Below are 287,388 nucleotides of genomic sequence, written 5' to 3'. Positions count from 1 at the left end.
AAATACTTCTTATTCACCAAGAATAATAAGAGGATTTTCCTCCTAGTTAGTATTCTGCCTTGATCTAAAATTCAACATTGTTTCTTAGGAAGGGTCTTTGCCAACATAAAAAAAAAAGGAAAATAATTCAACAAATAATCTGAGTAAGAAGTGTTCTTTCAGTGCATATATTTGGTTTTCACAACTTTTGGAAAGGGACAATTTATTAATTTACTACATATTTTCACTTTAGAAACACAGTTTTTATCCCAATGCTAATTAAATTAAACCAGATAATATTTTTAAGGGCGCTACCATCCCTGATATGTGTTAGAAGTTAAATTGTAATGAATTATTTCTGACTTTATTACTTAATGGAGGATTCGTATATATTTTGACACTTAAGAATTGAAAATGAGAAATTTTATTTTTAAAGCAATTTCTAATCATTTCAAGTGGGTTGGGTGAGCCTATTTGTTCACTTAGCATTCTGTTGAAATTTCTAATAACTATTCAGAGCAGGGTGACTTCAAGCTATCTCCAAAAGATGTGAAACTATTGAGATTGAACTTGGTATGTGATGAGCACTTCACTCTCTCACCTGGAAAGTCAATGCACAGTTTTCAAAGAGATCTGAAAACATAATCAAGCTCCACTGGGCTGGGAATATAGGCAAGGCTAGCCTACAGCAGAGCAGATGGTAAGGGAGGAAGGGCAAAGAAGGCTCTCAACCTCACCCTGTACATATGGCAGCCTTGGAGGCTGGTTTACAGGCTATCGCTCCCATACTGCACTCGGCCCAGATGGTACAATGGGAAGTGAATGCAACAGGAAATATTATATTATATGTGATTTTAAAATAAACCAAACCTAGGTATTCCTATTGGATCATACAGAATGTGAAATAAATATATATGATATCATATATGATACGATGCACATTTTGTTATTGTTTAGAAAGTTTTAACAAAGAAAGAAGTGAAAATTGGGGAAAGGGAGGAATGGAAATATGGAAAGAGAAAGGAAATCTATAGAGCATTCAAATTTAATAAGAAGACCGATTTATGATCATTTACAAGCAATCAAATCATTTACCAAATAAATCCAAGATGAATAATGAGCTGTTGATACATAAAAGGGTGTTAGAAAGCATCATGCTCCTAAAAAAAAAAAAAATTAAAAAAAACGTTAAAAAATCTAGGCTTTCCAACTTTTAGAGAAAATAAAACCAAAGAAAGAAAATGCAAAAGTAAACAAGATATTTAGTAATGGTTAAAGAACAAACATACAGATGGAACATAAAAGTAAAAAAGAGGAATTGGGGCTAGGGATGTAGCTCAGTGGTAGAGCTCTTGCCTCACCTGTGTGAGGCACTAGATTAGATCCTCAGCATGGCATTTTGCTGCCATATATAAATAAATAAATAAAAAGATATTATATATGTACTATACAAATAAATAAAGTCATTGTGTCCATTCTCAACTAAAAAATATTTTTTTAAAAAACTCAACACATTTTTTAAAAAAAGAAGAAGAAAAGAAATTGGCCCAAGTATTTGAAATAATCTAGTATGTGATAAAAATGGAGAAATATATAAATCAGTTTGATTTTTGAATTATATATTTACCTCAGTTACTAAAAAATTGGACTAGACAATACCTCTAAAAAATGCTACATTAGACCAAAAATAAATAAGAGGAAGGAGGAAGAAGAAGAAGGAAGAGGAGGAAAGAAAAGAAACAGAGAAAATGGAAAGAAAAGTGTTTTATAAAGAGTTAATAAAAACACAATTACATAAATAGTTAAATAAATTACTGGCAAATCATTTTAGATCAAGAAAAACCTATTCAAGTTATATCACCAAACAGAATCCAAAAATGAACTTGAAAAGATTATTTTTTCATGTAAAAGAAAACCTATTACATAGGAAATGAAGATGTAAAAAATGGGATAGAGTAAGCTATTGATATCCAGAATTTGTTGCATGTCCTTTATGTTGGGACCCTTCATAATTAGAGTGAATGAAGACTTTGATGATCTATAGGTAACCAGAACAGATAGAACAGTTTCAGGTAGTTCCACAACAAGTCTTCACATACATGCTTCTCAGCACTGGATCCAATATGGTGCTGCTATAATTTGCCCCCAAGACACTTGGAACAGGGACCACCACAGCAGACTAGTGGAATGTGTTATTTAGATAAATAATGACAGTGGATATTTCACAAGGTCAGTCAGACACAAGTATATTAGCTATCAGAAGAAATCAATTCATGAGAACATTGGGAGGAACATGTGTTGTCCAAGAAGTTCTAGACATATGTTTGGATGCATTTATTTCTCAGATATTTCTGTTTTTCAGATGTCTGGCTTCATGAAAATGAGAGGACTAGAAAGGGATTGGTATGCAAGTCAGTAGCAGTGTCTCGTGGTAATGCACTAAGTCTGAAGAAAACATGATAAAAACATAGTTATACAATTTTCTTCTTCATGACAGTCATTGGAAGAACACAAGAGGAGACGGATGGCACAGTGTTGTGTCAGTGTAGATATATAACCCTGTCCTGTGCATTAATTGTCACTCATTACTTCATTCTTAAGCCCACCTATTTGTTTCCCAGAACACAGGCTCCCATATCAGACTTATGTCTTGCAGACCTTGACATCTGATTCATTTCATATTGTACCTAAAAGTAAGTGCCTATTTTCTGCAAGATAATTTATCCCAATTTTTTAAAAATTTGAAACTTATTGCAATGTGAGCACAAAAGTGAGTTTTACAAATTTTAATTGGAACAATCCTTTAGTGCTATTCTCTTGTTGGACCACAAAATGTTTAAATATGTTATCATAAATATATTTTCAATTTATAATAACTTTTTAAAATCCCCGCAAAAAATGCCTCAGATGTTACAACATGAAATATCTACAATGCTGAAATTCTCTAGATCATCACTAGATGGTACTATATAACTTATTCAAACTGGTATATTCTCCCTTGTTTTGCTATTCTCTGCTTAAGACATTGAAGATGGTTTCTTAGTGATTGCAAGTCTAACCACAATTATTATTTATCAACTTCTATAGACAATATCAAATAATATTGTACTAGCTGAGTGTCCTTGGAAAAATCGCTTATCTTCCTTCTTCCTCAATTTCTTCATCTATGAAGTAAGCAGAAGACATTTGGTTCTGGTGTAGAATTCCACAATATAGTGTCCTGATCTTGACTGAATACATCAAGCATGAGTCTATGACCTAAGAAAAGTGATTCAGAATCCTTTTGGGAATTTTTCAAACCTGACTTAAGAAAAGCTACCTCGTGTCTGCCTGATAGTAGGAGCAGTAAGATGTGAAATGCTGGTGCTGAGGTAAGCTGATCTTGGGAAGGGGGAAATAATGAGGCTGTAATGCAAAGACTATCAGTGACAATAGGCCGAGATAAGGAGTCCTGGAAGTCAATATTCATGTGCCTGGTTCCAGATATTCCTGAAGCCCATAGCAGACCTACCCATCCAGGAGTTTCTTATTCATACTTGATAACATGGTGCCCTCCCAGTAAACCCTTATATTTCTCTAGCTACTTTGAGTTACAGAGTCTTTAACAGCAGCAGAAGGAATTATTACTAACCCAGTTGGTCACTCAAGAGAATAGCCATTCAATAGAGTAGCTGGGCAATTTAAGTCCCCATCCCTGTAGTCTGTTAACTCCCATCATATTTAATAATACCAAAATAGGGAGAATACAAAAGGGGGAAAGGGAAAAAGAAAGAGAATAAGATTGAAGCAGCTCCTTAAGACTGACAAAAATTTTAAAGGGATGTACCTGCTTGATATGCCAAGCACTTAGCATGTGGGTCATCACGTCGATCCTAGAAGTCTAAATGGCTCAGCCTGCCCAGATATTCTATTACTGAGGATTTCAATAGTTTGGGAAGGTAGGTGAATGCTGTAAAATTATTGTGTTCATTTATAAATGTTCAAATATGACCATTATAAACTCATAGGATAAACATATTTTTAATGGTAAATTCTGAGAAGTCAAAACCCAAAGTTAAAAGCAAAAGATACTAGGAGTTCTAGTCCAGTGCAGACTCTTGAAGCAATAAATCAATTTGGATTTCCTCGTGTGTGTGTGTGTGCGTGCGCGCACACACACACGTGTGAGCATGTCTGTGTGTCTAAAAATACAGGATCTTGAGAATCCATTGTTCCAGTGTGCTGCCTATTAAAGCAGTCCTAAAATGAGAACACAGCTAGAGGGGGAGGGCCAGAGAGAACCTGGGAACTCATTGATTAGTTTTGTGACTCTTTTGGAGCCAGCAGGAATATTCCCTAAACTGGAGCTGCATGCAGCCTCACCTCTGCTGACCAGTATGCAGGTCAAGTTACAGCTACAGTGGTGGGACAATAAAATACAAAAAAGTAAAAACATGGATTTGAAAAAGACACAGTTTTTATGACTCTGCAAGTGTTGTGGTTCAAGCCTTCTTCTCTAAGTCTTTGTGATAAGAAATTCTATGGGTTCAAAATGTGTGTGTGTGTGTGTGTGTGTGTGTGTGTAACAATCCTTTCAACTATGACACTATTTTCCCCTGGACTATGATGGTAGCAGAGAAAGTGGTGAGGAAAGGGGTTTCTATTAGAGACTTATTTTGTAAGTGGAGGTGACCAGACGTTGTGACTGACTAAGGTGGTGTGTGAAGAGAAAGAGTGGAACTAAAGATTTGGGATTAAATAACTAGAAAGATGGCATTTTCACTACCTGACCTTGGAGAACTACCAAAGATATCCAACCCCTCCTTCACAGAAAGATTCTGTGTGTCACTTTGCTTTCCTTCCTGCATTGGGGCTAAGCTCTCAATCCTTTGCTTAAATTCATCTTACCAGTCACAGTATTCTCATTAGTTAAAAACTTGTATGAATCACTCAAAATTCATGAAGCCTTACCCCAGAAACTGAGAATGTAACAAAAGCATATGATGTGATTTCACAAATTCCTAACCAATACGTGAGAAAAACAATATGATAATATAAGAATATAATTCAATATAAGCAAATCTTTCTGGATGCAAAGAACAATGAATAGGTTTAGAGATACAGTGCCACATAACTATGAGCAAGACAGTGCTGCTCTCAAGAAGCTTAAAACTTGTGTTTGGAATTCAATGAGTGGAATCCACCTTTTTTGGTGGGGATATGAAAGTTTTTCAAAATGCATCAAATGAAAAATAAATGAAATACTAAAATTAAAGTGAAAAGAGATCACTGTCTGTCAGGGGAATTAAGTAAATAGGTCAACCTGCAGTTCTTTTAAGGCCAGCATGAGTTATAGGATTCCATGATACTTTCTCTAATGCAATGTCCCTCCAGTAAGTTTCCTCATCACCTATATGTAACCAGCAGTAGTCAGATTTGCACTCATATTTATGTTTGCTTAAAAATATGAATTAGTTACACTCTGGAGTGTGAATTTGAAAGCATAATCTGCATCTTGTTTAATTTTTTTTAACTTCATAGATACTAACCTGTGTGGAAAAGTTAAAAATTATTCTCGAATGCTGTAAAATGTCTGACAATACTTAAAAGTGCCATTCAGAAAGGGGAAGGTAACAGGGAGTCTTTCCAAAAGCCCAGGAAATATCCTTCCTTTGTAATATATGCTTTATAACCCAAGATGAACACTAAGTGTTCAAGAGAATTAGTTAAGTACTGATATTATTGTGAAACTATAAGCCAGGCAATGGCACTGCTTTACAAACTGTATACAATTTGAATCAATCCTGAAATTGATGTAGACGTTACTTCAATCAGGCATTTCATGATATTCTAATTTCTTCTGACATTTTCTAATTTAAAGCATAAATGAAGACTAATTTTTCTATGCCCCTTCAGTGGGAGTGAGCATTACACTTGACATGCAGGCAAAAGACTTGTTTTGCTTCAATTCTACAGCTTACTACTCTTGTGTTCTTTGACAACTCAGACTCTGGTAATTTGATCTCTCATCTAGGAAATAGAAGTACTGAGCTCAGCCTATTTCATATTTTACTAGGTTGTAATGCAGATTTTAAAAAACAATATGCAGAAACATTATCAATTTTAAAGCATTCCACAAAGGTAACATTTTTATTCACCAGTAAAGCATGCTATTAGGCTAGCTCTGTCTTCTCTTAGAAAAAGGTGCTTAGATAAAATGGGTCATTTCATCTCAGATGACTGACACCAATATGATGTCATTATGGTCCAGATGTGAGATGTTCCCCCAAAACCTCATGTGTCAATGCAGCAATGTTGATAGGTGAAATTATTAGATTATGAGAGCTGCAACTTCATTGGTGGATTAATTCATTTGATGGATTAATAATTTCACTGGAATACTGGCTGCTAACTGTAGGTAGGTGGGGCAATACCAGAGAAAGTAGATCACCCTGGGCATGCCCTTGAGGATTATATTTTATCCCTGGCTCTTCATTTTCTCTCTCTACTTTACAGTTTCCATGAGCTAATAATTTTTTGCCACATCCTTCTGCCATGATATTCTGCCCCATCTCAGGCCCAGGGCAATGGAGTTGACCAACCATGGACTGAACCTCTAAACTGTGACCCCAAAATGAACTTTTCCTCCTCTGAGTTTTTCTTGACATGTATTTTTTTTACAGTGATGCAAAGTGTCTGCCTACTGCAGTTAGTTTGTTACTTTTGTTTTTCTCATTTCATAGTGTGCATGTTTGTGTATACATGCATGTATGTACATATTTCAAAGAAAATATTCTTCCAAGTTTTTATGTCTCAGACCATCAATGATATTTTGTCTTTTAAAGATCATGAGGTTGGCAAAAATGATTTAAAATAGTCAATGCACAGTGCTGATGTTTCACTTTGAGTCAGATACTCTTTAGTTATTCAAGCAATATTTAAGGTTATCATAAGAATACAAACTGATATGTCATTTTTATTATATTTTGTAATGCATAAGGAAAAGAAAAGGCATAAAAAAGAGCAAAGAAAAAATCATTCAAGTGAGGGAAATTGGTTCATATGCATTTCAACTAGCTCAAAACACATAAAATGTAGTTAATTTAATAGTAGATCCACTGAATACTACATTTCTTCTCTTGTTTCATTTTCACTTGTTTATTTATTTCCATTACACCTTTATATTATCCATTTTAAAGGATATCCAAAAGGTTTTTCATATCCTTATTTCTAAAAGAAATATAAAATAATAAATGAGAAAGCAATGTGTTAGCTTTGTGTCAGTTAGACAAAATGACTGAGATAATCAACTTAAAAGAAATAAAGGCTTATTTTAGTTCATGGCTTTAGAGGTTTCAGACTATAGTCACTTGGGTCAGTTGCTGTTGGGCCCGTAAAGAGGAAATACTTCATGCTGGGTGTGTGAGGTGGTAGAGATCTGGTTTTACCTCACATTTTCTGAGAAGCTAAGAAAGGAGAGGAAGAGCCAGGTCTTTATATCCCCTTTAAAGACATACCTTTAATGACATAACTTCCTTCCTCTAGGTCTCACCTCCAATATTTCTCAATAACACCACAGACTGTGGACCAAACCTTCAACTCCTTGGAACTTTAATGTAGAAATTCACAATCCAAACTATAGATCCTGTCTCTGTTCACCAAAGGTTGGGTTCATCTCACAATGAAAAATGCATTCAGTCTATTTCCAGGGGTCCCCAGTGTCTTAACATTTTCAGCATTCCTTGAAAGTCCAAGTCTAAAGCATTTTCTCAGACTCAAGGCAAACTATTTAGCTGTGAGATCTTATAAAGCTCAAAAGGAAAACTTACATACTTAACAGATGAATGTCACAGGATAAAAGTTCTCATTCCAAAAGAATGAGAACAACAAGAAAATAAGAAGTCAGACAGGGTTGGGGATGTGGCTCAAGTGGTAACGTGCTCGCCTGGCATGCACGGGGCGCTGGGTTTGATCCTCAGCACCACATAAAATAAAATAAAGATGTTGTGTCCGCCGAAAACTGAAAAATAAGTATTAAAAAATTCTCTCTCTCTTCTCTCTCTCTCTCTCTCTGTCTCTTAAAAAAAAAAAGAAGTCAGACAAAAGCATAAGAAGTCAGACCAGAAGTGCAAATATTAAATCCTATAGCTCCCTGTCCAGCATCTGAGCACATGATGGTGTGATATAAGTTTTAAAGGGCTTGCAGCCCTACCCCTACAGTGTCAATGGCTATCGTCCATATGGCCATTTTCTTGAGCTGACTCTGCTCACTAAATGCAGCTTCTCTCAGAAGGAATTCCATGTTTTTGGTATAGCTAACTTCCTGGGGTCTCCACTGAAGATTCCGTTGCACTCCCACATCACACGTTGCTCTGTCAGAGGCTGCTTGCATGGATTCCAAACCACCTACATCCCATGCCTCATAAGCTTCCCTTTGAAATATTTGTGGAGTCTCCATGACCCCATGACTCTTGCATCCTGCATACCTGCAAAACCAGTATGATGCAAACAATGCCAAAGTCTGCCTCTGGTGTGAGCCATAACTCTGCCCACTTTGACAAAGGCTGCAGTAACCCCAGAATGCCTTGAAGACTGAACATGGAAAACAAATACCCAGGAAGCAATTCCCTATTTAGTCCTGTGGTGGCAGGGCAATCTGAGGGCTCTCTTCTCAAATGAAAGTAGTTGAAAGGAGTTTATACTTTTACACCTTTAAGTCTGCTATAGGTAGGGCCCTAACAATACCTAAGATACCCTCAAGGCATTTTTTTTTTCTATTTACCTCTTGCAAAGCCCTTGACTTCTTTTTAATGATACTAATTTTTTAAAAAAATTCTTGGCAGCACCTTTACATGTGCTTCTTTTCTGGTAAAACTGCAAGTTTTCCAAATTTTTCTACTTTACTCCCCTTTGCTCTTAATTCTCACAACAACTTTTGCTTAAACCAGCAAGTAATACTCATATTGCTGCCTGAACACTTTACTACTTTGAAATTTTTTCCACTTGATAAATTAGTTCATCACTTTACACACAGCCTCCCACAGTCACAGGGCATGAGAAAAAGAAGCCAAATTCTTTGCCATGATGCAACATGGGTGGTCTCTAGTTCAATTCTGAATAGAGTCCTTATTTCCATCTAAAACCTCTTGAGCATAACCTTTGTTTCTCACATTCCTACCAGCATTCTGGTCTTCTATTTGTCACTAGATTCATCCATTAAGCTCCTATGGCAGTATTTTAGGTTTCCTCTAGCCCACTTCTCCAAGCTTTTCCAAATTATTCCCATAAACCAATTCCAGAGGTTTTTGAACCACATCGTCAGGTATATTCACAGCAATGATCCCACTTTTTAGTACTAATTTTCTGTGTTTGTTAGCTTTCTCGTAATGACAAAATGCCTGAGATAATCAAGAAAAAATGAGGAAAGGTTTATTTGTGTCTGTGGTTCCAGAGGTTTCAGAACATACTCACCTTGGCCCTGTTGTTCTGGCCCTGGGATGGCACAGTACATCATAGTGGGAACATGTGAAAGAGGCCTCTTCACCTCTTAGTGTCTGGGAGGAACAGAAAGAGAAAGGAGGGGCCAGGCTTTCAATAGCCCCCTCAAGGGTACAACCTAACTTCTTTTTACTAGGCCCCACTTCCTAAAGGTTCTACCACATCCCAAAAGCACTACAGGATGGGGACCAAGCTTTTAATACATAAGCTTTGGGGCACATTCAAGATTCAAACTGTAGCAAGAGATTAGAATAGAATCCTCAAGAGTATTCAGCTAGGAGCTGGGGTTGTGGCTCAGTGGTAGAGCACTTGCCTAGCATGTGTGAGGCACTGGGTTCAATTCTCAGCACCTCATATAAATAAATTTTTAAAAAGAGTATTCAGCTATATGATAAATATAAAAATTAATAATTAGTTTCTGTATTTGGAAATAAATAATTAAAATAAAGTTTAAAAGTATTCTGTTTGTAATCGAAACATATTTCCAATACATAGCTGAAACTTAAACTGAAAGAAAACTGTAACTCTATAAAAATCCCGAAATATTATTAAGGAGCACCTTTAAAAGTCAAAAATCAATAGATTTTGTTTTCGTGAAAAATATTCTAACACTATAAAGACATTAATTTTCCCAAATAAATGTACAAAGTCAGATAATAACGACAGGTTTTCATGAAACTTGACAAGCTAATTCTACAGTTCACCTGAAAGAAAAAATGGATATGAATACCTAAGAAAAGATTTAAATAAATACAAAGGTATTTATTTGCCTTACCAGATATCAAGCTGGTGTATAATTCATCATCATTAAGAAAGCATAGGTTAGCATAGAAATAGATCAATAAGCAGAGTAGATAGTGTCAAAAAAATCTATATTAGTGTTGAAATTTAGAATAGTAAAAAATTTATAAAATAATACAGAGCATGTATTCTGGAGTCAGAATACTTGGATTCAAATATTTTCTTTCTTTCTTTTTCTTTTTTTGGTCCTGGGATTTTAAGTCAGGGGTGCTTAATGACTGAGCCACATCCCCAGACCTTTTTATTTTTAATTTTAAGACAGGGTCTCACTAAGTTGCTGAGGTAGGCCTTGAACTTGCTATCCTCCTGATCAGCCTCCTGAGCCACTGAAATTATAGGTGTGTGCCACTCTGCCTGGATTCAAATCTTATTCTGACACCAAAGTGTTATGTCGCCTTGAGATAATTAGTAACCTAAATTTTTGTATGCATAAAATGAGTCTATTTTTAGGGTTAATTATTATATATTTTATTGAGATGAACTTTCTATGCAAAATGCAAAACCTAATAGGTAGAAATATAAAAATAAAAATGTGTCTGCATATTAGTTTAAAATGTTGTCCACAGAACCATAAATCCAAAAAGTAGACAACAGTCTGGGGAAAATATTTATGAATAGATTATAAAAAATATATATCATGTGGAATTTTAAAAACTCCTAAAACTCAATAAGGATTGAATGTAGTAGTAAAACAAATAAGGGAGATAAAGAGACACTTCAAAAACAAATGTATATAAAAATTCTTAGAATTACTAATAATCAGGGAAATGTATACCAAATAAAATTGTATATAGTTTTAAAATCTAATATAGCAGCAATAATTTTAAAAATCTAGTTTTGTCAAAAAGATAAAAAAACAAAAGTCCTCTCAAGCACCTTCAGTAAGGAAATTAATGGTACTCTAGAGAGTAAAAAGGCAAATATTTACAAAATTAAAGGAGAATGTATTTCAATCAGTAACTCACATTTAAATATCAATTCCACAGAACAGAGGTGCATAGGGTTTATGTACAAATTGGAGTTTTTTATATCATTATTTGTAATAATAAGTCATAAAAAACATAAATGTTTACAACTTTTGGTATGTTCAACAGTGTGGTATATTAAGCAGCAATTGAAACCTAAGGCATATCTGTATGACTTATAGGGAAAAGTATTCAACTCCTATACTATAAAGTATGTTTCAGGCATAAATGCATACTATAATCATATTTTGCTTTCTAAACCACATATTTGTAAGACAAATTCATAAGCAAGATCCCCAAGCATATACAATAAATTTTCAACAGTGAACTCTTTTGTGTTAGAAAATAAAATGAGGGAAAGATGTGATAGTAAACTTTAAGATTTTAGTCAAAATATTTCCACATTTTAAAATTATTTTATAATAATATGTATAGTCATCTCTTATGTAAATAAATGAATACATAGTAGATATTTCTATTTCTGCAAGACTTCTTTTCAGCTAATTATATAATGATTTGCTTCCCCACAAAATATCTAGTTTCACTGATTTCTCCAAGATTTCCACCAACAAGGAACTTCAACTTTCCTTCTAGTCCTCCTGAGTCCCAGCCCCTTATTCTGAAAGTCTCAATTCGGAATGCTCCTAATCAGCAACATGCTGTATCCACTGTATGGGCTTGGCCCATCAGGAATTCAACTTGTAGTGGCTATATCAACTCCAGTTCTTTCTCTCAATTGATACCTCAAATCTATCTGAATAATTGTGTTATCTGAGAGCATTCAATTTTGTCTCCTTTCTGACTATAGTAAACCTTCATCAATAATAAGGATTATAGGGATTCTTTGAATCTTTCATGAAGTCTGATCTTCTTCAGTAATGATTTTGGTATGAACTATTCCCATAAGTTGCTCCAACTGATTCAGATTTTTCAAAGTGTCATGGTGCATTGCCATACATCTTGTCATACATAGATTGTGGTCTTTTCTCCCACCTGCTAATTTTAACTAGGCACCTTCATGACTGTCCATATTAACCAGGACCATTTGAAGGTCATTTGGCCCCTGGTTCAGAATCAAAGTCATTGTTTGCCTTGAGACTGAAGCACACATCCATAGGGCATCTCAGCATCACTATCTAGTTTGATTTTTATACTTGCCTCCCTAGTAATATATTGCTTAAATTTCACATGTTTGAACCTCACATATGTAAATTCTTTAATCATATATTTCTTGATTTGCTTGTTTTTCTTAGCACTACATTCTTGGGAACCTTCTGTTTTGTTCATAGCTACAGTTCACTCATTTCCAGGATTCTATGGGAATATATTGAATGAATATATTACAATTTTAGTATTCAGGTACTTTTGAGGTTTTTGATGTTACAAATGTCTCTATGAATGCACATCCATATCCATAGTAAGCATATGAGAATTTCTATCACTATGATTAAAAGTATCAAATTGTAGAAATTTGTGCCTTCTCTATTTCTGATAACATTGCAATGTTTCAAAGTGACTACATTAGTTTATATTCATACCAGCTATAAAAAATCTTCTTGTTGCTCCACATCAATTGCAGCATTTAGTTTCACCAGAATTTTCTTTAACATTTTAAAAGTATGGTAGAAGTATATGGAAAATGCATTTTCCTTATCTTTCAATAATTTTTAAGTTTTGCCTTTCACATTAAGTCACAAATCAATTTTCAAATCATGTTTATGATGTTATAGAGTATCCAGGTTTCTTTCATTTTTGTAGGCAACCATTGTAGCACCATTTACTACATTATTTTGTCTAGCACCATTTATTAAATTATTTTCTGATGATTTTAATGCCACTCCTGTTACTTACCAAGTCTATTTCTCTAGTTTCTCTAGAAATCCCTGAGCCAATAGCTAACTAAATATTCTACTGTAAATTTCAATATTTGGTAGGGCATGCCAACTCATTTTGTGACATGATTATGCTTAATCCCAGACACATATGAAACTAAGAATAAACTACTAAATTGTACAAAATAAGCCTATGGTATTTTAATTGGTATTATTTGAATCTATGAATCAATTAGGAAAAATTTGACATAATTAAGACCGAATCTTATCCACATATATTAACATCAATCTCTTAATGACTTAGATCTTATTTAATTTTTCTGAAAGAAGTACATCACCATCTCCAAAAAGTTATGATTTTTTTGCTTTATTAATAAACATATTATATATTTTGTAGTTATAATGATATACATCTTTAAAATAATTTGTTACTGATATTACTGATATTATAATTGATAACTTTGTTATAGAACAATATTACCTAACTATTGTCAATCATTTATAGATTCTTTAGGGGTTTTGGTAGATATGATATCAATACAGAACAAAAAAAATTATGACCAATTTTGCCTCCATTCCAAGCCTTAAGCTTATTTTTTCTTTCATTGTTTCCCAGTAGAAGCTTCAGCACAATATTACATAAGAGTAATGGTAGTAAATCTCCATGTCTGGGTTCTAATTTTAAATTGAATGTTTCTAATCAATCATCAAGTATGCTGCTTACTATGGAAAATATTTGTCAATATACCATATCAATATAATTTTTATTTATTCCTAATTTCATAATTGCTTAATTATTGCTATTTTTAGTTTTATTGATTTTATTTTTTTAAGTACACAACAGCAGAATGCATTACAATTCTTATTACACATATAGAGTACAGTTTTTCATATCTTTGTTTATAGCATATGTTCAATTCAATATTCCAACAGTGGTCCTAGACATAAAATATGTTTAAAACTAAAGGATTGGAAGGGAAGAAATTAATATCATTTTCATATGATATGATTATCTACTTAAGAAACAAATTATTCTCCAAAATTTTTTTGTAAAGAATAAAATAAAAAGGCAAATTGTGTTAATATAAAATAATTGAATACACACACACACACACACACACACACACACACACACACATTTGACCTCTTTAGATCTATTTCTCAAACCAAGAGAGACTAGCGTGGATAGGCTGTGTCAAATGACTGCATAGCTCTGTGGATTTCATTTAACCAGCCAATGGAGAGTCCAAGCAGGAGACCAGAAACAGGGAGGCGGCTGAAATATTCATTGAACATTCATGAACATTTACCTAAAACCCCTCACAGTGAGATCACCTTGAGCATGCTCTAAACATATATTTTTGTGGGTGGCAGGGACCGTTCTGTCTCCTCATCTTTTTAATGTGATGGTCAATGATGCCATTTTTTTCTTACCAAATATTGTGATAGCACCACCCTCTTATTCAATCACAGTTTACTGAAATATACATTATTGTTTCTCCTACATCTGATCTATATCTTATAAATAGTCCCTTTATAAGGGAATCCTATTAAAATTATCTTAAATTCTTCAAGTTATCTTAAATTAAGTGTGTCACATATTTCCTTTGATGACCCTGAATAAATTCTTATATATAATGAATAACACTGGATGAATAATGACTTAAGACAAAGTAACCTAGCATACCTTAATCATTGCAAATCATAATACACAAAATTTGAGTGACTACACACTGAATTATATTTGATCTCACTAATATTTAAGAACTACAACAAGAGTAGCAAGATATTAGAATATAAAATATAGGTAGCTGTTGCTTCTTTTTTCTGTAACTGGATCAGCAAAATGTTAGAATATTAACTTTGCAGTTTCCTTAATCTTAAGTGTATAATATAAAAGTTTGCCATAATTCATGCACAGTGAATTCTTTGCTAGAGTTCTATACATAGAACCCTCAGACATTTTTTTCCTTATATTCAGAGAGCAAGGGAAAAGATAGAAACTAGAAAAGTACAACTTGTACTAAAATACCAAGAGAAATATAGAGTAACTTAGGAAATTATTCTTACTGTTCTGGCATAATGAGAATTGATCTATTGTGCTTTTTTTTTTTTTTGGTACTGGGGATTGAACTCAGGGGCACTCAACCACTGAGCCACATCCCCCACCCCTATTTTGTATTTTATTTAGAGACAGAGCCTCACTGATTTGCTAACACCTTGCATTTGCTGAGGCAAAAGCCTTGAACTCATGATCTTACAGCCTCAGACTCCAGAGCTGCTGGGATTACAGGCATGTGCCACCACACCCAGAAATTGTGTTCATCTTAAAGCATAATAATTATTAATGGATGCTGAGAATGCAGGAAGATACAGGATAGGTGAGATAAAGTTTATTAAAACGCTTATATAGGCCTGAGGTCGTAGCTCAGTGGTTAAGCACTTGCCTCACATGTGTGAAGCACTGGGTTCAATCCACAGTACCACATAAAATAAGTAAATAAGTAAAATAAAGATATTGTGTCCATCTACAACTAAAAAAAAAATGCTTCTATAGAAAATTAGATGATTTCAACTTATTAAACTAGTGATATTAGAAGAAAATTTAATGGTCATCCTGAAAGTGGATAGCATTTGTATAATAAATATCAGACTTTTAAAAAATCTCCACTAAGACTAAGACAAGATTGAAAATGAGGCCAAGTTGCAATCCGTCATTGAAAAATACAATGGCTAAACATTGGGTTGAATTTTGAAAATTGAATATTCTTGAGAATTTATACTAATAACATATTAGAAGTTTGACTATTAAGACTCAACAGTGAATGTAACAACAGCAGAGACGTGGGTAACTAAACCAATCATGGCAAGGTAATTTCTCTCATTACCAATATCATTGTCTAATATAAGAATTAAACTAAAAGGGTTTGGTCAGAATGTTAAACTGTAATGTTAAACTCTCACACATATGCATTTACTCTGATTATAGGACAACCCTTATTTTGATGCCTAAAATTAGGCTAAACACAATGTATAATATGGTTTGTGTAGACACTTAAATCTAAAAGGATAAATCATGGTGTTTACAAGCCAACAAATCTATGATTCATTATTATCTAAGAGTAATCCAGAGAACAAATGTGCCATGTGACTATATACATATACCAGTAGAAGTCAAAGCAATGGCTCATCTCTGAGCTAAATTACTAAAAAAAAAAAAATTAGAAACATCAGCATTTTTTTCTGTTAGAACTTTACTAGTCACTTTGTACATATTTATCAGCTTCTATCTGTTCAACACTATCTTAGAGTTAACAAGAGAAACAGGAATACTATCTTAATATATCTACCATCTATATTCATGATTATAAAATAATCCAGGATGAACTAAATTTTTCTATCTGTGTGATGCTTTTTGTGTGCTTCTGGGGACTAAACACAGGAATTTTTCTGCCTCTGCTACTTTTCCAATCCTTTTTAAAATCTTATTTGAAATAAGGTCTTATAAGGCCCTCGAACTTGAGATCCTCCTGCTTCAACCAGCAGAGTAGTTGGGTTTATAGGCATACATCACCATAGCCATACAACATTAATTAACTTTATTGAAATTTGGGATTTACAAAACTTAATTAATTAACGTAATAATATTGATAAAATATTAATAGTAAAAGTGATAACTGATGTTTATTCCCAGTTTATACTGCCAGACATATTATAATCATTTAACTTTGGTTATGATTACCACTTTCCATGCACAGTGATAAAGAACTACTTCATCATTTTGTAATAATCATCACACAAATTAGATACTATTGATAACTTGAATTCAGCAATATGTGTTGCACATATGAATACACAAATGAATAAACAAGTTTTAAAAACTGAGGCTAGAAAATTTAACTAACAAAACTAAGTTTATATTATGGAAAGATTTGAAATTTAGGCTGAACTTTAAAATGTGGGCAGATTTTGGACAGAAGAAGAAGAACATGTGAAGTATGGGGAAAAGCAAGAGTAAGATAAGCAGAATGAGCCTGAATGTTTATGAGTAAGAGACAAAAAAAAAAAATCTAAGTAGGTCAGGGAGGTGGACAGTGAAGAATTAGGGAGAGCATTTTAGTACAGGATGGGATGGTACATTTCCTTGATGTATAGGAAGAAGAATTTGGACTATAAGCAGAGTGACATGAGGAAAGTATTGTTTAAGAAAGGTGTAGACTGGCAGCATTAGGCACTATGGATTTGGCAAAAAGAATCTAACATTTAGTATAAGAAGTATTTGCAGCAGACTAATAGAAATTTGCAGAAAGCTAAACAGAATTATGAGGTCCTGGATTTTGATAATTGTTGCAAAGGAAACTTAAAAAAGATAATATAATAATTTTTGAAAAGGGGGCTGAGAGTTTAGCTCAGTGGCAGAGTGCTTGCCTAGCATGCACAGAGCCCTGGGTCTGATCTCCTGCACATACACCCCCCACACACCACAACTATAAAAGAAAAAATGAAAATAGGTGCAAATGAAAAAATAAAGCAATAAAGGCCAGTGTTTAATGGGAAAATATATCAAATGATGGTTTCCTTAAAAGAAAAATATATATGGAATATGTTGAATTTTCAAAAAGATAGATAGACTAGATTTAAATAGAGACCAATTGAAGGAAAGAGAAAAAAATGCACATGGAAAATAAAATGTTAATATTACCTCCAAATGGAGATGTTTTATGCATAGGTAAAAATAGATTGAAGCAGGATACAAATACAAAATCAGATTTATCCATATAGATTTTTAAGTTGTGGTATTGGAAAAAGGCACTGGAGACAAATAAGAAGCAGACTTGATGGAGGAAAGAACTAGTTCAAGTTGATTGTGAAAGTGAACTTGAATAAATCACTTAACATCTCTGAAATTCAAGTATGCTGTGTTTTAAATGAGGAAGAGATTTACTTCACTGTGTGTGTGTGTGTGTGTGTGTGTGTGTGTGTGTGTGTGTACAGAGTGAAAGTACCTTAAAAACTGTAATCAAATAGATTTCAAATGCTGTGTTATGGCTAAAGTCACTATAACTGAAGGGTAGACATTTTAAGCCATGTATTTCCTGAGGGATTCAGAGTTGAATCTTCTTCTCTTGATTGAAGATCCATATCTTGCTGTGCCTACAGAATAGATGATTCATTACTCTGCAAATAGACATTAAAAGGTCAGTTGATGAGCCTGCTTCTGAAACAGCAAAAATAATGCCAATGCCTTTCTAGATTCTGGAAAATTGTTTGAATAATCATCTTTGGTGTTTGCTTAATTGAAGAAATTTACTTTAAACCAGCAAATAAGGGAATAAACCAGACAAATTTCTAGTTCAAAAGTTCACGTTCTTACATCATATTTATATGAGTAAAGGCACATCTTCTTTAAGTATTGCTTGTAGTCATCCTATATTATTATAGTTTTAACCTTAAAATCGTATCCTACTAAATTATAAAGTAAAACATTTTGGTACACTGTTTAATTTAAGCAGGTATGATAATCTATTCTTGATTCTTTTTAGACTTCTTAAAGTTACTAATTGCATTACATAAATATTTATACCTCAGGAAAAAACTGAAACAGAGCTTCCTGAATACAGTAACAAGTCAGGAGAAGGAGTGCCTCTGTTTTGTGTCCTTAGACTATGTTTATAATGCCAATATTTTATATGAAGATATTAACTTGAGAAATATTTTAGGCATTTTGTATCTACTTTGGTTAAAAGAAACCTGTAAATTTAATATTTCTTAAGTATATTACAACTCAAATTTGAGCACATAATGAGATCACCTAATGTAAATTCAAAATAACTTGTAATTACATTTTCACTTTGCTAGTCCTCTTTTTTGATATGCTTATCAATGTTTGAGTCTTTCATTCTATACGTCACAGATGTCACATTTCCTCCATTAAAAAATACTTGAATAAGGAAATATTTCAATAATAAGGAAATTATCTCAATTTTCAACAATAAGCTTGAGCCTCCCCAGCACAATTCTTGATTTTTCTTTGTATCCCTAGCACCTTGGACAGGGCCAAGCACACATCATCTCTTAACATCTATTTTGAGACATGAAATGATTATGTTATAATACCATATTTGTCTCCTGTGTCACTGGGAATATTAACCTCTGGCGCTTGAACATGTTTTTATTTTGCTGTAATAATTACTTCTATGCAAGCTATTCCCAAATTGTTTTTATTTTATGGTTAAGGCAAAATGTCCACTTGGAACATAAAATCTTTTAAAGTTCATGTTAACATCAATAATTTCATTATTTCAAAAATTTTACCTGCACAACCACCATAAAAATTTAATAGAAATTTAATTTTGAAAGCTGCCTTTTCTCAAGTAGTGTCTTACCTTTTTTATTCTCATCTGCAAGTTCACAAAGGAATTTTTATAGGCAGGAGGGAGGTTCCCCTGTCTTCCCCCACAGACCATCCCCACAAAAATAAATAATAAATAGACAAATAGTCACTTGGAGAGGAAAGAGAGAATTTCCTACTCCAGTTTTTAAAATATTGTCACTGTGTAACCGTATGAATAAACATAAAAGCATACATTCTTAGTTCTCTTCTAAGCTGATATTCTATAACTACATTCTTCCTGACTCCTGTTACTGGTGTGCACTACAATAAAGATCGTGGATCCCAGCACTTGCTCCTTGTTTTCACCGAAGAAACTGGCATTCAATAAAGGAGACAGGCAAACGTACGCAGGGCGAGTAGGTCTGCAAACCGTCTCTGTAAGCCGGTATTTATTCGGCTTGTATTAAATTGGTGGTGGCTTCGCCAGAACCCTTTGTCTGGGACGTTGGGTCTGGCAACCATTATCTCTTCGCGGAAACGACAACCGAAGACTCCGCCCGGCCTGGGGGTGGGGAGGGAGCACCTCGTGGAGAGCTCGACTGAGAATTAAAGTGAGTGAACAAAGAGAACTCCCAGCAGCCGCCCGCCAGCGCCTCGCAGCTGCATCTGGAGACGCTAGTCACGCCCGGAAGGCTGTTCGAGTCCGCCTCCCTGGGAAAATAACTCAAATAAATAATTGATGGAGATTGATCGGACCAGAAACAAAGCTTTGCAGAAAACCAATGCATACGATTTTAAGCGGTTTTGGAATCCTCTGCCAAGTACGGGATGTGAGAGTGGACCTACGACTTTGAGTGCGGCTGCAGATCTTCCATCTCGGGCGTGGCTCTGGCCTTTTTGTCTTCCTGTCTCCCTCCTCCCACTCTCACCCCGACCCCCGGTCCCAGTCTTCTCTTTCCTCTCGAAAGTAATCTCTCTTGCATTACTTCTATCCTGTCCTCCTTTGCAATCCAGCCTTCTCCCCTGCCCAGTCCGGTGAGGTCAGCTCATGAATACCACTGCACTTCCTGGGGAGCGTCTGGCACTGCTTGGTACCTCCAGCGTTCGCCTACTGAGAGCTGCAGCCTTAAGCCCTGCTGCAGTCCACAGCCAAGAAGTAACCGACTCTGAGGGCAAGTGAGTCTTCTGGTTACCGCCATTGTTTGGAGAAATTCAGTGGGTGAGAAACTGGGAAGAGCGGGCCCAAAGTCTTGCTCAGCCAGAAGTCGCATATAATACTGAGAAGATGAATTTTCCTGGTCTCTGAAAGACACTGGAATAGACCCTGAGGTTTCCGGAATATTGTTGATTTGCTTCAACTTCTTCCAAACATCGTCTCTGCTGAGAAGTGAGCAGTTCCTCTGGATTTCTAAAGGGATGGGGATGAGAGATGGGGTGGGTCAGAGGGCAGGGAAAACTCCTTATTAAAAGTGTTATTAATGTGGGCCGTGTCAGGTGACTTGGGTGGCAATTTTCACAGGGGAAGACTTGAAGAGATGCAGCATTTTGTCACTTTATGGGAGTCAAGTGACAGCAGTCAGGTGCCTTTTATTGTGGAGCCCAGCTATTGGAACCAGAAGCTTTCTTCTGGGATTAAAGCTGTCTGGGGGCCAAGTGTAAGCTTTTCTGATGGCTTCTCGGCTCAAGAGTGGTTCTGCTAATTTAAAACAAAAATAAGTTTGCATTGGCAATATAACTTTGTTGGTGGCCCACGTTAGGCTGACCCATGATGATTAAGTAGACAAAATATTCTAATAGCATTGTGGCTCCAGTAGAAGACATAGAAAGTTGATGAACACACTGTCCCCACCACCAGTCATCTTTGTTTGCCTTTATATTCCAAAGTGAGTTCGAAGGAGATGCCCGAAACAGAAAGAGAGGTAGAGAAGATAGCTTTCAGTAATGTTTTGTTTCATTTTTTTAAAATGAATGATTACTACATGCTAAGTTGTAACACTTAAAATAGACAATAACAGGAATAATTCAAGGAAAATGAGTGGCAGGTAATCTTCTCTTGTAAGAGGAGTAGTTTTGTTTTGTTTTTCAAGAAGAGCTTTATGCCTAGTAATACACTTTCAGTGCTCTAGAGAGAAATGACATTTCCAAGGAAAAAGCACCAAACTGATTAGTGGACTAGCTAACTGTCTCATTAGGGAAAACTCATCAGGCAGTAGCTTGCTTGATGTTTTCCAGATTTCATAAGGCAATGATGGATGTATCTTAGAAAGATACACAATAGAAATTGATTTTGGTATCACGAGGAAAAATGCAACAGCCTTTTGGGTGCTGGGTCATTCTGTCTTCGAATTTGGCTCTATAGGAGGGAGGGAATGGGCACTTTAAACGTACTTAAAACTTAGCCTGTTATATACCATCTAAGAAGATCATTAAGAATGAAAGTAGTTTGTATCTTGCAATTATACCTATCTTGCAACTAAAATGATTCATAAGAACCACAAAACTGGTAAGCATACGAAAATTCATTACCTGAAACTTAAGAAACTGCAGACCTGAAAATCAACTTTTCCAAAAGTATTTTTTAAGATAAAAATAATCCCTTTGGGGTTATAAATCATTAAACCATATATTTCCTAATACCACTATTTTCTTGAAACAGAGGGTTAGTCATTCATTATTTATATTTTTACATTTCTATTACTGTAAAGACAATATTGGGACTTGGTGCTGCCTAAGAAAAGTATCATTAATCCATTTATAGCAAATTTTCTCCAGTAGTCTACATCATAATCTTTTCCCTCTAATTGATACTTAGGAATACTAATTCAATGAAACCTTTTCCACTAAGCCAGGGTGTAGATTCAATGGTGAAGAAGCCAAAGTTGAAAAAGCAGAGGTTTGACAACTCTGAAGCCTCTTTCTACAGTATCCTGATCCCATTGATTCCTTTTTGACCCCACAGGTTATCCTTTCCAAAATCTGATACCTTGAAAGTGCTGTCATTTTACTGACAGACTGAGATGGAGACAGCGCCACCTTGGGCAAAATGAGAATTGACAAGTCTACGTCCTATTTCTAAAGTCAATGCTTCTATTAAGTGTCTTCCAAAGCTCATAATTTTCTGGGGCTTCTTCTGTATAGCAAAACCACCCTTTGCTCTGTAACAATGCAGACATGTTGTATGTTGCTCCTCTTTTGTTTCTGTCCCAGCTTAGAAGGGAAGGTTGGTGGCGGTAAGCGGGGAGGCTGATCTAGTGATGGACGATTCCAAATCTCTTCCGGTAGGGTCTTCCTAAATCGCCATGAGTCAGCCACCGACCGGGGGCGCTGCCCCTGCCGCAACCGCAGCTTCTGCCGCCGCCGCAGCCACCGAGGCTCGTCTGCACCCGGAGGGCAGCAGCAGAAAGCAGCAGCGAGCTCAGTCACCAGCTAGACCAAGGGAAAATTCTCTCCGACAGACAGCCGGGGCCAACCGGTCCGCTGTGGGGGCCGGCACCAAACTCAATTCTGTTCGGCAGCAGCAGCTGCAGCAGCAGCAGCAGCAACAGCAGGGTAACAAGGCTACCAGCCGCGCGGCATCTCAGGCCTGTGCCAGAGGAGGCGGAGGCGGGGCGGAGAAGGCGGCGCCCCTGGCGCCCAAAGGGGCTGCTCCGGGAGCTGTCCAGCCCGCGGCTGGTGCTGAAGCGGCCCCCTTGGCGACCCTGGCCGCTGTGGGCTGCAGGAGGCCGGGGCTGCCGGAGGAGCCATCCCGTGAGCTAGAATCCGTGCCCTCGAAAGTCGGGGAACCCCCTCCTCTCAGGGAAGGAGGAGGAGGGGACGGGGAAGGAGGAGGAGCCGGCGGAGGCTCCGGGGAAAGGGAGGGGGGCGCTCCGCAGCCGCCGCCGCCCAGGGGCTGGCGAGGGAAAGGCGTACGCGCTCAGCAGAGGGGAGGCAGCGGCGGGGAGGGGGCCTCCCCTTCGCCATCCACCTCTTCTGCGGGTAAAACCCCAGGCCCCAGCAGCAGAAACTCCGGAAGCGGCATTGCGGGGGGCGGCAGCGGCAGTGGAGGGAGCTACTGGAAGGAAGGATGTCTGCAGTCTGAGCTCATCCAGTTCCACCTCAAGAAGGAGCGGGCGGCGGCAGCGGCCGCCGCTGCTCAGATGCACACTAAGAACGGCGGAGGCGGCAGCAGCAGCCGTAGCTCCCCAGTCGCTGGCGCCCCTGCCATCTGTGAGCCCCTCGTCCTCCCTTCCACCTCCCCAATGGCGGCGGCAGCGGAGGGCCCCCAGCAGAGCGCAGAGAGCAGTGGTAGCGGCGGGGGCATGCAGGCGGCGGCGCCCCCTTCGTCGCAGCCGCACCCGCAGCAGCTCCAGGAACAGGAAGAAATGCAGGAGGAGATGGAGAAGCTGCGAGAAGAGAATGAGACTCTCAAGGTGAGGAGGATGGGGGAACCGAGTGGGGGAGGGGAAGCGTGGGCCTCGGAAGATTAGGGCGTGTCCCCGCGCAAGTGCGAGGCCGCTAACCTGTTAGGGAGCCTTAGAGAGGGAGCCGAGCAATAAATGAGGGGATTTCCTAGGCCGGGTCCAGATTCGAAACAGAACCTGATATAATCTGCGTTAGGTTTTTCACTTAAAATCAAATCTGGACCTTCATTTCTCTAATTATTATGGTCTGTCCCACTTTATGGAGCGAGCTAGAGTAAGAGAGCGAGAGAAGACCTTAAGTGAGCCCTTTTAAAAAAGTTTCTTCTTCATTCATCTCCTTGTCACTACTGCCTCTTGGGGAGGGGATCGGGGGGCAGTTGAGAATTTGAAGCTAGGATGGGGTGTGTACGGTATATGTCGGAGGGGCTGGAGAGGCTGATTTTGACCCGCGACCTGTCACCTCTTCAGAATGAGATCGATGAGCTGAGAACTGAGATGGACGAGATGAGGGACACTTTCTTCGAGGAGGATGCCTGTCAACTGCAGGAAATGCGCCACGAGTTGGAGAGAGCCAACAAAAACTGCCGGATCCTGCAGTACCGCCTCCGCAAAGCCGAGCGCAAGAGACTCCGCTACGCGCAGACTGGGGAGATCGATGGGGAGCTGTTGCGCAGCCTGGAGCAGGACCTCAAGGTCTGCAGCACGCGGCCCAGGGCAGAGGGTGGGGACTTTGAGGGCTCAGCGTCCTTTGATTATGACTAACAAAAGATTTAGGGACTCTGAGTGACTGGCTGAACACAAAAACTTAGGGTCCCAGAAGGGAAAGAACAAACAGGTGGGTCCAAAGATTTGAGTTCCATGTGGTTGAAAGAACACTATTGAGGAGATCGAGCTTGTTGGGGGGCTCTGCTGTTTTAACCATAGCTCTCTCAGAAGCGGTGGGAAGAGGCTACATTCCTACTAGGCTGAAACATGGGCGTGGCACTGCTCAGACTGTGGCCTTGATTTAGAATCTGGTTTTTGTCTAGTTTCTTTTTCCAAGTTTCCACTCCTCACCTTCCAGGACTCCTTCCTTTCTGTCCTTACCTCTTAAGTAACTCCCTGAAAGGAAAACTGTCCAAATCGCATCCCATGTAAAAAAGGGAGAGTGAAGCATAAGAAAGTTGTTCCCTCAGAAACTCTCCCAGGGGAGAAATCCCAACCTTGAAATGCATTTTTTTTTTTTTTTTAGACGGTTGTGGCCTCTTCTCTTGGGTTCAGTTGGACTATAGGAAGTTCATTGAGAATGCAAACCAGATATTAAATTTGTGAAGTCAGACAATCAAATATACTTTTAATTGTATTGACTTCACTAAAATATGAAAATATAATGTAATTACTATACATTTTTTTAAAGAAAGCTATGAGTAAAATTTTATGAAAGTCATTATTGTATTAATTTTTTTTCTAAAATTTGTCAAATGCTCCATAGGTACCAGGCACTGTGGCAAGCATGATTGCATTCCTAACTATTTCACATGGTTTTTAACAAAAAAAAAAAAAAAAAAAAAAACCCACCTCTGTAAGGTAGAGCTAATTAATGGAACCATCTTACAGATGCAGAGGCTGCACCTTTTACAGAAGTTAAATGCTTGGTTCTAGAACATGACTAGGAGGTATCAGGCTCACTCCCCACTTGGTTGCAGCCACAGCTGGTGTTCTAATCCTCTACACCAGACTATGCTACTTTTCTTTCAACCCCTAAAATATTCAAGATAATCTTGAAACTTTGGATTAAAAAATTCATAGTTATTAAAAAAAACTAATGTCAGGGACTAAAATTTTCCCTAAATTTAAGTACATGGAATTCTAGTTATGAGATCAAAGTATAAACACATCCCCTACTTGTAGAAACTGCTTTTTTCCATTCTTTAATGTGGGCAATAATGGAAGCATCATCTGCTGGTTATGTTAGAGAACATATATGAAATTTTTTTCTACATGTGATTAAATACAGTAGAACATTTATTACCATGGTTGTAGTATACAAGTTAGGGAACAAATTCTACAGCCTGACTTCCCAGCAACTTGTTAGCTGTGTGACCTTGAACATATTGTTTCAACTCTCTAAGATTTTATCCTTAAAAAAGGAATAATAAGTTTCTTTACTTATAAAATAGGAATGAGAATAGTATTGATCTCATGGGATTGTCGTGAGGATTAAATGGTTGATACATGTGAATGGTTTATATATAAAGCATTTGGAATACTGGCTGGCACATGGTAACCACTGTATAGGTATTGGCTCCTGATACTTTCAATATGAATCAAATTTTTATTTTATTATTACAAACATTTTATTTTAGGTTGCAAAGGATGTATCTGTGAGACTTCACCATGAATTGGAAAATGTGGAAGAAAAGAGAACAACAACAGAAGATGAAAATGAGAAACTGAGGCAACAGCTTATAGAAGTTGAAATTGCAAAGCAAGCCTTACAGAATGAACTGGAAAAAATGAAAGAGGTTAGTATTTGATTATTTTATGATGTATGTCTATTTTTAGCTCTTTAGAAAAGAATTCCAAAGACCAATATGACTACAAAAACACATGTATTTTTTAATGACAGTTTGTTGTTCTTATCTGATATACTAACAAGTACCTGATTTCATACCAACAACTGAGCACCAAAGAAAAAATTCTAGCTTGAGCTTGGCCTCTAACTTGACATAGTAAGAGTGGCAACTGATGTTTCATCCTTATGTTGTCTAAATGTTTGTTAATTAAATAAATTACACAGCAAACCATTTATAAAGGTGTCAAGAGTATCAAGGAATGAAGCTTATGTTAATTGAAGGCAACAGTTTTATGAGATAAGCACTGAGTTTATAGAAATGTAAACTTCTAGAATGGACAGGGATACAAAGGCCATTCTATTTGTACCAATCATTGATTGAACTTTCTCTGTAACAAGTCCCCCAACTCCTTGGTCTGATGCTTAGAGTATCACCAGTGACCAACCTGAATATCTTCCATACCAGCCAGTTCTGTCACACCATATCTCTGCTTAAAGGGTTTTTTGTTTGTTTGTTTGTTTGTTTAGACCTGAAATCATTTAATTCTAATTTAAACCAATTCATCTTAGTTCTACACTTTAGGGTAGAAGAGTCAAAGTTCTCTTTTCAATGTTAACTATTTGAAGATTCCTACCTCATATACCTTTAAAGAGCAGTATAGCAGTATAGATTTTGTTCTCAAAGAACAAAATAAATATCACAGAAAATAATTGGAGAAGAAACAGAAAAGATCTAGCAATAAATAATTAGCTCCATGATATTTATTTAATTTGAATTAAAATAATGTTTTTTTAAAACTACCTGAGTATTTACACAAGTGCAACTTGTGAAAACTATTATGTAGAGAATTAAAATTATTTCAAAGAACTAGCAGAGGTACAAGTGACCTTCTGAACAGTGTCCTCTGCTTGGATATAGAGAATTCTAAAGAAAATCCTGATTATTTCTGAGATACTGAGCCACCTATAATTTCTTTGCTTAACTCAGAATGGTACAAAATGTATTTACCATGTAAAAAGGAAAATATTGATGGTCTTATTAAGTATATGAAAGTGTAAGGACTTTTTAGAATGTTGTTTTAGTGGAGTAAACCATTTTTTATGATCTTAATGTATGTTTATATTATCCTGACATTTTGACTTTAAACATCTTTTTAACATGAAAAAACGGGGAAAATCATTTTAATGATATGTGATCCTTGACTACTAGCTAGGAGTGGCTCTGTACTATAGTAGAATATTACAGAGACTGAGAGCCATCTTACCTATCTTCACCAGTAAGTAACTGGGTGACCTTAAAAGACTTCTAACTTCTACTTAACCTCTATTCATTCAATCGTAGACTATAAACGTTATTTTAGATGATCCTCTACATCTGCCACTGCATACTTTTATAATGAAATTTAGAACATTGCCATTTAAAGAGCAGTATAGATTTTTTTCTATAAAGAAATCAAACATGAAATTAATAGAGATATGTGTTGTTTTCAGCAGTGATGACAATTAAGAGTGTCAATAAAAGTTTCATTTCCAGGGATACAAAATGAAGTCGCTAGCTGTATTAGTTTGCTAGGATTGCTGTAATAAAGTATCAAAAACTAGGTGACTTAAATTACAATTTACTTCCTCCCAGGAGAGAAACCCTAAATAAAAGTTTCAACATGGTGGTTCCTTATGAGGACTGTGAGAGAAAGCTCTGTTTCAGGACTGTCCCCTTGGCTTTTAGATGGCCTTTTTCATGTTCACGTAGTATTTTCCTATAGCTGTTTCTAAATTTCTCCTTATAAGAACACTAGTCATGCTAAATTAGAGCCCTACTAATGACTTGACTTTAACTTGATTAACTTACTTCTGCCAAGGACCTATCTTTAAAAGAGGCCCCAATCTGAGGTACTAGAAGTTAGTTCATTAATGTAAGACTTTGGAGAGAAGGATGGGACAAAAAGAACACCTTTCAACCCACAAGAGTAGCCATTTTATATCTTCCTGTGGACAAAGAAAAAAATCCACCGTCAGTCTCGTTAGGCTCCTTTTCCTGTACATACATCACTTGAGTTCTCTCATTTTTTTTTATATAATTACAAACATTCAAGTAAAAGCAATCATCACTTGATTACCAGAGATAAAAGAGAAATACCTTGAAATTTGGGTTCATGTGACTCTTCTTCTAGTGGATATATTCAAAGTTATATTTAAGAATAGTATAACAATTTTCTAATTTTCATTTTGGAAGCTTTTCTGATTTTCTGGGAAGGATAAATTGTTCAGATATCATCCATCCATTAGAAAGATAGATGGAGACCTTGCCTGACTGAAAATAAAAACTAATAGTCCATCTTCCCCAAGAAAGGAAGGGCTGTAACCTGGGAATATCCTCAGGACAGTCATTGTGAAGATGCATTCCCTTGATTCTGTTCCTACACACTTCCCTGTGACTTTTTCTTCTTCAGAGCTCCAGTTCTGGGATGGGAAAATGATGCTGCAGTGCCAGTCAGTGTGGGCATTATGTTGAAGCCAAAGAGACAATTTACATTCTTCTTGGAGTTGTAAAAGCTAAACTCCAATCCCTGATTAGCAAACACAACCATAAAACATAGGAAATTTAGGCATATTTGTTCAAGACATCAACTTTTAAAATAGCCTTTTATTTAAAAAATGGCATTGGAAAATAGGCAGTGGTGGGGAAGAAAAATAGAAATAGAAAAGGACAGAGTGGCATATAAGGATTTAAGGAGTACTAAATTAATAACTGAAAAATATTCTGGCAGGAATGTTCCATAATCATTCATTTGAGGTATGCCTTCATAACACTAGGAAATTATAAGAGATAGAAAAGTCATTTTAAAATGTTTATAAATCAGAAATGTTTTATTCAAATAAGATTTTTGTAGTGATAATTTTGTTATCCTCTAAGAAGATAACTTTTAAAACTGAGATGTACTAGTAACTGGCTTACTTTGCAGAGTAGATATTATTAACTCTGTTTCCTTGTTTATAAAGTGAAAACATATTCGCATCTTTTTGAGTATTATCCACGTGTATGATAATCCCTTCATATCATTCTACCTGTGGAGAAAAACAAAACCAGGCCAAGTTCAACATTATGAGGAAAAGACACTGGTTATAGAGTAAAGTCATAAAATGTTAAATAGAACATTCTAAAGAGAAGCAATCTTCTTATTCTAAGATTTTAGTTCCTAATATGGAGTCACATAGATATCATCAAACAGCACCACTGGGACCAATAAACCATCTGCTAGAGTCCGGAACCATTTACTAAGGCTTTAACTAGATTCAAGGGTATTGACCAATTGCACTCAGGGCTAATGGTTGCACCAGATCCTATGCACCTGCTCATATCCATCTGCTTATCTCTTGCCCCTGAAAGCCTGGAGTAGACACATGGGAGCAAAAAGAACTGAGTAGAGGCAGGATGGAGGTAATTAATTTAGTCTTCTGCTGTGTGTTGCTGGTTTTGAAACAGCTGATATACTGCCAACTGCAAACAAGAAGGACCTCTTAGAATGCTGCCTTAAAATCTTTTTTTTTTTTATTGGATGTTCACAACTTTACAAAGCTCATGACAAATCATATTTCATAAATTAGAATCAGTTGCATTCTAATTCTGATTATAAAACACAATTGCTATGAGCAGTATGAATTTTTGCTGGAGAAAAATATCTTTACTTCCTATAACTCAGGGAACATTATAGTCTGTTTTTCAGCATCACAAATGATCAGAGACAGAGGTTTCTGTAAAAGTTATTTTGTGAAAACAGCACCTAGCTCTATGACTGTCAGAGGGGTTTGTGCACAAATTGGATAAAGTGAGGGTGTGGAGAAGGCTCCAGACAACACATTCTCTGGCTTGGGTGAATTTTTGCTTCATTAAGTCAAGGGTCACTGCCCTTCATAATTCTGCTGCTGCAGGAGGGAAATGTGTTTTCAAAGCTTTGAAATGTCCTGTGCTCTTTAGGAGGGATAGGGTCTTCTAATGTCACTTTTAAGGTCTGGCATTGAAGAAGTGGTAATGGAAGATTTTTGAGCAAAGAAATCACCAGCAGAGGACCAAAGAGAAGAGAGAGTGAGATGGTGAGAGGAACTGTTCATTAGATCTTTTTCATTTCAGTATCTCTATTCTTTGTGTTTTCTCATCCCTCACCATTGCATAAGAGTCTGAAAAGAAAATAATTTTCTTAACTTTCTCCAGTTTTTGCTGCAGAGGGCTATTCACTTGCCAACTGCAATAACATTGTCTATCTTGGGACTTTTATTTCCTGCACACTTGGTTAATATATCCTATCTATTACAATGCACTTTCATTCTGGCACACAAAAATAATTAGTGGTATAAATTTTAACAGTAGTCTCTCTTTTCTTTCTTTCTTATTTTTTTAATACATTGAAAGTACGTCTATACACTCAGATTCTCTTTATACTTTAATAGACAAGTTCTTCCTCTACATATTTATAGTTTTATGTATATATATGTATATGATTTAAATTAAAGAATTGATTATAGCTATACCTGATTTTGATAGGGCTTATTAATCAAAGTTATAAAGTGAAACAAAAGAGAGAAATACTAAGTGATAACTCAATGAAGCAACTCAAGATATGATTTTAATGAGGAATTTCTTTGGCATACAAATATTTTCCCCTTGTTCTACTAGTTTATTAAAGTTTGATAATGGAACAGTAATCACTGATTTTTTTAAATAAAATAACCATAGATATTTTAAATGCCTCAATTAAACCATATTATTTTAGACATGTCTTGTAAAGCCAATAGATTGTTGAATAAGGTAGACAGAAATATTAGAGACTAAATTAACATACAGTGTACCAGATAAACATTGGAAAGTTTGTCTTCCAGAAAGTGACCATGTGTTATGAGTGCATTTTAAAACATGAACATATTTAGTAATTATGAACTTTGTTGAATTTTCAAAATGAAATTGTATGTGCAGTTACTTGAATTCTAAACTAGTTTCCAAGATTCAGTGTTGGGTAAATGGCTCTTTTACTCAGACACCAAGCCCCCAGCAGAAGCATAGTAGTATACAGATTAGAAACTGGTGAATTATTTTGTGAAATATTTTGAACTTTTGTTTTAATCTTCAAATTTCTGGTTACTTAGATAAAAATGAAGGTCAGCATTCTGCACCTCTACATAGGAATCAGATCACAGTTCTTTTTTAGTAATTTTAAACTTTATACTCTTGAAACAGTAAAGCACAGAAGTTACAGTTTTTACCTGATTAGTCATCTCTTAGCACATTTCCAGTACCCATCTAGAAAGTCTATTGATTTTGATGTTTATAATATAAGGAGCCTCAATATTCAATACATGCATATTTAAATGTGTGTTGCATTTGCTGATAAACTGTATTCATGGGAGCAAAGTCTCCAACTTTTTACTCTGCTTAGAGTTCAGTTTAGCATGGTCCAAGGCCTCTGGGCTAAAGCTTGAATGACCCACCTGAAAGGTTAGCAGTTTACCTGTGCTAAATATATCCAGGGCAGTAATTATAGAGTTATTGGAGGGTTGCTTACTTCTTTAACTTTTACATTGACCTACCTAAAGAACTGATATTAAATGTTTAACAAATAAAAGCATAAAACTGTTGAAACAAGATTTTAAACTTAGTTCAAGTACATTCTCTGAGAAGGTAAAGGAAAATATAATGGAAAGGTTATACATTGTTATGAAACGTCTCTGAGTTTAGTAGCAACCAAGACAGAGAATGAAATATTGAAAGAATTTTTTTCCTATTGCTTTCCTAGCTATAACCACAGATGGAGGCAATATTGAGTTTCATATGAAGCCTCTGAAACAACCATGAAGAAAATCGATTATAGTACACCAAAATTTTGGCAATTATAAACAGACTTTACTTGGCAAATAATTAATAAACCAGCCCTATAAACATTTGTCAGTTCTCATCCATATAGTCAATAAATTAGGAATTAACATCTTATAGAAATTAAAATTAAGCCATTTTGTCATTAGTTGTGAACTTGGGTGTGATTTATTAGAAAAAAAACATATACCCTAGAGTCTAGAAACTAGTGTTGAGGTCTTATCAGTCATTCCTTGTAACCTTGAGCAAGTAACCTGAAATTTATAAGCCTCAGTTTCCTTATTTGTAAATGCAAAAATTAAGCTGAATGTTCTCAAAGTTCTTTATGAAAATGTCATTTTCTACCTTTTCAGTACTCCATCTCTGTTCTCCCAGAAAGTTTCATAGTTAGGTATAAAATTCAATTCTGTTACTATTATTTAATTATGAAAATTAATTTTTATATATTTATTTAATAGAATTTTGGGGGGTGCTATAGGTTGTAGTTAACAAATATTCAATGAACAGTAATTTAATACCTGCTATAGTATATAGCGTGGCCATAGAGAATATAGATAGATATAAATGACAAAATATTGCATTAAACTCGAAAGTTTGCACCCACTGAAGGGCCCTATTTAAGGGTTTTTAGCACAGGGTGTGAGGCATACAGTGACTTCTCTGACGGTGGCTATTCAGCATTCAGAGATTCGTTTCATGCTGTAGAAATAAGAACTAAAGACCTGATATGTGGGGCTGAGGACAAGTGGAACCTACCCCACAATCAGGGCCACTTTCTTTCTTTCTTTTTTTTAATATTTATTTTTTGGTGTAGATGGATACAACACAATGCATTTTATTTTTATGTGGTGCTGAAGATCGAACCCGGGTCCCACCGTTGCTAGGCAAGTGCTCTACGGCTGAACCACAATCCCAGCCCCCAGGGCCACTTTCTGATACCTTAACTTTCTACCCTCCGAAGCCATAAAGACCAAGTAACCAAAGTGTTCACTGTCTTTTTCAATAAATAAACCAGTATGTCAAACGATGGCACTTAGACACTCTAACTTATGCAGAAAATGTCCAGAGTGGGTTCTTATATAACTATACAGTTGTCTGGGGTGAAAAAATCTGCTGCCTTGAAGGTTTCCCAGGCTCTCACTACAGAGAGTATGATGCATAAGCTAATGAGCACAAGTCCCCAGTTAAACATCCAAACATTGTATTTTTTATTATTGAAATTTAATGTATTTTCACTCCCTATAACTTTGATGGGTTTTGAAGTTGCAAATCTTTATGTTTCCAAAAGCATAATAAAGTTCTGTTTGACATTGCTTAGCTTTTATATATGTGACAGATACAAACCTCATATAGAACCAGCCCCTGTTAAAATACCCTAGTCCCTTCCTTAAGGGACTCTGGGGGTATAGCTCTGGCCTAAGTGATCTATGTAGTGCCCTTAGGCTTGGAGTAGTAATTAACAAAACTGTTCCCTACTGGCCACCCTTTGCTGCCTAAGAAGGGTCTTGGCCCTAGCAGTAGCCAAAAATAGCCTCTTATCTCAGCCTTTTATATGAAGTTGAAAACTATATACTTAATCTAACTTTAATTTAGCACATTTACTAAGCATATGTATGAATATATAAGGGATGGCAGAAAATGTCACCTTGAAGGTCATCCCTGCCTTCAAGTTAATTACTTTTTCCTAGAAAGATAGCCTTGTAGAGGTTGTACTTGGACAGCAGGTACCCACATTCCTTACCCTACCAAATGCTTTGATGTCCACTGTCTCAATGAGTCCTTACAAGATTTACAGACTGTAGACTATGAGGTGAGGCCCCGATATGGTCACCACAGCCCCTTCCGTGTCAAGTTCAGTGCCTAGCATGTAGGCAATTAGATTCTTTATTCTGCAATATGATAATAACTTATTTCATATTCAATTTATATGTGTAAGTTTTCCCATGCTAGTCTATAAACTCCCTCAGCCTAACATCTGGGTCTGTCATATTTATTTGTTGTATCCACCAAAAAAAAAAAAAAGAAAGAAAAAGAAACCAGAAAAGAACCCAATACAAAACTGATGAATAATAAGTAATTTTGAACAGAGATTGCATGGTCATTAAGCAAGGTGTTATGCCTGAGAATAATAGAGAAAAGTGAGTCAGAACTAGATTCTTTCCACTGTGCTAAGTGAAATACAGACAAAATGAGAAGTGAGCAGATGGAGCCTCTCATCTGACTTCCAGAAGTGAAGGTGTCTTGAACTTTGCTATAGAAACTTCTAATTCTCCACCTTGCTTCTTTCAAATTCTAGTCATCCCCCGGGAGCAACAAGTCCTTCCTGAAACAAGGTCAAATAAGTGTTCTTGGGAAGGACAATGAGAACAGGAACTCAAGGACAAGGACAAGAGGATAACTCTGATACCCTGGGCATCAGCTCTGTAGTTTAACATCTATGTGCTTTGGTGTCAAAATGCAAAATGCAGATCCTATTATTCCCCAAAACTATCCAATTAAATTTGCATTAACATTTGGGATAGTTAACATTCAGCCGTTAATTTGGCAGGAGAAATATGAGCAATACTCCAGGCTGCAGTTATTCAGTAGCCACCAGTGCAGAGGACTAGATGCCCATGACTGTCCCAGATAATTTACATATAATTATGTTGAAAGTAGTTTTGTTTTAGAGATGAAGACTCAAGGTTCAGAGAGGTCAGTATCACCAGTGTGCTGGCTGAGTCCACTGCCAGATCTGTCTGTCTCTACTAGTCAGGGGCTTTGCTACAGGCACTCAGCTGCCACTTCAGTGTTCTTCCTGACCTATAAATGACTTTTCTTCCTTAGGAACTTTAATACTCCAGAATCTCCAAGCATTGCACCTATAGGGCCTATTAAGGGATGCTCTGAGCAAGAGAGACTTCCACCCTGTCCACAGGGGAAAACTTTTATTTTATCATACAGAAAGGGAATCTTTGGAGCAAATAAACCAGAAACATAATGATTCTGCCTTCTTTCTTTACAGACATAATAGTTTTGTTATTTCAGATACATCGCTTAATAGCTAAGTCTTAACCACCTTCAAAAGGGAAGTATTTCCCCTATTCAGTCTGCTGACAAGTATAACATGAGACAAGGTGAAAGTGCTTTGTGAACATTGAAGTACTATATTAGGTGGTGTTGTGTGTACTATCACACAGTCTTAGTTTGGCTGATTAAGACCCAAGTCTACAAACAACTTTTTACGTCCATAGGAGTGAACTGTTGGATCCAACCAGGACTCCAGTGACTTTATACAGGCCTTTGAAACATTTTTGCCTTCTCTTTTCTTATTAACATCTATAGCTCTCTAAAGCACCCCTTTATGCTTGCTTCACGTAAAACCATTCTAACTTCTTTCAGTTGTCCCTATGCCTCCTTCACTGTGCTTGTCCTGAAGTCCTTGCCACTTCACCATCCCTTAGCTCATGTTTACAGATGTTTGGGGAGAGGCAGGCAGACAATCCAGCTGCACTGTCTGCCACTGTATTCAACAACTGAGCTTATGACCTGATTGTTCCCATTTGTCTGTCTCCTTCCTTGCTGCCCTCTGAATCTTCTGTCTAAAGAGAAACACCTCAGAAGAGAGAAGAGGTCTCTTTTTGATCGAAAGTATTAAAGTTCAAGATCCTTTAGGTAGCTTTTTAATTTTTATTAATTCCACAACTAAATCCTATGCTCTCCTGAACTTAAGAACCATATTTCTATATAATTCACATATATATTATTATATATGAAAAACTACCAATAAATACTAAGGCAAAATAAAGAGGTTTTTAAGAAGATAAACTTGCTGCCAAAGAAGCATATCATTAGTTCCCCTAAATTAGAATTTACTTGGTTTCTTTGTTTTTCTAACACTTGCTTTACTTTTTTAAAAAGATATATTTTTAGTTGTATATGGATGCAATGCCTTTATTTTATTTGTTTATTTTTATGTGGTGCTGAGGATCGAACCCAGGGCCTCACATGTGTGAGGCAAGTGCTCTACCATTGAGCAACAACCCCAGTCTCTTGCTTTACTTTTGAGCAAATACAGCAGGCAGTTTCACTGCATGTTGGGAAGTATTTTCCAAGTTGAAAATTCAGTTACACCTTCATGATTTTAGACTCAATGAATTTTAATGGAAAATAATTATTTATCCACTATTTCTATTCTAATTATGTTTTTACATTTCAAGGTCAGTTAAACTGATCTTTATCCAGATGGTAAATGCCATTTGCGGATGACATTTGAAGATGTCATTTAGCTTCTCTTCTGACATTTTCCATTTTACACTTACTTATTTCACTTAATAGGACCATTTATATTCAGTATGATTCAACTTAGAAGTGCTTAGAATTAAAAATTCAAAGTATTCTGTGTTCATCTTCTGCCTAGCTCAGTTATTTCCAATTTGTCCAGCCAATTAATCATAGGCAAAAGTGCTTAATAAAATTAACTATGTTATTTTTTCCTCCCTTCACAAGGTAGCAGTTTCTTACCATTTCATTAGCCAAGAACCTTGAATAATAGTAGAAATAATTAGATAAGCCAGTTCTTTGTTGTGTTCAGGTACATAATGAGCAACTGTTATGCTGGTATGTAGTTATAGCCTCTGCCTCCTTGCACATGAAAGAATTTTAACAAGTTAATCATCTGTGTATGCTTAGTAGGATTTGGTATATGGAAAGTATCATCTTACAAGGATAAAATATAACTATTGGATTCATTTATTTGGAGATATGACTAAACTTAAATTAGAATGATTATGTTCTGAAATGATTCTGAATGTAGTTATCTTGTTTTAAATCATACTCTTGTTAACTTTGAGAAAAATTTTTTTGGGGGAATACATATATGTTTTCCAGTTTTCCTAATTACTAAAATAAAAAATGAAAGAAGGAATTAAAAATTATTCCTTTAGTCCAACCCCTTAAACTTTAGCCTGGTCTTTCAATTAATATTAAATGTATAGACTAAGATTGTATTAAGTTATTCATTGTTATAGTAATCGTTTCAGTTTAAAGCAACTTTCTCGTACATATAGTCATAAACAATTCCGTATATGCAAGCAATTTTAATACTTAATTGACTTTAAACCACAACTTCTACATTTCTGAACTGTGTTTAAATAATCTTTAATCAATTAGCTAATGTTTCTGTTTTTTTCAGAAAAAAGTTTATATTTTCTAAGCTGATTTCCTTTTAACAATAGCTTTTGGTTGACTTAATACAGAATGGCATCATGAAATTAATTATTGAGTCAAAAAAATTTCCTCTTGCATTCTATATTCTGTTCTATTAACTTTGGCTTTTGTTTTGCAGTGGACAGGTGTAAGATGTTTGACTTTGATTCTTTTGTAGGTTAAATTATCTTCCCTTTCCATATTTCTGGATATTTATTTTTACCCTTTGTATCAGAATCCTCTAGTAGGAAAGAGAATTCACCCCCCACCCCCATGGTTGAATGAATGGGGATTGCTCACAGTAGTGTCTGCAGGATTAAGGGAATAAAGCAGAGCTGCTGAGACATTCAGAGACCAGCAGCACTTGGAAACCACCACCGCCTCCAGGGACACAGTGCTATAGAGGCCAGTGAAAAGTGGAACTGTAGAGTAGGGTCTACAGAGTGGGAGCTATTGTCCAAAGTGTAGCCTTACTTATGATGTTGGAAAAAAAATGAAGAAACAGGTGAAACACCCTGACCCATCTCTTCTCTCACCTTCCATCCTTCACCATTCACCAGTGTCACTGTTGGCCAAAGCCAATCAGGAGTCAGGTGATGAGGGAATCTGGGGGAAAGCAGGGTATGAAACTCAGGTTCCTGGAGCACTAATGGGCAGAGAAGAGCAAGAAATCTGAGTAGCTAAAGGACAATAACATGTTCAAAATATTGCCCGGATAGATCTAGGTGATGGTCTTTGTTTATCATATGTCCAGAGCATGTCAACCCTTTAATATGAAAATGAACATTTATTTATTCATCTCGGAAAATCTTTCTTATATTATAGCCTGGATAATCATATGTGCTCTACTTTTTTCTTCTTAGCATTTCCTACTTTCTACTTCTTACCACTGGCTTCTCATCCTTCTTTCACTGTTTTGTTCTTTATCTCTGTGTCCTTGGACAATTTCTCAGGTTCTCAATATTATTGAATTCATATTCTGCCGTGTCATCTGCTTTGTAAAGACAGTGCAAAATTTAATTCTAGCTTTGAATTTTAGTGTCCTTTGAGTTTTCTTATTCCTGGCAGCTCCCCAGTTTTCAGAGCTTAATCTCCTCTTGTGACCTTATTAATTCACAGAGAACATCTTTGTTGACTTATTAAGAATACGACATTTTCTAAAGCTGTCTTCTGTTTTTCATAGTAAACAGTTTTCAAAGGTATATTTTTTAAAAAGGGGTGTGTTTGTTTGTTTGTAGTTGTAATGGACAGCATGTCTTTATTTTATTTGTTTATTTTATGTGGTGCTAAGGATCAAATCCAGTACCTCACACATACCAGACAAGTGCTCTGCCATTGAACTATAAGCCCAGCCCCTCAAAGGAATAAAAATATTGTTAAACTACTATCAACATGATGTTGTTGCTGTTTTCTTTCCTTTAAGTTGATTTTTTAAATCAACCTAATGTATTTTAAATAGTTTTATTGAGGTATAGTTTACATAACATAGCTTCATTTGTTTTAAGTGTACAATTTAATGGCTTTTAGTAAGTATACAAAATTGTATTACCATTACCTTACCCCAATTTTAGAACATTTCTATCACTCCATAATGATCCTTTGTGTCTATTTGTAGTCCCCTTCTGTCTCAACCCTAACCTCCATCAACTATTAACCAGTTTTCTCTATTAATAGTGTTTAATTTCCTGGACATTTTGTACAATTGTGAGCATACAATATTTGGCCTTATTGGCATCTGGGTTCTTTCACTTAGACCAAAGTTTTTGAGGTTTTTCCTTGTAGCATATATGAGCACTTTGTTTCTTTTTATTTCCTAATAATATTAAGTTGTATGTATCTGCCACATTTTGTTTATCATTCATCAGTTGATGACCATTACATATTTTCCAAGTCTCTGGTTATGCTACTATGATCACTCATATTCACGTTTTTGTGAGGATGTGTTTTTATTCTTGTGTGGACATAGAGAGGAATTTATGGATCATACAGTAAATTTATGTTTAACTTTTTAAAACAACAGCCAACTATTTCCAGAATAACTGCACCATTTAACATTTCCACCAGCAATAGATGAGAGTTCCAGTTTACCTGTATTCTAGCCAGTACTGTCTCTCTTTATTGTAATAGCTATTTCCTCCAGAATAACCTAAATTATAACTAGAAAGTATGTAGACAAAAATCCAACTAAAAATGGTAAAAATATTGAATAGACACTACAAAAAATAAGTTACACAAATAGGCAATAAGCATATGAAAGATGTTAACATCATTAGGAAAATATAAAATCAATATGATATTTTACTTAATATGTAACAGAATAGGTAAATACTAATATACATTTTTTTTCCATATTGGGGATCGAATCCGGGCCTTTTTATTTTTTATTATGCTACAGGATCTTGCTAAGTTGCTGAGGCTGGCCTCAGACTTGATAGTCCTGCCTCAGCCTTCCTAGTCACTGGGATTACAAGTGAGTGCTACCATACCTGGCTCTAATGTACTTTCTATATCCATAGATTTGCCTTTTCTAGATATTTCACATAAATCAAATCAGATTATATGTGGTCTCTTATGTCTGACTTCTTTCACATAGCATATTTTTAAGGTTGATTTGTTATATCATTTATCCATCCTTTTTTATTGACTCAAAACATTTCATTGTATAAATATCATATTTTACCTACCCGTCCACCAGTAGAGGGATATTTAGGTTGTTTCCAATTTTTGACTCTTCTGAATAATGTTTCTAAGAATATTCTTCATGGATTATGTGTTTATTTGTCTTGGGTGTATGCCAAAGAGTAGAATTGCTGGGTCATGTGACAAGATTATGTTTAACCTTTCAAGAAACAGGGATGGTCTTCATGTCTGTTTAAGACAGTAAAGGCTATACATTCAATAAACTATATTTCTTTGAATTTCACAGATGCTGTTGTTAAAGGAAAATTTTCTCAGATTGTGGCAGATACTAGATAATTAACTTTAATCTCCAATATTCCTGTATTTTCATTTTTGTCTTTGCTTTCCAGGATATCTTAACAGTAAGTAAATGATAGCTTCGTGTTTATTAACCCAGGATTTTATCAGTTTGAGCAACAATGTGAACAGGGTTAATTTTCTTTAAAATTCAAGACTTTAAGATACACATCTGACTCATTTGTGATTATTTTCTGTAACTTTCCTAGTACTATGGAATATTTTGTTCCTATTCCAGTGATGCCTTATTCTCTTATCTTTATGTACATATTCCTCAGGTATATGATTTATTATTTATGATTTATTTAGGTACTACTAAATGTGTAGCTTGTCTCATGTCTAAAGTTGTATGTTACTGGGTGTAAATTCTTTAGCATTACATCAAGAGACTAAATGATTCCTTTAATCTAGAATATGGTACTTACTTTTCTACAAATTAAATTATCAGACATTTACTGATGCCTGCTTTTTCCATTATATAATTTTGAAATGATCTGACTGATTGGATCAAATCTAAATCCTTTTCATTTCATTTCATTCAAAGTACACTTTGAATGGTCATCAAGATGCCCTTTAATATAAAGTAAAATCAAATTATAACATTTTCAATGGACATGTGTTATTATGCATAATACAGATCAACGTTACCTTTTTGGTATGTGGAGAGAAGTTGCAAGGATTTTGATTATCCTTGTGTTTTAGAATTTACTGAGTAATTCATAAGGTGTCCTGAAAATCTTTCCAAACCTCACAAACATACATATGTACACATCCTCACTACACATTTGCTCTCCATGTGAACATACACATAAGAATATATTCCATGAGTGTAATACTTGATTTTTAAAAAGTTGATTTGGCTCTTTGCCCTTTAAAATATACTCAGAATTTTTTTTAATGAAACCAATTACTTATAACTCTATTTTCAATATCTTTAAAGGTGAGAAAAAGGCTGGTTCTCTGGGATTAGTTGATTATCATTGAATCAAACCATGGAGACAAAATTTTCTCAATCCACTTCAGATGTGCAGAGAGAACATTCTATTAGTATACTCTTCATGATTTTTACTTAATTGGAACATAAGGAGAAGCTGTAGAGATAGTGATTGTCCTGCTTTATTATAATGTGTTCATAAATTTGTCACAAGTAGTAAACTCTGTTTTCTTCTTGTGTGTTTTTTTCTCCAGATATTTCAGTTACATCTGTAGTTAATACCTGTTCTAGTCTAATAAGAATATTTAGGCATAATACCCCTTATTAAAAAGAATTTTTAGAAAAAGAACACAGGCAAGGACAAAACAAAAAATCAGAATGATAGCAACAAACTATTGGATAAACTCAAATAAATCAGGTGAAATTTAAGATGAACAAATATGATGTCCTAGAATTTGATTTTTACTTTTTTAAACACAAAGTGGAAAAAGGAGAAATGTATTTTAGTTATAAGAAAAAAGGCTTAGGAAGCTTCATTGATCACAACTCATTTTGAAATCTGTTATATGAGGAATGCTGGAAAGAACTGGAAGGTGTATGTAGCCTGGAAAAGGAAGTACTTGAGATGTGATCACTCTTTTTCAATGTCTGCTGTACTGCATATAGAAGATAAATGAGATTTATTATTTAAATAACTTTGATTTTTAACTTTAAATAGATTTGGAATCAAAACAAAGACTTTCATCCATTAGGGCCATCTGTAGAAAGGAACACATTGCCTGTCTCTTGTGGAAGCACACTTCTGGTAGGGGTGTAGGAAGAATTTGTGTAAGGAATTGAATGGGAGGTTCTTTTGCTTGTCCTATTTAGGTGATCCTAGAGATTAGGGCAGAGTTTGACAATTCCAGTGTCACCAGGGGTCAAGTAGAATCATAAAGGAGCTCAACTGACCATGTTGAGCAATGGGACAAAATGTCTCACTATTATGTTTCAGCCCAGAATTGCTACACAGTAATCTGGATCCAGCTTTATCAGGTCTTCCAATTTTTCAAATGAAATTGAGAATCTGAATTTTTCAAATGTAACTTAGTCACATATTAAAATTTGGAGTTAGGTGCCAAATTTTAATTTGGTTTCTACAATAATTAAGCAGTTTCTTGACTAAGCAATGATACTTAGAATCCAGTTTATTAGAAGAGAATATAAATCTCTATAAATTTGGCAGCTAACTCCAAATTTTTTTAAAGCATAAATGTTGGCTATTACTTTTTAGCCTACTCCAGGAATTACCTCCTCAAACTTGCTCCTAAATCCTTTTCATTTAATTTTATGAATTATTAAATACACTGACTTGTACAATTACATTATTAAATATCTTAAATGTTTAATTGTGTGAAGAATAACTTAAAAACACTCATCTAATACCATCCCCTGGTGTTCTGTCATTTTGTAATGGCAGCTTCAAGCATATTTCTTATCAGATTTTTAACCTGACACAAAATGATGTTAAGATTACTGTATTAATCAGTTAGAAGCTGGTTGAGACACAATGTATACTAGACAGCTCATCCTTTCAACTTATAAATGCTGGCCGCAGATTTTTTTTCTCTGACTCATTGTAGAGAAAGGTCATAAGGAACTACAGTCACTTCCCAGTAATAATTTTCTAAATGTGTTTTAATTGGTTAAAAGCAATGATTCTTAGAATCCATTACTTATTTTTTTTATTGGTTGTTCAAAACATTACAAAGCTCTTGACATATCATATTTCATACATTAGATTCAAGGGGTTATGAACTCCCATTTTTACCCCAAATACAGATTGCAGAATCACATCGGTTACACAACCACATTTTTACATAATGCCCTATTAGTAACTGTTGTATTCTGCTACCTTTCCTATCCTCTACTATCCCCCCTCCCCTCCCCTCCCATCTTCTCTCTCTACCCCATCTACTGTAATTCATTTCTCTCCTTGTTTATTTTCCCATTCCCCTCACAACCTCTTATATGTAATTTTGTATAACAATGAGGGTCTCCCTCCATTTCCATGCAATTTCCCTTTTCTCTTCCTTTCCCTCCCACCTCATGTCTCTGTTTAATGTTAATCTTTTCTTCCTGCTCTTCCTCCCTGCTCTGTTCTTAGTTGCTCTCATTATATCAAAGAAGACATTTGGTATTTGTTTTTTAGGGATTGGCTAGCTTCATTAAGCATAATCTGCTCTAGTGCCATCCATTTCCCTGCAAATTCCATGATTTTGTCATTTTTTAGTGCTGCGTAATACTCCATGGTGTATAAATGCCACATTTTTAATCCATTCATCTATTGAAGGGCATCTGGGTTGGTTCCACAGTCTAGCTATTGTGAATTGTGCTGCTATGAACATCGATGTAGCAGTATCCCTGTAGTACGCTCTTTTAAGGTCTTCAGGGAATAGTCTGAGAAGGGCATTACTTATTAACATGAGAAAATTAGAAGGGAATATAAATCTCTGCATTTGCTGATGTCATTCATAGCTTAGTAAGCATTTATTTACTGTGGATAAAGTATCTGAAGCATAAAATAATTTTTAATTATTAGTATTTCAAACATCATTAGCCAGTTGCCCAAATAAATAAACAACAACAACAAAATCTTGGCTGAGAAATCTTGCAGCATTAGATCCATTTTCTTGAATAGAGTTCTCTGAGCCTTAGTAGCATACCCACTCATCCAAGTGTAATACAGGATGTGAATACCAAAGAAGCCCTTAACCATAATGTCTTTGCTTTTTTAAAGCAATGTAGTTTTGCTTTGAGATCAGTTCTTTATTAGTACTTTGTCAGACTCTGTAACAACCCATACTCTATTCCAAACAAAGTTTCTACAATTATGAAGTAGTTACCTGTTTAAAAAAAAAAACGAAAAACAAAACTCTCTCACAGCTTTGAGCTTTGAAATCCCACAGAAGCTTAGAGAGTAAAGACATAATTCTATCCAAGGATCCAGGAAATGTATTGACCATATGGTATGAAACATGTAGTGGAAGGAGGCAATTATTGGGTTCAAACTTGACTTTGAAGGCAGATACTTTCACAAAAATTTTATAGGCCCAGCTGTTACAATTTCCTTTCATTTCTGCCTTCTCTGGTCCTATAGCATCCATGTCCCATTAACAAGAGAAGTCTTCTTTTTTTCTTTTGGATATTCTATGATCCTTAAGACTTCTTACCTCCTCTGAAGTAAGTTCAACATTTACTTTCCAAGGCTTACCTGAATTTCATTATATTAGTCATAGAGACTTGGTTCAAGTCTAAAGACATTTAAGCGGTATTGAGAGGTAATACACTAGGAAAAAATGATTAGGTCTAAAGTAATTATTGACACTAAAAAATTACCTTTGAAAAGAAAAGATACTATGTATAAGCCATTTGGTTCAGAGGAGACCACTCTGATTCCCACACAGAAAAGATTAGAAAATTTTCTTTCATTGGTGACCTGCAAAGTCCACTCATTAATGTTCTTCAGTGATAACAAAATCATATAACTGCAGTCAGTCTGACCTCTGCTGTAGTGATCTACTTTAGGACAATGGGAAAATGATGGAGAAGCCAAGGAAAGGAAAATTCACTGGATACTTTTACTTGAAACATTATATTAAAAGTTAAACTAATAACTTGATTCTGGCAACTTTAATTTGGCATTGGATCAAAATTTTTATAGCAGAAAAATAGTTTAATCAGCTTTTAAAAGTTACTTTTATTTAGGCATTCACTGGAAATAAGAAAAAATAAGTTTGGCAGTCTCATAGCTCAGAAGATAGGAATGGGGTTGGGCTTATGAGATGGGAGAAAGGACAAAGGCATTGGTGGAAGAAGGCTGATTTATTTGTTGTAGATTTGGGTCTCCATCTTCATGACGTAGACACCTGCATGCCACATAGAACTCTCCATCTCTGACATTTTTCTTTGTGACCCTGCCCAAAAGGGTATCACCATCTTCAGTGATAATGAAAAGTCCACAGGTTTTTCATTTATTCTTACCTTCTGGGAACAAATCCCAGGTTTAAAATGTCAATTAATTACCTTATTTTCAATGTTAACTCTTGGAGTAGATGAATTAAGGATGGCTTTCTTTTCCTACTGTCATCTTTCTATTCTTTTCTAAATCCTGTCCTTCTTAACTACCAGTAGAAGCTTAGAGAATGTGATCCTTAAATTACGTTTGAGAATTTTCAGGATACAGCTCTTTTTGCATTTGTCTTTATGTCTCAACTCTGGCTTAGAGAGTTTTGTGAAAATTGAAGTTATTTTTCTTCCCCTGCATAGGAGAATTATAAAAACAGAAAGACAAAATTTGCTAATGCTGAGGTTGGAATTGATAGATTTAAATTAGAAGCTGAGATCAGGGGAGCAATGTGAAGATGTACACCTCCTTTTCCTGAAAATGAAGAGTAAAATCCAAGTTCAAACAGAAAGAAATACTTTTAAAAGGTGCTGATCCAGGCCCAGTAATAAGCTTAAATGTTAGATGAACTTCATTAGCTTTTAACTCATATCACACCTATGGTGCTAATTGAACACCTGCTTTTATTAAAAGAAGAATCTGCAATTTAGAATTAAAAGGTGGGCTTTTAAAACAACTTTTAGTGCTCAGTTTCATTAAAGTCTTTTCTGGAATCAAAACATTGGCAAAGGCAGGGGAAAATACAAGGAAATTACAGTGATCTTCATTTATCTCATATTTGATTACCCCTTTCAACTTTTTCTTCTAAAGGTTTACTTTTTTGTTTTTTTCCTAGGGTTGGCAAAAGGAATATTTTTTTGTAAATATGTACAAAGCTCATTAGTCTAGTGTTTTTTTTTTTCAATCCCAGTGGTGAAATATGTATGGTAAATGTATCAGTTAGCTTTTGCTGTATAACAAACTAGCCTAAAACTTAGTGGCTAAAACAGCAATTTTCTTTCTTATCTCATAATAATTCTGTGGTCCATTTTTTAGATTATTCTGGCCTCAGAGGGGCCTGTACGTGTATTTGTGGTCAGCTTATAATCACTTAGGAGGCTCTGCTCATATAGGTTGATTGGCTGTGGACTCAGGCAATGGGAACAATGGGGCCACGTGACTTATTTCATCAAGCAGGCTGGTCCAGATCTAATATTTGGGGCAGCAGCTTTCTAAGATAAACAACCCAGTAGTATATAAGGGATTATGAAAGTTGACTCACAGCTAGCGTGCCATCTCTCCCATGACATATTATTAGTCAAAGCAAGTCACAAAATCAACCCAGTTTAAAGAGGGACAGAACTTCACTGTGCCTTTTTGTGGGGTTATTACAAACAGAGCTGCCTATCTGGAGCAAAAAGATAATGCCACTTTTTTGTAAACACTTTACTATGGAAAACCTTCATCACTAATACATAATAGACACTAATTGGAGTCAAAGGTTAGATGTCTTTATACCTATCATTCCCGGATTAGGTTTTCTGTAAATCCTTAGTGAGTTACATGACATGGAAAGAAGTAATATATCACATCAGAATGATCACATTGCTGGACAACAAAGGAAAATGAAAGAATCAAAAAACCCACTGACCTGACTTCTACCCAAGTTCCTCTTAAGCCATGACTGAAGGCAAAGAAGAGAGAACATAGAACAGCTTAGAGAAGAGTTCCTGGACCTGAACTTGAGGGCATGAAGATAGAGGAAGAGGTGTACAGGCACTTGGAGGCCAATGGAGGGCCAGTGACAAACGAGAAATCACAAGAGGGGCTGATAAGTAGAAGCCACCCAGGCAACACGGCCATCAAAGAATACTTGTACTAGGTGTCTTTACAAATGATTTTGAGATCCAGAATCTTAATTGGTGACAGTTGTAAAAATGGATTGGTAAAAAAAAAAAAATCAAGCAAAATCGTAGAATAGGATGACATAGGTTTTATGTCCTGTTTTAATGCATTTCAGTTCGAACATTTTTGTCCTTTAGTTTTTTGTTGTTGTTCTTGGTGTTGAAACAGTTGAATGAGACATTTATACTTTTTCAGCTTCAAATGGAAATTTTAAAGTGGACCTTTTTGTTTGTGGGTTTTTCTTTGTTTTAATCATTTGCCAACTTCTTGCAATGCCTCCAAAACAAACCTATGTACAAAATAAGGCTGAAGGAGATGACATTGAATGAGTACCCACTTTGTGCCACTATACCTCCAAGAGCAGAGGTTATAACAGAGATCAGTGCCAGGAGCCTGTTCTTGTGGAGCTTGTATTTCAGAGTGAGGAGGAAAGCACAAAACAAGCCCAGTTCAGATGGTGAGAACTATGGAGAAAAATACAGCAGGATTAGGGAGACAGAGAACTTGCGGTGGAAGAGAATGGAGGAGGTGTGTGTTGTTTTATGCAAAGTAGTCTGACCTAGTCTCCAGTTTTAGGTCCCTGAAGCAAGGGTGCAAGTGGGTCCCTAGAGTATATGAGGGGAGAATGAATGTTACAGGCAAAGGTAACTGTAGCTCACAGGCCCCAAATCTGGACTGTGCTTGACATCTTTGAGGAACTGCAAAGATGTCCAGTTCAAATAGAGGAAAGAAAGCCAGGAAGAGAGTGAGGGCGGTGAGGTTGAAGTGCTTGCTTGAAATGCTGGTGGGTCTACTGCAGAGCAGGATAGTGGTTCACAGAGCCAATCACTCTCTCACTGGGGGAGCTTTAGAAACTGTGCCCCCAGCCCCAGAATATGTTTTGAAAAGACTGATCAAGTCTTTATAGGATGTTATTAGAATAAATACACTGCGGAATCAACATCTGCTGCCTTAGTTAAGCACGGCTTAACCGAGCAAAATGGAAAACCACTAGGAGATTTTGTGGAAGAGAATGGCATGGCCTAATTACCCTGGCATCTGTCTCCCTCTCACCTACCTTCCCCTGTGACCCTCTGAGGCATGGCTTAGTATAAAGTTTGGAATCCTGTCTCTCTTCTAGGATGAGAGCGGACAGTGAGCAAGGTCTCTAGGCCTCTTCACCAGTCCTGTCTCTACCAGTCTCTCTGGGTTAAGTGTTAAGAATGTAACTGAAGGAAAGGAAAAAGATATCAGAGACTAGAGCCCCTCCTGGACCTGGTGGAGACAGAGTCCTCTGTCTTTGAGTTTTCCTCCAACCTTCAGTCAGCTATCCCTGGGCCTCCCTCTTAATGTGACAGATTGACTATGAGAAGCAGGAAGTTTGTATGTCACCTCTGCTGACTCCTATGTTGAAAATACAAAGACATGTTACACATGTGTAGAATATGTCAATTAGTGTCCCAACCTTTGGCCATGCCCAGAGAGCATAGAAAAGGATATGCTCAGAAATAATAAAACCCTGTCTGCTAGTTTACAATGTTCTCCCCTTGGAACCACAAGGTAATGTAGCTGTCAGAGCCAGAGTTCTGAAACTGGGTTCTGGTTCAATCACTTACTAGTTGGGTGATTTCTTCTTTGTCCTTTGTGTACTTCATAATATGATGTCTAACTCATAAGGCTGTGTTCAGATTAAATGAGTAGATACATGTAAAGTACTCAGCCAAGTCATGGCACATATTTAAGTCCTAGATATTAAATATAAGCTATTCTTCTTGATTTAATCACCATACAAATGGATCAATCTGATTTTATGCATATACACATGTCATACATGTCCATATATACATACCTTTTGGTAGCATTTTAGGTAGGTTTAATTACTAAAGACTTAAAAATGCTACCTATTAGTAAGTGCACCAGATTTCAATTGAGAAAGAAAGGCAATCTGAAAACATTTTTAGAACACAAACCATCCATTTTATGTAATTGCTGTGCAAACATAATTATTGTAAAAACTCTCTAATTCCTGGCCTTCTCATTGCTAAAAAGAACAGCCTTCTCTTTTGGATAATCTGAGGCTGGGAATGTGAAGAATTAAGAAATGGACAAGAAATGTTTTCAACACATTTTTCTGGATAACCATTTGAAGTGCCTGGTTTGCCAAGAAGCATGAAAATCTGAGATTTGTTCTAGCCTCCCACATGTTCCCCTCATAGAGGTCACTAGATGTAGAAGATAAAGGTCGGGCAGGATGGTAACAGCAGAAATGACAGTTTTTTCCTTATAGGAAAGGGATTGTTCCGACTGACTTTCTTTCTCTAACCTTATAAATCTCACAACTTTGTTTCATAGAAGTCAGAAAGTCAATAAAAACTTATTGGAATAATAAAAGATGATTAAATATTTATTAGAAATTTGAATGTGACACTTAGAAGCCTTAGCAGTCCTTGAGACACCTTAAGACAATGCACCTTTATTCAAGGGAAACCTCTTTTCAGAGCTTCATTCAAGTTTAACACCCAACTTGAATGGTATTTAAATAAAAGTAAAGTAGAAAATGCCTCTTAGGAAAGAATGCAGTATTCCTCCTGTATTAATTCAGAGTTCTCATTTTAACACTGCCTACAGGCTAAACTCTAAATCTCTCAGTCCCACAAGCTGACCTCAGTCTTTCCAGCATCTTCTTCTACCCCCATCTCTACAGTGGTTCTATCTTCTTTACTTATCTTCAGAAGTTGGTGCATCTCTTAGTCACACTCATTCCTCCTTATCTTTCCTGCTGTTATTTACTCAGTTTTGTGTCTGTTGAAATTTTACACGTCCTTCCAACAGCAGCCCTCTTGAATAATTTTCCCTGATTTCCTGAGTCTGGAATCATCACTTCTCCCATTATTCTCTCAGTCTTTTGTTTGTTGTTCAATTGTCGCTCTTAGTTAATTGTGCCTCCTCCTTTTTAGTCATCACGTATAGTTAGCTCTTTAGCGAGAGAGTAAGATATTTCTTAGTCGCATTGGTTGACCTTCCAGTACATGTTCATGCCAGAAACTCAACGTGTCTGTGGAGTGGATGAAACACAAGGACCAAAGACGAAGTCCCCAGAAATTGATCGTACTTTCCCTCATAACCCTTGAATGGCATTCCTTTCTCTCATGATCTTCTGGACTTCTACCTGCATCTTTGGGTTTTTTGTTTGTTGTTGTTGTTTCGGGTACTGGAGATTGAAACAGGAGTGCTTTACCATTGAGCTACATCCTCAGTCCTTTTTTATTTTGAGACAGGGTCTCCCTGAGTTACTGAGGGTCTTATTAATCTGCTGAGGCTGACCTTGAGCTTGTGATCCTACTACCTCAGCCTCTTGAATGGCTGGAATTATAGGTGTGCACCACCACCTCTGGTCATCTTAACAATGTCAGTCTGTGATGGTCCTTGTTTAAAACCCATCACTGCTCCTAGTTAGCCTTAGAACAGTTATTCAGTTGCATGAGATAAAATCCAAACTTTATTTTATGTCCTCAAAATTTGACCTGTGACACCAGCAAGTCTCAATTATACTGGATTTTCTTTGTGTGCTAGATTTTCTTTCCCCTCCTCCTTCTTCTTCTTCCTTCTCCTTCTTCCTTCTCCTCCTCCTTCTCCTCTTCCTCCTGCTCTTCTTCCTCCTCTTTTTCTCTTCTCCTCTTTCTCTTCCTTATTTTTTCTTTTTTCCACAAAATATTGTGTTCCTTTTCTTTTATCTCTTTCATTACCACTTATCTACCACATTTGAGATGAAGCTGTTACTTCATTCTGAAAATCATGATTTGTTACCCAACTGTCTTCAGCCCCAGACTGGATTAAGCCTTTCTCCTCTGAAATCTAATAGATCCCAGAGATCAGAAGGACTTGGGTGAAGGTCTGATTCTGCTATTTAGCAAGCAGTAACTTTAGACAGTGGGAACATTGGCATCAGAATCACTGACAGGGTTTAAGTCATAGATCACTGGGGTAAGTCTTTTCCAACAACTTTGATATTATGATGCTTTCTGGTGATCACATTTTGAGAACCTCTGCTTTAGATAATTTATCTACCTTTATTAGGCTTAGGTTAACCATCTGCAAAGGGAGTTTAAAGGGTTGTTTTAAAAATTAGTCAAGATAATGTATGTAAAGTGTTTGACATGAATTAATGCTCAATCAATGCCAGTAATTATCATCTTTATGTTATCATTGCTTTTGTCCCACAGTAGTGAGTTGCAGACTGAACAGACCGTATTGAGGAATCTGGAAACCCCAAGAGAACTGAGATGTCATTTTATTATTGTTGTGGCATAGGCACCTTATGCAGTGCATTAATAGTTACTAAATACACATATAATGAAATGAATTCAATATCAAAGCCCTTAAAAATATTTAGTAAGATGAATTTAGTGTTTCTTTTTTTTGTATTTCTTTTTTTTTATTGGATGTTCACAACATTACAGAGCTCTTGACAAATCATATTTCATACATTAGAATCAAGTGGGTTATGAACTCCCATTTTTACCCCAAATACAGATTGCAGAATCACATCGGTTACACATCACATTTTTACATACTGCCATATTAGTGACTGTTGTATTCTGCTACCTTTCCTATCCTCTACTATCCCCCTCCCCTCCCCTCCCATCTTCTCTCTCTACCCCATCTACTGTAATTCATTTCCCTCCATGTTTGTTATCCCATTCCCCTCATAAACTCTTATATCTAATTTTGTATAACAATGAGGGTCTCCCTCCATTTCCATGTGATTTCCCTTTTTTTTCTCCCTTTCCCTCCCACCTCATGTCTCTGTTTAATGTTAATCTTTTCTTCCTGCTCTTCCTCCCTGTTCGGTTCTTAGTTGCTCTCAAATTTAGTGTTTCTTATAAGAGTGTTCCAGGTTCCCTCTTCAGCTCAATATATTCTTAGTATTCTTGGGATTGTTTTTGCTATTTGATTCATAAATCACTTTCAGATATGATAAGTTTCATTTATTAAAAAAATATTATACAAGCAACATAGAGAACATCTTTCTGGAAAGAACTAGAATGAATAACCACATAGACTGCTTATCTCTGGGTCCTTTCACTGCATACTGAATAAAAACAGTTGCAACAATATCTTATTCTCCCTGCCATCTGTGCCTAAGTATGTATTATGATTTCCATATTAGATGTCCCCCAAAAGCTCATGTGTGAGACAATTCAAGAAGGTTTAGAGGTGAAATGATTGGGTTTTGAGAGCCTTAACCAAATCAGTGAATTGATCCCCTGATAGGGATTAACTAAGTGATAACCAAAGGCAGGTAGGATGGAGCTGGAGGAGGTAGATGATTGGGATTGTGCCTTTGGGATATATATTTTGTCCCTGGTCGATGGAGTCTGTTTCTCTCTGCTTCCTGCATGCCATGTCCCCAGCTGCTTTCCTCAGCCACACTCTTCTGCCATGATGTTCTGCCTCTCCTCAGGCCCCAAGAAATGAAGCCAGCTGTCTTAAGACCTCTGTCACTGGGAGCCCCCAAATAAACGTTTCCTCTTCTAAATTTGTTCTTCTTGGTCTTTTCGTCAAAAAAAAAAAAACTTATCAAAACAATATTCCTTCATTTAATGGTGGACATGGGTTAGACATTGACATGTAAAGAATTATAATTTCAGTTCTTTACAAATTCACGAAGTCTCCCATTCTGAGAAGCCATTTCTGCTTTTACTGTCAGTCTCCACTTCTGTCATCCTTCTTTTTAACTTCAGAACTTCATAGTTGATATTACTCATTAGTTCAGCAAGTATGTTTCTACAGTCTTCCAAGTGGCAAGCATTATTATTCTAATGGAGGTGACGCTACACTAAGGAAAAGTCTCTGCTTCACAGAGCCTAATGTGTGGCATTTACCAGCACTTGCTGTATTGGTGTGAGAAACAGAACTGAGCATCAAAGATTATTTGTTGCTGGTCCATGAAACGGTTTGGGACTAGTTAGTATCCTATAAGTGCTTGTTTGAATTTTAATTAGGACCTGATAGTAAAATAGTAGGAGATTTTTACATAGCAATGAAAATTCCCAGATTTTCCTGAGAAAGTTCACATTCCTGTATCCTGGAGCTGCTCCAGTCCACCTACTCCCTAAGATGGAACATGCCCTCTTATTTCACCACATCCATATCATTCCCTATTACATTACATGTGTATGTTTCATGCTTGTTTGCATAGATGTGTGTCGAGTGAAGAATGTGAGTCTTTAAATCCTACATAAATGCTCTGAAAATTTGTCTTTGCAAGCTTGTTTCAACTTAACTCCAACACTGGAAATAATAACTTAATCTCCCTTTAATTTTCTTTAGTGATGTGGAATATTAACAAGCATTTGCCTTCATTAGAACTATATAGCATATTGACTCATTGAACTACATTTTTGAATTGAGTTCTTTTCTGCATTTTTACAGTAAGCTTCCTATATTTATCAAATTAATCAGATAATTGCCAGGTACATTCTACTGTTTTCTTTATCTCAGTTTAAAGTAAAACTATATCTTACTCTATCGGTTTTGGATACTTTTTCTCCTTGTATAGTTATTGATTGAACTTTTTGTCTTGGTTTTGTCATATGAGATTAGGACATTTAAAACAAATTGAATTAAGATTTTAGTTTAACTAAAAAATTATAGTTTACCAAACTAAACATATTCATGCTTTGTTTCAGTTATCCTTAAAAAGAAGAGGAAGCAAAGATTTGCCAAAATCTGAAAAAAAGGCTCAACAGACTCCCACAGAGGTATGTGGAAATAAAATTTCAACTTGCATATAAAGCAACTGTAAATGTATATAGTAATAAGCTATATTTTTAAATCGACATAATGGCAAAGTAGACTTATGCAAAACATAGTCACATTATGCATATCAGTTATGTAGCTGTGGACACAGGTGGCATAAAGTATTCAGTACATTTGCTCATAAAACATCAGTAAGAGCTCCATTATAATTGCTTTTACGTTGTAAGCACACAGCAACGTATCATTAGTCTTTTATGTGCTACTGTATTTGAGAGCTGTATGCAGGGTGCTAATCTCTTTCTTTCATAATTAATAAGGTCAGTGGAATGGCTGTTCCTATAGTAACAGGAGAGTAAAAATGCAATGCTGTAGGAAGGAATGGTAGAAGGAAAAGAGAGGTTTATGATGTCTTTAGAGAACCTAAGAAGGAAGTAATTCTCTAAACCAATGATAGGAGAAGCAAAAGGAAAGGAAACAAAGGAATAAAAATAAAATAAAAAAGATGTTCTCATTATGGGCTTGTTAAGAACTTTAGAAACACAGCCACAGTAAAGACTAGCTCTGCTTCCAAGGTGAGCAGGTGATGATGAAGAAGATTGTAAAACAGAATAGGAAATATTGGGGACAGAAGTGACATTATGGTCTCCAAAAACACGTAGCTAGATATTGACTTTAAACATGTAAATTGGGATATATAGCACTAATGTCTGTATTTTTAAAAAAAACATTACAATGTGTTTTCTCATTACAGAACTTTAAAGTGGTATTGTAAAAGTTGATCTGATCCATTTTTTAAAGCATGACCATTACATATATATTATTTTCCCTTTTCCTCTTTTTCTCTGCTCTTCTCTCTCCCTTCCCCAACCTCTCTCTCTCACCTTTTCTCTCTTTCTATTTTCCCCCATCCCCAGTACTGGGGATTGAACCCAGGGGATGCTTTACCACTGAACTACATCCCCAACCCTTTTTATTTTTCATTTTGAGATAGGGTCTCGATAAGTTGCTGAGACTAGCCTCAAACTTGAGATGCTCCTGCCTCAGCTCTTGAGTCTCTGGAATTACAGGTATGCACCACCATACCCAGCTCCCTCCTCTCTTCTTGAAGATACCCAAGCTCAGAGCTTCAGAGTTTCCATTGGTTCCTCTGCTGATGTGATCTTAACCTTGGTTATGTGTCCTTGATCTCAAGGCATTCTCTTACAGATTCTCTCCCCTTTGAAATGGATTCTCTTTTCAAAGCTCTATGTGGCTTACCCTCTTTTCCTCCTCTATGCCCTGGTGATGTTCTTTCATCACCTCTTCTCTCTGGGCATCCATCCTTTCCCCTAAACCCCTTGTAAAGGAAAGTAGACAAACCAATACATCTGCTTTCTTTAATTTTGCCCCCTCATCCTATTTTTCTTTTGTGCTTCTTTTCTAGAGTCCGCATGTGCAGTGCAAGGAATATATATATATATTTTAATCAGCCTGAATATAGACTGTGCTTACGCTTACTAACTTGTGCTCTGCTGGCTTAGGAATCCTCTATACAAGAGGCAGACATGGAGATATAGTGACAGAAGGAATGTCGTATTCAGGCTTTCAGATCAGCAGCTCCTACCACTTTACACTCCCATTAGCAGACAGGACGGTGGGAGGCCTTTGCCCTGTTCACCTTCTCTTCCATCTCAAAGAGTCTGGGCCATACTTACTGAGCATCTCTGGAAGCAGCTCGTTTTTCTCCTTGTCTTCCCCTAGTTCTTTACCAGAATATAGCTCAAACACAGGGGCCTCTGAGTGCTTGGGAAGGAAGGCATTTTTATTCCCACTTTAAAATGAGAAAGACTGAGGGATAGCTCAGTGGTAGAGCGCTTGCCTAGCATGCACAAGACCTTGGGTTTGATCCCCAACATTGCAAATAAATAAGTAAATAAATAAATAAAATGTATAAAATAAGGAAACCAAAGCCCACAGAAGTTAAACAGCCCAGAGTACATATTTAGAAGAATTTTAGGCAATTAACCTTGGGAAACATTTTTATATATAATAATGCACTTCTGTAAAAACCCAGAAAAAGTGGATTTCCATTTCTACTTTAGTACTATTCAATTTAGTTAAATGACAAGGCTTTGATAGTTGTCATAATAATGTGTGAGAGGACTTTATACAGGGTCTAGTGCATTATCCTTTCAACAGGTAGAACCAACTCTATCCATTTCAGACTCGTGGCAGTGCACCCTATTTTAAAAATTATGTAAATGGTCATCACTATTCTCCTTGGAGGGACCTTTCGGGTGTCAGACTTTTCCCTAAAGTTGACTTTAAAATAATTCTTTAAATCACGATGGTGGAAAGATTGTTTTCTGCAAGGCAGAGTGATCATGACCCCTAATTTCAAACAACTGAATTCAAAATTCATCTTCTTTCCCACTTGTTAGCTGTTTAACCCTAAACAACTCCCTAGACATCTTTAAACCAGGAATCTTAATGCCTACCTAAGAAATTTATTTTGAGTATTAAAATTGGTCTTATTTGTAAAGAACTTTACAGTATCTGAATCAAAGTAGTTGCCTAATAAATGCAAGTGAGTAGGTGCATACTTACCATGTTATTTAGAGTAAATAGGTTTCATATTTATTACAGTTAAGGAAATTCAACCATATAAAAATAAACAAAAAGAACATTCTTAAATGACCACCAAACAATTGTGTGCAATTACAACATAATGATCCCTGAATAGTGATGACCAGCTTTTTGTTTTGTTTTGTTTTATATTCCTTTCCTTGTGTTTCTAGGATCTAATAGTATCCTAATCTTTCCCTGGACAAAGAATGTAAATGGTTTGGAGAAAACACACAGCATCTACTTCTATGTGCCATTAAATCTTATTTACAAAAAAAAAAAAAATTGTTTTTGCAGGTGTCCTTTCTTGTTTTCTTTATTTACATAAAAAATGATCTTTTATCCTTTTCCCTCTTTTCCCTAAATGAGGAGGACAATGAAGATCTGAAATGCCAGCTGCAGTTCGTTAAAGAAGAAGCTGCTTTGATGAGAAAGAAAATGGCCAAGATCGATAAAGAAAAGGACAGATTCGAACATGAGCTGCAGAAGTACAGATCATTTTATGGAGATCTGGACAGTCCCTTGCCCAAAGGAGAAGCTGGGGGTCCTCCTAGTACCAGGGAGGCGGAGCTCAAGCTTAGGCTGAGGTTGGTGGAGGAAGAGGCCAACATCCTGGGCAGGAAAATCGTTGAACTGGAGGTGGAGAACAGAGGCCTGAAGGCTGAACTGGACGACCTCAGGGGCGATGACTTCAATGGGTCGTCCAACCCTCTCATGAGGGAACAGAGTGAATCCCTTTCTGAGTTGCGGCAGCACCTGCAGCTGGTGGAGGACGAAACGGAGCTGCTGCGGAGGAACGTGGCAGACTTGGAGGAGCAGAACAAGCGCATAACTGCGGAACTGAATAAGTACAAGTACAAGTCTGGAAGCCACGACAGTGCCCGACACCATGACAGCGCCAAGACGGAGGCCCTGCAGGAGGAGCTGAAGGCTGCACGCCTGCAGATCAACGAGCTCAGCGGCAAGGTCATGCAGCTACAGTATGAGAACCGCGTGCTCATGTCCAACATGCAGCGCTACGACCTGGCCTCGCACTTGGGCATCCGTGGCAGCCCCCGCGACAGCGACGCTGAGAGCGACGCGGGCAAGAAAGAGAGCGACGATGACTCGCGGCCACCGCACCGCAAGCGGGAAGGGCCCATCGGTGGCGAGAGCGACTCGGAGGAGGTGCGGAACATCCGCTGCCTCACGCCCACCCGCTCCTTCTACCCTGCGCCAGGTCCCTGGCCCAAGAGCTTCTCCGACAGGCAGCAGATGAAGGACATCCGTTCTGAGGCCGAACGCCTGGGCAAGACCATCGACCGGCTCATCGCCGACACAAGCACCATCATCACCGAGGCGCGCATCTATGTGACCAACGGGGACCTGTTCGGACTGATGGATGAGGAGGACGACGGCAGCCGCATCCGGGAGCATGAGCTGCTCTACCGCATCAATGCGCAGATGAAGGCCTTTCGCAAGGAGCTGCAGACCTTCATCGATCGCCTGGAGGTGCCCAAGTCCGCGGATGACCTTGGTGCCGAGGAGCCCATATCCGTGAGTCAGGTACAGTTCTGCCTATTGCGAGCCATGGTGATGGCAAGGCTGGCCCTTGGAGCTGTGGTCCCTCGTGGGTGGTCTCCACGGCCTGAACACCAGACCCCACCTTAAGGAAGTCCTAGCTCAGAGCCTAATGGGTTTAATGGCCCACGGGGCTCTTCTTTTTTCACACTGTGCTCCTGATTCAGGCCTGAGATTTCTGTATCCCAATCACTTGGTAACTCTTTCCCCTGTTTCATTTAAAGGGAAATTTTAACACCATCACACTCAAGTTTTGGGGTAAAGATTCAAGGATTTTTAATATATATTATTTTAGAAGGTCAGCATTTTTCAATATTACTTTACTGTGTGACAAGAAGATCCTCAATAGGAATCTTCAAATGTCAATTTCAGGTTTTTGAGTCAAGATTCAAATTGAGTTTAAGATTTTTTTAAAAAGTTTCTGAACAAAAACAATTGATGGAGAACTACCAGTGGTAAGGAGACCCATCTTGGCCTAGAGACCTACCAAAAGGGACAAATAGATGCCACCCCTGTACTATAAGTTGATGGTACATGATTATTTCTAGAGACAATCATTGCCAGTTCTATAATGGAGAATCCCAGGACCAATACGGTTGTATTACACCATAGCTTTAAGGCAAAACTAACTCAGAAAAATAGTAACAACTATTCCAGAACAGGGAAAACCAGCATTTTTCCTCCATCCTGATTTGTAGAGGCACACTGGATGAATTGGACTGAGCTGCTTTGGCCAGGTATGGTGGCCACTGAAAGACCAATGCATTTTGTCAAAGTTAACCACATAAAAGAAAATTTGTGAAACAAAAAAGGTAGTGCTGTCCCCTATGGCAAGCCCAGTGTCCTGTATCCACTGGAGAACCCATGGAAGAACAACAGCATGCATGGCTTTTTAGACCGCAAGACATTTTATATTTAAAAATTAGTTTATGCACATAAGCATGACAGAGATTAACTGCCTGTTAGTTGCAGCTAGCTAATTTCAACCCCATTGCTTATTTATCTTGCATGTTGCTGTGCTTTGCCATGAAAAAAAAAATGTTTTATGATGAAATTTGTTGGATTTTGAAAAGTTAAAGCTTACTTTTTTTCTGTTTATTTTATCAAATACTTAGTTTTTAGTTTCCTTGTTGTAGATTTTTAATATTGTGAGCATGTGATTTTTTTCCCATTATATCCTTAGAAAAAAGTAGAATCAAATCAAGAAAAAGCATTGTGTATAATTATGACTTTAGATTTTGTAAATATAGGTTTATGGGAGAATTCCTTATTTTAAGTTGAATGATTACCTTAATTAGTTAATATGAATGGAAGTTTTAAAAATTATTATTAATTAACTCTTCTCTTTGTCTTTGCATTTACCTTCCCAGATGTTCCAGCCTATCATTTTACTTATTCTCATTCTTGTATTATTTTCATCGCTGTCTTACACAACAATATTTAAACTTGTCTTCCTTTTTACACTGTTTTTTGTACTGTAAATCTTTCATCATTTACCATTCATTGTAGTATTTTCAGTTTGTTTTATTTTGTTCACCCTTCAAGACAAGAAGTAAAAGAAGTCTAGTTTCTGTAGTAACCAATGCTGTAAAAACACTGAAGACTGCTTATTTCTGTAAAAAGACACAGCTCATCTTACCTCTTCCCAATTCAACAAGAAGGCCAAACACAAAATATTTCAGGTAAGAAAGTAAATTTGACTTTTTTGAGGATGTCAATCATCTTAGTTTTTGCTTCATTCTTTTACATCTTGATTTTTGCTCTTTATATTTGTACAGATAATTATTGACAGGTAATTGACAAGATAATCTCTTAGTAGTTGACTATCATGATAATTCAAAGCTGAACATTCATAAGTTGGATTTTGTGCCAAAAATCATGCCGATTTATAAAGTACTTTATAATAGATTTTATAGTGATTTCTATAAATTATAGGTTTCATAATCATTTATTAGATTTTATAGTCACTTCTATAAATTATAGGTTAATTAAATACATTGTGAGTTGCATCAGAATGACAAGATAATTTCAACCTGCAATAAATATCTGTGAAAAATATGGTGAATAAATAAAATGTGACCCTCATGGAAACTAAGTAATGCATTGTAAAGTTGACATGTTCTGTCTGGAGAGATGTGTTTGAAAGCATGAAGGTGTTTTAGGACTTAGTTCATGAAGAGAATAATTCTCCCCATCCTGTTGTATTTGATCACCTTCTCACCAAACCAATGTGTCTGCCTTAATTTACTATACCTGGAGCCACATATTACTAATTGAGCTTATTGCCTGGAGTCCTAGCCTTTATAACAGATTGCCACATAGAACTGCCTTTAGAATAGGAAATATGCTAGAAATATGGTATGTGAAAAATTTCAAGCACGGAAAAAAATACATTCTCTAGAATTCCATTAAACAACAATTCAAGGCCAGAAGCATAGTTCCAGTGGGAGTTGCTCTCTACATACAAACTTACTTTGGGGAATCTGAGTATCCCCCGTCTCCTCATACCTGAGGTAGACTGGTACACTGTGTGTACCCCAAGTTCCTATTTGGTCCATCTTTTTGGTAGCTTACCCAGTGGAAACCTGGAATGCACCAGTGCCACTCAAGATTCAGAAATTCCAGCACTAGTTGAAGGTATATACATGTAAATACTCATGGGTGGTTAGTGGATGTGAAAATCTAAGATAAAGTGAAGAGTCTTGGCATCCACAAAGAGAATAATGTATGGAAAAACTTTGCTCTGCCACAGGATACTGGTAATGACCATTTGAATCCCAGGAATTTAACTTACAAAAGACTGTGATTTCATTTATAGCCTCCTCCCCCTAGAGATCCATTTCCCTTTCAATGTTAACTTTTTTAAAAACCAACAACTGTCTGAAAATTCAATTTAAAATACCTATTCTACTTTCCATACCATTTGTCTTAGTTTAGAGGATTTTTTTTTTTTTTTGCTTTGTGTTTTATTTTATTTTAGGTTTGGTTTGGTTTGGTTTGATTTTGGGGGATATGAAAAAGAAAGATTGGAATTGAAGAGTGGTTAACCAACAGTTGGAACCTAACAATTCATACTTCTGGCTTTTCATCCTAGAGATTAAAAGGTCTAAGAGTTTAAAAAGAAATTAAATGAGATAAGTTTAGTTTGATTAAACTCTTAATATTCAAGTGTTTAATTTTTATAGTTGCATCTCAAGGATAATAACCTCCTTAATAACCAAAATCTGGTGTTTTTTTTTAAAATAAGTCTCCAGGTACCTATTTAAAGGAACAGAAAGTAAACATTTGGAGGCTGAATTTTTTCTGGAATGTTTATGGCATTCAGAACCAGACACCTCCAGGCAGGTAGTGGTTCTCAGCTACCTATGGAAAATTTTGAAATGTATGGAAATGTGGCAGGTGGTGACAATGACTTGAAGTTCTCTAGAATTTAAAGAGAAAGGGTCATAACTTCAAGCTTCCTATAATTCCATATCACACGTTATTCTTTTGCCCACATTGCTAACATCAGCTATATAGGAAACCTGGTGTGCCATGCCCTTGTTCACTTTAGAAGCATCTTGCCAATTTACTACTCTCTGTGGCTTTAAGAAATTTTTGGCTTTGGGATTTTAGATTCTTTTATCAAAGAAACAAGACTTAAATGTATACAAAATAGTTTTCAATCCTAGCTGCACATCAGAGTTCCTGGGATGCATTTAGAATTGGGGACCAACCCCATGATAATTAAAACTGAATATATAAATCTAGGCTTTTGTATTTTTAAAAAAATTTCCTAGAACCACTGTTTTAGACATTTGAGTTATCTAAAATATGTATACACATTCTATATGGCCATAACTAAGGTTACAATAATGTGATACTAGAATACAGGATTATCAGTTGTCTGGGTTGGAGTAGATCTTAAAGTTCCAGTCATTCAGTAGAGTCTGAATCCAACAAAATAAAAGTATAGAAATAGTAATCATATGTAACAGAAAGGAGAACCAAGATGAAGAGTGTGAGTGCAGGGTCATGTTCCTTCAGAGATATAAGCATATGTGCAAACTGAATTAAGTCCTCATGGTGACCCATGATGATCTAATATTCCATTATAATAAACTCCCTAGGCCTTCCTAGAGGACTCTGGAAATATATACAAGGGTGGTACAAATACCTCAGTAATAACTTGTGACCTGAATAAGGAAAGAGAGGTGTCTGAGCTAATGAAAAACACCAGGCTCAGGGCTGGGGTTGTGGCTTAGTGGTAGGGCGCCTGTCTAGCATGTGTGAAGACCTGGGTTCAATCCTCAGCACCACACAAAAATAAATAAAATAAAGGTATTGTGTTCAACTACTTCTAAAAAATAAATATTAAAAAAAGAAAAACACCACACTCATCTTTAGATTTCTTTTTTAGTAACTATGATCATCGTGACAACAAGAGTGTTCATTTTACCTAAGAATTCCTAAGGCGTTGATTTTATAGAAGAATTTCATGAGAATCTTGAACCCCATCCATACCTTGAATGTATAGAACCCTTATAAGATACTGGTTAGGGAAAAGTAGGCTAGAACAGAACTAACTTGACTGTTCACAAATTCTGCTTTTGTGATCCCTCTGCCATGTCCATTTAAGTGAGGAAGCTTTACTATTCTGTTGAATTCTAGAAAAGCTCTTTTCAACTCTGCCTACCCACTGCACAGCCAGCTTTCCAGTTGTGTTTAAGTGTACTTACATACATCCCTCAGACTAAATGCATCCAGGATCAGGGCATTCAGACCTATCTATATCTCAAGGAACATGCAGGGGCCCAGTGACCTTTTCCCTGGCTATCTTCTCCCTGTAATTGTGAGCTCTTCTATGGGCACCCATATCTAGGGTGCACCTCTCTCTTATACCACAGAAGCTAGACTTAGGTAGTTAACAAAGATCTCTGAAAGAGAGTCCCCAGCATCTCCTTCCCCTCCCCTCTGAGGCTGTAGTTTGCATTATCTTTGTTGTATTAAGCTAGTGCTAAAAAAAAACACTTCTCTGTTCATTAAAAAAAAAAAGGTGTCCCCCAGTTATTGAGAAAGGGGATATGTTATTTACACTTTTAAAGCTGAGATATTTAAGCATCCCACTGAAAATAAACTCAAGCAAGCAAACTTATTGTAGAAAATTCCCTTGCGTGGCACATTCTTGGGCTTAGAAAGGAGTGTCTTTGTTAATTTGGCCTAGATTTAAGAAAAAAGGAATTCAATTGGCTATTTTTAAGCGTAAAATGACTCAAAACTCATAAAACAAAGGAAAATTCAGTGCTGAGCGTGAAATATGTATTGGCTTGTGTTCCCCCCATTCTTCACTTTAATTTGGATGGTAGGATGAGAAATGGTTATTTAATCAGATGCCAACAAAGTTTGGAGTATCAACTTGGTAGCTTAGCCTTAAGTCCAAATATCTGTGCAGTATTTGTAGCTACATTCTCATCTGCTGACAGCCCAATCTTTTCTGGTAGAGCTGTGCTATGGGTCACATGCCTTAATTGAATGTAGAGGTTAAACAGAAAGTTGTGATAGATTGTATTAAGATGTGACCCTCATTGTTATACAAAATTATATAAGAGTTTACGAGGGGAATGGGATAACAAACATGGAGGGAAATGAATTTCAGTAGATGGGGTAGAGAGAGAAGATGGGAGGGAAGGGGAGGGGGGATATTAGAGGATAGTAAAGGTAGCAGAATACAACAGTCACTAATATGGCAGTATGTAAAAATGTGATGTGTAGCCGATGTGATTCTGCAATCTGTATTTGGGGTAAAAATGGGAGTTCATAACCCAATTGATTCTAATCTATGAAATATGATTTGTCATGAGCTTTGTAATGTTGTGAACATCCAATAAAAAAAAAAGATGTGAGGAAAATTAACTTTTTAATTAATTAGCTATTGACTATTAGAACTAATGGGGTTTGGTACCATTCAAAAACATTATCCATGAAGACATAACTGTTTAAATTCTAGTTGTATACCACTTAGGTCTAATGAAAAATAGTTTTCAATTCTGTTTGCAATTTTGATTTGATTTTTGGTAGATGAAATGATTTCACATACATTTTGATGAATGAAACTAAACATTTCCTGAATGTGTCCTGTTATTCTCAGCAACCTAAAAGTGAAATTTCAGGGGGAACTTGGTAAGAATGGTTTATGGTCTGGGCATGGTAGAAAAATCTCTTGTAATTATAGTAAGAAGTGTGGTAACATCCCATATGCTTCTAAAACCGTAATTTTGTATTGCTATATTGGAAGAGGGAGAAGCAGTGGTGCTTGTTTTTCATATTGGCCATTCTGAAAGTATGTAAAAATCGAAGTCTCTAAAGCTGCTTTCTGTTAACTTCATTAATTAGTACATTTTGCCCATGCCTTCTCTGCTTGAAGGTGTGTTTTCTCTATTCACTGGCAGTTCTAACCTGTGCTGTCCTAGTGAAAATGGTGGATAATTTTGTAGACACTTCAAGGAATACCTTTTGAGTAAAGTACTGCTATAGCTCACTTGAACAAAGAATATGAGCAGCAAATGTAACACCTCTTTATGAATAAGGATATGCCCCCAGATAACCCACCTCACACAGCTCACTGTTCAACCAGACTGTATTGTCCTAAAGAACACCCACTATTTAACACAGTGGTAAAGTATTCCAAATTATTCAGAAATGCTGTAATTTCTTGAATATTTGAAGAGTTTTAATATCTTGAATTCTTCAGAGATGGAGCTCTAGAAATTATTGAATCAAAAAAATGAGCTTTTTGTGTTTATTTTCTGTACCCTCCGGTAGATGTTTAGAGTTGAGCTTCCCATATTGTCTGTATTGACAAATGAAATGCATACATGTTATCGAAGACTGAAAAACATCTTTCCTTTGTAAGATGTCCAACATCTTGTACCTTTAAATTTAGCTAAGTTAATGTCCTAAGTGCTTGCCTTAACTTATGTATTCAAACCTAAAAAAGAGTATAAGGGGAAGACAGAGGCCCATGTGGTTACCTGCCTGCCTCAGATGATTTAATAAGGGAAGAGAATTTAAGAGCTTTATAAAAAAATTAAAAGAGTTTATACTGACTTTTATTTCATAAAGTCAGAAAATTCAGTTTAGTTTATAATTTATAAGTCCCTTCTTTTTCATGAATGTCTACCGTGTTTTGTTGTTTTCTTTGTTTACATTCTTTCTCTTTCATTTCTTTTCTTTATCATTAACTCCTAGACAAACAAAAGAGAGATAAATATTTTAAATAGAAAATGTGTGGGCCTATATCTATCGTTTAGAACTTCAGAGGGGGAGTTTCAACACGTAAAATTACCAAAATTAATTTATTCTGAAGTTGAGGTGGCCCCTAAGAATCCTAACATCTTTACCTAAAATAGTATGCATATCTACTGGGGCTCCTAGTGGAAGAAACCACTGGGATGAAACCAAAAGGAAGTAGTTGAAGGAGAGTGGGGATCTTGGACCCAGCCTTGAACTTCATGAATCTAAAGGTGAGAAAACTCTCCAGGAGGGGCAACTAATGTCTCTGATTATACTCACTTTAGAAGGAATACTGTTGATCCAGAAGTAGCTGTTTGTTTGAAGTTGCTGATAAGTTTATAAAGTAAATGGATTCAAAATAGTTGCATAAGAAAAAGAAAGTTTGTGGGAATATTTTTTGCCAATTATGCTAATGACATCAATAACAGCAGAATATAGAAAGAGCCAGGCACACCCATTTGGGGGCTATGCTAAGTTCCTACTGTTTATTTCTTGCCCTTGAATATCTGTCCCATAGCTTGATACCATCATTTTGCACTCTGTTCTGTTCCCTTGTCCTTTATGAATTTTTGTAATGCTCATGGGGAAACTGCCCATCAAGGTATTATGATTGCAGGCTCATTTGGACTTACTGAGAAACGTTGGCCATGAGGGAATGAGTCTGACTTACTTTGCAGAAACCCTCTAATTGCGGAGGAACTTTAGGCTACACTGAAGTAGGATTCTGGGCCTCCCTTTCTGTACCCACCTCCTAATCCTTTTTTGTAGCGTTCTCACAAATGATGCCATAGTTCTCACCTGAGCACCAAGGGCTTGAAATCTAGCACCCACTCATGTTGTCTCCCCATTTGGATCTTTTCTCCTATTCCCAACTCCATGTCCCATAAATGAAACAGAAAACCTAACCAAGCTCCACTCAAAGCTTACTTATATTGACTCATTTCTTCTGTGTACTACCTATTCTTTTCTATGCTGGGGTGTGACTAGCCAGCAATTCCTTCTATCACTAGCATTTTAGTAGATAATTACTGTAAATGTAATGTTATCATCCAGTAGTGATAACTAACATTTCCAATAGAAGACATAGGTGAGCTAATCACTCTCTGTAGATTAATTCCTATCCTCTTCAAATCACACTCACTAAATGGCTTCTCTTAACCATGCTTTATTGCTGGTACTTTCTAGCAGAGAGAAGTGACTCAGGGTGGCCCTCTTGTGGTTGAGAGGCATTCCCAAGGATCTTTTCTGGTCACTAAATAAGAGATAACCTTAGGAGAGGGGGAAGATGGCGGCAAAGGGAGTGCATCACCCCAGTGCGCCCCGTCACTGTGTGGGAGAAAGACGAGGTGAAACAGCTGAAGTCTATCTTGTTGGGAATTTACAGTGAAATTGAAGTGCTCCAGAAACTAGTGGACGGATTTCCATCGCGCGAGGTTCGGCTGCGGGGGCTCGGACACAGGCGATTTCTCCGCACGGAGGGTCGCGCCCCGCAGCTGGAGTCTGTGGCACGCGCTGGAAAGCGGCGAGGTGCTGGAGCGGGGGTGCAGCGATGCGGATTCTGGGGGCTCCTGCCAGTGGTGCAATGGCCGTGCTTAGTGCTGAGTTTCAGCTTTGAGACAGAGGAGAGAAGAGGTCCAGTTCGGTTCTTGACACCGGTCGGACCACGGAGGAGGACAGAAGCCACCATCTTGGAGAGCTGATGTAATCATCCCTGTTTTCTACTGATCTCAGCTCATTCAGCTATGGAACAGGTGATTTCAGGCTGGTATTTGCCTGCATCTCGCAGACAGATCGCTCAGGCTCGGGGCTGGAGAACCAGTGGAGAATACTCCTAGGGGCTCGCTCCTGGCAAGGCGTGCGCCGGGCTCTGAGCGGCCGGAATCTGGTTCCGGGGCTGCTTAGGCCCAGTGCTGGGGAACCTGCGGAGAATGCGTGTTGAGGCCAGCTCCAAGTGGAGCGTGCGCTGAGCTCGGGGTGGCTGGGTTCTGACTCCTGGAACAGTTTTGGCCTGGGGCAGGGGAACCCGCGGGGGTCGCTCCTTGGAGCCTGCTTCTAGCGGAGCTCCTAGCGACCCGAGGGCATGGTAGTTACGTCACCACAATTGGAGTGGGGGCAGAGCAGAGTCGCCACCCTTGCCTGCAGGGTGGGCAGACCTGCGACCAACCAGCTGGTAGATAGATCACCCTAATTAGAGGAGGAGCACAGCCACTACCCGCCCTGCAAGGGAGATCTCCCAACTATACAAGAGCAATATAAATGAATAGGGGGAAAATTTCAAAAACACAACAGTTTCACCAAGCAGAAAGAAACGCGAGCAGGAGACGCATTTGATAGGAAAAGATATACATAGACTGAAGGTGAAAGGTTGGGAAAAATCATTCCACTCATATGGACTGCGGAAACAAGCAGGAGTGTCCATACTCATATCAAATAAAATAGATTTCAAGTCAAAGTTAATCAAAAGGGATAAAGAGGGACACTGCATACTGCTCAAGGGAACCATACACCAACAAGACATAACAATCATAAATATATACGCCCCAAACAATGGTGCAGCTATGTTCATCAAGCAAACTCTTCTCAAGTTCAAGAGTCTAATAGACCACCATACAATAATCATGGGAGACTTCAACACACCTCTCTCACCACTGGACAGATCTTCCAAACAAAAGTTAAATAAGGAAACTATAGAACTCAATAACACAATTAACAACCTAGACTTAATTGACATATATAGAATATACCACCCAACATCAAGCAGTTACGCTTTTTTCTCAGCAGCACATGGATCCTTCTCAAAAATAGATCATATATTATGTCACAGGGCAACTCTTAGACAATATAAAGGAGTAGAGATAATACCATGCATCCTATCTGATCATAATGGAATGAAACTGAAAATCAACGATAAAAGAAGGAAGGAAAAATCATGCATCACTTGGAGAATGAACAATAGGTTACTGAATGATCAATGGATTTTAGAAGACATCAAGGAGGAAATTAAAAACTTCTTAGAGTTAAATGAAAACACAGACACAACATATCGGAATCTATGGGACACATTGAAAGCAGTTCTAAGAGGAAAATTCATTGCTTGGAGTTCATTCCTTAAAAAAAGAAAAAAACCAACAAATAAATGATCTCATACTTCATCTCAAAAGCCTAGAAAAAGAAGAGCAAAACAACAGCAAAAGAAGTAGAAGGCAAGAAATAATTAAAATCAGAGCTGAAATTAATGAAATTGAAACAAAAGAAACAATTGAAAAAGTTGACAAAACTAAAAGTTGGTTCTTTGAAAAAATAAATAAAATCGACAGACCCTTAGCTATGCTAACGAAGAGAAGAAGAGAGAGAACTCAACTTACTAGCATACGGGATGAAAAAGGCAATATCACAACAGACACTTCAGAAATACAGAAGATAATCAGAAATTATTTTGAATCCTTATACTCCAATAAAATAGAAGATAGTGAAGGCATAGATAAATTTCTTAAGTCATATGATCTGCCCAGATTGAGTCAGGAGGATATAGACAACCTAAACAGACCAATAACAATAGAGGAAATAGAAGAAACCATCAAAAGACTACCAACTAAGAAAAGCCCAGGACCGGATGGGTATACAGCAGAGTTTTACAAAACCTTTAAAGAGGAACTAACAACAATACTTTTCAAGCTATTTCAGGAAATAGAAAAAGAGGGAGAACTTCCAAATACATTCTACGAGGCCAACATCACCCTGATGCCTAAACCAGACAAAGACACTTCAAAGAAAGAAAACTACAGACCAATATCTCTAATGAACCTAGATGCAAAAATCCTCAATAAAATTCTGGCGAATCGGATTAAAAAACATATCAAAAAAATTGTGCATCATGATCAAGTAGGATTCATCCCTGGGATGCAAGGCTGGTTCAATATATGGAAATCAATAAATGTTATTCACCACATCAGTAGACTCAAAATTAAGAACCATATGATCATCTCGATAGATGCAGAAAAAGCATTCGACAAAGTGCAGCATCCCTTTATGTTCAAAACTCTAGAAAAATTAGGGATAACAGGATCATACCTCAACATTGTAAAAGCAATCTATGATAAGCCACAGGCCAGCATCATTCTGAATGGAGAAAAATTGAAGGCATTCCCTCTATGATCTGGTACAAGACAGGGATGCCCTCTCTCACCACTTCTGTTCAACATAGTCCTCGAAACACTGGCCAGAGCAATTAGACAGATGAAAGAAATTAAAGGCATAAAAATAGGAAAAGAAGAACTTAAATTATCACTATTTGCAGATGACATGATTCTATACCTAGCAGACCCAAAAGGGTCTACAAAGAAACTATTAGAGCTAATAAATGAATTCAGCAAAGTGGCAGGATATAAAATCAACACGCATAAATCAAATGCATTCCTGTATATCAGCGACAAATCCTCTGAAACAGAAATGAGGACAACTACTCCATTCACAATATCCCCCCCAAAAATAAAATACTTGGGAATCAACCTAACAAAAGAGGTGAAAGACTTACACAATGAAAACTATAGAACCCTAAAGAGAGATATAGAAGAAGACCTTAGAAGATGGAAAAATATACCCTGTTCATGGATAGGCAGAACTAACATCATCAAAATGGCGATATTACCAAAAGTTCTCTATAAGTTCAATGCAATGCCAATCAAAATCCCAACAGCATTTCTTGTAGAAATAGATAAAACAATCATGAAATTCAAATGGAATAATAAAAGACCCAGAATAGCAAAAACAATGCTAAGCAGAAAGTGTGAATCAGGCGGTATAGCGATACCAGACTTCAAACTATACTACAGAGCAATAGTAACAAAAACAGCATGGTACTGGTACCAAAACAGGTGGGTGGCCAATGGTACAGAATAGAGGACACAGTAACCAATCCACAAAACTACAACTTTCTTATATTTGATAAAGGGGCTAAAAGCATGCAATGGAGGAAGGATAGCATCTTCAACAAATGTTGCTGGGAAAACTGGAAATCCATTTGCATCAAAATGAAACTGAATCCCTTTCTCTTGCCATGCACAAAAGTTAACTCAAAATGGATCAAGGAGCTTGATATTAAATCAGAGACACGGCGTCTGATAGAAGAAAAATTTGGCTATGATCTACATACTGTTGGGTCGGGCTCCAAATTCCTCAATAGGACACCCATAGCACAAGAGTTAACAACTAGAATCAACAAATGGGACTTACTCAAACTAAAAAGTTTTTTTCTCAGCAAAAGAAACAATAAGAGAGGTAAACAGGGAGCCTACATCCTGGGAACAAATCTTTACTCCACACACTTCAGATAGAGCCCTAATATCCAGAGTATACAAAGAACTCAAAAATTAGACAATAAGATAACAACCCAATCAACAAATGGGCCAAGGACCTGAACAGACACTTCTCAGAGGAGGACATACAATCAATTAATAAGTACATGGAAAAATGCTCACCATCGCTAGCAGTCTGAGAAATGCAAATCAAAACCACCCTAAGATACCATCTCACTCCAGTAAGATTGGCAGCCATTATGAAGTCCAACAACAACAAGTGCTGGAGAGGATGCGGGGAAAAGGGTACACTTGTTCATTGTTGGTGGAACTGAAAATTGGTGCAGCCAATTTGGAAAGCAGTATGGAGATTTCTTGGAAAGCTGGGAATGGAACCACCATTTGACCCAGCTATTCCTCTTCTCGGTCTATTCCCTAAAGACCTAATAAGAGCATGCTACAGGGACACTGCTACATCGATGTTCATAGCAGCACAATTCACGATAGCAAGATTGTGGAACCAACCTAGATGCCTTTCAATAGATGAATGGATAAAAAAAATGTGGCATTTATACACAATGGAGTATTACTCTGCATTAAAAAATGACAAAATCATAGAATTTGGAGGGAAATGGATGGCTTTAGAGCAGATTATGCTAAGTGAAGCTAGCCAATCCTTAAAAAACAAATGCCAAATGACTGCTTTGATATAAGGGGAGTAACCAAGGACAGGGTAGGGACGAAGAGCTTGAGAAGAAGATTAACATTAAACAGGGATGAGAGGTGGGATGGAAAGGGAGTGAGAAGGGAAATCGCATGGAAATGGAAGGTGATCCTCAAGGTTTTACAAAATTACATATAAGAGGAAATGAGGGGTAAGAGAAGAATAATACAAGTGGAAGAAATGATTTACAGTAGAGGGGGTAGAGAGAGAAATGGGGAGGGGAGGGGAGGGGGGATAGTAGAGAATAGGATAGACAGCAGAATACATCAGACACTAGAATGGCAATATGTAAATCAATGGAAGTGTAACTGATATGATACAGCAATCTGTATACGGGGTAAAAATGGGAGTTCATAACCCACTTGAATCAAACTGTGAAATATGATATATTAAGAACTATGTAATGTTTTGAATGACCAACAATAAAAAAAGAGATAATCTTAGAAGAGTCCCTTTATTATTTTGATTTTATTGTCATCAACATCTCCCAAGTCATGAATCTGTAAATAATTTAATGAGAGGTGAAAAAAATAAATTTGAAAAATGTAAGCAAGGTCTGTCTCTAGTTTTAAATAGCCCACATTTCTCAAATATGTTATTGTTTTGTTCAGAATTTGAGCAAGTCCTTAAAAAGAACAGATAGTTCAAACTGTTTCTTTCGAATTTTTCTGTCATCTGGAAATGCCTATATATAAGCCCCATGACAGATCTGTTTGGCTAAAGTATCTGTTGACATGTCACCAGCCCTCAGAATAGAAGGAGCCAGCATCCCATGATTCTTGGGGAAAACATCCAGTAATTGGAAAATAGAACATTAGCTGAAACACAATAATCTAAATATGCAACTTCCAAGGATAATAAACACTCTGGGTGTTACACTCATAATTTTATATCCAAAAACAAAGACTTGGAAGTATAAAAATTATACTTATTTTATTCACACATAGTTAAAACTACCATTCTGGAACTCAAAAAAAAAAATAGACCAGATTTGGAAGGAAAAAATTCAAAAGTTTGGACCTTGCCACTGGATGGTTTGGTTCAAAAAGTTCACAGTGGGGGAAGTTCCAAATTGGGTATTTCTTTAAATATAAATCTCTGAGGGAGTGCAGCATGCAGCTGGGGATCAGAGGAAAGCTAAACTGTCATCCCCTTGGTGGAATGATATAGGAACCACTGGAAAGGCTCTCCAAATTTGTGTATTTATTTCAAGGTAGTAGGCTGCTTAGAATGCAGCTGTGCTTTCATTTTAGGTCACCTTTAGAGTTGACCAAGATTTTTGAGGACAAGGATTTGTCTTATTCTTCAAATCCTCATGGTCTAACCTGGCACAGAGTTGGTGCTCACAAGTATTTGTTAAAGGGAATGTGATTCAAGTACCCAAGACTTTTCCTTAGGAATTAAAGATTGTTTAAGATTCAAGAATTCTGATAAACAACTGAAATTCTGTATCTCAAAGTGCTGTTGGGGTTTAGATAGGAGGTGTCCTCCCAAAGCTCATGTGTGAGACAATGGAAGAAAGCTTAGAGATGGAGTGATCGGGTTATGAGAGCTTTAACCTAACCAGTGCATTAATCCACTGATAGGGATTAACTGGGTGATAACTGTGGGCAAATAGGGTGAAGCTGGAGGAAGGAGGTCCTTAGGGGTGTGCCTCTCGGGGTTTATATTTCATTACTGATGGGCAGAGTCCTCTCTTTGCTTCTTATTGCCATGTCCTCAGCCACTTTCCTCCGCCATGCCCCTTGTCATTCTGTCTTCCCTGGGCTCCAAAGCTATGAAGTCAGCTGTCTATGGAATAAGACTCTGAAAGAAAAGTCCCAAATGAACTTGTCCTCCACTAATCGTTCTTGTTAGGTCTTTTGGTCATAATAAAGAAAAAGCTAAAACAAGTACTTTAAAAATTGCAAAGGGTAGATATTATCCTAGAAGGATTGATTTACTTAAAATATGTCATCTAATAGTCTCTAAGATGAGTAAGGATTAGTTTTGTTTTTAAAAAGTACTTTTAATATCTTTTTCATCTCCTTCTTAATGAAAATAAAAATACCACACCCTTTAACTGTTAAATATGTTTAAGGATAAAGGAAAAATCAACTCAAAAGCTATCTAAGTAAGAAGTCAAAATCCACCCAGTCTCACAACAACCAAATTTGTAGCATAAAAAGGTTAAGTAACTGCTCTCCAATGCTTCAGGATCATCCTATGAACAGAAAACTATAGATTAAATATGTACAGGCATGCTCAAGGCCACGCTGATTTGTTTATCCCCAGATTTTTTTTGAATTACTAAGTTAAAATAACTAGTAAAAGTTAAAATAGCTTAGTAATTAGTAAAAAAAAAAAAAACTCCTGTCTTTGTATTTGGACTCAGTATTTTATATTCGCTAAGGACACAAGTTTCTTTAAATAGTTAACAAAATAAATATTTTGCTTTATGACTCTTATGTCATACCTGAAAGATAGAATATCATGTCTCTCATCTGGACATAAAAGAAAACTGAATTTAAAATTTGAAAAATCCAAAAATCAATCTCTCACTCTTCTCTCACATCAACACCTTTTATCCCCCAGTTGGATTCCCTTCTCTGGAACTGCTTGGAATTCTAACCTTAAGACACTCCAACAGGAATGAGAAGACCTGAACTCTATTCTTGGCATCCCCAGTGAATGGCTTTGTGACCTTGAACAGATGACTTAACATCAGGGCCTCTTCCCTCAGCTGTAAAATGAGAAGGTTAGCTAGATGATTTCAGAGGCTCTTTCTGGCTCTAAACTTCTATAAGACTGGAAACACCTGCTAGTGACACTTATGCAGTGAGTATAACCTCTTTCACCCTCTCCAAAGTGCTCATATGTAACATAATACAATATAATATATAATATAGTTTTTTAAACCCTTTTTAGAATTTTCCTTATGATATCTTGATGGCAGCTTGTCTTTCTACATTTATTTTTCATTAAGCATTATTATACACATTTCTTTACATATCTGTTATACATTGAAAGATTAGTATGTCAACAGGTATGAACATTGTAATTCTTTCCAGATCATAACAGCAGTAATTAGGGTGAATTTTATGGTTGAAGATTGAAATATTCAAATGGCTAAGAAATAGCCTGAATTATGCAACAAATTGCTTTTTTCCCATAGAAGTTTTCAGCCATCTGACACCTGCATGGAAATGTCAGGCAACTTGAGACATCTGACTTTTACTGTCAGTCTTTTAAATCCATTTATTTTATACACACAACTGTAGGAACTTTTCTTAAAACCGTTTTCTTAAATGTTTTTATGGAAATGTTTGAAAATAATTGTTATCTTTGTATCCTAACATCCAATTGACTTACCCAAGTCTTTTGATATGAAACAGCATGGAAATTGTATGTGTGTATATGTGTGTGTGTGGGGGGGTATATATGTGTGCACACATACATATGTATTCAACAGAAAGATTTAGTAGATACTAGAAAAAGTAGTAAACTTGGGTTGAAATCTTTTTCAAAATATTTTACTAGTTTTTGATTTGAGGTACAATTTAAGATCAGCTTTCCTAAGACAAGAAACTGATTAACAGTTACCAGGGCACCCAGTAAAAGTGTTATTGAAACAGATACTGTTGAGTGATAGTTTGAAGTATGGTACAGTGTAATTTCTCCTCTTGTTTTCTGATAGGACTTGGGAAAAAGTTTTAATTTGATTTACAAAAACCACATAGGAATTAAATTATCTGAAATGGAAGAGAATGAAGAAACAATGTGATGGTTCTGTAATAATGCTTTTGAGCAGCCTCTTCCTTTACTCTTCTGAATTTCTATTTTCATAAGAAGGAAGGGAGACAATAAGTAACATTTATTGTGTGCCTGATACTATATGTATCCCCCCATAGTCTTACAGTCTCATGAAGTACATGTAATGATACATTTAAAGAAGAAATAGTGGCTCCAAGATAAGGTAAGTGATGATCACAAAATTGAAACCTAGATCTCTGTGACAAAATTCTAGTGTCTTCAATTAGGAAAACCAGTTCCAAGCCCTTCTCCACATGGAGTGTTTCTGTGAACTTATTACATCTCTAAGCACTGTTATAAGTTTAGAATAACGATAACATGCCTTCTTGTTAAAAGGGTGAATTAAGCCCCGTGCGAAGGTGGTGCACATCTGTAATCTCAGCTGCTCAGGAGGTTGAGAAGGGAAGATCATGAGTTCAGAGCCAGCCTCAGCAACATATAGGTGCCAAGCAACTCAGTGAGACCCTGTCTCTAAATAAAAAATACAAAAATAGAGCTGGGGATGTGACTCAGTGATTGAGTGCCCCTGGTACCCTCCCCCCACAAAAGAGGGTGAAGTAAAATAAGGATTTATTTGAAGTACTCAGTTCAGAGCCTTGCAGAAAGCTGCCTCTCAATGAATAATTACTATTATACTTACTATAATTGATGTTTTTCCTATCGAGATTATGAAACCAGAGTTTCTTTCATTCTCCTACATATATTAAAATCCTACCATGAACAAGTTACTATTGTTAAATGCTTTAGTTATCTATGAAATAGAATCGAGAAGTAGGCAAAAATAATGTGAAAATGAACATATAATGACTTAAGGACCATATCAGTAAGCTCTTCACCTTGGGGACAAGATCTTATTATTCAAACTTTAACTTATTTGCTAAATTAGACACAAAATTACTCTAGAGACTCTTTTGACAAAATTAAACCACACATCACCATATACACTTATGTACAACCCCCTGTACACACAAATACACACTAGAAATATTGCTGAAAGAAAGAAAGTTTCCTAGCATTTCCACAATAAGCCAATTTAATCATGTTTAGGGAGCTTTTTCATATGCTTGGGCTACTTTTTTTTCCCCACATCTGCAGCACATCCCAACTGAAAATAGTACATGGGTATCTTACTGTTGTTTTTCTTTCACTCCTGTAACTAGTATTCTCTCCCATGTACTCGAATTCCCTGTAATGTAAAGACATCACTATTATTATAGATATATGCAACATACTATCAAAGAATCAAAAGGAGCTATGAGGCTGGTCTTTACATATGTCCTATTTTATTGAAAGATGTTTTTAAAGTTTTTACAAACTTTTTGATATTATATATGCACACACACCCCACATTCGCCACACATGATTTTATTCTGTGTGTGTGGTGTGTGTGAGTAATGTAATGTATAATCACTACACGTTCTGCCACATCTGTGCACAAACATGTAATGGCACTACAGAGTACATCCTTGCTTTAGCTGAGAAGGAGAAAGAAGCAAGGAGAGAGATACTTCTTGCCCATAAGAAATGAGTTTACTTTCCTAATAAAACAAATCTAAAATTGGCTGTTGTCATCGTGTGATGTTAACAACCAGTTTTTTGGCAAGTTTGAAAATACTGGGCTCCATTATAAAAGTTAAAAATGTCCTGGACCTGGAGTTGTTTACCCAGAGTACAAGCTGCTCTAAAGTTACAGAGCTCTGGTTGGAAGCAGTGGCTTGAAGGCCGCCTCCAAGTAACTGACGTCACAGTAGTCTCAGCTGCTGCTGTGACAGCGAGCTGAGCAGCTCTTTGACTTGTGAAAGTGTTGAAGGATTCAAAGGGACTTTTCAGTACTGCTCTGCAGAATGGTTGGACTCAGGCTGCATGTCCTTTTCTTGTAAAGAATCAAGATTCCCCGAGCTAAGACTTTGCTCTTTAGACAACTAGCCCTCCACTCTGCTTCCTTCCATAACTAGATTGACCATGGCCCAGCTGCTGTAGGATTGCCCCCCAGGGCAAAAAGGTATGTTTCTTTCCGGCAAATTCGAAAGCAAGTGGTTAATTATGCAAAACACAGAAAGGCTGCTGCTGACACATTTTAAGCTATGCATCTTTTTTAAGTGCAGTGTGATTTCAACATCTGCCTGTACTAGTGTCTATGTCTGGGCTGAAGAACAGTGGGCGGGGTGCATAACGGATTGTACTGACTCTGGGAAAGAGGCCACTCAACTGCTGTGGTGGATTCCCCAAGTCTGAACTGACAGTGCCATCCGCTTTCTGAGGCTGTGTTTGTCAAACACTGCTTCTCAATTGTTCAAAAAGCACTTTGCCCACCATGGGATTTTCATTAGCTATACTTCTGAGAATGCAATTTTTGTAGAATGAAGGTTTTTCAGTATTTGCTAATTAAAGTTCACAGCCCTTGAGATGACTGGTATTTGAAAGTTGCAATGAAAAATAAATAAATGTTTTATCCAAGACAATGGTGCATGTACTACAGGATGTGTTTCTGTAATCTGAGACTTTCCTAGTGGCTTAACCTATGTTAGGAGGAAATTTTACCACAATATCTTCTGTTTGAGATGATTTATTTTAGACATTTGTTTATCCACATCAGAAGTTTTTATCAAAGCTTCTAAGTTAAGGAAAGTAAAACTGCTGTGCCTATAACTTGGATGTTTTCTAGATGAGTAAATAATTGGAGAGAAAGTATGGAAGAAAATGGTAATTAAATGAGAAAGCAAAAATAATTTGTTTGGAATTGCATGTGATTGTTTTTGACCTTGTTGGAACATGAAGAGTGTGCTGAAATAACAATAAATGGTTAAAAAAAAATCTTTTGCCCTCTAACAAAATCAAATCAGGGTGGTCTCTAGATATATGCATTTACTGATGAATAGTGGGGAAGAATGCAATCAATTAATTAGTTAAAATGATACAAGTGATTGACAATAGCCTGGAGAGAGGGCTACAGAATTTTGGAGGCAAATAGTACTTTACTCTGATAGATATAAGCATGGGGATTCTTAACCCCTCAAAGTCAATCAGAAGCAAAGCCTCTTCAGGCCAAATGACTTTTTCTAGGAATTGTGAGATTGGCAGTACCAGCTATGTATGACATTCTCATTGAAATATGTGTCCTTTTAAAACTGAAAAACCCTCAACTATATGAAAAGTAACAGGAAATAAGACAGAAAAAAAAGCCTTTTGAACAAAAATCTCCAAAGAGAAAAATAGCAATGGAATAACCGCTATCACTGTTCAGTTTATTTTGCTAACATCTAGTTTTCAGTGGGCAGGATGGACGTTCAGATGGTAATAAGAATAGAGGACCTCTCAGATGGAGAAGTGTTGTCATGACCCTACTTGAGGCTACTATGGGTGATGCAAATCATCTTGTGAGACCCCTTTGCTGCTCTTCCTTTAATTTTGCTTACTGGTGGGGTTGAAAGGTTAGCCAAACCATTTGCCTCCCATCACCACTTACGCAACCCACTCACAAGTGTTTACAATCCTGGCCTCCAGCCTGGGAGAGGGGAAGTAGGTTAAAAGAGATTATGTAATGCTAGCTTAGAGTTGTTAGGGGAAGAACGTGTTCATGACTAAGTAATACAGCTCACTCTGTCCTTTTACAATTTGCTCCAATAAAATTTTATTCTGAATGAAATTCTGGAAGGAGTGAAATGAAATGGAGAGCAAAGAGTCATGGAAAAGGGGGTGCAGCACAGAAATCCTCCCTTCTCCCCCACAAAGATGCCAAGATCTGTGGGATGAAAAGAGCGACAACTGAAAACAAAGAGAACTTTTATATTTGCCTCAGTGGAAAGCACTAAAATTGAGTTTCTGAATCTGTTGAACCACTTTACCCCATAACTTCTTATCACAAAACATTCTATCCCTACCAAGTTACCCCTTTGGATCTTTAAAATATTTAATTTAAAATTATAACAAATGCAGTTTATATAGTTGTATTCAGTTTTTTACTAACAAAAAAAATTCCAAATATTGAACTTGACATGTTTCTTTATAAAAAATACCTGAAAAATAGTGATGGCAAAGGAAAATCATGGAGAATCTGATCATTCACACAAGCAAGTTAGGTTTTTCTTCTGTCAATTTTATATCTAAATAAAGGTCAAAATTATCAGTTTAATTATAAGAAAGAAAGAGGGATAGATGGAGGAAAAGAGGGAAGACAAGAGTGGGGGAAAGGATAGCAGGGAGAAGCCAGGAAACAGTCATTTTATCGAGTGTTCATTATGGTACAAAGTAGCATTTAAGCACTTTTATTAAGGAGTCTCTCTTCCTCACTTAATCCACAAAATAATTCTATGGTCCCCCACTCTATGTTTAGAGGTGGAAACAATATATTTAGCTGTATGATATTTATGTTTATAAGACTGAGTTGCTGGAAAGGCTAATTAAATCCTCCCACAAGAACTGGCACAGACCCTGCTCTATAGAAATGTTCTTGCAAAGACTTCTTTTTGATCCATAACTGTTATATTTCCTAGCACTAGATGTTGTTCTGGATCTGGAAGGGGGAAGCTCTGTAGATTGGCCCCTCTTCATGTTAAGTGTGAGTTTGGCCCTTTGAAGAAAAGCACAGGATTCACACTGCATCAGGAGCATGACCTGGCCTCACATTACAGCCCTATCACCTGGAACAAGACTGATTTAGAATATCTCAGGGTGGTCTTCTGGTATGTAAAAAAGAGGAGCCTGGTGCCTTTTTAACTCTGATTGGAAGTTATTCAAGAAAAGATAGGACTGGAAAGAAAAATTAGAACCATTTGCTGCAAGATTGTGGGAAAACTTTACTAAGATGATTTCTGAACATTTCCATGTTCACGATAATTGGAGTAAAGATGAACTACCATAGCACCTCTTTTCTAGGTTTTTTATAATTAGTCTGTTTCTTTTTATAACTTCTTTGGTTAAATCTGCAACTCTCCCTTAGAATCTCAAATCATTTCATCATTCCTAAGCAGTACCAGTGGCAAGTAACTTCTGGTCAGCAAGACTGTTTCAGCTCACAGTTAATTACATATAGTTTTAAAGCAGTCTATTAGTCTCAAAATAAGCACTGTCTGCATTTCCTGTGAACAGTTGCTAGATGAAACTAAAAGACAACTAGGTAAGGGAGACCAGTGAATGTTAAATTAATCTAAACAAACACAAATCTGTAAATTATTTACTATCTTCATTTTGTTAGATGTTCATTGACATTAAGGATAAATACTTGTCCTACTGGCTTGTAAGTATGGAGGGTAGCAAAAGAAAGATGACATGATAGAGGGGATGAAAAATAAAGTTAGAGATAGAGTATGATTATGTGAATAAAATGAGACATGATGGAATATTTTTGGCTAAACTTGAAATTATTTTCTTGACCAAATTAATCATGATTATGAGTGCCAAAGTAATAGGTAAAATTCACCAAGTGTCTATAGCAAATAGTTTGGGAAAAGAGTGAGAGTATGTCTCCCAATATTATTAGTATTATTAGGGTGCTTTTGGAGGTAGAGCTCTGCATATAGAAGTAACATTTTTTAATCCTCATAGTGTATTGTGATATATTGATAGATTATAGTCTGGTGTGTGTGTGTGTGTGTGTGTGTATGCATATGTATAAACACATATATATTTAAAACCATTTACTACTCAGATATGTATGTACAGAAGAGTCTGTTAGAAGTAAAATTAGCTTTTGACGTTTACCCAGTATTTGGGACATGAAATGTGCATCTGTCTCCTATGAATATAAACTTGTGCCTGGTGCTTGGTTACATCGGCTTAATTCTGCAATGCCTGAATTCATTGAATATTGACTATTGAGAACTTTGTCCATAATTAACATAAGTAGATATTGGTAAGTTAAGGCATTTTGGTAGTGGTTTGGTAAAGTGAATAATTACATTTCTGTGTGTGTGTGTGTGTGTGTGTGTGTAGATGCTAGGGATTGAACTCAGAGCTTCCATGTGCTAAACACATATTCTACACTGAGCTACCTCTAGCCCTAAATCTCTTATAGGCTTAATTATTTAATTATTTTAAACAGATTCATATATTTAAAACATACTTTTTTAGAGGGCTGGGGTGGTCACGGCTCAGAGGTAGAGCACTTGCCTAGCATGCATGAGGCACTGGGTTCAATCTTCAGCACTACATGGAAATAAAATAAAGATATTGTGTCCACTTATAACTAACAATTAATATAAAAATGAGTTTGATAATAAGATTATTTTCAAGTGAAATCAAAGCAATATTTTAAGGCAAAATAATTGAGGAAATTTGAAAAGTTTTTCACATTACCTTGCATTCAATATGTCAGACAGTGTTTATAACAGTTCTGTGAATGTCCCCCATTTTAATCCTAATAAACTAAATCTCAGATATTTTAGATGACTTATAACAAAGTTACATATCTGGTACTTTAAATTGTATCTTCAAACCCTAAATTTACATACCCTGAATGTTAAAATTTAAATTATTTCAGTCACTACCTTATGGAATAGAAGATTCTCTGCAAACTGAGCAAAAGAATTCCTTCAGTTCTCTTTATTCAGTTTTCTAAACAGGTTATAATATATAACCTATGAGATGAAATTTTGAATAAGTTTAATATACATCTCACAGGATAGTTTTGATACTTTAAGATCATACTCAATGAGGTAAAATAATGATATTTTTATGATTTAAGTTGCTTTCTTATTTGTACTTCTGTCTCCCAAATCGACAGCCAACTTTGAGGTCTCAGTTAGTACAGTGAGCACATTTGACATGACTTGATCTAAATACAGAAGAGACTGTAGTTCAGCACTTGCTCAGGACTCTGAGTCACAAGTATATAACCAGGTTGCATCAGAACAGAATCATTCTGTTGTAGCAGAATCTGCCACAGTTGTGTACATGTGATCATAGAGCTGAATTTCATACTTAAAATCTTAGATTTTCACAAAATACTCTATTTTTAGATTAGGTAGTTAATTAAGGGCCTATTTATATCTTACATGTGCATTTAACCATCTTGTCCACTATAATTTTGCTGTCTGGTCCCCAACAGGGAAAAAAAAATCTTTGGACAATAGTTATTACTTTATTGACTGTGCTCATTTCCTCTTAAGCAGATTTTTACAACTTCTTCTTTTGAGTCCAATTTTCCTATAATTTATTTACATCAATGGCCCCTTGATAAAATGATAAAATCTGTCTCCAAAAAGCATATGAATTTGGAACTCTCTCTTGTTGTTTATATTAGGCTTTATTTTAAAGGCAAGTGAGACTGATTAAATAAAACAACTCCAAGCTTCCAAGAAACAGTTAAGAGAAGGCGGAGACGAGCAGAAACACTTCTTCGTTGACACACGGTTGCCATGGACCTACATAAGCAGTGGGAGAACACAGAAACTAGCTGGCATAAGGAAAAGATGGAATTACTGGACCAGTTTGACAATGAAAGAAAGGAATGGGAAAGTCAATGGAAGATCATGCAGAAGAAGATAGAAGAGGTACAAGTTGATTTGTTTTGAATATACTGTAAACTTCAAGCTCAGGATCGAAATTCTGTTGAAGTTTGTTTTATATTAGAAACCATTTTTATTTTCCTTATTCCATCAAAAAGATTGCATGTCTCACTGACATTTACTATACTAAAAATAGCATAAGCTTACCTAATGGCATCTTTGGGACTATGCTTATTTTATAGTCTTGCAAGAAAAGTATGACCCTGAAAAGTCACTCAAAAATGTATTAATCTACCATATTCTGGCTAGAGAGGTTTAATGTCCAAAGTGATATATGTATTCTGCATGAGTTTTAAAATATCACAGCCTCAGAAGAAAATGCAAGAAATACATAATTGGTGAACATATATTAGCAAAATTATAATTGGGCATTAGTATATAGCCCAATTAGAATATCTTTCCTGGAATGATAAGTAATGTCTACTAAAGGAAATTACAATATATCAGATAACTTAGTATAGTAAAAAGGAGTGTCACATATCAAACAGGAAATGGTAGTGGACATGAGATTTTTTCTGGTAAGATATGCTACATTTATTAGGAAAGGAGTTATGAAAAATGACATATCATGTCATGACTCTAACACAGTCATTTTATTCTCATTAACAACCCCTAGCCTGTTGGGCCTGGAATATTTCCTTCAAGCATTTGCACTGGTATAGATTCCTACTTGCTCTAACTGGAAATTAGTTATACTTATCTTGCTTTATTCTGATAAAAAACCACAGTATTGACTTATATGATTTTATGCATCTTACCAAAACAGTTATTTTAAAAGATTCTTGGGCCTTTCTTTGCAAGCAAAGTGCCTTATATATGTATAGTGTTAATTTTTTCCTAATAACAGCTTACTACTTATGAAAAAAATACAAACCATAAAAAATTGCTATGCCAAAAAAAAAAATGAACAAGAGAGAAGATACTCACCAAATATCTGATTAAGAGATTAGAGGACAAATTTACTATTCCCCCCTTTATATTTTGGAAAATGTGTTCTGCATGCTCTCTTATCTCCTGTCTCTTTCCAGAGACTGACATTAGAGCAACAAAGAAATTCCTAAGTCAAACCAGAATCTAAAATGCTGATTCAATCAGAAACTGACAGTCATGTGTCACCTGCACCCTAAGACTTGGGAGATCCAGTTGGTAACAGTATCAGAAAACTCTAGCATCCAAGCAAAATAATTAAGGGATGCAGTCAATTTTTTTACCATGTTGTTAAAACAGTTTGCTGTCTGGTCAAATTTGTTATTGTTCAATAATTATTCTAACAACTCTACAGATTCCATATGTGGTTAATATTAGCCATTATCAACCAGCAGGCATTAAACATGCTATAAACAGAATTATAGCTAACAGAGATACTCTCCTTTTTTGCATCAGGAATAGAGAAGGGCTCTAACATTTTTTCCTCAGAGTAGCTACATGCTATATATGTCTGGCTCTCTGTGATATATAGCTACATAGTTGGGAATATGTTTAGATAACATGCTCACCAAGAATGCCCAAGGATACTTTTCAATACCTGAAGCTAACACTGTGCTCCCCTTATTTTACACACACACACACACACACACACACACACACACACACCTTCTTACAGGCTACAAAACTGGGATAAAATGATTAAGAAAAACAGGAGGAACTCAATGTGATGGCATGTGCCTGTAATCCCAGTGGCTAGAGGTGGAGGCAGGAGGATTCCAAGTTCAAAGTTAGCCTCAGCAAATTAGCTAGGCCCTGCGCAAGTTAGTGAGATCCCATATCAAAATGAAAATTTAAAAGGGGGAGGGGGCTGGAAATGTGGTTCAGTGGCTAAGCACCCTGGGCTCAATCCCTGGTACAAAAAGAAAAGTAGGAGGGGCTGGGGATGTGGCTCAAGCGGTAGCGCGCTCGCCTGGCATGCGTGCGTCCCGGGTTCGATCCTCAGCACCACATACAAACAAAGATGTTGTGTCCGCCGAGAACTAAAAAATAAATATTAAAAATTCTCTCTCTCTCTCTCTCTCTCTCTCTCTCTCTCTCTCTCTCTCTCCTCTCTCACTAAAAAAAAAAAAAAGAAAAGTAGGAGGAAAGTATTTTAGTGTTTTCACCTATCACAAAGAATCAAGACAATTTTTTCAAACTAAAATTTAGAAATCAGGACTTGGAAATATTGCAGCATGTCACAAGCATAATCAACAATATTTGTTTAACATTTATCACCAAATCTGTATAGAAAATCAGATGTAGTACTGCCTAGCTTGTGTGAGATACTGGGTTTGATTCTTAGCACCACATATAAATGAACGAATAAAGTTCTGTCCATCTACAACTACAATTTTTTTATTTATAAATCAGATACAAATTTTTGAATCATGCAAGAGAATTGTGAACTTTCAGGCATATACTTATAACTTCAGAGATTTCAAGTGACTTATCATCTAATGAAAGCATCCAGCATTGGGCATTAAGATGCTTCCCCAAGGGCAGAGAAGGGGCTTATTTCTCCCCAGCAAGAGTTGAAATTGTGTTTCTCAGCAATCCTGGCTATTAAGAGCCAACCCAGATACAACTCAATTTAATAAATAAGATGTTTGTTGCACATCAGTATTGTGGAGTGAATTCATACAGGTTCTATATGTGCACAGATCTTCAGCTAATCTCCAGCAGTTAGTAGAAGCTTAACAGATCCTACTTTCCTTTGGGGATATTTCTTCTTAATGACCAGAAAATTCTGTAATGTTCATTTTTTTTTTGTTGTTGTTGTTGATCTTGGAAATATCAGAAGAAGATTACTGCTCAAAATTGTGGCCCATTTTGGCAAATAAAGAAAGCTGTTCAAGTTCTCTGAAAAAAAATCAAGATGATGCTGATGAATCTCTGTTCCACTATTATTGATACTATCCATAATCATTGCATTTGCTGTTGGAAAGCCAAGATGATCATGCCTGAATCATTTGAAATTTGGAGTAATACAGATAGAAATTCTGAATTGTTTAAATATTATTATTTTTAACTTTTTTATATTTTCACATTGCAATCTCTATGGCTTGTTTCCTTTGGTGGAATGATTAGAAAGCTATTGACAAGTGCTGAGTGCTAGATAAGATAAAGTCACTTATGCAAAGCAAATGGTTTTCCATTAATTACAGCATATTATTTGTTATTCTTTACTAGCTAAGGACCCAAGAGAATATATGATGTCTCAAAATTACACATATGGTCAAGTATACAAAAACAAAAATAAATAAGATGAAGACAGAAGGAAGTGAAATGCAGAAATAAATCTGTCTTTCTAGCAAATAATGCAAATACTATCTGTTGCATATTCCTCAACATCCAAGAGACCAAAAACTAACCTATTTCCTAGGAATAGAACTTCTCCCCCTTGTTATGAAACTATAGGAATATTGTTTTCACTCAAGACTTCTCAAAAGGAGGGTAACATCACCAACAGCCTCCTTAGATTTAACATAGTTTCTTCATATCCATTTTTTTTAGTGAACTTTTCTAATTGTGACTAAAATACATGACCAGAACAACTTAGAGAAGGGACATTTATTTGGGGATCATAGGTTCAGAGGTCTCAGTCCATATGTGGCCGACTCCATTGCTCTGGGCCCAGGATGAGGTGGCACATCATGATGGAAGGACCCAGCAGAGGAAAGCTGCTCAGCTTATAGTGAGGTCAGAAACCAGGGCACCAGGGTCACAGGGAAGATGAACCTTTCAGGACAGGTCCCCAGTGTGACACACCTAACCTAGCCACACCCTACCTTCCTACAGTCACCAGTCAGTCTATTCAAACTAGGATGGACCGATGAGGTTATAACTCTCACAGTCAATCACTTTACCTCTAAACATTCCTGCATTAACTCAGGATCTTTTGGGGAACACATCATATGTAAAACATAACAACCCTCATGGTGAACCCAGATCATAATGCCATCAGCAGCTCAGGTTATTTTTATAGATACCAAAACAGTTGAGTCACAGCGCTATTTGGTGATACGCTGCTTTATACAATGAGTGCTTTAAAATTTATAATTATTAGGGAAATAAATGTACCACATATCTTTCAGGGATCAACTCTGTGTAGTGCTTTTCTCAACTGAGTGTTGGGTAAATATTGAGCAGCAATGTAACTGTTGTTGAAGTCTTTGAATAATACATGTAATGCAGATATTGATGATGGCTGTGAAATGGAGTCATTTGCTTTAATATTTTTCTGACAATCTCTTTGGATATTTGAATAGATTTCCCAAGAGTCAAGCCTAAAGAAAAGCCTACTTCCTTCACTTTTTAGGAGTGAGCCGAGCATCTGCAGACTTAACAAAGATCTCAAGAAGTAATTTGGGACTTGCATTAACACAAATAGATGGTCAAAGCCTTTGAGCTTTATTGTTTCACATGGGTCATTATCACACTTTTTAAAATCTTAATGAGAAATTTCTTTTAGAATGTGTATAGTCTTGGCATTAAAAACATCAGTAATATCTAGCCATTACCAATGTAGTTAATAAAAAGAAGTATTTTTTGATTGACAAGTGCCTACTTAAGGAACAGAATGAGTTGATTTACTATATAATTGTCAGCTATTTAGACAGTTAAATATCAGTGTGTAAATATGGTCATATGTTTAAAATAAATGACTTTAATAATAATTAAACTCTTGCTTCTCTGAAAACAATTAGAAAGCATGGTCAGTAGTTGATTCAGGAAATTCCTTTTGTGACAATGCTTCTGCATCTATGTATAGAGTCAGATTTACTTCTCAATGACAATTTCTGATTATAAAGAAAAAATAGCATCCATGCATTGCCTTTCTTAGAGTAGTATTTATGGTTCATCAAAGTTGTTCCAGCTAATCCACATTTTAGAGGCACCATTTGGAAGAGTAAGCATGAACATCCAGGGTAGTATATAGTAAGTAATATGGCAAAGAAAGTTCAAAATGTTTTCTTGTTATCAAGAATATTGACAAATGAGTTAAGAGGAAAAAAGTTTCCATTTTGATTTCTTACAGCTTTGCCAAGAAGTAAAGCTTCGGAGGAAAATCAACATGAATGAACGCTCTAAGGTCACTGGTCTTGATCATGAGAAAGCCATTCAAGAAATGTTGGAATCTTCTTCAAACAACCCCAATTCAGGACAATGTGAATTTACAGGGATGAATCATAGGGATGGTCTGGAGAAAGAAAATAAATCAGGGCAGTGCTTACCCTGTGAAGGAAATCAATTGTGTAAGGAACAAAAAGTAACAAAAAAAGCAAAAGTAGGGTTTATGGATCCTGCCACCACAGACAACCAAAAAGAATTCCAGGCCTGGCCAGGCCCCAGGACTTCTGAAGAAGAGAGTAAGAGCGGTTCTGGAGCCCTCAGCAGTGTAAGTAAGATGTGATTCACTGTGAGCTGTTTCTAAAGAAATATTTACATTTCAAAGTGCTAACCTGCTGTTGCTTGTATGTGCAAAGGCTCTTGAAGAACTTGCCAAAGTTAGTGAAGAATTATGCAGCTTTCAAGAGGAAATTCGAAAGCGGTCTAGCCACAGAAGGTAGGCTTGTACACCTATTTATGTTGCATGATCACAACAGTATTGTTTTTAGTTAATGAACTCAAACTGCCTCCTCCTTACATTCTGTTAGTGAGAAGTTAAGAGCTATTAAAATTTTATTGTTGAATGGAAAATAGATACTTCAGTTTTATATTTTCCTGTTCACTAATTCTAAAAAGGAACCTTTCAATGCTCTTTGTAATTTGATTATTAGGAATACTTTACTTTCTTGGTGTTTAGTTAGGGTACACCTTCCATAATAAATTAACAAGTATCCTTTAATTTCATTTTTTTAAAAGGAAAAGTATGTTTTATTTACAAAGCGGTGCTTGCACAGATACCACAGCTTGAAGAAAAATTCTTATTATAATAATCAACACCTATTAATTATTCAGACTGATGGCATTCACTGTCATATTTCCACACATGCATACATTGTGCATTGGTCATGTCCATCAAACTGATTTCTATTCTCACCCTTCTCCCCTCCCTCAACCCACCCCTCTTTGCATACCCTTACTAGTCCCTAGAACTTTTGTATTTCAGGTCATCTTTTTGTTTGCTTGTTTCTACATATGAGAGAGAAGATGTGATACTTGTCTTTCTGTGTCTGGCTTATTTTGTTTAACATGATATCCATGTAACATTTTGCTGCAAATGACAGAATTTCATTCTTTATAGCTGAATAATATTCCATTATGTATATATACTATATCTAATATAGTGTTTTTCCCCACTTTGAGTATTTGGCCCATGCAAGAGTATACAACTAGGATAATCCAGTTTTATACATCTTTAAATTTTGTCAGAGTTAATAACAATGTGGTGTGGTTATTCTATATGATGTTCAACTGAGATATTTTATGCCCTAGAGTCACTTATTTCCCTATAAGTAATATTTATATAATAGAGGAACACATAGTTTTCAGAATAACACATTGTAAATATTTCTATACACATGCCACAAAAATTCTATTTCACTTCAGAAATAGTGTATAATTTCAAAAATATGTTTTATCCAAATTCTAAAATTAATTTGGAATTCTCTGCATGGTAAACAAAGATGAATTATTTGAAAACAATATGCTTCTTAGAAAGCTGCAACAGTATGCTCCCTTATTTTTCTTTAGCACTTGGGAAGTTCAGAGAGAATTTTTGTGCTGATTTGAAATAGATTTTCTTAGCCAAGTGTATTTCATACATAATTTGCCCTGTTGGCCTGTTTAATTTTTCCTACCATTTTTGTGGGTATTTGTCTGTAATTTACAGTTTGCTATTTTGTAATCTTTTATAAGTTGCATAGATATAAATATTGAAAATGCATGAAGTGATTTTTTTTTGTGAATCCACATTGTTGCTACAGTAGTTAACTTTTTACTTAAATAATTCCCAAAAGATTTTTGTGCCAGTTTTCTTTTATAAGCCACACCTCAAATAAAGCTCTTATTATCACCCCATGGCCTTGGAAAAAAGTTCAGTCATCTTTAATATGAAATTCAAAGACATTACAACTTGTCCTGACCTAATGTTTTTCTCTCTCGTTTTTCATTGTCCTCCCCACTTTGCTTTAAATCCTTGCACACTACTGTGCCAATTATCCCTTGAATAGCCACACTCTTTTTATTATATTTCCCTTTGTTTATATGCCCTTTACTGGGCTTTTTAAAAACTTTTTTAAAATCTTGCTTTTCTTTCAAGCCCAAGTGAGATCTTCCATTTGGAATTATTTATGTATCCTTGTGCTTTTATTCAGACTTTTATTCTTACTACTTAAAATATTATTTCAAAATCAAGGGTCGAAGCTTGAGGTCACATTACATAATAAATAAGAATTCCATAGGCAAAGAGAAAGTAAGGCAATAGCATGAGAAAAGCTATAGAAATGGAACTGTCAGTAGCAAAAACTTAAGAGAACGTAGTCTAATTTGAGTCTAGTATGAAGTTGCAGGTAATATAGATAATGGAAGAGACAAGGTTGAAAAGATAGCCTGAGACATAGTATATAGAGTTGTAAGTGGCATAGATATAAATGATTAAAATGTATGAATATGATTAAGAGCCTTGAATGTAACATTGAGAAGGGACTTTATTCTTCAATAAAGTGGACTTGAAGTTTTAATTAGGGGATTTATATAAATATTATGCTTGAGGAAATTTTGATTCCATTTCCTGATGCAGAAATCCATTGCATAAACCTTATTTTCTTTTAAGAGCTAGTCTTAAATAATGTTATCACTAATATACTTTGTTTTGTAATTATTCAGGATGAAGTCAGACTCTTTCCTCCAAGAAATGCCAAATGTAGTCAGTGCACCTCATGGTGACCACTTGATCAAAAATGGCCCATGCATTCTTCCAATCAGTTTAGAAAAAGAAAAACAGAAAAATAGAAAAAATCTGAGCTGTACCAATATGCTCCCAAGCAATTCTGTGAAAAAATGTGGAATTGATACAATTGATTTGGAAAGGAATCAAACCCCACCAATTCCTCCTCCAAGAAGCACCTCTCGAAATTTTCCGAGCTCATATTCTGAACAAGCCCAAGAAAGATTGAAGGAAAGTTCAGACTACAACAGCTGGGTGGCCCAGGAGGGTCAAGGTGAAAAGACCTGCAATCTTCATTCCATTTTGAGGCTGCAAGAGATGCCTGTATCACATCCAGATGAAGGAAAGACTATGAAAGATGGTATGATGTTTTCTTCTTTGACACCAGGAGTCAAAATAGACAGCAAGCCTTCAGATAATGAAGATGGGTTTGGCATGTGGTCAGGTGACATTGAGATAGGTGTGAAAAAGAGCCCCTCTTCTTTGTGGTTTCAGAAAACCTGCTCTACCCTCAATATGCCAAAATTTGAAAAGGAGATCCCAGATCACCCTGCTAAATCTCATTCTGATCTTTACATAGGTAATGGCCGTAGTTCCTCGGTGACACAGAGCAGTGATCCACCTAGAAGTTTCAGTTGTGGCTTTGAAAGAACTGCAAGGAATGAAAAGTTAGCAGCAAAGACTGATGAATTTAACAGAACTGTATTTAGAACAGATAGACATTGTCGTGCAATACAGCAAAATCAAAGCTACTCAAAATTATCTGAGGATCTTAAGCCCTGTGATAACTTAACTACTCCTGTTGGTAGCATATCAGATATATCAGGTAGTGAGAGTGTGACTGGTATTCTGAAAACCAGTGCCCACATGCCTGTGCCTATAGAAAAGATGTCTGATAATCCTACCAAGAAATCCACAGCAGGTCTGGTCAGACAAATGCAGGAACACATAAATCCTAGCAGTTATTGGAACATGCTCCACGAGCATGACTGGAGACCAAGCAATTTGTCTGGCCGACCGAGGTCAGCTGACCCCAGGTCAAATTATGGTGTTGTGGAAAAGCTGCTGAAAACCTATGAGACATCAACAGGATCTTCACTGCAAAATTCTAAGTGTTTCCGGGATAATTGGACCAAATGTAATTCTGATGTCAGTGGTGGTGCTACATCAAGCCAGCATTTAGAAATGCTTCAAATGGAACAAGAGTTGCAGAGAAAGACATCTTTGTGTGGGGGACAGCAAGTGAAGCAAGGAATAGATTGGAAAAAGATAACAGAGGTAAGAAAGCAAATTACACATTTTGGTAGAACAGCATCCACATTTAGCAGTGACTGTAAGTTCAGTTCATTTGCCCATTCATATAAATAGAATGTAGAAACATGTTTGGCATCTTCTTGACTTCTTGACTCTTTGTGAATAAATGTAACTCAGCATAAATTTAAGATGTGGTTTTTAAGACCAGGGAATAGCACATTATATCTTTTAAAAAAAAATAATACCAATATAATGAGTGGATTTAAGAACATCACGAATATCGAATATTTGTTGTTTGTCTCTTGAAAATTTTTGCAGAATGTACATTTTTGATTTATAGAATTTTGAGGTTTACTTTTAAGTATGTGGAAAATATCTTTGAATAATTTTAACTTTTCACTTATTATCTATGATTGATTCAGTCATTCTCAGCATTTGATTTGTGTTCTCATAGGATTTATCATATGAATGTGAGTCTGCACAAGACATCACTTAAAACAGTGCCTTGAAAAGTTCTTTTATCTGTGGAACTAAAAGTCAGTGTATGGAACTAAGGTCATTCTTATGTGTATCTCTTTAGCATGAAAACTGACAAAAAACGAATGGGTATTTAAATAAACTTATCCTCTTGTTGTTGTTGCTGCCCATTCACAAAAGAGTACAGTCTTCATTAAGGAGAAAAATTGGTCACAGAAATTAACAACATAACTTAACAAGAAGTTACAGGATAACATGTTGTTATCTAACATTACAAAAATTCAAGTTTTGCCTGCAGTAAAAAGTAAGCAACATGGTTTTACGTTATGAAGATTGACTCCAGTTATAAAAATTTATTTTTATGGGTCTTTCAAACTCTGTAAAATTATGAATTTTATTCCATTTTATCAGAAGTCTTGACTAATTAAGAAGGGTACAATTAATTATCCTGCATTTGAATTTTTCAAAATTAAGACCATAAACACCAGGAAGATCTTATATCTAGAGACAAGAAATGGAAACATGTACATTAACCAACAAAAATTCTCTAACAAGAAATGCGGAGTTTTCTTTTAGTGTGTATTGATTGGGGGTTTGCTACTCTACTATGTATCTTTAGGAGTAGGTTGTTTGTTTTGTTTTTCCCATGAACAAATTTGAGAAATAAGTCTCCAAAGAGAGAAAAAGATTATTGTTATACCATCACTAAAATAGTAGAATTGAAGCCATCTGCTCTGCTCATCTCAGATGAAAGAACACGAGTTCTGTTTAAGGTCAATTAGAACCAAAGGTATAAAATGAATCATGGAAGCTTTTTATTTTTTTTAATTGTTAGGATCAATGGATGCTTTTTTTTTCCATTGAAGTAAAAAAGAAAGAAAGAAGGAAATAAAAGAAAGGTGAGGAAAAGTTTTTCATTCATCAGATGCCCAATATAGGTAGTAACACTTTATCAGCAATTAGAATAAAGTTGTATTTAAAAGTATTTTAGGGTTGGGGATGTAACTTGATAGTAGAGTGCTTGAAAAGCATGCATGAGGCCCTGTGTTTGATCCCCAGAACCAAAAATGAAAAAGAGAAAGTATTTTAATGATAACTTTTGAAGCTTTGTGAGATAGTAACACAGTGATCATTTTAAAAAGTAATCAGTTAAGTCATTTGGTTTGTGTACCTCTTGATTATGACTCTTAAAGTGTCAGTAATCTGACATAAATGAACAGTTTCTTCTAAATTATCTTTATTTCAAATAACACTAAAACATCCTAACATCCCACTAAGAAACATCTACAGTTTCATCATATTGAAGTTATTTTACCTGAACTTTTGAATTTTGCATTCATAGTTCTAAAAAGACATCAACTGCCTCGTGACTCATCAGTGTGAGGAGACCTACAAGATTATCAAGTACCATAGTTCATATTAAAATTGGAATTTTGATTAAAATACTCCATGCCACAAATATTAGACAAATGCCTTCTTCAGTTTTCAGTACTTTTCTTTGGTTGTAAGTTTGCTATTACATTAATCCCATAGTAGAAATCCATAATGTTGTTGGTTGTGTAATGAGATAAATGCCTTCATTTGTGTTACAGGAATCCATGGCAGTGAAAGTCTCCAATGGAAAAGGATTTTCCCGACCTGCCAGACCAGCAAATCGCCGTCTCCCATCCCGATGGGCATCCAGATCTCCATCAGCACCACCTGCCTTGCGAAGAACTGCGCAGAGCTATACCATTTCTCTGAGATCTGAGGCACCAATGGTCTAAGTCTCTAGTCTGGATTGCTAGATTACAAAACTTCTAGTCCCAATTGCCAAACTGAACATTCTGAGTGTTTACAGCCAATCCTGTCTGTTCTCTTCTGTATCATTCAAGATCACTGGGACAAGCAATTTCAATCTTAACTTTCCATCAGTCTTCAGTGTTTTTAATCTATGGAATAATTATCTCCTCATATTTTGATTTCTTAGGTCAGAATTTTTTAATGCCATCTTCATTAATTTTCCAATATGGTTAAGTTGAAACAATGTACAATATTGTATATTCTAACTTTCTTGCAAGTGCAGAAAGCAAGGTTATGTGCATGGCCCTGTGTTTGTAGGTGCATGTTTCGTAATAGGAAGCATTCTAGTATGTATTTAGGTAAGAAAAACGTATGTGCTCGTGTTGACTTTGCAATTATAACATGTATACCTATGTATTCTTCGTGTTTATTTAAAAGTTTTGAAAATATACAGTACTATTTTGTATACCTTTTAATAGGTATCGCCTAAGGATTTGAGGTTCATACATTAATCAACCACTCCTTTGGCCCACAACTACATTGAAAAATAAGAATTATACACATATCTAGCATTGGTAGTTTTCTAAATACAGCTCAAATGGCTTCTTAACCCATATTAGGATAAATTAATAGTATTAACTTTCTTGATTATTATTTTAAATAAAAATGTCACACATTTAACAGATAAGCCTTCTAAAGCAAACATAAAATGCTCATAAATGCTTTTATACATTGCTTGGTAGTCTTGTATGGCTTTAATTGTATACTTGATTCTCAGAGCCAGTGTAATAAGACTGCCTCAAGTATGACAGGACTAAATAATGAATTTATTTTGTCAACCTCAGTAATATTCCTTAAATGGGATGCAAAAAGAAATTAAATCATGTTGAATTTTATCTTTTCTTGAAATCGAAGTAAGCTTTTAGTTCAGCTGCTTTATCTGGATTCATACACATTTAGAGGTAAGTTTTTTTTTCCCTAATCTTTCCCCTAAAACTAATAGATAAAAGACTAATTCACTTTTTTTAAAAAAAAAAAGTAAGATCAGGAATAATTTCATTGAGAACTGAATTGTAATATATTTCTTAGAATGTACTACCAAAAAAAAAAAAGCCTTAAACTAAACTTTGGCCTCCATAGGAGTAAAAGGAACAGAAATGTGTATTTTGGCTACAATTTCCATACAGTGAACACATAAAATCTGTGTTGAGAACTCACAGAAATAGGTATATTGAAGTGCTTGGAATTCTACATGGAAGATTTTAGAAGCGGTTTTTGTTATTAGTTAGATATTAATTTTATTTAAGCTTTTTGTTGCCAAAAAATGTTAAGATAGTCTTATGACCAATGTATTCAGAGTTTTATTCTTATGATATTCTAACCACATAGAGGAATTTACTTTATTATACCATGCCCTGAGGTAAAGTAAATAATTTGTAAATCACAATTGCCTTAAAAGGCTCAAGACTGTACCATGGTGATGGCTAGATTCATGAGTTATGAGAATAGCTGAATTAAACTTCTAGAATGTGAGCTGGATCCTATGGTAAGTAAGGGCTTCAGATTCATTCTCCTAATTCTTGTTTCCTTCGGAAAATATCTTTCCCCACAGGAAATATATAAAAGAAAATGAACCTATATACCAAGTGATATCACTTTAATTATATGCTTTTCCACAAGAGGGGAGAAAAACACTGGGAAATTGCTACCTTGGGCCATGAAATTTTGCTGTTGACAGTGGTGCCCAAGTACTGTGTACATATCTGTTCCTCTCCATCCCTATACCCCAGACAGTCTGGCATGATCTGTGGTCCTACCTTTACCTGCAAATCAGAATAGTGAAGATCTCTTTTAAAAATGAAATCCCTGATCTCTGCCCCCACCCCCATTATTAAAGTGAAATTTCTAGGAGTGGAGAGTGGGAGTCTTTAATAAAACAAAGCAATGCAAAATATTTGATAACCAGGCAGATTTGGAAGCAGTGACTTTTGATGATAACTGAATGGATGTCATCATTGGGTAGTCACCTTGGGTAGTCACTTTTCTTCCCTGGAACTTAACTTTGCTATCTGTAAATTAAAAGTTATATTGCCAGTCTTCACAATTTTAAGCCTCTTTTTCTATTATCATTTGAATGAACCAGTGGGACCATTTTAATGTCTTTTTAGGTTGACTAAAATAATAGAATATTAGAGCTAAAAAAATAACTAGCATCTAGTCCAATCCCAGAAATTGTAAAACTGAAGAAACTAAAACATTGAGTACTCTTTTGTTTTCTTTTAAAATATTTTATAGTTTTTTATGGAAAAGTCTGTCAGGAAATGAAAATCATCCTTGAAAAATATTTTTTGATGTATTGTGATTTTTAACTGGTGATTTTTCTACTTTGGGTGGGCATTTTCTTCCCCAAAACATATCCTTCATTATGTCATCATTGCTGGATTTAAAGAAATTATAAACATTCACAAAAATATTTGATTAGGAACATATTTATAGATGTTTTCCTAATAGACTTTTGAGAGGAAAATCTTATGTCACAGGCGATTACTAATGTTACTAGCTGATCTCAGAAAGGAATTAGAATAATGCAGAAAAGAGTGCTTGAGAGTGTGTGTGTGTGTGTGTGTGTGTGTGTGTGTGTGTTTTATGTGTGTTGAGTAGAGTTTGTGTTTATGTGGTGTGTTTGTGTGAATTTCTATGTATGTGTATGGCATGTACATATTCCAGCCACTCATCTAACTTTTTTGTACTGTGTTAGGTCCCAAAGCCAAATATAAGAATATAATAATGCTTTGTGTAATTCACTATTTCAAAATTTATCCATAACTTTGTTTTTATATGAAAACAGTGAATATGATATTTCATTTTGCTAATATTGCCCTAAAAGAGGATATACTTTTACTTAGGTGGTTTAACCAGGCTGCATATCATCCTGAGAAAATAACTGTATCTAAAAAAGAGTACCTACCTTCCCAAAAATGATTCTTAAAATTATTTTTAAGCACATTTGCTGATAAACAATCACTTGCTGTTGAAATTTCCTCCAGCCACTAGAAGCTATGAAACAAGTTTGGAAACAGCCACTGTGGCATTTATATATACTGAGAATATTTGTATGTTCTTTCTTTTCTATAATGAACTAGTAAATCGAAGAGCCTTATAAAATCTAAACTCAAACGTATACACAGTTCAATCTAGCTTCTCCTAGAATATTGCTAGATAGTAGAATTTAAGCCAGTCTGCCTGACTTCCTGCTGCTAGCCCCATACAAACGCCCTACAGTTCCTCCTACACTGACATTACCCTGTGCCCTCTTAGCTGTTAATTAAGTTCGGTAAACATTTTCTTTGAAATGAATATTCATTTACATGATGAAATAAGGTAAATTATTTTTCAGCAGATTCAAATTTCTAGCATAGCACCATTTTGCTTCAAAAAATATACTCCTAAAAAACGAACATTACATTGTCAAAAAAATCAAAAAGAAAATGGGTTGTCCTTCAAGCAAGTGCCAATGATGACTGCTACTCTATTGTTTTTACTCCACGAATTTTTCTTATCACAGGAAACAATCTTTGTCTCGGTGGAAATAAAATCCTAAGACTTAAAATCAGATTCATATGCCAATGATCCTTATGAATCCTAGAGGTCAGATTGACAAATATTGAGGGGAAAAATTCCTATGGAGCTATGGAGAAGTCTAGCAATTAGGGAAGAGTGCAGATTTAGAAGTCACTCAGAACAATCTCTTGAGAAGTGAGAAACCTGAGACTTGAGAATTCTGTGTGACTGCCAGGCTTACAGGGATGAAATCTGAATCTTTGCTTGAATGTTTGTGTCCTCTTTCTGTGTACAAATGTTCTATATGCAACTCTGACTTAAAGTTTGCAAAGCACATCTGTATTCATGATTTGCCTGCTACTTAGAACAAACTTACAGGAAGGCTTTATGATTTCTAATTATAAAAGAAAAAATTAAATCATCAAGATAATAATTAGAATAAATAATGTGTCACGATGATGGTTTCAAAATCAGGTGGCTCTTCAGACTCCTGGCTTAAGCTCTTCTCCAAAAAAGGACAAGAAAAAGAAAATAGGGAACAGTATTTTGTTTTGTTATGGTTTATGCATGATTATTTTCCTCTCATTGAGCATTTCTCTTGATTCTGACTTTCAATGATGTTATTCAAAAATCGTTACTCTTAATTTATATGGTTTGAACAAATTCAAGAAGTTGTGAACAAGGCTCACTTTGGAAAAACATTTTCTACTTTTGATGGCTATGCTGTTTTTGTATCAATTTTGTATGTAGGACATGATGTTTAAGGTAAAACCAATAATTAGCTAAGCAATCTTTAACTAGCATCAACTGAATCCTGACCTTCTCAGTCTTCAAAAGAATCACAGAAAAGTTTCAACGCTGTATAACATATATGTACTCAAGAATAAATGAGAGCATTTCACTTGAAGCATTGTCTTAGTCCATTTGTGCTAATTAACAAATTACCTGAAAACTGGACAATTTATAGAGAACAGAACTATACTTTTTACAGTTCTGGAGGCTGGGAAGTTCAAGATCAAGATGCTAACAGGTTTGGTATCTAGTGAGAGTTGTTCTTTATATCCAAGATGGTGCCTTATTGCTGTGCCCTTACATGATGGAAGGGGCAAGTGCTATGTTTTTACATGGCAAAGAAGACTAGCAATTCATAAGGGAGGAGCTTTCATGATCTTATCACTTCCTAAAGGCCCCACCTCTTCCTACTATTGAATTGGACATTAAATTCCAACATGACTTTTGGAGAGATACATTCAAACCATAGCAATTATTTCCAATTTAAATGACTTATATTTAATTGTACTCCACCACCAGTTTCTTTTAAAATTTATTTTCTAATTAAACTATTTTCTCATGCCAATGTTATAAGAATTATTAAACAAATTTAATCCAGCCAGTTGGAATCTGCAGATTTATTTTTCCTACCTAGTGCTGATCAATTTCAAAATAGTACCAAATTATCTAGCCTGAATCATAATATTTTTGTTTTAATCATTGCTCAAAATTTTGTTTAAGATTGAAGGGTTGTCTAATTTGGCACCTGGAGTGAAATAGCATATTTGTAATGAAAGCCAAAGAAGCATCCACAGTATTTTTAGACGGAAGTTATGGGTTGGTGTGCAATAATCTGTTAGTCTCTACCTGTTAACATTTAGGAGACAAATCATTAGAAATGAAGATTTCCTTAGGAGATCATTGGCCAATGGAGGAGCTGAGACCTGGTATGTTATCTTATCTAAAATAAGTTGGCAAAGTAGCCCAGGAAGCTGGAGCAAAAGGAATTTATGAGGTATCATTCTCAGTAAAAGTAAGCACTAAGCTTCCCTGACATAAACAGGGCCTGGGAAAGGCACCACATCAAGGACTCCCAAGTGGACAGTGTTCAGGAGTCAAGCGGTCATCCTTAAGGAGATTTCTTCTTAAAGCAGCTCTGGACACTGACTCTAGGGACTTGAGTAGAAATGAAGTGCCCTGGAAAGGAAATCGGCAAAAGGAAGAGCTGAAATCATAAACTTGCCTGTAGACAATGAGGACCCATTTGTAGGCAACTAGAAGAGAAGCCACCACTAAGCTGAAGCATTAGGTGGTCAGTGCAGCTTAAGCTCTCCTCTGGGACATTTTCAGGAGCTAGAACTAACAGAAGGTCATCAGAGGACCAACCTCACTATGAGGGGCTTAAAAAGATGAGAAGGTGATGAGGTGGGGACTGCTCCCCTCCTTTCTCTCTGTGCTTCTTATTTTTTTTTGACACTGTCCCCAAAACCTAAAATTTGGCCTGATAGTATGATAAATATAATAAATTACCCATTACTTCATGTGCCAGATAAGGGCAAAATTATATACCTTGGAAATCAAATTGTCTCCAATTAAAATTAAAAGTAGGCACATAATTAAAAAGCAATACTATCTTTAGAACTTAAAAAGTTACACAAAATTATGCATACCCACACATATATATGCAAAGAGAGAGTAAGTGATCATAAAGAATACCCTATTGTTTCTGTGCAAATATATTTTCCAGAAAAAGAATTGAAATGATTATAAGAAGGTGACTGGAGATGTGGCTTACTGATAGAGCACTTGCCCAGCATGTGTGAGGTCCTGGATTCAGTCTGCATCACCAGAAAAAAAAAATAATAATAATAATAAGGTGAAACTTAATTACTCTGAGCCCTCCTCTTCTTCTTCTTTTTTTTTTTTTTTTGAGAGAATTTTTTAATATTTATTTTTCAGTTTTTGGTGGACACAACATCTTTATTTTATTTTATTTGGTGCTGAGGATTGAACCCAGTGCCCCACTCATGCCAGGGGAGCGCACTACCGCTTGAGCCACATCCCCAGCCCTGAGCCCTCCTCTTCTGAATGGAAAGGAGATGAGCTGCATGGAGCCCAGGGAAAGAGATCTTAAGAGCAAGAATATCCTGTGTTGGCCCACTGCTGTCTAATGGAAAGGACCCAAACCAAAACAGAAACTTCCTGGCAACAGTCTCCCCCAGACAGATGTGCCCCACACAGGTATCTCTGAAGGTCACCCAATTGTATCAGCTCATTTATTCCACTTACCCAAACAGTCTTCTGATTTCCTCAACTAACTTGCTATTAGAAAAGTTAGCGTCTTTAGCAGTGTTTCTTGACCGTTTCCACCAAGTCTTTTCTAGTGCATAGAAAAGAAATAACCATCTAATTGTCTCTAACAATCTCTTAAGACACGGACATTGCAAAATGCTTAGTATTTGAGGGGTTTTAACTTGAACATAAACACACAGGGATTTTTGTCTCTTTTGTTCACTAATGCAAAACACTTAAGAAAGTGCCAGCCAATAGATTAAATAAATTAATGAGATTTTGAAGGGCTTTAATCACTTGCTACTAGGAAAAAAATAAAATAAAAAGGTTTTCCTCCCTGTGTCCTTATTTAATCACAGCTGGGCTGAATTTACTTATTTCATAAAATTGGACTGACCTGAGTTTACACTGTATGGCAATTTATTATGTCACCGTATTTTGAGAACCTAAACCCAGAGAAATGTGCATGCAAATTGAAATGCTTTTATGTTTGGTTTGCAAAATTTATAAGTATAATCACTAAGTCTTGATGAGCAGAACATTACCAAAGAGATGGTACAAGTGTTTTAGATGACTGCTGGGAGAAATTTTGTTAGACATCTTTTAACTGAAAGATCAAAGGACTTGTGTCATATAAACTATTTTAAGGCAGTCTCTTTCATTGTGTTACAGAAAAAAATAGTTGACAGGCCTTTTGAAGGAAGAAAAATAATTAATAGATTATAATGGCTTTTATCACTTTTAGAAAGTTCCTTGTCAATAAAGTGAACAACGCTTCTCAACTCACACTTTTAATTCTGCTGCAATCTTAGGACACCCATTGAAAGTTTTTATATTTACACTTTCATACAAAGAGGTTTTCCTTCAAATGTCTTTGTTAAGTAAACCAACTTTAAGAACCACTGTTTATCATCAGGCAAAGCAATAATTCTATTAGCCCATGGTTTAGCCATTGTCCTACATTTTTACTTCTCCATTTAAAAAATAATAATAATTTCAAACCAGGCATGGTGGTGCACACCTATGATTCCAGCTAACCAAGAAGCTGAGGCAGGAGGATCACAAGTTCCAGATGGGCCTAGGCACCTTGATGAGACCCTGTCTTGGAGTACAAAATAGAAAAGACCTGGGAATGTAGTGCAATGGTAGAGGACCCCTGAATTTAATCCCTAGTACCCTTATCCCCCAAAAGAGTAATTTCAATAATTGAAAATTAATCAATATTAATTTTATTAATTTTATTATTTAATATTAATTTTATTAATATAATACATTTTTCTCTGTCTAAACCAGTATCCATATATGTCAAACAACAAATTTCCAAGCTCATTTCTCATTCCTTTAAATATTAATTTAAAAAGATAAGTGTCATGTTTTAGATAATAGGTGTCCCCTAAAAGCTCATGTGTGAGACAATGCAAATAAGTTTAAGATGAAATAATTGGGTTATAAGAGGTTTAGCCTGATCAGTGCATTAATCCCCCGGTTGGGATTAACTTGGAGGTAACTGTAGACAGGTAGGGTGTTGTTGGAGAAGGTGGGTCTATGAGTGCATGCCTTTGGGATTTCTTTTTTTTCCTTGTTGAGCAGAGTTCTGTGCTTTTTGGTGCGGTGTGCTGAGCTGCCTTCCTCCACCACACTCTTCCACCATGATATTCTATTGCCTCACTTAGATCCCCAACAAATGGAGTTAGCCTTCAATGGACTGACACCTCTAAAACTGTGAGTCCCCAAATAAACTTTTCCTCCTCTAAAATTGTTTTTGTCAAATCTCTTGGTCACAGCAGTGAAAACACTTACTAAAACACTAAGCATTAAATATTTTTAATCAAATTTAAAATAAAAAACAACATTTTTTTGCAGCCAATTAATACACAAAGGAAAAGAGACACATTCTTTTAGGGGGTCACAGTATTGATGGTGACTCCAGGTCTGCTGATACATTCAGGACACAATGTTTACATCATAGATTTGCTCCTATGTATGCATTAAGACAAATCTTATACCTTATTGAAATTATTTTCACTTAGTTCTTTTTCTATAAATTATCAAATAAAATTAATAAAAAAATATCAATATCTAACTGAATCACTAATATACTTATGTCCATGATTTCCAATTTAAAATAAGATTAACATTCATCTCTTGGGCGATCATAGGATAACCTTCTTGCACGTTAGAACTATTTGAGCATTATTCAGCAAGTAGAAATTTTTTAGCTTGCCACTTTTTTTTTTAAATTCCCCACAGATTTTGCTGTAATCTACTGCAGGTTTTTTTCTAAAAAGGCTTTAAGTTAATCATTAAGCAATGTTGCCTTTTGAATTATGCTTTTTACTCCTAGCCAATATTTTTTTTTCCTTTAGTCATGTAACTTTTCCTGGTTGTTCAAACAATTGTTTCTAATGTCACTAACAAAAACAATGATGGTTTATGCAGTTATTCTCAGGTTTTATCTACTGAAAGATACAAAGGACTAGACCTTTGGTGATTAACACAATATTAAAACTATTTTAGGGCTGGGGATGTGGCTCAAGCGGTAGCGCGCTCGCCTCGCATGCGTGCGGCCCGGGTTCGATCCTCAGCACCACATACAAACAAAGATGTTGTGTCCGCCGAAAACTAAGAAAAAATAAATAAATATTAAAAATTCTCTCTCTCTCTCTCTCTCTCTCTCTCTCTCTCTCTCTGTCCCCCTCTCACTCTCTCTTTAAAAAAAAAAAAACTATTTTAAATATACCTCTAAGTTTATCTACTATTTTTAGATGGCATCCACCTAAAAAGTAGTAAAGAGAATGTTCTATGATATTTCTTACCATTAATTTTCCAGCAAAAGCCTCATCTCTCCAGACTTTACATAATTCTGGTTCTACTAACAATTTTTAATCATCTTTCCTATTTTACCCATATCTAGTTTATGATCCAGACTTCCTATTATGTGTGAAGTCCCATTATGTGTTTCTGGTTGGAAATACAATTTTAGGATTATTATACTTTAAATGTAGAAATAAAAACAAATAATCACACACACACAATGTATATTTTTGAGAATTTCTTATTGGCCATTAAAAGAAATCACATGCTTGTAAAAAAATTATATATGGCAAGAGTAAATGTTAAATTAATTTCATTTTGGAATAAATGACTTTCAGAAGCGGCAAAATTTCTCAAAAGGTTGCCACAGTCTGGCTGGGCACAAAATAACCGAGCCACCACAAAGCCTTGTAGATTCAAACAGCAACTCTTTATTCCTGAACTCTCACCGATACTGCACTCACACTTCCTGTGAACACCCTGCCTCCACTCGGCTCTGCGCACCAATTCTCTCAGAACTCCTGGAGAACTCAAGGGAAACTCCAAAGGAGCAGGTGCCTGAGGCAGCAGGATATGCCCTAATCCCAGCAGGATCCGCCCTAAACCTGGAGCTGCCCTATTCCCAGCAAGATCCACCCTAAACCCGGAGCCACCCTAATCCCTGAGCAGAGTCACCTATTCCTGGAGCCGCCCTATTCCCAGCAGGATCCACCCTAAACCCAGAGGCACCCTAATCCCTGAGCAGGGTTCCTTTCAACCCAAAATGCCCTGCGTCATTCCTACTTGGCTATGGCTCTCAGCAAAAGGTTGCCTATGTAAGTCTCTTAAAACCCATGAAGATGTCACAATTTTGAGCTCTTCTATTTTGGCATCCAATACCATGACAAGCTCTAGCACATGTTTTTCTTCCCCCAGAGACAAGCCCAGGTCAACTGGGTTGCTCTGAAATGTTAGCACCCTTAAGAAGTATCAAATTTTCCAAGCAGTAATTACATTTAAAAATGTCATGCTTTCTGGGCTTACATAACAGCAACAGAATATTCACAAACAAAGAAAATTGAATTTTAAAATTTTCAATTGAGTTAGCATATACGAAACAAGTTTAAAACTTTTTAAAATTATTAAATAGAAAAATAGATTCATAGGAGATTGGAAAAATAGAAGAGGACTACAATCTTTCATTCTTCTTCTTCTGATGTTTTCTTACATTGCAAACTCCTTCTTACATTACAAACTCCAAACCAGGAAATTAAATTGGTATATTACTGTTTTCCATGTACAAATCAGCAATCAAAATAGAGATTTGATGTTCTGCATCTATGTAGTTTTGTCATTTTAAAAGTGTTGTATGAATGGAACAAAACATTATGCAGTATTTTGAAATTAATCATTTTCAGTAAGCACAATATCCTTAGGTTCATCCAGTTAGTTGCATACATAAATAGTTCATTACTTTTATTGTATTGGATTTAATCTAGGGAAACTTTACAACTGAGATATATTCCCATCCCTTTTTATTTTTTATTCTAAGTCAGGGTCTATCTAAGTTGCTCAGGGTCTCACTGAGTTGCTGAGGATGGCCTTGAATTTGTGATCCTCTGAGATTACAATCTACTTTTATAGATTTTGTTCAACTATATACCCATTTAAAGACATCTGAGTCATTTTCTGTTTGCTCTACATCAACTGTTCTGCACATCCTTAAATATGTTTTAATTTAATTTAATGTTTTAATTTCTCTGGAATAAATGTCCAAAAGTATAACTGCTAGGTCATATGATAAGAGTATGTTTAGTTTTGTAAATTCAGATAGACTATTTTCCAGAGTGTCTGTACCATTTTTCATTCCTAACAGCAATATATTACAAATTGGCTTCTCTGGGGGCTGTGGTGTGGCTCATCAGCAGAGTGCTCACCTAGCACATGCAAGGCCTGAGTTTGATCCTCAGCACAAATAAATAAATAAAGGTATTGTGTCCAACTACAACTAAAAAATAAATATTTTTTAAAGAATTAGCTTCTCTGCATTCTCACCATTTTTTTATTTTTATATTTTTAATTTTTAATCTTCTATTAGGTGTATCATAATATCTCACTTTAGTTTTAATTTGAATTTTTTGCTTCCTAACTAATGATGTTAAATATCTTGGATTCTGTTTTTTTTAATTTAAGTCTCATGTTTGATAAAGTGTTTTTTACACTTTTGCTCATTTTCTAATTGGATTTTTTATGTGTTGTTTCTTTTTTTTTTAATATTTATTTTTTAGTTCTCGGCAGACACAACATCTTTGTTGGTATGTGGTGCTGAGGATCGAACCCGGGCCGCACGCATACCAGGCGAGCGCGCTACCGCTTGAGCCACATCCCCAGCCCTCTAATTGGATTTTTTAATGTTGAATTTTGAGAGTTCCTTATATATTCTTGAAATGTGGCTTGCAATCATTTTTATCCCACATGTTAGCTTATCTTTCAAACATCTTAACATGTTCTTTTGCAAAATTAAATTTTTAATTTTGATAAAGACCAATTTCTTAGTTTTGTTTTGTTTTGTTTTGTTTTGTTTTGTTTTTTGTGGTTCATGTTTCTAGTCCAAGGACCTTTTCCTTGCCCTAGGTCCCAAAAACTTTCTTCTATATTAGTTGATAAATGCTTTATAGTTTTATATTGTACACTTAAGTCTATGGTCCATTTTGGATTAATTGAGGGGGGTTAATGAGGATTTAATCTAGGAGCACTTTACAACTGAGATATATCCCCAGCCCTTTTCATTTCTTATTTTAAGACAGGGTCTATCTAAGTTGCTCAGGAGCTCACTGATTTGCTGAGGATGGCCTTGAATTTGTCATCCTCTGAGAATACAACAATGTGCCACTGCTCTGCTCCCAGCCTAATCGTTCTTTTGTTTGTTTGCTTGTTTGTTTTTTGAAGTTGTGAGATGTAGAGTAAGGTTTGTTTATTTGTTTATTTATTGCCTATTTTCATTTCTATTTTTCCCATTTCTTATCCTCTTGTGGGTTGCCTAGATATATTTTAGAATTCTACTGAGTTTTTCTAGGGTGCTTTTAAGTATATCTTTTTATATTTTTTTAATTCTTTCTCTAAATATTACAATGCCCATATGATGCATATCACAGTGTATCAATATCAGCATTAACATCTCACCATATTAAGTATTTATAAAACTTAGATTACTTTTGATCATTTTACTCATCTCACTTTTAAATATAAATGTTAAATATTTCATGTATGTTTTAGGTACCATATCAGATAATATTTTAGTTTCAAATTCAAATAATTTTAAAACTCACTAAGCAAAAGAATTAGTCTGTTAATTTATTTTTAACTCTGTTTTTGTGTACTCTCCCTTTTAATTCTTTCTCAAGAAAGCAGCCTCTTGTTAGTATTTCCTTTGTTTAAAGAATACTCCATAACTTTTTTTTTCTGGTATATGTGGTATTGGGGATTGAACCCAGGGCTTTGTGCATGCAAGACAAGTACTCTACACATTGAGCTACATCCCCAGCCCCCTTTTGGCCATTCTTAAGGGTAGTTCTAGCAAAAAATTATCTTAGTTTGCTTTCCTCTAAAAGCCTTTGTTTCTCCTTCCTCCCCAACCACATTTTCACTAATCTGGATATTTAAATAAAGTAGTGTCACTTCCTTGTGGTGTCCATGGTCTCAAGTTAAGAAAGAAAGAAAGAAAGAAAGAAAGAAAGAAAGAAAGAAAGAAAGAAAGAAAGAAAGAAAGAAGAGGAAAATTCACTTTAATCTTTTTCTTTTATAGGTAATGGAGCGTGTCAGTCACTACAGCATCTTCCAAGACTTTTTGCTTTCTCTTTAACTCTCTCTGTTTCAATTATGATGTATATTGGCATAGAATTCTTTGTGTTTATCTTGTTTTGAGTTTCCCTCAGCTTTTTGAATCAGTTATCTGTATCTTACACCAATTTGGGAAATGTTTGAGCCATTATCTCTGAATGATCATTAGTAACTCCTCCTTATTTTCTGGGACCCCAGTGATATAACTGGTGGATCTTTTTTTTTTTTTATTGGTTGTTCACAACATTACAAAGCTCTTGACATATCATATTTCATACATTAGATTGAAGTGGGTTATGAACCCCCAATTTTACCCCAAATGCAGATTGCAGAATCACGTCAGTTACACATCCACAATTTTACATAATGCCCTATTAGTAATTGTTGTATTCTGCTACCTTTCCTATCCCCCACTATCCCCCCTCCCCTCCCCTCCCATCTTCTCTCTCTACCCCATCTACTGTAATTCATTTCTCTCCTTGTTTATTTTCCCATTCCCCTCACAACCTCTTATATGTAATTTTGTATAGCAATGAGGGTCTCCCTTCATTTCCATGCAATTTCCCTTTTCTCTCCCTTTCCCTCCCATCTCATGTCTCTGTTTAAAGTTAAACTTTTCTTCCTCCTCGTCCTCCCTGCTCTGTTCATAGTTGCTCTCATTATATCAAAGAAGACATTTAGTATTTGTTTTTTAGGGATTGGCTAGCTTCACTAAGCATAATCTGCTATAGTGCCGTCCATTTCCCTGCAAATTCTATGATTTTGTCATTTTTTATTGCTTCATAGTACTCCATTGTGTATAGATGCCACATTTTTTTTTCATCCATTCATCTATTGAAGGGCATCTGGGTTGGTTCCACAGTCTAGTTATTGTGAATTGTGCTGCTATGAACATCGATGTGGCAGTATCCCTGTAGCATGCTCTTTTAAGGTCTTTAGGGAATAGTCCAAGAAGAGCAATAGCAGGGTCAAATGGTGGTTCCATTCCCATCTTTCCCAGGAATCTCCAAACTGCTTTCCAAATTGGCCGCACCAATTTGCAGTCCCACCAGCAATGTACAAGTGTACCCTTTTCTCCACATCCTCGCCAGCATTTGTTGTGGTTTGACTTCATAGTGGCTGCCAATCTTACTGGAGTGAGATGGTATCTTAGGGTGGTTTTGATTTGCATTTCTCTGACTGCTAGAGATGGTGAGCATTTTTTCATGTACTTGTTGATTGATTGTATATCCTCCTCTGAGAAGTGTCTGTTCAGGTCCTTGGCCCATTTGTTGATTGGGTTATTTGTTATCTTATTGTCTAATTTTTTGAGTTCTTTGTATACTCTGGATATTAGGGCTCTATCTGAAGTCTGAGGAGTAAAAATTTGTTCCCAGGATGTAGGCTCCCTATTTACCTCTCTTATTGTTTCTCTTGCTGAGAAAAAACTTTTTAGTTTAAGTAAGTCCCATTTGTTGATTCTTGTTATTAACTCTTGTGCTATGGGTGTCCTATTAAGGAATTTGGAGCCCGACCCCACAATATGTAGATCGGAGCCAACTTTTTCTTCTATCAGACGCAGAGTATCTGATTTGATATCAAGCTCCTTGATCCATTTTGACTTAACTTTTGTGCATGGCGAGAGAAAGGGATTCAGTTTCATTTTGTTGCATATGGATTTCCAGTTTTCCCAGCACCGTATGTTGAAGATGCTATCCTTCCTCCATTGCATGCTTTTAGCCCCTTTATCAAATATAAGATAGTTGTAACTTTGTGGATTAGTCTCTGTGTCCTCTATTCTATACCATTGGTCCACCCGCCTGTTTTGGTACCAGTACCATGCTGTTTTTGTCACTATTGCTCTGTAATATAGTTTGAAATCTGGTATCGCTATACCGCCTGATTCACACTTCCTGTTTAGAATTGCTTTTGCTATTCTGGGTCTTTCATTTTTCCATATGAATTTCATGATTGCTTTATCTGTTTCTACAAGAAATGTCGTTGGGATTTTGATTGGCATTGCATTAAACCTATAGAGAACTTTTGGTAATATCGCCATTTTGATGATGTTAGTTCTGCCTATCAATGAACAGGGTATATTTTTCCATCTTCTAAGATCTTCTTCTACTTCTCTCTTTAGGGTTCTGTAGTTTTCATTGTATAAATCTTTCACCTCTTTTGTTAGGCTGATTCCCAAGTATTTTATTTTTTTTTTGAGGATATTGTGAATGGAGTGTTTTCCTCATTTCCGTTTCAGAAGTTTTGTCGCTGATATACAGAAATGCCTTTGATTTATGCGTGTTGATTTTATATCCTGCCACTTTGCTGAATTCATTTATTAGTTCTAGTAGTTTCTTTGTAGACCCTTTTGGGTCTGCTCGGTATAGAATCATGTCATCTGCAAATACTGATAATTTAAGTTCTTCTTTTCCTATTTTTATGCCTTTAATTTCTTTCGTCTGTCTAATTGCTCTGGCCAGTGTTTTGAGAACTATATTGAATAGAAGTGGTGATAGAGGGCATCCCTGTCTTGTTCCAGATTTTAGAGGGAAGGCCGTTAACTTTTGTCCATTCAGAATGATGCTAGCCTGAGGCTTAGCATAGATAGCTTTTACAATGTCAAGGTAAGTTCCTGTTATCCCTAGTTTTTCTAATGTTTTGAACATAAAGGGATGCTGTACTTTGTTGAATGCTTTCTTTGCATCTATCGAGATGATCATATGGTTCTTATCTTTAAGTCTATTGATGTGGTGAATAGCATTTATTGATTTCCATATATTGAACCATCCTTGCATCCCAGGGATGAATCCTACTTGATCATGGTGCACAATTTTTTTGATGTGTTTTTGTATTCGATTCGCCAGAATTTTATTGAGGATTTTTGCATGTAGGTTCATTAGAGATATTGGTCTGTAGTTTTCTTTCTTTGAGGTGTCTTTGTCTGGTTTAGGCATCAGGGTGATGTTGGCCTCATAGAATGAATTTGGAAAAGCTCCCTCTTTTTCTATTTCCTGAAATAACTTGAAAAGTATTGGTATTAATTCTTCTTTAAAGGTTTTGTAAAACTCCGCTGTATACCCATCCGGTCCTGGGCTTTTCTTGGTTGGTAGTCTTTTGATGGCTTCTTCAATTTCATCCATTGATATTGGTCTTTTCACATTGTGTGTATCCTCCTGACTCAGTCTGGGCAAATCATATGACTTAAGAAATTTATCGATGTCTTCACTATCTTCTATTTTATTGGAATATAGGTTTTCAAAATAATTTCTAATTTTCTTCCGTATTTCTGTAGCATCTGTTGTGATATGGCCTTTTTCATCCCGTATGCTAGTAATTTGAGTTCTCTCTCTTCTTCTCTTTGTTAGCATGGCTAAAGGTCTGTCGATCTTATTTATTTTTTCAAAGAACCAACTTTTAGTTTTGTTAATTTTTTCAATAGTTTCTTTTGTTTCAATTTCATTGATTTCTGCTCTGATTTTAATTATTTCTTGCCTTCTGCTACATTTGCTGTTGTTATGCTCTTCATTTTCTAGGGCTTTGAGATGAAGTGTGATCTCATTTATTTGTTGGTTTTTTCTTTTTTTGAGGAATGACCACCAGGCAATAAATTTTCCTCTTAAAACTGCTTTCATTGTGTCCCATAGATTCCGATATGTTGTGTCTGTATTTTCATTTATCTCTAAGAATTTTTTGATTTCCTCCTTTATGTCTTCTGAAACCCATTGATCATTCAGTAACATATTGTTCATTTTCCATGTGATGTAGGATTTTTCCTTCCTTCTTTTATCATTGATTTCCAGTTTCATTCCATTATGATCAGATAAAATGCAAGGTATTATCTCCACCCCTTTATATTTACTGAGGGTTGCCCTATGGCATCATATATGGTCTATTTTTGAGAAGGATCCATGTGCTGCTGAGAAAAAAGTATATCCATTTGATGATGGTTGATATATTCTATATATGTCAGTTAAGTCTAGGTTATTGATTGTGATATTGAGTTCTATAGTTTCTTTATTCAACTTTTGTTTGGAGGATCTGTCCAATGGTGAGAGAGGTGTGTTGAAGTCACCCATAATTATTGTGTTGTGGTCTATTTGATTCTTGAACTTGAGGAGAATTTGTTTTATGAATGTCGCAGCACCATTATTTGGTGCATAAATATTGATAATTGTTATGTCTTGTTGGTGAATGGTTCCTTTTAACAGTATATAATGTCCTTCTTTATCCCTTTTGATTAACTTAGTCTTGAAGTCGATTTTATTCGATATGAGTATGGCCACCCCTGCTTGCTTACGAGGACCGTGTGCATGGTATATTTTTTCCCATCCTTTCACCTTCAGCCTGAGTATGTCTTTTCCAATCAGATGTGTCTCCTGGAGGCAGCATATTGTTGGATTTTTTTTTTAATCCATGATACCAGCCTATGTCGCTTTATTGGAGAGTTTAAGCCATTAACATTCAGAGTTACTATTGATATATGGTTTGTACTTCCATCCATGTTTGATTATTTATCCTTTTTTAAAAAAATTTAGTTTGTTTCTCTATGATTATCTTTCCCCTTGCCCTCTGTCTTTACTGAGGCACTTCCTACTGATGGTTTTGGTTATTGTTTTTCATTTCTTCCTCGTGTAGTGTTTTGCTCAAAATGCTTTGCAGTTCTGGTTTTCTGGCTGCAAATTCTTTTAACTTTTGTTTATCATGAAAGATTTTTATTTCGTTGTCATACCTGAAGCTTAATTTTGCTGGATACAGAATTCTTGTTTGGCATCCATTGTCTTTCAGTGTTTGAAATACATTGTTCCATGCCCTTCTTGCTTTCAGTGTCTATGATGAAAAATCCGTTGTTAACCTTATTGGTTTACCCCTGAATGTAATCTGTCTCCTTTCTCTTGTAGCTTTTAATATTTTCTCTTTGTTCTGTATATTGGATATCTTCATAACAATGTGTCTTGGCATTGGTCTACTGTGATTTTGTGTGCTCGGTGTCCTGTATGCATCTTCAATTTGTATATCTGTTTCCTTTTTTATTTCTGGAAAGTTTTCTGTAATTATTTCATTCAGCAGGTTACTCATTCCCTTGGTTTGAATCTCTGTACCTTCTTCTATCCCGATGACTCGTAAGTTTGATGTTATCCCTAACTCTTGGATGTTTTTCTCGTGATTTTTTACCATCCTTTCTGAGTTGGCTAGACTCTTTTCAAGATGATATATTTTTGTCTTCATTATCTGATGTTCTGGCTTCTACTTGCTCCACTCTGTTAGTGATACTCTCAATTGAGTTTTTAATTTGGTTTATCGTTTCCTTCATTTCTAGAATTATTGTTTGATTATTTTTTATAATCTCTATCTCCTGATAAAGATGCTTAACTTCTTCTTTTATCTGTTTATGTAATTCATTCTCAATGTGTTCTTTCGCTGCTTGAATTTGCTGTCTTGTATCCTCTTTAAGGTTCCATTCCATCTGTCTAAGGTGTTCCTTGAGTTCTTTATATGACCATTTTTCTGATGACTCTAGGTCCTCCTGAATATTTAGGCTGTCCTGCATTGTTTGTACTCCTTTTCTTCCTTGCTTTTTGAAGCTGCTCATGTTACTTCTTGTTCTGTTTTACTGATGAGTTAGTGTTTACTCCTATAAATTTATTAGATGCTTGGGAGGAAAGGTATTAGAAGGGAAGGGAAGAAGTCACTGTAGCCGCAGGTTTCAATGAAGTTATCTCCTCCACTGCAGTCTGATGATGTCAGTTCTCTGCCATGGTGGTATCTCTTGCAAATGGCGACAGTTCGTTTCCCTTTGCTGGTCGACCAATGCAATGGGTGGGTCCTTACTGTCTCTCCCAAGCCCCGTTTCAAACCTGTGGCCACTACCTATGAAGGCTCAGTAGGCATTTACCTCCGTAGGATGAGAAGGGCTGACCAATTGTTTCAGCTGGATGGATTAGTGCTGAGTCACAGCTGTTTGTCTGTGTGAAGCCGGCGAACGGGAGCTTGAATTCAGCCGATCAGGGCTCAGTGTGTGTTCTGAGAGGCCCAGACTGTTCGCCCCAGATCCACGTCAGCTCAGCATTGCCTAGTGATCCTGAGCAAACAGATTTAGGTTGTTTATGACTCCCTATGCCTGCACAGCTGAAGAGGTCAGAGACTTGATCTCTCTGCGCCCGCCACCATGTTCGGGTCTTTTGTTTTTATTTCACAAATGACATTGATTACTTTTTACTAATGAACTGTCACTTGTTCATGGTGGAGGGGTCATGTGGGTTTTTATTCAGTTTGCTAGTTTTTTGTTAAAGATATTTGTGTGTAAATTCATGAGAGAGATTGATCAGTTCTTTTCTTTTTGTGCTTTCTGTGTAGTTTTGGCTTTAGCCTCCTCCTGGTCTCATAAATTGAAAAGTGTTTTCTCTTCGACTGTTTACTCAGAGAGATTATATGGAATGGGATTAGCATTAATTTTTCTTTAAATATTTGGTAGAATTCTCCAGTGAAATCAACTGAACTTGGAGATTTCTTTTCTTAAGAGTTTAAGCTAGGGATTCAACATCTCTTGGAGTTGTTGGGTGAAATGATCACCTAATATATGTTGGGTAAATTTGTTATTTTGTGCTCTTTAGGAGATTTGGTCTATTTCATCTAAATTGTTAAATTTGTGCATGAAATGCCGTTTGTAATATTTTTTAATACTTTTAGTTATTGAAGAATTTGTAGGAATATTGCCTATTTAAATTTTTATATTGCTAATTTGTGTCTTCTCTCTTTTTACATATGTTAGTCTTGCTAGGTGTTTATCATACTTACTGGTCATTTTAATAAAGATCAAACTTGCTTCTACCAGGTTTCTGCTTTCAATGCTGTTGGTATCGGCTCTGATCTTCCTTATATTCTTTCTTCTGTTTGTTTTGGCTCCATTTTTCTAATTTATTTTTTTCCTGTTTCTTTAGGCAGGAATTTAAATTATTGATATGATAATTGCCTCCTTTTTTAAAGAGAGAGTGAGAGAAGAGAGAGAGAGAGAGAGAGAGAGAGAGAGAGAGAGAGAATTTTTAATATTTATTTTTTAGTTCTCGGCGGACACAACATCTTTGTTTGTATGTGGTGCTGAGGATCGAACCCCGGGCCGCATGCATGCCAGGTGAGCGTGCTACCGCTTGAGCCACATCCCCAGCCCAATTGCCTCCTTTTCTAAGGTGAAGTATTTCATGTATAAAACTTCCTCTTAGCACTGCATTATCTGCATTTCACAAAATTTGGTATCTTGAATTTTCATTTTGGTTTAGCTCTCTTTAAAAGATTTTTTCTGAGATATCCATTACTCAGAAGTGAGATATTTAATTTCCAAGGGTTTGAAGATTTTCCTGTTATATTGTTTTCTAGTTTGATTCCATTATATTCAGAGAGCATAATCATCCTATATGGTTTCAATTGCTTTAAATTTGTTGGAGTTCTTTTGACTCAGGATATTGACTTTTTCTGGATTAATTGATCTCGTTAAAATACCCAGTATAGTGTTGAACAGGCATGACAAGAGTCATCCCCTAAGTTTAGAGGGAAGAATTCAGTCTTTCCCCATTAAGTGTGATATTATCTCCAAGTTTTTCATGAACCTCCTTTTGTGGGTAACCATTCTGACACGTGATTGGGTGGCTCCCGTTAAGGGTCTGAGGTGCTTTGGCTGTGTCGAAGCTTTCCCGGCCCTTTCCTGATGAGAGAGCCCATCCGTGTGGGGGTGTGCCTGACCACTGACCCCGGGGACCCAATCACTGACCCTGACCTTGGAGTGCAGCCCCCCCTCAACCTTCATTGGATGGAATTCTCCCCTGAATCTCTTGTTCCCCAATAAAAGGCTACTCCCCGGCATGTTCACTCTCTCTCCTGCTAGCCCTGAGTAATCCTTGCTGCCCTGCTGGGCAGTTAGAGGAGGGAACCAGAGAGGGGAGCCATCTTGGACCTAGCAATAGAAATAAGGTAACTGAGTCTGTGTGTTTTATTTCGATCTCTTCTAAATAACTTTATGCCTAGAACCTCATTAATGAAACCATTGCGCAGGTCGCGTGGTAGAATTATCGCCCCTTTCTTTTCTTAACAATGAGGCAGCGGTTCACTCTCTGGAGTTTCTGGATCCTTGATTGAAAGACTCGCCATCCTATGATTACAACACAAAAGAGAATTAACAGCAAAGAGAATAATCCAATAATGTACCAAGCGGAGTGTTTAAGAATATTTCCAGGGTTGAATCCATTTAACTACTTCAATATTTGGTTAGCCAAAGAAGAAGGATCTGAAAAATCAGCTCTATTATTTTGAATGTCTTGGATATGGTGATGAAGTTCCAGAATATCCAAGCTGTTATTACTATTTTGCCAAATACCTAATAAATGGTTTTTAACCTTCTCCCAATCCCAGAGAGAAGCATTGTACTTGGCAGCTGTAACACATACATACTTATAATTAGTATGGCATTTAAGCCTTTCTTTAAATTTTAAGGCTGAAAGTTCATTACCTATGTCTATAACAGTCACCTCTAAGGCGTTTAATTTAGTCTCAATCCTTTCATCAATATTTACTTGATTACGCAGAGCCTTGGAAGTATTTTGAGCTAAATTATTAAGAAATTTTGCATGCTGAACATTCTGAGACAACGTCAGAGACGCAGAGACAGTTGAGGCAATGAATGAGACCAGCGCTAAAACACCAACAATTATGACTCCAATAGCACGTTTAGGTCTTGTTAGCTGGGCATGAATTTGCTGCAAGACTTGTAAACCAGCATCAGCATACCATGGCTCTGAAATATTAGCAGGTAATAAAACGAAAGAGGGCTGATGAAGTATCAGCACTCCTTTTTCTCCATTATACCTAGTAATACAATTGGTTAGGTTGCACTTATTACAAGTAACAATATATCTGTCATCTATCCATTTAACTTTTACATTTCCAATAATTAAAACATAAGGAGATTGGACACAAGCTCTTAAGCCAAAGCAAGATCCCTCTTTACAGTTCTTGCTGACAAATTTTGGTAAAGGTTTATCTGTAAAATGTAAATATTCTGAGGCAGCCATTAAACGCCAAATATCTTTTTGAACACCTCCTTCACTATAAGTCAAAATATTACTAACATATCCTGCAGGTGTCATGGCAGAATTTCTTCGTAATTGTCTCTTATCAATTTTTGGAGACCAGTCTAAAATATACCCACTATCTTTAGACACCTTATGTTGTACAGGAAAGGTATTTACACAATCCATCCATTTAGGAAAGGTGCCGATCTCAATTATAGAACTATTTGAACAGTGGGGTATCGGTGGAGGTTTTGCAGAAATGACTGGCTTGTTATGGGAAAGTCCCATCTTAATTACTGATCTAGTACTAGGTTTTAAGTCCCCATAAATAGAATTATTTGTCAGTCTAGGTCTACCAATCGCTGTCTTTTCTTCGAATGATACTTTCAGACAGCCAGCATGTTTATCATGTGACCAACACAAAGGTAATTGGGCACTGTAGCCAGAATATTTAAATCTAGTCACATGATTGGGAGTAATATGAGTATCTGTAAATCCTCCCATCATGAATGAGTCATTAGGAAATACTGGAATAGATTCTCCAGTCCACACAGCTGGGTGTACCAGGGGTGGATCTGGGAAATATGTCCAATAAGTGTCTACTTGATTCCCCTTTACCTGACAGCCCAGTAGGGCAATTACTGTTGTTACCATCAAGACTGGGGTCCTGCTCTTTCCTAGGCATCGAAGTATTCGGGAAGCCTGGGTTGTTAGCTTCTTCACATCTTTCCATGAAATCAGCTTTTCAGCTGGTTCAATCTGGTCTTTCTTCATCTTTTTTCGATATCTCCTCCTTCTGGGTAGTGGCTCCTCCGGGTCGATCCTCAGTCGCTTGAGTGTGGGTTCTATCTCTTCCATGTCTGATAGCACGTTCAGGAACCCAAATAGGACGGAAAGCACCTTCTGGGAAGATACAAGCATGGCCTCTACCCTGCATTATCACTGGGTCTGGACCCTTCCACTGACCAGTCTGTAAATCTTTCCACAGAACTCTGCCTAAAGGGCCTGTTACTGAGGGAGACATTTGTCTCTCAGCAGCAGTGTGACCTTCTGAGTCACAGTTTAAAAAATTTAAAACAAATAAGGCATGATTAAGGCTATTTTGGGGAGTCACAATCCTATTCCCCCCTTTTAATTTTTGTAATTGAAGCTTAATAGATAAATGAGCTCATTCCACAATGGCTTGACCTTGGGGGTTATAAGGAATTCCTGTTTTATGATTAATTTTAAACTCTTGGCAAAATTGTTGAAGAGAAGAGCTTACGTAAGCTGGAGTATTATCTGTTTTAATCTGCATAGGGCACCCTAAAATGGAAAAAGCTGCTAAGCAATGAGAAATTACATGTTGAGTATTTTCCTTAGTACGTGCTGTGGCAAAAATAAATCTAGAATAAGTGTCCACTATGACATGCACATAACATTGCTTACCAAATTGAGGAATATGAGTTACATCCATTTGCCATATTTGATTTGGTTTTAATCCATGGGGATTTACCCCTGATGGCAGAGATGGAGTGTGAATAACACACTTAGGGCATTGGCTTACAATCTGATGAGCTTGTTCTCTGGTAATATTAAATTTTTTACATAAGCTAGAAGCATTTTGATGATGCAAGGAATGGGAAGCTAGTGCACAGTCATATGAAGACATCTGTTGACAAAAAGCTACTAACTTATCAATTTTGTCATTACCTGAAACTAGAGGTCCAGGAAGATTAGTATGGGCACCTATGTGTCCTATGAAACATGGGTACTTTCGCATTAGCACTGTCTTTTGTAAATCATGAAATAATTCAAATAACTCCTGTGATGAAGTAAACCCAATAATTGAAGTTTCAATATTTTTGGTAACTCCGACTGCATATAAGCTGTCAGAATAGATATTAATAGGCTCATTTGAAAAGTAATCTAAGGCACAAATCAGAGCTTGAAGCTCTGCTCTTTGGGCAGAAGTATAAGAAGTTTGTATTACCTCTGTGTGAACACAGCTGAAAAAACTGCCTTACCTGAGTTGGAAGCATCCATGAACACTGATAAATCTTCCTCTATTGGATAAGCACGTACAATTTTTGGAAAAATAAGTGACGTTAATGATGCAAATTGTACAATCTTATCACGAGGATAATGGCTATCTATCTGCCCAGGAAAATCAGCAAAACCTATCTGCCATGAGCTAGAAGTTTGAAAAAGCCAATTAGTCTGTTGATCAGAAAATGGAATAATTATGATATCAGGCTCAGATCCAATTAATTGTAAAATCCTAGTTCTACCTTTAATTACTAATTGAGCTATAGAATCATGAAAAGGAATTAATGTTTTTTGAGGGGAGTGGGATAAATAAATCCATTCAATAACTCCTAATCTTTGCCATATGGCTCCTGTTGGGGTATGCTCAGTTGGAAATATTAATCAATACACTATTTCTTTAGGATCTATTCTAGGAGGCTGTGCATTTTTAATTGCAATTTCAACTTTTCTTAAGGTTGTTTTAGCTTCCAAGGTTAGCTGACGTGGAGAGGTTGGAGAAGGATTTTCTTGTAATATCTGAAATAAAGGACTTAACTCAGAAGTAGTTAGTTTTAAGGATGGCCTCAGCCAATTAATATCTCCTAATAGTTTTTGAAAATCATTAAGGGCATGTAACTCTTTAACTCTTATCTGAAGATTTTGAGGACGGATTGTACATCTTTGAATTATCTGACCTAGATATTGAAAAGGAGACACCTTTTGAATTTTTTGAGGAGCTATACATAAACCCATTGCTGTAAGTGAAGTCTCTAACTGAGTAAAAATTTCTGAAAGTACCTCTGGATTAGCATGAGCCAATAATATATCATCCATAAAAATGAATAATATATGTATCAGGAAAGTTATTTTTTATGGGATCTATCGCCTGATCAACGTATTTTTGGCACAGTGTAGGACTATTACGCATTCCCTGGGGAAGTACCTTCCAGCAATATCTTTTAACAGGTTTCTTAAAATTAATTGCTGGGACAGTGAAAGCAAATCTTTCACAATCTTCAGGATGTAACCTTATAGAGAAAAAACAGTCTTTTAAATCTATTACCATCAAGCTATAATCTAAAGGGATGGCTGTGGGGGAGGGAAGTCCTGGCTGTAATGATCCCATAGGCTGAATTGCTTGCTTTATTGCCCTTAAATCCTGTAGTAATCTCCAATTTCCTGACTTTTTCTTAATAACAAAAATAGGTGTGTTCCAAGGACTAAGCGTTGGTTCAATATGACCAGCCTGAAGTTGTTCCTTGACTAATCTATGGATTATTTTAAGCTTTTCCCCTGAGATGGGCCACTGAGAAATCCATATAGGCTCCTCTTTGAGCCACATGATTTTTTCAGCTGTTTTAGGGATCGGGGAAGTACTCAGGGCCCCTAGTAAAAATTTTGGTTTGGAGCATTTACTAATCTTTGACGTGGAGACTGGCTTGTAAACAGATACTCTTCCTGAAGGGTCTCCTTATCATCTCCAGGAAAATACCTCTGATTAACTTCCTCAACTGACCTTATAGAGTTTGGGGTAACTAATAACAATCCCATTTTGGCTAAAATATCTCTTCCCCATAGGTTAGCTGGTAAAGACTCTAATACATAAGGCTTAAATACTCCACTGTTCCCATCAGAATCTTCCCAACGGAGATAGTTGGCACTTTGAGCAGGCTGTGAAACCTGTCCTATTCCCTCTAGGTTAGCTGGTGGTACATGCAAAGGCCAGTTCCTAGGTCAAAATCTACTGGACAATACAGAGATATCAGCCCCTGTGTCTATTATACCTAGGAAATTTTTTATTATTAATTCTAAGTTTTAATAAAGGGTGTTCTTGCCGTACTAACTGTGACCAGTATACTCTGTCCGGCGGTTTAGAAACTGAATCTACCAGCAGGTGCCTTTCTGAGACACAAGGCAATAATATTAATTGGGCAATAGTATCCTTTGGGGTGAGCCTTAGGGCATAATTGGATTTTACAGTAACATATAACTGTCCTTTAAATTTTGAATCTATCACACAGGGTATCACCTCAATGGCTCCCTTTAAATTATTACGTCCCCAAATTAAACCTACAGTATTATCAGGAAGCGGCCTGAAAATCCCAGTAGGGATTTGTTCTGGCCCTGTTTCAGGATTTAATTCAACTGTCTTTGAAGGTCCTAAGAAAACTGTCTGTGATCTCTGTCCCAGTAAAACTCGTGGGCTGTCCTGGTCGGCACCAGTGACGTCACACTTTGCGACCTCCCCTGGAATTCCCCGTATTGTTGCTTGGCTCCCGCTAGGAGAAAATGATGGCGGCGAGAAGGCGGGCTGATCCGTGCCATCTGAATCCTCCGCATGGGGTTGCGAGTTTAAGTTCACATTTCTAACCTTTGGCTTGGCCCCTAGTGCCTTTGTTTTTAAAGGGCTTAAGGGCAAGGGAATTAATTTAGCCTCAGGCTGATTTTCCATTTGAATAGACTTAACAGCTCGTTGAATGCCTTTTAAAAGGTCTTCAGGGGGCCTCGAACTCTGGCCCATATATTCAAAAAGACAAACTTCTAGAGCCGTCCAAGTTTTCTGAATATTTTCTATGCCTCCAGGTAGTTCATTAGAAAGACAGACTCTCTGTAACTTCCTTCCTAATTTTTCCCAAGTAAGTAAATTTGGAGATTCCTGTTCACAAAACCAAGGACAATATTCACCTACAATCTTTAAAAATTGTAATAACTGAGTTTTCTTTGTCTTTTTTCATTTCTGATTAATTATACTGTCTAAAATAGTCAGGTACATTTCCTTATCCGTAGAAGTTGAATTTCCCATTTTAATTAATTTAACGTCTCTTTCCTTCAATAACTCCAGGTACTTTTGTGACCCAAATGTCACCTCTTCCTTTATCTTTATTTTTATCCTTATCTTTATAGCGCGCTCCCACTCAACCTAACTAATCTAGAATGCCCCCCTTGTGGGCGCCAATTCTACCACGCGACCTGCGCAATGGTTTCATTAATGAGGTTCTAGGCATAAAGTTAGTTAGAAGAGATCAAGATAAAACACACAGACTCAGTTACCTTATTTCTATTGCTAGGTCCGAGATGGCTCCCCTCTCTGGTTCCCTCCTCTAACTGCCCAGCAGGGCAGCGAGGATTACTCAGGGCTAGCAGGAGAGAGAGAGTGAACATGCCGGGGAGTAGCCTTTTATTGGGGAACAAGAGATTCAGGGGAGAATTCCATCCAATGAAGGTTGAGGGGGGGCTGCACTCCAAGGTCAGGGTCAGTGATTGGGTCCCCGGGGTCAGTGGTCAGGCACACCCCCACACGGATGGGCTCTCTCATCAGGAAAGGGCCGGGAAAGCTTCGACAGAGCCAAAGCGCCTCAGGCCCTTAATGGGAGTCACCCAATCACGTGTCAGAATGGCTTCCCACATCCTTTATCAGTTTGAAAATAGTTTTCATTTATTCCTAGTTAGTTGAGTATTTTTTATCATGAAACAGGATTGGGTTTTGCCAAATGCTTTTTCTGCATCCATTCAGATACTCCTCCAGACTTCCTATGATAAATCCCACTTAAGCATGTTTTACTCATGTGTTTTACTCAGCTTTTTAGTTGCTGTTACTAGGACACTCTGCAAGAACAATTTTGGAGGAGGTAAAATTTATTTGGGGGCTCATGGTTTCAGAGGTGTCTCAGTCCGTAGACAGCCAGCTCCATTCCTTGGGGCTCTAGATGAGGCTGACCTCGTGGCAGAAGAGTATGGTGGAGGGAAGCAGCACACATGATTATCAGGTAGCAGAAAGAGACTCCATTCACCAGATATAAAATATATATGCCAAAGGTATGCCTCAGTGCCCACCTCCTCCAGCCAAATCCTCCTGGCCTTCAGTTTCCACTGAATTAATCTCATCAGGGGATTAATTTCACCATTCAAGTTAACACTGTCACAACCCAATCCTGTTTCCTCTAAACCTTCTTGCATTGTCCTACACATGAGCTTTTGAGGGACATCTCATATCCAAAGCATAATAGCATGGTAGGTAATCTTTTTTATATGTTGCTAGCTTCCATCTGATAGCATTTTGTTGAGAATTTTGGGACTTGTATTTCTTTCTTGTGCTGTCTTTGTTCAGTATGAAGGTAATATTGGTCTTATAGAGTGAGATGTGAAGCACTTCACCCTCTTAATTTTTGAAGAGCTTGTAAAGATTGGTATCAATTTTTCTTTAAATCTTTAGTAAAAATCCCTAATAAAATCATCACCCAAAGATGTTTTAAGTTAAAAAAAATTATCTTTGAAAACAAAGCTTTAGTAAACTTTATATTCCAAAACCTATGTTGAATTAATAATTTGGCACACCACTTTGGTTTCCATTTCAGAAGCATGAATACAATTTATCATTCTTTTGTGAAAACATAGGCCTTGTTTTCTAGGGAGCACAATTTGGAGGTTCCTCTTTTTTATGGTGTCAAGGACATACATTCTATTTGTAGTGCAGGATTTCTAATAAAATCTTATTTTAAGGGTACTTTTTCAGGAGAACAGTCCAGTCAGAACAACAGAAACAACACTAGAAATTTAAGTATGAAATAACAGGAAATAACAGGTGACAAAGGTGCTGGAATATCTAGAACAAAATGGTGTTGGGGTTTAGGGAGCAAGAAGGTATCATAGAGCTTAGAAAATGAGAGCTTGGAAACTGCTCAGATTCCTGACTTGGAGAACACACCTGATGCTTCATCCGATGTTTCACCATTTGGTGATTCTGGAACACTGACTAAGGATCATTCTGCATAGAAGAGTTCTGCTGCATCTGGACTGTAGAGTTCAGACTTACCTGTTCTTCAGCAACACAACTACCACCACTGGGTATGAATGAGGAGCCAAAAGCTTCTCTTTATCTTTCTGATCTTTTGCTAGAAAAAATGGAGCATAGGAAATATAATTTGTAGTCTGCCAGCCCTGACCGCACACAGCAAATATACAGAAGCAAATGAGGAGAAATCCAAAATGTTTCTGTGAAACTTATTCTAAAATTAAACATTTGATTCAAAATACCTTAAACAATAGGACAAGTAATAATGATGTTCTCTGCTGGGTGATTTTTTTATTTATTCCAGTGTTTTAGATTAAAAAAAAAATATCTCCTATATATATAGCAGAATCATTTACTTATAGCTTTTAGTTAAGTCAACAAAGAAGATTTATAGCTTAACTTGGCAGAGGGCACTATACAGAAATGAGAAACTGCCAGAGAAGACAATAAAGAGGTTTGGCCTTTTCATGTGCTCAGAATATGAACCTGTCTCTGTTTTAGAGAAGAGCAAAGAATAAGATTTTTATTATAAAAGTCCTCAATTTATTCCAAAGGTGCGTGTGGGATAGCTTTATAAACCACTGAGGATTACTCTTTAAACTATATTTCACACCTGTGCCTTAAGCAAACTCACCTAACTCAGATCATCCTAAAATAATTTACAAAAATCTGTAAATGTATTTATTCACCCAATATTTCTTTTTTAACTCTATAATTTACACTATAAAATACCCATGGCTTATTAAACAAAGTTTCCATAATTTTTTCAAACTCTAGTCCATTTTAAAAAGAAGAAATATATTAGGAGCAAAACCTAATGGAAATCTTTTAAAATATTTATTTTCCTTCACAGTTCTCTGTCTGGAGCCAGGTGCAGTGACACACACCTGTAATCCTAGTGATTCAGGAGGCTGAGGCAGGAGGATTGAAAATTCGAGGCCAGTCTTGGCAACTTAGTGAGGACCTCAACAACTTAGTGGGACCCTGTCTCAAAATTTAAAAAAATAGTAATAAAAAGGGCTGGGATGCAGCTCAGTGTTTCAGCTTCTGTGTTTAATTCCCAGTACAAAAAAAAAAAAGGTTCTACTATCTGAAACCTTATAAAGAGCAAAGGGAGATTTTCAGAATGACTTACAAGTGATTGCAATGCAATGAAGTGATTTGATTCTCTGGATTCAATCTGGAATCTAGGTAAAAGGTCTCTTTTGGTGTCATAAATACACAATGAAAAGACATATCTGGTCCAATGACACCATCAGCTTCCCCAAATTCAGAGAGTATGTCTCATACATAGACACACATTATGCCAAAAATAACCAGTGACACTGAAGTGGGTATCCTGGAGAACATTGGCAGTGAAAACAGAAAGGCACACATCATTGACCAGTGTTCTCTCACAGAGACGTGCCAGGGCAAGGAGGAGATGACTTGTCATGTAAAAAGAGGACCTCGCCTCATACTGCCACTCTACATATGTATCGATACTGAAAGATAGAGAAAGAGAATGGAGAATGGCTGCTTGATTTTGACAATGCAACAAGAAAAACTTCCTTTGATGGTGCCAGAGGATGTTAAAAACCTAGCCTTCCCATCAATGGATGAATGGGTAAAGAAAATGTGGTATATATACACAACACAATAATTACTCAGCTAAAAAGAAGAATGAAATTATGGTATTTGCTGGTAAATGGATGGAGCTGGAGACTATTGTGCTAAGTGAAATAAGCCAATCCCCCCAAAACAAAGGCCAAAAGTTGTCTGTGATATGCAGATGCTAACACACAGTAAGGGAGGTAATAGGGAAAAATAGAAGTGCTAAGAGCCATAGCCAAATAGTAATGACGCACAATGCCAGCAAGCCATTGAGATGATATGATTATGTTAAGATCTGCATTCAAATGGATATTAGACCTCTGCTGTCCACCTCAGCCTGCTACTTTGGAGCTCTAGTGGGACTCCCAAAGAGTTCCCATTGGTTGGGAAAGTGCGGTAGGAGGGAATTCCGGAGGAGGGATTTCCTGTTGGGGTAGTGTGGCCCGGGAGAATGCCGCGTGTGTGGGTTGGCATATTTCCCAGGAGCATACAGGGCATTGGCGGGAGTTTCAAAAATAAAGTTTGTTCCTGTTTGAGTGGCTCATGATTTTGTGCCCAGCCAGACTGCGGCATAGAAGTTCATTGGATTAGACAAAGGGTAATGAAGGGAAGGGAGATGCAATGGGAATAGGAAAGACAGTAGAATGAACTGGATATAATTTTCCTCTCTTGTATATGAATACAGAGTCAGTGTAACTCCACATCATGATCAACCATAAGAAGGAGATACTAATTAGAATAAGTTATACTCCATGTATGTATAACATGTCAAAATACATTCTACGGTCATGTATATCTAAAAAGAACAAATAAAACAAACAAACCCTACCTTTGTTTGTGGACAAGGGGGACCCCCAGAGCTGTATCAGCTGGTTCTTTTGTTAAACTGACTAAAGATCAGTGTAGAACTAAGCTACCAAAAGGGGGAAGAAATGAGCTACCAATACCAGCCAGCTCAGGCACAGTCTTTCTTTACATTTCTCAACTGTAACTGCCAAGGGAGGAAGAAAGAAAATTCAGAGAATTATAAAGGAATTACTAGCAATAGACACTTATTCTTTTGACAGTAGGAGAAAATGTTGTATATTGTGGAATGCCAAAAAGTGATGGGATCACTTTAATATAGCAAAATAGTTTTGTATTTTTCCTCAAAATATTTTTGGAAACTTAAATGGGAAAAGAGAAAATACATTTCAAAATATATTTAAAAAAACATGATTTATTTTCTTTAGCCTTTTAAATAATGTTTATCCATCAGTGTCCTAATTGAAAAATGAACTTAATTTTCTCCAAAAGAATAAAGAAGTATTTTTTTGTCTTATAAATGAATTTATTTCTATTCACTTAAATTATACACACATTATTTGCTAGTTTTATTACATTTAACCTATTGACTTATTTTTCATAACATACTGTAGATGTTGAATTATCCATCCTACTCGGGATTAACAATTTACCGTACTTGAGGAAAACTGTTCTGATAAACATGTTTACAATGACCACACATCTAATATTATACTAAATTTAATAAATATAAATACAAGATGCTTAGTAAAAGCTGAATTTCATCTCTCTACCTACCTACCTACTTACCTATCTGCTTATCTTTTTGTTAATAATTGATTCATTTCTCTACCTACCTACCTACTTACCTATCTGCTTATCTTTTTGTTAATAATTTATTCATAACTACTTTATTGATTTATTATCAATAAACCATTACTCTAAGCCATAGACAATTTCTATCCCAGATTCTTTTGACTTGGGCACAGTCTGTTCAGTTTTCTCCTCAGAGCTGATTCAGAGTAGGATTGTCATGGGGAAAACATATACTAAAAATAAATGAGGAAGAGGAGGAAAAAAATCATTTTTTATCTGAAACCAAGTTCTAATTTGGCATCCAGGGTGCTTTACCGCTTGTTATGGTTTGGATATGAGGTGTCTCCCAAAAGCTCACATGTGCGACAGCCCAAGAAGGTTCAGAGGAGAAATGATTATGTTGTAAGAGTCTTTTTTTTATTTATTTTTTTATTTTTTTTTTTAAGAGAGAGTGAGAGGAGAGAGAGAGAGAGAGAGAGAAAATGAGAGAATTTTTAATATTTATTTTTTAGTTCTCAGCGGACACAACATCTTTGTTGGTATGTGGTGCTGAGGATCGAACCCGGGCCGCACGCATGCCAGGCGAGCGCGCTACCGCTTGAGCCACATCCCCAGCCCCAAGAGTCTTTTTTTTAAAGAGAGAGAGAGAGAGAGAGAGAGAGAGAGAGAGAGAGAGAAGAGAGAATTTTTTAAATATTTATTTTTCAGTTTTTTGGTGGACACAAGATCTTTATTTTACTTTTATGTGGTGCTGAGGATCAAACCCAGCGCCCCGCACATGCCAGGTGAGCGCATTACCACTTGAGCCACATCCCCAGCCCTGTTGTAAGAGTCTTAACCCAATCAGTGATTTACTCTGGATAGGGATTAACTGAGTAACAACTGAAGTGGTAGGGGTACCTGGAGGAGGTAGGAATTGGAGCATGGCTTTGGGTGTATATTTGTATCTAGAGAGTGGAGTCTCTCTCTGTTTTCTGATCACCATGACATGAGCTGCTCCCTCTGCCATCCTTTCCTGCCATGATATTCAGCCTCACTCCAAGCCCTGAGGAATGGAGCCAGCCCTTCTATAGACTAAGACCTCTGAAATGTGAGACCTCAAATAAACCCTTCCTCCCTCCTCTACAGTTATTCTGATCAGATCCTTTTAGTTACAGCAGTGAAAAAACTGATTAAAACATCACTACATCCCTAGCCCTTTTTAATTTTTAATTTTGGAACAGGGTCTTGCTAACTCGCCTAGGGCCTCACTAAATTGTTGAGGCTGGCCTCAAACTTGAGAACCTCCATCCTCAGCCTTCCAAGTCTCTGGGATTAGAGGTATGAGGCATTCTTATTTTATCAGGCAATCCTGCATACATCCAGTTGTGCTTAGGACATAAAGTCCTGGCTAGTGCATGACTTCTCAGCATTTGTTAATCTATCATTTCACTCTCAGAATGTCCTAAATTGAATGTTAGATTATATGGTCAATTTGTGCATGCCCGATATAGAACACAGCTGAAGGTGATCAAAGGAACAATGGAGGATAAAGGAAATAAATAACTACAGGAATATTTTTAAATCAGAAAACAAAGCAGAGGAAAGGCTAACCAGAACAAATTAGAAAATAGTTGCTTTGAAAATCAGAGAAAATATTAAGTTGACTTCTACAGGAGACTAGTGGAGGTTCTCATTGCAGCAAGATGGTGCTGATACACTTCTCATGCTTAAAACTCTTTATTGTGTGCCATGCAGAAAAAAATGGAACAGACAGCGTCCAATAAAAAGAATTTGGAGTAGAAGGGAGCATATTGCTTTGAATAAGCTAAACCAATCAAATGATTATTAACTGATTATAAACAAAAAAATAAAGAAATCATCAATTAGGAAAATAGACACTAATGTAAAAAATAAAGTGTATTTTCTATTTAAACATAATAAAGCCCCTTATATAATTTTGAAAATATTGAATTATAATTAAAAACAAACTCTCCTTCCAACTGAAATATTCTGTCCAAAAAGGTAGTAGAGAGAAAGTGATTTTTATTATTGAATAAACATTGAATCAGAATGTGATGCATATCACAGATCATTCACTTAATGATTGCAGACAAAATTCTCTCACCTGCCCTTAGGAGAGCCAAGCAGATACAATGCATTATTTATATTTTCGAAATAAACAATCCTTTTTCAGGAAAACCAGTAGGAAACTACTATTGGATACATAGTTCATCCTAACTTTAAGCAGGTGATTTTTTTATTAGTTGCTCAAGACAATACAATGATCTTGACATATCATACATTTGATTTAAATAGGGTATGAATTCTCATTTTTCCACGTGTACAGATTGCAGGATCACATTGGTTATACATCCATGTGTATACACACAGCAATCCTAGTGTCAGTTGTATTCTGCTGCCCTCCCTATCCTCCACTCCCCTCCCCCTCCCCTCCCATCACTATTCTCTACCCATTCTACTGTGACACTTATATCTCTCTCTCTCTTTTTTTTCCTTCCCTTCACACCATCGTATATGTATTTTGTGAACCCATGAGGGTCTCCTTCCGTCTTCCATGCAATTCCCCTTCTCCCTCCCTCTCCCTCCCTCCTCTTTTCCTTGTTTCCTGGGAATCTTCTTCTCATGCTCTTCCTTCCTACTCTGTTTTGAGTCACCTCCTTTATATCAGAGAAGACATTCGGCATTTGTTTTTTAGGGATTGGCTAGCTTCGCTTAGCATAATTTGCTCTAGTGCCATCCATTTCCTTGCAAATGCCATGATTTTGTTATTTTTTTAATGCTGAGTACTATTCCATTGTGTATAAATGCCACAGTTTTTTTTAATCCATTCATCTGTTGAAGGGCATCTGGGTTGGTTCCACAGTCTAGCTATTGTGAATTGTGCTGCTATGAACATTGTTGTAGCTGTGTCCCTGTAGTATGCTCTTTTTAGGGGTCTTTTGGGTATAGTCTGAGAAGGGGAATAGCTGGGTCAAATGGTGGTTCCATTCCAAGCTTTCCAAGGAATCTCCATATTGCCCTCCAAATTGGCTGCACCAGTTTGCAGTCCCACCAGCAATGTACAAGTGTACCTTTTTCCCCACATCCTCACCAGCACTTGGAATTGTTTGACTTCATAATGGCTGCCTTTCTTATAGGAGTAAGATGGTATTTTAGAGTGGTTTTAATTTGCATTTCTCTGATAGCTAGAGATGGTGAGAATTTTTTTGTGTACTTGTTGATTGATTGTATATCCTCCTCTGTGAAGTGTCTGTTTAGATCTTTGGCCCATTTGTTTTTTTTTTTTTTTTAAAGAGAGAGTGAGAGAGGAGAGAGAGAGAGAGAGAGAGAGAGAGAGAGAGAGAGAGAGAGAGAATTTTTTTTTTAATATTTGTTTTTTAGTTCTCGGCAGACACAACATCTTTGTTGGTATGTGGTGCTGAGGATCGAACCCGGGCCGCACGCATGCCAGGCGAGCGCGCTACCGCTTGAGCCACATCCCCAGCCCATGGCCCATTTGTTGATTGGATTGTTTGTGGGGTTTTTTTGTTGTTGTTGTTTAACTTTTTGAGTTCTTTGTATACTCTGGAGATTAGTGCTCTATCTGAAGTGTGAGGGGTAAAAATTTGTTCCTAGGATGTAGGCTCCCTATTTACCTCACTTATTATTTCTCTTGCTGAGAAAAAACATTTTAGTTTGAATATGTCCCATTTGTTGATTATTGATTTTTAATTCTTGTGCTATAGGTGTCCTATTAAGGAATTTGGAGCCCAACCCCACGAGATGGAGATTAGGGCCAACTTTTTCTTCTATTAGATGGAGAGTCTCTAGTTCGATTCCTAGCTCCTTGATCCATTTTGAGTTAACTTTTGTGCATGGTGAGAGAAAGGGATTCAATTTCATTTTGTTGCATATGGATTTCCAATTTTCCCAGCACCATTTATTGAAAATGCTATCCTTTCTCCATTGCATGCTTTTAACCCCTTTGTCTAATATAAGGTAGTTGTAATTTTGTGGATTGGTCTCTGTGTCCTCTATTCTGTACCATTGATCTACCCACCTGTTTTGGTACCAGTACCATGCTGTTTTGTTACTATTGCTCTATAGTATAGTTTGAAATCTGGTATCGCTATACCACCTGTTTCACTCTTCCTGCTTAGAATTGCTTTAGCTATTCTGGGTCTTTTATTTCTCCAGATGAATTTCATGATTGTTAAGTAGGTAACTGAGTAACCATCTGTGTTGGCAAATTGACCTTGCCCAGAGGGAAAACACACTCCTCCTATTGTTATGACAGAAGGTAGTTTTGCAACTTTGAGCCAAGTGTCTATTGAAGGTGAGCTCCTAACCTCCCACAAGAGCTGAAGATCTCTACTAACCTTCCTTGATATTCACATTTGACAGCCATGCATCGCAGGTTCCTGAGAGACCCTCAGGGTTGAGAAAAGGCCTATTTAGATTTATACATGTTTCAAAGAGAGGAGAATATATTTAGAATTATAAACTTTCTAAAGGAAGTGTCCTGAGACAGAAGAGGAAATTCTTCCTTTACTTTAAATAGCAATAATTTTCTTATTTTAAAATTTTATTTGTGCTTACAAAAATCTACAGAAAAGTTGAGAGAACTTGATGCAACTGACACTTAAATATAGTCCCATTAGTATTTTGGTATATTATATATTGGGGAATTTTTGTTTCTTTCTTTTTTTTTAATAGATTTTACAACATAACATGACTTCATATATTTGATATTTTTCTCTTAACATTATAAACATTATTTTTAGTGGCATTATTTTAATGGTGGCCTTATATTTTGCTTTATAAAATAGATACCTTGGTAAATAGCATATTTAGTATTTTCCCTTTGGCAAGTTTATGAGGACTAGTATTTCTGAATGAGTAAAGTTTTTGATAAATGTAACTATATTTTTGTAAATAACACAAAATGTTTTATCCAATAACTCCTTATTCATTAAGGAATTTTATAGTTTCTATGATTTTTAAAGTGACTTTAAAAATTCCTTATTTTTATTCCAATGATAAACATTAAAACATTGGAAACCATCAAGAAGCATAAAAAAGAATATTCCCATTGTTTTCCCCCTTTATAAGAAGAGTCCATCCTTATTTGCCCTCACTGAAAGAACAAATGAACCATCATTAATAACACCATATCCCCTATCAAAGAAGAGAAGAAATACTGGGTGAATCTCAAGTTACCTTCAACTATTCTTTATAGCCTTAACAAACACCTGTAATAATTTTCTACTCATTAGAGAAACAGAATGTTCAACTTCATGTGAATATCTGAAAAATGGATTTTTAAATAATCCAGCTGGTTGTATTACATGTTTTCCTTCCCTTTCTCCAAGCTGTTAGGTTTGTCCTAGATATTTACTAAACTCTAGAGACTTCATTGACCCAAGTATTCTCTGATGTCCTGTGACTGATGGATTAAAAAAAAAGTCCCTAAAACAAAGCACCTTTTCTCTTTTACCACACCATCCCCAGCTTTTCAGTTTTTATACCTATTTAAAGTTCCATTTAAAGCCATTCCGGCTTGATATGGTCATTCTGCAGTCAGAGACTCAAAGCTGGGTCCTAACTTTTAAAGCTAATAGTGCATAACAGTCAGCATTTGATCTAGTGCAGTACTGGCTTTCCAGAATAAAGATAAAAAAGGAAAATTATCTAATTTTTTTCTAAATATCAGAACATCACTCCTCTTACTTAAAATGATTCTGTTTTAAAGAATCTCAATTGTTATTTGCAATTAACAACAATAACAAAAAAATCAGGCACCCTCTTCTCGTATTACTAATGAATGAATTCAGTCTCAAATATGAGATAATCTGGAAACATTTCATCACTGCATAGAATCTAATTCATCAAATGAAAAATACTTTTGTTCATATTGAATAGAAAGGACAGTTGGCCAGGAGATAAATATTTTGAAGAGACAAAATATAAGAATGATACACCATTTTCAAACATTTTAGGATATAGTTGGAGAAATAAGTACTTATACATAAAGTGGTAATTAATCTGTATAATAAATGGTTGTATGGTTTGTATCTGGAATATCCTCCGAAAGCTCATGTGTGGAAGACCTGGCCCCCAATGCAGGAATATCCATAGGTGAGGCTTTTGGGAAGTGATTATGTCACCACAGTTCTATCCTCATAAGTGGATTAATCCATTCAATATATTAATAATTTAAGTTGACTCCTGGAAGAAAGTGAACGTTTGTGATAGGTAAGGCATGATTGAGAGAAGTCAATTACTCACTGTGCAACCTTGAGGACTATAACTTGTTCCTGGCCCCTTCCTCCCCTCCAACCCTCTCTGCTTCTGGCTGCCATGGGCTTTCCTCTGCCATGCTCTTCAGTCCTGATTTTTCTGCCTCAGAGTCCAGCTGACCATGAAGAAAAACCTCTGTAACCAGCAGTTAAAATAAATCCTTCCTCCTCTAAGTTGTTCTTGTCAGATATTTTGATGACAGCGATAAAAAGCTGACCAATATTCATGTTATTGGACAGAAATTATAATCATACACTTAGCATTCCTGCAACCTTTTTTTTTTTTTTACAAAGTATAACATTCCCAATTCAGTAAAGGTGGCATTATTACCACCAGTCAATGGATGAAAAAATTGATTAGGTTAATGATATAACCCAATCATTTTTCCTCCAAACCTTTTTGCATGGTTTCACATGTGAGATTTTGGGGGACACTACATCTAAACCATAACATTCTGCTCCCTGCTCCCAAAAGCTCACACTCATCTGACAATGCAAAATATATTTATTTCATTCCCAAGAGTCCCCATAGTCTCAACAGTTATGAGATTGAGCAAAGTTCAAGTTCAAAGTCTTCTCTGAGGCTCAATGTGATCTCACATTGTGAGCTCCTGTAAATTTAAAAGCAATTTACAAGTACCCGGTACATAATGATAAAAAGTAAACATTTCCATTTGCAAAATTAGGAGCATAGAAAGAAGGGATAGGACCTAAGAAAGACCAAAATCCATCTGGGCAAACAAGTCCTATAGCTCTACACTCAGCATCTGAGGCACAAGGGATTGTGATGTTCTCTTCAAAGGGCTTGTCTAGCTCTGCTCCCTGTGGCCTTTTTGGTTGCAGCCCAAATGGCCTTTCTGTTGACTTGTCTCTGCTGTTTCCTAGAAGTATGTCCCATGTTACTGACATTTATTAATTGTGGGGATCTCCTTTGCAGCTTTGGCTTCTTCCTCACTTCTCCACACTTTTTCTTCTCAGGGGGTGCCCACAGGTACTCCAACGTTGCTGCACTTTGCCTGGCCTCCCAGGCCTTCCTTTGAAATCTTGGTGGAAGCCTCCATGAACCCCTAATTCCAGCATCCTGAATTTCTGCAGAACCAGCAGCACATGGTTGACACCAAGGTCTGCTGCCATCTCAAGCAGCCATCAGGCCTCCAAGCCTCCAGGGACCCTAGCTGCAGTGGGCTTCTGAATGTATGAGTAGTTGAGCATGTTGAAAAAAACTTCCTAGACCCCCTTGTGCAAGAGTGCCCCATTGGTCTCTTCTCAAAAGAATTTTCACTTTTGCTCCCTTTAGCTTGAGATGGGTGTGTTCTTGCCAGCTTCAGAGCTGCCCTCAAGCCATCTTTCTTAGTGTCTCTAGGCAAATCATTTCTTTAGTGGGGGTAATGTCTTTTTATTATTATTATTATTATTAGTTGTTCAAAACATTACAAAGCTCTTGACATATCATATTTCATACATTTGATTCAAGAGGGTTATGAACTCCCATTTTTACCCCGTATACAGACTGCAGAATCACATCGGTTACACTTCCACTTTTTACATACTGCCATACTAGTGTCTGTTGTATTCTGCTGCCCTTCCTATCCTCTACTATTCCCCCTCCGCTCCCCTCCCCTCCCATCTTCTCTCTCTATCCCATCTACTGTAATTCATTTCTCTCTCTTGTTTTTTTTCTTTTCCCCTTTCCCCTCACTTCCTCTTATATATAATTTTGTATAACAATGAGGGTTTCCTTCCTTTACCATGCAATTTCCCTTCTCTCTCCCTTTCCCTCCCCCCTCTCATCCCTGTTTAATGGTGATCATCTTCTTATGGGGGTAATGTCTCTAAAAACTGCAGCTTCCTTAGCTCTAGTTTACTCCTGCCTTTCAAGTCGACGTTTTCCAAATCTTTCTGCTCTGCTTTCTGCTCCTGATTATCATAATAAATTTGGCTAAAAGCTGCCAGCAATATCCCTGCCACTGCTTGAATGCTCTGTTGTCTAGAAATTTTCTCTGATAAATTAAGAAGTCCGTTGCTTTTAAAATCAACCTTACAGAGAGTCTCAGGATATGGGCAAAATGCAGGCAACTTCTCAGCCAGAACACAACATGAATGGCCCCTAGTCCCACTACTGATAGTGTCCTCCTTCTCCTCTAAACCCTTTTGAGGCCTGTCTTCACTATCCATGGTCTTTTTGGCATTCTGGTCTTCTGAGCTCCTACCAGAATCAGCCATTAAGCTCCACTTACAACAATCCAAAGAATTCCAGCTTCCATTACTAAGAATCTCAAAATTCCTCCAACAAATTTCAGAAAGCTCCAAAAGCTTCTGAACCACATTTTTAGGTTAGTCATAGCAAAACTCCCACTTCTGGTACCAATTTCTGTTTTAGTCAGCTTTTTTGCTGCTGTGACTAAAGGACCCAACCAGATCAATTGTAGGAGAGGAAAAGCTTATTTGGGAGCTCTCAGTTTCAGAGGTCTCATTCCATAAAAACAGACTCCATTCCTCCGGGATCGGGTGAGGCTGAACATCACAGTGGGAGAGTGTGGCACAGGGAAGCTGCGCACATGATGATCAGAAAGCAGAGAGAGACTCCACTCTCCAGATAAAAATATATACCCCATAGCCATGCCCCAATGAACCACTTTCTCCAGCCACATCCCACCTGATTCCATTACCACTCAATTAATCACATTTGGGATTAATCCACTAATCAGGTAAAAGCTTTCACCTGAGTTCAAACTCTACTACTAAGAAAGAAAGAAAAAAGAACTTGTACCCTTTTCTGAATACTCTATCCATTACTTTCATTACAATATAAAGAAAAAAAAAGAATGAATAAGGTTAACTAACACTCTGAAAACATTTTATGATCATTTGTTCTCTAAACCTTCTTGCTTTGTCTCAGTGTGAGATTTTGTGGGGCATCACATATAAACAATAATATTTTAAGGGATATTAACTTTCAACTACCTTTTTTTTTTAGCAATACTCAGAAATTCAGAGAGCCATTTTTTTGATAAGAAGCTTAAGTCATTATCAGTTCTGATAAAATGTCTCTGTAATTAAGGGCCTTTAACATTTTCTAAGGAATAGTCTTGCCTCTCAGAAACTTTGAGATGTCTAAGAAATTGAGGAGAAGCATGGCCCAGAAGAAGGAAATGGTACAACAGTAACAACTGGCTTGTTGGGGTTGGGCTCTAAGACCCACATCTTCCAGATCAGAGTTGAAATCATGATCTTTCTTCTTACTAAGGCAACATGATAAAGGCCTACTCCATTTGTATTCTGTTTTCAAAAGAATTGAACCAAATGCAATGGCAAATACCTATACTCCAAGTGACTTGGGAGACTGAAGTAGGAAGATTTCAAGTTCAAGGCCAGCCTAATAACTTAGTAAGACCCTGTCTCAAAATAAAAAATAAAAAGAGCTGGGGATATAACTCAGTGGTAAATTTCCCCTGAGTTCAAACTCTACTAAGAAAAAAAGAAAGAAAGAAAAAAGAACTTGTACCATTTTCCGAATACTCTATCCATTACTTTCATTACAATATAAAGAAAATAAAAGAATGAATAAGATTATTAATACTCTGAAAACATTTTCAATGCTTAAATAATTGGAGGGAAATACTGAAGCAACATAATAGAAAGATGCCCTTAAAACCGGTTATAGAGGAAAAACTATATATGCTTTAAATCATTTCTGAAGTTAAAAGGTGAGTGACCATAAAACAATTTGAAATATCACAAATTAACTACATATAGATAGTCTACAATTTGTGATGGTTTTATTTATGATTTTTGATGTTCTGATTATGCAAAACCATACTCATTCATGAATGTACTTTTCATTTCTAGTACAATATTCAATAAATTATATGAAGTATTCTTGCTTCATTGTAAAACATTTCGGTTTAGATTAATTCACCCAACTGTAGGCTAACGTGAGTGTTCTGAGTATGTTTAAGGAGGCTAAACTAAACTAAGCATTTTGGGTTCATGATAGTTTTAATTTACAATGGGTTTATTGGCATATAACCTCATTATAAGTCAAAGGGTACCTGTACATATGAGATATCAACAGAGTAGAAATTACATACTAGACAAAATGAATAATAATATTTATGATCACAGATTATGTCATAGCCAGCAGATGGAGATTTAGCAAGATCCTAGGCTTTGCTATATTCCATTCTATAGCCTAGAAGAAACAGATCATCTCTCATCAGTCTGAATAAAATTCTGGTGATACTACAAGCCCTTGGGGAAAGAAAATGTAGCATTTAACAGAGAAACCAAAAATACTCAGGAGTATGAATTTCCTCTAGATTCAATGAAATTGATAAGTTTAATGTTTTTTCTTTTTAACAAACCAAAATATTCAAAAAGAGTGATGTGCCCAATCCTCAGGGGGAAAAATACTTCATTCATTTTATTTTAAAAATATTTATTGAGATCTTTCATTGTGCCAGGCACTGTTCTATATCTTACTAGATACAATGTTGAGCATAACAGATCAAATTTCTTCTTTCAGATGCTATATTCTAGTGGAAGAAGAGATATTGAAAACAAATACATAGAACACCGCATGGTGACTCATACCAGTAATCCCAGCAACTCAAAGGCTGAGGTTAGAGGATCTCAAGTTCAAGGTAGCCTGTGCTACATAGAAAGACTCTGTTTCAAATAAATCAATGAAGATTAGATAGATAGAGAGAGAGAGAGAGAGAGAGAGAGAGAGAGAGAGAGAGAGAGAGGACTGGTTAAAGTTGGGCTGGGATATAGCTTAGTGGCAGAGTGCAAGCTTAGTTATGCACAAGGAAAAAAGTACATACATAAAAGGTTAAGGATGTCAGAAAATGAATGGAAAGAGGATAGGGTATGCTGGCATGGGATTTAATTTAAATAGAGTAACTAGTGAGGCCTCATTGAAAACAGTATTTAAACAAAGATCAGAAGAGGGTGAGGGAGTGGCCTTTATAGGAATCTACATAAAGTGTTCTAGGCAGAAGAAATAATAAGTGCAAATGTCTGGAGGCAGCAGCAAGTGTAGTGTGTTTGAGGCACTGTGCAGATACCAGTGTGGCTAGAGGAGTTGAGTAAAAGAGAGACTCTGCAGATACTAGAGGGCTTTCACTCTGAACAAAATAGAAGGTTATTGCAGGGCTTAAAGCAAAGGAATGGCATGATATTACACATTTTAAAGGGATCTTATATATTTTAAAGGGATATTTCTGACTGCTGTGTTGAGCATTAAAAACAAAAATCTAAACTTATAATTCTTCATCCTCACCCGAGCGTGTGGCTGAAAAGTGGTGGTAAAATTTGGAAATGACCTATCCATCCTTTGTCACCTTGGCAACTTCTGACCAGTGGTACATAGAGAGGCCAGCTGGTTGGGATTTGGTGCTTCCGTTCCATACTGGAGAAGGATAGGAAGGGGTGGGCAGCAAAAGCTTATCATTGACAGGTGCAGGTTGAACTATTTATCTCTCCTCCTACTGCTACTAAGGTGAAAATAAGCTTCCTCTGAAAAGCGAATAAATAGCATTTTCAGTAATAAAAAATAAGGAGGTTTCTCCCTTTCAATTACTTTCTCTAACTACTGTAGCACATAGTCATCAAAATAAAATGCAAAATTCCAAACCTGACATCTGAGGCTGCCTCAGCACAGCCTTGTTCTTTCCCAAATTCTTTATGTTTGCTGTAAACAGATCAAGGACTTCAGCCAAACTGAACTGCTATTTTCTATTCAATGCTCATGCTATTTGCTCCATCTAAAAGGCTTCCCTAACTCCCATTTCACTGTGTCCAAATTATACAAAACTAGCACTAACATGAAGGTGAAAGAACATGAATTTAGAAACAGAGGCCCTGAGCTACTCTTTGTTAAACTTTGGTCATGTCATTAAAACTTTCTCATTCTGTTTCCTTGTGTACTATTAACTATTTTGTGGAGTTTGTGGTACATTCAAATTGATAATATATGAGAAAGTGCTTATAGAGACCAATCATACAAATTTATTTAGTCAATAAGTATCTATTTCATTGAAAGGAAAAAGGTTGAGGTGAACTGTGTAGGAAATATTCAGGAAAAATATGTGGGGCTTGGGTCAAGTGCACCAAAAGAGACTCATAGTCCTGTATGTCAAATACCTTCATAGCAACAAAATTATAAATAGGTGTAAAACTATAGTTTGTATATAAATGAAAGTCTGCAAATTTGACTGAATTCAATGATTATTACATATATTTGGGTGTTCAATTAATAGGTGATATTATGAGTAATAAAATAAAGGCAAAAATAACGAGTTATCATTATGTAAAATTTATTTTCAATTCCTCCATTTTTCATGTCTTTCATGATATGCCAGGGTGAGTATAAAAGTATACACAGATTTTTGAAGATTCACTACCAAAAATGTCAAAGGAATATTAAGATTAACAACTTTTATATTGATTACTTACTGATATGGTAATATTTGGGTTATACTAGATTAATTTAAAATATACTATTAAAATTTTAAATGTATATAGTACATATTGACTTTCACATATTTTAGATAAAGCTAGGCAATGAGAAATGTAAAGCAAATTTGAAAAGTCACCTCTCCTCATTCTACTTTTGAGGCAGAGAATGTGATAGAACAACAAAAGGAACAATTGTGTCAGAACAGTTGAAGATCATTATTGGCTATGGTGTGCCTTGATTTTTCCCTAGCTATGGAGAGTCACTGTGAGATTTATTGTTAGTTTGCGCAGGGTAAGAAATGGGGAGTATTACAAATTCAAATTGGTTCTATGAACAGGAAGAGTATGTAAATCCTGGAACATGATATGATCTCTAGGACCCAGAAAAATCCCATCAGAAAAATCTCGCCTTCCTCACAGAACTTTGAAATATTGAAATGAATTTCTAAACTAGTCAAAGGAGGTAAAAGTCAACATTCAAGCCACCTTCCATAAAATTGTATTTCATGTTTTATATACGTCAATGAGTATATTTGTAAAATCAGGGGCATCAGAGTTTCCAGAAACAATTGAAAACGAGTTGTAAATGACCATAGTCTATCAGGTAGACTTTATATCTTTAAGTATGACATAAGCATGAATTATCATCTGGCTATTTCAAATGAAGTAGCAAAATCAGAAAAGTTTAGTTTAGAACTTCTTAAGTCCACCTCTTTTTAATCTGTATTATTAATATGCAGAAGAAACCTGGGGCTGTGTGGGCACAGGGTCAGTGGTGGGGTTGGTCCCCTGTAGAGGTGAAATGTGGGGTCTATATGGGTCTTTACCTCCCTGGAGCAGCTGGGGACCTGGGTGAGTCAGGGTCAGAGCCTGCTGCTCTGCTCAGCCTTGGAGCACAGCAAGGAATCCCCAAGTGCAGAGAAGGAAAAACAGGAACATAAGGGGGAATGAAGAAAACTATTTTTTCAGTATACTTCCTCTCCCCTTTCTCCCCTTCCACAGTCTGCCTGTCTGTCCGTCTCTCTGAGACACACACACACACACACACACACACACACACACACACACACACAGTTGTTGAGAGCCACAGCCAAAGGGGCCCCAGCAAACTTCCAGCTGCCAGCAAACTTCCAGCTGCCGGCTGATGATTGGCTCACAGCAGCCCCAGCAACATCTAGCTGATTGGCTCCTCCACGGAGCTGCTCATTAGGGGACTTCTTTGGCTCCGCCCACACGACCCAGCCAATCAGCCTCAAGAGCAGGAGGATTGTGGGAGGTGGTGAGGTTTGTGTTGGGGTGAGAGGCTTGTGGGAAGCCGGTGGTGGCAGTTGGGCTCTGAGGGTTTTTTCCTGAGGAGCTGTTTTGTTTGGCATTTGTAGTTCTAAACATAAAGTTTGTTTCTTTTGACAAGTGGCTCCTGAATTGTGCCCAGCCAGACTGCGGCACACAGTACTATTTCATCCACAAGGATAAGCAGATGAAGACCCCCATTGTCCATTAAAAAAGTGGTAAGGCAACAGTTGAAAGAAAATCACAAACCCTCAGACTGGCTGACTAGGAAGATTGAAAGCAGAGGCAGAGACAGTCAAGGACAGTTCACAGGCCAACTCAGAGGCCATGAAGCCAAATAGCCAGAGGAATTTTTTAAGAACTTGTTTGAGCTGGTGGGGGCGGGCAATGAAAAATGTAATTATTCTTCTAACAGGGAGGATACAGGATTCTTTTCCTGAGCTATTAAATTTTATGTGTAGCTGCAGGGAGAGAAAACATTGAGAGAAAAATGATCCCTCAGGAGTTTTAAGAATCTCATCCCAACTGAGTTTAAATGTAACAAAGCTTTAATATTGGTCTCAGGGTTCAAATAGATGCTATTTAGAAAAAGCAGGGCAACCCACCTTCCCAAAATAGTTTACCTCCTCAAATTCATGTTATATTGTCTGTAACAGAGTAACCTGTTTATTACTCCTCTTTCTTTTGGGAAAATATGCAGAAATATGTTGGTATTTGCCTCTTTTTATAAAAATAATTAATAGGATTAAACATTTCTAAAAGGCAATAGTTGCATGAGTTAATAACCTTTTAATATGGAAAATGTTTATTTTGGTTTTGTTTTTTAACTCAAGTCCAAAAGAGCAATTTGGAAATTTGTGCTAAAAGAATTTACAAGATCATGTTTGGCAAAAATTACTTGATCATCTGGCTCTGAGAGAAGAGAGGTATGAGATTCAGAGTACAGATCATTCTGTACATCACCAGAAGGAAGCCAGGTTCAGAGGCACTGCCGAATGTTTTCCTGTCATTTCAATTACATTGAATCATACAAATTGCAACTGAGTCCTTGTTAACAGGTCCTAATTCATAATAATCTCTGATTTGAAAGTTCTATTGCAGATCACCTAATTCTGATTTTTTCAATCCACAAAGTGATTAAACATACACACAAGTATGTGCTTTTTATGAAGAAAATATTCTAGTTGTTTTTTTTTTCCAGCTGCACATCAAGTGATAAGGAACATATTAGAATGCCAGAATGTTCTTTGAAGGGAAAAAACAACTAAATATTTTAAATGGTTTCAAAAAACTGATAGAATGAGATGGTTAATTCCAAGGTTGGGGAAAGAAGGCAACAAGGTGAGTCTGGAATCATTTGTTGTACAAGAAATTAAGTTAGTACTCACAGAAAGAAAGGGAAAAAAAGTGGGAGTATGAATAGTTGACACAGGAAGTATGAAGCATGAAGTGTCTCCAATTTTAGCAATCTGAGAAAACCTAATTATTATATTACAATTACAAAGGTACAATTATTTGGATGATGAATGGCCCCCAAAGGTCAATGCTTTTAATACAAAGTGGCAATACGGGGAGATGGTTGAACCTTTAGGAGGTAGGGCCTTGTGGGAGGTCATTAGGTCCTTGAGAGCATGTTTTCAAAGCTGATTGAGGACCCCTGGTCTTTTCTTCTTCCTCACTCTTTGCTTTCTGGTTCATGATGTACACAGTTTGTTCTATCACATCTCCCTGAAATTGTCCTTTGGCACCATTACCACAGGCTCAAAGCAATTTTTAATTATCTAGTATTTCCTTATAGGTAGATTCAGATAATGCCATTCTGACCAGATTGCTACAAAAGTGAATCTGTCTTTTTCAGGGTATGATATCTTTAGGCACATGGTATCTACCTGAACCTCCTTGGTGATGTCAATTTTGATCACCAATAATGTCTAGTTTCTCTACTATGTACATACTAATTTCTCCCTAATAACTAATCAGAAATTTATGAAGAGGCACTTTGAATCCATGTGAACATGAATTCTCTATCAATTTTATTTACAAACCTGTCTTCATATGTAGCATCTATTGATTATCCTTGCTCAAATCAATGTGGTATTGGTGATGGAGGCAAAATTACCGTTTTACAACTCCATCATCTTTGCACTTTTATCAGTTATCATTCTGTTCAAAGGAAGTGCCTATTCCTCTTTATTTCTCTCCTTGTGGACTTATGGATTCCAGTTTTATTCAATAGTATTCCTGTCCTCATGTATTGGTTAGTTTCGAGTTACTATAATGAAATATGTGAGGCAGTTAACTTGCAATGAGAAAAGGTTTATTCTGGATCACAGATCAGGATGTTCCAATTGCTTTGTGGTAACTTCTATTGGAGTTGAGGTAGTAATCTGAAGAGATAAGTGTGAAGAAGTTTTAGCCACTTGAAACTACAGACTATTCACACATGAACATACTGCTATTTTTTGGATAAAAATGATCTCGGCCCAAAGAGGAGTTCTTAGGTCAAATTTTGGGGCATCTCAAATCAATGGCAGAAAGAAGGCTGTAGAGTCTTGCTTTACTGAGTGAAACTTCCCAACAAAGTCCTCCAGAAATATCTTCTCAAAGACAACTGCCTCTTGTGTACCAATTCACCATGAGCTGGCTTTAGATATAATGATAATCCTTTACTTTCATAGTGCAGACCACCTTTCTGTGTCTTTTGTTGTTCTTTGCCACTACCCTAAGTTATGAACCTAAGAACTGTCTGGCCTTGTTCTATATAGAACCCTAAAACTCACCTTTATGCATGTGTTAGACTATCCTAGGTTGACACTGTCTGATCTGAAAAATGTATTTCTGCTTGATCAATGGGAAAATCCATATCTTTACCAAAACCCGTCCTTTGTCTTCTTTTATAAAATAAAATAAGGGAGGAAGAACTTTGATGACCTAGAAGTTTCCTTGTTACACTGATAACCCATGTTTTCTGGTAAGTTGCCAGCTAAAATTACTAAGCTATACCATGAATACAGGCTTCTGAGGTGATGATGGTGACTTAACAACTCAAGGTGACTTTGGTAGTGGGTAAACTGAGAGAAGTCACACGGTTCTAGTGAGCCACCTAGCTTTAGTGGCAAGCATATCCATGTGGCATGCTTTACTAAGATGTCCTTGAGTCAAAGTGGTAGGCAGAACAGAAGTATCCTAAATAGCTATGTTGTCTCCTAGTCTCAGTTTCTTGCAGATATAAAAATAGAAGAGTAGTGTGGAGTAGGTCCTTTATAAGCCATAAACTAGAAATACCAAAACATGAGCTTCCTCTGGAGAGAAGGGGTGGGAGTTTGTCATCTGAAGGAGGCAGCAAGATAATTGATAAGCTCACTATTTATAGCCAGGCAGTGATATCATGCAGGTAATTTGAGCTATGAAGGAGTGTTTTCATTTATGGATAAGTCCTGGATTATGTCTAAATGATATCAAGCATCCAAATAAGAAACTTTGTGTGATAAGTGAATTGAAAATGCCTATAGGATTTATGTTCATCAGCAATATAGCTTCATATCCAACTGGGTGTTACACATCCATGCAGATCACTATTGATAGTGCACAGATGTGGCCTCAGGATTTGTCAGAGGTAAAACACAATTATGAGCTTTGGGAGGCAGGGAGGTAAATGGGTTTTCTGTGAGCTGGGCTGCATTGTCCTTATCCTAACTGCTGAAAAGTTTCCACCTCATTTACTAGCACGAAGTAACTGCAATATAGTGCACACTTGTCCTGCTGATTAGTCTGTATATGAGGGGTTCTGAGACTTCATATTATTAGATATGGAAATAACTACAGCATTGCAAAAATTTGTGATGCTCTCTAACTCACTCTATAGTTATTCCTCTGTTCCTTTACTTAGTCACGTTAAAAGTTTCCAGAGATTTTGTAGCCTGATAAAGTATATGTTCTAATTCAAAGACAATTTCTGGCTTATCTCTGTCCTCATTTCATAAAATCTGTCTGTGATATTGAAACTCTAAAAGAAGCATTGTTAGTAGAAATATTTATGTACTGGAAAAATTAAATTATATATATATATATATATATATATATATATATATATATATATATATTCATTCACTCTTTCTTAAGTATTTTCTATTTTTAGTACCAGAGATTGAACTCAGGGGAACTTAACCACTGAGCCACATCCCCAGTGTTTTTGATATTTTACTTAGAGACAGGGTCTCACTGAGTTGCTTAGGGCGTCACTAAGTTGTTGAGGCTGGCTTTAAACTCATGATCCTCCTGTCTCAGCCTCCAGAGCCACTGGAATTACAGATGTGTACTACTGTGCCTGGCCTTTAATATTTTCTTAAAAGTTACATACTCAAGCATCCCTCTCCATTTTGAATCATTTATACTATGGATGACTTTAGAATATAAATACTAGTTTATTAATTTTCATCTTCTAGTTAATTGGTGACCCAGGTGATTAATTTTAAATTAGTTATTTTAGGAAAAAAAATAAAACCAAAATTAGACTGGAATCTTTTAAGAAATGCATATGGTAGGAAAAGCATGATTTTCAAAGCCAGGGATCTCTGTGTTGATCATTTTGCTGCTTATTAGTTCTGTGCAAAGGAAATAAAGACTCTCCTTCTATGAATTTATTTCCTCATCTTTTAAATAGTAAAATACTTTAAATTTGAAAATATAGTTTTTAAGATTTAACGTGATTTCATGTGAAGTCCCTAACTCAGTACAGAATTGGCATCAGTAAATATTAGCCCCCCATCTACTTCTTATCTTCCTTCTTAGTAGTCTTTTTCTTTTGTCTTTAGTCTTTTTTTCCTTTCTTTTTAAACTTTGTTCTAATTAGTTATACATAACAGTAGAATGCATTTTGACACATTGTACACAAATGGAGCACAACTTCTCATTCCTCTGGCTGTACATGGTGCAGGTTCACACCAGTCATGTAATCATACATGTATATAGGGTAATAATGTCCATCTCATTCCAACACACTCCCTCCCCTTCCCTCAATCCCCTCTGCCTAATCCAAAATTCTTCCATTCTTCCCTACTCCACACCCCCACCCCCATTATGAGAGAAAACATTTGGCCTTTGGTTTTTCACGTTTGACTTTTTTCACTTAGCATGATGTTCTCCAGCTCCATCCATTTACCTGCAAATGCCATCATTTCATGCTTCTTTAAGGCTGAGTAATATTCCACTGTGTATATATACCACATTTTCTTTATCCATTCATCTGTTGAACGGCATCTAGGTTGGTTCCATAGTTTGGCTACTGTGAATTGAGCTGCTATAAACATTGATGCCACTGCCTCAGTGTAGTATGCTGATTTTAAGTCCTTTGAGTATAATTTGTTAAATCTTTCTTCTGTCTTTTCTGATATCCACATCAAATAGAATAATAATTCCTTATAGATTTTACCCATTATTTTTTCCATTCTAAAGAATCATAAAGAAGCTTGTTTGGAGCGAGTTGCCAAGCAGTTAAGCCCAGGGAACAGTGGGTCACTATTCGATCAAGAACCTGATCTGTATTCATTCAAAAATGAAACTGACACAGTCTTCTCATGCTTGTACAATCCTGAGTGTATCTGTACAAGAAGAAGAGAGTCACTTAGAATCTCTCTTCTGGGAAAATTCTCAGAGGCTTTCCCTGAAAACTTGTGCATAGTTTTGCATTCTTATTTTGGTTTCTGGCCAGAGTTCAGTAAAGCCAGTTTCTTATTACTTAATTGCCTTATTAAGTGAGAATCTCTTTAAAAAGACATTCATTTGGTTTTCCTTACAATGAGCTCTTTAACAAGTTTACTCTGAATCCAGCTTTGACTTGGAGAAGACAGAATACAAAGGGTTTGATATTTTTCTCCAAAATGCTATACTCAGCTCTATGGTTAGTATTGAACATTTGAACAGTATATGGTGTTAACAATAGGAAAAGAGATGATTACTTCTCCTGCTGTTACCACAATTCTTCATGCAAGTTAGACTGCAAGACAGGCAGAGGCCAAGTTGATGTGGAATTCATCAAATTCAGAAAGCAAGATCTCCCTCTCTAATTTCACAATTATTAAATTCCAAAACTTTCTGGCTGCCTCCTTAGAAGAGGAAGAATGCTGATTGAACCTCTAACTAAACTCTCTTTAAAATAAAGTTATATACAGTTTTACAGTTAAATACAGTTTTAATGAACATAAAAAATAAGATTATTATGAATGCAAAACTATGCACATGTGAGGTAAAAATTTATATGATCATTTCATAGTTTTTGTTAAATAAATAACATGTATCCAAAGGGAAAAGGCATGCTAAATAAGAGTAATTATATGTGTTTAATATAATAAAGATGAAAAAGTTGCCTGCCTTCAAGAGATGTATCTTGAGATGTTTTTGAAAATGTGAGCATTATATACAAGATAATATAAGTTAAACATAGAGGACCAATACAATACTAATGTTTCAGTCAGCTTTTTTTTTTCTGCTGTGACCAAAAGACCTGACAAGAACAATTTCAGAGGAGGAAAATTTTATTTTGGCTCATAGTTTTGGAGGTTTCAGTTTGTAGACAGTTGACTCCATAGCTCTGGGCCCAAGATGAGGCAGAACATCATGGCAGAAGAGTGTGGTTGAGGAAAGTAGCCCAGGATATTGCCACCAGGACGTGGAGAGAACACTCCACTCATCAGGGACAAAATGTAAACCCTAAAGTCAGGCTCACAGTGATCCACCTCCTTCAGCCACACCCTACCTGCCTACAGTTACCAGCCAGCACTGATTATGTTAAGGCTCTCAAAATCCAATCATTTCACCTCTGAACTTTGTTGCATTGTCTCACATATGAGATTTTGAATCTAATTTAACTTCTTTGTTTCAAAGGATTAAGTTCATTCTGGAGATTCAAACTTGAAAAATGAAGAAAATAAAGTGCAGAATATCCAAAACAATAACAACAACAAAAGAACGACCAAAAAACAAGCAAACAAACAAATGAAAAACAAAACAAAAAACAAATGTAACTTGGAAGGAACAACAAGAGCTGGTCCACTAAGTTATTTCTGTTCCTTTACTCTGTGAAAAGAAGGAAGAACATGCTCCACTAAGTCAGTGGAAAATCAGTCCTCTGCTGGTAGGCATCCAGTGTGGCTAATGCAGTTGCAAAGCATTAGAATCTGCAATCTTACAGCCCTAGGAAAGAGTGAGGAACAATGTGGGTCTGTATTAAAACAGCTGTGGAACAGCTGGATACTACCTCAAATTATTGTCTTTCAAGATATAATGTGAGAACATTTAATCTAAAGACAAGGGTTCTTACCATGGGGTACTGGTAAGTGTTTTACAACTGGTTTTCTGGGAAGGAAAAAGAAAAAAGAAAAAAAAAAGCCAACACCCCCACCCCTAGCAAAAAATATCTGGTTGTAGCATTTGTCAGTTTTCTATTGTAGCCTATTTCCAGCAAGTAATGTGATGTCAGCCAGATCATAGGATGCCTGAAAATTTATCAGTTGACTCTCAGAAGCTGGCATAAGTGAACTCTTCCACAACACTGATACTGCTCCTTGGAGACTACTTATCACATTTCTCAGTCCACTATAGATGCACACTATATTAATGAGTTGTCTTGTGACAGGAATGGAGGAAAAAAAGATCAACTTTGCCCTGTGTTAAGAGTGTAAAAGACATAATATATATTTTTAAAAAGTAAATTTAATGTTAGAGGTATGTAGGTTACAGGAAAGAACAAACATTTTCATGTAAATCTATCTAAGAAGAGCAAGGAACATAGTGATAAGAGTTTAGTCATTGAATGAACATATGCTTATTAACTGCTATGTACCAGAAAACTGCTAAGTATTTAAGAATACAAAGACAAATTAGAGATTTCTACTAAGGGCTTCACATTCTAGTAGAAAAGATAAGGATATTAAAGATCACAATCTATTTTAAGCACAACTGTGGAGTAGATATTGGAAACAGTGATGGTACATAAAAAGCATAAAATCTACACTGCTCAGCATTTCTCCCAATAATGCCAGTCATAGAACCTCTAAATATTTCTCTAGTTTCATTTCTACTGTACAATGTGATCCGTGTTTCAATCCAACTGAGCATCTTGAAGCTCCTCTAAAATATCTGGGCTTTGTACCAAAAGCTCATTACTTATCTCTGTTGCTGATCTAATAATGAAGATAAGGTTTTGAGAAAAAGGAAAAGTTTTATTGATTTGCTAGCAAAGAAGAAACACAACAGACTTCTATCCCAGAGCCTGTGATTTTCCCTGCCAGAAGGAGAACAGGGCTTTGCTAAGAGGAAAACAAGAGCTGAAATCCAAACATTAGATATATTTAATTAGTGTCCATAAAGTGTCTTTGAGAGAGCCATTGCTCCAGTTCCCAGGTGTGGGACTTCTTTATTTTTATGAGCAGTCATACTTTTCTGGGCAGTGAAGGATATCATAGCTTAGCCTGGAATGAGAGGGGAAAAAAGTGCTACTCTTTTTTTCCCCAATGCTAGAGAGAGAGAAAGAGGAAGAAGAAGGAAAAAAGAAAAGAAAATCGTGTCACTTTTAAAATAAGACATCTATGGTCAAGCAGCAAGGTTTAGCCTCAAAGCATTAAGTGGATAAGTTGAGACATTATTCCTTTTTGTTTGGTTTTCATTGTTATTTGAGAAGTCTGCTACAGTTCTATCATTGTTGATATTCCTTTGCAGTTTGGATGAAAAGAACAAAAATGGTCTGAAAACCATTGTCTCCACAAGGACACCAAAGTAAGTCTGACCATGACCAGAACTGCTTGTAAATATTGACTGGTGGAATTTACCAGCTAAGAAATACATGCAGCATTTTCCATGTACTTAATTCAGAGCTAGGAATATTTTTAGCATGGTGTATCTGTTACGTCTAGATTGGTCATTGTCAAAAAAAAAAAACCTTCAATTTATGTGCCTCAGTTGCACCAAAAAATGAAAAATTCTGTTGCTTTCCTGTGCTGACTTAGCCAATACTTTGCTATTAAGACTAGATACATGCTAACTAATGAAGCAAAGGGATTTGGGAACAGGGTCTGACAGTTTAGGGCCTCCTAGGTATTGATTTCAAATATACCTTAGTGTTTGTGTAACTGAAAAGTTGAGTGTTTTTGATCATTTGTAGCTGTCTGTCCTTTCTCTTCAAGTAGTTTAGAAGGTTTTATTAGTGCCAGTATTAAGCCGTTCCACAAAGATTAATCTATGTATGGTTTTATTTCTATAAACTTCATTACATTTTTTTATGTATTTTGCTTCCTGGAACTGTGGATTCATGTTTTTCATTAACTGTGAAACATTTTTAGTCATTATCTATCTCATCAAATGTTCTGAACTCTCCAGTCTCTCAATTCTGTCTTCTCTGGGTCTTTGGTTAGATGTAATTAGATATTGATAAAAATTACATGATAAAAAATCTTTGTTAAAAGACCATATAAAACAATATTATAAATGTTTGATTAAGGAGACAAGAGAATAAAACATTAACAAAACAGTTGACAATTGCAAATAGAGATGATCAGAGTTGAATATTATATTTATTATAAATGTCAAAGGAGAACCTAAGGGATTGAATTTATAATTTTCAAGTTCAAGGTTGGGGGAACAGTAGAAGTAAATTACAGGTGTAAAACTATAGATATATTGACACATTTAATAACAATGCATTAAAAAATATTACACCATGATTAAATTGAATTAATAGCAGGCAATGATATATAAATATTTTAACATTTGAAGGTTTGTTAGTAGAATTTACTAAATTCATATATTTAGAGAAAAAAATGACCTGGTCTTCGAGGTTAATGAAGAAAATGCATTTAATAATATGCAGCATTTATTGTGACAGGAATTCATAAAATAAGGAATAGAAAAAAAGTTCTCTAATGATAAACAAATTCCTCATAAAGTTAAAGAAAGTTACCACACCCACTTTTGAAATGTGAAGACAATTCACACTATTATAAACTAAAGAATGTTTACTGTTATCAAATATTAAATATCATAAAGGAAGCCATGGGGGTGCAATAAGGAAAATTAAAGGAACAAAACTAACCAAATAGTCATTATTTTGAAATTATGTGTTTGAATAAAAGAAGAGAGTCTATACAAAAGTGTTTAAATAATTAAAAAAATAGTAAATAAATGTAAGAGCAATATATAAAAAGAACAAGTTAAAAAGATAGTTTTAAAGATAGCATCTAAAAAAGACCAAGAAATATAAATTACTTATGACTAAGTCTAATAAAATGAGTGTAAACCTTAGTTCAGAGAGAAAAAAAAAAACTTTATTAAAATACATTAAAGAAATAGATCAACTACATGCAGAAGATACTCTCATAAAAAAAGATATATATTATCATGTCTTAACTTGTAAATTTAATTTGAATTCCTTGCAAAAATCCTGCCCTAGTTTGTTATGCAACTTGATAAACTGGTTTTAAAATAAATAAGAATAAATATGCATAGTAATGGCCAACAACAGTCAAGATGATTTTGAAAAAGAATAAGGCAGAATAATTTGTCCAATTATGTAGCAATGCTTATTACAATGCAATAACAATTGGGGCAATATTGTATTGACTAAAACTAAAGAAAATACCAAAGGAACAGAATAATATGCCTAAAAACAGTACCATGCATAAACAGAAACTTTACATATGACAAATGCCATTGTTAATCAATAGTGAAAAGATGAATAATTTCATAAGTGGTGCTAAATAATTGGTTAAGCATGTAAAAGTAAAAGAATGCCCATATTTCACACCATATATGAAAGTTATTGCTAGATTAAAGTCCTAAGTATGATAAGCAAAATATAAGACTTAGGAAACCATAAGATACTCCTTTATGACTTTATGTGCAGAAAAGAATATATACAATTTTAACTTGTTTAATAAGTTAAAATATAAACCACATATATGAGAAGTCCATCTTCTGATTAAAACCCTGTGTGTGTGCTTTCCAGACCTTATGAAGGACTTCTGGGGAAAGCTGTTCTACATGGACAAGAGGAAATGGAAGGTATATTCTTTATTAAAATAAAGAAGAGCACACTTTCCTCCAACTTCTCAAGAGTTTATTCCATAATTTGAAGCCAGTGAAGGATGCTTCAATAAAACCAAGCCTGCTACCCAGGCCAGAGACATATCAAGTCATAAGATTCACAAAAGGGAAATTGACATTTGCTAAGGTCAGGAGTACCTTTCAAAAAAAAATGTTGTCTAAATATTTCAGATAAAAAGTTTAGAAAAGTTTCCTTTTGATCTGGCTAAAATATACACTATATTCCTTTTTTTTTCCTTTTCTACCTCCAGGCACTGCTACATAAAACTGCCAGCATTATTAATGCATCATCTTACTCTATTATTCCTTGACTTTACTAAATATGGCAAGAACTTAGAAATAGGTCCTTAAAAGAAGCAGATGTTATTGCTGTTGAGTTATGAACAGTTAAGCCCTTCCCTTTTCTACTTCTTAAGATTTGCAGGCCTTCATAGAATTGTGTGTAAAAGAAAAAAATCTTTAAAACTAGCTTTGCTGAATGAACGCTCAAAAGGAAAGAAAGAAAGAGTAAGAAAGAGCTACAAAATGAAAGTGTACATTCTCAAAATCTTAGAAAATATTTTTCCTCAAAATAAGCCCCCAGAATATATGTTGATGGTAAGCTGAAATTTTCAGTATTTAACTATTTCGTTTTTCCTAAGTCATTTTGCAATCATGGTATAACAACATTTTTAAGTTATTTGGAGTTTCTCTCACATCATTGTTTTTCTTGTTCAAAAGACAAAAATAAGCAAAAAATGACAACTGTAGATAGATTTAGAAATTCTATATTTTTCCCCTTCATATAGAGTCTGTGGACCAAGATACTGTTTGTGCCCTACCCTGCCCCAGAAGTTTGTGGGCTGCATTTACATTGGATTAAGTTTCACCTGCCCTGAGGCAAGTTGGGAAAGGTTGTCCCTTTGTTTTCTCACAACAGCCATTATTAACTCCTTTCTTTAATTTATTCCTTTTTCTTTCTTCTTTCCTTTCTTCCTTTCCTTTCCCTTCCTCTCTCCCTCCCTTCCTTCCAGTAAATATTTCACCTAGCCTTTGTGCATTCTTTTAAATAACTTGTTTTTCTCCTGTCAATTATTCATGCAACACTGACTTTTTAAAAAGTATGCAAAAAAGAGATGAAAAGGGCAGAACAGTGCTATTTAGAGACTTACATATTGCTCTGATGTATAATTATCTAAAATATTTAAAATCAAAGTAAGTAAGTTGAGAGAATAGTTCAGTGGTAGACATGTACTTACTAGTTCTAGGCCCTGGATTCAGTCCCATAACCAACACACACACACACACACACACACACACACACACATACACACACACAAACACACACACAGAAAGAAAAAAGAAAGAAAGGGAAAAAATAAGCTTAAATACATGTTAAATTAGAATGAAAAGTATTTTTTCTTTAGGAAATCACAAGTGGAAACAAAAAGTATGAGAAATTACACAGTAACATACAGAGAACTTGGAAGATTTTACTGTTAAGAGCCTATAACCAAAATGTGAAATAATTGTTGAAATACAGGCTTTAGTAATTGATTACTTAAGGATAATTATGAAATAATTAAGTAGCTAAGAGCTGCAATTGAAAATTTAAAATGTTGTTTCTTAACAACTTTAGATAAAAAATTGAACTTGTTTCCATATTTAAGCAAATTCTTTTGTTTTTAAAATTTTTTTTTCTAATTAGTTATATATGATAGTAGAATATACATTATACATAATAGAGTATAATTTCTCATTCTTCTGGTTGTATATGATATAGAATCACATCAGCAATGTATGAGTGTACCTTTTCCCTACATCCTTGCCAACATTTATTGTTGCTTGTACTCTTGATAACTGTCATTGACTGGAGTGAGATGAAATCTTAGAGTAGTTTTGATTTACATTTCTCTAATTGCTAGAGATATTGAACATTTTTTAATATATTTGTTGATCAATTGTATTTTTTCTTCTGTGAAGTGTCTGTTCAGTTCCTTAGCCCAAGTGGATCAAAGGCTTAGGTGCTAAAACAGAGACCCTGTGCCTAATAGAAGAAAACAGTAGGACCAAATCTTTACCACGTCAGCTTAGGACCTGACTTCCTTAACAAGACTCCTAAAGCGCAAGAAGTAAAATCAAGAATCAATAAATGGAATGGATTCAAATTTAAAAAGTTTCTTTTCAGCAAAGGAAACAACCAATAATGTGAAGAGAGAGCCTGGAGAATGGTAGAAAATATTTACCACATTCACCTCAGGGCATTAATCTCTAGGATACATAAAGAATTAAAAAACATAACACCAAAAAAAAAAAATCTAATAAATAAACGGGCTAAGGAACTGAAACAAATTCTTTATCAAAACAAACTGTTCAACTATGTGACTAGTCAACTTTCAACTAAATTCAGTAAGTGGTAGTCTGAATTTATGAATGGGAGCCTAGTATAAGATTAAAAAAAATATCATTCAGAAGGCTTGGTGGCACATGCCTCTAAGACCAACAATGGGAGGCTAAGGCAGGATGACCTCAAATTTGAGACCAGCCTCAGCAACTTAGTAAGACCCTCAGAACCTTCATGAAACCCTGTTTCAAAGTAAAAAGTAAGAAGGACTGCACATGTAGATAAGTACTAAAGTGGCCTTAGGTTCAGTGCTGAGCAGCCCCCCAAAAGAGTTACTCAGATAAACAAATCTTTGAATAATGATTAAAACTAAAGAATTTATTTGATTAAAATTATTTTGTGTGTATCATACAAACTAAAGCTGAGTGTTATAGTTTAAATCCATCTCCAGAAGTTCATGTGTCAGAAATAATCCACAATGAGACAATGTTGAGAGATGGAACTTTTAAGAGGGGAAGAAGGCATGAGGGTTCTGCCCACATGAATGATTTATCATTATGACAAGAGTAGGTTAGTTATTGAAGGAATGGGTTCCTGATAAAGGATGAATTTAGCCATCTTCATACCTCTCTTTCTTGCTCTCATCTTTGGTCTCACTTTGACTTTTGTTCTCCCCTCGCTCTTGACCTTCTGCTGTCTTCTACCATGAGATGATAGAGCAAAAAATTCCAGATGCAGAGCCCTTCAAATTGGATTCCCTAGCTTCTAGAACCATGACCCAAATAAACTTATTTTCTTTAAAAATAACAGTCTGCAGTATTCTATGCTAGCAATGCAAAAAAATACTATAATAATAACTGTAAATATATAATAATATATAAACAAATAACTATAAAGATACTACTGTAAGGGTCCGGCGAAACGTCGGAGGAAGAGACCACAAGAGACTGTCTTATGCAACAGCAGAAGGGAGGGTTTATTTGGAGACCAGCATGCTGGGGCTCAGAGCTCACTATAGCAAAGAGAGATAGAGCCCTGAGAACAGCTTAAGCAGAGCTTATATACTTTCCTTGGAGAGGCCAGGGAGAGAAGTTACATTTTGTAGTTTGGCAATTGGGGACAGCTCATTCTGGGAACAAGATTAGCAAACAGTTCACAGTTGGGGACAGCACATCCTGGGAACAAGATTAGCAAACAGTGTTTTGTTAAGCATATAGAAAAATGGAGTGACAAGTACCTATTTTATTAACCTTTCACTATAAAAACACTAAATAAAATAGATGGTATCTCTGCGTTGAGTACCAAAATAATTTTTACATGTGATATGCTATTCTGAAAAATACATCATCCTTTCCAAATCTTTAATGTAACAGCTTCTTGTTATAAACATTCTACATCATTTTTCTTTTAGAACTTAAATACTAAAGTCAGAATTTTCTTTTTCCTTTGATTATCTGCCATTACATTTAAATGACTTATCAGAAACTATGACTTCATAATTTTTCAATCTCCATATTTCTCTTTTGTTTCAGTCTGATAGCCCTGTATTGTTCACAGTGAAGATTAAATATCAAGGCTCTACCTTTATCTAATACTTCTTTCCTGTTTCTCTTTCTTTATTAAGTGCCACTATTCTTTATATTTACATGATAATTTCTTAACTCCTTCTATATTATTTTACATTTTTTATATTAGTCCCTTTTTGGCTTATCTAAACTATTTGGCATAATTCCAGGTTCATATATATCAGTGCAATCCTTTTTTTTTAACACCTTTGAATACTGAGACTCTTCTTCTTCTTCTAAAAAAAGCATATTATGTTCTTTAATAAGGTAAATGACATATTAAAGACTCAACTTTTTTTTTGTGGTGCTGAGAATTGAACCCAGGGCCTGTGCCTGCAAGGCAAGCACTCTACCAACTGAGCTACATTCCCAGCCCCTGAATCCTGAGACTCTTTAACCTCTACTGTAAGGGTCCCGCGAAATGTCGGAGGAAGAGACCACAAGAGACTGTCTTATGCAACAGCAGAAGGGAGGGTTTATTTGGAGACCAGCATGCTAGGGCCCAGAGCTCTCTATAGCAAAGAGAGAGAGAGCCCTGAGAACAGCTTAAGCAGAGCTTATATACTTTCCTTGGAGAGGCCAGGGAGAGAAGTTACATTTTGTAGTTTGGCAATTGGGGACAGCTCATTCTGGGAACAAGATTAGCAAACAGTTCACAGTTGGGGATAGCACATCCTGGGAACAAGATTAGCAAACAGTGTTTTGTTAAGCATATAGAAAAACGGAGTGACAAGTACCTATTTTATTAACCTTTCACTACAAACTTTAAAATCAGGCTACAAATTTCAATAACTCTCATACTCACAATCTTCATTGCTTTTTCTCAGATTGTCCAATATTATTGTACATCCCAACATGGCGCTGAAATTCCTGTGATTTGTACTTCAATTTTAATAACCTTTAAATTTGTTTCTTGTTGAGTCAAAATCACACTCCCTGAAGAGATCTTAATACTTATTATTTTCTCCTCTGCATTCCCTCAGTCCCATTGTGTCATCTTTTAGACCCAGCTGAAACTTTTTGTTTTAACTTCTATGGCCTTTTAGCAATTCACTGAGGATATTCATTGCTGGGATGTCTATGAAGAATACATATCAACCTTTTCTTCTTCTCCATACTCTAATATATAAGGGTAATCAGAATTTTGGGCAAGGGGGAAGGGAAGAAGATACAGCCTGGTTTATTTGAAAGCCTCCAAAGTGAAGCAGGCATTGTTAATGTACTGTCCAGAACCATAATTTGCATACATGGTGGCATGTTTTTTGACAGCTAGTTACTTTATCTTTGTCAGAGAACTTCCCTCAGACCTTACTGGACAGCATAGCAAGCAGATGTGATAGTCCACAGAGACAGACCTTAACCAATAATTCATTGGTTTTGTGATAGATATGTAGACCTTAGCTTTCATCACAGACAGGCACAGCTTCATCACAGACAGGGAGATGGGTGGGGGTGGGGGGGAACAGATTTGGTACAGAAAAGTCTGAGTTAAACAATGCTGCCTAATGTTAGCTGATCCAGAAGCTGCACTATGTATTGATGCTTGAAAAACAGGCACTGTATCTCAATAGGTTGAAGAAAGCTGACTGAGGTAGGACCATTTGGGGTCAACTGCAGGACCCAGGAGAGCAGGGAAAAAAATACTGTTACAATATCCTCACAGCTGTCTATCACTTGATCTAGGCTGTACATGGTAGAAAGTGAATGAAACAAGTGTGGAGGAGACTGTACCCAAGGAGATTCAAGTCAGAAGGACAAGGAGGGTCCCAAGTTGTTTCTGCTTTGTTTCTGATAGCTCAAATGACCAGATGAAGTGGGCCAGGAGTCTGAACAGATGAGGGTGAATACACTCAGAGATTAAGCTTGGAAAGGCTGTGCTCCTTGGCAGCAATGAGTGTAGGATCAACACCCCTGCTCCAAACTGGATTTCATGGGAGACCCAGACCTGCATCAGAGATCAGATACTGTCAAGCCCTATAATCTCTCCTAAGCAGACAACACTCAACAAAGCCCCTGAGGTTTAATTAGACCTCAATCCCATCTGCTGAAACTCCTCTCAGTGAACTTTACAGAGCCTGTACCCTGAAAGTACACCAAACTGATCTGAGTGGACAAAACACCAATGAACAGTACTTCCTAATCATTCCCCTCATACTGGTGAGAAGGGAAGCTGAGTCTTTTTTTTTTTTTTAAAGAGAGAGGGGGGGGGGGGAGAGAGAGAGAGAGAGAGAGAGAGAGAGAGAGAGAGAGATAGATAGATGAGGATCGAACCCGGGCTGCACGCATGCCAGGCGAGCGTGCTACCGCTTGAGCCACATCCCCAGCCCTGGGAAGCTGAGTCTTATATCAAACAGCAGATTCGATCTAAGGGAACTTCAGTTGGCAGCTCAGAGAGCAACACAAAAACAGGAAGGAGTTAACAATCCTACCCCTTACTCTATTGTCACCAGCTGGCTGGATTGGCAACTTAAAAAAACCACACAAACACAGAAATACCTTTTTCAGGGGTCAGGGACGGCTCTGAAATCTCAGCTCCCACACTGGAGGGCAAGGGGAGCAAGGGAGGCAAGAGGCAAGAGAACAAGTGTACCCCAAACACTTGTTTTCATTTAGGGGAAAGACATTTGATAGAAAATTGCACCCAAATAAGGCAAGAGATTGTATTACAGCAAACGGTGGTGTGTGTGTGGGGTGTTGGTTGGTAGCCCAGTCCCATTGGGTGACATCACTCCCAGAGTTACACTTCCTTACCAAGCGAAGGTAAGGCCCACCTGCCTCACACTGTGTGCAAAGCCAGTTCCATAGCCCCATTACTCAAGGCTAAGGGGGCATGCTCAGCTCCTGTTCAGGGTGGCCCCCGACACTATTATTATATAACTCAAAAATAATTGGAAAGAAAGACTGCTAGACATAAACAGTGACCACCCAATCTGGTCAACTATTTTGACCACTTCAGAGGAGATAGCACCTTCATTTTTCATTAAGATTTTTAATTGTTTTTATTTTTATTTTAAAAATTTAATAATTGTGTGTGTGCGTGTGTGTGTGTGTGTTACTCTTGCTATGCTGTTTGGTTCAGGGAAATATATACATACTCATGTTTGCTTGTTTTTTGTTCCTTTCTAGCATTTTTAGACGTAATTATTTTTTTCCTAGCTTTGTTTTTTGAGGGCTTAAATATTTTGGATTGTGTTTTTTTTGTTTGGTTTTGTATTATTTTCATATGTTTATTTCTTTTGTTTCTGTTTTTCCTCCTGCTAAGGGCCAAATTCTACTGTTCTCTTCCCCTTCCTCCCAATACTTTTGCTTCTTCTGTTTTTTTCTTCCTATTATATAAACATCACCTGCTATTCTCATCTGCATTCTCTCTGTTCACTTTTTAAAATTATAAATTCTTTTCTAACTTTGTAACACTCTTCCTTTCTCCCAATTAACTGTATTTTTACCATCTTTCAGAACCAAATGACTTATGTAACTCCTGACCACCCCATCATAAATGCTGACACAATCATTACTGCTATGGATGATATAGTTGATACCCGGTCTTTGCTTTAAAGTCAGATCTAATTCATGGTTGTTGATTTTACTATTGACAATTGCTAAGCCCATAATTCTTGTTTTTTGGTGGTAATTAATGTTGAAGATGTCATAGCAGGAACTAAGTATTTGCTTTAATGCTGTGTATTGTTTGCAATGATTGTTACCATTGTTTATTTCACTCCATCCTGTGAGGTGATGGGAACTTTACAGGTTAGAGATTTTGCTGCTGAACTAAACCCAACCAAAAGACAGCATACCTTGTTCCACACATAAATTAATGCCATTCAACTTTCAGCAATACTTTAATACAAAAAATAGAAGAGATAAAAACTAACAATTAGATTATATAATTCCCACCCCATTTAAATTGGGGTTGTCATTAATAAACTAGACAACATAGTAGACACCTGCCATTGAATTCCTGATCTAGTTCCTGACTTTTTTTTTTATTGTTGGTAGTATTGTTAAATGCTCACCCTACCATTCCTATATGCTGGCAAATAGTGTTACAGATGTCAAAGTAGACACTGGACATTTAAAATAAATCTATACATTTGTTGCTGACATTAATGACACTCTTGGCTCCTCCTTCCCTCTAAAAGGTTGGGACACTTTAAGATCAAAAGGTCATGTCAAGTGTTCTCTCTCATTTATTAGAGACAGAGGGATGAGGAGAGATATGAATTGAAAAAATGGAGGAATCTTACAAAACTACAAGAGAGATCAATAGAGTAGAGGAAAGGGATCAAAAGGGAGTGAGGATGGGAGGGTACTGGAAGCACTGGAGAAGAAAACCTATGAAATTACGCTATGTCCATGTATGAATATACCACAACGAATCCTGTTTATATAATATGCTAATTAAAATAACAACAACAATAATAAAAGGGAGACTGGTACAGCAAGAAAGAGAGGAAAAGGGAAGATACCACACTGAGGAATGAGACTGATCAAATTGTTATTTGTATGTAATGTATGAGTACGGCACACTGAATTCCACTATTATGTACAATTACGCACCAATAAAAAATAAACTTAAAAAAATACCATCACTAAAAAATTGACTGTAAGTATTCTGTGAAATCTGAAAAATGCTTATTCATTTTTTCATTTAAAAGCTTGTATTACAGATCTTTTTTATCTTTTACGTTATAAAAAATTAAAATTCTAAGTATAATATCCTCATCAGATATATTGCTTACATTCTGTGGTTATCTTTTCTTGATATAATTGTAGTACAAAAGTTTTTAATTTTGAGAAAACTAATACACACACACACACACACACACACACACACCACATGTACTTTCGCATATTTTTATGATTTGAATACTGGGTGTCATATCTTAAAGTTATTTTATAACCAAAGTCAGAAACACTGATTCCTGTGTCTTAACATTTTTATAGTTCTTGATCTTATGTATGGATGTAATAAATTTTGAGTAATTTTTTCCACATAACATAAGGAAGTATTCCAAATTCTTTTGAACAGGAACATTCAATTATCTCAGTACCAGTTGTTGAAAAGACTACCGTTTCCTTCATTAAATTTTCTTCTTAGTTTTTAAACAATAATTGACCCTAAATGTTTGTTTCTGAACTCTCAATTCTGCTCCATTGACCCACATGTCTATTCTCATCCCAGTACCATGCTGTTTTGTTTACTATGGCTTTATGGTACATTCCAGTATCAGGAAGTATGAGTATTCTATTCTTTTTCAAAAGAGTTTTTGGCTACTTTCATTTCCATAGGAATTTTAAATTATCTTACAAATTTCTGTAAAAGAACCATTAGAGTTTTTAATAAGGATTAATTAATTTGTAAATCAATTTGGGGAGTGCTGCCATCTTAATAATTTTAAGTATTCTGATTCACGAATATGGTGTGTTTTCTATGTTATATCTTCTTTAATTTGCCTCAGTAAGGTTTTGATTTACAAATAATTTCTTTGGTTAAATTTAACACTATATTATTTTTTGTTGTTAATATGAATGGAGCTGTTTTATTTAAGTTTCAGACTGCTTATTGCTAGTCCAGAGAAGTAAAACTGATTTTTTACATGAATCTTTTACCTAGACTCTTATGTCTGCCAATGTAATTTATTAGTTGCAATAGTTTTATATATAATAATATTCACACATTGCTGAATATTGTTTGCAGTTTTTATTTATATTAACATTCTTAAGTGATATTGATCTGCAGCTTCCCATTCTTAATCTTTGGGTATGAAGGTACTATTAGTTTCACAATGAGTTGGGAAATGTTCCTTTCTCACCTATATTTTGTGGTACTGGAGATTGAACCCATGGGTACTTTACCACATCCCAGTCCTTTTCTTTTTTCTTAAGACAGGATTTTGCTAAGTTACCCAGGATGACCTCAAACTTGTAACACTCTTTCCTCTTTCAGCCTCTTAAGAGTAGCTGGGATTACAGGGAAACACCACTATGTGTGACATTTCCTCAACTATGTTTTGAAAGAGTTTTCAAAGTATTAATTCCTCTTTAAATGGAATGTTGTACCTTTTAACCAACATCTTCCATTTCCCCACTCCCTCCTATCCCTTGCCAACTATCCCTGCTTTCATGAATTCAACTTTTTTAGATTCCATGTAAAAGTATATGCATTTTTATGCCTAGTTTACTTCATTTAGCATATTGTTTTCAAGTTCATAAATGTTGTTACAAATAACAAGGCTTCCTTCTTTTAAAAGCCTGAATAATTTATATATATATATATATATATATATATATATATATATATATATTCTTTCTATCTATCTATCTATATCTCACATTTAGTCACATTTAGTTTATCCATTAATTCCTCTGTGGATATTTAGATTGATTTTACCTCTTATCTATCACAAATAATAATTATCAATGAAGGTGAGGGGTGGGCATATCTTTCAAATATATTGATTTCATTTCCATTGGGTAAAGTAAAAGATTTCATTCTTTTTTTTTTTGTACCTACATATCAGTTGTTTGTATCAGTTACTATGATATTACAATGACTTGTTCCCACCAAAACTCATGGTGAGGCTTTATCCCCAATGCAACAGCATTGAATGGGTACTGGGACCTTTAAGAGAGATTACTGTTTTTCTTAGGTCTTATAGGAGTGAATTAGATCTTGAAGAAGCAAGTTTCTATAAAGTAGAGAGCAAACAGATGAGCAACTTTGTCCCTTCTGTCTTGCATATGTTCTTCTTCGCAAATGCTTACTTCCTCTGTTTCTCTACCATGATATGAAGCAGCATGAGGCCTTCACCAAAAACTGAGCAGATGCTAAAGTGTGATGCTCTCAGACTGCTGCGCCTTTCGAAGAGTGAGCCAAAATAAACCTCTTATAAATTACCCAATCTCAGTCTCCTGTTATTGCAACAGAAAACAGACAGACACCATTTATTAAACAGAGTGCCCTTTTACCACTTCACTTTCTTGTTATCTTTGTCAGAGAGCTATTGAACATAGAATTATGCTTACAACAATAAATTATCATGGTATAACATTTTGAGATACACACACACATGTGCACAAACACATAGGAACTACTGCCTATTCAACCTAAGACATGTGTTGGTGTTGTTTCAGGGGAAATATTGTAGTAAAATCAGAGATGGAGTCAAATTATGGACTTTTTTTTTTCTTTTTGTGGTACTGGATACTGAACCCCATGACTTTCACATGTAAGGCAAGTACTCTATCACTGAGCTACAAACTCAGCCCAAATTACTGAATTTTGACTTAACAACAGTTTTCACAAATTCATAATATAGAACAGTGGAGAAAATCATGATATTTAAGGATTGGTTTCTGTTTTGATCTCTCCCCTCTTTTTAAAGTAAAATGGTGTTTTGCACTTTAGATGGAAAATCCTGAAAACCTCATTGCATTGTGTCATGAACAGTAAGAAATAAAATACATGAAGAGCAAAGGTGAATTACAAAAGAAAAATGAGTGAAACTCCCACTACAAAGTATTATGCAATGTTCAAGTATATAAATAATTGCAGGCATTATTTGTTCAGAGTACAGAGATACCTGAGGTATAATAACTATTACTAATTGTCTTTCAATATTTGACTTAAGCACCACTTGCTCAGAAATCAAATATCTGGAATTGGAGCCAGGAATCTGCATGTTTATCCAATTGAACCATATGTCTGCCAATGATTGAGAACCTCAGTGTTTGTCAAGAAGGTTGTCAGGAATTCATAAATACAACAAAAGTACTAGGCCTTTCCTCAACCTAAAACATCAACTCCCAACACTACGTAGACATACTTTTGTCTTCAAAGCATTTAATACCACCTGACACTGCACTATATGTTTACTTACTTAGATCTTCATTGTCTATCTCCCCCAATAGAAAATCTGTGCTGTGGAGCATAACTTGGTTACTTTCCTAAAATATGAAAAGATAAATAGAAATTAGGATGCAGAAATAGAAAGCTCACTTAGCACTAGAGTTATTACTAAGACACTAAGATGAAAGAATGAAAATTATTAGTGAAAAAAAGTAACTGAAGAGACTTTTCCTCAGAGAGGGAGAAAAAATGCAGACTGAATATTCAGGATAGCCCAGGGTGTAATCATTGAAAAGAAATCCATGGCTAAGCAAAATTGCATGGCAATGGATGTTACAAGGATAATATAAAAGTCCTACGAACATATAGATAAGTTTAAAATAAGGAGTTCATATAAAAGAATAAATATCAGGTTAGCAACAGGTTTTTCTTCTAGCAAAAGAAATGAGTATGGTCTATAGAGAAAAGGGAAAAGGGTGACACAAGAATTGATCACTAGCCAAGGTGAAGATCATGTGGAGAAAACAATGACTGTTTCAGATATGCATGGGCTCAGAAAATAGGTAATAGATCTATATATTTCTTGGGAAATAGTAAAAATTAAAAGAGTAAAACAAATAAAAAAACATTTTAAGTATCTTTGTAACCAAGTATGAGGTGAAGAAAAATGAAAGTTTGAAGTAAGCATAAGTTTAAAACAATTCGTGGATTTAAACATAGATTGCCTGAATTCTTTTTAAATATGACCTAAAACATGAAATGCAATTTGAAAAATATTGACAGAAAAGGCACATAATATACAAAGTAAAATTTTTGTAATGTCAAGTCTCAAACACCAGATTATATAACAAAACTTGACAAATGAAATAGGAAGATGAAATAATAGTGAAAATACTAAATTCCTTATTTTTTTCAAAGAAAGGACTAAATAAAATACTTCAACTATGTTTAAGCAGTCAAGAGATTCTTGGAAAATGTTAATGATTGTAGTAGAATTAAAGCCAGAATATATAATTTACAAAGCACTGAGAGAGATAAAAAGTATATGAGATTACTCATACAGAAAGCTACAATTCGGGAAAATAAATACACATGCACACATTCACAAAGGAAACACAAAGAAGCATACATAAAAGGTATGCATACATACAAGCCATTAACTGGTATATACAAATAAATTTTTCTTCAGCTCAAGTCAGTTTTTATTTTGATGCCCCAGTTCTGATGAAGAGTGGGCAATTAAAATTTTGGAGGTTAAAGTTTGCTTCTCTTTATCCTAGTGTTGTAGCAACACTCTGAGAGGTTTGTACAACTGTACAGGACAGGCAATCTAGTTCTTGAGAAATAAAAATATTATTGCTGAATTTCACAAACCCCAGATAAATCGCCTCTTTAAGCCTCGTGGTTTTCTGACTCTACACTATCATATAAATCTCTATATTCTAAAATGTGGTTTTTTATCCCTATTCCAGTGTCATGACACATTCTATTCCTCCCACTAGAAATATTTCCTTTACTTACCTATGACAACTGTGGAACTCTGGGACATGACAAGTTCATCTAAACCCCTGCACTAATAGGACTGACCAAATTTCAGTATGGCTTCTAAAAACATAAAGCCACAGACTAGTATTGATATAGTCAGGAACTACCACAGGGACAAAAGGCAGACACACTCCAGGGCCTTAACTCATGAACCATTAAAAGTACCATATGCTTATGTTATGGTTTGGATGTGAGGTGTCCCCGAAAAGCTCATGCATGTGTGAGACACTGCAAGAAGGTTCAGAGGAGAAATGATTGGGTTGTAAGAGTTTTAACCCAATTGGAGATTTAACTCCCTGATAGGGATTAACTGGGTAGTAACTGAAGTGGTAGGGTATGGCTGGAGGCAGTGGGAATTGGGGCATGGTATATATTTGTAGCTGGTGAGTGGAGTCTCTCTCTTTCTGCTTTTTGATCATCATGATGTAAGCTACTTCCCTCTGCCACACTCTTCCACCATGACAGTCTTCCACCATGATGTTCAGCCTCACCTTGAGCACCAAGGAATGGACTCTACTGTCTATGGATTGAGATCTCTGAAACCGTGAGTTCTTTTTTCTTTTTTTTTAAAGAGAGAGAGAATTTTTTAATATTTATTTTTCAGTTTTCGGTGGACACAACACCTTTATTTTTATGTGGTGCTGAGGATCGAACCCAGCGCCCCACGCATGCAAGGCGAGCCTGTTACCGCTTGAGCCACATCCCCAGCCCAACCGTAAGTTCTTAAATAAACTTTTTCTCCTCTACAGTTGTTCTGGTTGGGTCTATTAGGTGCAGCAAGAAAAACACTGACTAAAACAGCTTGTAATCCCAGAAATTCAGGAGGTCGAGGTAGGAGGATCACAAGTCCAAGGCTAGCCGCAGCAAATTAGTGAGACTGTCTCAAAAATAAAATAAAATAAAAAATAAATAAATAAATAAATCTTATAAAACTAGACAGTCCAAGCCCCCAACAATAACAGGAACTAGAGAGGCTGCCAAGAAGTACTAACTTCATTCAGGCTGCAGATGCTGGATGGATAATGAAAAGTAAGTTACAGCTTGGCACCTGTCTTTATCGTACATTTGCCTCCTTTATTACCTTAAAACTTACATCAGGTTCTTGCTCAACTCTGCACACTGGCATGTAAACTAATCAAGGAATGTTCATCTAAAACTGGTTATATAAGATTTATTGACCTAAATTTACCTATCCTGTACCCTTCAAGACCGAGGATACCATAATAAGAATAACTAAGGTATTTTCAAGATTTGCAGGGACATTCAACTGCCAGCTCTTACAATGTCCTATTCCAGACACCCCTAGAAAGGTGCCTTGGAGTCTCCAGTCATTCTCCTAAATCTGCAGTTACTCAGAACTTCTGGAACAACACCTGGCAAACGGGAATAGTCCATAATGAAACTGCCTCACTTAAGCAGGACCAAATCACCTCATAGAAACCAAATTGCCAACCATTCAGGATCACAGGTCTAATAAACATCATGCAAAACAAATGCAGATCTCCTCCTTAAGTAATAGCCCTTCTGTGGAGCCAAATGGGAAAGCCAGAACTGAGATAATGATCAGCCAGACTCCAATCCATCCCAGCAATCTGATAAAAAGGCTTGTCGTTTATTCTGGCAGTGGCATGGTCTTTCTTTTAGTATTGTCTCTTCTCCTTGAAGTTAACCCACCATGATCCTATTACAACTTTGCCTGTTTAGAGGTCATTCTTATTGTCACTGGCTCAGAGGGTCCCATCTCTGGCATATTTATGAGGGAACCACCCATAAAATGCCTGCCTGAGAAAGGTCAACTGTTTTTCATCCAACAAAATGATATGCTCTCCATACCCTTTTCTTAGAGCAGCTTTCAGAGAGAACTTGCCATTATAAATGTTTAACTTCTGCAACTCAGAAGTACTTTATCAAGGAATTCAGAGCCAAACTTTGCAAAAGCAGTCATCGACAATGATAAGGCCTCTTCAGTCAAAGGTTAAAAAGCCTAAGGTAACTACCAGCTAACAAACACTGTTGGCCTAATCACATTCCCGCTAGCCAATTCTGTAATTTTTCACTTTTTTGCACCCACACTTCCACTCACTCCAATTCTTTTTAAAACACCTAATTGCCTCTGCATAAGGGAAATTGAGCTCAGTTCTCTCCCTTACTGTTAGTAGTCACTGGGCAAAACGTTTTTTATCACTTTAACTAATATCCAGATGCTATCTTTGTCATCAACCACCTAATAACTAATTTCAGTCCCATTTCTTTGACAAAATGATTCCAAAACAGATGCAAAATGGTTTTCCCTTTTCATCTATCTTCCAAAGCATTTGCTGTCTATGCCAGCCAAAAGGGGTTTGGCACAGAATTTTACGCTTACCGAGCTTTATAAAAGCCATGTCATATTCAGGGCATACACTGTATTTGATTTTTTTAAAAACGATAAAATATCCATTTATCCCTCAATAACTCTGATATATTACATAGGGTGTCTTTCGGTACCTCTCCCCACCCCTTTCGCGATTCCCTTAAACTGGTTTTCTTTTCTTCATCTGAAGCCACGTTTACAGCAGAACGTTGGAAACTAGCTGGATGTAGCAGCTTCCCTTTCCTGGAATAAACCCAGGATGGCAGAATGGATCTTTCGAAGCTAGCCCAACCACCGTACCAAGCTTTCTCGCGACACCGGGAAGAGCGCAAAACTGCGACGTCGTCCCGGGAAGGGACTTCAGGAGGGAGCGGGGGCGGAACTTCCGGGGTCGCGGCCACCCGCCGGGGTCTGAATAAGAATGCCACGGACCGAAAGGGGACCTGGGTGAGCGAAAGGAATCGCGGGGGAACAGAGTTTGGGCACCGGAGAGAGGAAGAGGCTCTAGCGGAAGCAGGAAAAAGACTCCTAAAGGTAGCGCGGAAGAGAGCTGAAGGGGGTCGTGGGGAAGCGGAAGGAGAATTTCCCCTCCCTTTCGGGCTCTGTATTCGTAGGAGCTGGCGGTAACCTTAGCGTCATCCGGAAGACAATCCCACAATGTGGCTGTGGAGTGGATGCTAGCGCGTAGCCCAGCGAATCTCACACGGAGAGCAGAGGGGCTCCGCTGCCGGGTCCTCGCCAGGCGGCCGAGCAGGCCCACTGCCCCCTGCTGGGCGTGAGAAAGCAGTGGTTTGCGCCGCCCACTGAACTTCCGAGTGTTGGAGGCGCCGGAAAACTTTCCAGGGGAAGTGGGGGCTTTTAACATTTTCAAGAGGACAAGAAGGCCTAATTTCAAAGCACTTATTTGATTTCTAAAGACTTCCAAGGCCTTGGGTTAATTAGGTAATGGTCTCTGGGATCTCCCTACTTGTTTGTCTCTTTCTGGACTGAGAGAATATCCAAATCAGCACTCCCACATTTCCCATCAAGGAGTTCAGTGTATACCAGCCATTGTTCTAGGTGCTCCAGTTTGTGGAGATAAATGGACACGGACAGGGTTAGCAGAGACTCCTTTTGAAGACCTTGTGCTCTCTTGAGATAAGCTGAGGGGTTATTAATATATCTTCTGACGGAGGGAGGGAGGGAGGGACATGGTGATACCACATCTGATCTTTTCTTGACAACTTATTGGATGAAAGACAAGTACATAATAATTGGTTGGGGCACAGACAGAGTGTGATCAGCATTCCAGTAAGGAAAATCAGCCTTGGAAGAGGCACGGAATTGAAACAAGGTGAGTTATGAGAATAGTTAATTGGACAGATGGACTGTTGGTTGTGGCCAGTTTCTTAGCCCTATGTATGAAATTCAGTCTTTTCTGGGGGGGGGGGGAATTTTAATATTTGTTTTTTAGTTATCGGCAGACACAACATCTTTGTTTTGTATGTGGTGCTGAGGATCGAACCCGGGCCGCACGCAGGCCAGGCGAGCGTGCTACCGCTTGAGCCACATCCCCAGCCCCTGAAATTCAGTCTTAAGAATATTATTGGTAATTACTGTTTGCCAGGCATTTTTCTAGACATGGCAATTGCCCTCATGCAGCTAAATGTACTGGAACAGTTTGATTAGGGAAGTAGGGAAGTCATTGAATGAAGGGTTTGATAAGGAAAATAGAGGTGAGTGTAGTCTAGGGTGTTAGAGGAGATGACTTGGAGTTACTCTAAGGAAGAAAAATGTGTCAACAGAGATCACGGATACCAAAGTTTGGAATGATGAAAAACCTGAAGGATTTGAGGAACTGAAACTTTTTTATTGTGGTTGTGTGAAGGAGAGGGTTTGGATGGCTTGTAATGAAACTTGAAAGGTAAGTTTATATAATATCCTAACATCAAATTGAAACCTTGACAAACAGGCAGCATATTGACAGTCTAATCTGGAATACTTCTGTTTTTTTTCTTGTTCACTACCTGCCTTAGATTGTTTTCTTAAGTACGATTTGTGTTAGTTTTCTGTTAATGATTCTAACATAATGGTGAAATAGGTAAGTACTTTTAATAAAACAACTATTGTATTCCCTTTGGGGGTGGGGCATGACCAGGGAATATTTAATCACCTTTGTAGAACTTGAAAACAAATTGGAGAGCAAAATCTTTGATTCCCCCCCAGGGGTGGGGGGTGGTGGGGGGTGTCAGAAGGTCTTCTCTCTTACCCCTTTCTAGAGGCTTGGCAGTAAGACTGAATTGGCCTTCTTATGGGGCAGCAAGTGATCCTACAAGACAGATTTTAAACTTTTTACACTGAAGAAAGTTTATAACATTGTAAATGCCTCAATACCTTTTTGTTGCCTTGTGATTTAGGGAGTAAACCAAGTATAGATTATTAAACTACTTGCTTACACAGAACTTGAATCTTAAACTGTATTTACTTATATTTTCAGATACTATAATAGTTGACTAGTGACTAACACCTTGTTTTCTCCTCAGCATTGACCTGCTGTATATTTTAGACTCTGAATTTAGAATTGGGATTGAAGTATACAAAATAGGCTCTTAGCAAATTTTTAGACTTGGCTGCCTAAACTTTGAGTCAGCTAATCTGGTAGGTTTAAACAGTGTCATTGAGATTTTTTCTGGTACTAATCTTGTACAGACAAGGAAGAGAATCTGAGAGGAGGTAAAAAAAAAAGAAGGGACGGTAGTGCAAGGAGTACAGAACGAGGAGAGAAAGAGAAAAATATGGAATTAATAGAAAATGTTACATGGCTTAATATAAGGTTTCCTGTAAGAAGTCAGCATTTCAGAGATCACAGATCTTTAATGAGGCAATATTACTGTTATTTACATATAACAATATTACATAAGTATTTAAATTTTTAATGATTTAAAGATAAGGGGACAGGGATCTGATGATATTCATACTAATTGCACTAATGTTCTTGGCTGCTGGAGGGAGGGACAGTGTATCAAGGTAGCAGACAGACTCCTTACAAATGAGAGCAGAAACATATTGCTTGCTGTTTCTGTTATCCTACAATAATAATTTAAAATGCTAATGATTTTATAAGTCTTTACTCCTTTGTATTTTTTAGTTTTGACTCTTTATTCTTTTTCCTATATAGAGCATTATAAAAAACACAGGCAAATTTATTTAATGTTGTATAATCCATATCAAGTTTCTCTAGCATTTTTATATGACTTCATGATTGGTGTGGAGAGAATCAGGACTTCTGCCCCAAATTAATTTTATGCATTGAGTTGCCTCTATATTTGATTGTCCCTGGGGATAAAACATGCAGAGAGCACACACAGTCCATACAAAAGCAAATTCCTGGAAATATATTTGACTCTGAGTATATACACTTGGCTGCTGTGTGAGCTGAGCTATTTATTGATCTTGAGAATATATTTTCTCTAGACTTAGAAGGAGCCCTAAGGAACCCTGAGCCCTACTCTATGTTGCTTTCTTAGGAAGGGACATTCCCTAGACTGAAAGCAACCCCAGGTTCCTTTTCCACAAGGGTCTGGGGGTTCTGCAGGGATTGTTCTGGAGGTGACATGTAGAGACCAACCAGTAAAGACATAATGGGAGAACAGATCACAGTGAATCCAAAACAGGAGTACCAGTGGAAGCAGTTCCCTTTGTTGACTCTTACAGAATGCTCAAAACTATTATGTGCCTTTGGAAGGGGGAATAAGAATAAGGATACTGGTTTCTCATTTAAGTGTGCTAACAAGAATCCTGTCATTCTAAGAAAATTACAAAGAATGTATCAGGATGGCCCATACTATCCAACAGCTTTGTGAGATATCTAGGCAAATAGTTAAAGTAGGAAGAATATACTAATAGACCCTTCCTTATAAAGTATATAGAATGGACATTATAGATACGCAGAGTACATTTAGATTGTCTCTTAAAAAGATAATTTCTTTAAAGTGGCCATATTTTGATTAATGATTCAATAGAGATCATATTGTGTGCAAACTTTTTATAAACTTGATTAAAACAAACAAGGAGCTCTTGCCCTCCTTTTCTGAAAGGAAACAGATTCCATAGCTGATTGGAAGAGTGGTGGCCAGCTGACCAGAGGCCAATGAAGAAGAGAATTTGGTCAAATATCATGCCCTACACACTTTGAACTTGCATTTATTAGAAACCCAACAATAAATTATTTTTTCTATTTTGTAATTCTTTTGGAACCGCATTATGTGTCTTTTAGTTTCACAAATATTGAATTTAAAATTATATGCTAAGAGTTATGAATAAGGCATAGTCTCTCTTTAAAAATTTAATTTAATGGACTCAGGAACTCACCTTCAAAATATTATCATTACCATGGACAGTGGTGCAAGCCTGTAATCCCAGCTACTTGGGAGGCTGAAGCAGGAGGATTGTGAGTTCAAGGCTAGCCTTGGCAATTTATCAGAGACCCTGTCTCAAAATTTAAAAAAATAAATAAATAAAAAAGGAGACCTGGGATGTAGTTCGGCGGTAAAGCACCGCTGGGTTAAATCCCCAGTAAAACACACACACACACACACACACACACACACAACAGAGCTATCATTTGTGTCAGTTCTAAAACTTTTTTTTTTTATTGTTCATTTGTAAGAGACACACAAAGTCCTTTAATAAGGACTTTTGCTTACTTGCTAGACCTGACAAAGACTTCACACTGTATTATCAGTGGCTCCAATGTAACATTTGTGTTCCTTACCAGATTTCTACTATGAAATTGAAATAGAGTACTTAAGAAACTGTCTTCGAAATTGTCAATTTAAAAGTTTGGGAAACATTACCTGTATATTTTTTAGGTTTTGTTAAAAAGTTTACTGAGAAGTATATGTAGAATACAGAGAATGTAAAATATATAAGAAGAATGTAAAGAACAACGACAAAGTAATTACCTTTGTATCCATTATTTAGGTTAGGAAATAGAACACATCCACACTCTGAAACCTAACTTTAAGCACCTGTTAGGTGACTAAAACACTTGTTTTTCTTCATTTTCTACATTTAGGTTATCTTATTTGTGACTAAATGTAATATAATCTGAAATTCATAACCATAGATTTTTAAAATTTTATAATAATTATTTAATAATTAATGCACAATAAGATAGCCTGTGTATAAAATATGTTTAGAATGCTCAGAAGACTTGATTATAGGTAGCTTTGGAGTGATTTGAAGGAGTACTTCAGGTTTTACAGATTATTTGATAAATTGATATTTGCTTTTTAAAATGGAAGGGTGGGGGTTGGGAGAGAAAGACAATAGCAAGTGCTAACAAGATTGTGGAGGAAATTTAACATTTATGGGACTGTACATTGGTACAATCATTTCAAAAAATGCAGACACTATTTTCTAAAGTTGAGCAAATGAAAAGAATACATGCATTATGATTGGTGGTCTACCAGTCAGTTGGCTCTGTGTGTGTGTGTGTGTGTGTTTGTGTGTGTGTGTTTGTGTGTATGTGTGTATGTGAGAGAGAGAGAGAGAGAGAGTGCTCCTCCGCATGTGTGCACGCTTGCTAGTGCTTGTTAATAGTTGGAACTACCAATGGTCTAAAAAGTTAACTTTGAAAATTCTTCAATATTTAACAATCAGGATAAGATGAGCATACCAACCCAATAATTCTATTCTTAGATATTTATCCATCAGAAATGTATATATAGTGGCCAATAGACATCAAAGTTGTTTATAGCAACTCTTTGTAATGCTAAAAACTGGAAACACCTCAAAGGTCTGTTAACATAGAATAGGTAAGTTGTGGTACATTCATGTAATAGAATGCAGGAATGATGATGATCGACTATTTAGTCTCTAATTGTACATAATATTAGCAGTGGATTCAGAAATAGAAAATTGAAACCAGACACAAAAGAATATATGCTTTTCAATTCATGTAAAGTTAAAAAGTATGCAAACTAACCTTGGGGTAGTTTTTATCATCCTTATTTGAGGCATTCTGAGTGCAAGGTGGCACAAAGGACCTCTTGACGTTCAAGTTATATTCTATTTCTTGATTTGAGTGCTATTAACTAGGATATTTTCAACTAGTGAAAAATTATTGAGCTGTGTCTTATGTTTTGTATACTTTTCTGAATATATGTTTTATATTAACAAAAATGTTTTGATTTTCGTTAGGCAAAAAAAAAGTTGATTTACATAGGGCAAAAAAAGCCTAGGGGCAAAGATGAGATTATTGAGGATATATGTATAAAATAAGAAGAAAAGAGAATAGAACCATGGGGAACACAAAATCCACATACACATTGCTGTTCTTCCCCATTTTCCTTATGATCCTTTCCAGCTTTCTGTATGAAAGCATGGCAAAGGGAAGGATAATACTAAGAATAAAATTTCTATTAGGGTGCAGTTGCTCTCTTAGCATTCTGTTTCCAAGGGGATATTTGGACTGAATTAGATTTTGAAAAAGTTAAGGGTTGGAAAATGAAAAACTACTCTGATGAGAAAGACTACCTGGAGACAGGACATTTAACTAAGTAGAGAAAAGCAACATTTTTTCTAAGCCTTTTTAGTTTTATTAGGTCCCAATAAATGCATTGTAATTATGTCATTCTCCTTGATACACTGAAATGATATGCTTTGAATTATTTGATTTGAGAAGGAAAGAAAGAAAAAATAAGTACTTAAGAGAACTTTTCTTTCTTTCCTTTTTTTTTTTTTTTGTTTGTTTTTCATTTTTAAGAGGTGGGATCTCCCTATGTTCCTAAGACTGGTCTCAAACTTCTGGGTTCAAGCAATCTTCCTGCCTCAGTCTCCTGAGTAGTTGGGACTAAAGGTGCATGCTGCTGTGCCCAGCTGAAAGAATACTGTTTTGTTTTGTTTTGATACCAGGGTTTGAACTCAAGGGCACTTGACCACTGAGCAACATCCCCAGTCCTATATTGTGTTTAGAGACAAGGCCTCACTTGTTTTTGCTGAGGCTGGCTTTGAATTCATGATCCTCCTGCCTCAGCTCTCCGAGCTGCTGGGATTACAGGCATATGCCACTGCTCCTGTCCTGAAAAAGTACTTTTAAAAACAGGGATATATTCTCAATTCAATATTATGCCTGTGGCTGATTAACACATAATAGTAGAAAATTGAGTCTGTTAATCTGGACACCTATATACTTATCTCTGTTTTTTCAGAAATGGCAAAAAGTCTTTTGAATGCAACATCCTTGTCTGCAAGGACAAAACTACTACATCAAGTGGGAGTATCACTTTATAATACTTCTCATGGCTTCTATGAAGAAGAAGTAAAAAAGACATTGCAGCAGTTTCCTGGTGGATCCATTGACCTTCAGAAGGAAGACAATGGCATTGGCATTCTTACTCTGAACAATCCCAGTAAAATGAATGCTTTCTCAGGTATCATCTTTTCTTAAATAAAGAATGACACTTAATCTTACGTGCTATCACATATTTTGTCTTTGTCTTGTGACTGAACCTTCAAAATCTTGGTGCTCTTTGTAGAATGCATGCAACCAAATGAATCTCTGTTACATGAACCAGGAACATTTTTACTAATGTTAAAATGGTATCTTAATGTTTTAAAAAGAATTGTGAACACAGATATTGATAAAAAGGACACTGTTAAATCATTCTTATTTTTTCCATAATTATATTAACTATATAAAAACTTTGTTTGTTTTCAGCTAATGCCACTGAGAAACAAGAAAGAGAAAGTTTCAAAGATTTACTGAAACTGAATAGAAAAACCCATAAATGAAAAAAAAAATTTTGCTTACATTTTTTTTAATGAATTGAGATAAGACTGTCATTGTTAATTTCCCTCCCTTGCCTACAAAGTGTTCATTTTAGAAAAAAAAGGCACTCCTTTTAAAAAATTTCTTTTAAAATTTTTAATTGTCATATATATGTAGTACAGTGTGATAATTTGATACATATATTTAATATATAATGTTAAAATTAGAGTATCATTTTCTTGTGTTGAGACCTTCAAACTCCTCTTAAAATTATTTTGAGATATAAAATGTTATTTCTTATAAATACATAATGTTATTTGTTATAAATGTATTATTTATATATATTAAACTATATATAATAAAATAATTTTATATATGTTGCATATAATGATTATTAACACTATAATAAATTATTGTTCTGTAGCATTTACCAAACTAGTGAGTATTAGAACTCATTTTTTCTCCAATTGAAACACTGCACTGGCCTATCTGTTGACTCTTGCCTAACTCTTAGATTCTGATGAATAACTTTTACCTATTAGTCAAAATTCTGAGCATATAATAATTTTATATTTAAGAGACATGGAGACCAGAACGTGGTAATTTTTACTAAAGCTCAAATTTGAATCACGCTACCATCATGTTATATAAGAGGTATCGAATAGCCTTCTTGACCACACATTATGTTTCAAGGTGATTTTGCAATCTACTTGTCAGTTATGCACTGCATGGGGCAGAATAGATTCTATTCTTTAGTAGCACTTGAATATTGGATTCAAAAATATCTCAGTAATTTTATGTGTCTATATATAATTATCATTATAACTGCAGATATAATTGAGTAAGTTGTAAACTTTGTAAATACCAGTAGTGAGTCTTTATAACTCACAACTTTTCTCTCTGCTTATCAGAATTCAGAGGTGTTTTTCTTTTTCTTTTCTTTTCTTTTTTTTTTTTTTTTTTGCTACTGGGGATTGAATCCAGGAGTACTTAACCACTAAACCACATCCCCAGCCCTTTTTTGTATTTTATTTAGAGACAGGGTCTCACTGAGTTATTTAGGGCCTCACTAAGTTGTTGAGGCTGACTTTGAACTCGAAATCCTCCAGCCTCAGTTGGGATTACAGATGTGCGCCACCACACATGGCCAGAGATATTTTTCTAGGTCAGTGCTGACCAATAAAATATAATACAAAACCCAAATGTGATCTGCATGTGTAATTTTAAATAGTCTAGTAGTCATCATTAAAAAAAAGTCAGAAACAGATAAAATTGATTTTAAAAATAATACCTTTAATTTAACTCAGCATATCTAAAATATTATTTGAATAAGTAACTGATATATTAATGAGAAATTTTCTTACTAAGTCTTCAAAAGGTGGTCTTAAACTCACTGTACTTCTCAGTTTAGCCACATTTCAAGTTCTCAATAGCTACATGTGCTTCATCATTACTTTATTAGATGCTGTAGTTCCATACTTTCAGTTAGCTTTAAGGAATAAAATCCAAATTTGATATTAGCCCAGGAAAAATAAAATTAGAAAGTCAAGAATGCTCTAGAGGATTAAATTATATTAATGGTTTTAATTTGCTACTGAATAGTTACAAATAATCTTTTGTTCTATAGGAAACACTAATGCATAATGTATCAATTTAGTAAAAACAGAGCTGCTTTGATTTGAGTAATGATGTTTAATTAGGTTCAGTGGGGAAAGGATGAGTGAGAATCATTCATCCAGATACTTTATTTCACAAAGTCAAAAAGATGAATTTAAGATCAACTATTGTATAGATATTGTTAGACTCAAGGCCAACATAATTATTTGTAGACACTTAAATATCTTAGACAATTTGAGATCCATATTTGCCTATATAGATTTATTCTTATCTTAAACATATAGGTCTTTTACTTCCCCTGCTAAACTGGAAATCATTTGAGAGCAAGAGCTCTACTTCTAAAGCACCTAGGACTTTCTTGGGAAGGGTTATAGTTCTAAATGTGCCATAATTAGTGATTAGAGAGGATAGCTACATTACTCGATTTTCTAAGTCCAAACATTGATTTAACATTTGTTGTAGAACCACCTTGCTACTGGCTACTTCAAAAAATGGTAAAGAAAATAATAGCTCTGACTGTAGGGATTTTATATTCCAAAATTAAATGTATGTAGTTTAATATGAGCTATAAAAAATTTTCTGGAAACTTGTACAGATTCTTTGGCATTTTAACCCTTTGTTGTGGTTTTTACATTGCTTCTACTTTGCAGTTTTCTAGGCAAAGGAAAATAAAATTAATCATGTTGAAAACATTTCAGACTTAATAAACTTAGAAGATTACCAAAGATAAGCACATTTAAAAGTCACTGATTAAATCTTTAAAGTTTCTTTTTCTGTTTTAAATTTATTATAAAGATGCTCAAATAGAATTTTGAAATATCTAATCAATAATTCATAGATTTCATGGTTGGAAGGCCTGTGAAGCGTATCTGTAGTTTACCTTGGGTTTGTAAAAGCACAGTTCATCAACCATGGAATAAGATATTTACTTCCTGAACTTTCCTCAACTGGCATCCTGTTATACTCCTACTGGTATGAACAGAGTAGGAATTTCACTTTATTCCAGTATACCATATGTTTGGATTGTCACAAGGTCTCATAGTCATATGTTATAATGTTTGTTAAGATTGTCAGTTGGGACACTTATGCATTTGCTGTGAAGTTATCTCTATATTTTTATGTTTACCCTAAGGAGTAAGTTTTCCTCAATCTCAAATTGTACATTCCAGTTCCTACTCCTGGGACATGTATGATAAATTTAACTTTCCTACTTAAATATATATTTGTATGAATTCTTTTGGTACCAGGGATTGAGCCCAGGGCCCCTTAATCACTGAGCCACGTACCCAGCCCTTTTTATATTTTATTTTGAGACAGGGTCTTGCTGAGTTACTTAGGGCCTTGGTAAGTTGCTGAGGCAGCTTTGAACTCACGATCCTCCTGCCTCAATCTCCCCAGCCACAGGGATTACAGGTATGCTCCATCACTCCCAGCTATTTGTATGAATTCTTGAGGTAGAGATAGATAAACTAAAAAATTTGTGTCTTTAAAGCAGAGACTCATAGGTCCTCTTATGTACTCTGTTGTACCAGCACAAATAGGCATTTGATAGACATTCAATAAATATTTGTAAAATACATGAACTAAAAGTCTTGCTTGACATTTTTTTTAATTATCAAGATTTTATTTAGCATGACAATACAGTTTATACTGGTAATAAATTAATATGTACAGTTATAAAAAATGTTTGTTGCTATCTAAGAAAAATGTTTCTTAATCTATGAAGGATATGCAAACTCCTTTAAATAGCTGACTTAATTTTCAAACCCGAAGTTTGGTAACATTGTTGATGAAAATTGGAAATTCTATTCCCTGTAATTCATGATTCAGACAGTGTTGAGTTTATAACGGTTTCACTTGCCCTATCCGTTCTGGCAACGTCCCACAACTGAATGAGAACTGGTAGCTAGAAACTGACCCTATGTCCTATACCTGTACAGTGAGGGATCCACTGGCCTGGCCTCAGACTCCAGAGCTAATTAGACAGAGATTGGGTTAAATTGGGTTAGATTGGCGTAAATCACAGAGGTGTTCCACAAATGTCTGTGGGAGTAAATAAGGCACAAGCATCACTCAGAACTCCAATCATACCTGAAAACCTTGATTTTACTTTCTGCTTACTTTAGGATTCATTCCTGGTATGTTATATTGTAGTTCTAAAACTTAAGCAACACAGTTGATTTAAAACAAAATCATTAGGTCTGGGGATATAGCTCAATTGGTAGAGTGTTTTCCTTGCATGCACAAGTCCCTGTGGGTTCAATCCCCAGCACCACAAAAGAAAACAAAAAACCAACATTCCTATTATTGCAACATTATCAACAGTCACTGACTGTTGTATTTCTTTTCTCCTGGGATGTTTGAACTTGGGCAACTTTTCATCAACAGCAAAGAGAGTGTATATGTTAGCACCATCTACAGTGATCTTGAGATAGTTCATTTCTCTTTGCAGGTTACTGCCCACCAGAGTCAACCTGTACCCTACTCTGTTCATCTGAGCAGTCACTTTCCTTTTCAAAGTAGTGTGGATTATTTCTGGGCTGACAGTGTTCCTAAACAGCAGTGAGATTTCATCTTGTCATGAATATTCCATATAATGTACCAAGTACAGCTAGCATATAATTTTTGATTTATTATGTCTCAGCCTAATGGCTGCATATAGCCATGCTGCTGCCAGATTTAAAAAAGAAAAAGTCCACTTGTTTTAATTTAAACTTCAAAGGAGTGTAGTTTATTTATCGATTAGTATAGAACATTCATACTCTAGCAGGCTTTTCTAATTACAGGAGCCATACCCAAAATAACTTGTCAGATATCAGTACATTTTCATACACACAGCAAAGTTGTGTTTGTAATGGAAATTTTCCAATTTTCTTGTGATTATAATTTCTTTCTACTCTCAGCACTCTAGCAAAGGAAGACTAATAGTCTATCTTCATATATTTCTCCTTCTCCCTGGCAACATTTCTCTGGTAGGAGTTCATGTTTGGTTTGGTTGCATGCTATAGAGGCTTATTAGATGTGTCCACATGGATATATTTATTCAGAACAGGCCTCCCATTTTCAAGTTCATTCTTTATTGTAGATACTTTGCTTTTTAGGAGTAGGGACACAATATTGTGATAGGCTGAAAGCACGGGCACCAGCCATATAGACTTGGTATTAACCCCTCTGTGAAATGCAATTTCATTGGTTTTATCAGAAAATAAACAAAAATCTAGACACAAAAATATTTGCTTTGATCTGGTAAAATAATTAAAGCATTCATTTACTAAGTTGGCTTGTTTGTTTCCTTCTTTTTTTTTTTTAATCTAGTGATGGTTTTTAAAGATCATAAGGAATCTCCACTTCTTTCACCATTTCACTTTAGACTTTTTTTCCTTATTCACTTACCTGTAGCAATGGAGAAAATATAGTCCATCTTTTCCTCTTTAATACCACAATAGAACTCTGTCCATGAAGTGTAACAGAAATGACATGCTGAACAGAACCTGAACGTTCTAATAATGGAGACTGTCTTTGTGATGGAACCAGAAGTGCAGTACTGATGAAGCAGTGGATTTTTATTTAAGTTAATATAATAAAGCTGATGTCAAATTTCAAAGAAAGCTAATTTTAACCATCTTAGTAACTAATTAAAAATATAATCTCTTTTTAATAAATTCTAATGACTGAGGTAGATGATGCTGTTAAATCAGACACTGAATTAGGTTTAAGGTATAAAAATGATAACTAAGGGAAAGGAAAGAAAGCACTGATTTAAAATTATATTCCTTTAAATTCAGGCGGATAATTAAGAATGTTTCCAATTCAATGTTCTAAACATGAAATCCGGGTATGACATGTCTTGGGCTGACTTTTGTATTTGAAGATGAACTCAGCAGTTGGTGAAAAGACCCATGGGCTAACAGAATGGCAAATGACAAAACAGCTGTCCCCATGAAAAAATCAGTTACTCTGCATTTGATATTTCCATCTGGGCTCATTCTCAACTGTTCAGGATGTGGATTCCTAAAGATTTCTTAAGCATTTAAGTAATTTTTTGTTAGTTGAAGGTGCTGGGGCTGTTTCTCCACACATAAATTGATCTTTGTCTTGAATCACTTTCTTATGAGAGACCAGCTAGGACATATTGCCACATCTTCCCCATTCTCCAAATCTTCCTTGGTGATGGAAAAGTTATCCCCACACAGGCAGGTGTAGAAATACATTTCGGAGTTCTCGTCATTGTAAGTCCTTGATCTCCACCTCTTTGTGAAACTCTGCCCCATGGTTGTTGGGGCTAGCAAAAGGCTGGTGCCCCAGTGGTCCAACACCGCCTCTGTTGGTCTAACTTCTCGAATGCCATCTGGGCTTGCTTGATACACTTTTATTTCTGAATTATTTCTGTTTTTGTAATCTCTTATATGTGTTGTGGTTTTTCCCCTTCCCTCTCTGGCAGGTGTTATGATGCTACAACTTTTGGAGAAAGTGATTGAATTGGAAAATTGGACAGAAGGGAAAGGACTCATTGTCCGTGGGGCAAAAAATACTTTCTCTTCAGGATCTGATCTGAATGCTGTGAAAGCCCTAGCAACTCCACAGGCAAGTGTTATATGAATTATGCATTAGGTTGTACATGTCGACCAGACGTTTAAGATATTTATATTTTACTTATGTGGTTATTAGCATTACTTGTACTCTTAAATAGCTTTCAAAGGGTCAGAGGGTTTTGAGATTTGTTTTGATTTTTGTAGAACTATAAAGAATTATAAGGTGAATGATTTAAGGGAAATAAATGGCTCTTAAGGTTTTACCAATAGGATATCTTCAAAGGGTATTCTGGTTAACAGAAATTACCAATCTTTGTGGCTTAGACGAGCAGTGAGTTATGTAGGTGTTTTTGGAGAGTGGAATTCTCTCTTTCTTGCTGTCAGTATTGCTCTTGCTTGTTTCCCCCAAATCCTGCTTTGTTTCCTTCTTTTTCAGATCTTTTGTTTCTTGCTGTGCAAATTTTAAAATTTTAGAAAATTTCATATTTAGAGAGAAGTTGCAAATGTAATACAAAGTTCCCATGTACCCTGGACCCAGTTTCTCCTGATTTTAACATCTTATTTGCTGTAGTACTTAGGACGGTCACAATTAATGAACCAACATTAGTATTTTATTGTTAGTGAAAATCCACTGTATGATCTTATATCTGGAATCTAAATTAGTGAAACTCATAAAAGCAGAAAATAGAATGGGGAAAGGGGGGAGAAATGGAGTTTCACTTATATTAGATAATCAGTTCTCAAGATCTATCTTACAGAACAGTGTCTATATTTAACAGTATTATAGTGTATACTTAAAATTTTCTAAGAAGGTAGTTCTTTATGTTAAGTGTTCTTATCACATAGACATAAATAATAACAATAAAGAGGATGGGAAGAAGCTTTCATAGGTGATGGGTATATCTATAGCCTTGATGGTGCAGATAGTTTCATGGCTAATTATCTACAAACTCATCAAGTTTTATACATTAAATATATAGTACTTTTTACATATCCAATAAAGTGGCATTAAAGAAGGACAGAAAAGAAATACCAGTCTTTATTTGTATTTTACTAGTTTTTCTGCTTTAAAATTCTATCCAGGATACCATAATACATTTAGTCATTTTGATTCCTTAAATTCCTCTCCTCTGATAGTTCCTCAGACTTTCCTTCTTTTCATGATGGTTACATATTTTCCAGTTTCAGTTGGTATTTGTCTGGTGTTTTTCTCATATTAGATTGAGGTTATAAGCTTCTGAGAGGAAGATCAGGGGTAAGGTTCTCTTTTGATGGCATCCCATTACGGAAACATGCTGTCAACATGAGTTTTCACTGTGTATGTTAACCTTGGTCATCTGGCCATGATAGTATTTGCCTGGTTTCTTTAAAGTACTTTAAAGTTACTTTCAATATTCTATGGTAAAAGCAAGTCACTAAGTCATCAAGTTTAGTCCATATTCAAGGAAGGAGGGAGAATAAATTCCATCTCCTGGGGTCAGTTATTTGAAATTCTTCTCTAAGGAAAAATTTGACTTTCCCCCATTTATTCATGTATTTATTCAATTATTTATTTATGTCAGTACTACTCATGGATATTCATTTTATGTGAATTATTCATCTGTTGCTCAGATTGTTCCAGCTTTGGCCATTTGGAGCCCTTTCAGTTAAGTTCTTACTTCCCCTTTTTATATATATACTTTTATTTTATCTATTTTTATGTGGTGCTAAAGCTCAAACCCAATGCCTCACATGTGCTAGGCAAGCAGTCTGCCACCGAGCTACAACTCCAGCTGTCTTGCCTCCTTTTGGCACATCTTTTGTTTTGTTTTTTGTTTTTCTTTTCAAATTATTGGTAATTTTAATTGGTTCACTTAATATGCAAATAGTGCCAGCAGGTATAATCAATTGTACTTGAAGCTTTAATGTTTAGAGTAACCTACTTTCTAAGGACACAGAGAAGCCCATGAAAATGTCATGCAAACAGGGAGACAGAAGACGGCAATCTACATCTCAAAGAGTGCGCCTCAAAGGAAATCATTCCAGCAAGTATCTTGATATAAAAATTCAAGAATTAGGACAAATAAATATCTGTGTAACTCCATCTATTCATTGTCTTATGAGATCCCTGTGACACTGATGCAGCCCATTAGGATACACATACACTGTCCCTGCCCCTTGGTTGAATGAATGTACAATTGGATCAAATCACATTCCAACAGCATTGAAAGGCTGACTTGCTGCAAAAAAGTAAAATAAATTTCTTACTAGAATATTCTGAAGGCATTCAAGGACATAGCTTCTTACCACATGGGGCTATAGAGACTTGTTTTCTGGTTTGGCACATCCATAAAACAATATAGACTACATTTACCTCCTTTGTTTGTTTAACTCCCACTTCTCTTTGTGTCAAAACTTTCCTGGTAAGGATGTTCATATATAAGTCTCATAAAGGACTAGAAGGCCAGTGGAGTTGACTGATACATGGGCTACCTGGGGCAGGTAGTTAAAACAAAAACAGTAGCAACAGAAAAGAACTATTCAGTGCCCAATAAACACTGACAATGATGTGAAAATGATTTCTCTGTTATTTCTTCACATATGTAATCTGAAGATTTACATCTATTATGTTGTCAGGGAGAATAATATAGTCTAGAATTCTTTTGGAATGGGCATGTAGATCATTCAAGTGGTAAAATTTTCAAAGTTTAGGTGATTCCCCATCTTGGGTATTTGTTCTGCATATTCTGGCCATCTCCAGTATATATATATTTTTTTTCTCCTGAGGAGACAATTCTCCAGAAGGCTTAGCTAACCTCACACCACAGATATCATTGTGAGTTTTCTGGTGCACTTGCTCTTTCCCGAGGAGACAGAATTAACAAGTAGCTTTCTTGTGGTCTACAAGGAGCTCGGCAAAAAGTAGGACAATAATTAATACTGCCTCTTTCCAAAGATGACACTCCCACTGGATTGCTCTTCTCTGAACTGCTCCCTTTTACCCATAAATGCCTTCTGATAAATACTCATAGGTCCTAGTGTGAAGGCTGAGCCAACATGCAAATGTGCTCTGGACATTTTTGTGCCTAGAACCCTGGATCCTGGGACGTGGGTCCTCACCTGCCTTCCTACAAAAGTCAAAAAGGCCCTTCCCAGGGGTGCATCCTTAATTGCAGCTGGACACTCTGTACTTATATCTGTAATTTATCTCTTGATTATGAAAGCTTGGATAAATAAATTTTGGGCATGGATTAAAAACTTTTTCACATTTATCATTGTAAAGCTCTTTTAAATGATCACATGGGTGTTTTCTGCTTTTTATCAAGTTTTGCAAAAAATATTTTATTTCTTGTTCTTCTAAAAATTCTTGGTTTTGATTAGAAGTCAGACCAATAAAGAGTAGATATAGATAGATATAGATCTATAGATCTCTAACATCACATCTCCATATAAAGTCTGCTGAGAAGGGTCCAGGTATTTCCATTCCTCTTCAGAAAAATCAGTGACCACATCCCTTAATGTCAATGGTTCCATTTCCTGGCTTTCAGGATGCTTAGTGTTCCCCATGTAGTTTTTTTTTCAGCTCCAGTGTAGCACAGAAACCCAAGAGACAGATTGAAAGGGGCTTCAGGAACTTCCTCCAAAATTGAGCCTGGTAGTGATATTGCCAGTTATTGGTGACAAGTCTTAGTTTCCCACATGTTGAACTTTGAACATTAGAGAAGCATGCTGAGGCAAGCATACGAAGCAGGGTTTATTTAGAAAAGGGTAACATAGACTTCTCCCACGAGGGAGAAGGGGGCCATAGCTGGTACCATGGTATCCCCTTGTTTTTTTTTTTTTTTCAAGTATTCCCTCCCTTGCCCTCTGGTATTGTGAGATACTCCAGGTTAATCATGTGTTTTTCCCACCTCAGGCATAGAATCAGTGATTTCTCCAATGAGTCCTGGTTTTGGAGAATGGTAGAGTATTGGGAGTCTTTTTTTCAAGGCCCTTGATATGGCATATTCCTGGGTTAATTGAACCTTTCATATGGCAGAAGAAGAAAGCTCTGAATTTAGAATCTTGGGTTTAGGTACAGATCTGGCCCATAACTGAGAAAATTAAGAAGGTTGGCCTTTTATTCCTCAGTTCCATGGAAGTAGTAAAATCTACCTCACAGATTTTTGGAGGCTTGAGATGTCTACTAAAATACTGCTTTGTAATCTAGAAGACTATCATAAGATTTTAAATGATATAAATTGGTAACACTAAGATGATAGGTTAAATTCAAGATCATCACCTTCTTTCTAGAAATCAGGTGAAATAACTACTCCTTTTGTAGCTGTTTGTTTTGCTTCTTAAAGGATAAGGTACTATAATATGAAGGACTGAAAAAAAGGAAGGCCAGGAAGATTAGTAATGAACAAAGATTATTAAAATCATCAAGACTTGAGTTTTTTAAGTGTAAGCTCTCTAGCATCTCTGATGAGGAGTTTGACAAGGTATACAGAGGCACCTAGCAAACTGACACTCAGTAAACTTCAACCAGTATTAACGATTTTAAAAGTATGCTTGTGAATTACCTGTTAGAGTAGGAATCCTAATCATTTTCCATTATCAGTTCTCAAAGGAACTGGTTTTTCTTGAATTCAGCCCACATTCCATAGGACAAAAAGAAAAAGAGAAAAGAAAAGGAAGGGAAGGGAAAGAAAATGAAGTGAAAGGAAGGGGGAAATGAAAGTAGGGAAAAAAGTAAGTAGTATTGGTTATCCATTTAATAATAGTGGGTTTTGTGTAGGTATTTAAGTTTTAATGATATTTCATAAGTCTCATACCAGTATATGTAGTGTATTATTCCTATTTGCATAAATATGTAAGAGAAAAATCTCTTCTGATAAACCAGAGCATTGATTTTGATGGAATTGGATTTGAATGCTGGTTTTAACAGTTTCTGGCCAAGCAATTGGGCAAAACACTTAATCTTTCTAAGTCTATTTTCCTAATATAATTTTTAATTTTTAGTTGTAGATGGACACAATACCTTTATTTTATTTATTTATTTTTATGTGGTGCTGAAGTTTGAACCCAGTGTCTCACGTGTATTAGGCAAGAGATCTAACACTGAGCCACAACCCCAGTCCTTATTTTCCTAATCTTTAAATGAGGATTATAATACATATTTTATAGAGCTATTGTAAAGATTCAGGATATTATATAATAAAGTGGCTACTAGCCCTGTGTTCGAAAAAGTTGGCTATTATTGTTATTTCAAAGAGTTTGAGATAGTAATAAACCTTATTATCCTTAAGATGATGTGGAATTACAGCACCACTTCTAGACTTAAATTTGTAATGTGTTGAAATGGTGAGAGCTTTAACCTGGAAATTTGAAGGGATGGATTGTTTCCCAAGCTTTATCAGTAATTAACTGTGTGACCTGCAATGTATGAAAATAAGTCATCTGATTTTATATATATATAAAGCTTAAACATATATGTATTAATACACATCATTGTCATCTTTAGAATGGTTGTATTACTATGCACCTAGTTCACAAAAGATACTATCAAGATAGAATGAAAAAATAGATTATTGTGGGCCTGATATAAGTTATGTAGGAAAACATCTCTAAAAAGATGAATTCTAATTCTATTTTCTTATTTTCTTGTAGTCAGAAAGTTGTTTCTGTCTCTTTAGAAAATGTAGCCAGGACTTTTTCCTTTTTTACTTTTTTTATATGTATAAAAGATAGAAGTGGAAGTATGTGTGTGTTGTGTGTGTGAGGAGGGGTGGGAAGGGTTATAAATTATTGGTATGATATGAGTCATGTTGTAACAACATTTATTGAGAGAATTTTTGTCCAGACTTAGGTAAGTTTGCTCTTTGTAGTATAGACATTTTCCAAGTAATATGCTATCATCAGTGTCTGCAATAAATTTGTTGATTGATAGCTGAGAACGAGAGGTGTCCATTGCTTATTGCTATATGCATGTTCCAAGTTTCCTCAAGAAAATAAGGAATTGCAAATCTGCTTTAAAATGAGTATGCTTAAATTCCAGATTATAATTGACCTATTTCGTTTAAAGCATTTTTCAGTATAAATGAATTCTTTGAAACTTCTATGAAGTTTCCCTAGTCATAGTATAAAAAATATATAGCATAAAAATAATATTAAGAAACATAGTATATATGTATAAAGGGTATTTTATCACATTTATTCTACAATTAACAAGAACTAGAAATGATATATGTAAAGTTTCTGACAACCATTTTACATGTAGACTATATTCTTATGTACTTGAGAAATAGCTATAAATACATGTAAAACTGAAATTTAAAATAGCTTTGGGGCTTACGAGGCTCATGCATATATATGAGTTGCAGCTATCTGTTAAATACATTGTACTCTTACAGTTGAGTTATTTGGAGACTTTTTAACATGACTTAAATGCAAACTGTTTTCTCTCAATGGGGCACTTTATCCAACATACTAACTCTTTGTTGTTATAGATGCTTCATTAGCATCTGCTTATTTGGTGAATTTGCCTTTTCTGAGAATGATGGGGTGATTGGAATATTTGAATTTTAGTAAATTGTAGTACATTCCCTTGTAATTATAATAAAACGCTTTAAAGTGATTATTAAATGAATTTTTCTGAAAAGGGTAATCATTTAGTATTTTTGTCACTGTAATTTTTCAATCTTAAAAATGTTTACTACTAATGAAAATTATCAAGTAAAAACAAGAGACTAATAGAATGAAATCCTCATGTACCCATAGCATCATTAATAGCTATTAACATTTATTGTATTTGCATATCTTTACTATACTTTTTTTCTCCTTTCAAGTGTAACTGATCCCTTAAAAAGTTGGTTTCATTTTGGTAGCCTTTGTTTAATGAACAGGAGAAAAGTTCCAACTGTCCCTGTTAGGCAATTAAAATTCTTACTATCAAATGTACAGACCAAGTAATGGAATAACATGATGAAAGGATTAGCCCTGAAAAGTTATGGGAGGGAGAAAAGAATAAAATAGCAACAAATAATGCAGATTTTAATCCAATTATAAGATTTGGAATTGATTGCCACAGATGTTGCATAAACTGTAAGGAGTTCTCTTTAGAGAGAAGAAGTAATCAGAGTCCATCTATAAGCTTCATGGTGTAGAGACTCCACTCTTATCTTTATGTAATCTTCTACAGAGTGTGTAGGTACATTTCTACCTTTCCAATCACCATTTAAATCAAATAAAACAAGATTTTTTTTTCTTCTTCATTCCTTATGGAAGAGGAAAATTAAGTTCATTGTTATGATTTGCTTAAGTTCATGTTGTTATTAAGTGGCAGCACTAGGATTCACACTCAGCTCTTTAATTCCCATTTGGTTTTGCCATGCTGAGTTTGAGATGTTGGCAGAATGTGAAAGTATCTACTAGGTTTTAACACTTAGCTTAAAAACAGTAGTTTCAGTCTTTGGAAGTGGATGAATCTTCCAAGGAAGAAAGTATAAATAAAAACAAGAAAGAATCATGGATTAGATTTTTGAGAACATGTGCATTTAGGGTATTAGCTGAATAAAAAGAGTTAGGAATGAAACCTAGATAAGAATAATCAAAGAAATAGGAAGAGAATTGGGAGTATAAAATTTTGCCAGAAACTGTGAGGATCAGAATAAAGAAACTGGTCAGAAAATGGTACTACCTGTTATGGAGAAAGAGAAGACAACAGAGAAAGAGAAGTCATTTAATTTGATGAAGAGACTATTAGAAAGTTTGAGGGAAGTCATTTTGGAGCAGGTTGAAGGCCAGATCATACTGTGTTGACCAAAGTATGTGAGGTGAAAAAGAATATATAATACATTTGGACTACTTTTAAGACATTTGCAATTTGTGGAGATACCAGTATAAAAGCCTTAGGCGTACAGAACATGAAAACATATTACAACTTTTTGCTTCTTCCCTTCCTCCTTTTATGTGTTTATATTCATAGGGTTAATAGGTGGGTGTATCTTATGCTTCTTCCCCCAGATTACCCAGAGTGGAATGCTTCACTGTTCTAGGTGTGTGATCTGACTCTCATACCTGCTTCTTGTTTATCATAATCTCATGCAAAGCTGAGCTCAAGAACCTTTAGGACATCAAGAGTAAAATACTGCATTATTTGAATTTCAGACAGCATCAAAGGGTTTTAAATAGGAATTTCATTTTTTTAAGTTAGATATATTTTTGTCTTCATTGTTTACTAAAAGCTGAATTTTAAAAATATTTCTTAGGTAACACATGTGTGTTATACCTTTGTTTTATGCTTATTTTAATTTAAAGGATGGAGTGGCCTTATCCATGTTCATGCAAAACACCTTAACAAGATTTATGAGGTAATGTATCTTTCTTTTAAATTTATGGTTTTTAAAAGATCAAAAATCTCTCTTTACTATTCCATTATTTATACCAGTTAAAAAATAATAACTAATTTTCAAATTGTGTATATTCTAGTGATGAACTGTTTCCTTGTGTGTGGAGAACAGTCATTTAGTTGCTAATGAAATGTACACAAGTACTGAAGAAAAGAATTTGGACCTAGCCCCTTTCCCTAAGGAGCTTATATCACTAGGTATATTAAGGAATAGACATGGGGGGAGTCAAATACTGATATTAGAGCAAAATATAGACAGTGATCTATTAAAAACAGATAAAGATTATCACATATTTAAGTTAGTAGAATATGGAGTGGAGTGAATCCAGAGGAGATAAAAAGAATTAAGGATTGGAGAAGACTACAGCTTTCTGAGAGATGGATTTACTTTGCATCTAGATGAAGAAGAAAAGGGGGGGACAATTCTTTTATGAATTTGGACATACAAACTGACATATTTGGGCTAATTAACTTTCTACTTTCACATTCTGATTATAGACAATTTAAAAATTATAAAAACTAAGGAAATTTATATTTAAGCATACTTATTTATTGGTATTCAACACTATTTTTGTTACTCATTATATTTTATAGAGTGATTGAATTATAATATTACTATTCTAAAGTACTTTTTTTCATTATCTTAACTCTTGAATTCATCTCTTTCCCCTATTATGCCTGATTTTTTCTCAAATTCATGTGAAAAGTTTTTCTTCTTTAGACAATCTTTTCTACTTGGGAGCAGTATGTATCAAGGAGCACTCAGTTATTTTACATCTGCAGCTTCACTTTTTGTTTAGAACCTATAAAAAAATTCCATACTTTTAAAACATTTTACACTTACCATGTAGTAGTCACACATTCATACAAACAGAAAAGGTAAAAGATTTATTTTATAACACAAAATAATGTCTCCACATAGGATTAATCTGTGGATCATTTCAAGCACTAATGAGAAGATTTTTAAGGAACCTTCAGTATACAGTTTTGGACCCCTATCTTCTAGATCACAGTTTCCACCATGCTGCAGCCTTAATTTTCCTACCCTTAAGTAATTTTAGTAAAAATGGACTAAGATGATATTACGTTAAATTATTCACAGTTGCCAGCTTCTGAGAAGTCCCAGGGGCTTTAAATTATACAAAAGCATCCATATTTGGAATAAAGGTATAATATGCTGTCCTTTCAAAAGTATATTATAAAGGAGCTATTTTGATAAACTTATATCATATTTAGCATGAATTTTTGTGTTTTTAGTGTTATGTTGTTTTTTTCTCAAGGTGCATAGATTCAAGGTTCTACTGTCCTTTGATGTGTTTGCTATAAACACAGTGCAGTAATTTTGTTTCAACTATATTTTAAGATTTTTAAAAATATTAAAAAATAGAAATATTAACATCCATTTGTTTTTCAATATACAGACTTCCTTTAATTAGTGTTGCACTAATTCAAGGTCGGGCATTGGGTGGAGGAGCAGAATTTACTACAGCATGTGATTTCAGGTAGGATAAACATTGCATTATTTCTTGTTTAAACATAATTAGCATATTTATTTTCTGCCTTCATTTCTATATTTAGTATGTTCTTAAACAAGAAAATAAATTAGTGAATATTATCTTTTTTGTCAGTCATTATAGTAGATAGTTTTATTTTAGTTTAATTACTATTTTATGCCTTGAAAAAATTAAAACACAATGATTTTGACTAAATGAAATTCATATTAGCAAAACCTCTAGGAAGATAAGTCAGAGAAATGTAAAACTTAAAATCCAAAAGCATTACACATGAAAAGTAAACAGCTGGAAAAGAAAATAGAGGAAAAACCTGTTCTAACTATCCTCTTACCAATAAAAAGAGGTTTTCTGAGATCCATTATATGTCTTTAATCTATGTGATTTATAGCAGCACTGTAAGGCTTTGGGGAAGATTAGGGAATAAAGTTAGAGAAAGTTCTTTGGGATTGATAGCTCTTCAATCTCTAGAATTATTCTCAGTATTGGATAGCTATACTACTTAGGAATGACCTTTTATAAAATCTAATGCTTTACATTTGTTTGAAACTGCTTTCTCAACACCATTCCCAAGACCTTTAAGCACAGCTGTAAGGAAACATTAGTACAATAATCTCTACAGACTCACACACTTAGGCCTCGTTATGTAAAGAGTAAAGGGTAGAATATAAAAGGGTGATTGGATAAAATGGTAAAATAAAATGGTACAATAATAAAGAGCCTGAGCATCTGAGTCCAGTAGATTTAGGTCATTCTCAGTTTGGAACTTTTATCTGACTTTGAGCAAGTTACTATTTCACCTTTTAAGTCTGTTTCTTTATCTGTAAAATGGAATATCTCCCTTAAATAGATAAGTATAAATGAGATTATGATTATATAGATTTTAGCATAATTTTAACCTAAAGTACATATTAATGTACACAAATGTTATTTCTTAGAATCTTAAAACTATCTTATACTAATCTCTTTTACAAAACTGCCAATACTTTTAAATTCATTGTCCTTTCATTTGAGTTTTTCTATTCATTGTACACTTGTCCTAGCTAACAGAAGTGCACAATAAGTGGAGATCTGTAGTCAAATTTTGACTTTCTTTCAGACACTAAGGGAAAAAACAATTCTTCTCTGGCATGTAGTACCATAGATATTTCAGTATATTGTTATATAACATTTTAACAATTTTTAAAAGTAACTTTATTGTGGTATAAATTTAAAAATTTATTGATTTTAATTATGTAAGTTAAATTTGGATGAATGTGTACATCTATGTAACTATCTTCACAATTGAGATGTAGAACATTTTTATTATCCCCATATGTTTGCATATGCCCTTTCCCATAATGGATGAGAGCAGCTGTGACACCTCTTTGTAATTTGAATTTGAATTTCCCCAACGACTTGATGGTGTTGAGCGTCTTGCTTTCTGTTTATTAGTCAGTTGATATATCTTCTTTTTTGGTCTTCAAAATCTTTGTCCCCTTTTATAAGTTGAATAATAGCAGTTATTTATATATACTTGATAAAATTATATGTCAGATAAAATATTTTTCTAATTTGTTCTAATTAGTTATATATGACAGCAGAATGCATTTCAATTCATTATACACAAAGGAGAACAGTTTTTCATTCTCTGGTTGTACACAATGTAGTGTCGCACCATATGTGCATTTATACATGTACCTAGGGGTAATGATGTCCATTTTATTCCACCATCTTTCCTGTCCCCATGCCCTCTCCCCTTCCCATCCTCCCCTTTGCCCAATCAAAGTTCCTCCATTATTTCCACTGGCGCCCCCCACCCCTCATTATGGATCAGCATTTACCTACCAGAGAGAACATTTGACCTTTGGTTTTTTGGGATTGGCTTACTTTGCAATATATTTTTAATATATAAATATTGTGAATATTTGCTCCTAGCCTGTGGTTTGCTTTTTTATTAGTAGCAAATTTTGAAGAGCAGAGAATTTTATTTTTTAAAATGTTTCTAGGTTCTCTGTTTAAAATAATTAGTCTTGTGAAAAACTTGCAAAAATCATACATATAATTCCTATATACCTTTCACTCCATTGGGGATTGAATCAGGGGCTCTTTACCACTGAGTTACATCTCCAGTCCTTTTAATTTTTTGAGACAGTCTCACTAAGTTGCTGAGGTTGGCCTTGAACTTGTGATCCTCTGACTCAGTTCCCTAAGTAGCTGGGATTACAGGCATGCATTACCACACCTGGTATTCTAATATCCTTTTACTGGTCCATGATCTAATCAAGAATATATTTTATCTGATATAGATATTGTTACCCCAGCTTTCTTGTGATTAACATGTGCCTGTTCTTTCATTTTAATTGATCTGTATTGTTTAAACTAGAGTCTAAGAGACAACATACATTAGGTGTCTTCCTTTATTTATTTATTTTTTTTCTTCAGAGTGATGCAGTCTTTGGATTGTTCAGTAGAGTAACATTATGGAGTATTTACTCTATATTTTTAGACAGTGTTATTGATATGATTGGGTTTAAATCTACTATATCAAAACTTATTTTTTATTTGTCCCGTCTGTTTTTATCTTCTTACTCTTTTCCTGCCACATTCTAGATTATTTTTATCATTCTATTTTCCCTCTACTATTGATTACGTGCCATATATGAAGATTTGTTTATGATTTCTTAACAGTGTGAACTTTGGGATTTTAAACTTGTCACAGTTCAGCTTCACATGATATTATGTTAATTGCATAAGATATAAGAACATTACAATATACTTGTAGTTCTCTTTTTCTGTCCTTTATGTATTGGTGATATACATTTGCTTTCATTTAACTCCACAATCACCATATTTTTGCTTTAAAATTTATCACTTAAATCAATAAATATAATGAGAGTCAAATGTCCTTTTATTTATTTGTATTTTTATAGAAGGAATATTTGGGTTTAAGCATATTTTGATTGGTAACTAATTCATGATGATGACTCGCCTAAAGAAACTCTTCTAGTATGTGTTTTCTTTTATGTTGTTTGAATAGTTTTGGAACTCATTTGTTTCTAAAATAGCTAGACCTAAATAAATACCTGGATGATGTTTCTACATTGATTTTCTAGTTTTCTGAGAATAAAATGAAAGCTAGGGAAATGAAAGCTAGGAATTCTATCTTAGGAAACTTCACATAAAATGTTTTCCATGGACCCTTGGTTTAGAAACCCTGTTTTTAAATAGGTATTTCTACGTATGTAATATTTTGTCATTATGTTTGATATATTATTAATGGTTCTTCTGTCTACTAATTTAGTCTGATAAGGCCTTCTAATATTTTAGTTTTGTGTATGTAAAACATAAAAGTTGAGTTTCATGACGTGTTACAAAGTAAGAACCTTATGTAACCATGATTTAGGTTAAGAACTGGAGCGTTGCCAACACTTTTGGAGTCCTCCACCTGCCCCTTAGTCACAATCCTCTCATTTCCACTAGGGTTAACCTCAAATATGGTAATTCCTTTATTGCTTTCTTTTATGGTTTTATAAAATAAATATTCCATAACAAATATTTTATTTTTTCTATTTTAGCTTCATAGAAATAGTTTCATAGTTTAATAGAAATAGTATGAAAAAGATTTAGCTAACACATGTAAAGTTTCTTTTTAAAATTTATCACTCAAGTTTTAGTTTGTTAGTTCAAACATGTCACTTTATATTCACAGAGATTTATAAATAGTTTCAGTGTATGAGACAATTTACCAAGATCCTAGGTTCTTTGAAAATTACTAATTCCTAATTTAACAGATTCTAGTGCACAACGAAAAATGGTCATTTTGTTTGACAGTGCCCTCTGCTGTCATCAGTGCAGATTGCATTAGGATTCAGCTACTCTTTATTCTATGAGCAGTCATTGACATTATGGATGATGTGAGACTAAATGGGAAATTGGTCTATATGAGAAAGGATAGAATACTTTCCTCATTTTATCTGAAATGCAGGTACTTATGAAATATACAATTTAAATATATAATTACATAGAGTATATATTTTTTTAAACTGTATGTATGTGTTACTGCACTTCAAAATTCTCTACATAAAAGTAAATGCAAATTAAGACTTTGTAGATGTCCTTTGGAGAAAGTGAAAATTATTTAGAATCTACTGTTTATCTTCAAGCATTTATTAGACTTTGGCATCATCCTTCATATTCATTCCCTACCTGTATTTGGGCATAGTTAGGGTTTAAGACAAAAGGCAAAATAGCAGGTGAAATAATCCAAGAATATTTAACCCCTTGATACTTATAAATTGCCATATTATGTTAACCTCTAACTGAAAGAAATATAACATGTCTCAGAGTCTCATTAAATATTTAATTTTGTTGTATGTGAGACTATTGCCCCCTGGTTACATTAAGTAATATATCAGGTATATTCACAGAGCAGAACACAGTTTCCAATAAAAACATGTTCATCTGTAGACTAACTTCTCTGGAAGTGGTGTCTTCATTCATTAAACATTTTTTAGCATGTACATATGCCAGGCACTGTCATTCACAAAACATTTATGTTTTAGGTTTTTGTTCCGTTTTTCTAGTTGAATGTTTCTGTTATTTTTTTAAAAAAACAATGGTCCACAACCAATTACAATAGTCCCTTCCATAGAGTTTTGCTTTTCGTGGTTTCAGCTACCTGTGATCAACTACAGTATGAAAATATTAAATGGAAAATTCCAGGAGTAACAATTTACAGATATTATGTTACACATTGTTGTGTAGTCTGATGAAATCTTATGCTATCCTCCTCATATCTACCAGGGATGTGAATCATGCCTTTGTCCAATGTATTCACACTATATATACTACCTGCCCATTCGTGAGTTGCATATATGTAGCTTTAGTAGTGGTCTAACATTCTCAGATCAACTGTTATAGTATCCCAGTGTTTATATTCAAGTAATCTTTTTTTTTTTAACTCTATAATGGCTCCAAAGCACAAGAATATTTATGTTGGAATTTTATTATACTATATTATTGAAATTTCATGTTCTGTTTCATTAGTCATCTTTCTTAATCATTTTACTATGCTTAATTATACATTAACCTTATAATAGGTATGTATGTATAGGAAATAACAGTATATGTAGGCTTTGGCATTGTCTTTGGTTTCAGGCATCCATCAGGAGTTTTGGGCCCTAACCTCAGTGGGTAAAGAGGGATCACTATAGAAATTAAAATGATTAAACTGATCCTTCACCCTGTATTGTTTGAAAAGGATTGTTTCCTTAGACCTTTTTAAAACCACATACCAAGAATAATTGTAGTTCTTAAAAGAGGCTAATAAAGCAGATTGCTTACTGAATGATGTACATTACTAGGAAGTGATAAATCAGTACAACTCCTCTAGCTGATATTTTCCCCTGTTTTATCAGTACTTTATTAATTATCTTCTATGACAAGTTGCTTTAATTATATTCATAGTTAAATTCTAAGAAAATCTGTGTCAAAAGAACACCAACATTTTTATTTCATAGCATTCAACTAAAATGATAAGTTCTTTTAAAAAGTATATCTATTGGCCCTCTTTAGCTTGTTTAACTTTCTTACTCTGGAGAATTGCCTAGAATTTACTCAACTTATATTTCTACACTTTTCCATTTCCAATGCATAATACTTCAGCAGATGGAAATATACTTTATGAATTTACACAAGAAATGAGCCCAGATGTCATACTAGCATTGTCCCTTCCTCTCCAGAAAAACCCCTTTAAGCACCAGCTGATAATAGATTTAATGAATACATATGTCAGAAACACTCAGGTCTACTTGGCATTAGTAAGTAGACCTTCATAGTAAATTATATTCTGTTGAGTCATTATTTCACACAAAATATTCCAAAAGACAATGGCTTTTTAAAGGCATTTTAAAAACCAAAAGGCTATCTTCTGCATTAAAAATTGGCATTTCTCAACTGAAAAATTAAAATAAGATGACTTGAAAGTAGAAGACTGGTAAGAAGAATAAAGGCACAAGTTGTGTTTAAAAAAAAAAGAAGAGGAGGAGGAGGAAGGAGAAAAAGGCATTTCTGCTGGGCCCAGGGGCACATGCCTGTAAGACCAGTTACTTGGGAGGCTGAGGCAGAAGGATTGCAAGTTCAAGGGCAGCCTGGACAACTTAGCCAGACCCTGTTTCAGAATAACAAAAGGATCAGGGATGTAGCTCAGTAGTAAAGTACCCATGCAATCAATCCCTGTTTACCCTTTCCCCCAAAAAGCATTTCTTGTTGCCCAGAACCTAGTTAGTTGCTCATCATTATACTTCCATTATGACAGATTTCCCTGAGTGCCAGGGATATGGAATATTTTTCCTGTATTTGTTGGCTATTATATTTCTTATGAGAAATGCCTGTTTACTTCTTTTGCCCATTTATTGATTGGGTTATTTGTTTTTCTGATGTTAAGTTTTTTGAGTTCTTTATATTTTCTGCATATGAGCAGCTGGAGCAGCTGGCAAAGATTTTCTTCCATTCTGTAGGCTCCGCATTTAGTTTTTTCCTTTCCATCCTTGTTTATTGAATTCTCTCTCTTGAATATATAAAGTTTGTAGTAAAAAAGCTGTGTAATTTGGTATTATTAATGGTATCTCATAAGAAAATTCTAGAAATGATTGCCCAATCAAAGGTTAAATGAATAGTAACAAATTAATGAATATTGTTAGTTATTACAATTTCTCTTTCATAGGAAATAGACCAGCCTTGCATTCCCTTTAGCGTGTTTCATTAGCCTTGACAACAGAGCCTACTGTTAAACCTTTGAATTTTTGCCAATGGGATGGATGAGGAATAAAATTTCAGCAGTTTTATATGCATTTCTCTAAGTGCAGTTGATCTTATTTTTGTGTGTCTAAAAACCATTTTTTAAATCTTTGTGAATTACCTACTCATATTTTGCTTATTTCTGTGTAGAATATTTGATCTTTTACCCTTAATTTTTATGTTTTGCAACCTTTAGTGATATTTGTCATCTGTGATACATTTAAAAAATATTTGCCTACCTTGCCATAAGTCTTCTGAGTCTGCTTATTGTTTTTGCAATGCAAGCTTTTTTTTTTTAATGTAGTCATGTCCATCAATCTTTTTTTTTATTGCATCTGAATTTTATGCGGTAAAAAGCCCTGCCTCTTTCCCAAGTTATAGAGAATACACTTATGTTTTATTCTAGTATTTGAGTAATTTTATGGCTTAATCTATAACCTATTTTTAGCTTATTTTTATGAATGATGTAAATAATGGACTTATTTTATCTGTTTTTTGCCAAATGTCTGTTTTTCTGCAACACTATTTTGAAAGGACTTCTGTGTTTTAGTGATTTCAGACACACCTTATCATGTGCTAGATTTCCACTTGTAATTGTATCTATTGACAGATTTTGTTTTGTTCCAATTCCAATTTTTCTGTATTGTTTTTAATGCCGTGATAACTATGCATAAGGTCTTATCCATCTGAAGATTATTTCCTGAAAATAAATCCTATAAGTAGTACAAGTACTTAAAGACTAAGAGAATATTCAACGCTTTTGATATGTATTGCCAACTTGTCCTCTAGGAAAGATCCTACCAATTTATACTAACACCAGCATTAAATCAGTGTTTATTTGAGCAGATCCTTTCTTATAATGAATATAATCCTTGTAAATTTCCCTTCTTTCAGCCTATACCATTGTGTTAATGAAGGGAGCCTCATGAGGCCAGTCATCTAAGGGTTGGGAATGAAAAAGTTGAGATTTTAGGGGGAATCTTTAGTTTCTTTCCTTCTGTTTTCTATAATTTGTCTCATGATGGGTGACAAATAGAAAGTAAAAGGGAAGAAGGTTCCAGGAAAGTATGTGTGCAAACAAATAAGTATTTATGTTCAAACATGATTTTAAAGTATTGCTTGTTGTCAGAGATGCTAATTATGTGGTTTTCTATACCATATTTTCTCCAAATCAGCAGTTTGCCTTGTTGTCTTTGATTCTTAATATGCAGTGTAAAAGGACTAGCAGTTTCTAGCCTTGGACCATTTAAATCAGTGATTAAAACCTTTAAATTTATGACATCCCATTGCTAGTTAATTTTATAGTGTCAATGCTTTATTTAAAAACTTTAAAGTATTTATTTGGTTACTTATGTTATTTCATTTTGTGTCCTTTTACTTTGTTATAATTTATGAGGCATGGTATGCAGCCAGTCTAGTAGCCAGACTAGGATTCCAAGGCAAGCAGTCTGGCTACATAGTCTATGCACTTCACAGCATAGTTGAATAATGTCCCAATTCAATATGCACTTCTATCCTAATCACCAAGTTCACTGCCTTTCATCAACACCGGACATTTTTATAAACTATTTTCTTGTATAACTTTTACTAAAAACTTCCTATTTTAGTAAAATTTGATAAGTTCTTTTTGAAATTGTTTTTCTTGACTACATTTGGTAACCCTGAAATGTAGAATTAATTTATTAGAAAGTAGTAAGTAGCACACTGAATGGTTTTCCAAGTATCAACTTCGACCTTCTATCACCAGCCAAACGTTAATAAGTCTTTCTCTAGTTATACACAGTTTCTCATATAACATGCTTCTATCCAGCCAGTAACAAGAAACATCCACATTTGATTAACTTCATCTCTTCTCTCCCAGAATGTCATAGGAAATTTTAAACATTGCCAGGAAGCTTACATAATGAACAACGTAAAGACACTTATATTTCCTTTTCTTATACAAATAAGGGGCTTTAATATGATCTTATAAATTGAGTCTATAGTAAGTCTATAGAATTACAAGAGCTGTCTTCTATCTTTAACATGAATTGATAGATTATCTCTTGCAATAAATTATATTACAGGTAAAACTACATGAAACCCTAGAATTAATCTATACTCTTGTAAGATGAATGAACAGTTTCTGTTTGTACATGTATCTTGCTGATGATATCATGTTTTCTTAAGTTAGGTTTTCTACATTTAAAATGTTATAGATTATAATATTTAGGTCAATTCCCTGAAGTCCTTAAAAGAGCGTGCTATAGGGATACTGCTACATCGATGTTCATAGCAGCACAATTCACAGTAGCTAGATTGTGGAACCAACCTAGATGCCCTTCAATAGATGAATGGATAAAAAAAAATGTGGCATTTATACACAATGGAGTATTACTCAGCACTAAAAAATGACAGAATCATGGCATTTGAGGGAAATGGATGGCATTAGAGCAGATTATGCTAAGTGAAGCTAGCATAATCCCTAAAAAACAAATGCCAAATGTCGTCTTTGATATAAGGAGAGCAACTAAGAACAGAGCAGGGAGGAAGAGCATGAGAAAAAGATTAACGTTAAACAAGGACGAGAGGTGGGAGGGAAAGGGAGAGAGAAGGGAAATTGCATGGAAATAGGAGACCCTCATTGTTATACAAAATTACATATAAGAGGAAGTGAGGGGAAAGGAAAAAAAAACAAGGGAGAGAAATGAATTACAGTAGATGGGGTAGAGAGAGAAGATGGGAGGGGAGGGGGGATAGTAGAGGATAGGAAAGGCAGCAGAATACAACAGTCACTAGTATGCCACTATGTAAAAAAGTGGATGTGTAACCAATGTGATTCTGCAATCTGTATATGCGGTAAAAATGGGAGTTCATAACCCACTTGAATCAAATGTATGAAATATGATATGTCAAGAGCTTTGTAATGTTTTGAACAACCAATAATAATAAAAAAGTGCTATGAAAGGTTACCCTCTAAATGTTCTGTATCTCTCTCCTTGTTAAACAACTATGTTCTTCTGTCACCAGTGATTTATCATACTTATTTACTGTGTATCAATACAAAGGCACACCCTAAAGAATAGATGTCAGTTTGATCACAACCAACAATTTTACAAAGATTACCTCAGGATTTGTTACAATCATGAAATAGTATTTAAAAAGGTATTTTATCTTGTAAAATAGAACAAAGGATAAAGAACATGGTATGAAGATCATAATGAAGAGTCTTCTTTAGAAGCAAAGAATTTTTAAAATGTGTTTAAGTTGGTAATAAGTTTTGTTGTATAAACCATATACATTATACCAACACCTAGGACGTTAACCAATTTTTCCCCCCAGCACTGAGGATGGAACCCAAAGTGCTAGGCAAGCACTCTATCACTGAGCTACCCTGCATAGCACAATAACCAATATTTATATTCACCTAAGGTTCCTAACACAGTCCTTTACTCCATTGTAGGCATAGTTCTGAACCAACATCAGTGTGAATTCCACAATTTAACTGGAATAGTGACATAATTCATTCTGTGAAAAGCTTCATAGGACTGGGCTAAATATTAACAATATTCCTATCTGCAAAGCTGTCAGACATTATTATTTCTATGATTTGAGTCCTTAAATTTTTGACAGTTTGTGATGTCAGTACTCCTCTTAACAATTTATGGCTACATTCAGATTCTTAATGAGACCTGTTATTTCTTCTGCCCCATTTAAAAATGATTTATCAAAACTATTTTCTTTTTCTTTTTAATATTTTTTTAGTTGTAGGTGGACACAATATATTCATTTATTTACTTTCATGTGGTACTGAAGATCAAACCCAGTGCCTCACACATGTGATGCAAATGCTCTACCACTGAGCTACAGCCCCAGCCCCAAAACTATTTTCATAGATGTCTCTCTTCTAGAGTATTTCTCCTACAAGTATTTCTCCTAAAAAGTGTCAAAAACCTCAAGATTGTTGTTCTTTGTGCTAAGAGAACTAAATCACCTGGTATTTGAACATTTAACGTTTTGGAAAGCAAGATTTAAGGTCTTCTTTTTGTAATAAGTAGTTTGAAAGCAATCGTTTTTCTTAAAAAGTTAAAATTTTGATATGACATTTAGTCAGAATGACATTTTAACATAGTGAAAGCATGCAATCAAAAACTCATTTGGTATTCTCCTAACTATATAGGTTTACTCAGTCTCTTAATATTATAAAATGTTCCTAGGCAAATATGAAGCCTTTTGCTATGACCACCATTTTTTAAAACTAGCTCCTTTTGTTGCTTATTAATCAATGGTCATACTCATAAAAATCCCACAATTTTGGGAAAAAGAACCCCTGCTATAGGAAATCACTGGTATCAGTCTAACCCAGGTGACTACTGATGTTTTTACTGGTATCCCTGTGCCACAAAGTTAAAAGAGTACATACAACACATACTCTCCAGGTTTAAGTCCTAGCTTTGCAATAGCAGAGCTATTTAACTTTTGTTCCCTGGATTTCTTCATCTATAATGAGGATATTTCCATACCTCATATGGTTGTTCTGAAGGATTAACATAAGCTTTCTTAAACAACTGGTATGTGATATTAAATGCTAATTTTAGTCTGTATAGCAACCAGAACAACCCTTACAAAATGTGAGATGCTAGTTTGTCAAAATCCCTTTAAGAAACTTCACAATTAAAGAATGAAGTCTGGAGCTGCAGTTATGGCTCAGCAGTAGAGCACTTGCCTAGCATGTGCAAGGCCTTGGGTTTGATCCTTAGCACCATGTAAAAATAAATAAAATAAGGGCATTGTGTCCAACTATAACTAAAAAATATTTTTAAAAAAGAATGAAGTCTGAGCTCATTATGGAGGTTTGTAAGTCTGCTCCTCTGATTTTGTTCCGTGTTACTCTTTGCTTCCTCTATTCCAGTTACACTGGCCCCATCCTCAGAGATACAGAGCAGTCCTAGTTGAAGACTTTTGCATTTGGAATTGCTGCTTCTTGGACACTTTTTCAGATTTTTGCACTTCTCTAAATATTGAGAATATATGTATTCTCATTCATTAATTCCTTGCCCCACTTTGTTTTCTTTATAGCACTTATCACTACAGCTTGTGTGGTGCCTCTCTCTCCAAGCACAGAATTTTATTTTGTTATAGTCTTTAAGCATCTAAACACTACCTGAAATTGGCAGTGCTCAGTAAATATTTGCCAGATATTGGACTATAAGACGAAATTTATTATTTTTTTCCTGAGGACTTTGAAAACCCTAACTTACTTTGTTTTTTTTTTTTGTGTGTGTGTGTGTGTGTGTATGTTTGTGTATGTGTATGTGTGTGTGGATACAAACATACCGATGCCCATACTTTCACCTGTTCCAGGTTTTTTCATTAGGACTCTACTCACTTTAGAAAAAAAATTGGGCTTTTAGAAATAAACATAAATTTGCAAAGTTAAGAATAAGCAAGCACATGTTAAAACAAGTAAACATATTAAAAATTTTAGATGGAATAACCTCATCTTTCTAATATTCAGTTTTTAATATTATGTATCTACCTAAAAAGAACAGTGATTTCATGTTACATTATGAAGAGGTAATACTTGATTATAGTACATATATGTAGTTATATTTTATCCTTTTTTGCTTTTGCAGGTTAATGACTCCAGAAAGTGAGATCAGATTTGTCCACAAGGAGATGGGCATAATTCCAAGCTGGGGAGGGGCCAGCCGGCTGGTTGAAATCATCGGCAGCAGACAAGCTCTCAAAGTGTTAAGTGGGGCCCTCAAACTGAATTCAGAAAAAGCTTTAAACATAGGAATGGTGGAAGAGGTCTTGCAGTCTTCAGATGAAACTAAATCTCTAGAAGAAGCACAAGAGTGGCTAATGCAATTTGTCAATGGGCCACCAGAAGTCATTAGAGCTTTGAAAAAATCTGTTTGTTCAGGCAGAGAGCTGTATTTAGAGGAGGCATTACAGAATGAGAGAGATCTTTTAGGAACAGTGTGGGGGGGACCTGCAAATTTAGAGGCTATTGCTAGGAAAGGAAAATTTAATAAATAGATTTTTAAAATGTGTATGTACTACAAATAAATCTTCAATGATTAATATATATGAATGTTAAATGATACTAAATATGATAGAATTACTTTGAAGTCTGCTACTAAAATTCAGATTTACTTTTCTTTTTTTGGCCAACATATACATAATTTTTTGCTTAATTATTTGTCAATTCCTAAATTCTCATAATAGTTTTTAATCTATAACTGAAGATCAGCTTGCAAAAGGAAAAGCTTCTACACAAAACCTACTTCTGGAGCTGTTTTTCATAAATGTTTTGTTCTGTCTTACCTAGAAATAACTTAATGAACTCTGTTATTTAAGAAAAAAGTGGGCAGGGATCAAGAGAATATGAAAATAAGAAAAGGTATAATTAATCATTTCTGCTCTAAGCAGCTCAAGTAAAATTAGTGAGAAATGACCCTTTGTTTTAAAAAAGATCTATTAATCAGTGAGGAGACATGATATGGAACATCAGCTACCTAAATTATTCATTCTTTTGTTTCCTGGAATTTCTGTTTTAAAGGTGAGATGTAAAGATTAATGAAGCATCCTATAACAAATTTGCATTTTTATACTAGATTTGTTTTTCTGGAAAACAACTTTTCTTCTTTTGTAACTAGCTATTTTTTAAAAGTAAATTCAATAAAAATGCACAGCTCAAACTTTTATGATCCTAGTAATTTACTTCTTTAAAAATGTGTTTCAAAGAGTTAAGTCCCAATTCTAACCTTTCACAAGAAGAAAACTTCAAATTAGTGAGTTTTTAATTCTTGCTTTTATTTGTTATTATATTTAATTCCATTTGAGTCATAGTAAAACTACCTTGCATATTCTAAATCAACATGATCCTGCTTTTTGAGTTCCAAAAATATAGTCAGACAGACTGATGTTTTGAGGACATTCTAGATTACATGCTAATCCAATACTTCCTCTCTTGCCAAGATAAAAGTGGATTTTCTGATCTACAATATTGTATATAAAGTGAATTTGTGTCTACTAATGCTGTTTTTATGCAAGTCTGCCATGTAATTCAGATGTAAGAACACTAAGTATAAGACTTACTTACTAAGTAAGTGCAAGACTGCTACAGAAAATATAAAACATTGGCTATTTAAGAACTCTTAAAATTGTTTCACAGGCTGTAGGTTTATTTCCATACCTACAGACTGCCTTACCAATTCTTAGGAAGAAATCAAACTTCAGAGCAGGTGACTATTTAAGTGAAATACAATCAGTTCAAACCACTATCTTGTTAGTAACTTTTGGCCACAAATACCAAAACTCTTTCCATCCATTTTCCACACTCAAACCAGAGACAAATTATTTTCAATAAACTCTAGTATTTATTAAATTATAAATTTTTTAATCAAAAAGAAAAATGCAGATCAAGAAAAACCTCAAACTACAAGGACTAGACAGCAAAGCCTCTGGGAACCATGAAGTGTGTTACAAAGATTCTGAAACATAAGTTATTAACTGTTTTCTTCACAATCCATTTTAATAACTTTACTATATAATAGTTGTTATTCTTCTATTTTTAAATCCCAAATTCACATCTATTTCCACATTAAGCTTCCTGCTCATAATGATACCAAACATCTCACAGGTGCCAAATATTAGTAATGGTTTTATGCCAATCCATGCAGAAAAATAAGGTAATGCAAGAGTTGGATGAGGACTATTAATGCACAGATAATATACACACACTGGCCAAAAGAACTAAAGAAACTTAAAAAAAAAAAACCCAACTATAAAGTAAACAAACATCAAGAAAATGGGAAACTAAACAGCTCTCAACTATTAACACCCAAGTTCCTTACATTAAATAAATTTCTCAACAGAGACATGTTAGACGTTTTAATTTCAGATCTATCCTTCCCTCACCCCTTCCCACCCCAACTCCCCAAATGCACTACTAGGGATGAGTATAATGTTACATGGGCAGAAATTTACAGATACCCATTTCAACCTTGAGCATGGAGCTGAAAACTTTTTAAATTTAAACTTCAGTTACTGTGCACTGTCCATCAGGCCTTCTAGATCTGACACTGACACTCACTGTTCCAGCCCCTGCTACTGATCGATCAGTTCCTGATCGATCAGCTACTGTCTGGTTTACATTAGGAACCAAAAGTCTCTGTTGGGTCAAGGAGTGCTGTGCAACAACCGCGGATACATCTTCACTATCACTACTGGCATCTGATTCAGTTTCTTCAATGGAGGTGTCAGGTACCCTGCTTGAAGAAGGTGATTCATGATCTTCTTCTCCTTCCCCCCTATGACTCCTTTCAGCTATGCTGTCTCCACTGAGTTGTAAATGAGCAAAAGAGTCTTCCAGAGAAGTACCTGCATCAGGGGACGGTGTTGCAGGACTGGTTAACTGGCCATCTACTGATGTTAGGGGCCTTGCAGAAGACACTGGAGGCTGAACAGAAGCTCCACTCTGTGCTGATATGCTGTCCGCTCCATCGGCAGAACTCTCTCTCGCTAGGTTTACGGTATTAGTGTCACAGTCCAGCCTAAGTCCAGCTACTCCCTTCTTTGGTATATCTATTATATCTCGCTTAATCTTCCTGCGACGTCCATGTTCATTTCTCCTATACTGAACCATATTTTCAAGATCAGCAACATACAGAAACCCAGCAATTAACATTTCAGTGTTCTTTTTACCTTTAGAAAAAGCATCTTCCAGCTCTCTACTAGTACGCTCATCATACTGCCACCACCCATTTCTTCCTTCATAATACCATGCATATTCACCATTTCCTCTACTTGCTGCCTTAAGTTCTTCTGGTGACAACAAAGTTGGCTTGTCAAGGAAATCCTCAGGAATTTCTTGTCGACAAAGGGCACATCGCTTTCCAAGCCACGAAGCTCCCTTTACACACAGATAGCAGAAAACATGCTTACAAGGCAGACTGACTGGGTGAACACATGTTTGCAGACAAATGGCACATTCAGGAACAGTTAGAGAAGGTGCAGTATTAGAACAGGACTCATTCGCTTTCCTGTTCGTAGGAAGCATGTTTATTGAGTGATCAATCTCACCACAGCCAGCCATCCTAAGAAAATGAAAAAAATACAATATTAAAATCACGTAAATTCTTCCAATATCTAAATTCAACAATTCAGAAAACACTTCATAAGTACCTATTACATGCAAGCCACATAGAGCCAAATAGATTGATAAAACCAGATACAAACGTTTAAAAATGTACAATCCATTCTTGACGACTACAATCAGACTAAAAACCACAACACAGCCAAAAATTAATTCAGATGACAAACAATTTTGAACCCTTTCCAGGATGATTACCAGCAATTTTACAAATTATGCCATACATTAATATATTTGTTACTTCACAAAGAGGCCATATAAAATTAAGACTAAAGCTGAAATCCTAGAAATTCCCTACCTCTGTTATATATGTAAAAACACATGTTTAACCACTCATTTGTCATGCCTAGCCATTTCTTTTCTGTGAAACACTCTTCTAATGGTTTCCTTGTTGGCTTTTTCTATTTTTTCTAAACCCTATGTTCTTCTCACTGTATTCTTTTGAAATGATCTTATCTATACTCATGGCATCAATTACTACTTATATATAAATGATACAAATTAATTCAAACTGGACCTCTCCATTTGGTGTGGACCTATATTGTCTATTTTAGATCTAGTATATCTGGAAGGTACAAAGCTGAAATCATGATCTGTTTCTTTCTTACTCCCTAAAATAGCCTTCATGGTGACATCACTATTTGCTTATCCAAGCCAAAAATCCAACTCAGAAACTCTCCTCCTACATGTTTCCATCCAAATAAACCATCATTATATCAATTTTATCTCTCAAATTTTATCTCCTATATTTACCTAATATCCATCTCTACCTTCCCTAGCTATCAAGCAAACATTTGCTTATTAAATTATTGCATATGCCTTTTAATTTGTCCAGGCACAACAGCTGCTTATAAATTGTTTTTTAGGATAATAACCAAAATCTCTAAATCCATCATGCCCTGTATGGTCTGGCCCCCCACCTCCATAGGAGCCTCATCAAACTTCTCCTTGACCAGGCTTCTAACCAAACTGGCTACTCCCTGTAATAATGAGCTTTCCCAATAGGGAACACTCCTTCTCATCTCCTGCTTTCCACACCCCTTTTGATAGGCAAACTAGTATCAATCTTTCACTTCTCTTTAGAAAACCTCTATGACTAAGTCAAATAATCCTGTTAACTTCTTGCTACCACAAACTCCTCATTCTTTATCAGAATTGCAATGTAACATTTACTTTCATGAAAATGAATGTTTTCAAACCAGATATTTGGGTTTCATTTTAAGTAATTTTAACCTAAATTATCGGACCTAAAACTTTTTTTAAACATGTACTTAGATACACCTTGACAATATGTAAAAATTCTGTCAGTGTGAAGCAGCACAATGAAGAACTGTATAATGAAAAGCTTCAGCCAGCCAATGAAAGGAGGATAACTAACAGAGAGAACTTACATAGTGAAACCAATGCTAGACAAGAAATCTAAAAACCTGGTGAGTCTTACTCTCCCTTATTAATTATGTGCTCTTAGTCCTTCAGGTAAAATTTTAGTCTAATTTTCTCACCTAAAAAAAAATCAGAGTTTACAAAGCTCTGGTAAGAATGGCCCTCCAAATACTTAATAATCACTAAAGCTCCATAAAAGTTAGAACCATATAAAATCATGGGAGAAAATGATACCACTAAAAAAACTGCCCTGAAAACGAGGGAAAGAGAAATAAAAGGCAAGATTTGTCAAACTGGAAACACTGAACTTAAACACTGACATAAAAATTTGAACTTCTACCTTATTTGTTCAGATAAACAACATCCACTACACAGTCCATATATAATGCTGAGGACTGATGGATCTAAAGATAACAAGACATTCATCTTATTTTTGTTTGTTAAATAAGGACACAAACATGCATGTAGATAATCACATTATGCAATAAACAAAATGTGTTAAGATACAAAGCAATGAGAGACAATGGTCATTAGGTGGGTGGCCCTGGATAATGGAAGAGATTTCAGGCAGAGACATATGCAAACCACTCAATCATGTAAGCAGTGGAATAGCAGGAGATGGAACTGTAAAGGTTATCAGATGCCAAATAAGAAATATCTGATGACTTTTATTCCACAGTAATAGGAAACCAAGATATATTTAAACGGAAAAAAAAAAAAAAACAAGGGAGCCGACTAATGACTGAGAAATGGAAGTAAAGATTTCAGAGATTAGAAACCATTAAATATTTAAAATGAGTAAAAATTTCTCTGCACCAGTTAATTCTGCCATTTTAAAGAAGAATATTTAGAATATAATCACCATAAGGACCTTTGCTTTTTGCCCAAGATTAAGAACTCAAAAATAAGTTCAGTGGTGCCAGGTGTGGTGGTACACACCTGTAATCCCAGCAGCTTGGGAGGCTGAGGCAGGAAGATCTAGAGTTCAAAGTCATCTCAGCAAAAGCAACATGCTAAGCAACTCAGTGAGACATTGTCTCTAATAAAATACAGAATTGGGCTGGGGATGTGGCTCAGTGGTCAAGTGCTCCTGAGCTCAATCCCCAGTACCCCCCACCAAATGAGTCCAATGATTATAAAAAGGGGATCGTCAATAAAAATGTTTAATCAAAAATTGAAAAACAGTATTCTTTGGCTTTAATCACACCACATTCAATCTTGTAATGATCCCATTTTTTACTGCTTTGTCTGTGTTCTTCGTTCCTTAAGAACTTACTAACAATGTAAATTTTTAAAAAAGATTTATCTAGATAAATCTTTTTAAAAATCTAGATTTAAAAAATTATCTAGATGAACATTTATCTAGATAAAGACACAACAGAGTCTCCATGGAAGAATTAATCAAAGAAATGCTCAATTTCTAAGTTCTTTTTCAAACCAACTCTAGGTTTATAGAATCCAGCAAAGTACAACTTTCCGTAACCCATAGAAAGTTCTAAATCAAGCAAATATGACTTCCGAATATGTATTAGGCACTGTAGGAACTTTAAAATATTTTTCCTTTTCTTCAAAGATCTTAAAACAACTTAAAGTACAAGTAAAGCACATGCTTCTTAATGGCCCAATTAACACCCCCATCTATCCCACCCTTCCTATCCCAAAAGAGATGGCAGTGCCCTCCACATTTCATCTCAGAAACTCTCATTCATTGCAATTTAAGTGAAAGAAATTAATTTCAATGAAATTCTTGAAAGTCTTTTTAAGCATTTCCCTATGTGCCCAAATTTCCAATTAAGAAAAAGAAACCAAGAAAGAAATCCATTTACAAGTAATCTTTTATAAATAAGTAAAAAGCCTGTGATTTGTTATTAAGACAAAGTGATAAAATGGGCTATTGCTCATCATTATTTTGAAAAAACAGCAATATCTTACGAATAAATGTCTATATCCTAAACTATCTAGACCACCTGTAAACAAAGGACAAGTTTAAAATTTTATAAATTTAAATGGAATACAAGCCTGACAAAATGCAAACAAGATATCCAACATGTCACTGGGACCAATGCCATACTTTCAAATACATAATTCCAAACGTGTCATATTTGATCTAAGTAAAATTGACCTGAAACATGAGTTTTCCAACACATGCAAGTGATTTATATATAGAAAAGAAAGTTTCCACTGGTTGCTAGGTGGCATGCTTATAATCCCAGCAACTCAAAAGGCCAAGGAAGGAGGATTGCAAGTTCAAAGCCAGCCCAGCAACTTAGAGAGACTCTATCTCAAAATAAAAAATGGGGGTGTAGCTCACTGGTAATGTGTCCCTGGGTTCAATCCCCAGTACTATTTTTAAAATTTTTAACTAAAAACATTACTTTCCACTCTGCTTAATGGTATCAATATTTTGTACAACTCTTATCCTTACATGTATAGGTAAAATTAACCAACTTTAAAATGTAAAAAGCAATTATGACCACCCTAGGCAAGGCATGAACTATAAAAGCAATATATTTGGAAAGGTAAAACAACAACTCTGTGCAGATATTTTGTTTCCCTCATCACAATGAAGTTTACTTCATTGGAAAATTTTATCAGAAAACAAACAAGGGACACTGGGGAGCTAAAAGTGCATTATTTCATAGGAAACATTCTCAATTATCAATATGCAATAGCAAATTTTAAATTCTGATTCACTTTAGTCCACAAAGTATACTGCCGTCGATCACCAAATAAGAAACTGGGAGAAACATTTGTTAATACTTCTTATATAATTCTGGATGAGGCGTAAACAACAGATAAAGAAAAGATATTTAACAATGTAAAGATCAAGCAACCTCAAACCACTAGCCTGCATATAAGACATACTTCAAGGCTGTTTTTATAACCATTTTAATCAATCCTACTGTCTCTATTTCACAGAGTTTCAATAATCTTAAAATAGGTGACAGCTCAAATGTATGCAGAGGTTCATACCAATATGTAAATAAGAAATGTTTCCTCATCCCTCTTTGTATAGAGTAAAGATTTGGTAAAGAATTAATGCTAATAAAAAAGAAGTATTCCTGTCTAATAAATGTTGTATGAAACTCTACAAATATTTTGCAAAAAAGGAATTTATTTCTAGGTTACTAAATTAAGAAAAATTCAACACAAGGAAATTTGTAGTTAATTCAACTCTGCTAAGGAGCATCAATTAGCACCTATTTTCAAAGACTTTCTTACTAAAAATTCTTCATGTGCTATTTTAACCTTCAAGGATTAACCCCATTCTTATTCCCATAGATAAGCCGTGGTAAATACTTCTGCAAGATGGTAAGTGTCTATCAACCCTACTAAGTCTTCTCTCAAAAAAGATAGACCATAAAGCGATAGTAGTGGAACTGATGGAAATCTTCAAGGACTCAGATTTTGTTGAAACTTTCTTAAAGATCTTTAATTAAAAAGAAAGGTAAAATTATGATAAACACAAAAAGTCCTCAGCATATAAATAAGAACATTTTAGCCAGCAATAAAAATACCAATCAGGTGTTCACAGATGTTTTACTTCTACTATGTTCAAATATAAACATAGGACTATGACTTATTTATTATGTAATATGTGCCAGGCACTGTTTGAAGCACTTTATATTTAATGCTTACATTATCCTATAAAATAGGTCAATTATTTTCCTTATTTAACATATAAGGGAATTAAGAAAGTTCAAGCGATGTGTCCAAAGACACTGACTCACCATTATTAAGTGATTGAGACAGCTTCAAATCCAGGTGATCTGACTCAATATCTATTATCTTAATGCTACAGATTGCCTCCAAAATAACTATGGCCATTCAAATACAAGAACCACCCAAAATAATTTTAGAAAAGATAAAATTTCAAAAAGTTAACAAGAAAATTTGCCAACTAATAAAGGAATGAAAATTCCTGTCACTTGCCCAAAGAGCACTTGTGACTTTCGGTATTTCTCTTTATTCCCTTTCAGTTTTGAACTAAGGAAGAAAATATTTCATCATCTATTATGCCTATGGCACTAGGAAAGAGATACCTCATCATATTTCCTATCAAAATGCAAGGGAAGAAAAGTTCATTAACACATGCCTTGCTTATTAGTTTTATGACAGGCACAACAGATACCAGAAGGAAATGGTTACATGTAGGAGGGCACAGGCATATATTAAATGAATGAAATGTACTTTCCAAGAAGTGGTGCAGCAAAATCTTGTCTTTATGGTATCTTAATAGGTTTAGACATTTATTCTAAATGCAATGGTTCTTAAACATTTTGGGGCTAGTTTTATCAGGCGTTTGATGAAATCTTACGTCAAATTTCAAGGGGTTAAAAGATCTCTATAAAGTTGATCCACACATGAATCCCTATAGCAGCCAGGGGAATTCACTGAAAGATTTTACTTTAGAAAATAACAAGTTAATAATTTTTCAAAATTTTAGACAGCAGTTTGGAGAAAAGTTGGTAGTGGGGGAGGGCAAAAGGCAACTGGAATTTATATACATCCAGGTAGAAATCCAATATAAGATAATGAAAGGGAGGGTGCCGACATAAGGTTCCAACAGTAGAATATAAGAAATGCTAAAGAATAGAAAAGATGGAGAGTGGCACTATTCTCCAGGATTCAGAATTTGAGGAGACTTTTGTCTCAGACACAAGGACTTTAAGATATTTATAAGGTTTCCAGGAGGAGATAGGTAGATGATAGCTATATTTACTAGATTGGTATTCTAATCTAGAAAGAAATCAAACTGCCAAAAAATCTGATGAGTCACCAACACATACCCAATTCTTAGAGCCATAAAAAAATCGATAAATCCCCAAATTAAACCCCCAAAGAGAGCAGGAAAAGAGGCCAAAGAACCTTGGGTTACTCTAAAATTTATAAATGAGGTATGATAGCCTGCAAGAAAGATGGGGAACAAAGAGAGAACATCACCACAAAAGCCAACAGTGGAGACATTTGCAAAAAAAAGAAGTGTCAAACAAAGAGAATAACTATAAAAGTTACTGTGATCAAATTTCAATTGATTGAACTGCATGTTGCAAAAGTTGTGAACTCCACATCCTGATTTGCTATTTTGATTTTCCAAAGACCATCAACCCTGCTATGGATAACTTTTTAATTTAGCAAATACATCTTTCTTTCCCTAGTCCCCCAGACTACTATAAAACTTTTCCAATGCCTAGTTTAAGAGATACTCTGACTCCAATATCACTGAGAAATTACATAAGCCAAAGATAAATCTTCAAAATCTACCTGCATCTTTACTCTGCTTTATCATCATTCCTCCTGAGAACATGGTACTGCTGGTTGTTTTCAAAACTAACCCTTCAATTAATGCCATGCCTTAACTCCTCCAAGACTCTAATATTTCAAAATCAATTAACTTGATAAATCTAATGACCTCTTTTAATGCAATCTATTCAATACTATTGCACTAAATAATATTAACCATCTATTCTGTTTCTTAAACTTCATACTTTTCATTTCCATAATAGCATTCTCAATATCTTCTTTCATTTCTTTTTATCTTCTCTGGCATCCTTTAAATACCATTACTTCTCACAAGTGGGTAGTACTATATTCTATGCCTAGACAACTACAAAATATTTCACATTAATATATAGACCTATACAACTCTCAACATCTAATATCCAGAAATCTTCACAGATATATAAACAAAGTATATATATATATACACACACATACATATATAGTCCATATTTCTAATTCTGTATTCAAAAGGTTTTCCTCAACATTCTCATGGTACTTGAAATATGACTGAAAACAACATTATCTGTTCCCCTTAATCTGTATCCTCTTTGTTCTCCACCTTGGATAATACCTGGAGCCACTCCTGGTGCTACCTTATTCCTTGGCCACTTCTCTCCCTCTTTTTTTTTAATACAACAGAACATTCTTTAAATACGTCCCCTTTATTCCCAAAGACTGTGACCCTAATTCTAGACTCCTGGACACACTCTTGTAAAAAATAGTAACCTTCCAACTGATTTCAGTCTTTTCTCCCTCAAGTCAATCATGTTTAATTAATCCTCTTTCAATTTTCAATAGTTTATTTACATATATATATATATATATATATATACATATATATTCAAAATCCTAAGTATTACCTTTCAAGACCACTGATGTGGGTTTTACACTGAAACAGACTTATATAAAATCTAAGCTTTACCAAGTATTTTTAATATGATTACCTAGCATTTTCCAAGTTTACATAAAGACAAAAATTACTGAACCCAAATGTTTTATTTAGCATCTTGGAATCTGTACTTTAATAAAGTGCCCCAAGGGGATTATTCTCTCTCAGTACACACTGACTCAGGCAAGTGACATAATCTATTTTTTCATCAGCAGGTGAGACAACTAGTGTAATATACAGTGATAAAATTCAAAAACTCAAATAAAACACCCAGTAAGCCCCTTGTAAAATAGTAGGTACTAAATAAACATTTAATTTCTTTTACTTACACTTTGAAATCTCTTTCTCCTACCCTACTTTTTGAAACAGGGTTGTTCCCCAACCTACCTAAAATACCCTGATATTAGGCTGCTATATCCCTCCTCATTCCTTTGGTTTGAAAATATTTTCTAACTTTCTCTGACTGATAAATTACAGTCATTTTTTAAGGCCAAACTAAAAGTTCTTTTGTCCACTTTCAACCACTCAGATGGGACTAATTTCTTACCCTCAATTCTAATAGCATTTTACTGTTATCTCAATATGATATTTAATTGCATACACACACACACACACACATATATACACACATACATTTGTCTCATAAACTAGAACATAGCAAGTTCCTTGATGATCAATAGCTAGACTATCTAACCAAGAAGACTAAACAAAAAAATAGAGGCTGGGGATGTAGCTCAGAGGAAAAGCATTTGCCAAACATATACAAAGCCTCATCTTGTTCAATCCTCAACATAGGGAAAAAAAAATGATAGAATAGATTAACATAATTAAATAAAAGATACATGTGTCCTAGTTTTTTTTTTTTTTTTAAAAAAGGGGTTACTGGTATCATTTTTCTTTTACCCAATTCTCAACACTAAGAATGATATGGTCATACTTTCAAAGGAAGTACAGAATCAGATTTACTAACTGGGAGAATATGGAATAATGTCTACAAGGGTTACTCTGGTTCTGTAATGTAAACACTATAATCACAAAGCTTCAAAAGCCAGTGAAATGTGTGATAATTTTTTTATGACATCAAGTTAAATAATGTTCATATCAATTTGAAAGAAAAAACTATTATGTTCATTGTGGGAAATGTTATTGATGAAACACTGTGGGAAATGTTTCATCAATAACAATCAAGTTCAATATGAGCAAGTTAAGGGTAATCTAGCATTTTAAAGCATATTAAACAAAGACTAAATGACAGGAAAATAAAATTGTATATCAGAGTGAATTGATATGAATAAAAAGCAACCGTACTAATTAAAATCTCAGCTATGCTCTGAAGAAATGCCTTAAATTTAGTGAAACAAGTTTTTAGTAATTACTGTTTTTATAACCCAGACAGTTTCTTGTTTATAAAACCAGATACTGTCTAACTGCGTGATTTATTAAAATGTTAAAAGAAAGGTAGACCCTAGAGGCCCTGGAGATCTTGCCAGTTTTCTGGCCTTTAATAAGCAAATTCCTGTTTTCAGTTTCACTTCTTACAGCGATTTTTCCCCCCATAGGATAATTTAATGCAAATAAAATTGCTAACTTAATAAAGCATCTATAAGCCAATACAAAATGCTCATTTGATATAATTAAAACTAAACATAACAGACATTTGATTGACAGTCTTTTATACCAAGCCATTGCAAGTTTTGAAAAACCATGATGCTATACTTACATTTCTATTACAGATTCCACAGATGCCTGCCACAAAAATAAAACATCATCTTCATCAGCAGTCAGACAGATTGTAGTATATTCTCTTCCACTGCTGGTTCATTCTTTGTGCTACAAAAGAAAAAAAAATTCACTATCAATTTCTCTATAGACTAATCAAGATCAACAGAATTAGTTAATTATGTATGACCCTTTCACAAGTCTATGGAATATCTTATCTTTAAAGTAAAAAAACAAAAATCAAAAACCAATCATGTGAGCTGGAATGTAGCTCAGTGGTAGAATGCTTCGCTAGCATGTGTGAGTTTGATCCCCAGTACCAGAAAATAAATCAATAAAATGGGTATTAAAAAAAATAACACCAAGGATGCCTGCTTTTTCATCACTGCTCACTGGATGTTCTAGCAGAGTAATTAGAATGGAAAAAGAAATTAAGGACATAAAAATTGTCAAGAAAGCTGGGCACAGTGGCACATGCCTATAATCCCAGCAGCTCAGGAGGCTGAGGCAGGAATGAGTTCAAAGTCTACCTCAGCAAAAGTGAGGTGCTAAGCAACTCAATGAGATCCTGTCTCTAAATAAAATACAAAAAAATAGGGCAGGGGATGTGGCTCAGTGGTCAAGTGGCCCTGAGTTGAATCCCAGGTAGCCACCCCCCCCACAAAATGTCCAGAAATAAGTTTTTTAAAGTGTCTAAGTAAAATTGTCTCTATTTTCTATAAATAGACAAAAGATTTCCAAAGAATCCCCAAGAAAGTTAATTATCAAGTCTGGCAAAGTTGTGATTACAAGTTTCAAACACACACACACGAGTTTTGTTTCTATATCAATAACAGTCAACAATCCAAAAAAAAAAAAAAAATCCATGAGGTGATTCCAGTTAATAGCATCCAGAAGAATAAAATAGCTAGGAATCAACCAAAGAGGTAAAAGACCTGTACATTGAAAATTATATTACTGAAAGAAACAAGAAGAGTTAAATAGGTGGAAAGAAAACCAGCTTTCATATATTTAAAGACTTAATATGTTAAGACAACAAATACTACCCAAAGTGATCTACAGATTTGACATTAAGAGGACCAATGTTATCGAAGTGATCTACAGATTAAATGTAATTCCTGTCAAAATCCCAGCAAGATTTTTGCAGAAATGGAAAAGCCAATCCTCACATTCATACAGAATTGTAAGGAGCCCCAAATAGCCAAAACAATCTTCAAAAAGAATAAAAACGTTGAACAATTCCCACTTCCCAATGTTAAGACAGAGGTCCAGGCATCAAAACAGTACAGTGCTGGCATAAAGACAAAGACATAAATGGAATAGAATTGAGAATCCACGTCCATTGGCAATTAATTTTTCAAAAAGGGTATAAAATCCATTCAATGTGGAAAGATTACTCTCTTCAACAAATGTTGGGACGACTGAATTTCCAAGTGTAAAAGGATCAAGTCAGACACTTACTTTACAGGATATGCAAAAATTAACTCAAAGTAGATCAATGATCTAAATATCAGAAGTAAAACCATAAAACTTCTAAATGGGCAAATTTTCACAACATTGGAATTGGTAATAAAGTCCTAGATATAATACAAAAAGCATAAGTAGCAAGAAAATCAAACAGATTGGATTTTATCAAAATTAAATCTTTTGTGTGTCAAAAGACATTGTCAAGAAAGTAAAAAGAGCCAGAGAGGCAGGCACACACCTGTAATCCCAGCAGCTACAAATTAATTCAAAGCCAGCCTTAGCAACTTGGTGAAACCATGTCTCAAAAAAACAAAAAAAAACTGCTGGGGATGTGGTAATATCCCTGAATTCAATCCCTGGTACAAAAAAAAGAAAAAGAAAAAGGAAAAAAAGAAAGAAAAGAAGTAAAAAGATAATCTATCTATAGCACGGAAGAAAATTTTTACAGATAATGTGTTTGATTTAAAGTTTAGAATAAAAATTTCTACAACTCAATAACAAAAGGACAAAAAAGAATGAAAAATAAGCAAAGAACTTGAATAATGATTTTGCCAAAGAGATACAAATAGTCAATAAGCACAGGAAAAGATACTTAACATAATGTTTGGGAAAAATGTAAAAGTCTCATTGGTATAGCTACTGTAATGACTATAATTTTTAAAAACATGAATAAATGTTGGTGAGAATGTGGAAAAACTAGACCCTCAATCATTGCTGTTGAGAATATTAAATTGGGTATCTATTTTTTTTAAAGAGAGAGTGAGAGAGGAGAGAGAGAGAGAGAGAGAGAGAGAGAGAGAGAGAGAGAGAGAATTTTTAATATTTTTTTTTTTTTTTTAGTTCTCGGCGGACACAACATCCTTGTTGGTATGTGGTGCTGAGGATCGAACCCAGGCAAGCGTGCTACCACTTGAGCCACATCCCCAGCCCAAATTGGGTATCTATTATGAATAACAATTTGATGGCTCCTAAAAAAGTTAAACATAATTACTATATTCCCCAACAACCATGCCGCTAGTTATACATCAAAATAATTGAAAACAGGACTTAAATGGGTATTCATATACTAATCTTCATCACAGAATTATCAGTGAAAAATCACAGATGATTCAAAGTATTCCTCAACAGATGAATGAATAAATAAAACATGATATGTAATCATATATTACTCAGTAATAAAAAGGAGCAAATGAAGTTCATCCAACATAGGTAAATGTTGAAAACATTATGCTAAACAATCCAGACATAAAGAGGAAAACATTAGATTTAATTCAATTTAAACAAATGTTTTAGGTATATGGAAATTAAGAAGGGGGAAAGGAGTTATTGTCCAATAGGTATACATTTTCTGTCAGAAATGATGAACACTTTATAGAAATATACAGCAGTGATGGTTACACAGCATTGTAAATAAAATTAACTACACTGGATTATACAATTAAAATAGCTAAATCATAGAATAATTTTACTTGTATTATACCACACTAAAAAACTTTCAAGTAAAACAAGACCTGTATGGACAAAGAAGCAACGAAAAAGCCAAGCCGCCCATCATATAACATTGAATGTATTCGGCAGTCATAGCCTTCCTGCAAGGGAGGTGTACAAAGGCAGTTGTGATCACATTAACTAGGACTTCCTGCTATTTGCATGCCCAAGTTCACAACCTTTAATGGAAGCTCTCTCAATATTACTCCTGTTCAGAAAATCCAGAGGTACCATATAGAACACCACTTCAATCATTAATTTTTTTCTCACTTTGTATTTCCTGCTTACACTTCACTTTATCTACTGCCAAGAGGCACACCATACTACACAGAACTTCAAATGAAGCAGACATGATTAACTAAAGAAATGAAAAGCTTCACAATAAGCACAAGATAGGTCAGGCTTCAATCTTGTCTTTTGGTTCCATGTGCCTCTTATATTGTGGTCATCTATCTCCCCAAGGTATCTAGTGATTCTAAAGATAAATATTTGTAATATATGTGGTCTCTAAAATGCAAGACTGCTTATTCTACCAGAATAACAGAACAAACAAATTTCAAAACCCAGTAAACTTTCATGGGCTGGGGTTGTGGCTCAGTGGTAGAGCACTTGTTTAGCATGTATGAGGCACTACATAATAAATAAAATAAAATAAACATATTGTGTTCATCTACAACTAAAAAAATGTAAAAAAAAAACTTTCAAAAGTAATTGACTGAATAAGGTTTCTAAGTAATATGGCTTTTTATTTGCTGACTTTAGATGACACAAACACCATTATATGACTTTCCTTGCAACCCTCACTTTGCCTGAAAGTGCCTACAAATTCCATGGCATAACAGAAGAGCATTCACATCCCTCTTGCAGCCTACTCAAAAGAGAAACTACCCATTTTCACACAACCCATCTGCTTCCTATCTACAAGTCAGGAGGAGACATTCTATTGTTCTAACATCTTACTTATTCTTTGAAGTCTCTCCCATTGGCTATAATATACACAATACCCTACTGTTACTCTCTCTCTACCTTCACTACTGATACTTCTCTTTACCCTAATTCTGACATCACTATGAGCCTATTACACATACTTGAGAATGAACCATTCAACATCTATCTCAGAGGTTTCTAACACTTGCCCCAACATATTAATTAGAATTATGTTTGCTATAAATGTGGATTCTCCTTCTCTACACCCAGAGATTCTAGGCCAGTGGTACTGATGCAGGTAGTCTAAAGAACACAAAACTGTCCTCAATTTTCAGTTTCTGAAATCCTAAATGCAATTAACTTCACTTCTTCTCAGTAACAAAAGAACCACCACCATGTTTGGAACTAGCTGACACCTTAAACTGCTGCCTCTCAGATCACAAGCACTGGTCCTTTCAGTTTATTTACTCATTCCCACACCTGCTAATTTTGGAGACCTCCAGCTTCTTGACCAAATCCTTTTCTTTTTTTTTTTTTTTAATTGGTTGTTCAAAACATTACAAAGCTCATGACGTATCATCTTCCATACATTTGATTCAAGTGGGTTATGAACTCCCATTTTTTACCCCAAATACAAGTTGCAGAATCACATCGGTTACACATCCACATTTTTACATAATACCATATTAATGACTGTTGTATTCTGCTACCTTTCCTATCCCCTACTATCCCCCCTCCCCTTCCCTCTCTACCCCATCTGCTGTTGTTTAATTCTCTCCCTTGTTTTTTTTCCCCCCTTTCCCCTCATAAACTCTTATATGTAATTTTGTGTAACAATGAGGGTCTCCTTCCATTTCCATGATACAGTTCCTGATCTCATTTCCTTTCCTGCCCAAATTGGAACACAGTTTCTTAACCCCTAAGCCCCTCACAGCCTTGTCTCTCATCTATACACTCCACATATCCCCATCTTTGCATAAATCTTACAATGAAGTAACATCTCAACTTCTATGCCTTTATCACCTAATTGTTGATGGAAGGGGGGAAAAAAAACGCTTACCTCCACTCTCCCTTTCAACCAACCACACCAGAGTGTGCCAATTTTTATTTCTAACACCTCTGAAATCTATTCTGTAACCTCCTATCCATTACTAACACCTTAGTTTAGACCCATTTCTCACCTGGAATACTCTTCACAGAAACTGGCTTGCTTCTATTATCACCCTCAAATTCATTCAGTGATAAAGGACAAAACAGACCAAATTCCTTCCATACCTGAAGCCCAATATTGCCTCCCTGGTCTATAAAACAAAGGCAAAGCTCCTATAACAAAGGCCTTAGTGATCTGAACCCTAAACAAACAACTCTCTACTCTCTTTTAACTCTGATAACTACCACCATAGATTAGTACTCCAGTTATGCCAACTTACTCACCCTCCAACCCTCTACTTATCATTTCCTTCTACCTGATATAGCATATTCTTTTACAGTTTCTTTTATGCCTATTTGTTCTTCAATATATTGCTCAGGAATAATTATCCCTACCCTTTCTTTTAATTCCCTCCAGAAAGTCAAATGTTCCCTCTTCTCTATTTTCTGTTTTTCTTAAAATATTTTTCATTATTTTTCAGTGGTGTACTATAGTTGTATAGAAAGGTGGGATTGTTACATATTTTGGTATGTTCTTGTATTACTGAAATTATCACATGCACTGAGAGTATAAGTTTTCAAAGTCTGATTCCTCTATTAACACATTAAGTCCCAAGTTTTCAATTCAGTGACTATGTCAACAAAATTGACACAGGTTTATTGAAATAGATTGGAAATCATAATCTAGAACTTATATAGCCTTTATTATCTTAATAACAACAATACAGATTGTTCTATAAATAGGACACTGGGACAATATAATTTTCTCAAACATTCATAAAAATGTTTTCTGCAACACATTTTTTGCAGTACAAAAATACAGGTCATAACTCGTTAACAAATAACCACAAGCAGAAACATGTTAAGAATTTATCAGGCAGCAGTGTAGTACACAACACATTACTATACAGTATACATTGTCCCAGAGTCCTATTTATAGAACAGATACTTAATGAAAACTGATAAAAAATTTGATATACTGTGCATGCCTTGAAATAAAATGACAACTAGTTCTAGAAATGAAATAAAATGACAACTAGCTCTAGGTTAGTTCTGGAAAATGTTTTCATGAACACATTTCTTACATTTGTATCAGTTATGTAGGTAACATTTGGTTCAGTTTAACATTTAGTAAAAGTAACTTCCACAGTAAAGTTCATACCAATTTACAATGAAGTTAAAAATATTTTTGAATGCACTTATCATTCATCGGTTACTTTTATCAATAGAACTTTAAAAACAATACATATTTCAAAGTTAACAGAAGTAGTATATATGTTGCTCAATTTAAGCTTTTTTATAGGTGTTCCACATCTGGGATGACACGACAAAAAGAGCTGAAAAATAAGTCTCATGAAGACAGGACCATTTTTACATCTTTAAGTGGCTAGTAAACTGCCAATCATTTTTTATTTGAATTGGTAGCTATTACATAAATGAAAAATTACCTTTCAAAAATAACCAAATTTGTTTACTCACATAACAAAACATTTGAGTTCTGTGAACAAGGCACCAAGCTCAAAGCTACAAAAGATGTTAAGATAACTAATTTTTTTTAAGAACTTAAAAATTTAAGAGAGGGATGTAAACTGTAACTACATTTACAAATAAAGATTCAAGTCAACATTATATCTTTTGGAAGATATACCTAACTATTATTCCCTGGCAGTGAATTCTCCAGAATGCACATAAAAATCCAGCAATAAGCCAAAATAGGCTGGACAGCCAAAACACCTTCATAAAGCTCTTTCCCTAGGGATAAAGGTAAGGATGACCATACAGGATGGCCTAGCATTTGTCCAGTATAGTCCTTTGTTTCAAGTATCCTGGAAAATAAATTATATAAACATCCTATTCTTCACCATAGGGTATTTGGATCATCATTCAAAAGTAGATTTACACTTTACTCCCATTCTAAGATCAAAAACTACTGCTAAAGACTGCTGTTGATCATTAGCATTAGTTGGTCATTAGTGGTGCTTCCCTATTCTGCAAGTTTTTAAAAACATCTTAATCAATCATTTTAATCTCTTATTCTAGGAACATTTGATTGAATGTTAAACTCCAATCTAGCAGATTTAATTGCCCATTTCTTTTAAAAATCTTATTAGACCACTGTTTATACTTTAATAATTTGGTTATTCTTTTTATTCTTACTGATTCTTGCTTATTCTTATCTTGTTCATAAATATGTTAACTATGAAACAAACTGATGCTTAAAGGAACCTAAGTTAACTGAAGCAAAGTAGCTATAAAGTAATATACAGAAATTTCCTAAATATTTTCTATTTGGGTACCTAAATAAGTTCTAACCTTTTTTTATAGATCTATTTCACATAGCTGGAAAAAAAAAAAAAAAAAAAAGCTGTAGCCACACTGAAGTAAAAGCTTTTCTACATGTACATTAAAAAAAAAAAAAGTGATTTTTAAAATGTCTAGCTTATATAAGGCGATAGAGTTCTATCATTCTGATTTCCCTACTTGTAGACTAATAATTGAATCCAAGCAATTCACCTTATCAACAAATTAATACATTCTCTGGAAAAGTCCTTTAAAAACACACAGAAACAGAGACCTATTCACACATTATATGGCAGCAAAACATCTACTATAAACACAGACATTTTTCCACACTCTAATCCTTCCCATTCAATGGAACACTCTCACCCTCATTATACCCCTCTAGTTTAATTAGATTTTGTAAACAACATCTATCATAGTCGGTAATCTCTATTCTAGTATGATCTTTCCTTATATTAACTAATACCCTTTTCTAGAAAACACAATAAAAATATTTATTTAGCCTAATATTTCCTTTTTATTCTTTTTTTAAAATTCTGGCCTCATGTAATGGTCAGGACTCTCAGAAATGTCTTCCACCAATTTTAAAAATCTTGATGATTCTTTTTATTCCTTTAAAGAGTTTTGTTTTTGTATGAGGGATGGAACCCAGGGACTCTTCACCACTGAGCCACATCCCCAGCCCTTTTAATATTTTATTTAGAGACAGGGTCTCACTAAGTTGCTTAGGGCCTAGTTAAATTGCTGAGGCTGGCTTTGAACTCACAATCCTCCTGTCTCAGCCTCCTGAGCAGCTGGGATTATAAGCATGTGCCACTATACCTGGTTCCTTGAAGGAACCAGGTATAGTTATCCTTTAACAATAAAATAAACTCAAATACTATCTTTCTATGTTCTTGGTGCATTTTTAAAAGTATTTCATTTCTAAGTATGCATTATCTTTCAAAAATAATTTATAAGTCAATGTAAGTAAGTTGGTCCTTCAAATTTGAGATTTAGTAATACTACCCCATCAATAGATATCACTCCAGCTAAAAAAAGCAGACAAAACTTTATAAATGTAAAACAGGACTCCTGTGGTATCCCTAAAAGAGTGCATATAGTACATATAATATTTTTAAATATTGCAAGTTATGATGACATTTTAAATTTCTATCTCAGGGATAATTTCAAAGTAGAGGCTAGATGGATAATAAAAGTTGGGGGAAGGAAAATAAACTAAAATGTTAGTAGCAATCAGATCCTAACTATGCAAACTGTGGTTCCCAATCAGCAATACCAGCATGACCTGGGGGGTTCTTACAAATGAAAATCTGAAGCCCTACCCCAGACCCGTAGAATCAGATCTCTCGGTGATTTAAAGGCTTCTATAGTCTCATTATATCACTGCATCCTCCAAACAACCTGTAAAAAATGACTAATACACATTTCACAAATGAGCAACCCCAAATTCAGAAGGCTAATAACTGACCCAAAGTCACAGAGATATTAATACCTGATAGGATTCAAACTCAAACACACTGATGTATTTTTAAAAATCCTTTCTACAATGTACTCTCTCTCAAGGAAAAAAACTAGAATAGTTTTTTGCCTAAAATATTTTGCAAATACATATGTAATTTCAAGTATAACACAAAGAAATAGGTAATATTAACTTTTATTTTATTCAAATCAATGTATCTACAATGTTACCTTTTCAATATGTATTCATTGTAAAGAAATTATTAATGAGATATTTTACATTCATGTGTGTATACTCTGAAATTCAAAGTGTACTCTACATTTACAGCACAATTCAGAGTGGACACATATCAAGTAATCAATAGCTCCAGGTGGTCAGTAGCTATCATATTGGGCAGTGCAGATCTACAATTTTTTCCTTAGCAACTTTTTTGTAAACACAAAACTGGCAAGTTATTACAGTAATCAATAAAAAGAAAACAGGGCTGGGGATGTGGCTCAAGCGGTAGCGCGCTCGCCTGGCATGCGTGCGGCCCGGGTTCGACCCTCAGCACCACATACCAACAAAGATGTTGTGTCCGCCGAGAACTAAGAAATAAATATTAAAAAAAACTCTCTCTCTCTCTCCTCTCTCTCCTCTCTCACTCTCTCTTTAAAAAAATAAATAAATAAATAAAAAAAAATAAAAAGAAAACAATGAACTCCATGTTAATTCCATGCATATTCTATTCTGATCAGTTAACAAGTTTAGGCGGGCCCAATTCTGCCAAGCTGACCATCAACTACAACCTCTGCAGAATATAATTTTAAAAGCCCTGGGATAGGACTTCACAAAATAGGGTATATATGTAACACTCAGAACTGTCATGTGAAAAAGTCCCAAATCTTCCATAATATCTGAAAACAATTTAAAAAAAAAAAAGAGGAGAGAGTGATGCTTTCATTTTATTCAAACCCAGGAAGAGAGAATATTGTAATTTCAACCACAGGCCCAGAAATAATTAAACAAAAAATAAATAATTCAAATATTCATAATTCTGTTGCAATGAATGATTTGTAAATTATACAGACTCAATGTGATGATCTATTAAAAAAGTAACAAAAGCATTAGATTACAATTGTGGAGAAAAAAAGGGGTGACAGATTAATTTATAACTATATAAAGAGGTTTAGAGATTATCAGTGATTAATTTTTACATAACAAATTAAAATAAGTACAACTGAAAATGAAGCAATATTGCATAGTTTAAAATTTGTGACTACTGAATTCATTCATTCTCCTATTATTTGAATAGTTATTTCTTATTAAAATATCTAGAATTAAAAGTCCAATTTTCAAGTCTGTCACAAATTTTTTAAAAAGCCATTTTCTTTTCTCCAGATAGTAAATTCAAATAAATAATTCTTTTAAATATATATATACATAATGTTTATCTAACGATGTGTGTACAATATTATATAATAAATATGTATACACATTCTCACACAGGAGAAAAAGGAATGAAGAGTAGAGATTAGGTGATTTAGTAGATAAATCTCAACATTTTCTTAAGAGTTCCAAATTAAGAAATGTAACTAAATACCATAATGTATCTATTTTTGGCCTTCATCACCCCAGTTGAAGACCAGCTTACAAAAAAACACAAGTCACACTTGGAAGACCATATCCATTTCAGCTGAATAGGGTCCAATACTTTATTTTAAATAATTCTTTCCCAATTATATATCATTTCCCTTTAAAAACAATCTATTTACTGCGTTCACAATCTTAATACTGAAGCATTAAACCTTTACAATTCTTCTCTCCAAGGTGGGGCTTGCATTTTATTTCAATACGGTATGTACATGTGAATAAATAGTCTTTTAATTATATCAAATATAGGAGGTTCATAACCAGCACCATTCTATAAAAAGTCTCTCATTAAATTTGTGATCTTGGTCAAGTCATAACTGCCATGTCTTTGTTACTTCTCCCTACACTATAATTCTGTAATTCTAAGTGCATTAATAGGCATTTAACAAGGGCTGGGGATGTGGCTCAAGTGGTGGTGCACTCAAGCCTGGCATGAGTGCTGCCCAGGTTCGATTCTCAGCACCACATACAAACAAAGATGTTGTATCCGCCGAAAAGCTAAAAAAAAATAAATAAATATTAAAATTCTCTCTCTCTCTCTCTCAAAAAAAAAAAAAAAAAGGCATTTAACAATAGGCTCTGTTTTAATTAACCCGAAAGACAATATGGCACAAACACTAAATAGAATACAGAAATAGGCACAGGTGGTTGTTGCCCAATGTTAATAGGTTAGTTTCTATACTCACAAACATTGTTCCTAATTCAGCCTGTTTCACAAATTCAGATTTCTTAATCAAAGGAAACCAGGCAAGAGAAAAGTCTCAGCACCTTTCATTACTAACACCAGCGGAAAAAAAAACAAGTATTCAAATACCCCAATAACCCCTTTATTAGAAGTTTCACGCAAATACAGAAAATGATATTAAACAGAAAATTGTGAAATTATTTAATCCTATCATTTTCATCTTTTAATTTAAGAAATCATCTTGAATTTTTTCAAAACAAGTCTGCTCCTTTCTTCTGACAATTCAAGTCAGTGAAAACTGAAACACTTTACCAGGTTTTTCCTAAAAGGAAAAAAAAAATGTCATTTCCTTTTTAATCCCTCTTGTCTAATGACCAGCTATTTGGAGAAAGTTTTCCTGATGATAATAATTTTACCACTTTCTTAATGGCCAGCTAAAAAAGAGAAACTTTCAAATGTTTAAGTACCAGTCTTTTCCTTCTGTCCGCAACTTCCACTGGCCCATTTGACATGTAAATTCTAAATCCAAGTGCTCCAATTAAAATACCCAAGGCAAAACAAACATCCAAAATCTATTTTTAGAGTGGCATTCACTCTTTAGTTTTCTCTTTAAAATGAGATTTACTTGACCTATTTTCCTGTTTTTACAGCACCCAGACATTGAACAAACAATGTGCTACTCAAAAAAACCCAGCAAAGCCAACACCACAAATCCTATTATTTGTGTGGGTCATTTTCTTCGTGTCCTAATATGCCCCATCTTTTTGAAGTCTAAATACAGTCATTTACTAAAATGTTGTAGGTCTTCCAAATTTTGTAATTACATACTGCTTTCAATGTCCAAGTTATATGTTCACATCTCCGCTTGAAAAGTACATGTATACACACACACACACACACACACACACACACAGTCTGTGTGTGGGGAGTGCCCTGGCACCTGAAATGTCAATCATTCAAAGAACAAAGCCTTTCCTGTCATATCTTAGCTTTCTTCTTCCCCTAAGTTCTACATTATTTAAGTATTTTTAGAACGTAACTTAAAATGTTCAAAACTTGGAAGTACGGGCTTACTAAAATGGCACTTAGGGGAAAAAAAAAAAAACATATACCAGAAAGACTCACAAGAAAAAAAATCTTGTTGCCAGAATATATGGTAAAGTTACAGTCGTACAGAGTTTACCTGTGAAGAGAGCTGTTCCATCTCCACACTAAAAAACAATGGTACAGCGTTTCTTTATAAGTCTTCAGAAAATAAACTAGCGACAACAATGGAAGACCATACTCTTTCAAATAGGATGGAGAGTAGGAAGAGAACTCCGCACCCGGTAACCAGAACAAAGCAACAACCTCGGCTTTAAAGACGCACAGAGGCTGGAGAAGCTCAATGGGCACTCTGGACACATCTCCTGATTATTCCAATGCTTTAATAATCGTCAAAACAACTGAAAAAATGCAATGCTGGGTTTCAAAGGGGCAAGGTGGAGGGATTGCTCTCTCAGTGTTAGGCAAGCCCCAGAGGCTGAGTAGAGAAGGGAGGGAGAAGAGAAAGCAGCAGCCAAAGACTCCAAGAAAGACAAAATCCAGAGACCGTGCGCCCTGACTTCGATCTGACCCAGGGCCCAAAGTGTTTGACCACACACGGAACAAGGTGCAGGCTATCCCCCAAATCATCGTCGCCTCTAAACCCTGAGGCCAGATGGTGCCCGGGTAGAGGCCTGACACCATCGCCGAAGGGGAGAAGAGGGACCCGCGGCCACCCAAGGCAGCGACACGGATCCGGCGGAAGAGGCTGCGCAGTAATGGCCGCTGCTCCGCCTCTCGCACCCTGGCTGCGACCAGCTCCGGCCGTCGTCCAGGGCAGGGGCTGCGGCGGCCGCCGGCAACGCAGTGGCCGTCACAGTCTTCTTGCCTGCGACAGCAGCCAAAGCGGGGGCGACGGAAGGGCTGAGCTGTCCCCTCCCGCCTCCGCGCGGACAGTCGGGACCGCGCCGGCCCAAGGGCGTCCATCTACGTACCGGCCCCTGACCCCGCCGCCGCCCCTCTGAGGCCCCGAGCGCAGGGCCGACCCGAAGTGCGTCGCGGCAGAAGGTGACACCGCGGGCTATGCCACCTCTCCCCGAGTTAGGATCCCCCAGTGACTGGCTTTCCCCTTGCCCCCTGCCAGGGCTTCGCCCCGACTCCCACCTCTCTGGCCGCAGCCGAGGCCACCTCGCAGTCTTTTCTCTTCGGCCTCGGAGCCCGCAGCGGACGGGGACGCGCGCGGCCGTCACGTGACCGCCCGGCGCTCGCGGGGGCGGGGCCGCGCGGGGAGGGAGCCGCGCTTCGCACCCGCGCGCGCGCGCGCGTCTGCCCAGCCTCTGTCCCCACGCTCCTCCCCGGTGCGCGTAGCCACGTGCACCAGCTTTCCGGCAACGCAGTGGCCGTCACAGTGCAGCAATTTCGCTTACTGGATCCTTCTGACTGGTCCCTATTTTACTTTCCTTGTGCATCTTGGCGGCTGGAGGCTCTGGAAGAATGCGGAGCCACTTGCGAGAGATTTGGGGTGGAGCAAGTAAAACCCTCCTACAACCAGGAAGTGCTGCTGCCCGGCTTTGTGACCCTAAAGAAGCCCTTGCGCGCCTACCCGAGTTTCGGTTTGAAGAGCCTCTAGCAAAAGTACAGTTCCTTTGAAGAAAAACGTAAAAACAAGGCAGGAAGGGGAGCCCACTGAGACGTCCCAATTTATTCACCTTCTGAATGGTTGAGCGATGCAATAGGGGAGGATAAGGATCTTATTGCCCTTTGGACTTATTTTTCCTGACAAAGTAGGGCATGAGAAGCTGGAGGAAGAAATTAATCAGCGTAAGAATCTAAAATTAAAGAAATGGATTATTTCCCTGGCAAGAGTGTGTTTTTGTTTTGTGTTTTTACGGTGCTGGAAAGGAATGTGGTCTTGTCAAAACTCTTAGCAGTATTCTGCATTCCGTTTTAGCATGTACAATCAGCAATTTATCCTTATTTTTAGTTAAATGAAGAGAATGAAAGCATGTCTTTTATTATTTACAAGAGTATGTATTTCAACATTGTGCATCAACAGTATCTTCTGTCTTACATTGATGTTGCTTTTTTATTTTATTAACTCATTCAGAATTGGGAAATTAAAGGTTCTTTATATGTACAGAAATATGTACATTTTCTTTTATTTCACTGAAGTCAATTTATTTCAGGATCCATATTCATATATGTAAAAGCCTCTTCAAAGGTGCCGTTTGTTAGGAAAGTGGCACAGGACTGAATCACAGAAGCAAGTTTATTGTCAGGAAATCTGACAAGGCTGTCTCTGCAAAGAGAACAGCAGCAGCACATGTCCTCTAAGCCAAACTTTTATAAGTCAGAGTATGGTTTAGGTATTGGGGTTGGGTTTAGCCCTTGCTATTACAGGTGGAAAGCAAACTTCAAAACCTCAGGGAACACAAAGGGGAGGGGACAGGAGGAGCAGGCACATTGTCTGGTAGCCCCTGTACATAGTCACAAAGTAGGCTAGTGTCTGAGCACTGTGTTCAGGGTACAGGTGGAGGTGTCAGCCTCTGTGTGAGTATGTGGGCTCTTGCAGGAAGGGAAAAAGGGAGAGGGAGCAGGGTGAGGTGTCTGGGCAGAATGGAGTCAGTTTAACTTAACTTTCTAAATTAACCCATAGTTATGTTAACAAGCTAACGCCATTTACTTTAATGATGTTTTCTGTCAATACTATTTTGCTTATAACCTCTATAAATGTAGAAATATTGAAGTGTATGTCCTCCAGATTTAAGATTAGTTTCCTCTCATCCATTTAACCACCTCGTTTTACCCCTCCTCCTACACAACCCATGAACAGATAATAGCAAGATTGTGGTATGTATTGAAGTTTCTAGCTTAAAGAAATAATCCTAACTACCAATGTGCATTGTCACATGTGTGCTTTACATGCTTAAACTGGTTTAACCCCTACAATATCATATGAATTGGGTCTTACTACTAGACTGATTTTAAAGAAACAGGCACACAGCTAGGATTTGAATGTAAAAGACTATAATAGTTAACCTAATCAATCCAACCCTTTTAAAGAACCAGATAATAAAAGGTTAAATTACTTACTTGAAGACCTTGAGAGAGTTGTAGTCAGAACATAAGTATGTTTCCTAGTCCATAAATTATTCTAATTTGAAAGGTTTTTGTATTTTTTTATTTGCTCTGGGTCCAGAATTAGAACAGATTCTAGCTGGGCATGGTGAGTAGGCCTGTAAACCCAGGAATTGGGGAGTCTGAGGCAGGAAATCACAAATTCAAGACCAGCCCAAGGAGTTTAGAAAGACTCTGTCTCTAAATAAATAAATAAAAAGGACTAGGGATGTAGCTCAGTAGTAAAGCACTTCTGGGTTCTTCTCCAGTACCAAAACAAGAACAGATAAATAAGTTACATTCTGTCTTTCAAAAGATGTAAGATAGGGATTAATCAACAGAGTCTAAAGTACCCTTCCAGGCTTCAGCTCTCTTTATTTCAGTAAATGGTTCCATCTTTCCTTCTCCAAACCATTTTTAGTCTCTCCCTCTCTCTTTGTTCCCATATTTGTTTTGTAAATAATCTATTGGCTCTTCCTTCAAAATACATTCAGGATCTGACTAATGAACGAACTCCTCTACTACAATCTACATTATCTCTCATTGGACTATTACAGTACCCCAGGAACTGGTCAATTCTCAACACAAAAGTCAAACCCATTAACAAGGAAGTGATGTCATGCCCTTCCTCTGTTCAAAGTCTCCCTTGGCTTCCCAACAAAAAGCAAAAACAAAAGTCTTCCAATAGCTTTCTATCCTCCTCCCCTCATTACCTCTCTGACCTCACTCAGCCTTGTGTTCCTACAGGACTGTATGCAAGCTCTCAACCCCATATTCTTTGCTGTTGCTCTTTCCTCTGCTTTGAACACTTACTCATAATGGCTTGCTCCCTCTAATTGTGTTCAAATGTCGTCTTTTCAGCCAGTCCTCTACTCCCCACCCTACTTTAAATCCTAACATTTCCAAAATTTCTTATTACCACCATTATGGTTTTTTCTCTAATACTTACACAATGTAATATATGGTTTGTTTGGCTTATTCATCTTTATTATGCTTCTCTAAAACATAAGATTTACAGGTGCAGGAATTTATGTTATATTCTGGAATTTATGTTATATTCTGAATCCAGATTGCTAGGAATAGTGCCTGCTACAATCTTTGCAAATATGTTGAACGAATATGTGCATACACATGACATTGTATGTGTATGTATATACATATACACACATTAACATACTGATATATAAAGGGATAAAAAGTGAACTTCTTTTTATTTGTCAGCGATTGCATATAAAGAGAAGAATTGAATGCATAGAATACAATACATCTCACTTCCACCAGCCACCTATAAGAGTGGTAAGTTTCTGTCTTTGTATGATACAAGGCAAAGATATACTCAACATTGTTAAGAGTGTTTTAAGAGTACTTGGTTTCCACTAATTGTTAAAGGCCCAAACTTTTAAAGTATTTACTTAAATAAGTAGAGCCTAAAAGATTCAAGACATCTCTGTAATAATGTTCTTGTTACTAACATTTTATTTTGCTTCACTGAAACAAAGATAAAAGAGTTGGCAGCAGATTGCTGGGAATTGTCCATTATTTATAACTTACTATTTCCTACTAGCTCATGAAATACTTTCATGAATAGCACACATCTCCTCCAGGAACCACTCTTTCCCATTCTGTTCTCCCAACACCCAAATAATCTGATATTATTTATTTTATTTAAAGATCAAAGTATTCTCTTTATTATTTGCTTAATATCTAAAGAAATTCAGGAAAGCGTGCATGAGAAAAATCATATAAGTCTCAGTGGAGCATATGTTGTTTTAGCTAGTATCAGGCAGTAGTTTTCAAAGTGTTGTCTAGTGACCCTGGGTATCCTTGTGACCCTTGCAAAGGATCTGCAAGGGGGAAATTATTTTCATAATACGGGTTGGATCTGGAATGTCCCCGAAAAAACTCACTATTGAAAGCATGATCTCCAATGCAGTAAGGTTCAGAGTTGGGACTTTTAGGCAATAATTAGGGCTCTGACTTCATTAGTGGATTAATCCATTTGCTGTGTTAATCCATTGATAGCTGATTGGACTATTAGGTGGTAACTGTGGGCCGGTGTGGCATGGCTAGAGGAAGCAGGTCACTGGGGGCATAGCCTTGGATTATATCTATCCCTGGACCCTTCCCCCCTCTCTCTTTTCTTTCCAGCTGCTTTGAGCAAAGCAGCCTTCCTGTGTCATGTGCTTCTTCCATGATGTTTTGCCTCATCACAGAGTGAAAGAAATGGAATCCCCGGCCATGGACTGCACCTCTGAAACTGTAAGCCCAAAATAAACCTTTTCCATTCTAAGTTGTTTTTATCTGGTATTTTGGTCATAGCAGCAAAAAGCTGACTAACGCACATAAAAACACTAAGTCTCTGGCTGTTCTGTTCAGTTGTACTCTCTCTCCAGAGGCTGTTTGATGTGTGGTATAGCAAAGTTTGAATATAGATCTAGATGTGAGAATTTGTATCTATTAAATCAGACATTAAAGAGACTTGCACAACCTAAAATAATGTCATCCTACTCATTTAATTTTCTTTGTTTTGGAAAACACAGCCATTGTTTATTAAATGACTTATATATGCAACTACATTAACACTTAATGAGTCTATTCTTTTTAAATGAATTAACAAATATTTTAAACAGTTCTAAGTTTTAATTTATAATTTAGTAAATGTAGATTAACATACAAATAAAGGTTTGGGGGGTCTTCTATAATTTTTAAAAGTTTAAATATATCCTGAAGCCAGGCATATGCCTATAATCCCAGTAGCTCTGAAGCAGGAAGATTGAGAGTTCAAAGTAAGCCTTAGCAAATTAGCAAGGCCCTAAGCAACTCAGTGAGACACTGTCTACAAATAAAATACAAAAAAAGTGTTGGGGATGTGGCTAATGGCTAAGTGCCCCTGGGTTCAATCCCCAGTACCAAAAAAAAAAAAAAAAAAAAAAAGATATCCAGAGACAAAGAGTTTGTCAATTCTACATTGGTCTGGAGGCTATTTTATATACCAACTGTCAGCTAGTTTTTTTTCCCCCTCCCACATGCCAGCAATCATCTGATCGCTATGGACATCACTTTCTCATATGTTTGGAAACAGAACAAACAAGATTCAGGAATATACCAGTCATTATAGCTAGCAGATGAATAGAAGTAAAACCAAGAGTTTTGTAAAGCAAACTTTAATTGAATCTTTTGCTTTCAACGCTGATATAGAGCTTGTTCTCTTGTCCTATCATTTGATGCTGCTGTTCTTACAGTAATCAAATGATACTTTTAAGGCAGAACTACTTTGTCAACAATAGGATACAAGCCAGTTTTGCTGGTGTTTTTCTTTTACCTAATGTGATTATCCATGCTCTTTCTATGCATAGTTGTCAATTTCCTCCTCCAGCCCCAGAAGTTAAATTTCAATCATAACAATGTATGCCCAGCAAAGAGCCCAACATAAACACAGTCCCTGAGTCCAATCTTATAGTTTGACTATGAGGTCAAGCATGCCTTTCCTAACCCTAATTTTATGTATATATGACATCTGTATTGATTTTTAAAGTCTTATTTTTTTGCTATTATGTTATGACTAAAGTCTGTGCTTATTGCATTAGATAACGTGATCTCTCCCTTAGGGTAGTATTGAAAGTAAGAGTAAATGCTCTATATTATTTTTTTAACAACAGAAAAAAAGTTTCTTTTAAAGCTGATTTATTATTTTAATAAGAGTCTCTTAAACAAGATATTCTATCACATAAAGGAAATAGCTTAGAGTCATGAAAGTGGCAACTATGTTTTGCAAAGTCACATTTTAAATAAACGGTTAGGATTTAGGAGGCAATTTTTAATGGTTTTATAATAATAAGCTTTTAAGATTTACATATAAAATTATATGCACATCAAAATATCAATTTAATACATTTATAACCTAAGAACTTGAAACATCTTTACAAAAGTCTATCAGTAAGGATACTGTTTTGGAAACTAAAACCACTTTAAACATTTCAAAGAAAAGGAATTAAAGTCAGTGAATTGGTGGCAAAAAAAAAAGTCAGAAACTTAGCCAAAAAAGAAAGATGGGAATATCCTGAAAAAGTCACTATCTCTTCTAAGGCAGGCAGAATAAAGGATTTGGTGGTATTCTTGGGAAGGTTGCTAGAGTTTTTTCTTTTCTTTTTTCTAAACTGCTGTAATAGGAAGCCAGGACCCCATATGCTCACAGAGGCTGCAGGAGCTCAGGAACTCATAGCCACAGTCACCTACCCTTACCATGCCAGAGCCAGAAACAAAACAAAAATCTATCTTTTCCCTTCTGCCTTCTTTTTGTATTAGTGTGTCTCTCATTGCCAGATCCAAACATGAAATCAGCTGTCAAAAGATTTTTTTCTTTCTTTTTTTTTTTAATTTCTTACATACATGACAATAGTGGAATGCATTACAATCATAATTATCCATTCACAACACCATTTTTCGTAACTCTGTATATAAAGTATGTCCACTCCAAATTATGCCATGATAAATTGTGGTATAAAGGTGTATTAATAATTGTAATGCAAAAAGATTTTTTAAAATAACCTTTTATAGCTCCCTTAGATAAAGCAGACTAATGATGTGCCAGTGTGAGGTTGGGCATCAAGTACGTAGTTTACGAAGGCTGAAAGTTGATGAATGATATTGTTCCAGATGATATTCTGAAATATGGGAAGAATTACAATAGTTGATTGACTACTTAGAATGAACAAATGTTATTTTTTCACAATAATAGTTCAGGTCCATGAATATATTTATGTTCATTGTCTTACTGCAAAAGACAACTGAAACCCAGAAAGGTTACCAGTGCTTGCAAATAGCCCAGAATAGATTCAAGATAAGCAGAGGAGCCTGGCTGAAGAGGAGAATGGACATGAGTTCATAAAGAGTCATAAAGACATGAAGAGTCTTGGGGTCAGAAGTACCATGAACTAACACAGAAATGCTTGTTATCATCTCTAAACCTCAATTTTCCTTTATGTATCTACGAAACAGGAGCTCTCCTGGATCCCAAGATTTCATTCTTTACTGGGACTTACACCATTGACTTTTCTGATTCTTAGACATGCAGATTTGGATTGGAATTGTATCACCAACTAACTTGTGGGACTTCTCAGCTTCCATAGTCATGTGAGCCAATCCCTTATAATAAATCTCTATGTATCTATGTATATCCTATTGGCTCTGTTTATCTGGATAACACTAATTAATATATCCAATAATTCATTAATAAGCCAGTAAGTGTGTACCAACCTCTGAGCTAATGACTGTAAAGATGTGGACCTTTGATGTATTTATCACATGCAATTCTGTGACTTTTGTGACACAGACCCTCTCCTCCTCTCAATGCATCAGGTTCAGGTGTCACACAGGAAGCTTGCTCATTCATATTGCACTGTAGCCAACTTGAAGTTGAGACTGATACATGGAGGAAAACAGGACTAAGAGAATAGATTGGGTTTAATGAACCACAACTAAAGTTGACTTTTGTACTTCTCAAGTATGTGAGCTCATACAGCATAGTTTGCATTTGAAATATCTGGTATAGTTTGCATTTTAAATATCTCCCAAAGGCCCATGCATTAAAGACTTGATCCTTAGTTTGACACTATCGGAAGATGGTAGAAATCATTAAGAAGTCGGGTCCAATGGGAGGTTTTAGGTGGTTGAGAACATGCCCTTGAAGGAAATTGTGGGATACTGGTCTCTTTCCCTTTCCCTTTTGTTACCAAAGGTAAAGTGAGTAGGTTTCTCTACTACATGATTCCATCAAGATGTGCCACCATAGCACAAAGAAGCAGGGCAAATTGGTCATGGACTAGTAACCCCCCAAACTGTTAGCCAAAATATATATTTTCTCTTCATAAGTTAATTCTCAGGTATTTGTTATAGCAATGAAAAGCTGACTAACACACTCTCTACATTGTTTAAGTGAGTTTGAGTTAGCTTTTCATGCTATATATTTCCTAAATGGGGTTGTATACAATCCCATATGTTTAGACTAGCACATTTCTAGCTTTTCTGCTTTCTCGGTCCTATTAAAATGTTAGACATATAAAGCAAACGTGAAATAAAAAACTGTCTTAGGGAACTGGTACATCTCTCAATTTTTGATAGAATAAGAAAGTATAAAAAAGGAAATAAATGAGAAATTGCTTGATAATTTTGGGTTAGATCAATATATATACAATTTACATCCACAAGAGAAGAATGTGGATGCCTATGTAATAATTACCAAAACAAAAAAAGCCACAAGACAGGAAAGGGAAGAAAGGAGGAAAAGAAGAAAGGGGGAAAGGAAGAAAGGGAAGGAAGGAAGGAAACATATGTTTAGATTATAAAGAATACTATTATAGTCAGCTTTGCATTGCTGTGACTAGAAAAACTAAGCACAGGAAAATTATTTTTGCTCACAGTTTCAAAGGTTCAGTTCATGCTTGGCTGGTTCTATCATTTTGAGCCCAAATAAGCCAACACATCATGGTAGAAGGGCATGACAGAGGGAAGCTGGGAAGTAAATAGAGAGGGAAGATGTGTGCCCCCAGTTATCCACTCCTCCAGCCATGTCCCAACTGCCTACAGTTACCATGCAGTCTATTCAAACTAGGATAGACCAATTGGAATACAGCTCTCATAATCTACTCATTTCATCTCTGACTATTACTGCGTTAATACAAAAGATTTTGGGGGACACTTAATATCCAAACCATAACATTTGACCACATTGTCCCCAAAAGCTTATGTTCATGTCACGAAGCAAAATGCATTTAATCCATCTCCAAAAATGCAAGAGTCTTAGCAGTTCCAGCATGCCCTAAAGTCAAAGTTCAAAGTGTTTTCTGAGACTCATGGGAAAATCTTGACTATGGAGCCCTGTAAAAATCAAAAGCAAGCTGCATAGATCCAATATATCTGTAGCACAGAGTAAACATTCCCACTTCAAAAGGGAGGGATACAGACATAGAAAGAAAGGATGGGGGCCAAAGCAAAACCAGCTGGGAAAATATTTTTTATAAGTCCATTTCTGGTATCTGTGGCACATGGTGGTAAGATGTGATTTCCAAAGGGTGTGGCCAGTCCTGCCCCTTTGGCCTCTCTTGAGCATGACTCTTTCTGCAGGAAGCAGCTTTTTTTCTTTTCTTTTTTTTTTTTTTTTTTTTTTGGCAGATGGTCCACTTTACTGGCATCTCTTAATTCCCAGTGTCTCCATTTCAGTTTGGCTTCACCTTCACAACTTCACACATCACCCTCTCATAGACAATCTGCAGGGATTCTGACCCTGCTACACTTTGCCTAGCTTCCCATGCCCTCCTTTGAAATCCCAGTGGAAGCTTTCATGACCCTCTATCTTTAGCAACCTACTTTTCTGAAGAACCAGAACCACATTGGATGACACCAAAGTCTATCGTCAGCTTATACAGTACCTGGGCCCCCTGGGATCATGGCTACAGCAGTCTCTAGTGCAAGGGCAGTTGGGAACATTAAAACAACTTCCTAGGCCCCTTCCCATACTCTCCTTTGCAAGCCAGGAGCCCCTTGTATCTTTTCTCAAAGGAATTTTCCCTTCTACATACTTGAGCCTGCAATGAAAGTAGTTTTGCAAATTCCTGAGATGTCTTCAGTCATCTTCTGTGTTGTCTTTATGAAAAGTACTTAGCATCTTTGGCTGTAATCTCTTTTAACAATCATGTCTTCTTTGACCCCAGTTTTAAATGCACTTATGAACTTTTATGGCCAAACTGAAGGTTTTAAAAGTTCTTCAGCTGTATTTTCTGCTATTGATTTTCATAGTAAACCCATCTAAAAGCTTCCAGCCATTTCCATACCACAAACTGAATGCTATGCTGCCTTGAAATTTCCTCTTCCAGATTAATTAGTCCATCACCTTTAAATTCAGCCTCACACAAAGTTGCAGATGTGGGCAAAATGTTGACAAGTTCTTTGCCAGAATGTAACATACGTTGGCCTGTAGTCTAATTCCCAATAGAGTCATTTCCCTCTGTTATTTCATGAGCACAGTCCACATTCCTATTGGTATTCTGTTCTGATCTCCCACCAGGATCACTCATTAAGATCTTCTTACAACAATCTAAGGCTTTTTCAGCTGGCATCCCCAACTTTTCCAAATACATCCAGCAAAACAGCACCAAAGGTTTCTGAACCACAAGGTTAGGCTAGTCACATCAATGACATCACTTCTCAGTACCAATTTCACTACCAGTGTCAGTCAGCTTTGCATTGCTGTGACCCAAAATGCTTGACAAGAACAACTTAGAGGAGGGAAAATTTATTTTGGCTGCTGGTTTCAGAGGTTCTATTCATACTAAGCTGGTTTCATCATTTTGGGCCCAATGTGAGGCAACATGTCATGGAAGAACGTCATAGCAGAGGAAAGCTTCTCAGGACATGGAGACTGGGAAGAATAGAGAGAGGAAAAGTGCACACTTCCGGGGCCTGCCCCAATGACCCACTTCCTCCTGCCAGGTCCCACCTGCTTAGAATAAATTCCTTAGCATTTTTCAATTGTGGGCAAAATTTACCTCAGGAAAACATTTGTACTCTTATAAGTTTTAGTACTAAAAATAATGAAACTTAAAAAAGGAAACAGAAATAGAGGAATGTTATGTTTTGGACATGAAGTATTCCCAAAGACTTGTATGTTGAAGTTTCTCCCCCATTGCATTAATATCCAGAAAGAAGGCTATTGGGAAGTGATTGGATCATGAGAACTCAGACCTCTTCAGCGGATTAATCCATTGATAAATTATTTGCCAATATTAGTGGGAAGTGGTAGAAACAGTAGGAAGTGGACCTTAGTTGGAGAAAGTAGGTCACTGGGGTAGTTCCCTGGAAAGGTATGTCTGTCCCTAGCCCCTTTATTTCTCTCTTACTTCCAGGCTGCCATGAGATGAGCAGCTCTACTCTACCATGTCCTACTACCAAAATGTTCTGCTTCAGTTCATGTCCTAAATAATGAAGCTAACCAACCATGTCCTGAAACCTCTGACAGCATGTGCTAAAATAATGTTTTTTTCTCCTCTAAGTCGATTTTACTAGGAATTTTGTCACAGTGATAAAAATCTAAGAAAAGGAATAATATACTAAATAAGAAAGTCAAAGTAGAATTGATAATCCAAACATATCATTTTGTTGTAAACATAAATGCACAAGGCAACAGGTAAATCTTGGGCAAATTTCACTGATAAAATGACGTAAAAAAAAAAAAAACAAGAATAAAAAGTAAAAACAACCATAGATATTAAATAAGTTAATATTACTAGGCAACACCATACTGAAGAATTTGAAAATGTCAATCACATTAGTACCTTGGAACATGCCAATCTTTATGCAACAAGAAAAACCATCCTGTAGTGCTGAGAGCCATTGCCAAGTAGGTATGACGCATCGAAATTTTCTTGTCAGCCTACCCCATGTTGACAAGAGGAAGGACTCTCCATTGTGGAAATGGGCTTGCCTTTGGACCCAGGTCATTTGCAGTGACATTGCATGTATGCTTGAGTAAGGTGACCTTGCTCAAGGACCAGGGCGGATCCAGGTTTAGGGCGGATCAGGTTTTAGGGAGTATCCTGATCCTTGGGTTTAGGGCGGTTCAGGGTTTAAGGTGTACCCTGCTGGGAATAGGGCGTATCCTGCTGCCTCAGGCACGCCCGCTCCTTGAGTTCCCGTTGAGTTCTCTGGGATTCAGAGAGTATTTGGGATTCAGAACGTGGATTTTGCCCAGAACGTGAATTCCCCCAGAACGCGTGTAGAGTGCTGGTGTGAGTTCGGGAATAAAGAATTGCTGTTTGAATCTACAAGGCTGTGAGTGGCTCGTGATTTTGTGCCCAGCCAGACTGCGGCACTGTAGCCTTTCATTCTCTTCAAGATCACACTCTTTCAGTGTCACTGGAACATTTACCATTATCTGACATTTAAATTTTTTAAAATTTATTTTCTTTTTTCTCTTCTGAGAACATAAGTTCCTTGAGAATAGGGTTCTGTGCGTCTTTATTGCCCAATGCACATAGAAGAGATATGTTTTGGGTATCAGAAAGAATCTTAGGAAAACAAAAACTTAGAATCACAAAACATATATACAATAATCATGGAATTAGCTTACTATTTCCAAGACATGACAATTTGCTTTTGAGCATTTTTAACTTTCAATAAATAAAACTCTCCATATTATATAAAATCATTGATAGTCCAGAAAATGATGACCAGATACTCAATTATATAAATTTCAAAATTTATAAAAAGAATGAATTTACAAATACTTAAAATCAGAAGAGGTTCATGTGAAACATACTAATATATCAGTGGATGGATACTTGTTTTGAAATAGATGAGTATACTTTGTCTCATAGTTACTAGAGTACTTTCAAAAATAGTGGTAGTTAAAATAATTATGTAGAATTTATTATTACAAAAATAATTAGGATTGGTTGAATATATCCATCAGTGGGACAGTGGTAGTATCCACACATGAAGTGTTTGATGGAGGCAGGATAAGATTATAACTAGAAAAGCGGTTTTCCAACAAATGATTTTTTTGGGAAAAATTGCCAACCTGGAGGAAAAAAAACAGATTACATCCATCTCTTCCACTGTAAACCAAAGACTACAAACTGGCCACCCTTGTAATATAACTGGGCCACACATGAATATTGTTTGTTGCTTGTTATTTTAAAAATCAGAAAAATTTATATCAAAATACAAACACTTAAAGTAAAACCTTGGATGAAAAAGTAAATGAGAAGATGAAGCAACTCTGGACCCACATTCCCAGATGGTAGCATTTGGCATAAGCAGAGGAGAGGCAGCCCCCCTGGTGATCTGCAATTTGGCCCAGTTCTTCCCACTTCCTGTTTTATGCTAGTTCACTTTATGCATTTATATGCATGGTTCTACTCCTGTAGCCATTTGAGGCTGAAAACTCCCGGGAGGTCAAGAGTAAGAAAAGATGAAACCACAAAATAAGAATAAAATACAGGTAAATATTTAAGTGACTCTTGTGAACTGACTTAAGTCAATTTGATCTTTTACAGCTTTTAGGTGATTTATGTAAATTAATAGGTGCCTCCAAAGTTAAGAGGTGGGTGAAGACTATTTCCTATAATTTCTTTACCAGATTATAAAGGCCACACTTGTAAACACTGCAAGGCAAGCAGAACAATGTCATTACAAATGAAATATTGGCATTATACCTAAGTGAACAAGATAGAGAGCTCCCTGGATTTTTTTTAATATTGTTCTTAGATAAGAAGTATTTCTGAAATATTTCATCCAATGCATATATTTCAAATGCCATTAATTTCATTAGTGAAAACCTAGCTCACAAATCAAAGACTTTTTCTATCATTAAAATACTGATTAACAAAAGTTCTGGTGGTGATCAGAGATAAATTATATAGATATGTAATAAAAAATAATGCAAACAGTGTAAATAATCTTTTTTGGTTTTTTTTTGTTAACTTTTTATTCAAGAATGCCTAAACTGAATTTCACTAAATGTGTAGGGTATATACATGGCTCAAGAAAACGTATATTTTCATTACTGTAGCGTTCTCATCTTGCTTCTGTGCTATGCTGCAATTGCTGCTGATTCTCTTGAGAGTTACTCTGCTTGCCACAGAGACTCATCAAGATCAAGATACCCCATCTTTAACTTGCAGTCCAAAAGAAGTTTTACTGTTTTTGTTTCTTAATATAGTACCTTTCTTGACATGGTAGAGATGCAATCACTATCATGGATACTTTGTGTTTCTTCACGATTGTTGCTGATCCTAAAACAGAGGTTCTCAACAGCCTCTTCAGTCAGAGGCAGTTCTAAAATAACACCTTGGTGCCAGGCCCAGTAGCACACACTTGTAATCCCAGCTACTTAGGAGATTTAGGCAGGAGGCCTAAATTGCCAGCCTGGGCAATTTATCCAGACCCTGTCTCTTAAAAAATTAAAATGGGCTGGGAGTGTAGCTCAGTGCTACATGGTCCCCTGGGTTCAATTGCCACTACCGCAGAAAAATAATTAAAAAAAAAAAACATGAAGCCAGGTGCAGTGAGTGGCACGTGCCTATAATCCCACCAGCTCAGGAGGCAGAGACAGGAGGATTGCAAGTTCAAAGCCAGCCTCAACAACAGCAAGGTGCTAAGCAACTCAAAGAAACCCTGCCTCTAAATGAAATACAAAATAGGACTGAGGATGTGGCTCAGTGTTTGAGGGGCCCCTGAGTTCAATCCCTAGTACCTGTCCCCACCCCCGCAAAAAATGAACACTTTGGTGTATGCATATGCCTTCAACCTTGGAGAGGTGGTCTGTTACTTTCTCATCAAGACATTGGCCCACTTTGTTTCCTGCTTTACTATTAATCACTTCCAGAATGATTCATCTTTATATAATTATTTCTTTGAAAAAAAAAAAAAAAGAACGGTCTTGCACCAAGGTTAAACTGGCAAATCGTAACATTGCTCTACATTGGTACATTTCCCAAAATCTGTATTATTCAGTTGTGCAGCAGACATCTGTTGTCTATATCTGCCAAAAATCCATTTCCCCTTCTTTTTGAAATGATGCCCTGAAATCACATTGGGAAAGCTATTCCTTTTCTATGGATATGACCATGAAAATGTTAATCCAAGTGTCCCCATTTTCCTTGGCCAGGGGATAGACATGTGACCCAAATCAGATTCGGGGTTCATGTGGATTGCAAAAAAAAAAAAAAAAAAAAAAGTGGAAAAAGCAGTCGGTGCTGATTAATCCCATCCGGCTTTAACTGTCCATTTGTTTCTATTATCCCAAGATACAGTTTGGTTCCTGACTTTAAGACTGACTCAAAGGTGGTTTAAAGGTGTCCTTATTCTTCAATCCTACTTTCTTGTGTGAGTTGAGATGGGTTGATTCCTGTGTCTTGCACTTAAGGAATTCTAAATAATGCATACTTTCTATCCATTTGAATTTTTCCACATATAAGTTCCCCCCCCCCAAACTCAGAAACTATAGCCCTAATTAGACAGACAAAAAGAGGTGAGGTTTCTGACCAACACCATCCATCTGGTTTATTTTTCTTATGAGATGTTGGATCTATTCACAGGATATGGTTAAGATCAGATCACACCTAGAATGTGGTTACTGATGTCAAAAGACTGTCATCACTCATATTCCAAATACAAGTAGTTATTTCTTCCTAGCCAATCTCTATCCATTTAATTTCTTTTTATTATTTTGCTGTACAGACTAGGACCTCCAGTACAAAGTTCAACAGAAGTGGTACTAGAAGATATCTTAGTCTTTTTCCTAAAGAGAATATATCTGTAATTTCATCAAAAAATACTATATTTTTTAAGGTTTTTAGTAGATATCTTTGACAGGATGATGCTTTTCTATTTCTACTTGCTAAGAGTTTGTAATTATTATTATTATTATTATTATTATTATGAATGGATATTAAAATATTAAAAATATTCTCTGTACTTATGGAGATTATATGTTTTCTTTTCCTAATTTCTTAATGTGGCAAATTGCAGTGATGGAGTTTCTAATATAAAAGGAGAATTCCTAATATGAAAATATCTTTTGGTATAGACACTCCCAACTTAGTCATAAGATACTCACCATGGGATACTCCCAATTTAGTCACGGTACACTCACACACATGCACACACAAACACAGAAGCATGGGCAGATTCCATTTGCTAATATTTTGTCTAGAGGGTTTATAGCCTACGTGACATCCACCTATAATTTTCTTTTCTTATAGTATTTTTGTATGATTCTAGAATGAAATCTATATTGGTCTCAGAAAATGAGATCACTAGAGGAAAATTTCTTATTTTTCTGTCTTTTAAAATAGTTTGTATGATTTAGGGTTCATAATTTACTTGAAACAGTAATTCCCAAACTTCAGCATGAATCCTTGCTTATACATATTCATTAGCCTCACACCCAGAGTTTCTAATTTAGTATGTATGAATCGAACTTGAGAATTCACACCTCTAACAAGTGCTTTTGTTCTGAGAACTAGAATTTTAAAACTACCTTAAAATTTGGGAAAATTGCTTTCTAAAATCCACTGGACCGATTTGCTTGGTTTTATTAAGTAGTGGATGGATTTTAAACTATTCAATAATATTATGATGTAGCTCTTGTTAAGGTAACTTTGACATCCATTTTGGTGAGATTTCTCTAAGAAATGGTCATTTAGTCCAGGGTTTCATTTACAATGACAGTTATTCAGGACATTCTCTTATAATGCTTTAAATTTTTACCACATTGGGTCTTATTTTTCACTTCCAATATTATTTATCTGTGACATCTCTGGTGTGCTGCAGCTGACTTGATCTGGCTGCCCATAGCCAATTGTCTGTGTATTTCTCCCAGTTTGCAGTCAGTGACATCATATTGATAGATTAGAATCAACTATGGTAAGAATATTTACACTATTCTAACCATAAACCTCTATAAATAGGGGAATACCCCCACCCAGAGAGCTGGTCTACCAGTAAAACACCACTACTTTCCTCTCTTTCTACACTCTCTCCTTTTCCTCCTTCTCTCTCTCTCTCTCTCTCTCTCTCTCTCTCTCCTCTCTCTCTCTCTCTCTGTCTGTCTCTCTCTCTCTCTCTCTCTCTCTCTCTCTCTCTCCCCCATCTGATTTGTTATAGATTTTTCCATTTTATTCGTGTTTTTAAAATAATTTTGGTTTCTTTTATTGTCTTTTTATCCTTGTTTTTAATATAAATTTGTATTTTATCTTAGTTTTAGGATTCTCTTTGTTCTATTTCAAGAATTTATCCACTTTTTTAAGTTCTTGGGTGGATATTTGGCTCATTAATACTTCTTACTTGTTTTGCAATATATGCTTCTGAGACCTCATTTTCCTCTTAAATCTGCCTAATTGCATTCCACAAGTTTTTCTATAAGGGAGTTTAATTGTAATTCATGATTTAATATTTACCACTAATTACTGTCCATTAGGATTTCTTCTTTGATTCATGGCTTACCTAGGACTGTCCTCTTTTAAATGTTCACACATTCGGCAGTATGATCTTGATGTACTTGTTTATTTTTAAGCTATTTTTGTTATTAATATTTTTTTATAGCAGAGTAGTTATAGGATGTGGCATACATGTTATATGAGTTTTTAGTATTTGTTAAGACTATTTGCGACCCAGAACCTGTTCGACTTTGGAAAATATTTCATTTGAGCTTGAAAAGAATGTGTATTCCCTAATTGTTCTATAAATAACTATTTCTTTTCCTTTTTTTGTGCTCAAAACTCATAAACCTTTTTTTTAATTTTTTTTATTGGTTGTTCACAACATTACAAAGCTCTTGACATATCATATTTCATACATTAGATTGAAGTGGGTTATGAACCCCCAATTTTACCCCAAATGCCGATTGCAGAATCACGTTGGTTATACATCCACAATTTTACATAATGCCCTATTAGTAATTGTTGTATTCTGCTACCTTTCCTAGCCCTACTATCCCCCATCCCCTCCCCTCCCATCTTCTCTCTCTACCCCATCTACTGTAATTCATTTCTCTCCTTGTTTATTTTCCCATTCCCCTCACAACCTCTTATATGTAATTTTGTATAGCAATGAGGGTCTCCCTTCATTTCCATGCAATTTCCCTTTTCTCTCCCTTTCCCTCCCATCTCATGTCTCTGTTTAATGTTAATCTTTTCTTCCTGCTCTTCCTCCCTGCTCTGTTCATAGTTGCTCTCATTATATCAAAGAAGACATTTGGTATTTGTTTTTTAGGGATTGGCTAGCTTCACTAAGCATAATCTGCTCTAGTGCCATCCATTTCCCTGCAAATTCTATGATTTTGTCATTTTTTATTGCTGCATAGTACTCCATTGTGTATAGATGCCACATTTTTTTTATCCATTCATCTATTGAAGGGCATCTGGGTTGGATCCACAGTCTAGCTATTGTGAATTGTGCTGCTATGAACATCGATGTGGCAGTATCCCTGTAGCATGCTCTTTTAAGGTCTTCAGGGAATAGTCCGAGAAGGGCAATAGCAGGGTCAAATGGTGGTTCCATTCCCAGCTTTCCCAGGAATCTCCAAACTGCTTTCCAAAGTGGCCGAACCAATTTGCAGTCCCACCAGCAATGTACAAGTGTACCCTTTTCTCCACATCCTCGCCAGCACTTGTTGTGGTTTGACTTCATAGTGGCTGCCAATCTTACTGGAGTGAGATGGTATCTTAGGGTGGTTTTGATTTGCATTTCTCTGACTGCTAGAGATGGTGAGCATTTTTTCATGTACTTGTTGATTGATTGTATATCCTCCTCTGAGAAGTGTCTGTTCAGGTCCTTGGCCCATTTGTTGATTGGGTTATTTATCTTATTGTCTAATTTTTTGAGTTCTTTGTATACTCTGGATATTAGGGCTCTATCTGAAGTGTGAGGAGTAAAAATTTGTTCCCAGGATGTAGGCTCCCTATTTACCTCTCTTATTGTTTCTCTTGCTGAGAAAAAACTTTTTAGTTTAAGTAAGTCCCATTTGTTGATTCTTGTTATTAACTCTTGTGCTATGGGTGTCCTATTAAGGAATTTGGAGCCCGACCCCACAATATGTAGATCGGAGCCAACTTTATCTTCTATCAGACGCAGAGTCTCTGATTTGATATCAAGCTCCTTGATCCATTTTGAGTTAACTTTTGTGCATGGCGAGAGAAAGGGATTCAGTTTCATTTTGTTGCATATGGATTTCCAGTTTTCCCAACACCATTTGTTGAAGATGCTATCCTTCCTCCATTGCATGCTTTTAGCCCCTTTATCAAATATAAGATAGTTGTAACTTTGTGGATTAGTCTCTGTGTCCTCTATTCTATACCATTGGTCTACCTTTGGTACCAGTACCATGTTGTTTTTGTCACTATTGCTCTGTAATATAGTTTGAAATCTGGTATTGCTATACTGCCTGATTCACACTTCCTGCTTAGAATTGCTTTTGCTATTCTGGGTCTTTTATTTTTCCATATGAATTTCATGATTGCTTTATCTATTTCTACAAGAAATGCTGTTGGGATTTTGATTGGCATTGCATTAAACCTATAGAGAACTTTTGGTAATATCGCCATTTTGATAATCAAAACTCATAAACCTTTCTACCTAATTTTTTTTTTGTCTGAGAGAAATTTGTTAAAATGTCCCACTATTTAGATCCTTTGTTGTTCTTTGGTCTTTCTTTTTACATTAGAATCTCAGCCCTGACTAAAATATATTGTCAAGTACATCATGGACGTGGACATCGGTTTCACCTTCTGTTCTGTAGTGTTTCTTTACAGCTGATTATGGTTCTTGGAGTTTTCTTGTCCTTCAAGCTAAAATTCATCTAATTTTTAAAATTCATCTAATTCATCATTACTTTTTAAAACATTTTTTGCAGACTTTTCTGTATGTGTTCAGGGAGAGAGAAACCATCCATGCCAGCTCAGCTGGTCTTGTTCACCTGTGCTCTTCTTGTGCTTTCCAATCCTACCTTTTATTTATTTTTTTGCTAAGACACAAATTACAACTTTTATATTTGTTAATTTCTTTCATCTTGATCTTATTTTTTCAGCTGCTATTCTTTTTTCTTCATTTATTAGATTGGAACCTTTATTTTTTTATTATTATTTTTTTGCTTAATTTTACAAAAGCACTAAAGAATTTTAACTTCTCAATGGAGAGCTTTTCAAGGACAAGTAAGTTTTGAATACATTATCTTAGCTCCCATTTGTCATATTGTTCTATGTCTATTCTTTATCTGCTTTTTAAAAGTTCACTGAGATTTTGTTATGAAAAATAATGCAAATGTTTGTTTCATATTATAAGAATGCTTGAAAATGATGAGTAACTTTTTTAAGAAATAAATTTATTAGATTTTTCAGTTATAGACTATAATTTTTATGAATTCACCATCTGTAAATGAGAAGGACATAGTGAATTTATTTCCTTCTCTTATGTAGCATATTACATATATAGACATTAATATATAGTTTATGTAATTCAGCAGTTGGCCAATACTCAATATTGATTTAAAAGGTAAATGGATGGAGTTAGAGAAGATAATGCTAAGTGAAGTTAGCCAATCCCCAAAAAACAAATGCTGAATGTTTTCTTTGATATATGGAGGCTGATTCATAGTGGGGTAGGGAGAGGGAGCATGGGAAGAATAGATGAACTCTAGATAGGGCAGAGGGGTTGGAGGGGAAGGGAGGGGCCATGGGGTTATAAATGATGGTGGAATGTGATGATCATTATTACCCAAAGTACATCTATGAAGACATGAATTGATATGAATATACTTTGTATACAATCAGAGATATGAAAAATTATGTTCAATATGTGTAACAAGAATTATAATGCATTCCATTGTCATATATAAATTTAAAAAAAAGTGATTTGAGGGCTGGGGTTATAGCTCAGTGGTAGAGTGCTTGCCTAGCATGCATGAGGCACGGGGTTCGATCCCCAGCACCACATAAAATAAAAACCAAACAAACAAAATAAAGGTTTATGTCCATCTACAACTAAAACTATTTTTTTAAAAAGTGATTAGAATTATCCCTTAAATTGGGCTGAGGCTGTGGCTCAGTGGTAGCACACTTGCCTGGAATGTGTGAGGCACTGGGCTCCATCCTCAGCACCACATAAAAGTAAATAAAAAAATAAAGGTTCATGGACAACTAAAAAAATATTAAAAAAAGAATTATCCCTTAAAAACAAAATTTAAATACTAACAATTAAATTGTTTTAAAAACTAAGCTAAACACATTCTAGTTTAATACCATTGAGTCTGTATGACATGCTATTAGTGAAAAATAAAAAGCAAATTCTGTAGGGTTTTGAAATGTCAAAAAAGTATACTTTTATTAATAAAAAATTGTTTTGTAGTATAGATTATAAGAGCCCATTTTTTTAAAGTTTTGATTTAATTACATAGTAAACATTAGAATGGTACATGTAAGTTTTGAGCAGGATAATATTATGGTGAAGAATAATATGTCTGATATTGATAGGTAAGAGATCTGTAATGAGGTAAAAAATGGAACCATGAAGATCAGATATAAGGAGTTTATTTTAATCAAGCAATATATGATGACAAGAGATTTGAAGACAGAATTAAGAAAAAAATGAGAAATATTGCAAAGAATAACAAATATGTCTGGTGAAAATTGACAGAAATTGAAGGTTTCAAAATAAATCTTTAAAAAGTAATTCCTTCATACATCTATAAAAATCTCAGAGTTCCCTAAGGGGAAATGGCTTTATTTCTATTCAAAAAATAAATGTTTAATAATAAGATTTATAAGAAAATAAATATTTGCTTAAAAATACATTTAAAATTTTAAATTGGAACTTTTTCTTTGATGAACTTGAATTAATTCAAGATGAACTAATTTGGACCAGATTTTACCCACATCTACTGCCTTAACTACAAAAGAGAACCATGAGAAAAAGAGTTTTCAGACATTTGACAGCAGACAGTACAGGACTATATTCCTTGAGAGAAGGGAAACGTGCAAGGCAAGCCCAATGATTTTTATCAGTTTATTGCTTGGAGGCAGTTTTCATGCTGGAGTACAAGGATAGGAACCCAGACAGAGAGTAGTGCAGTGGTCTTGCTAAATTGAGAGAAAAAAGTTGTTTGGTGAAAACTGAGAATTTGTTAGTGGGATTATGGAGACTTCAGAGGAGTCCCTTGCATTGTCAGCAGAGAACAAATTACACACAGGAGACAGGAAAACCGCCTCAGGATCTCAGAAAGAACCACCATAAAGGAACAGGCAGAACAATGCCTGCAAGTTTCACAGGATTTGGAATTGTTCATGTTCCTTGAAGCAAATGTGTAAAGATCATAAAATGCAAAGTGCATCAGGGAGATTTCTCAGAAGGATATCGGCAGTGAAATTACATGGGCACCAGAGTGAAGGATGCTTTGGATACACTTCTAATGACCCTCTATTCACCCCATTATAAAGTGGGACTTTTCTACCCTAAATAGTACAGGATAACTAAACACTGAATACCTTGTCCTGTACAGAGGAGAATGGCAGTAGTTTATTGATCACATGCACTTACAACCTAGAAGTGGATCCTTATGACAGGTAGGGCCACAGGAGGTTGCACTAGTGAGTAGAGTAAACCCAAAGATCTGTGAGAGGCAGGCTTTGTAGTAACAGGATGGTGGGTACTCATTAGTTCGCATAGTAGGATGTGATTTTATTATTTGTATAATTTTGTGAACTGACAGTGAAGTGAAACACATTAAGTTGAGGACCAGGTCAGGTGCAATTGGTTCAGCTTATAGGGAAACCAGATAGCCTTTCCTGAGGAGTGGAAGGTGCATTTGATGAAAGCAGGGGAAGTCACTGCTAGGACTTTGGAGCTGGGTAAGGCTCAAAGATGCTAAGACAGAACTTGAAATTTTACTTTTAATATTATAGACAGATTGTAAAAAAGTTCAAAAAAGTCAACATGATCCAACTGATTACAAATAATATACCTATTACATAACTTACATATTACAAGTTACCTAAATAAAAACATTCAACAAAATTTTAAGAAATGTAAAAAAGTAAATCAATCGATAGTATAAAGTCCACAATGCTCATTGTCAATTTAAATAAAAAATGTAAAATGTACAGAAAAATATTATCCAAAACTATGAGAAAAATCTGTTAATTGAAATTGATTCAGAAATATTAGTGACAATGAAAGTAGCAATAATGTATAAATAGTTCTTACAGATATAACCCACATGTTGAAGAAGGTAGAGAAAACAGTAAAGGATGAGAAAAATTAGATAGTATAAAAATGTTCCATATGAAGCTTGTAGAGATGGAAAATACAATAAATGAAAAACACAGTGTATGGAATTAAAAACAGAGTGGGCTCATTGTAAGAAAAGATGGGTGAATTTGAAGGCATGGCAAAAGAAACTATACAAAAAGAAGCCCAGGGAGGATAAAAACTTACCAAGAATCAATGTCTATTTGGATAATTATCTAGTAGTTTATTACAAATGTAATTAAAATTCCAGAGGAAAGTAGTGAAGGAAGGGATGTTACAAAATACTTTGCAGAAATAATATCTGTGGAGATATTATTATCAGCAAAATATTTCAAATTTGATAAAACTATAAACCCAATGATATAGGAAGGTCAATAAAAATCATTAAGAAATACCAACTGACATCATAATCCAATTATAGAAAAATCATAGAAAATCTTACCATCACGGAAGAAACTACATTACAAAGGAAAATATTTAATAATAACACTAGACTTCCATTAAGCCAAAAAAAAAAAAAATAGTGGACAAACAGCTTCAAAGTCCTGGGGGCAGGCATGACACATGATCAACCATTTGAAAAAAAAATGATTAAAATACAAAACCAAAATAAACTCTTTCCAGACTAATAAAGTCAGAAAAATTCTTTGCCAGCAACAATGCATGAGAAGAAATCTTAAGGAAACTTCTTTGGGCAGATGAAAAGTGGTATCAGCAGGAAATTTGGATTCAAACTAATTAATAAAAAGTATCTGAAAGAGTAAATAGATGCTACATATCTTATTTTTAATTCATTTGTTTAAATTTCATTGAAAGATAAGGACTGCATAAAGCAAACATGATATCAAAATATTGTAATGTTAAAGTATTTGTACTGTATAATATATGGCAAATGATAGGATGGGGAAATAGATTTGTGATTTTATGATTCTTAGAAAATGAATGAGGTTAAATTTTTATTTGAAGGTAAACTGTGATATTATTGATGTATATTGTAAACAACAACAACTAAACAATGAAATAAAAAGGAATAGGTAATAAGTCAATAGTAGGAATAAAATAAAATAAGAAATGATACTCATTCCAAAAGAATGCAGAAAAAATAAATAAATAGAATTTCAGGTGGGATGGTTAGAAAGCTAATAGCAAGATTGTAGATTTAATCCTGTATATATTTATGACTATATTAAATGTGAAAGGTCTAACACAAAAATTAAAAAGCAGAGATCATCAAACTGAAGTTTTTAAAAGTAGGTAGTCCCAAATTTAGACAACCTACAAGGCAAAAAATTTAAACAGGAAGGAGGAGGTAAGTAAAAGTATGGGAAGAGATATACCAGGGGGTAATAGGTACCATACAAAGAATCATGAAAATGCTAGTGAATGATTATCATTTCTGGCCAAAATGAAGAAACAGGGATAAAATTTAACCATACACATGAAACAAATTAAAAGTGTATAAATGATATTTAACAGTATCTTTAAAAACTGTATGTAAGTTTTAAATAAGGAGAATGATTTCTGAGAGATGGAGAAAAAATGAAGTGACCCTATAATCCCCTTGGTTAATGCCTTAAGAGAGAATTACCATGATAAATGGAGGGAATTGACAAATGGCTTGAGAGACATTAATTATCAAAGTTCACTCAAGAATAGGTAATCTGGGACAGGGGTTTTGGCTTAGTGGTAGAGTGCTAGCCTAGCACGTGCAAGGCGCTGGGTTCTATCCCCAGAACCACATAAAAATAAACAAATAAAATAAAAGTATTGTGTCCAACTACAACTAAATTTTTTTTTTTAAAGAATAGGTAATCTGAATATCCCTAGATTTGTTAAAGAAATTGAAATTATAGTTTTTTTTTCTTTCTTTTTTTTTATTGGTTGTTCAAAACATTACATAGTTCTTGATATATCATATTTCACACTTTGATTCAAGTGGGTTATGAACTCCCATTTTTACGCTGTATACAGATTGCAGAGTCACATCAGTTACACTTCCACTGATTTACATATTGACATACTCATGTCTGTTGTATTTTGCTGCCTTTCCTATCCTCTACTATCCCCCCTCCCCTCCCCCCCTCTTCTCTCTCTACCCCCTCTACTGTAATTCATTTCTCCCCCTTGTATTATTTTTCCCTTTCCCATCACTTCCTCTTCTAGGTAATTTTGTATAACCCTAAGGGTCTCCTTCCATTTCCAAACAATTTCCCTTCTCTCTCCCTGTCCCTCCCACCTCTCATCCCTGTTTAATGTTAGTCATCTTCTCATGCTCTTCTTCCCTACTCTGTTCTTAGTTACTTTCCTTATATCAAAGAAGACATTTGGCATTTGTTTTTTAGGGATTGGCTAGCTTCACTTAGCATAATCTGCTCTAATGCCATCCATTTCCCTCCAAATTCTATAATTTTGTCATTTTTTTAATGCAGAGTAATACTCCATTGTGTATAAATGCCACATTTTTTTATCCATTCGTCTATTGAAGGGCATCTAGGTTGCTTCCACAGTCTTGCTATTGTGAATTGTACTGCTATGAATATCGATGTAGCAGTGTCCCTGTAGCATGCTCTTTTTAGGTCTTTAGGGAATAGACCCAGAAGGGGAATAGCTGGATCAAATGGTGGTTCCATTCCCAGCTTTCCAAGAAATCTCCATACTGCTTTCCTAATTGGCTGCACCAATTTGCAGTCCCACCAACAATGTACAAGTGTACCCTTTTCCCCACATCCTCACCAGCACTTGTTGTTGTTTGACTTCGTAATGGCTGCCAATCTTACTGGAGTGAGATGATATCTTAGGGTGGTTTTGATTTGCATTTCTCTGACTGCTAGTGATGGTGAGCATTTTTTCATGTACTTGTTGATTGATTGTATGTCCTCCTCTGAGAAGTGTCTGTTTAGGTCCTTGGCCCATTTGTTGATTGGGTTATTTGTTATCTTATTGTCTAATTTTTTGAGTTCTTTGTATACTCTGGATATTAGGGCTCTATCTGAAGTGTGAGGAGTAAAGATTTGTTCCCATGATGTAGGCTCCCTATTTACCTCTCTTATTGTTTCTTTTGCTGAGAAAAAACTTTTTAGTTTGAGCAAGTCCCATTTGTTGATTCTAGATATTAATTCTTGTGCTATGGGTGTCCTATTGAGGAATTTGGAGCCCGACACCACAGTATGTAGGTCGTAGCCAACTTTTTCTTCTATCAGATGCCTTGTCTCTGGTTTGATATCAAGCTCCTTGATCCATTTTGAGTTAACTTTTGTGCATGGCGAGAGAAAGGGATTCAGTTTCATTTTGTTGCATATGGATTTCCAGTTTTCCCAGCACCATTTGTTGAAGATGCTATCCTTCCTCCATTGCATGCTTTTAGCCCCTTTATCAAATATAAGAAAGTTGTAGTTTTGTGGGTTGGTTTCCGTGTCCTCTATTCTGTACCATTGGTCCACCCGCCTGTTTTGGTACCAATACCATGCTGTTTTTGTTACTATTGCTCTGTAGTATAGTTTGAAGTCTGGTATCGCTATACTACCTGATTCACACTTCCTGCTTAGCATTGTTTTTGCTATTCTGGGTCTTTTATTTTTCCATATGAATTTCATCATTGCTTTCTCTATTTCTACAAGAAATGCCATTGGGATTTTGATTGGCATTGCATTAAACCTATAGAGAACTTTTGGTAATATCGCCATTTTGATGATGTTAGTTCTGCCTATCCATGAACAGGGTATATTTTTCCATCTTCTAAGATCTTCTTCAATTTCTCTCTTTAGGGTTCTGTAGTTTTCATTGTATAAGTCTTTTACCTCTTTTGTTAGGTTGATTCCCAAGTATTTTATTATTTTTGAGGATATTGTGAATGGAGTGGTTGTCCTCATTTCCATTTCAGAGGGTTTGTCATTGATATACAGGAATGCCTTTGATTTATGCATGTTGATTTTATATCCTGCCACTTTGCTGAATTCATTTATTAGCTTTAATAGTTTCTTTGTAGACCCTTTTGGGTCTGCTAGGTATAGAATCATGTCATCTGCAAATAGTGATAGTTTAAGTTCTTCTTTTCCTATTTTTATGCCTTTAATTTCTTTCGTCTGTCTAATTGCTCTGGCCAGTGTTTCGAGAACTATGTTGAACAGAAGTGGTGAGAGAGGGCATCCCTGTCTTGTTCCGGATTTCAGAGGGAATGCCTTCGATTTTTCTCCATTCAGAATGATGCTAGCCTGGGGCTTAGCATAGATTGCTTTTACAATGTTGAGGTATGTTCCTTATCCCTATTTTTTCAAGAGTTTTGAACAAAAAGGGATGCTGTACTTTGTCGAATGCTTTTTCCGCATCTACCGAGATGATCATGATTCTTATTTTTAAGTCTATTGATGTGGTGAATAACATTTATTGATTTCCGTATATTGAACCAGCCTTGCATCCCAGGGATGAATCCTACTTGATCATGGTGTACAATTTTTTTGATATGATTTTGTATCCGATTCGCCAGAATTTTATTGAGGATTTTTGCATCTAGGTTCATTAGAGATATAGGTCTGTAGTTTTCTTTCTTTGAAGTATCTTTGTCTGGTTTAGGAATCAGTGTGATGTTGGCTTTGTAGAATGAATTTGGAAGTTCTCCCTCTTTTTCTATTTCCTGAAATAGCTTGAAAAGTATTGGTATTAGTTCCTCTTTAAAGGTTTTGTAAAACTCTGCTGTATACCCATCCGGTCCTGGGCTTTTCTTAGTTGGTAATCTTTTGATGGTTTCTTCTATTTCCTCTATTGATATTGGTCTGTTTAGGTTGTCTATATCCTCCTGTCTCAATCTGGGCAGATCATATAATTTAAGAAATTTATCGATGCCTTCACTATCTTCTATTTTATTGGAGTATAAGGATTCAAAATAATTTCTGATTATCTTCTGTATTTCTGAAGTGTCTGTTGTGATATTGCCTTTTTCATCCTGTATGCTAGTAATTTGAGTTCTCTCTCTTCTCTTTGTTAGCATGGCTAAGGGTCTGTCGATCTTATTTGTTTTTTCAAAGAACCAACTTTTAGTTTTATCAATTTTTTCAATTGTTTCTTTTGTTTCTATTTCATTAATTTCAGCTCTGATTTTAATTATTTCTTGCCTTCTACTACTTTTGCTGTTATTTTGCTCTTCTTTTTCTAGGATTTTGAGATGAAGTATGAGATCATTTATTTGTTGGTTTTTTCTTTTTTTAAGGAATGAACTCCATCAATGAATTTTCCTCTTAGAACTGCTTTCAATGTGTCCCATAGATTCCGATATGTTGTGTCTGTGTTTTCATTTATCTCTAAGAATTTTTTAATTTCCTCCTTAATGTCTTGTATAACCCATTGATCATTCAGTAACCTATTGTTCATTCTCCAAGTGATGCATGATTTTTCCTTCCTTCTTTTATCATTCATTTTCAGTTTCATTCCATTATGGTCAGATAAGATGCATGGTATTATCTCTACTCCTTTATATTGTCTAAGAGTTGCCCTATGACATAATATATGATCTATTTTTGAGAAGGATCCATGTGCTGCTGAGAAAAAAGTGTAACTGCTTGATGTTGGGTGGTATATTCTATATATGTCAATTAAGTCTAGGTTGTTAATTGTGTTATTGAGTTCTATAGTTTCCTTATTCAACTTTTGTTTGGAAGATCTGTCCAGTGGTGAGAGAGGTGTGTTGAAGTCTCCCATGATTATTGTATGGTGGTCTATTAGACTCTTGAACTTGAGAGGAGTTTGTTTGATGAATATAGCTGCACCATTGTTTGGGGCATATATATTTATGATTGTTATGTCTTGTTGGTGTATGGTTCCCTTTAGCAGTATGTAGTGTCCCTCTTTATCCCTTTTGATTAACTTTGGCTTGAAATATATTTTATTTGATATGAGTATGGACACTCCTGCTTGTTTCCGAAGTCCATATGAGTGATATGATTTTTCCCAACCTTTCACCTTCAGTGTATATATGTCTTTTCCTATCAAATGCGTCTCCTGTAGGCAGCATATTGTTGGGTCATGTTTTGTGATCCATTCTACTAGCCTGTGTCTCTTAATTGGTGAGTTTAAGCCATTAACATTTAGGGTTATTATTGAGATATGGGTTATCCTTCCAGCCATATTTGTTTATTTATGTTACTGAATATGGTTTGTTTTCCTCTTTGATTATTTTCCCCCCTTTACTGTCCTACCTCCCACTGTTGGTTTTCATTGTTATTTTCCATTTCCTCTTCCTGTAATGTTTTGCTGAGGATTTTTTGGAGAGATGGTTTTCTAGCTGCAAATTCTTTTAACTTTTGTTTATCGTGGAAGGTTTAAATTTCATCTTCCATCTTGAAGCTTAATTTTGCTGGATACACAATTCTTGGTTGGAACCCATTTTCTTTCAGTGTTTGAAATATCTTATTCCAGGATCTTCTAGCTTTCAAAGTCTGTGTTGAGAGATCAGCTGTTATCCTGATTGGTTTACCCCTAAATGTGATCTGCTTCCTTTCTCTTGTAGCTTTTAAGATTCTCTCCTTATTCTGTATGTTGGGCATCTTCATTATAATGTGTCTAGGTGTGGATCTCTTATGATTATGCACATTCGGCGTCCTGTAGGCTTCTAGGATTTGGGATTCTGTCTCGTTCTTCAAGTCTGGGAAGTTTTCTCGAATTATTTCATTGAATAGATTGTTTATTCCTTTGGTTTGGAGCTCTGTGCCTTCCTGTATCCCAATGACTCTTAAGTTTAGTCTTTTAATGTTATCCCATATTTCTTGGATGTTCTGCTCATGGTTTCTTAACAGTCTTGCTGAGCTGTCTATGTTCTTTTCAAGTTGAAATACTTTGTCTTCATTGTCTGATGTTCTATCTTCTAAGTGTTCTACTCTGCTGGTAGTATTCTCAATTGAGTTTTTAAGTTGGTTTATTGCTTCCTGCCTTTCTAGGATTTCTGTTTGTTTGTTTTTTATAACCTCTATCTCCCTGTATAGTTTATCTTTTGCTTCCTGGATTTGTTTATGTATTTCATTGTTGAAGAGATCTTTCATTGTCTGATTTTGCTGTCTAATGTTTTCCCTGAGACTCCAGATCATCTGAAGCATGTATCTCCTGAATTCTTTATCTGACATTCCATCTGCTGCAGATATTACCTCTTCTAACGTTGAGTTGACCTGCATTGCTTGTGGTCCTTTCTTTCCTTGTCTCTTCATACTGTTCGCGTTTCTTTCTGCTTACTGAGACTGTTGTGTTGTTGAATTTTCCCCCTATATATTTGTATTACTCTTGTATAGTTGCAAAGTCTCCCGCGCAGGCGCGGGCAGGGGCTCTGCTCCTCCTCCAATTGGGGCACTTTGCCTACCACATCGGCAGGCCTCTGGGCCTGTTCTGCTGGTTGGTAGCAGGTGCGCCTACCTTGCAGGCGCGTGGGGCGGCTCTGCCACTCCCAGGTTGCTGGACCTGACCTGCTGGTGGGTTGTAGGTCCGGCTACCTTGCAGGCGCGGGGGAAGGGCGCACACCTATTTGTATTTAGACAGTTACTCGGAGGACGTAATGCTTGGGATGAAAGTTGGGGGGAAGGGGAAGGTAGGTGCTCTTGAAAAGAAAGAAGGAGAGGGAGATAGATAGCATAGAGGAGAATGGAAAGAGCAGTAAACCTTGGAAGGGGAGAGAGAGAGTGAAAAGGGAGAGAAAAAATTAAAATGAAATAGGAAATAAAATTAGGTCTTAGAGATCCATTTTCTTCTCTTCCCGTAGGCAAAGCTGTGCCCTCAGGGCTGAGTTTTGCCCTCAATGTGTCAACAGCAATCCCTGTAAGGCGGTTCCTGGGAGTCTCTCAATCCTGTTGGTCCAGAGCCGTTTCACTTCTACGGCCCCTCCTCCCCTTCCTCCTGCCAGCCAGCCAGGTCCTGCTCACCGGAGGCAGTTCCCCAAGGATTTGGTTACACTTTCAGCCCCACCGAGTGCTCTATTTCCCTAACTACTGAGCACTCTCACTGTCATTTATCTAAGCCCAAGTGCTGTGGAGCTGTGGTCTGGGAGTCAATTGTTTAATTTTTCCGGACCCCTTTGGTGGGCACACCTTCGGAATCTGGCAGCTAAGACCATTGGTGTCGCTGTTGGTGGTAATAGGAGTTGGGGGTCGAGGATCCCCTCTACTTCCCTCAGCCCCTACAGTCACAACCACACTGTTGGTGGTAGGAGGAGTTGGGGGTCTGGAGTGTCCTCTGTTTCTCTCCGCTCCTACCGTCACACCCTCTCAGTTCGTGGTTGGGGGATTTGGGGGTGGGGAGTCTTCTCTGCTTCCCTCTGCCCCTACAGTCACGCCCTCGTCACTGGCAGTAGGGGGAGTTGGGAGTCGAGAGTCCTTTGGCCCTTACGGTCACGCCCACGGAGAGATTTTGAAGTTTCCCGGTTGTTTGTATCTGGTGTGGGTGGGAGTCACACTCCTGCTAAAGTAGATTCCGCTGGGAAGGAATCTCTTTGGCCGAACTTTGGTGACTTCCCCTCTCTGCTATGGCGGGCCCCTGGCTCCTTGCCGGAGTGTCCGAAGGGAGGGGTGGAACTGGCTTGTCTCTGGTCTGACACAATCTCTGGTTTTAGTTCCCAGTTCTCTATTTCGTAAAGGGCTGGTTAGATTCCCTTCACGCTGTCTGGGGGGGGGGGGAGCCGTTCGCCGGGTGGGCGGGGCTGTTAGTAGAGCCGGGAGGGCACGGGCTGTCTGCTGGGCCAGGCGGGGACACTTCTCGCTGCGCCGGGCTGCCGGGGGCTGCCTGTAGAGCCGGGCAGCTGCGGCCGCGTGGCTAAGATCCGGGCGGGTGGGGTGGCCGTTCGCTGAGGGAGAGTGGAGCCTCCCTGGATGGCGAGATGGCGGGTGCTGTCTGCCGGTTCGGGCGGGCTGAGCCGCTCGGGGCCGGCCGCCGCTTTCTGAAGCGGCTGGTGGCCGCCGGATTGTACCTCTGCACCCGCCGGGCGGGGGCCGCCTGTAGAGCCTGGCAGCTGTGGCCACGTGGCTACGAGCCTGGCAGGCGTGGTGGCCGTTCGCAGAGCGAGAGCAGGGCCTCCCCGGATGGCGGGTGCCGTCTGGGGGTGTGGGCAGGTCGCGCTGCTCTGGGCCGCTGGCCGCTTTCAGAAGCAGCTGGTGGCTGCGGGACTGGACCTCCGTGCCCGCGTGGCCGGCCAAGATCCACTTGTCTGGGACAAACTGACACTTCTAATAAACCTACCAATTCCCGGCAGGTCCCCTCTTAACGGAATTTTGCTAGAAGTTCCTCAGTAGGTAGACTGCCGCTGTTCCAATGGGTCTTTCTGATCCCGTTAATGTGGAGACATTGGAATCGCTGCTTCCTCGCTGGCGGCCATGTTGGATCCTTACTGAATATTTTAAACTATTCGTGAACTCTCGCAGTTAGGGTGGCGGGCGCCAGCGGGCTGAGCCCAGCAGAGAACCAGGGAGGGGGCCGAAGGTGCCAGGTGTTGGGGGAAATCGGCTCGAGTCCTGGGAGTGGGGGGGCGGAGGCGAGAGCAAGCTGAAATTGTAGTTTTAAGACTTCTCACAAAGTTTACTCCAGGTTTGTATTGCTTACCTAGAAGTGTTAACAAATGTGTAAAAGAAAAATAATATCAATTTCATACAAATTGCAAAATGTAATGTGTAAGGAATACTTCCCAATTTGCTTTTCAAAGCTATAATTAAACAGATTCCAAAAGCAGGCAAAGGTATTACAAGAAAAAAAAAACTTCAAAGAAAGAATAATCAATCAATATTACTCATAAATATGAATGTAAAAATTCTAAACACATTTTAGCAAAATACGACCAAGTTATATTAAAAATATAATTAGTCATAACCAAGTGGGTTTTATAATAGGGATATAGGACTATTTTAGCATAAAATAAATCAATGCATTCATTATATTATAGGCTAAAAAGGAAAAATTGAACTGAAAACCTATCTCAGTGAAAAGCACAATCCTAAATCTATACCTGATAGAAAATTTGGGGGCAAGGAAAAACATGCAAGAATATTCTCTTAACTTAATAAAAAGGCATCTAAGAAAAACCTATAGTTAACATAATACTTAGTGATAAAAGAATAAATGTTTTTCCTTTGTGGTCAGGATCAAGATATAGATGCCTCATCTTCTCAAATCTATCACTAGCAGGAAGGTTTCATCTTAAGAGTCTAGTATCTGTAGAGAAATTGCCCCCACATATGATGATGTGGGTATTTGCACTGCCTGCATGAGTGAGGGGATTAATAGAAGGGCCATACACTGTATGGCTCTGTCTTTGCAGCCAAGCACTATAATCTTTCCATGCTTCTTATTATTTTATAACTTTTGGTTAACTTGACAATTTGGAAAAGAGGGGGACTTGACAATTTGGAAAAAATGTTATGACACAATGACTTTTTTTTTTTTTTTTTTTTTTAGTACTGTTAAGGTGAGAGGAACACTGGATTCGAAAGTTCTGGTTGGGATCTTGGTTTTGCCACTTAGACACATATCTTTCATGGCCTCAGCTTCTCATTCAGTAAAAAAAGGGACAGACCAAGAATCTCAAATTCTCTTTTCACTTGGAGATTTCTAAGTATCTAGATTAGCATCTTTCCATTTTTATTAGGCACTACAGTTACTTGCAGAGTTCAGATTCCTGCATCTTGCATTCAAGAGCTTCTCCTTCAGTATATCAGGAGAGGAGCCAGATAATTTGCATTTCTAACAAGTTCTCAGGTCCTGATGCTGCTGCTAGCCCTCAAACTACATTGGATTTGCATTGGTTTAAAACCTAGAGATTATCTTCTTGCAATTCTATTTTAAGACACTAGATGATGTATTTTGGGTTGAAATATTCCAGTAAGGCTAAGTATTTTAAATAGCATAGATACTTATGTGTAGAGATTGTATAGAAATATTTGTGTGGAAAAAAACTAATTTTTTTAATATTATCACCTGTGTTTTCTTGTTAAGGAGACACATTTGGATTATGTGTGTGAGTTAGTAAATTTAGTCCCTTTTATTGTGTATCTTTTTTTGTACAGAGGTGTTTGGTTTATATTTTGGGGTTTAGAACAGGATCTTCTGCCTGTCTTGAGCTTATAATCAAAAAAGGAGACAGGCTTTAAAGCAAAAACAAAGAAAACTTTAATTTTATTAAATGAAAGTTCTAAAACAGTTCTTAAAGAAACACAAATGTATACACAAAGAAACGCACAACATACTCCCATAAAAATGAAAATCTGAGAAAGAGGTTAACTCTAACAGGGGATGAGGTGATGGTGGTGGGAGGGACAAACAGGAGTTAGACCTGGTGACCTGATTCTGGTAATATAGAACACAGAAAAGGCCAAATTAAGGGAATCTATAAAACACATGTGGGAAATCTATTTTAAATATTTTTCTATTTTGGAAGAACATTAATCTATTGAGAACTTTCTTTTTGAGGTACTATATACCTTTTAAAATATATTAAGTACATTGATAATAATTATGAAACAATTGTTATCTAGAGAATATGCTGAGTCATAAAAACCATCATCGTAACTATAAAATTTCATTTTAATATCTATTAACTTTTAAATTCTATTCTCTTTTACTTCTTTCTATTTTAACAATGTCTTCTAAATTTCTGTGAGCAAAAAGAGTGAATAAATAAAAAGAAAAATTTCATATGAGACACTGGGCAAATCAAATCCAAAATTACTCTGGTTTGGATATGGTTTAAGTGTAGAGTTCAAAGGTTCATGTGTTGGAAACTGGACCCTCAGTGTGGTGATGCTAAGAAGTGGTGGTGGACACTTGGGGCATAATTCAGTGGTAAAAAGATTGCTGGGCATGCAGGAGGTTCTAGGTTCAACCCCCAGTATTGCAAAAAAACCAAAAACAAAACAAAAAATTGAATCACCTGTAAGAAGTGGGGGCCTAGTGGGAAATCATTATGTCATTTGGAATGCTTCCCTTTGAAGAAATGAATGTAGTTTTTATAGGACCCTAGGGTAGTTCTCAAGAAAGGAATGTCATAAGAAACAAAAACTAGACATCCCTGCTGTCTCTGGCTTTTTGTCTCACTATGTGATCACTCCCTCTTGCTCCCACTATGTTAGTCAGTTTTTTTGTTGCTATAACCAAAATTCCTGAGAAGAACAAGTTGGAAGAGAAAATGTTTATTTTGGCTCATGGTTGCAGAGATTTCTATGGTCTGCTACCTCTATTGCTTTGGGCCCAAGGTGAATGAAGCAGAGCATCATGGCAGAAGTGCATGGTGGGAGAGTGCTGCTCTGCTCATTGCTGCCAGGAAGCAGAGAGAAGAAGGAGAAGGAGTCGCAGATTAACCCTTTCCATGCATGTCCTCAGTATCCCACTTCCTTTAATCACACCACCCTACAGTTACCACCCAGTTAATTCATTCAAATTATTAATACATTAAATAGATTAACCCACTGATCTTGTTATATCTCTCACAAACTAGTCATTTCACATCATGTGCTAACACAGGAACTTTGGGGGAACACTTATATCCAAACCATAATACCCACCATTGTGATGAAGTCCACCACAAGGCACTCACCAGAGCCAGCACCATACTCTTTGGACTTTCAGCCTCCAAAATCATAAGCTAAAAGAATCTCTTTTCCTTATAATTTACTCAGCCTTGAGTATTGTTGTAGCATTAGAAAATGGACTAATACAACAATAGAACAAATATTTATTTATAAAAATAAATTTTGGTTAAAACTAATATAATATGTATTTCCAGACTTAATGGCAACAAATAATCATATGATTTATATGTGGATATTATTTTACTTATTTATTTTAGGATTTAAAGTCCTAGAGCACAGAGATTTAACCAGATCCATGGTCTGTGCTATGAATTTTATTCTTTCATTTTAGTTTTCTACTTGCATTATAATATTAGAGTAGGTAGATTAAGATACTCATGATTACTAATATTTGTTGAATTACTATTATTGAAACCAGAGTTTCTCTGCTTCTGCTGGTGGGTGGAGTCCGCTTAAGCTGTAGGCCTCTGTAGCTGAGAAACATTTTGCAGCTCTTAATTGTGGGCAAGGCTCTCTAGTGTATCTGTAGACCCAGGCAGCTCACTGCCAATTTCTTCTTTCTGGATTCTTGACCCACAGAATTGAAGAATGAAACATACAGATGAGGATGAGTGAGTATAAGAGTAGAATTTATTCAAGTGTGAGTAGGAACAGAACTCCTGCAAGAGGACCTGGATAGGTGCAGCCACTTGAGTGTGCTAGTCTAGGGGTTTATATAGCACTTAGGTCAATGTTTTTGGTTCAAATTTACACTAATCAGTGTTTGGAAAAGTACTAATGTTGGTACAAATTTGTGCTAATCAGGGTTTGTGAAAATACCAATGCTCTTGGTTAGCCCTGCAAACCCATTCATGTCTGCCCCACTTCCGTTTTCCTACTTCTCGTGGGGAGGTGGAGGTTGTCTGATCAAGGATGCTCAGGGATTCTGGGCTTCAGTGCTGTGTGGACTGGGTGTCCACATCAACCCTCGCTGAGTCACTGCAGGTGACAGGTCACCTTCCCTGGCTTGCCTCCTAGGCCTCACTTCTCTGCTGTGTTCCGGCCCCTCAGCCCACCCAGGCAACTGCTACACCAATGCTTCTCAGTGGGGATTACTGTGCTGGCTGTGTGGCTCGGTGGAAGAGGAGCCATGTCATTACATGTTATGATGGACTTACGTCCAATAATCCCGACAGAAGAATGTAAGCAGTACTAACTTCATATTAAGTATTGCTTAAATAATAAGTCATGCATTCTGAAAATGGTATGGCAGCTTCCCCTTGACTACACAGTGAATGATTGGCCCCACGACCTATTTTTCCTTGTGGAGTATTTGGCCTATGAAGGGGAATCACTGCGGCTTCAATGACTTAATGGTCAGTCCCATTATACCAGGCATGATTCCACTCTTAATTTTGTGTATGTCTCTCAGTTAGCAAATAGAACAGGGGAATTATCCTGACTGGAGCTTTGAACTATTGGTGGGCTCTATGTACCTGAATATATTTACAGGTTGATGCTATTTCAGAAATATACTAAGACTTATACTTTTTAAAACATGGTTTAGACTCAATTTTGAGTAACTAGGACTAGGAGGGTGAAAACTTAATCTGACTATGGTGTTTAAAGGTAAAACCTTTGGGAGTTTATTAGTATTAAATAAAACCCTCAGGGTGGGACCCCATAGCTGAGTACTGGAGGCTTAATAAGAAGTAGAAGAGAGAACAGAAGACACACACGTATGAACTTCCTGACTCTTGATATGTGATAAGTGCCAATTTAGGGCTGTGCCAGCAAGAAGAGATGGCTCCTCCATGTGGGCCCAGAAAATTATGAGCCAAAATAAAACTTTTTTCTTCATAGAGAAGCCTGCCTCAGATACTTCATTATACTTATAAAAAATGGACTAATACAGACAAAGAGGCAGACTTAGAAAACTATATAGACAATCAAGACAATATGCACAATGAAAACAACATATAATCTACAACATGAAGGAAAACTTTTGGCCTACATAGTACAGTATGTTTAGTTCCAAATAAATTTTTGTGTGACTCTAACCAAAGATCTGTCATTTCATTAACTTTTCTTTTCCACAATTATCTAACCATCAGGTCGGCTATTTGTCTCAGGACATGTTCTGCTCTTAAACTGTGGCTTCCCATGATATACTTTCTGGATAATGTCCAAAGCTTGAACCCTTGCTGATTTCTCAGACATCTGTGCATTACTGGCCGGTTTCTGCAGGAATGGTGTGGCAGATAACGATAGTCACATGTTCTTTGACACTGTTCCTTTTATGAGGCGGGACCTGTTTCCCTTTCCTTTGGACTTGGATTGGTATAAAGCTGTTCAGACTAATAGAATGCAGTCAAGGAGATTATGGCCCTTCTAGACATCGTTTTTATGAGAATGGAAGCTTCTGCTTCAGTCTCATAATGCTCTAAAATAAGAGGTCAGAACAAACTTCTGGAGAGAATATATGCAGAAAACAGAAAACACATAGCATTATGGTTTGGATCTGGAATGTCCCCTGAAAGACATGGAGAATTAACTGCACACACTCCCCCCTCGCAATTCCCCTATCTACTGCTGTTTCCCACCTTCCTTCTTGCCCCATGCAAGTAGGGTAAATTGGAGCTTTTGTCATTCGGAAGTCCAGGTCTCAGCCAAAGAGAAGACAGAAGTGGAATGGGGAGTGTGGGGTCTTGATTTAATATCTGAGCAGCCATCTTAAATGTTAACCGCCATCTTATGAGATAAATTTCGCTTTCCTTGTACTTCCTCTTACCTTAACTCCCTCCACCCCATTAGTGACCTACCCCAGACATAGAGGCAGACTTAGAAACCCCAAGCCAATCCCAGGACACGACCCCTTGACTCTGGAAAGCCCCATGGTGCCATCGACCTAAGCCAATCCCATGCTATTTCTCACCCCCCAGCTCTGATGCCAGCCAGCACCGCCCCCCCCCCAGCCTATCCTATAGCGCCACAGCTTCAACTCTAAACCCCTACCCCACAAAAGCTGAACACCTGAACAGCTCGGCCTCCTCTCTCTTCTCTCTATTGAGAGATGGCCTTTATTTGTCAGCTTTGATTCCTGTGGATCTCTGCCAAGTCTTGGTCCTTCATTTCTCGATCGCCAGTCTCTTGCTTTCTCACTTTCCTTTCAGGGAGAACACAAAAGGAACTTGTACCTGACCTCCCCCTGATTGAACAGCTGTCCCCAGTACAATAGCCCCCAGGGAACTTCCCTACTTGCCCTCCTGTCCTACAGACATGAACCCTCCAAAAGTAACTGACCAGCTCATCTCATGCCCTGACTCTGCTAAACCCTATAAAACTCAGACCCCTGTTGTAGCCCATCACCAATTTCTCTCCTGAAAATGTGTCCCTCTTCTGCTTAATAAAAAGCATCACTGATCCATTGAGGTCTAGTCTCATTTTGGTTATTTTTGCTTTTATCCTTCATAAGCTCATGTGCAGAGGCCTGGGTCCCCAGTACAGCAATGTACAGATGTGGGGCTTTTGGAAACTGAGGGCTCTGATCTCATCCATGAATTAATCCATTTGATAGATTGATAATTTGAATGGACTGTTGGGAAGAGGTGAAAAGTATAGGCAGGTAGGGAATGATTTGGAGGAAATAGATCACTGGGGTCATGTCCTTGAGTACCTTTCTTCTCTCTTTCCTGTCTGTCCTGGGATGACCAGGTTTCCTATATCAGTCCCTTATTCCACAGAGTTCTGACTCATCTCAGTCCCAAAGCAATGGAGCCAGCCAACCATGAACTAAAATCTCTGAAACCTTGAGCCAAAATAAATCTTTCCTCCTCTAAGTTGTTCTTGTCAGGTATTTGGGTCATGGTGACAAAAAGCTGACTAACACATATGCAAAGAGTCAGAAGGGTCCAGCTGTGCCAGTCTTCCAGCTAATCTTGGCAAAAAAGTGTGCAAGGGAGTGAAGCCTGCTCTGAGTCTTGCTTATTTATATGAACATCCACGGTTTGTAATTGGTCTGACTTTTTTTAGTTGTAGATGGACACAATACCTTTCTCTATATGTTTGTATATGGTACTGAGGATGAACTCAGTGCCTCACATGTGCTAGTCAAGTGCTCTACCACTTAGTTACAAACCCAGCCCTGCATACTCCTTTTTCTATATGGATTTATTCTGACAATGTTGCAAGGAGACTTTGCATCAGTTTCCCATTGCCTCCGAGGGGAGTGTATCTGTTTCTCCCTGCTGGTATCTTTCTCCATGATGCTTTATCTTTATGAATGTGTCAGTTTTTCCATGCTTACCTTATTTTATATTTTCCCTTCTATTTCTCTGACTCTCCCTATTAGTTTCTCTCACTGTCTCCCAGGACAATGTGTACAGAACAGTGGATTAGAGCAAGACACTAGAGCCAAATTGCTGGGAGCAGGCTTTACTTCTGCTATTAACTGTGTGACAACCTTGGGCAAATTTCTTAATATCTCAGTGTTGTTGTAGTTTTCCCATAAGAAATATGAAGACAATAATACAATATTTTTTGCTTATCCATGGTTACAGCAATTTCCACAGATTTAGTTATGCAATGTCAAATATGATCTAAAAATATTAAGTGGAAAAATCCTAGAAATAAATAATTCATAAGGTTTTTTGTTTTGTTTTGTTTTGGGTACTAAAGATTGAACCCAGGGGTGCTTTTACCGCTGAGCAATGTACCCAGTGCTTTATTAAATTTTGAGAAAGGGTCTCGATAAGTTAATGAAGCTGGCTTTGAACTTGTGATTTTCTCCTGCCCCAATCACATGAGTTGCTGGCATCACAAGTGTGTGCCGCTGTCCTAGGCACAATTCATTAAGTTTTAAATTGAACACTGATATAAGTAGCATGATGAACTTTCATGTTGTCCTTCTCCCTCCTGCCCGAGACAAGAATGGAGTCTTTGTCCAGCATATTCACACTGTATATGTTATTTGCCTATTAGCCATCTCCATTATCACATCAATTGTTGTAGCATCAGAGTGCTTGTGTTCAAGTAAACACCTACTTTACTTAAAAATGGCCCCAAAACTCAAGAGTTGTAATATTGGCAACTTGGATCTGCCAAAGGAAACCATAAATTGCTTCCTTTAGGTGAAATTATAATCATATTTAGAGACAACATATTCCCATAACTTTTGTTACAGCATATTGTTATAATTGTTGTGTTTTATTATTAGTTACTATTGTTAACCTTTTAGTGTATCAAATTTATAAATTAAACTTTATCATAGGTTTATATATTGTTATGGTTTGGATGTGAGTTGTCCCCCAAAAGCTCACATGTGAGACAATGAAAGAAGGTTCAGAGGAGAAATGATTGGGATGTAAGAATCTTTTTTTAATATTGTTTTTTAAATTTATATGTGACAGCAGAATGTATTATAATTCATATTACAGAATGTATTATAATTCATATACACTTAACCTAATCAGTGAATTAGTTCCCTGATAGGGATTAACTGATGGTAACTGAAGTGGTAGGGTGTGGCGGGAGGAGGTGGAAATGGGGGTGTGGCTTTGGGTATGTATATCTATATGGCAAGTGGAGTCTCTATCTACCTTCTGATCAAGATGTGAGTTGCTTCTCTCTGCTACACTCTTCTGCCATGATGTTCTACCTCACTTTAAGCCCCAAGGAATGGAGCCAGCCTTCTATGGACTAAGACCTCTGAAACCGTGAGCCCTCAAATAACCTTTTCTCCTCTACAGTTGTGCTGGTCAGGTCCTTTAGTCATAGCAGTGAAAAAAGCTGACTAAAACATGTATAGGAAAAAACACAGTATATATAGTGTTCAGTACTATGCAGAGTTTCGGGCATCCATTGAGGAGACCTGGGGACATATACTCTGCAGATAAGGAGGGAATACTATAGTTTCCAACTCAGAGTTGTTGTATGTATAAGTCACTAAGTACATAAATAATGAATATAAATGTGTATATATACTTATATGTGTGTCTACATACACTCATGTAGGTGTGTGTATTAGGATGGTGGTCCACAAGAGGTTCCCTCTAAATTAGGTATTACAAGTTCTGATCTTATTGTGCTTCTTTGTCTCTATTTCTTGTTCCCTGTCCTTTCACTTTCCACTATTTTTGCATTTCCCTTGAAAATAACTGATATGAAAAATGCATTATTTTTGAGTAAATCAATATATTATAATATTCCTAAACTTACTTTTTTAAATGAGTCCATTTTGATATATTCCTCTCTTATTAGCATAAGAATCTTCACGCTTATATGGACATTGACTTTTAAATTTTTCTTTTTCTGACATAGAATATATAAAAAGACTCTCTATCCAGCAGGCTTAGTTTATGGAAGGATATTTAAAATCTTTGTTTCTTTTTTTTTTTTTTTTTTCCTTTTTTGGAGTGAAACATGTGAGAGATGACATTCTTAGATTCCTTGGAAGGACAGTTCTGGTGGACTCTGAGGTTTGTGAATTTCCAAGTGTTATGATTTGGATATGAGGTGTCCCCCCTCCCATAACTTCTGTGGTAATGCAGAGGGTGCAATGATTAAATTACTAGAGTTGTAACCTAATCAGTGGTTTAACCCACTTGATGGATTAAAAATTTGAATAGATTACTGGCTGATAATTGTGGGCTGAATGGAGTGCTTCTGGAGGAAGTGGGTCACTGGGGATATGCCTTGGAGATTATATATTTTGTCCATGGCTCTTCCTGTTCTCTTTCTGCTTTCCTCAGTGTCATGAGCTGAGCAGCTTTCGTCCACCGTGACCTTTCCACCAGGATTCTGTAGCTCAACTCAGGCACAGAGAAATGAAGTCAGCTACCATGAACTGAATCTCTGAAACTGTGAACACAAAATGAACTTTTTCTCTTGTCAGGTGTTTTGGTCACAGTGAATAGAAAGCTGGCTAATACACCAAACTTACCATTCTCTTACATTCAAGACAACATATTGTTTCAGGTAAAGTCTTCTCAGAATCCTGATAATTCTGAGACAAGGGTTTGTATAGCAGTGATTTGTAAAGTAAGTACTTGCAGGAAAGCAATAGGTTTAGCAGGACCAGAACACAAAAGAAGCCAAGTAAAATATCAGTCTGCTTTTGCAGGAATATCAAATTCTCTGTAATATGAAATTCACCTCAGCATTGTCCTGAGGAAAGAAAAAAGCTGGGCTTTCATATTTTTGCATCAGTAAGTAATTGACCAAAGGCTGAAAGCCTGGGAGCTACATAAGCTCCCAGGAATCTTCAGTTCTTTTTCTCTATGTCTTTACGCAAAACAGTTTCAGGTATTTTTTCATGAATCTTAGGTATAGGCTAGAAACTGGCAGTAGGCTGATTAGGAATGGTAAAAGTAATCTAAAGAGATCTAGGCAGAACACAGAGAATGTCCCAGTTTCACAAATATAAAAAATTATAAGGAAGGAAAGTAATAATTTTTTTGCAAATAAAATTCGAATCTATTCAAATTTACTTTTAAAATTGAGTCACTGAGAGGTGTTAGTTAGCACATAGCAGCAGGTGGCATCTCCACATTTTTTGGCCATATGTTTTGGGTCACAACAACATGGATTATAGCTAATTAGTTTAGATTCTAGTTCAATTTATTTTAGAAAAATAACACAGCATACTCGTCTTAATTCAAACTGATTTTCCTATGTTATGATGGCACTTGCAAGTTAGCACAAATAATAATGCTGTAAAAAAAGAAAAGAAAAGAGTCATTGTAAGGCTGAGAAATGTCATGGGTTCATTAACCTTTTCAGGTCAATGAGACTTGGTCAGAGCTAACTTCCAACCCTATGGGACTATTTGAGGTGACCTAGAAGGAAAAAGTTAAATTGAGTAGCCTTCTCTTACTGATTTCCTGATTTCAGAGGTTACAAATTGACTCTTAGTCCTACTCCTATTCTCAGAAAAGCCTTTTCCCAACATTCTTGAATTGCAGTGTAGGCAGGCCAGGGGCAAGCTGTGAAGGAAGGCAAGAAGTAGTGAAGCTGGGATGTGGCAGCCAGTCTCTTGTGTTAGTCCCTTTTTACCCCCACTGGGACTCTTGAGTCTATTGCCTCTGTAGTTCTCATTCAACAAAAGACAAGAAAACTAGTACTGAGTGTTCCCTGTGTCTACAATAATCTCTGTGGTTCTGGGTATAAAATGAAAACATGGATGCACCCCCTAATCTCTGCAGGCAGGGTTGATATAGGTGGTTTCAGATGTGGTAGTCATGCTTTAGTTACTGTAAAAGTTGTAATCCCGTCTGGAGATAACTTTTCTGACCAAATTTGTGGAACATAATACCAGTGCTCCCCGAGAACTTTCTTCCCTTTTGGAAGGGAAAGGGTGGGTTTGGGGGAGAAAATGAATAAGAATAAGCATTTCAAGGTTAAGAAATAAAGCAGGCTGAAAGAATTTTGTGGAACAAGTTAGAGGGGCCAACTCTCTAAAGGAATGAACTGAGAGTGAAGTTTGAGCATTTGCAGATATAGAAAAGAAGAGTACTCTGAAAATAGTAATGAGGGCTTTTAAACAAGAAAGAGACAAATCCCAGGGTAGATGGCCTGAAAAAAAAAAAACTATCAGGGCATTAGAAGAGTATACAGAATTATCCCAGAATTATCCCAGTTACTATATGACCTCATCCAAACTGGCTAAGGGGGGTCTCACAAGCTTCTTAGTAAAAGATAACTAAAAGTCTACTTCAGAACCATTTTATTTTAATATATCAAAATCTTACATATATATGTATGCATTTAGTTAGGATGAAATATGTGAGAGTGTGTGTGTATGTGTGTATGTGTGTATAAACTGCAAGAGATTTGTGAAAAGATATATTGTTAGCCAGAACAGAGTATCATAAGCACCATTTTTTAAAAATTTATTTTCAAGACAGGCTCTCATTAATTTGCTTAGAGCCTCACCAAGTTGCTAAGGCTGGCCTTGAACTTGAAATCCTCCTGTCTCAGTCTCCTGAATCACTGGGATTACAGGCTTATGACACTGCACCTGGGTGTAAGCATATTAATTCTATTCTCCATAAGTACCCATACCAACATATCAAGGAAAATGTATGCACAGAAAATAAAACAAAAAGAAGGACTACTCTTTGGGATTGGCTCCAAATTCCCATGCAGAGCTCCAGTGGGTTGCACTAGCCTTGAGCATTCCCTTCTTTCAGCTTGGTTTATTGGACCTCAGCAGCCTAGAGCCAAGGTCAAGTAGAAGACCTACTTGCTTTCTTTGCTTTTACTCCAATCTAAATTTTGAATGTCAGCACTCCTTGAATTAAAGAAAGCACACCATCTAACAACATGCACTGGAAAAAGAAAGCACAGAAAACCATGATAATATTTGGCTCAAGACAGAGGGCAGAACTGGTTGGATTCCCATCCCCTGTGTTTTGGGGGTTGGCTGGGAAGGGAACTCAAGGGAGCTCCCTTGGCTCTTCTCGTGCAGCTGGGTGGAAGAACTAGCCAGGGTTATGCAACATACACCAGATAAAAGCCTAACTCAATTACATGAGGCCAGAAATATAAAGTGTCTGAAAATTGTTGTCTTCCTATAAAACTAAACAAAATGAACCCCTTCTCTTAATCAAGAACATCCTTTATTCCCACTGAGAGACGAAAATTCCCTTAAATTGATCTTACCCTCAAATTATTTCTGAAGAAATATTAAAATTCTAAAATAGTACAGCAACATCTATTTTATTTTTGCCTCCTTTCTTGCTGTTGGAACTGGCATTTATGACTTCCAAAGTTTTGTATGTCAACTCCAGATTTATCAGACTTCTTGAACTGAATTTTCTCAGTAGCTTTCTCTCTTCTTCATGTGTAATTCTCATTTATTACTATTTTCATCCACCTGGTTCAATTGGGACTAATAGTCAATGGTTCATAGATGGAACTATTGGGTAAACCAGGTTCCCCTTTCCAGGAACTGAATCTTTTCTTGGTCAGGAACCGTGGCATGTAGCCTTTGATTAATCAGTCAGAAGGCATCCCACATATTCACCATATTGGGAAATCCAAAAAAATAGAGTTGACACCATCTCACCTCCCAAACAAATAGATATGAAAAGCTGTTAGTATTACCATATTTAGAAGATTCCTTCAGTTTCTGGCTTATCCCTGAGGTTATTTCAATACCTGTTCTCCAGAAGTAATTTTCTAAATTCTGAACATTGGGCAAATATCTTTCCAAATAAAACCTTTTCTTCCCCTTGCTTCAGTTCATTTAAGGTGGGTTTCTGTGATATATATCTAACAAAATCCTAATATACCAAGATTTTCATTTGTTTCATGATTCCCACTGCAAAAACCATTCTAGTTGGTGTTTTAGTTTCAAGTACCATATTGGGAAAACTATTTGATGAGACTGAGCCATGGAGAGGACACTTTTTTGTCTAGACTGGGTTAGTGTGAATGACCTAGAACATGACTGGCCAGAAGTTGTAGACTTTGCTTTCTCTACTTAAATCCATCTCTTGGTTTTTACCACATGGGAGAGTGCTAGTTACCTATTCTAGATTCCATTCTTCTTTTCTTCCTTGTAATAGAAATCCTATATATTCTAATCTTCCTTGGAGATACAGATAGCCATGTAGTGAAGTTTTGGTCAATGAGATGTAAAGACAGTGTTTTACAACTTTTCTAAATTCCATTTAATGGTCTGTTGGCAATATGATCTTTTTCTCCTTTCTTTTCTAATCCCCCTCTTTTCATCTGATTCTCATGAAATCCAGGTAGAACTTCACTAGGTCTCTTGAACCATGAGGTGGAAGTCATGAGCTGAAGTTGATGGAACTGGGTTTATGAAGTCATGGATCCCTATATCAATGCTGGAATGGAATACATATGCTCAGGCCTTGTCCTCCTCCTCTACCCCACTTTTTCTCCTCTTCTTCTTCTCCTCTTTCTTCTTCTTTTTCAGTCATGTGGCAAAGATAAACTTCTATTGGTTTAAGTAACTATTATATTGCTATTATATGCAGCCAAACATCCTAAGTGCTGAACCTCTCCAGAGGAAAAAATCCCCTTAAGATCATATCCAATAGTAAGAAAACCAAGAAAATAATAACAAAGGCCATCAGTAATCAGATTTCATCTACTGAGATTATGGTCAAATACAGTGCACTGAGTCTTGAACAAAATTAGACTAATATTATTATTCTCCATTGGGAGAGAATTTAAGGTAGGATTATGAACAAAGTTTGGGTTCTCCCTAGAGGTGACACATTTATATTTTTGAAAGTATAGAATTCTCATTTATGAATGGGTTTAATCATCTCAACAAATGTTAATACTTTAGTAATGTTAATTCTCCACACAAAGTCTGAGTCATCTTCTAAAAATGTCATCTGAATAATGTCAGATGCTAAACTACTCTGCCAAAATGCCCTTCAGTGGCTGAAAGCTCTTCATATTGATCAGCGACTATTGTATCTGTTTCCTTATACGTTTGGAGTTTGTGTTTGGTTGTATTATTCTTTCCCCTAAGTATAAACTCTGCAAAGGCTGAGACCATAACTGTTTTATTATGACACCTACATATAGCACTGTGCCTGGTGGTAGTTGCTAGTCAATCAGTATTTGTTAAGTTAAAGATAAGGAGATGAAGGAAAGGATGGAGAAATTCATGAATCTGAGAAATCTTTGAAATGGCATGGTTTTTAAATGGTATCTAAAAGGACTTGGCTATATTAGTTGCGACTCTAGTGTATGATAAATGATTATACCAAAGATTACTTCTTGAAAAATATTCTTTTAATAGTTTTACTTGTGGGTGGTGGGTATCATGATGTGCTACATATCGCAGGCAGTGACTATGACCTTGTATAACTCCCACTCCTTGAGTGTGGGTGAAACTGTTAATATGATGAGCTATCATTCTTATGATTAGGCTTATTATTGGTTGACTGACTAATCTCAAAATGAAGACTGTCCTCAAAGGAGCTGGATATTTTCAGGTAAATGTTTTTGGTTTCTTTCTCTTTTATTTTGGTACCAGGACTTGAACCCAGGGGCATTTAACCACTGAAGCACATACCAGACCTTTTTTTATTTTTTTATTTAAGAGACAGGGTGTTGATAGCTGAGTTGCTCATAAAATTGCTGAGGCTGGCTTTGAACTCTCAATCCTCCTGTCTCAGCCTCTCAAACCACTGTGATTATAGGCATACTCCATCACGCCCATCTTCAGGTAAACTCTTAAAATAAGTAAGTAGCATCAGCAGACACTCTTGCTGGCCTGGAGAAAGCAAACATCTAGGCTGTGAGCTACCTATTCCCATATTGTAAGGAATTACAGGTGGTCTCTAGGAACTGAGAATGGTCACCAGCCAATAGAAATAAAATGGGGACTTTAATCAGACAATTGCAAAGGACTGAATTCTTCCAAAAATCTTTGAAAAATCCTGAGCTCCAAATGAGGAGGGAGGTCAAGATCCTGATCTCAAGTTTGAGAAAGCTTGAGCCGAACACCCAGCTAAGCCATCCCAGATTCTGATCCATAGATAGAGAGTTGAATGGTTTTGAGCATTTATTTGTGGAAATATTGGTTTTGAAGCAGTAGAAAATAAATACAAACACTTTCACATACATTATCTTATTTTTACATAAATACACAGAATTATGTTTTATCTCTGTGTTTACAGAAAATGAAACTGAGTTTATAAAGGTTAAACACCACCAAAGTTCTTTCACCTAGTAAGCACACAGAAAAGGGAGACCATACAAGAGTGGGAAAACCTATGTTGTGTGCTCAATGGATAGAGGAGCCTAAGAACTGAGGCTGCAGTCACCTGTACAAGTGGATGACTGCTTCCATCCAGCCTACCATGTTGAGTGGGTGCCTTAACTCCAATCAAAATATGGTAATCTAGGCTAACATGCCTATCTTTTATTTGCTTAGAGAACTCTGTAGGTGATTTTTAGGTAATTTGTTTATGTTCTTGTCTTCCATACCCATTTTTAATTTTTTCATTATTTTTTCGGATTATCTTATTGAACTCTCAAATTCTATGTGGCATGAAGTATAGGAAAGAAGGGAGAAAGAACAGGGAGAGAAAGGAAGGAATGGAGGGAAGAAGGGAAGACGGAAGGAAGGGGGAAGGAGGGAAGAAGGAAAGAAGGAAGGAAGAAAGAGGGATGAAAGAAAGAAAAAGAAAGGCAAAAATTACACAATTATGACAAAGGAAGCAAGGCCTCTGAGAGGTTAAGTAACTTGCCCAAAGTCACTAAGTTTGCAAGTTGTAAAGCAGTCTACCACGTCTTCTGGCTTTAAGCATCTTCTTTTCCTTCTTTCTCCTTCTCCTCTTCCTCCTTCCCCCAGCCTGACATAAACATTTAATTCTCCTGATCCTAGGTCTTTCTATTTCTAAATTAGTGTGTATATTTTTTTCAGGAAAATAATAAGGCAAGCATCCTACTCACAATGAATTAGTGTTGCTTGCTAGCAGTTAGACTTCAGAGTAAATTTGGAGGTTTTTTGTTTGTTTGTTTGCATTGCTAATAGGAAAGACGCTAATAGAAACAGAACATGATGAATTTGGATGAGCTTTAACCCACACATATTCCAGAAGTCATGTATTTTACTCAGGAAAAATAACCACCACCACCACCACAACAAAAAACCCAGAAACCAATGCCTTGAAAATGTAATGGGCCACAGAGAAACCAAGAAAAAAAAACTAATACAAGAAAAGAGAAGACAACAAAGAAATAAAGCAAAAGAAGAAGGAAGAGGAAAAGAAGGAGGATTATAAAACAAAACCAAAGAATAATAGATTTTTTAAAAATCTTAAAATGCACGCTGGTCTTTGTATTGTATTTTTGTAAGTCCTATAGGAGTTCCTTTGGTAGCTCATGTGTTGTGGATGCAGCTGGGTGGGGTTGAACTATTCTTTAAACCCTATGGAATGTCAGAGAATTTGGAACACACTGATCTATCTGGCTTGTCATGATTTCATTGTACAGTTTGAGATGAGAAATCTAGGTTCTGATTATTTTTTCTCACATATATATATGCTATACATAAAATAAAAATTTCTGTTCCTTGAGGAGAAAGGTCAAGCTCAATAAGAATAAATTCTAAGACCTCACCCAACATCTTCCTAACTACAGTTAATGGATACTCCAGCCTTTCAGTTGTTCAAGGCAGAACATTAGAGACATCCCAAACTCTTCTTTCCCACCTCACTTATAACCTAATTAGAGTAAATCTGGTATCTCTATTTTTCAAAATAGTTCCAGAATTTTACTCCCTATTATTAGTTTACTGCTTCTAATATATTCTAAGACATCAACTTTTCTTGGCTGCTTCCTTTGTTCTTTGTCTCCTAAAATCTATTTATGATCTAGAAGCTAGAGTGATTCTGTTAAATATTAGTTGTATCATGGAATTCTTCTGCTCAACATCTTCAGTGGCTCTCCATTTTTCCCAGAATAAAATCCCAAATATACTCTATCACTCCACTTGATTTAAAATTGCCATAGAATCTTGGGGTCTTGTAACTACAAGCCTTTAAATTATTATGGTCAGTGGATGTAAGGTAAGGTTTCACAGAGCCTCCAAAACAGGCAGGATCTAAATGACTAAAAATCTGCTCAGCTGAGTTATTATAAAATAATTGGATGTATATAAATTTGAGTTTGGTGCTGGCAGACTTTTGAGCTAATGGGTCTCAGTTTACAGTGAAGGAATAAGCAAACTAAGGATGAAGACATAGGCCATTTTGACTCATTTATATAAGAGACATTTTGAGTTTTATTTTTTCTAGTTATAAAGTCTTTTGTTTGAATTTCAACTTTCCTACTTCTATTACTTGTTTAATCTTGGATATTGTAATATGCTCCTATTTTATTTGTATTTGAAGAATTATCTTAAATGCATATAAAAAGTTGTTGTCACATAGTAAGTTCTTAATAAATGGGAGTTGTTGCTAATTTTTTTTTTTAAGTTGGAAGTAATGGAGAACACTGAGAGAAAATGTCAATTGGATGGCTACCCAGCAGTGGTGTGATAATGAGTATAGCACCAATGGATTTGGCAGACACAATGAGGAACCTTTTGTAGAAACCTACAGGGAAAGCCAAGCATACAACAGTGATAGCAGAAAAATAATAAAAATAATAAAAGAATGGGTTTCAGAAGTATGGAAAAAATGGTCAGGATTCAATCAGTGGATTGAATATAGTTTTCAGCTTGTGAAATGGTTGAGAGGAGCACTGTTGGCCAAGATAGAAAGAACAGGAGATGCATAAATATAAAGAAGGAGGAAGGTGGTGAGTTCAATTTAGGACAACATAGTTTTGAAAATCTATAGAACATTCAAGTCAAGAAGTTTTGTTCTTGTCTTCTATTATCCATTGGCTATGAGGACCTAGGAAGGAATAAGGTTGGAGTATTAATGCTAAATGTAGTTAAAATTCTACAAATGAATGGGCTGGGGATGTGGCTTGAACGGTGGCACGCTAGCCTGGCATGCGTGCGTCCTGGGTTCGATCCTCAGCACCACATACAAAGATGTTGTGTCCGCGGAAAACTAAAAAATAAATGTTAAAATTCTCTCTCTCTTTAAAAAAAATTCTACAAATGAATGAGGTTTTTCTTTATGGAAGATAAAGGAGGCAGTTGAAGAGTAAGTGATGCCATAGAAATCATATGAAAAAAAGAATTTCAAAGAGAAAGGTGAGCAATAGAGAGGTTATGTAAGGTTAAGCACTGAAACGTGTCTGTTGTTTTTAGCAACTAGCAACACACTTGTAGGAGAGGTGAAGAATCACTGATTTAGTAGTTGAGACAAAAGTAGGAAATGGGGAGATAGAGGAAAATTCATGTCAGTCTTTGGAGAAACAAGATTTTAAGGGGAAAGGAAAAGTAAGGTGTTCCCTAAAAGGAGTCAAAGAGACAAGATGGGAGATGGTAAAAGAAAGAAGTTGCAATATGGAAGAAAGGAGATACACTGGATTTAACTAAGGTTCCCAAAGAAATGGAAAGATATGACTCAAAGAACAGATGGAAAGATTAACATTTGCAACACAGGAAACCATTTAGCTAAAATAGAGAAGCTCTGACTATATTTACATCTATTTGTGTTGTGGGGAGAGACCAGAAGTGGAGAACTGTTCTTGCAAAATGATCTGTATTTTCTCTCTGAAGTAGAGTTCATATTCTGAGAGTGATGGAGAAAATCCGAGTAGTGAAGGTTTGAAAATATTATTGTGGGAAATGAGAGAGGAAGCAGACTAAGGGTAGTTAGAAATTTTACTGCGTAGTGCTAATAGCTCAACTGATGTGGGAGCCCGTGAATTTGTAGTGGCATCAATCCATGTGGTTGTGGCTTTTGTTTTCAGCAGTATTTTGGCAGCCAGATATATGACTGGAAAGGGAGTGAGTGGTCAATCCAGGGCCTGAGTTTTGCTAATTCAGAAGAAGGACAAAGAACAACTTGACAGATGGCCTTGACAAGAGAGGTTTAAAGTAATAAATCAGGGCTGGGGCTGTATCTTAGTGGTAGAGAACTTGCCTATCATTCACAAGGTCCTGTTTTAATCCCCATCACTGCAAAAAAAATAATAAATAAACAAATAAACAAGCAAACAAAAAAATGGAATAAATCCTGAGATTTATATGTACTAAGGTTGATAATGATCATTTAGTTCCTAATCTGAGCAAGGAACAATGCTATGTTTTAAACAGTTTAGCTCTTATTTTCCACATTAAATATGTGATGTGAATGTTACTGCTATTTACAAATGAGGAAAATGAAGCACAGGTAAAATAATTCAACAAAGCCAGTATGAGGAAAAATTGAAGGAACAAGGACTAGAGCTCTTAATAAAGTTGAAGAATATTATTAATAAACTAAAAGATTGAGGGGAAAGAAAATTTAGGAGATTTTGGACAAAGTGTTACAAAATATAAATCCAGTTTTATAAAAATGATAAATCCAGAGCTAGATAATTTCTGGATATGGTTATGTCTAGGACATCTTATGTAGAGATATATAAGCAGTGGGGTTGGAGTGTTGGACATTCTGCCCTTGCAGAAGGGGCAGTCATGAAGGTGAATAGAAAGCCCTGCAAAGCTGACTGTGTAATTGATCTACTGAGTCTTTGACAAGAGGGGCACAGGGGTGAGGTGGGGTGGTCAGTAGGGTATGAGAAAATGCCCATGTTGCTTGTATGTGTAAAGCATGATTTTATAAGATGCCCTCAGCTTCAAAGAGAAGATTTTTTTTTTTAAAAAGTGTCTTCAAATCTCACTCCTCTGGTTCTTCTTCCTCTAGGCACATCCCTGTCTTCTGTCACTCCCAAAGTCTATACTTTTCCCATTTATTCTGTGCTGCTCTAGTCTGATTTATCTACTCCTCACTTCTGCCTCTCTCCCAATCTCATAGCTAGAGTCAAAAATATAACCTCTAAATCATTCCGTCCATTTCTTTTATTTAGATGAAATTTGAATAAATCTCTCAAACATAGTGGTGGCCTGTGACAGTCCCAGATGATATGCAAAGATTCATGGGTCTCAGAGAGCTCAGGGGTAAACTTGAGCAGACAGTGGTTTGAGGATACCAGAAAATGGTTGCTTTTTAAGGTTCCAAAGTAACTGGCAAAGATTTTATTATAGAGCCTATAAAGAAATTCTAGCTCAGCAATGAAGACATAGACTTGCTAGTTCTGATGATCAGAACTTGAGGTAGAAATAGCAGCGGCCCCCAGGGATGACAGGCTGCTCACCCCATTACTGTTTTGTTAGCTCCTTTAGGTACCCAATAGGCATCCTTGCTTCTCTTAAACTTGTGGTTAACTAAAACCTCCATTGGTTAATGTATTTTTCCATGTCAATTGTTATTCATTTCCTTGTTTATGTGGTGTTTGCTGTACTTTAATATAGACTATGCTTTTATCATTGATTTCATCATTTTGGTCCAAGTCTGTCATTCCAGCCCATTTGACTATTTGCACAATTAATTTTTTCTCATCCAAACTATCAGTTATTTCTCTCAGACTGCCTTGGTTTTTCAAATTTGGTTAAGTGTACTTTCATTAGCTTCATCTAAGCTGTTGAGACGAACAACAGAGCAGCATGAAGTACGTAGACTCTGGTGATTGATTATAGCACTTGCAGGTTGACAGTGATAATTATTCAATATTCCTTACATAGGGTTGTTCAATAAGCTATACAGCCATCTAATCATAGTTGTGTCTATAAATCTTATTCATAAATACATCCAGAGAAACTATCAAATCCTTTGTTAAATTCAATACATATTTTATGAAGGTTTCCTAATTTATTACTTAAAATAGTCTAAACAAGAACAATAGAACACAAGAGGAAAATGACATCACTTTCTCTCTCTCTCTCTCTCTCTCTCTCTCTCTCTCTCTTTGTACAGATTCATATAAGGGTAATGTCTGGTCTTACAGTAACTATTAATAGTTTCATATTATTTATAGAAATTTTTGCCACATATCAACACACAACTTCAGTGTAGTCTTCACAATCTGTATTTTTTCCTCAGGTCAGGCCCTATTATTTAGGCAAAAGAAAATATGTTCTGAAAATAATTTTTTGAAATGACCGTACTAAATATAATTGTGTTTTCACCCCCAAAAGAATGTATAATAGATATGAGAAAATTGATTTATTTTTCTGATTTTATGTCTGATTTTGTGATATAGAATACAACTTGAAAGCAAGCACTTCTCCTTTTTTGACTTAGGAGGAGATTTGAAGATCTGTGTTTTTATTGGCCTGAATTTCCATTGGGCAGAAAACTAAAATTCTATATTTGTCATTGGATCCATACTGTAAGCATTATATTAGGTTTCTTTTTTTCGGAGGGGTTTACCAGGGATTGAACTTGGGGACACTCAACCACTGAGCCAGCCCCCCGAGCCCGGCTTGGGTTTCTATTTTTAGATATTAAATGACAAGGTAATGGAGGAAATTTAATCCTATATTTTGCTGAATATACCAAACATAAGATGCTTTCTGTCAGCAACTAAATACATTAATAAAACATTTCATTTTTAATTGAATAGCTGAAATCATGCCAATATGTGAAAGACAAGAGTTATAAACTGTCCCAAAATATAACAGGTTGCATTAAATAAGGTTATATATAGTTAGTTGCTGATGCATGTATTTGAAAAAGAAAGCAAATATGAGACAAAATTATGCTTTATATAAAATATAATTAACAGGTTTAATTTAGTAAAATTTTTTTGTTAAGTAGTGATGTGAACTTGAACAGTTTCTCTTCATGGTGATGATTTAAATTCATGATTCAAACACTGGATTGCAACTTTATATAGAGAGATAATATATCATTAAATTGATATTAATATTATATTTCATATTTTATAGTATTTTACATTTAAAACATTGTTACATCTATTTCATTTTATTTATTTATGTATAATTTATTTATCAAATAATATATAAGAAGTATAAATCAATATAGAACATATGAGTTTTTAGCAAAGTTCTCTGTAAGCAAGATTGCCTAAAAGTTAAGAAACTTGACCAAGGAAGGCAGCAATACAGATTGATTTTAGATTGAAAATAAGTTAAGGTGAAATAGCACTATTGGTTACATTTACATAGAAAAGAAGATAGCCAAATAAAGGAGAGAACAAAAATTATCTTGCTGAGAATTATGGACTGATATGAAGAATTGAAAGAATTGTAAAGGTGTGTATGTAGAACAGGTTCAAATGGAAATACTATTAACATTGACATTTGCTATAATGGTTAATGTTTTTAGTTGTATTTTTAGTTTTATCATGTTAGTATAATTCTAATCTTTGTTAAGCTATGAAATTTTATTACTTTTTCTTCTATGCCTAGCAGGTTAACATGCTGTAGTCTAATTTCTTTCTTCATAAAGTAGAATCAAGTAAATCACACCTTGACACTGTAGGCCATTTGTTGCCATTCCTTTATCATCCACAGCTAGACTTGGATTCCTTATCACGCCTTTGGTGAAGAAGTCATTAAAGAGCACCATATTAGCAAATCCAGGGGACATGTCCAATCTTTAAACTGACATTTTTTGTGAAATTTGATGTTAACTATACCTCCAAAATTTCTATGTCATCACTTTTTTAGATCTTGTTTACCTCTTATTCCGTCTTTTTTGGTTTTTCTCATAGTTTCTTTTTTCTCTGCTCATTTTCTAAATATTGTTAATTGTATTTCATCTTTTTTTCTTTTCTTTCACTCTGTTCTCCTTGGGCCACTCACTCATGCCTTCTGACATATTCATTAGATAGATGATTAGTTCTAAATCATTATCTTCACCTTTCCTACATTTTAACCAGAGACAGAACTATATTCCAGACTCATCATCACTGACCTCTCTCCTATACTGGAGAATCAACAAAGCAAACAATGACCCCCATCTTGACTGTGGATGATGTCTAATGACACTGCTCTACTCAGATACACCAGAAGGAAACATATGATTCCTTTGCTCACTTGCATTCTCCTATTGATCACCACTTTTTATGGCAACTACTTTCAAATGACCTCAGTTCCTCTCCATCCTTCTCTGAATTGATTTGGGCTCTTATTTGGGAGTTGACTAATATATATATATATATATATATATATATATATATATATATATATATTTTGGGGGGGTACCAGGGATTGAACTCAGGGAGCTCTACTACTGAGTCATATCCCTAGCCCTATTTTGTATTTTATTAGAGACAGGGTCTCACTGAGTTGCCTAGTACCTCGTCATTGCTGAGGCTGGCTTTGAACTTGTGATCCTCCTGCCTCTGCCTTCAGACCTGCTGGGATTACAGGCATGAGCCACCGGGCCCAGCCAACTAATATAATTTTATACTCCAATATTTAAACACACTTTTCATCAGCATCTTCATTTCTTTATTCTTAACCCATTCTTTCATTTCCACCAAAGGTAATTTTTTAAGGCAAATTGAATCATTTCATTGCCCTTTATAAACCTTTAACAGACTCATCACGGTTTTCAAGATAAAGTCCAGAATTTTCCCATTACACATAAAGCCATTTGTCATCTGTTCCCTGCCCACACACCTCCTAAATCTCTTGCCAGAGAACACAAAATCTGCTAGTAATTCAACAAACTGCATATTCTCTTTTATGTCAAGCTCTTCTTGTGGCCTGTGATACACAACCCAGTATTCTTTTCCTGGCAAGAAATACCCCTTGGCAAAGAAATTCTCCAACGTGAGGAATTAGTTCAGGTTCCTGAACACACATCCTCTCTTGCCCTGACATCCAAGACTGAGCAGCCTCATTCCTCTCACTCTGCACCATGAGGCACATACTTAGGCAAAACTACTTTAACAGTATTTGGATATTAGTATATGTTTCTTCCACAAGACAGTTTCAAGGGTTATAGTTTTCAGAATATATAAAGAACTGAAAATATTTAACACCTATAGAACAAGTAAGCAGTCAATAAGTGGGAAAATGAGAGGCACAGACATTTTTCAGAAGAAGTACAAATAGACAATAAATATATAACAAATGCTCAACATGTTTAGCTCTCAGGGAAATTCAAATCAAAACTGCATCAAGATTCCATCTCATGCTAGTCAGAATGGCTATTACTAAGAAAACAAAAAATAAAAAATGTTGGCAAGAATGCAGGGGAAAAGGAACAACACTAATATACTGTTGTTGGGAATGTAAATTATTACAGTCACTATAGAAAGCAGTATGGGGTTTCTTCCAAAAAACTAGAAATCGAACTACCCTGTAATCCAGCTATGCCACATCTGGGTATAACCTGAAGGAATTAAAATCATCATATAATAAAGATAACTGCATAAACATGTCTTCACAACACTATTTATAATAGCCAAGTTATGGAATCAGCATAGATACCCATCAGCAGATGAATAGATCGAGATGTGGTTATATACACACAATGTAGTATTATGTAGTCATAAAGAAAACATGAAATTTCGTCATTTGCAGGTAAATTAATGGAACTGGAGATCATCATGTTATGCTAAGTAAAGACAAGTATCATGTGTTTTCTTTCATATGTGGAATCCAGGGGAGTGGGAGATGACATGCAGGTGGAAAGGGGACTATTAGGGAAGGAGAAGAGGGACGGAGGGAGGAGAAAAGGGAGTAGTAAGAGAGGGTAACAGGGAAAGTAGATACGATCAAAGCATGTTATGTGCATGTATGAAAATGTCACAATGAAAATCACTATTTATACAATTAATATGTATGAATAATTACAATAAGAATGAAAAAAATGTAAGGATTTTTGTTTTATGGATTTACATTAGCAGCTGAAGCATGTTGCCTGGCAAATAGTAGATACACTGTAAATGCTCATTGAGAAAACTGAATGTTATGGAAAAATTAATTATTGAAAGGAATATATATATATATATATATATATATATATATATATATATATGAAATGTGTTTATAATTGTGTGTGTATGTGTGTGTCTGCTTCAGATTGACTTGAAAATTCTATTTTAAAGTATGTACAAAATCTAGCAAGCAACAATTTATGAGCAGCCATCATGTGCTTGGCATGCCACAAACTTCATTTCCTTTAATCCTTGCTGAAATTCTGTACAGTCTGTGATAATATATTAACTTTATGTGTGAAGGTACTGAGACTAGAAGAGCTTAAATTATTTTTCCAAGGTTGCACAGTCAACAGTAGAGAGATTTCCTGTCTCCAAAGGCAACTCGAGCCTCATTTCCCAGTGTTCCCTTAGCCTGTTCATCTTGACTGTGTCTTC

General features: G+C 36.0%; 6 protein-coding genes and 1 pseudogene across 12 annotated transcripts; 3 read left to right on the top strand and 4 right to left on the bottom strand.

The window, feature by feature from the left end:
* The first annotated feature begins 20,637 nt into the window (after positions 1-20,637).
* MTCL3 (MTCL family member 3) lies at positions 20,638-59,713 on the top strand. Its single transcript, XM_081294761.1, has 7 exons — positions 20,638-20,775; positions 22,671-23,797; positions 24,257-24,481; positions 26,134-26,292; positions 53,804-53,875; positions 56,847-58,022; positions 59,408-59,713. The coding sequence occupies exons 2-7, from the start codon at positions 22,688-22,690 to the stop codon at positions 59,516-59,518; spliced, it is 2,853 nt and encodes a 950-aa protein (XP_081150887.1). The 5' UTR covers positions 20,638-20,775; positions 22,671-22,687; the 3' UTR covers positions 59,519-59,713.
* Positions 59,714-76,854: 17,141 nt separating this feature from the next.
* Positions 76,855-98,466, top strand: KIAA0408. Its single transcript, XM_081294762.1, has 6 exons — positions 76,855-77,121; positions 82,360-82,609; positions 87,633-87,992; positions 88,081-88,160; positions 90,425-91,763; positions 93,809-98,466. The coding sequence occupies exons 2-6, from the start codon at positions 82,475-82,477 to the stop codon at positions 93,980-93,982; spliced, it is 2,088 nt and encodes a 695-aa protein (XP_081150888.1). The 5' UTR covers positions 76,855-77,121; positions 82,360-82,474; the 3' UTR covers positions 93,983-98,466.
* LOC308649229 (endogenous retrovirus group K member 21 Env polyprotein-like) lies at positions 84,685-163,241 on the bottom strand. Of its 3 annotated transcripts, none has more exons than XR_014022043.1 (3): positions 163,183-163,235; positions 123,114-123,192; positions 84,685-85,453 (listed from the first exon to the last, which is right to left on the bottom strand). XR_014022043.1 is itself a non-coding variant. In XM_081294763.1 (3 exons), exon 3 carries the CDS (start codon positions 117,149-117,151, stop codon positions 115,475-115,477), a length of 1,677 nt encoding a protein of 558 aa, XP_081150889.1. In that variant the 5' UTR covers positions 117,152-117,153; positions 123,114-123,192; positions 163,183-163,236; the 3' UTR covers positions 115,110-115,474. The 3 variants fall into 3 exon arrangements, 1 of the variants encoding a protein (XP_081150889.1); XR_014022042.1 differs by lacking the exon at positions 84,685-85,453 and adding an exon at positions 113,413-114,207 and having other exon boundaries at positions 163,183-163,241; XM_081294763.1 differs by lacking the exon at positions 84,685-85,453 and adding an exon at positions 115,110-117,153 and having other exon boundaries at positions 163,183-163,236.
* Positions 163,242-167,438: 4,197 nt separating this feature from the next.
* ECHDC1 (ethylmalonyl-CoA decarboxylase 1) lies at positions 167,439-205,426 on the top strand. 2 transcript variants are annotated; one of them, XM_081294767.1, is made up of 6 exons: positions 167,439-167,583; positions 174,243-174,464; positions 180,861-181,003; positions 189,232-189,284; positions 190,744-190,824; positions 203,229-205,426. In XM_081294767.1, the coding sequence occupies exons 2-6, from the start codon at positions 174,245-174,247 to the stop codon at positions 203,635-203,637; spliced, it is 906 nt and encodes a 301-aa protein (XP_081150893.1). In that variant the 5' UTR covers positions 167,439-167,583; positions 174,243-174,244; the 3' UTR covers positions 203,638-205,426. The 2 variants fall into 2 exon arrangements, with proteins under 2 accessions (XP_081150893.1, XP_081150894.1); XM_081294768.1 differs by lacking the exon at positions 167,439-167,583 and adding an exon at positions 168,235-168,382.
* LOC308650420 (diphthamide biosynthesis protein 3-like) lies at positions 176,112-180,767 on the bottom strand (annotated as a pseudogene). Its single transcript has 2 exons — positions 180,754-180,767; positions 176,112-180,701 (listed from the first exon to the last, which is right to left on the bottom strand). The product of its transcript is annotated as a diphthamide biosynthesis protein 3-like (transcript).
* Positions 204,153-229,480, bottom strand: RNF146 (ring finger protein 146). Of its 2 annotated transcripts, none has more exons than XM_081294764.1 (3): positions 229,328-229,480; positions 216,031-216,140; positions 204,153-206,699 (listed from the first exon to the last, which is right to left on the bottom strand). In XM_081294764.1, coding segments are annotated over exons 2-3 (1,065 nt in total). In that variant the 5' UTR covers positions 216,033-216,140; positions 229,328-229,480; the 3' UTR covers positions 204,153-205,636. The 2 variants fall into 2 exon arrangements, with proteins under 2 accessions (XP_081150890.1, XP_081150891.1); XM_081294765.1 differs by lacking the exon at positions 229,328-229,480 and adding an exon at positions 229,159-229,316.
* LOC308649234 (uncharacterized protein) lies at positions 226,091-229,152 on the bottom strand. 2 transcript variants are annotated; one of them, XR_014022044.1, is made up of 2 exons: positions 228,324-229,152; positions 226,091-226,953 (listed from the first exon to the last, which is right to left on the bottom strand). XR_014022044.1 is itself a non-coding variant. In XM_081294771.1 (2 exons), the coding sequence occupies exons 1-2, from the start codon at positions 229,148-229,150 to the stop codon at positions 226,877-226,879; spliced, it is 399 nt and encodes a 132-aa protein (XP_081150897.1). In that variant the 5' UTR covers positions 229,151-229,152; the 3' UTR covers positions 226,091-226,876. The 2 variants fall into 2 exon arrangements, 1 of the variants encoding a protein (XP_081150897.1); XM_081294771.1 differs by having other exon boundaries at positions 228,829-229,152.
* Positions 229,481-287,388: the final 57,908 nt, after the last annotated feature.

The sequence above is a fragment of the Spermophilus citellus genome (assembly GCF_964194105.1).
Source record: "Spermophilus citellus genome assembly, chromosome: 5".
In the NCBI taxonomy this organism is placed as follows: Eukaryota; Metazoa; Chordata; class Mammalia; order Rodentia; family Sciuridae; genus Spermophilus; species Spermophilus citellus.
This window is presented reverse-complemented; position numbering and strand designations above follow the sequence as displayed.

Bases quoted from the DNA above. Each gene is read 5' to 3' on its own strand.
- MTCL3 (XM_081294761.1), top strand. From the start codon at position 22,688: ATGAGTCAGCCACCGACCGGGGGCGCTGCCCCTGCCGCAACCGCAGCT. The intron at 53,876-56,846 runs GTATGTGGAAAT...TCCCTAAATGAG, and splicing joins CTCAACAGACTCCCACAGAG to GAGGACAATGAAGATCTGAA. The intron at 58,023-59,407 runs GTACAGTTCTGC...TTACCTTCCCAG, and splicing joins AGCCCATATCCGTGAGTCAG to ATGTTCCAGCCTATCATTTT.
- KIAA0408 (XM_081294762.1), top strand. From the start codon at position 82,475: ATGGACCTACATAAGCAGTGGGAGAACACAGAAACTAGCTGGCATAAG. The intron at 82,610-87,632 runs GTACAAGTTGAT...GATTTCTTACAG, and splicing joins TGCAGAAGAAGATAGAAGAG to CTTTGCCAAGAAGTAAAGCT. The intron at 87,993-88,080 runs GTAAGTAAGATG...GTATGTGCAAAG, and splicing joins GTTCTGGAGCCCTCAGCAGT to GCTCTTGAAGAACTTGCCAA.
- LOC308649229 (XM_081294763.1), bottom strand. From the start codon at position 117,151: ATGGAAGAGATAGAACCCACACTCAAGCGACTGAGGATCGACCCGGAG.
- ECHDC1 (XM_081294767.1), top strand. From the start codon at position 174,245: ATGGCAAAAAGTCTTTTGAATGCAACATCCTTGTCTGCAAGGACAAAA. The intron at 189,285-190,743 runs GTAATGTATCTT...TTCAATATACAG, and splicing joins ACCTTAACAAGATTTATGAG to ACTTCCTTTAATTAGTGTTG. The intron at 190,825-203,228 runs GTAGGATAAACA...TTGCTTTTGCAG, and splicing joins ACTACAGCATGTGATTTCAG to GTTAATGACTCCAGAAAGTG.
- LOC308649234 (XM_081294771.1), bottom strand. From the start codon at position 229,150: ATGGACGCCCTTGGGCCGGCGCGGTCCCGACTGTCCGCGCGGAGGCGG. The intron at 226,954-228,828 runs GTTTAGAGGCGA...ATTTTTTTTTAG, and splicing joins GGGCACCATCTGGCCTCAGG to CTTTTCGGCGGATACAACAT.